The sequence below is a fragment of the Dama dama genome, chromosome 4, assembly GCF_033118175.1.
Source record: "Dama dama isolate Ldn47 chromosome 4, ASM3311817v1, whole genome shotgun sequence".
NCBI classification, from domain to species: domain Eukaryota; kingdom Metazoa; phylum Chordata; class Mammalia; order Artiodactyla; family Cervidae; genus Dama; species Dama dama.
The window spans coordinates 8,240,105-8,456,937 of NC_083684.1; the positions used below are offsets into that span (position 1 = coordinate 8,240,105).

General features: G+C 43.0%; 2 protein-coding genes, 1 long non-coding RNA gene, 1 other non-coding gene and 2 pseudogenes across 7 annotated transcripts; 3 read left to right on the forward strand and 3 right to left on the reverse strand.

The window, feature by feature from the left end:
* Positions 1 to 17,560: 17,560 nt before the first annotated feature.
* Positions 17,561 to 58,605, reverse strand: PDPR (pyruvate dehydrogenase phosphatase regulatory subunit). Of its 4 annotated transcripts, XR_009692079.1 has the most exons (19): positions 58,449 to 58,605; positions 45,682 to 45,964; positions 44,480 to 44,613; positions 40,832 to 40,913; positions 40,577 to 40,740; positions 39,686 to 39,807; positions 38,791 to 38,908; positions 37,917 to 38,066; positions 35,521 to 35,713; positions 34,184 to 34,308; positions 32,406 to 32,561; positions 31,796 to 31,929; positions 31,274 to 31,422; positions 30,685 to 30,797; positions 29,495 to 29,589; positions 27,767 to 27,856; positions 23,867 to 24,049; positions 20,897 to 22,150; positions 17,561 to 20,635 (listed from the first exon to the last, which is right to left on the reverse strand). XR_009692079.1 is itself a non-coding variant. In XM_061137711.1 (18 exons), exons 2-18 carry the CDS (start codon positions 45,903 to 45,905, stop codon positions 21,746 to 21,748), a joined length of 2,637 nt encoding a protein of 878 aa, XP_060993694.1. In that variant the 5' UTR covers positions 45,906 to 45,964; positions 58,449 to 58,605; the 3' UTR covers positions 17,561 to 21,745. The 4 variants fall into 4 exon arrangements, 3 of the variants coding, with proteins under 3 accessions (XP_060993694.1, XP_060993698.1, XP_060993701.1); XM_061137711.1 differs by having other exon boundaries at positions 17,561 to 22,150; XM_061137715.1 differs by lacking the exon at positions 58,449 to 58,605 and adding an exon at positions 52,946 to 55,832 and having other exon boundaries at positions 17,561 to 22,150.
* A 13,581-nt stretch (positions 58,606 to 72,186) lies between these two features.
* LOC133052918 (uncharacterized) lies at positions 72,187 to 78,572 on the reverse strand. Its single transcript, XR_009692080.1, has 3 exons — positions 76,943 to 78,572; positions 76,605 to 76,728; positions 72,187 to 72,207 (listed from the first exon to the last, which is right to left on the reverse strand). It is a non-coding gene; the product is annotated as an uncharacterized LOC133052918 (long non-coding RNA).
* Positions 78,573 to 79,332: 760 nt separating this feature from the next.
* GLG1 (golgi glycoprotein 1) lies at positions 79,333 to 203,023 on the reverse strand. Its single transcript, XM_061137720.1, has 26 exons — positions 202,577 to 203,023; positions 127,262 to 127,294; positions 125,281 to 125,367; positions 121,049 to 121,264; positions 115,665 to 115,868; positions 114,709 to 114,780; positions 113,216 to 113,399; positions 110,237 to 110,451; positions 107,867 to 107,988; positions 106,284 to 106,385; positions 102,936 to 103,089; positions 101,835 to 101,972; positions 99,574 to 99,660; positions 98,262 to 98,324; positions 97,423 to 97,536; positions 96,492 to 96,580; positions 95,451 to 95,568; positions 93,763 to 93,855; positions 91,274 to 91,411; positions 89,820 to 89,943; positions 88,835 to 88,977; positions 88,542 to 88,643; positions 87,522 to 87,629; positions 86,101 to 86,221; positions 85,394 to 85,500; positions 79,333 to 84,258 (listed from the first exon to the last, which is right to left on the reverse strand). Exons 1-26 carry the CDS (start codon positions 203,021 to 203,023, stop codon positions 84,091 to 84,093), a joined length of 3,549 nt encoding a protein of 1,182 aa, XP_060993703.1. The 3' UTR covers positions 79,333 to 84,090.
* LOC133055287 (U6 spliceosomal RNA) lies at positions 129,505 to 129,611 on the forward strand. The gene has a single exon (XR_009692586.1). It is a non-coding gene; the product is annotated as a U6 spliceosomal RNA (small nuclear RNA).
* On the forward strand, positions 165,060 to 165,578 carry LOC133052294 (small ribosomal subunit protein eS19-like; annotated as a pseudogene).
* On the forward strand, positions 183,251 to 184,038 carry LOC133049888 (large ribosomal subunit protein uL30-like; annotated as a pseudogene).
* Positions 203,024 to 216,833: the final 13,810 nt, after the last annotated feature.

The following is a 216,833-nucleotide window of genomic DNA, read 5'->3' on the forward strand; positions in this document are numbered from 1 at the left end:
TATGCAAAATTAGTTTCTGCAGTGCTTTTTTTCTACTTGATACAACTTTTATCAAGTGATGGAATGTGATAATCTATAAATTTTAATAACCTTTTGAAAGTCTTCCACATATTGATCTTCTAATAAGGAAGGATCATTTTTTTTATAGATGATAAACCTAGGAGGAGGTAGATTAAGCCAATTTATCAAGTTAGTGATAAATCAATTTTCAAAAATTACTTTGGGTTACATGTAACATCTTAAAAGTTTAAAACATATATAATGTTATATACTCATTATAATAAATGTGAACAATACAGAAATATAAAAATAAGCAGTGAATCTCCCCACTGAATACCCACCAAAAATTAGTCTATATGTGTATGCAGGTATACCTTTTCTTCTAGCCAAAACTGAGATGGTATTAAACATCTTATTATGTTTATTATGTACCTTGATTTTTTTCCACTTGAAAATGTCTTCTACAAAAATACACATGTACAAGATTACTTATTGTAACACTATTTAATTGAAACTGTAAGATTGCATTTAAATGATATGCATATGTTATTGGGGGGCTTCCCTGGTGGCTCAGAGGGTAAAGCATCTGCTTGCCATGCGGGAGACCTGGGTTTGATCCCCGGAATACCAGACCACCTGACCTACCTCAGGAGAAATCTGTATGCAGGTCAAGAAGCAACAGTTAGAACTGGACATGGAACAACAGACTGGTTCCAAATCGGGAAAGGAGTATGCCACGGCTGTATATTGTCACCCTGCTTATTTAACATATGCAGAATACATCACATGAAATGCCAGGCTGGATGAAGCACAAGCTGGAATCAAGATTGCTGGGAGAAATATCAGTAACCTCAGATATGCAGATGACACCACACTTATGGCAGAAAGTGAAGAACTAAACAGCCCCTTGATAAAAGTGAAAGAGGAGAGTGAAAAAATTGGCTTAAAACTCAACATTCAGGAAACTAAGTTCAGGGCATCTGGTCCCGTCACTTCATGGCAAGTAGATGGGGAAACAATGGAAACGGTGACAGACTTTATTTTGGGGGCTCCAAAATCACTGCAGATGTTGACTGTAGCCATGAAATTAAAAGATGCTTACTCCTTGGAAGAAAAGTTATGACCAAACTAGACAGCATTTTAAAAAGCAGAGACATTACTTTGCCAACAAAAGTCTATCTAGTCAAAGCTATGGTTTTTCCATAGCTATGGAATGTGAGATGTGTGGAATGTGAGAGCTTTGGAGTATGGATGTGAGAGTTGGACTATAAAGAAAGCTGAGCACCGAAGAACTGATGCTTTTGAACTGTGGTGTTGGAGAAGACTCTTGAGAGTCCCTTTGACTGCAAGGAGATTCAATCAGTCCATCCTAAAGGAAATCAGTCCTGAATATTCATTGGAAGGACTGATGCTAAAGCTGAAGCTCCAATATTTTGGCCACCTGATGTGAAGAACTGACTCATTAGAAAATACCCTGATGCTGGGAAACATTGAAAGCAGGAGGAGAAGGGGACGACAGAGGATGAGATGGTTGGATGGCATCACTGACTCAATGGACATGAGTTTGAGTAAGCTCTGCGAGTTGGTGATGGACAGGGAGGCCTGGCGTGCTGCAGTCCATGGGGTCGCAAAGAGTCGAACACAACCAAGTGACTGAACTGATATGATATTCATAAAATAAAGTGGAACAGGCACACAGAGAACTATTAGGTAGATGTGAAAAGAAGGAGGAAGATGTCTGTGAACTGCTATGAAGTAATCTCTGGGATACATTGTTACATGAGAAAAAGAAGGTGCTAAAAAGTATATAAAACGTGCTACATTTGTGTAAGGGCTAAGAAGAAGTAAGAAAATATGCAAATATATAGTTATTTTTGCAAAAAAAGAAATATTGGAAGGCTAAAGCAGAAAGTACTGAGGTTGGTTACCTGCCAGTGTAAGTGGGAAATGGGGTAAAGGGTTGGGGCATGAGGTGGGGTATTGATATTTCTGGCTTGACTTTGTGTAGTTTTTACTTTTAGAATGATGTGAACATTCTGCATACCCAAAACCATCAGGGTTGGGGGGAGCCTACATTGGAACACTACCAGAAATAACCTACTTGCATTTCAAGATGAATAACAGCTTTACTGTAGAGGGGAAAAAAAAAACAAAATCCAGGGACATCCTACCATACCAAAACCTTCTGAAGGTTTTGACGCTACCTTCAGTCAAAGACGAAAGGAAATGTGAACAAACATTGACTGTAATTAGCGAGTTTATTTTTCACAGGGGTATGGACATTTCTGCTTTCTGTGTACCCTAAGGTTGAGGGAAGGACTAAATATATTGAGGCAATATCTACCACTTATAAAAACCAGGCTCTGAAATTTCAGTTCTCCAAACTTAACAATCTTGTCATGTCAGCAAAGGCCATATTTATCTGATGATTTCAAAGGAATAAGAAAATACTTAAATTATCATGACTATTTCCATTTTAAATAGACACGTGACTGATTCAAGCTTTTCTTCATGAGAACTGATAAGACACTGCATCTGGGAGGGTTGTCATTGACTCAGGTTTCGTAGTGGTCACATCCAGTACGTTGACTGCAGACACCAGGACTCGCCCGGGGCTAAGCTGGGCAACAACGAGGAGCTTCTGCAAGGCCAGCGGGGCCTGTGGGGTGGGAGGAGGCTGCCAGCCAGAGGCAGGGTGGAGCCGGGTGGTGACGACCCAGGCCCTCAGCTGGAAGGGGAGTGGGCTGGCCTGGACGCTGCTGCTCCTGAGATGAGAGGAGGGACCTCCGCCTTCTCTCCTGGCCCAAGACCCAGGGTCCAGGAGGTCAGATGAGCTGAGCATAGGTCACAGGCCTGCGGCTGCACTGAGAGCAGCCATCTCCATGGGTCCGTGCCCACCAGGGACCGGCGGAGAAAGGGCCTGGTCACCTGAAGGGGTGAGGGAGGGACGGGTCACAGAGCCGTGAGCTGAGCCTGGGTGGTGGCAGTCCGGGACTCCTCGCGGGTCGTCCGCCTCACAGTCTGGTGGGCTCCCATGCGCCCCGGCAGGTGGCCCGGTCTGTCTGAGTTTGGGCTGCTTTCCCTTCCAGGTTATACTAGGACGGGCTCCATCTTTCTGGCCCAAACTCAGGACCGGCTCATCTCCCTGAAGCGCATCAGCTCGAGGCTGAAGTACGTATGAGGCTGAGCCCGTCCCGACTTCGTGTCAGCTGACCTCTGCGGAGGCCGGGGAATGTCATTGTGCCCCTGTGTTCTGTGCCAGTGTCATAGGCATCCCCTGCGAGATCGTCTCCCCCAGGAGAGTGGCCGAGCTGCACCCTCTGCTCAACGTGCACGACCTGGTGGGCGCCATGCACGTCCCCGAGGACGCGGTGGTGTCCTCCGCCGACGTGGCACTCGCCCTGGCCAGTGCCGCCTCCCAGAACGGTGAGTGGGCACGGGGCGAGGAAGACGGGCGTCAGGAGAGCGCTGCCAGCGGCAGGGCACCAGCCAGTTTCTGCGGCGGAACTGCGGCTGGCGGCTCTGAGTTTTTGTCTCGGCGCAGTACCTGTGAACACAGTTTCCCTCGGGGCCATGTTTTTCTTGTTAGGTGTCCTAGGCACTGCCTTTAGTCCTGCTTAGAGCGTTTTAGGTGTAAGGGCCTTTTTCCCTCCACAGGACTCGAGAAGCTCCAAGGCTGGCACACGCCTTGGGGATTCAGTGCACAGCGAGGGTCACGTCCCGGGGTTGGAATGAACAGGGGAAGGCTGATCCGTGGTGTTGTCTGCTCTGGATGAACTGGGTCGTGGTGTGGGTTGATGAGGATTGAGGAGGCCCTGTGGCGCTGTTTCTCTCCTGCCCCTTTTATGATCCCTGGACTTTTGTTTGGCTGCACCATGCCCCTTGTGGGACTTCGGTTCCTAGCCAGCAATGGAACCCAGGCCCCCTGCAGTGGAAGCGTGGACCCGAATCACCGGGCCGCCAGGGAAGTCCCATAATCCCTGGAATTCAATTATGACTTCAATTGGCTGGTATTTTCAGTCTTGGGAAAGGCCTATTGACACAGTAATGGGCCTCAGTTCAGATCTGTGACTGTGAGGTGGGAGACAGATGAGCCTCTGAGTGAGACAGCTGGAGTTTGACAAGTGGAGTAAAAGTCATCCTTTGTTCTCACTCAGACACTCCAAGGACAAAGCCTGTGTCAAAAGCTGAGCTCTGCTAAAGTAAAGAGATAAGGTCCCCCTCTTGAGGTTGAGAAAGACTCCCCTATCTGTACATGCACAGGAAGGCTTCTTGAGGGTCGAAAAGGGAGGGTGCCACCCCATGATAAGGGTGGACCTGCACCACAGGCTTCTGTGGCGGGATCGTCTTAGAAAACGTTGTGCTCACATCTTGGGCAGGGTCCTGGACCAGCTGCGTGAAGAAACAAGATGCAAGTGCCACTCATCCAGGAGGCCTGTCCACATTCCTCTCCGGGTGTATTTCTGCCCTGCTTCTGACATAAATAAACCATTTCTTTGTGTGCTCTCCCATATATTGTGCTGTCTCTCTGATAATAAACTTTGTACTTGTTTTGCAGTTTTTGCCTCCTTAAAACATTTTTGCTTTCAAAGGGGGTAAGAAGAAGGGAACTTTGCTTCTAGCCTCTAGCCCTTGGTGGACCAGCAGCTAGGTTCAATGCCTAGAGAGGGAAATAAGATCTTGCATCAGGACTACTGTCCCTCTGAAAAACAGCTGCACAAGTCTTCATGTTATGGTCAAAAGAGGTCAAGTCACCAGTGTGGAGACAGATAAAGGACAGATCCAGTGCCAGTATTTTGTCAACTGTGCTGGTCAGGTAGGTTAGTGACAAGACTGGTCACTGACTTTCTTATTTAACTTTTGTCTCCAGGATTTTGGGATACAGACGTAAGGCTAGTTTTCTGATGGACTAAGCAGGAGTCCAGAACACACTGTTTCTTGTTTGGCCGGGAAAACTTGGAATCCCCCCCTCCAAACAGAAGCCTGCCCTCGCCCCTCGTGTGGAAGCCGGGCGACCGTCCCTGCTCCTTCCCGGCTGAGGGGCAGCCCTGCTCAGGGAGGCCCAGAGAGTCAGCGTGGACAGCACCCGGTCCCTGGTCAGGGCTGTGTGGTGGTTCATGTCATCCCACCACCAGCAGATGCGTGTTGGGGGTGCTCCTGTGTTGGGAGCATAGGTCCCGTATCCAGGACACTAAAGCCTGCAGCTCTGACGGCAGGCTGGTCCCTTGCCCCCCTCCACAGTCTTTTTTTTTTTTTTCCCCTCCACAGTCTTAAGGGCACCCGGGAGTACTTTCCGCCACGTGGACGTCTTCATGGTCGGTGTTTGGGGTTCGCAGTTGAGGCCCGGCGTTTCGTTCAAAGGGCCTCACTGGCTCCCCACGAGCTCCTCTTCCGAGCTGGTGACTCTGTCTCTGCTCAGAAAGCAGACTTCGTGGCTCACCCGGTACCGTGTTGCTCCCCTCTGAAAACGTTAGGAACTAAAGCTGGAAGTCGGCTTCCCACAGCAGACGTGGGGGCGGGAGCGCCCAGGAGCCGCTTGAAATGGCACACGTCTCAAGAGGCTGCACCTGGTCACGTGTCCTTCTGTTCCTCTCCACCCACCCATCCCTCTGTCCGTCTGCAGTGGGCATACGAGCTGGGTCTGTGCAGCGAGGAGCCGGTCAGCATCCCATTGCATGCCTGCGAACACTTCTACCTCCTGACTCGCCCCTGGGAGACCCCTCTGCCGAGCAGCACACCAAGTGAGGACTTGCGCCTTTTTTCACTCTTGTCTCCTCGCCCCTGTTCTGTCCTCTGCCAAGAAGGGCTTTCTGCTGAGGACAGACTGCACCCAGAAGAGTCTTTTCACTTCTTTTCTGGAGCATGTTACAGGGAGGTAGACCGCGTTCTAACCTGACTTGAATGTCTTTTTATGAAAGGATGGCCAAAGTGGGCGTGTCATTTGAGCAGGTTTGTTCCTTTGTTTGCAAGCTAACTGTAGTCCCAGACAGAGGTCTGAATTGTGCAAGTTTGGAATATAACCTCCCGTCAATCTTGATTCCAACTTGTGCTTCATCCAGTCCAGCATTTTCATGATGTACTCTGCATGTAAGTTAAATAAGCAGGGTGACAATATACAGCCTTGATGTACTCCTTTCGAAGTTAGGAACTAGTCTGTTGTTCCATGTCCAGTTCTAACTGTTGCTTCCTGACCTGCATACGGATTTCTCAGGAAGCAGGTAAGGTGGTTGGTATTCCCATCTCTTGAAGAATTTTCCAAGTTTGTTGTCATCCACACAGGCATTGGCGTAGTCAATAAAGCAGAAGTACATGTTTTTCTGGAACTCTCTTGCTTTTTCAATGATCCAGCGGATGTTGGCAATTTGATCTCTGCTTCCTCTGCCTTTTCTAAAACCAGCTTGAACATCTGGAAGTTCACGGTTCATGTACTCTTGAAGCCTGGCTTGGAGAATTTTGAGATTTAATTAGCTAGTGTGTGAGATGAGTGCAATTGTGTGGTAGTTTGAGCATTCTTTGACATTGCTTTTTTTTGGGATTAGAATGAAAACTGACCTTTTCCAGTCCTGTGGCCACTGCTGAGTTTTCCAAATTTGCTGGCACATTGAGTGCAGCACTTTCACAGTGTCATCTTTTAGGATTTGAAATAGCTCGACTGGAATTCCATCACCTCCACTAGCTTTGTTCACAGTGATGCTTTTTTTTTTTTTTCCCCACAGTGATGCTTTTTAAGGCCCACTTGACTTCACATTCCAGGATGCCTGGCTCTAGGTGAGTGATCACACCATCATGGTTATTTGGGTCATGAAGATCTTTTTTTGTATAGTTCTTCTGTGTATTCTTGCCACCTCTTCTTAATATCTTCTGCTTCTGTTAGGTCCATACCATTTCTGTCCTTGATTGTGCCCATCTCTGCAAGAAATGTTCCCTTGGTAACTCTAATTTTCTGGAAGAGATCTCTAGTCTTTCCCTTTCTGTTGTTTCCCTCCATTTCTTTGCATTGATCACTGAAGAAGGGTTTCTTATCTTTCCTTGCTGTTCTTTGGAACTCTGCATTCAAATGGGTATATTTTTCCTTTTCTCCCGTGCCTTTTGCTTCTCTTCTTTTCACAGCTCTTTGTAAGGCCTCCTCAGACAACCATTGTGCCTTTTGGCATTTCTTTTTCTTGGGGATGGTCTTGATCACTGCCTCCTGTACAATGTCACGAACCTCCATCCATAGTTTTTCAGGCACTCTGTCTATCATATCTAATCCCTTGAATCTGTTTGTCTCTTCCACTGTACAATGGTAAGGAATTATAATTTAGGTCATACCTGAATGGTCTAGTGGTTTTCTCTAGTGTCTTCAATTTAAGTCTGAATTTTGCAATTAGGAGTTCATGATCAGAGTCACAGTCAGCTCCTGGTTTTGTTTTTGCTGACTGTATAGAGCTTCTTCATCTTTGGCTGCAAAGAATATAACCAATCTGATTTTGGTATTGGCCATCTGGTGATGTCCACATGTAGAGTCTTCTCTTGTGTTGTTGGAAGAGGGTGTTTGCTATGACCAGTGCATTCTCTTGGCAAAACTCTTAGCCTTTGCCCTGCTTCATTCTGTACTCCAAGGCCAAATTTGCCTGTTACTCCAGGTATTTCTTGACTTCCTACTTTTGCATTCCAGTCCCCTATAATGAAAAGGACATCTTTTTTGGGTGTTAGTCCTAGAATGTCTTGTAGGTCTTCATAGAACCATTCAGCTTCAGCTTCTTCAGCATTACCAATTGGGACATAGACTTGGATTGCCATGATATTGAATGGCTTGCCTTGGAAATGAATAGAGATTATTCTGTCATTTTTGAGATTGCATCCAAACACTGCATTTCGGACTCTTTTGTTGACTATGATGGCTACTTCATTTCTTCCAAGGGATTCTTGCCCACAGTCATAGACACAATGGTCATCTGAGTTAAATTCACCTGTTCCATTCCATTTTTGTTCACTGATACCTAAAATATCGACGATCACTCTTGCCATCTCCTGTTTGACCACTTCCAATTTGCTTTGATTCATGGACCTAACATTCCAGGTTCCTATGCAATATTGTTCTTTACAGCATCGGACCTTGCTTCCATCACCAGTCACCACCAGTCACATCCACAGCTGGGTGTTGTTTTTGCTTTGGCTCTGTCTCTTCATTCTTTCTGGAGTTATTTCTCCACTGATCTCCAGTAGCATATTGGGCACCTACTGACCTGGGGAGTTCATCTTTCAGTTTCCTATCTTTTTCCCTTTTCATACTGTTCACAAGGTTCTGAAGGCAAGAATACTGAAGTGGTTTGCCATTCTCTTCTCCAGTGGACCATTTTTGTCAGAAGCTGTAATCAAGATTCCTGGGGAAAATATCAATAACCCCAGATATGTGGATGCCACCACCCTTATGGCAGAAAGTGAAGAAGAACTAAGCCTCTTGATGAAAGTGAAAGCGGAGAGTGAAAAAATTGGCTTAAAACCCAACATTCGGGAAAGTAAAATCATGGCATCCGGTCCCATCACTTCATGGCAAGTAGATGGGGAAACAGTGGAAACAGTGACAGACTTCATTTTAGGGGGCTCCAAAATCACTGCAGATGGTGACTAAAGCCATGAAATAAAAGACGCTTGCTCCTTGGAAGAAAAGCTATGACCAACCTAGACAGCATATTAAAAAGCAGACATTAATTTGCCAACAAAGATATGTCTAGTCAAAGTGATGGTTTTTCCAGTAGTCATGTATGGATGTGAGAGTTGGACTATAAAGAAAGCTGAGCACTGAAGAATTGATGCTTTTGAAGTGTGGTGTTGGAGAAGACTCTTGAGAGTTCCTTGGACTGCAAGGAGATCCAACCAGTCCCTCCTAAAGGAGATCAATCCTGGGTGTTCATTGGAAGGACTGATGCAAAAGCTGAAACTCCAATATTTTGGCCACCTGATGCAAACAGCTGACTCATTAGAAAAGACCCTGATGCTGGGAAAGATTGAAAAGGAGAAGGGGACGACAGAGGATGAGATGGTTGGGTGGCGTTACCAACTTGATGGACATGAGTTTGAATAAGCTCTGGGAGTTGGTGATGGACAGAGAGGCCTGTGTGCTGCAGTCCACGGGGTCGCAAAGGGATGCACGACTGAGCGACTTGAACTGAACTGGAATGTAACCTAGAGCTGACATAATGCTACCTGTTGTGGAGATGTCACAGGTGAGCTCTAAACTCAGGCTGTTCAGTGACTCCCAGTGCTGTAGGGAGGGTTCGATACCACTTGGAGGTCTTCATCCCTGGAGTGGGCTCTGCAGCCCCTGTGTCAGGCTTCCATGTGGCACAGTGGCAATTATGTGGTTTGATTCTGAGAACTAGCCAAAGCTTCTAGGTAAGTGATTGGGTTAGCGGTAATCTGAAAAAGTCTCCACAGTAAATCTGGGAGGGAGCATCCTCACCCATGACTGGGAAAAGTATTTTTTCCCCATGCTGAGCAGTAAATCCTTGTATTGTTTTTCTTTCAAGTCTGTTTTACACATAGTGGTATGTAACTGTTAATGCTGCACTCCTAATTTATTCCTCCCTCTCCCTCCCCATTGTCCCCTTTCGTAATCATAAATTTGTTTTCTATGTCTATGAGTCTGTTTCTTGTATAAATAATTCATTTGTATCATTTCTAATTCCACATGTTAAGTCATAAATAGTATTTATCTGTCCCTGTCTTACTTCACTTAGTATGATAATCTCTAGGTCCATCATGTTGCTGCAGATGGTATTATTTTATTCTCCTTTACGGTTGAGAAATATTCCATTATGTATACATTGACTATAAACTTTACCCATTCACCTGTCAATGGACACTTAGGTTGCTTCCACGTCTTTGCTCTTGTAATTATTTCTGCTCTGAACATAGGGGTGCATATATCTTTTTGAATTACAGTTTTTTCAGATATATGCCCAGGAGTGGGATTGCTAGATCATTCAGTTCAGTTCAGTTCAGTTCAGTCGCTCAGTCGTGTCTGACTGCAACCCCATGAACCGCAGCACGCCAGGCCTCCCTGTCCATCACCAACTCCCAGAGTCCACCCAAACCATGTCCATCGAGTTGGTGATGCCATCCAACCATCTCATCCTCTGTTGTCCCCTTCTCCTCCTGCCCTCAATCGTTCCCAGCATCAGGGTCTTTTCAAATGAGTCAGCTCTTCGCATCAGGTGGCCAAAGTATATTGGATACTCTTATTTTAGCTTTTTAAGGAAACTCCATACAGTTTTTTGTAGTGGCTACAGTAATTTACATTCTCATCAACAGTGTACAGGGGTCCCTTTCTCCACACTCTCTCCAGTATTTATTGTTTGTAGACTTTTTGATGAACACCATTCTGATTGGGTTAGATGATATCTCACTGTAGTTTTGATTTGCATTTCTCTAATAATTAGCAGTGTTGAGCATTTTTTCATGGCCATCTGTCTGTCTTCTTTGGAGAAATGTCTATTCAGTTATTCTGTACTTTTTTATTTTCTTTAAATTTATTTATTTTAATTGGAGGCTAATTACAATATTGTAGTGGTTTTTGCCATACATTGACATGAATCAGCCATGGGTGTACATATGTCCCCATTCTGAGACCCCCTCCCACCTTCCTCCCCACCCCATCCTTCTGGGTCATCCCAGTGCACCAGCCCCGAGCACCCTGTCTCATGCATCGAACTTGGACTGGTGATCTGTTTCACATATGATAATATACATGTTTCAATGCTATTCTCTCAAATCATCCCACCCTCGCCTTCTCCCACAGAGTCCAAAAGACTGTTCTATACATCTGTGTCTCTTTTGCTGTCTCACATACAGGGTTATCGTTATCATCTTTCTAAATTCCATATATATGCGTTAGTATACTGTATTGGTGTTTTTCTTTCTGGCTTACTTCAGTCTGTATAATGGGCTCCAGTTTCATCCACCTCATTACTGATTCAAATGTATTGTTTTTAATGGCTGAGTAATATTCCATTGTGTATATGTACCACAGCTTTCTTATTCATTCGTCTACTGATGGACATATAGTTTGCTTCCATGTCCTGGCTATTATAAACAGTGCTGCAATGAACATTGGGGTACATGTGTCTCTTTCAATTCTGGTTTCCTTGGTGTGTATGCCCAGCAGTGGGATTGCTGGGTCCTATGGCAGTTCTATTTCCAGTTTTTTAAGGAATCTCCAAACTGTTCTCCATAGTGGCTGTACTAGTTTGCATTCCCATCAACAGTGTAAGAGGGTTCCCTTTACTCCACACCCTCTCCAGCATTTATTGCTTGTAAACTTTTGGATAGTAGCCATTCTGACTGGCATGAGATGGTACCTCATTGTGGTTTTGATTTGAATTTCTCTGATAATGAGTGATGTTGAGCATCTTTTCATGTGTTTGTTAGCCATCTGTATGTCTTCTTTGGAGAAATGTCTGTTTAGTTCTTTGGCCCATTTTTTGATTGGGTCGTTTATTTTTCTGGAATTGAGCTGCAGGAGTTGCTTGTATATTTTTGAGATTAATTTTGTCAGTTGCTTCATTTGCTATTATTTTCTCCCATTCTGAAGGCTGTCTTTTCACCTTGCTTATAGTTTCCTTCATTGTGCAAAAGCTTTTAAGTTTGATTAGGTCCCATTTGTTTAGTTTTGCTTTTATTTCCAATATTCTGGAAGGTGTGTCATACAGGATCCTGCTGTGATTTATGTCAGAGAGTGTTTTGCCTATGTTCTCCTCTAGGAGTTTTATAGTTTCTGGGCTTACGTTTATATCTTTAATCCATTTTGAGTTTATTTTTGTGTATGGTGTTAGAAAGTGTTCTAGTTTCATTCTTTTTCAAGTGGTTGACCAGTTTTCCCAGCACCACTTGTTTAAGAGATTGTCTTTTCTCCATTGTATTTTCTTGCCTCCTTTGTCAAAGATAAGGTGTCCATAGGTGCGTGGATTTATCTCTGGGCTTTCTATTTTGTTTCACTGATCTATATTTCTATCTTTGTGCCAGTACCATACTCTCTTGATGACTGTAGCTTTGTAGTACAGCCTGAAGTCAGGCAGGTTGATTCCTCCAGTTCCATTCTTCTTTCTCAAGATTGCTTTGGCTATTCGAGGTTTCTTGTGTTTCCATACAAACTGAAATTATTTGCGCTAGCTCTGTGAAAAATACCGTTGTTAGCTTGATAGGGATTGCATTGAATCTATAGATTGCTTTGGATAGTATACTCATTTTCATTATATTGATTCTTCCAACCCATGAGCATGGTATATTTCTCCATCTATTTGTGTCCTCTTTGATTTCCTTCATCAGTATTTTAGTTTTCTATATATAGGTGTTTTGTTTCTTTAGGTAGATATATTCCTAAGTATTTTATTCTTTTCAGTGCAATGGTGAATGGAATTGTTTCCTTAATTTCTCTGTTTTCTCATTGTTAGTGTATAGGAATGCAAGGGATTTCTGTGTTGATTTTATATCCTGCAACTTTACTATATTCATTGATTAGCTCTAGTAATTTTCTGGTGGAGTCTTTAGGGTTTTCTATGTAGAGGATCATGTCATATGCAAACAGTGAGAGTTTTATGTCTTCTTTTCCAATCTGGATTCCTTTTATTTCTTTTTCTGCTCTGATTGCTGTGGTCAACACTTCCAAAACTATGTTGAACAGTAGTGGTGAGAATGGGCACCCTTGTCGTGTTCCTGACTTAAATGCTTTCAATTTTTCACCATAGAGGATAGTGTTTGCTGTGGGTTTGTCATATACAGCTTTTATTGTGTTGTGGTATGTTCCTTCTATTCCTGCTTTCTGGAGGTTTTTTTTTTTTATCATAAATGGACGTTGAATTTTGTCAAAGGCTTTCTCTTCATCTATTGAGATAATCATATGGTTTTTAATCTTTCAATTTGTTAATGTGGTGTATTATGTTGATTGAATTGTGGATATTGAAGAATCCTTGCATTCCTGGGATAAAACCCACTTCGTCATGATGTATGATCTTTTTAATATGTTGTTGGAGTCTGTTTGCTAGATTTTTGTTAAGGATTTTTGCATCTATGTTCATCAGTGATATTGGCCTGTAGTTTTTTGTTTTTGTTTTTTTTTTGTGTGTGGCATCTTTGTCTGGTTTTGGAATTAGGGTGATGGTGGCCTCATAGAATGAGTATGGAAGTTTACCTTCCTCTGCAATTTTCTGGAAGAGTTTGAGCTAGCTCTTTATATTTTTGGTAAATTCAGCTGTGAAGCCATCTGGTCCTGGGCTTTTGTTTGCTGGAAGATTTCTGATTACAGTTTTAATTTCTGTGCTTTTGATGGGTCTGTTACTGGTCAGGGCATAGACTTGGATTACCATGATATTGAATGGTTTGCCTTGGAAATGAACAGAGATCATCCTGTCGTTTTTGAGATTGCATCCAAGTACTGCATTTTGGACTCTTAACAAAAGACTATGATGGCTACTCCATTTCTTCTAAGGGATTCCTGCCCACAGTAGTAGATATAATGGTCATCTGAGTTAAATTCACCCATTCCAGTCCATCTTAGTTCACTGATTCCTAGAATGTTGATGTTCACTCTTGTCATCTCCTGTTTGACCACTTCCAATTTGCTTTGATTCATGGACCTAACATTCCAGGTTCCTATGCAATATTGCTCTTTACATCATCGAACCCTGCTTCCATCACCAGTCCCATCCACAACTGGGTGTTGTTTTTGCTTTGGCTCCATCCCTTCATTCTTTCTGGAGTTATTTCTCCACTGATCTCCAGTACCATATTGAGCACCTACTGACCTGGGGAGTTCATCTTTCAGTATCCTATCTTTTTGCCCTTTCATACTGTTCATGGGGTTCTCAAGGCAAGAATACTGAAGTGGTTTGCCATTCCCTTCTCCAGTGGACCACATTCTGTCAGACCACCTGACCTGCCTCTTGAGAAACCTGTATGCAGGTCGGGAAGCAACAGTTAGAACTGGACATGGAACAGCAGACTGGTTCCAAATAGGAAAAGGAGTACATCAAGGCTGTATATTGTCACCCTGCTTATTTAACTTATATGCAGAGTACATCATGAGAAACACTGGGCTGGAGGAAGCACAGGCTGGAATCAAGATTGCCAGGAGAAATATCAATAACCTCAGATATGTAGATGACACCACCCTTATGGCAGAAAGTGAAGAAGAACTGAAGAGCCTCTTGATGAAAGTGAAAGAGGAGAGTGAAAAAGTTGGCTTGAAGCTCCACACTCAGAAAACTAAGATCATGGCATCCGGTCCCATCACTTTATGGCAAATAGATGGGGAAACAGTGGTAACAGTGGCTGACTTTATTTTTCTGGGCTCCCAAATCACTGAAGATGGTGATTGCAGCATGAAATTAAAAGACGCCTACTCCTTGGAAGGAAAGTTATCACTAACCTAGACAGCATATGAAAAAGCAGAGACATTACTTTGCCAACAAAGGTCTGTCTAGTCAAGGCTATAGTTTTTCCAGTGGTCATGTATGGATGTGAGAGTTGGATTATAAAGAAAGCTGAGCACCAAAGAATTGATGCTTTTGAACTGTGGTGTTGGAGAAGACTCTTGAGAGTCCGTTGGGCTGCAAGGAGATCCAACCAGTCCATCCTAAAGGAGAACAGTCCTGGGTGTTCATTGGAAGGACTGATGTTGAAGCTGAAATTCCAATACTTTGACCACCTAATGCGAAGAGCTGACTCATCTGAAAAGACCCTGATGCTGGGAAAGATTGAGGGCATGAGAAGTGGACGACAGAGGATGAGATGGTTGGATGGTATCACCGACTTGATGGACATGGGTTTGGGTGAACTCCAGGAGTTGGTGATGGACAGGGAGGCCTGGTGTGCTGTGGTTCATGGGGTCGCAAAGAGTCGGACATGACTGAGCGACTGAACTGAACTGATGGGTCTGTTAAAATTTTCTATTTCTTCCTGGTTGTTTTGGAAAGTTGTACTTTTTTAAGGATTTGTCCATTTCTTCCAAGTTGCCCATTTTATTGGCATATAGTTGCTGATAGTAGTCTCTTATGATCCTTTGTATTTCTGTGTTGTCTGTTGTGATTTTTCCATTTTCATTTCTAATTTTGTTGATTTGATTCTTCTCCCTTTGTTTCTTGATGAGTCTGGCTAATGGTTTGCCAATTTTATTCATCTTCTCAAAGAACCAGCTTTTAGCTTTGTTGATTTTTGCTATGGTCTCTTTTCTTTTGCATTTATTTCTGCCCTAATTTTTAAAATTTCTTTCCTTCTACTAACCCTGGGGTTCTTCATCTCTTCCTTTTCTAGTTACTTTAGGTGTAGAGTTAGGTTATTTATTTGACTTTTTTCTTGTTTCTTGAGGTAAGCCTGTATTGCTATGAACCTTCCCCTTAGCACTGCTTTTACAGTGTCCCATAGGTTTTAGGTTGTTTTCATTTTCATTTGTTTCTATGCATATTTTGATCTGTATATTTTTTCACTGGGTTGTTGTTGAGCTATTTGTGTATTTTGGAATTGAAGTCCTTGTCTGTCACATTGTTTGCAGGTATTTTCTCCCAGTGTGTAGGTTATGTTTTCATTTTGTTTTTGGTTTCCTTTGCTGTGCAGAAGTTTATAAGCTTAATTAGGTCCCATTTGCTTTTATTTCATCTTGGGAGACTGAAGAAGATGTTATATTAGAAAATGTTTGGCCTATGTTCTGTTTTAGTTTTATGGTACAATTTTGAGCTTATTTTCATATATAGCATGAGGGATGGAAAAGTATTTGAAAGCTAATGAATGCTTGTGTTCTTTGGATGTTGTTTTAATGTCAATAGTGTTTTTGTTTTGCCTTTTCTGTCCATTTAGACAGCTGGCTTGCCTCTCAACTCTGTTTTTTCCCTTCTGCTCCCCACTCCCTTGTCATTTCTCTTCCTTTGCTGCCATGGATGGTGATGGAAGAATTTATATTCGGAACTGACATGGTGGCATCCTGTCTGGGGGCTTTGAGAACTGGAAACCAATTTTCACTAAAGTTAAGAACCAGCTGGAGATTCAGAATCTATGGAAAGCCTGGGATCACTCTGGCATGTGAACTAGATTATAACAAGAATGCCTCATATTTGTCTAAGATGTTAATTTTCAATGCATTTTTAGGAATAGTTCCTTATCTTTGTAACAACGTAAGGGCAGTGTACAGTTCGCCTCCTGGAAGTTTGCAGTCACTGTTTAGCAGATTCAAGGAACTAAAATCTTGTTAAGGAACTTGTGGCTTATTACTTATTTAAAATCAGTGGTGGTATTTTACGCTAGGGGGAAGCATTTTGTAGAACTTCATATAAGACTGAATACTTTTTTTTTTAAAAAGGAGAACTGTTTTATTAATATGGTCTTTTACTCAAATTTAAAATGATTTTATTTATTGAATAGTTAACATAGTCACATCATTTCAAATTCAAAATATATGAAAGGGTTTATAAATGAAGAGATTCTCCCTGTCTATGTGGACTTAACTTTGGGGGAAATTTCTAACTTTTAAAAGTGGAGAGAATAATATAAAGAACCCATGTCCCTGCCAGCTGGCTTCAGCCTGGCTTCATCTTGATCCCTGTCCCTACTGGATCTTTCCCGGATGATGGACTGACCTTAAAACAAGCTGAGGACCTGTCTTTTGCAGCTGCTAGAACATAGGAAAACACTGCCTTTTATCACATATCTCTTTGGGGGCCTTTTAATTAAGAACTTTTGTCCTACCACTGATGCCTGTGAGATTTTATTTTAAGCCACACATAGTATCTGTTCTTCCATAGCAACTTTCCTTTCTACAAAATATCTTTTTTTCTCCGTCTTTACAACAAGAACTTTGTAGGGCTGTCCCGTAATTCCACCAAGGTTTCTGCTTCTGATAGATGGCCCAGTTGGCTCATCTCAGAAAACCTCCCCAAGACACTTTGGAAAAGGAGCGGGAGGCGAGGCGTGTAGGGGAAGGCAGTTTTGAGTCCCCTCAAGCTGAGGACTGGGTTTGGGTCTGTTGTGTCGCTCAGAGCCCCTGCTGAGTTCCCTGCTGCGTCGGATGCCACAGCTGGAGACTCTGGAGATCGTGAAGTTGGTGAACTGCCCCGAGACCTTCACCCCAGACATGAGGTGCATCATGGGCGAGTCTCCCTCGGTGCGGGGCTACTTCGTCCTGGTGGGAATGAACTCTGCAGGCCTTTCGTTTGGTGGAGGAGCTGGAAAGTAAGTCCTTCCCACTCCCACTCGGCTTGCTTGGCTTCCTCCTTTCTTCTTGTTCACATGGTCTGTGATGTACTTAGTCCAGCACATTCGTAGTAAGTGGGCGACTCGTGTCTGCAGAGAGCTGTCCCCTTAAAGGTACTCGCCCCCGTTCCAGGCACGTCACTGTACAGAATGTGTTTGGAATGCCTCCTTTGGAGTTAGCCTTGGATTTAGACAGGCATCTTCTTTACCTGTTTCCAAATTCCCTGGTACACTCTGATAACAGGTACAGATGATTTTATGCACAATATTTATCCTTAGTGATGGTAAATACACATACCTGGTTACCACAGATGCAGAACATTTCTCAAGGACACATAGCAAGAGTACAGAAAATGTCTGTTTATTCATTTACAAACTTAGTAACATGAAAAGAAAACCTTAATTGAAATCTGGCTTGACAGAAACAGAGTGCACAAAGTTAATGCCGCATTCACGGAGGCAGAAACGCTCGGTCGCCCTGGGTGCCTGTCATCCCCAGGGTGCGGGAGAAAGATCCGTTTACTAAAGGGCCTTGCACAGCTGCAGGACCACATGCTGACAGGGATGGGAAAGGGCTGAGCTGAACCGCACATTTACAAACGCAAAGAATGAGTTGTAGCTGTTACACCAGTCACAATGGCGTTTTCATACATCCCAGGGGTTGACTAGAGAGTAGCGTTAGCTGTGCTGCTGGAAAACCCTTCACTGGAATGAGCTGCAGAAGCTTTCGACCCCACACCCACCTGCTGAAGGTCCTTCTTCCATTTCCGTCCACCGTGTGACGCTCTGGAGTGTAAGGCACTAGAACCTGGCCGGGTGGAGGAGGGCCCCAAGCCCCAGTTCCTGGTGTGCAAAGGGAATCCTGGAATCAATCTGTTGAAACAGGTGCTAAAAGTATCCCCTCCATGACTTATAATTTCTGTCCTTGAGAGACAGAAAAATGAGAAGGGAGGAAGTCTGCAAAGGATAAAAACAGGTGTATCTAAATATGAGAAAAATGACCCATGAAGAAATGCATTTCTCCAAGGGTTTTGCTCAGAGAAGTCAAGAATCATATTATACAAGGAACAACTCTGGTGTTTAATGGACAAAGAGAAGGCAAAGACATACAAAAATACTCAGTCTTCTTAAAAAATAGTGTATCTGTAGTGGTGAGGGGCTGCAGACGCCAGCCCCAGAGTGACAATGAAGGAGCCTTACAGCTAACTCAGCACCGTAATGTGGAGGGTAGAGTGGCAGGGGCATGGGGCACGCACTCACAGGGGAGCCCTAGCCCCTCAGGACTCACTGCCCGGCCTGGTCACCTGTCGTCTCTCCCCTACTCAGCTGTGCTTGAGGCCACATGCCTGCAGGAGGAAGAGTCCTCGCTCAGGAGGAACTTCCTCTGTATGGTGTTGAGAAAATGCTGCTCACATCAAGGTTTCTGAGCGATGAGGGAAGGTGTGCAGAAAGAAAAGGAAATAGTAGGTTATACTTGAGTATTCAACACTGTTGACCAGATCTCCTTATTGGATACTAAAGACAATCCTCACTGACTACACTGGCCAAGAGGCAACAAAGAGACACAAAAAGGACCTTGTAGTTAATGCCTGAAAGCCAGCTGATATAGTGGTTTTAGAGGCTGAAATCAAGGGGGGGTCATTTCTTCAGTGACGCAAAATCACTTTTCAGAAGCACCTGTCACTCCAGCCACACACGTGGTGGGGGACAGGATTAACATCTCCAATGCATGCAAAGGTAGGGGAAATAAGCAAGCTGAAGAGTTATTCTTCATGTTTCGTTACTTTCGTGGAAGCAACAGCCTAGGAAAGAAGAGATGCAGCTAAAACTCCTGGTCTGTACAAGGAGGTAGAGTCCAAGGACCACATGCCTCCTGAGGAGAATCAAGTGGAAGTGACTTGGTGCTGCCCCAGTAGAAATGGGAACTCTGGGCCCAAGGTGAGACTGGGGTTAATCGCTGGGCTACATGGCATAGCGTGCATTTGGGGGTACAGGGACCCCCCCAGAAGAGCACCTGAATGTGGTGGGAACTGTTCGGCTCTGTCTCCTGGAGCATGTCCCGCCCATGCAGTGCTGTGTGACCAAAACACAGGCTAAGGGACGTCAAACGGGCTACCCAGGCAGGCAGGTTTCTTGTCTCTTTGTGTGTGTGAAAACCTTCTCAATTAGAGCTTTTATTACAGACAAGAAATCTCCAATGTCAATCACATCACCATGGGACTTACACGTGGTACAAGTAACTAGGGGGCTTATCTCGAGGGAGGAGGAGACCCCTGGTAGACTTGCAACCTGGATTTTCCATCTGTTTGAAGCCAACACACTTTGTATTTCTAGGTTCAAAAGGATTCAACTGAATATGCTGAGAAGATTGTGGACCCCTTCTCGCAAGACAAATCATTTCAGGGAAGAAAGTTCATCCATCTAAAACAGAGTCCAGCCACCCCTTCAACAAACCCTCGAGTCTCCAGAAGAAAGAGATGAGTTGTCACAGGCCGAGTGCCCAAGTCAAGGAAGTGATACAGAAGTGAGGATGTTTTGATTGTCAACTATGCCTGAGGCAGGAAGGAGTCACTCTCTTCAGTTGAGGACCAAAGAGAGAAACCTACCGGATTCATATTGCCTACTTCAGTGAAACAAACGAGACTTCCAGGATGAATGTAAAGTGCCAGAAGGTAAATATGTAAGTTTCAGGGCACTCAAAAAAATAAGTGATGCCCCTAGAATCTTAATATCTTGTACTGTACACATAAATCTAGAATTTCTTTTGGATTCAGTCCCAAACAATTTTTCATTTATAAAGCCAACTTCGCAGTGGCACTGAGCAAGGGATACCTTTAGTTCTACGTCAGTCTCCATCTTCCTGGGTCGGTCAGCTCTCTGCTGGCAACGCCTGCATTGGCGAGGGCTCGTGTCCTGCTCCCTCAAGTTCCAAGGCTGCTGTTCTGTGCTCTCCAGCTGGCAGCACCCCTCCTCTTTGCCTGGAAGCAGCATCTCCCAACTCGTTAAATATACACTTACATCAAAATGCCAAACCCCCAACAGATTTCTAATCACATACTCCCTCATTAAAACAGTGAAGACCTTGTAAGAAGATGGACACTGAAGTCAGTGATGAAGTGGGTAAACAGAGATCCCAGAGAAATGCCAGAGTAGGCAGAGATCTGAGAAGTTTAAGCTTCTCTAATAACATGAAAGGATCATCTTGAATATACTTACAGACCTGTCAGGACTAATGCAGCCAAGACACCAAAGGCTACAGTTCAAGTCTCTAGCAGCAATTTGTCTGCAACGGGAAATGACGTGTGGGGATGGATATCACAGTCCAGGAGATCTTTAGCAAACACAGGCAATGCTTAAAGCGTGCAGGGCCCTCTCACCCCAGTCACTTTCTATTCCAGAAGATGTGGAGAGGTGGCTGGAAAGAGAAGATGGAAGCAGACCTCGGGCTCAGGTAATGTACTCCCCACACTGGGATCAGACAGGGCACCTCCGGGTGGCTCTGTCTCTCCTCTGTGGGGGAAGCCAGACCTGGGGTCCCAGGGGCCCCCGCCCACTCAGTATGGCCCCAGGCTCACTCCCTCAACCAGGGTGCCAGCCTGCCTCCCCTGCCCTGCTCTAAAGGGGGATAAGGTCCGCTGAGCCAGTGGCTCCCGTGGCAGGGGTACAGGAGGCTGACCTGAAAGTCACGTGTGCTTGGAGAAGAGGAGCGTCAAGGTGGGATGGCGGAACTGTGAGCAGCTGGAAGAAAAGCAGCCCTGTTTCTAGAAGACTCAGCATCGCTGAGCTGTACTTTGAGGTCAGACTCTGTCAGGTGGGAAAAGCAACCCAGAAGGCAAACTGGCCTTTCTCTTCAAACAGTGTGGCTTACTTGTCTATTCAGCCAAACCAACCAACCAAAACCCCCCTCACTGTAGAGGTTAGCAAGAGATGAAGAAGCTTACAAGATGAAGAGACTTGCCCAACAGTCTGATAACCGAGTCAGTGGGGAGGCCCAGGAGGGTGAACTGTTCACCTCTGCCAACCCCCAGGTATCGTCCCCACGATGCCTCTCTCATCAGCGAGGCAGGTGGTCATCCTCCCGACAGAGGGCTCAGGGGGCCAACCCGGAGCACACGGGAGCGGGAGGAGGCCCTGCCTGCTGAGAGGCGTAAGCCGCTCCACAGACGGCGGCCCAGAACTCACAAGCTCTTCCACGGAAAGCGCCCCACAGAGATGGACACTTAGCCTGCAGCCTGCCTTGCTTCAAGACACCGCACGTGCAGTCAGGCTGTCAGCACAACCTGCCTCACAGGGAGTCTGCGCCTGCCCTCTGCCCCTGGGGACCTGAGAGGCGGAGTGGCCGCGACCAGCCCAGGAGATGGGAGACGCAGGGGCGGAGGAGATGGAGGGAGAGAGGAGGGAGCAAAGGGAGAGTGAAAAGCGGAGAGTCCACCAGGAGCGAAGAGCTGGGAGGCCACGCTTAACTCAGGAAGAGGGAGGGGTCAGGGGGAGGAGCAAAGCCCGGAGACGATGAGGCCGCCCGGCCTCACTTCCCGTGCAAGTCACTTAGCTCCACTTCCTCCTTCCGGCGCTTATGGGCGAGGAGGGAGGGGACCGGGTAGAGCTTGGCCTTGGCCTGGAACCGGTGTCCCGCAATGTCGATCTCATATTCCCCCCGGTTGATGAAATCCGCTGTCACCACCTGCTCCTCCCCCGTGTCCTCGGAGAAGTTGTGCACGAAGCCCAGACACACGTGGCGCTCCAGGGTGTAGCCGTAGGCGCTGCTGGTGGTCTTGCCCACGTACTGCCCGTTCCGGTAAATGGGCTCCCCCCACCACGGCCAGAGGTCCAGGTCTGTGTCGTGGTCGTCCAGGATGAACATGGTGAGGCGCTTGTACACGCCGTTCTGCCTCTGCTGTAGCAGCGCGTCGCGCCCGATGAAATCCACGCCCTAGGAAAGAGAGGCGGCGCTCAGCCGGTCAGGACCCTGGTGGTCCGCCCTCCGCCCCTCCCCCCTGCAAGCTCGGGAGAACGCGGCTTCCCACTGTGCGGAAAACTGCGTTCCCAACACCAGACACCTTCAGAGGATCCTTGTAACAGCACAGGTACATACACATCGTTCTGTTTTATAAACTCATTTCAATCAGAAGACGACCACACAGAACAAAACAGACAGAAAAATCTACGCTTAAAAGTGCTTGTTCGAACTATTTTAGAAAAGCAATGTTTTTATATAATCTCAACGAAAAGTCCATTTATATCAGTATGTGTATATAAATATTTATGCATATGTACAAAAAAGCAGAATAAAGTAAATTTTTTTGAACTTTTCCTTTTATATTGGAATATAGCCAATTAATATATTGGAATATTATTATATTCCAATTATTAGCCAATTAATTGGGATATAGCCAATTGCAGTCTCTTGGACTGCAAGATCAAACCAGTGCATCCTAAACGAAATCAGTCCTGAATATTCATTGAAGGACTGATGCTGAAGTTCCAATACTTTGGCCACCTGATGCGAAGAACTGACTCACTGCAAAAGACCCTGATGCTGAGAGAGGGATTGGGGGCAGGAGGAGAAGGGGACGAGAGAGGATGAGATGGCTGGATGGCATCACTGACTCGATGGACATGAGTCTGAGTAAACTCTGGGTGCTGGTGATGGACAGGGAGGCATGGTGTGCTGTAGTCTGTGGGGTCGCAAAGAGTCGGACACGACTGAGCGACTGGACTGGACTGAACTGAGAGCCAGTTAACAACGTTGTGATAGTTCCAGGTGAACAGCGAAGGGACGCAACCATATATACATATCCATATATAGATCCATATATGTATCCATCCCCCAAACTCCCCCACCAGGCTGCCACACAAAACTGAGCAGAGTGCCCGGGGCTGTACAGTAAGTCCTTGTTTGTTATCTGTTTTAAATATAGCAGTGTGTTCTGTCCATCCCAAACTCCCCAACTATCCCTTCCCCTCATTCTTCCCTAAAACAAACTTAACAGTGATTGTCTTGGAAAAAAAATGAGTGATTTTAATTCTGTTTTTTCTTATTTTCCAAACTGAGTATTCTTTACTTTTATATCAGAGAAAAATACTTACCTAATCACTCAAAAAGAGCAGCAGAGATCTACTGTGTTGTCTGGCAGAGGATGACTGCTAAGAGATTTTGTTCAATGAAAAAAGGTGTGTGTCGTGTCCAAGCACCACGATCAGGAAAGCAGTGGGGGGAGAGCCCTCTGTGCACCCTGCACGGACGCTAAAGGAGACAGGGCACTGGCGCCTCTGGGCAAGCTGCCAGGAGGGCTGGGTGGGCTCAGAGGGGGAAGACTGCTTATCCTCTAAAATGCTGACTTAAAAAAGCATTTTCATGTATTAATTTTGAAACGAGAAAAATTAGGAAGTTGAATGTGACTCATTTGTACACGTTTGTGGCAGGTTAATGAATCGCCATAACCAACTCTGAAAGACCGCCCAGAAGGCACTCAGTCTAAAACAGAGCAAGTGCCCCAAACACGTGTTGTCTACTTGTCGTGTTTCCTTAGTCTGTGTTTTATCCCCAGACATCTTGAGGCCTCAACCCCTGTACACCCTCCTCCTGTTCTCCTGAGGGCTCCCTGCTTGGAGAGCTGGGAGTAGAGTATGCACACGAGTACAATACCTTGTCTAACTTCACCCGAGACTCTCCTCCACATTCCAGGGGTGTGGTGAGGGTGTTTAAGTCCTGACCCCAGAAGGCAAAAAACTTCTCAATTCGGAGACTACGAAGAGCATAATACCCAGCATTCCGGATTCCGTATTTCTGCCCCACGCTCATCACTTCGTTGTATACGTGCAGGGCATACTAGAGGGAGAGATGAGAGGTCAAAGTGAGCAGACCTTCAGCACTGAACATGGCGCGCGGCCGGCTGTCCCTGCTACCTGGACAGGGCAGGAGGTTGGCTATAATCCTCAGGAGCCCAAGTGCCACAGCCCAGACTTAAGCTCCAGGAAAGCAGCACCCGTCTCTTCACTTCTGTAGAATGTCTAGGATCTAAGTACACAGCAGCACAACATAATTCACAGAAGCTCTCTTACCACTGAGCAAACGACCAGTCTTGTCACCGCCTCTCTGACAGCCGAGCATCCTTCCTGCCATGTTCTTCTGCCCCTGCTCCCCAACCCTGGTCCTGACCCCGTGCACTGGCCCGTGCTGTGAAGCTAGTGTTGCACGTAACTCTAGACGTGTAGGCACAACTGTGATCTGTCACAGCAACTGTGGCATCTTAGCCCTGGAGCAGGTCACAGAGGACCCCAGAAAGCAGAGCCCTCCCCCCACATCCCGCAGCATCCAGTCTCTCACACTGCTTTGTTTTTGGTTCCAGACATGTTTAAGTACCAGATAACTTAAATAAGCAGAAAGTTTTCCAACTTAAATGAGCAGAAAATTTTCCAAATTGAAAGCAAATAATCTAAACATACTATGTTAAGCCTAAAGCCCAACAACTATACTGTTTACTTTAAAAACTGTAACTCAAAGAAAACAAGACAGAGGAATGAGAAAGACAGATGTTATATAATCCACACTTACGTGTGGAATTGTTAAAAAAAAAACAGACAAACCCAAAATAGCATCCAAACTCATAGAACAAGAGACCAGATTGGTTACTGGTAGGTAGAGGGGTGAGGACTGGAGGAAGGTGGTCAAAAGGTACAAACTTCCTTTTAAGGTAAGCACTGGGGATGTAGTGAACATGTGACTACAACTGACACTGCTGTCTGATACATACGACAGTTAAGAGTAAATCCTGAGAGGAGTTATCACAGGAAAAAAAAGTTTTTTTTCCTTTTTATTGAAACTGTATGAGATAGTGGATGCTAACTAAGTCTATGTAAGTCAATCCATTATACTGTCCACCTTAATCTTACACAATGATATATATAAATTATATCTGAATATAACTGGAGGGAAAAAGAAAAAGCAGCTTCATTGGTACTGCTATTCTTTAATGTACATGGCTCTATGAACTGTACTACTGCAGCCAAACAGGCCTTAACTAAACAGAACAATGTGGTCAAGACGATTTTAGATGTGGAAAAGGCAGTCTGAGCCTGTGGTATGTGTGTAAGTGAGACACTGGAGATGGCAGAGCGGGTGGAGGAGACCAGTGGGGACTGGCTGGGCAAGGAGAGTAAAAATGAGCTGCATCTCAGGCAGGTTCAGCATCTCAAGCTGAATGCTTTGTGTCTGAGTTAAGAGGAAGACAGAGGAGGAAAGATCGAAAGCAAGTTACTAGTCTTGGGCTAGAGAAGACGAGCAAAGGGAAAAGTAGGTCCCTACCGTTTACTCACTTTCTCACTAAATGCCAGGGATTAAGGGTAAACAAACAATCTGCCATCTGCCACCATGCTGTTGGAAGCCATCTCCTCTAAGAGACAGATATAACCTTCTTGAGGACAAAAACCAGCTTGAAAAGAACCGAAGCAGTGCACAAATTACCTCTATGGAAAACATGAGTAAGAATGGGACCAGCCCAAGAAGATCAGGTAGGAAACAGGGCTTCCTCCTCCTGATGGGCTTTGCTGATTAATGACCCAGGAGCGGGTGGTAACACCTCAGTGATCATATTCACAGTTGATCCCCTGTCAGTATAGGCAAAATGTATCAACTATATGCATATCAGCTCTTCTCAAATCGTAACATTTGAGTGTGAAAAAGCAGATGAAATTTTATGAGATGGTAAATCCATGCCTCATTCAATAATTAAAAGGAAACCTAACACCATGAGTAATATGACTGATGTCAAGAACGTGAGGATGCTGAAGATCACTGCTGCTTGTCACAACTGGACGCAGGAAAGAAAATGCAGGAATAAAAATTGTTAAGAAACAAGGAAAATGATTATATTTGTATATGGTAAAACTGAACTCTGGAAATTCCAGAGAAACAACTAAAAAACAGCTATAAACAGTAAGACAGTTTAGGAAGGAAACAGGTTAAAGCATTAATAAACAGAAGAAAAAAGCTTTTAGAAATCATCATCACCTAGAAGATACTAGAATAAAGATACCCTTCCTATTCACAATAGCAACACCACCAAAATAGTATTCATATGAATTTATAACATCTACATGAGAAAAACTTCAAAATACCTCTGAAGGTCATACACACACACACAAACCCAAATAAAAAAGGTACATTCTGATTGTAATATTCAACACATGTAAGAATGTCAATTCTTCCTAATTGACAAACATAACACAACCCCAAAAATCAGGGTGTTTTTAACTAGATGATTATAAATGTTTAAGAGGGAGCATGAGGAAATAGGAATTATTTTCCAGAGTCTTCTAAGCTGTGAGGGAGGATAAGCATTACCAAGTACTAAAATGAACAATAAAGACTCAATAAATAAGATAATGTGGTCCTGGATAAACAGAACAGAATACAGAAGTTAAATAACCCTGCCATCAGCAAATCTGTATTTAAAACAGGTAATCTGTTGAACAAAATAAAGAAAATATATATTCTGAGAGACACTGGTAAGCACCCTGAAGAAAAAACAGAGAAAGGTCTAGGGAGGAGGGGGCTGGTGGCTGCAGCTTTAAGGAAGGTCTCATCAAGAAGGCGAGGCTCGCGGACTGCCAAGGAGAGCGGGAGGGCCGGCGGAAAGGCCCCGAGGCTTCAGACGCTGGTCCAGCAGGGAGTGAAGGGCCGGGAGCGAGAGGCAGGAAGACGCGTGATTAGGAGCAGCAGCGAGAAGGGCAGGGGGCAGGCGGAGCTGTGTGGGCCTGCGGACATGTTTTTACTCAGAGGGGACTGGGTTTTGAAAAGCAGCTCAATCTCTTGCATAAAACTGCATGGACAAACTGCTTTGCACCCATCAGCCCAAAGCGTGACAAGTCTGTGCTGGTACAAGCAATAAAGAAAAAGGTACTCTTGTTCACTGCACAACTTTTTATAACAGCCAAGGACGAGAAACCCCGTAAATGTCTATTAATAGTAGACTAGTTAAACTATGATTCAGGGCCTTCCCTTGGGGTCCTAGGACTCTGCACTCCCAACGCAGGAGGCCTGGGTTCCATCCCTGGTCAAAGAATGTGCTGCAACAAAGACTGAAGATCCCACATGTTGCAACTAAGACCCAGCACAGCCAAATAAATACTTTTTTAAAATAAATAATTCAAGTATATAATGGAATACTGTAGCACTTTAATTGAAAAATGAAGAAAGAAAGGAAAAGGAAGCTCTTTCTTAGGTTCTGGCAGGGAAAGATCTGTAAACTGTTCAGTAAAACAATCAACATGAAGAAATACAGTATGCTTCCACGAGTTTCTATAAAGGCGATTGTGAAAATGTCTTTGAACTTGTTTCCATACTTACAAAACTCTGACGTGATATAAACTAACAACTGTATCACTGCTGGTGGCTGGTGAGAACTGGTCAGTGGCACTGAACACATTTTAGAGATGTTTAATTTTAGACCATGTACGTGGTCTAGACCTACAGAAAACAGTACGCAACTCAGCTAAAAATGTCATACCCTCTGTCACGCGCCCTGCCCCCGCCCGTGGTGCTCACCTCTATGGGGATGTAGAGCATGAACCCTGGCTCGCCCGTGTGCGTCATGCTCATCACCCGGATCCCGTTGGCGTAGCCCACGCTCATCTCCTGTGGAGACCAAGGGAGCGGGTCACCACGGAGGTGTCAGAGGAGTGAAGGTCTTGGGAGCCCTCTCATTAGCTCTGCACCCTCCCTGCGTCTGACCCTGAAGGAGACAGACACATGTGAATGAAGAATTTCTTCCCCGATGGTCTGTTTCCAGGCACTGGGTCACCAGGCACAGAGCCCAGCCTCCCAACGCCCAGCTCAGGAGTGCCAGCCCAGCCGCTGGGGGAGCGGAGGCAGTGTGTGACAGGCAGGAAACACTTCTCTCCACAAAGTCCTGCTGGAGATCTGCCGCAGTTTCAGTCAGGACGTCAGGAGCTGTGAAGAGCAGGCCAACGTTCCCTCGCGGACCTGGCAGGCCAGCCCTGGGCGCCTGCCCCAGAGAAGACGCCGGCTCACCTGCTACCCCGGGGGCAACACTGGGCTCCCCATGTTCTGAGCACGTTTCCAGCAGCTCGTGACCCAAAAGGGCCTCTGAGTCAATAGCGCTCTGCGGCGGGCTGTGGGGAGCCCCCTGAGGCCCCAGCAGGCCGCCGCCGCCGTGGGGAGCAGGTCGGGGCAGTGTGCTGCAGGCACGGGGGTGTGGGGCAAGCCTCTCCTCTGAGCAAACACAGGGCTCTGACAGGGCCGGCCGGCAGCTGACAGAGCTCTCTGCTGCTTTAACTGCGCCACAGAGACGAGAGGGCTGTGAACTCACTTAGGAGAGGATCCTAACTTCAGTGTGAACTTCAAAGGGCACCCCTCAGTAACTGTCCCAGAGCTGCCTGTGACAGCTGCCAAAACACCCGTCCGTCCCGACTTCTCCATCAGCTGCTTCCCAGAGCGCGGCTGTCCTTCCTTTTACTCAGTTGCACTTTGTTTCACTCAGATCTAGTGGCCAAGTGTAAGAAAGAAAACTACGTATGTTGTTTAGGGATTCACCTAGCCATTTCTTATCCGAAGGGGCCACTTACACAGAAGTTACTTCGTGTGTGGAAAGGAGGAAGCTCTGCATGGAGAGAAGGGGCCTGACCTTGGTTGGCGTTTTTTGGCATTAGTGTCATAATATTACAACATAAAAATGTAATCCACTGCTACAGAAAGCAATGGGCTTCCCTGACAGATCAGTTGGTAAAGAATCTGCCTGCAATGAAGGAGACCCCAGTTTGATTCCTGGGTTGAGAAGATCCGCTGGAGAAGGGATAGGCTACCCACTCCAGCATTATTGGGCTTCCCTGGTGGCTCAGCTGGCAAAGAATCTGCCTACATTGAAGGAGACCCCCGTTTGATTCCTGGGTCAGGAACATCCCCTGGAGAAGGGAAAGGCTACCCACTCTAGTATTCTGGCCTGGAGTATTCCATGTACTGTATAGCCCATGGGGTTGCAAAGAGTCGGACATGACTGAGCGACTTTCACTTTCACAGAAAGCAATAAACATATAGAACTGATATGGAGAAAAGTTAGGTCCACTTTAAAGATATCAATGTTTATTAAATAAGACTGTGAGGAAAGGAAAATAGTGGACTTACTCATTTTGTTTGCTTAATGAGCATAAGAACACACTCTGTGGATGTTAACACCATAATGAGAACATGTAATTGCCATCTCTGTACAAGAACATTCCCTGCTTATTTAAAAACTAGAAGTTTCCCAGTACTCACCTTGCAAAACAGACTTGGGAAGTGGTCTGGAGTCATGGGGGCATAGGACAACTCAGACAGCACATCCACAGCGCGAGGACCAATCAGGTTGAGGGCTAAAGGGGAAAGAGCAGGACATGTCTGGCTGCTCCAGGTGGACTGCTGAGCCAATCAGGAAGGTCTGTTCTGGACGTGCTCACCTATGGCCGGGCCTGGGTGGCAAGACCATGAAAACCTTCCTGTGTTTAGGCAGTCCTAGGATGCACCTAGATTCTGGCAAACACACTTCTCCTGACAAGGCTGCCAAGTGCTGCCACTGACTCCTGGCATGTGAGAGCCTGGCTAGCTGTGGCCTCTTCCTGGGTACAGAGGAAGACGAGACTCTACAGCCTCCTCTGCAGCGAGACCAGGAGCATGAGGCCAGAGGACGGGAGCCCACTCCCAGGGCTGGCCCTGAGCACCCACACAGGTCCCGCTCTCCTCCTCTTCCCAGTGCGGCTGCGAGATGGAAAGCCCCAAACACAAATCAGTAACAGGAGAGCCCCGAGGAGAGCTGCCCCCAGCTGGGATCTGTGGCAGCAGCTGAGCGCATCACACATCAGATACCCTCAGATGGACTGGAAAACAGCCTGGCTTCTGTAAGCTTCTACAGTATTCCAATCTGGTGGCAAGAAGGCCATCATGTTTGCTACAATGCTGTCAGTACACTGAGGGTCTGGTGGAGGTGAGGCAAGGGTCCTTTAAGTGAGAAGCAGGGAGGGGTTAAAGCTGGAATTAGGGGGCAGAAGAGAAAGGGCTGCTCCCTGAGAGGACTGCTGAGGGGGAGATAATCAGGAAATAAGTTAACTATCCTTAAGAAGTATTTACTTACTAAAAAAAAAAACTAAGGGGAAATTGTGACGAAAACAATACTTACATAATGAATTAAAATAATTTAATAATGAGTCATGCGTTAATTCAACAAATATTTGCACTCTCATAGGCTGACTGTAGGGGATACAGCGGTAAACACACAAACAGAGAAGCAATAACTCATCCCACACTCCACTTATAACATGTGGGATCGATTGGCCATGACCAGGAGCCTCTTACAAGATGCTAACTCTGACACTCCTGAACATCAGATGTGAAGAAGGCAAATGGAGAAGACAAACCTGGATCACTGGGCCAGCCGACCCCCGAGGGCCCCCTGATGCTGACGGGCCCCTTACCGGTATATTTCCAGGTGACGTCCTCCAGAATCAGGTTGCTGTCTTCTGGCATGTACTTCTTAAGCCAAGCCCAACAATGGACCTGCTGGTCGGTTGGAGAAATCATGAAGAAACTGAAAGTGAGACCAAAAGTAATCAAAACCAGGCAGCAGAAAAATGATCAGGAAGCAGTCGGCTCTCAGCTAGAGTCAAAGCAACGGACAGAACATGGCCAGTGGTCTCATAGCTTTCAGGGAAGGATCCAAGAGCACATCCTTCTAGGACACACCACATCAGGACAAAGCAAGGTTCTGGCGTCCTGCCAGTGCCGAGAAACCATACAGCCTACTAACGTAAGATAAGGCCCCTTCTCCAAGTAGAATAACTAACTTTCCACACTAGGTTTTACATAATCTGGTGCCTTTTTTCCCCTCCTCATTGGGGGGAGGGGTGGGGGTGTGTATGCATGCGCATGCACGGGCGCTGCTGATGAACTGGCCATGCATTAATGAAATGTTTTTTGTTCTCAGTGTTATTAACGGTGTCCTGCAGAAGTGGCCACGCCATCTAGGGCCTGCGTGAGGAGGGAGCGGGGTGGCGCCTGGCTCACCTGCGCTTGCTCAGCCGGGCTATGCTGCAGTCGTTTTCGTATCCGCCACGCTCGTTGAGCATGCCGGTATGCACGATGTGGCCCACGGGCACATCAAGGTCGTTGGAGAAGAGGTACTGGAGAATTTCTAATGCCTGATCCCCGGTGGACTGTAGGGTTAGGGAATGAAACAGAGATAGCAGATGTAAGAACCTCTGGCTGGCAATGCGGCCTGGCGTGCAAGGTCACTTGCTGAGAAAATTCAACTAGCTGGTACTCATACAACAATATTTGCAGGTTTACTCCACTGCAAGGAGCTCAGGGAAGCTAGCTGCTGACTCTAGTGTCAGACGGGCCTCTGCAAGCAGAGAAAGCATCAGACACAAAGAGCTAAAAGTTCCAGAAAATGTTATAATTCAGTTGACACACTAAACTACACCAGAGTTCTTACAGAATCAGTTCTGAAGCGATGGATGAAAAACAAGAGGCATGTAATAAACAGGCATGTTTCCGAATCTGTTCTTTTGGTTCTCAAATACTTACTGTTATTTCAAACTTTGTGAAAGAGGACATGTCAATGACACACACAGCTTCCTTACAGCACTTGACTTCGGACTCCACAATCTCAAACCAGTCTGGCTTGTAGAAAGTCTTGCTCTGCTCCAAGGCCAGAAGGTCTACAGGACAGAGAAAACCAAAGGAAGACAGAAAAGGAGGGGATTTGTCCTGGTGAGTTTCCTTGATAGCTTAGGACAGTATAATTGGTTTTTATTATTTATTCTCCCGGGAACACAGTCAAGCTATATGCATTTAAAAATAAGGTTTAGGACTTCCCTAGTGGCCCAGTGGTTAAGAATCTGCCTGTCAGTAAGGGGACACAGGCTTGATTCCTGACCCAGGAAGATCCCACATGCCATGGAGCAACTAAACCTGTGCACACAACTCCCGGAGCCCGCGTGCCCTACAGCCCGTGCTCTGCAACAAGACCCCGTGCACCACAGCTGGAGAGTGGCCCCACAGGCCACAGCTGAGAGAGCCCATGCTCAGCAACAGAGACCCGGCACAGCCAAAAATAAATAACTTAAAACAGAACCAGACCAAGATTTATTATTCTTAGGACAAAAAGAACAAATATGAGAACGTGCCTTCTTACCCTTGTCTGGTGGCACGAAGTACTTTGGCCTCTCGAATCCATGTTTCTCCATCCACCTGGCTCCCTGCGCGTCCAGCCGGTCATAGAGAGGAGAGGTGCGTAACTGCCTTCCAGTCTGGAAGTCCCAACGGGGAACCTTCAGGTCGTAGAGCAGAGCTAGGGGTGGAAGAGCAGGCCGTGAGAGTCCAAGCCACAGAGCTGAGCACCCACATCCACGAGACTCCGGGGTTGCTTCCATTCAAAAGAGCATGCTTTCCAGGCTGCTGTAGCCCAATTTCCCGACAGCACCTAGTGTGACAGGAATGTTCCAGGAGGAAGGACCGCATTGTAAGAGCTGGTGTCGCCCCTCCACAGAGTTATACAGCTGTGAGTCACGGCACAACTCCAGACCTTTGTTTATAATTACTTTTAAACTAGCAGGTAGAAACAATCGGAGAAAGAGTTCTAAACCTTGCTGAGCTCCCAGCAGAGATGAAGGTCACGTCTACACAGGAGGTTACAGTGTGAAAAACTGGCACCTGTTTCTTTCCAGGGCCTGTGTTGTTGGAGTCAGACCTGGCACACACTTGCCCTAGTATTTAACCATTTCTTAAGCAAAAGAGCACACAGCGTACTTGATATGGTGGCTCTGGAACCTGACAGGTTGCACAGTATTGTCCCAGTGACATTTTTACATAACAAAGCTAGGGGCAGAATTCACTTCTCCTAATGTCCAATCTGCAACCGTAAAAAGTAAAAATATCCAGAAAGAGTATGATCTCTAGTCTCTTCCAGAGAGAAGATGACTTCACACAAGGCCAAACAAGAGGTGCTTTGCTGAGGCAGAAGCAAGCCATGCTGGCCTCTCTGAGCTGTCCAGATCTGTTCTGGGCTTTAGGTTCTACCTTCCAATTTCCCATTTTCTGTCATGCCTGAAATTTCCAACTCATGAGAATCAGAGAAGGGCCCCAAAAGTCATCAAGAAGCTCAAACTTCATTACGATTTTCACAGAAAATATAAAATCTTGGCAGTCACACATACTGCTACCAGCCCGTGCACCACAACCACCAAAGCCCGTGTGGCCTGGAGTCTGTGCTCAGCAAAAAGAGAAGCCACCGCAACGAGAAGTCTGCACACCACAGCAGAGCAGCCCTCCCTGTCATAACTGAGAAAGGCCCGCACGCAGCACCAAAGACCCAGCCAAAAATAAACAAATTATATATATATATAATTTTTTTTTTAAAGCTATCTCTAAAGGGCTCACTGGGAAATAAAAAGCCAAGACAAGGTAGTAATCCTTCAAAGTCAGGAGCGAAAACAAAGAGAAAGCAGGAATGCATGTCTGGTATTTACATGAGAAGTGGTTTCCTATCTGGTGAGCATATGGTGGGTTAATGGTTGAGAGTCACTTATGCTTTGAGACTAACGTGACAAATTCTCTGCCTTGGAAAGCAAACCATGATCTCAAAGACCAAGTGGCGTGTGTGAGCATTCACTGTGACCCAGCAAAGTGAAAAGAAGGCAATGACAAGAAGCTGCTGCTACCAGTCTGACAGCAGTGACCCCCGTGCGTCCCAGTCCACTTTCTGGTCACGGAGGTAAGCCCTGCACAACACACTAAACAAAAGAGTTCACACATGTCATGGGGCATGATGCCCCTAACACAGGCCTGAAACGGGCCAACACCAGAAGCCCGACTTGACGCGATTACTGAAGAGCCGAGGAGGACTCTGCCCCGTGGAGACAGAGCCAGTCAGACGCGGGCAGAGAGGGGCGGTGGGGACCCAGCTTCACTCACGCATGACCTCCATGACACGGTGGCGCAGGAAGGTTCGGCTGCTCTGGAGGGCTCCAAACCGCTTCAGGTCCAGTTCCCAGACGTTTTCTGAGGGGTAGCCATGCACCATCCACTCGGCGAGGTACCTGCGTAAAGGGGGAAGTTGCCAGGCCTCTCGGCACCGTGACATGCTCAGTGCTGGACTAGAACTCAAGCACCAACAGGATCTAAAGACCCTGTCTTGTCAAGACTGGCTGAGTCATTCTCTAATTTCCTTATCTTCTGGAAGAAGCAAATGAGATCCATCTACTGCTCTCACAAGACCACCATGAGGACATGAGCACTAATGGTAAGGCTGCCTGGGAAGTATTAGGGCATGGCAACCCACTCCAGTATTCTTGCCTGGGAAACCCCACGGACAGAGGAGCCTGGTGGGCTACAGGCTATAGAGTCGCAGAGTCACCCATGACTGAAGTGACTTAGTACTCATGCGTGAAGAAATAAGACTAAAATAAACACACAAATGTACTCTCTATATTTTGATGTTTTTTTTTTTTGCCTGTAAAACAGTCACCTCAGGAGGAGGTTATACAGTTATATGGCTATATCACCTTTGCTCCAAACATTTTTGGTAACTTCTAATCCATAACTGTCTTCAGAGCCATTCTACAGTTCACCCAAGTATACTTACTGGTCAGTTAATTAAAAATTTTAAAAAATTGTGGTAAAATACAGACAATATGAAATTTACCATCTTAACCATTTACAAGTATATACATCAGGGATGTTAAGTATTTTCACACTGTCTGTAATGATCACCACCATTCGCCTCCAGAATTCTTTTCACTTCCCGAACAAACTATATCCAGTAAACAGAGACCACCCCCTGCACCCCTGTCCCCTGGAAACCACCATTCTATGTTGTCTCTATGAACTGTACTACTCTTATGTATTCACACAGGTGGAATTTTACAGTATTGTCCTTTTGACACTGGCTTTATTTTTATTAGTACCAAATTTTAAAATAAAAACTTCTGTGATCAGCATGATCTTCTGCTTCACTCATCATCTCTACTTCCAAGCTCAAATAAACACCTTCAGAAGAGCAACACTTGTTAGGACTGAAGTGGTACAGATGTACACCCCACTGGTTCCCAGGCTAACTCCAAAGGGGGTTCCAAACACACTGTGTACAGGGACGTGCCTGGGGCGGGGGCGAGTGCCTTTAAGGGGACAGCCCTCTGCAGACACGAGTCGCCCGCTTACTACAAACGCGCTGGACTAAGTGCATCACAGGCCATGTGAACAAGAAGAAAGGAGGAAGCCCAGCAAGCCGAGTGGGAGTGGGAAGGACTTACTTTCCAGCTCCTCCACCAAACGAAAGGCCTGCAGAGTTCATGCCCACCAGGACGAAGTAGCCCCGCACCGAGGGAGACTCGCCCATGATGCACCTCATGTCTGGGGTGAAGGTCTCGGGGCAGTTCACCAACTTCACGATCTCCAGAGTCTCCAGCTGTGGCATCCGACGCAGCAGGGAACTCAGCAGGGGCTCTGAGCGACACAACAGACCCAAACCCAGTCCTCAGCTTGAGGGGACTCAAAACTGCCTTCCCCTACACGCCTCGCCTCCCGCTCCTTTCCCAAAGTGTCTTGGGGAGGTTTTCTGAGATGAGCCAACTGGGCCATCTATCAGAAGCAGAAACCTTGGTGGAATTACGGGACAGCCCTACAAAGTTCTTGTTGTAAAGACGGAGAAAAAAAGATATTTTGTAGAAAGGAGGTGTTATGGAAGAGCAGATACTATGTGTGGCTTAAAATAAAATCTCACAGGCATCAGTGGTAGGACAAGAGTTCTTAATTAAAAGGCCCCCAAAGAGATACACGATAAAAGGCAGTGTTTTCCTATATTCTAGCAGCTGTGAAAGACAGATCCTCAGCTTGTTTTAAGGTCAGTCCATCACCCGGGAAAGATCCAGTGGGACAGGGATGAAGATGAAGCCAGACTGAAGCTGGCTGGCAGGGACATGAAACATCTGTGTGTTATTCTCTTCACTTGTGAAAGTCTGAAATTTCCCCAAATTAAGGGAAAAAAATTAAGTTCAAGTGGAAGAAAGGACACTCTTCATGACAGACCCTTTCATACCTTTTGAATTTGGAATTACATGATTATATTCCCTATTAAATAAATTAAAATTATTTAAAAATTGAGTAAAAGAACATATTAACAATTTCACTTTTAAAAATTCTCTTCCATCTTAAATGAAGTCCTATCAAAAGACGGTTTCCCCCCACAAAAAAAAAAGTAGGTTTCCTCCTAGCCTAAAATTTCAGCAATGAGTTTAGGCAAAAAAGTGAGAAGGCAAAATTAACCAAGATTTTAATTTTAGGTCTCTGAATTGGCTTGCCAATAACTGTATCCTTAGACCAGACAACCACTGTGGACAAGAAAATGGGGTTGTTACAAAGATCAAGTAAGGAACCACAGGTATACCTCGATTTGGTTCCAGACTACCATAATAAAGTGAACACTGCAACACAGTGAGTTATGTGAATGTTTTGGTTCCCTCAGCGCATATAAAAATTATATTGTATTATATGTTCAATAGAATTATGTCTAAAAAACCAATGGACAGGATTATTCCCTGGCAGTTCAGTGGTTAGGACTCCACACTTTCACTGGTGTATGCATGGAGTTCAATAGCTGGTCAGGAAATTAAAATCCTGTAAGCCTTGTGGGGAAAAGAACACCAAAAACAAAAAAAGCAAAAACAATACCAATATACATACCAAAAACTGTAAATTAAAAAATACTTGGCCAGATATACAAGCAACCTAAGTGTCCATCAACAGATGTGGTAAATACATACAATGGACTGCTATTCAGCTATTAAAAAATTTTTTTGCTACTTGCAACAACATGGACAGACTTGAAAGGTATTGTTTAGTGAAATGAGTCAGAGAAAGACAAATACTGTATGTTATCACCTATATGTGGAATCTAAAAAGAAAAGAAACTAGTGAATATAACAGAAAAGAATCAGATACAGACTTGTGGTTATCAGTGGGAGAGGGAAGTGGGAAGGGACGAGATAAGGGGAGGGGGTATAGAGGTACAAAGTACTATGTATGAAATAAATAAGCTACAAGGATGTATTGTACAACACAGAATATAGTATTTCATAACTATTAATGGAACATAACCTTTAAAAATTGAGAACTGCTATATTGTTTGTATACTGTATATTGAAACTTGTATATTGTACATCAATTTTATCTCAAAAAAACCATTAAAAACAATTTCCACTCAGACTTCAGTATATTATTAAAACTATAAAAAGGTAAAAAGAAACCCTTACTGCTAAAATATGCTATTATCCAAATCTTCAGCGAATCCTATCTTTTGCAATAGATAGATCACCGATACAACAGATAGATCATTAATACAATAGATATATCACTGAAAACATACACAGATCACAAATCACAGATCCAATAACACACATAACAGTGAAAAAGTCTGAAGTATTACTGTAATTACCAAAATTCAAGAGATGCAAAGTCAGAAAATGCTGTTGGAAAATGGTGCCAATAGACTTGTTCAGTGCAGCGTTTGCCACAAACCTTCAATTTATAAAAACAACTCAGTATCTGAGAAGTACAATAAAATGAGATATGCCTGTGTTCCTGAAAAGGCTTTAATGTATAACATCTTAGACAAATATAAGGCACTCATGTTAAAATCTAGTTTACATACCAAAATGATCCCAGTCTTCCTGCAGATTCTGAATCTCCAGCTGGTTCTTGCCCTCCGTGAAAATTGGCTTTGGGTTTTTCTCAAAGCCCCCCGACAGGATGCCCCCCTGCCAGTTCCGAATATAAATTCTTCCATCAGCGTCTACAACAGCTGAGAGAGAAAGTGACAAAGGGGTGGGGAGCAGAAGAGAACACGGGGCTTAGAGGCAAGCCAGCTGTCACATGGACAGAAAAGGAAGTTAAACAAAGATATCTAGAATTGCCCTGATTAACCAGGCAGGGCTCAGTAAACACAAGCATTCGTTAGCTTTAAAATGCTTTCCCTGGTCGTGGGCGAGGGTGCTCCTTCCAGATTTACTGTGGAGTCTGTTTTTCAGATTACCCCTATACCAATCACTTACCTAGAAACTTTGACTAGTCTGAAAATCAAGCCACTGTGCCACATGGAAGCCTGACACAGGGGCTGCAGAGCCCACTCCAGGGATGAAGGCCTCCAAGTGGTATCGAACCCTCCCTACAGCGGAGTCACTGAAAAGCCCGAGTTTAGAGCTCACCTGTGGCATCTCCCCAACAGGTAGCATTATGTCAGCTCTAGGTTACACTCCAAACATGCCCAATTCAGACCTCTGTCTGGGACTACAGTTAGCTTGCAAACAAAGGAACAAACCAGCTCAAATGGCACGCCCACTTTGGCCATCCTTTCATAAAAAGACATTCAAGTCAGGTTAGAACGGGGTCTACCTCCCTGTAACATGCTCCAGAAAAGAAGTGAAAAGACTCTTCTGGGTGCAGTCTGTCCTCAGCAGAAAGCCCTTCTTGGCAGAGGACAGAACAGGGGCAAGGAGACAAGAGTAAAAAAAGGCACAAGTCCTCACTTGGTGTGCTGCTCGGCAGAGGGGTCTCCCAGGGGCGAGTCAGGAGGTAGAAGTGTTCGCAGGCATGCAACGGGATGCTGACCGGCTCCTCGCTGCACAGACCCAGCTCGTATGCCCACTGCAGACGGACAGAGGGATGGGTGGAGAGGAACAGAAGGACACGTGAGCAGGTGCAGCCTCTTGAGACGAGTGTCATTTCAAGCAGCTCCTGGGCGCTCCCTCCCCCATGTCTGCTGTGGGAAGCCGACTTCCAGCTTTAGTTCCTAACGTTTTCAGAGGGGAGCAACACGGTACCGGGTGAGCCACGAAGTCTGCTTTCTGAGCAGAGACAGAGTCACCAGCTCGGAAGAGGAGCTCGTGGGGAGCCAGTGAGGCCCTTTGAACGAAACGCCGGGCCTCAACTGCGAACCCCAAACACCAACCATGAAGACGTCCACGTGGCGGAAAGTACTCCCGGGTGCCCTTAAGACTGTGGAGGGGGCCAAGGGACCAGCCTGCCGTCAGAGCTGCAGGCTTTAGTGTCCTGGACACGGGACCCACGCTCCCGACACAGGAGCACCCCCAACACGCATCTGCTGGTGGTGGGATGACACGAACCACCACACAGCCCTGATCTGGGACCGGGTGCTGTCCGCGCTGACTCTCTGGGCCTCCCTGAGCAGGGCTGCCCCTCGGCCAGGAAGGAGTGGGGATGGTCGCCCGGCTTCCACACGAGGGGCGAGGGCAAGCTTCCTGTATGGAGGGGGGGATTCCGAGTTCTTCCAGCCAAATAAGAAACAGTGTGTCCTAGACGTCTGCTTAGTCCATTAGAAAACTAGCCTTACGTCTGTACCCCAAAATCCTGGAGACAAAAGTTAAATAAGAAAGTCAGTGACCAGTCTTGTCACTAACCTACCTGACCAGCACAGTTGACAAAATACTGGCACTGGATCTGTCCTTTATCCGTCTCCACACCGGTGACTTGACCTCTTTTGACCATAACATGAAGAATACTTGTCCGGTCATAGATCTGAACACCTGTCCCAAGGTAAACACAGAGTTGGGGAATCGTCATCCGCTGTCTCAGAGTCAGGCATTTGCAGCAGCTTCTCCACAAACACTGAAAAGGCCAGGTCCGTACTTTTTTAACTTTAGAATCCAAAATACTCCTGGAACCAAATCCTGAGATGGTAGAAATGGGCCTTTCCCAAGACTGAAAATACCAGCCAACTGAAGTCATAATCGAATTCCAGGGATCATGGGACTTCCCTGGTGGCCCAGTGGTTCAGGTCCATGTTTCCATGCAGGGGGCCTGGGTTCCATTGCTGGCTGGGAACTGAAGTCCCACAAGAGGCATGGCACAGCCAAACAAAAGTCCAGGAATCATAAAAGGGGCAGGAGAGAAACAGCACCACAGGGCCTCCTCAATCCTCATTGACCCACACCACGACCCAGTTCATCCAGAGCGGACAACACCACGGATCAGCCTTCCCCTGTTCATTCCAACCCCGGGACGTGACCCCCGCTGTGCACTGAATCCCCAAGGCGTGTGCCAGCCTTGGAGCTTCTCGAGTCCTGTGGAGGGAAAAAGGCCCTTAACACCTAAAACGCTCTAAGCAGGACTAAAGGCAGTGCCTAGGACACCTAACAAGAAAAACGTGGCCCCGAGGGAAACTGTGTTCACAGGTACTGCGCCGAGACAAAAACTCAGAGCCGCCAGCCGCAGTTCCGCCGCAGAAACTGGCTGGTGCCCTGCCGCTGGCAGCGCTCTCCTGACGCCCGTCTTCCTCGCCCCGTGCCCACTCACCGTTCTGGGAGGCGGCACTGGCCAGGGCGAGTGCCACGTCGGCGGAGGACACCACCGCGTCCTCGGGGACGTGCATGGCGCCCACCAGGTCGTGCACGTTGAGCAGAGGGTGCAGCTCGGCCACTCTCCTGGGGGAGACGATCTCGCAGGGGATGCCTATGACACTGGCACAGAACACAGGGGCACAATGACATTCCCCGGCCTCCGCAGAGGTCAGCTGACACGAAGTCGGGACGGGCTCAGCCTCATACGTACTTCAGCCTCGAGCTGATGCGCTTCAGGGAGATGAGCCGGTCCTGAGTTTGGGCCAGAAAGATGGAGCCTGTCCTAGTATAACCTGGAAGGGAAAGCAGCCCAAACTCAGACAGACCGGGCCACCTGCCGGGGCGCATGGGAGCCCACCAGACTGTGAGGCGGACGACCCGCGAGGAGTCCCGGACTGCCACCACCCAGACAGGCTCAGCTCACGGCTCTGTGACCCGTCCCTCCCTCACCCCTTCAGGTGACCAGGCCCTTTCTCCGCCGGTCCCTGGTGGGCACGGACCCATGGAGATGGTTGCTCTCAGTGCAGCCGCAGGCCTGTGACCTATGCTCAGCTCATCTGACCTCCTGGACCCTGGGTCTTGGGCCAGGAGAGAAGGCGGAGGTCCCTCCTCTCATCTCAGGAGCAGCAGCGTCCAGGCCAGCCCACTCCCCTTCCAGCTGAGGGCCTGGGTCGTCACCACCCGGCTCCACCTTGCCTCCGGCTGGCAGCCTCCTCCCACCCCACAGGCCCCGCTGGCCTTGCAGAAGCTCCTTGTTGTTGCCCAGCTTAGCCCCGGGCGAGTCCTGGTGTCTGCAGTCAACGTACTGGATGTGACCACTACGAAACCTGAGTCAATGACAATCCTCCCAGATGCAGTGTCTTATCAGTTCTCATGATGAAAAGCTTGAATCAGTCACTTGTCTTTTTACAATGGAAATACAGTCATGATAATTTCAGAGCCTGGTTTTTGTAAGTATTAGACATAGCCTCATTATATTTATTCCTTTGCTCTGTCCTAGGATACACAGAAAGCAAAAATTTTCATACCCCTGGAAAAATAACTTGCTAAGTACAGGATCAGTGTGTGTTCACATTTCCGTTTGTCTTCGACTAAAGGTAGAGTTAAATACTATGGTCAGAAGTCTCCCAGTTTGTTCTTTTCCCCCCATTATAAAGTTGTTATTCATCTGAAATGCAACTATGTTATTTCTGCTAGTATTTCACTGTTGGTTCCCTCCCATTCTGATGTTTTTTTTTTTTTTTTTTTATATTTGAGTATTGAGAATGTCCAAATCATTCTAAAAGTCAAACTACAGAAGTATCAACTACCCCCCACTTCCCCACCATGCACCTTATTTCCCACTTACTCTGGAGGTAACCAGCCTCAGTTGCTATGTCGTGCTGCTATGTCGTGTCTGACTCTTTTCGACTCCATGGACTATAGCCCTCCAGGATCTCCTCTGTCCATGGGATTTGCCAAGCAAGAATACTGGAGTGGGTTACCATTTCCTTCTCCAGGGGATCTTCCTGACCCAGGGATCGAACTCTGGTGTCCTGCAGTGGTCAGCAGTTTCTTTACTGCAGAACCTCCAGGGAAGACCAGCCAACCTCAGTACTTTCTGGTTTATTTCTATATTTATTTGCAAAAAAATGTATATTTTCTTGTTTCTTCTTAGTTCTTATAAAAAAGCAGTACATTTTATATAGCTTTTACCATCTTGGTTTTCTCATTTAACAATGTATCTCAGAGATCATTTCATAGCAATTCATAGACATCTTCCTCCTCCTTTTTACGTCTACTTAATAGTCCTGTGTGTGGACTTCATCAATTTTGTGCATGCATGTTTTTGTGCAAGATATTAAGTGGAAAAAACAAGGTACAGATATGCTTAATACAATCTCATTTCGCTTTAAAAAAAGTACACATGAACAAACCACAGAGTGGTAACCTTTTGGTGGGAATTCAGTGGGGAGGTTGACTTTTTCTTTATATATTCCTGTATTATTCACATTTATTATAATAATTTATTACATATATTTAAAACTTTCTAAAAGTTCCTTATAACCCACAAAATATTTTAAAAAATTAATTGGTTATCAACTTGGTAAAGTGGCTTAATCTACCTGTATCTAGGTTTTTTAACTGTAAAAGAATGATCCATCCTTATTATAAGGTCAAATAATACATGAAGTACTTTCAGAAGACTATTAAAACGTTTAGATTATCACATTCAGTCACCTGACAAAAATTTTATCAGGTACAAAAGAAGCACAGCAGAAACTAATTTTTGTATAATGAGGACTCTTGAAGTGACCCAGTAACTCTGAGCTAAAAGCAGTTAACATACACCTCATGTGAATTAATTATTTTCAGAAGATTAGCTTATTATATGGTACCATTAAATCTAGGTTTTGGGACTTCCCTGGTGGTCCAGTGGTTGTTAAATTTCTGCACTTCCACTGCAGGGTGACGGGGGAAAGTCTGACCCCTGGTTTGAAAACTAAGATCCTGCATGCTCCTAGGCCAAAAAAAAAAAAAAAAAAACTAGGCTGCACAGACGTCATGTAATGTCTCAAAGCAGTCCACTGAACGACCGCGGTCATGGGAGTGCACACCCGCCCACTCTGCCGGACAACAGATGCCTCTGTCAGGGAAGCCCCCCGTCGTCTCACTGCGGCACTGGTGGGCTGCACCGCGGGTCACAGACCGAGGGGGTGCCCTTGCTCTAGGTTGCCTGACTTCCTCACAGCCCCACAGGCACCAGGGAGAGAGCAGGCCCAACAAGGGGTTCTGGCCGGTGACCCAGAACAAAGGCTAGACTCGGTTATTTTCCAGAAAAGAAGCCTGCAGCCCCAATCCCTGCGGACTCTAGCAGCTGAGGAGTGCCAGGCTCAGCAAAGCGCGAGCCACTAAACCAAGGGACCAGGAGTCAGCGGTGCCCCCTCTGGGCTTGTTGTGGACCCTCTTCCAACCCAGACCCTGGGTAACGCCTGATTCAAGGACCTTGTCATTAAATTAAATCCATCCAAAAAAGACTGAAATACAGTTAGGTCCATGTCTACCATGTTTAAGTTACTAGAAAATCAGTCTTAAGTTACAATTTACAAATAAGGTTATACTTCAGTTGGCAAAAATAGAAGCTACCATCCTTTGTCAGCATTAATCTCGATGTATCCATGATTTGAATGACACAGGTCAGCAAGATTATCCCTCCACAGGCCCCGTCCTGTCGTCAGCACTGGGCCTCACCACCCCCTTTGGTACTGTGGTCACCAAACCGCTTCGTCAGCAATGAAACTAGCTCTGCCCCTGGGCTTCTTGCTAACATGTCACCTTACAACAAAGTACTAGACTTTCTTTCTGCCTTGTTGCCATATGGACCACGGTCTTAGATTCATCTGCTGCTCTTAGGACAGTTCCTACTTACTCCAGTAAGTGGCTTAGGTCTGTGTCCTTACTCCCCTAACTACACAGGTAAGGAGAAGCACATGTATGTGCTCTATAGTTAGAAATACCATTAAGTATCAATATTTGGGTGGGTCAAATTATGATTTAACCACCAAGTACCTAAAGTTGAGGCACCAAGTGTTGCCACTTACTATGCTTTGATGACTGGAATATATCGGAAATGGCCCAGGAAGATTTTTACTTCATAAGAATAACAGAATTTGAAAAGGAGCTAGGGTACTGAGTGAAGACCCTCAATCTGCAGATAAGGGAAGTGAAGACAGTGCAACAAGCTCAGAGACTTGCCCAAGGTCAGAGCCGGACAAGTGGCAGAGCCCGGACTGAAACTCAAGGCTAAATTACCAGATCAACAGGCCAACTTGGTGTAGCACCAGAGAGAGCTGAGGAAAGGTCTAGATTACCTGCTTACCTGTTTGGATCCCCGTTTCTTGCTCTAACTGATGGTAGAGTTTGTTTGAATAATCTGCCATCTTTTGCTCGATGGCCAAGTGCCTGGCAGTGCTTAGGATGCCAGCACAGAACCTCGTAGAGCCAGCAGCCAGCCTGCAGGACAGATTGTTAGGGAGACGCATATGTCAGTGAATACAGCAAGTTCAAGGTTCCTCATTACACCACTGCTGCAACAGCCAGAGATGGAACCAACGTCACAGTCTCAGCATAAGAATGATTTAAAATTTTGGAATTTCACTTATATATACAACATTAAAAAAAAAAAAAACACTTTCATGGACCAATCCTAATGGAGCAACTCTAATGAGAAGAGCCAGGTGAGGAAAACTATTTAGGGTATGCTGTCACTTGTATGAAAAAAATAAATGAATCTCCAGATACCCGCATATACACCTACCAACACTTATTTGATTATATACAGAGAGGATTATCTGGAATGGTACCTAAGGAACTTAACTCACTTCCAGTGAGGGAAACTTATAGTTAGAGATTAAGGAGCAGGAGACTTTTCCCTTTGTACTCTTACACATTTTCAGTTTTGAACTATGTAAATGTGTCACCTATTCAGAATTTAGAATGAAGTCCAATTTGTGGCAGGGAACAAAGGCCTGGAACAGAGAAAGGACACTAGAGGAAATAAAGCATCAACTTTAGTTTAAAATAATGTATCAATACTGGTTCATTAACTGAAACATTAATCCTTACAGAAGATGTTAATGACAGATGAACCTGGATGTGAGGTGTACGGTAACTGCACTATCATTTCAACTGCTCTGTAAATCTAAAGCTTTCTAAAATAATCAAAGAATAGGAACAGAAATAGAATATAGCCAATTTCATTTCAGCTCACAGAAGAAGCACCCAAGTCACAGTATTTACTGCTTAATTAATACAGCAAAGAGAGCAAGATGGTAAGATGTACTTTAAATCAGAAATAAACACATCCTTTATTTACTTGTTACGTCCCAATCTCTGAAAACCAGAAAACAGGAAAATTAGGCATCGCAAAATGAAGTCCTGAAGAGTTCCCTTTTCTGTAATTTACTCATGCTCCTTAGTGACATTTAGGTTAGCTACTGGTGGGTGAGCACTACTGAGATGACAGGGAGGAGGGAAGCCCAGGGCAGCAGAGCCCCAAGCCACGGCCAACTGGAGTCTTACCTGCCCTGCTCCAGAAGGACGACATCCTTCCACCCCATCTTGGAGAGGTGATAGGCCACGGACGTGCCCATGATTCCACCGCCGCAGACGACCACCTGCGCCTGGGCGGGCAGGGCCACGGGGGGCGCCGCGGCCGCTGACGCGCTGCCTCTGGCCGGGGAGCCCTTCCGCCATCCTCGGCGGCTCCCCGGTCCTCGGACCACCGCCAGCAGCCGGTGCAGCATCACGTGTCAGCCGGGGGCCGCGCGCTCACTCAGCCACGCAGCAGATCCAGGGGTTCACACTAGAGAGAGGGAGCCAAGGGTGTCACTCCACTGTACGCAGAGCACGGCGTGAACGAGAAAAGGCGGAAACCCCGAACGGTGACTGCTCACTCAGCAAACGTCTCAGGGCTTACTGCGCTCCGGACACGCCGCTGGGTGTAACACAGCGGTGACGACAAACCAGGAGGTCCCCGCCTTTACACAACTTGCCTCTGAGACAGAGAGACCAGCAGCCAGTGTACAAACAAGATAAGGAACAGAGCTAACAGCACGGTCACTGGGGGCACACTCAGAACACGGCGGTCAGAGGGGGGACGTTTGAAGAGACTCGATGACAGAGAACCAGCTGCGTGAGGTCGGAGAGCAGCAGCGCGTGCGAGGCCTGGAGAGGCGCAGCTCGAGGGGTCAGCGCAGAAGAGGGGACAGTGTGCGCGCAGCACGCGAGAGGGGCCAGCTGAGGCCGCGCTGGAGGGGGGGGGCCAACCACGCGGGGCTCCGGGGTCCCCGCGGGAGGCTGCACTGGAGGGGGGCGCCAACCACGCGGGGCTCCGGGGTCCCCGCGGGAGGCCGCGCTGGAGGGGGGGGGCAACCACGCGGGGCTCCGGGGTCCCCGCGGGAGGCTGCACTGGAGGGGGGGGCCAACCACGCGGGGCTCCGGGGTCCCCGCGGGAGGCCGCACTGGAGGGGCGGGGGCCAACCACGCGGGGCTCCGGGGTCCCCGCGGGAGGCCGCACTGGAGGGGGGGGCCAACCACGCGGGGCTCCGGGGTCCCCGCGGGAGGCTGCACTGGAGGGGGGGGGGGGGCCAACCACGCGGGGCTCCGGGGTCCCCGCGAACAGCAGGGTTTACTCTCAGTGCAAGGGAAAAGACGCAGGGGTGACATGGTCTGCCCTGTTTCTCCAGGGTGAGGCTGGCTGCACGGAAGGCTCCCAGGAGGACAGGGAAAGCAGAGGTGAGTCAGGACACTGTCTCAGTTCTCAAGGAGACGCCAGGATGGCTCAGATGAGAATGCGGCAGTGGAGTCAGAGAAACGACTGGATCGTTTGGGAAACAGAGATGACAGAACTTACTTGCCAACAACTGATGCTAAAATGGGAAAAACGGAGAGATAAGGCTGAGGGCCCCGTCTGTGGGTTAAACAACCAGGTGAGAAGGATCAGACACGGTGGAGGCTGTGAGGGTGTGAGTGAGCAGGGTGGAAGGTTCCACAGAGTCAACAGCCGGAGACCCGGCAGGCAGCGCGGGGAACACGGAGCAGCTGGTGCCCAAGCCCGAGACTGCCGGGGTGCCCGGAGCAGAAGCGGGAACTGGACCCCTTGCCCAGCACCGAGCGGGTGGGCAGACCACCTGCCCGGCCCTGGACCCTCCACCACCGCCCCAGCCTCGCCCGCCCAGGGAGCAGCCTGCTCTCCTCCGCAGGAGCCACCAAGGGCACCTGCCACTGGTTTGCGCTCTCATGTCTCAGCCCGACTCCCAGTAAAGCCGTGCCTGAGCGTCTATTGATTAACGAGTCCTAGAACCCACTTTGACACCAGGGACCCGGCGTGGAGGCTGCAGCATCCATGAACCCTGGGCAGTGGCAGGAACTGACCAAGGAGACTCTGCTACTTGGTCCAGTACCACAGGCTGCATATGACCAAGGCAGGGTTTTAACAGAATTAATGCAACAGCAAAACAGAGAAGTCGTCAAGCTTCAAGAAACTGCAGACAGACCTGCTGGCAGAGCACACAGTCGCAGAAGCACAGCAAGAGGCAGCCTTAGGAGCAGAGAGGGCGCTGAGCAGACATCACGGCCGCACGTGGTGAGCAAACCCCCACCTCCTCCATGACGGCCCCAGCACCTGTGCGCCGCCGGCAGCCCCAACCATCCAAGGCCAAGGTATCGACGCGCATCCGTCAGGGGACTCGGATCCGTGACCAAGGCAGGCACAGACCGTGTCCCAAGAGGAATCCCAGGCAGCCAGGGGCCAACCATCCTGGCCACCTGGTGTCCTACCGCGCCTGAGGTCCCTGTCAAACGCTGCCTCAAGATGGAAAGTTGTCCACACAGCCAGTCCTGCTGGAAGCCCATTGCCACAGGACCCATTCTCTCTCCAGTTCCAATCCTTCATTTATCTCCCTTAAAACCTCACCATTTCTCCAAAGCAGACAGACAGACGCCCAAAACACACATGAAAAGATGCTCAACATCACTAATCACTAGAGTAATTAAAATAAAAACTATAGTGAGGTATCACCTCTCATTGGTCAGAAGGGCCATCATCAAAAAACCTACAACACCAAATGCTGGAGAGGGTGTGGATAAAAAGGGAACCCGCTTACACTGTTGGCGGGAATGTTAATTGGTACAACCACTATGGAGAACAATATGGAGGTACCTTAAAAAAAGTAAATATAGAATTACCATATAATCCAGCAATCCCACTACTGGACATATATCCAGGGAAAACTATAATTCAAAAAGATACATGCACTACAGTGTTCCTTGGCGCACTATCTACAACAACCAAGACATGGAAGCAACCTAAATGTCCACTGGCAGAAGAATGGATAAAGATGCTGTAGTACATAGAGTACATATACAATGTACATGTACAGTAGTACATGTACAATGGAATATTACGCAGCCATTAAAAGGAACAAAGTAATGCCATTTGCAGAAACATGGATGAACCTAGAGATTATCATACTAAGTGAAGTAAGACAAATAGATAAAGAAAGACAAATAGCATACGATATCACTTCCATGCAGAATTTAATTTTAAAAATGAGACAGGGCTTCCCTGGAGGCTCAGTGGTAAAGAATCTGCCCACTAATACAGGAGACAAGGGTTCAATCCCAGACCCAGGAAGATCCCTGATGCCTCAGAGCAACTAAGCCCAGGCACCACAACTACTGAGCTTGTGTGCGAGAGCCCAGGAGCCGCAACTCCTGAGCCCACACGCCCCAAGTACTGAACCCAAGCGCCCTAGAACATGAGCTCCGTAACAAGAGAGGCCACCGAAAGGAGCATCCTGAGCACCCAACTAGAGAGCAGGCCCTGCTCACGGCAACCAGAGCAAAGTCTGCACAGCAGTGAAGACCCAGCACAGCCAAAATAAACACAACTAATAAAAAAGAAAATTAGAATCACACAAGTGAACTTTTTACAAAACACAGACTCACAGATCTAGAAACAAAATTCATGGTCACTAACGGGGGACTGTGGGGTGAAGGGATGAATCAGGAGACTGCGGTTCACACACACACACTGTTACATAAAGCTAGCAAGGAAACTCTACTCGATATTCTGTGTAACCCATGTGAGAAAAGTATCTGAAGAGGAATGGAGATTTATATATCAGATCCACCTTCTGTACACCTGACTCTAACACAGCACTGTAATTTAACTATACTCCAATAAAAAGAAAATTTAAAAAATGTAATCACTTAAAAAATAAAATGACCAGGGCTTCCCTAGCGGTCTAGTGGTTAAGAATCCACCTGCCAAAACTAATAGAATAAAAAGGGCAAAAAAAAAGAAAAAAAGAATCTGCCTGCTAATGCAGGGGACACAGGTTGGCTCCCTGGTCCGGGAAGATTTCACACGCTGCAGAGCAACTAAGCCTGTGTGCCACTACTGAGCCCACGCTCTAAGCCCACAAGCCACGAGCACTGAGCCTGAGTGCCTAGAGCCTGTACTCAACAAGGGAAGCCATGGCAGAAAGGAGCTCACGCACCGAAACCAAGAGAGCCTCTGCCAGCTACAACTAGAGAAAGCCCGCCCAATGCAACCACGACCCACTGCAGCCAAAAGTAAACAAATACCAATTACAAAAAAAACCCTGAAAAAAAAGCTTCTCTGAAGACCAACTACTGCCAATATGGAGCAAGGCCCCTATAAAGTAATCTGAACCACTCCCACTGCAGTCAAAGAGCAAGGGACATCTAGCTGGGTACATTTGTCCAGAATAAGATTTTACCTCTAGAAACTCCACAGGTCACAACAGAAGAACCACCACCTGTAAAGCCAGTGGAAGAGCTAAGATACCTATTCAAAACACAGGCAGCATCGGGACTTCCCTGGTGGCCCAGTGGTTAAGAATTCACCTTGCAATCCAGGAGGCATGGTTTGATCCCTGGTTGGGGAACTAAGTTCCTACATGACAGCGAAGATCTGAAGATCCCCTATGCTGCAGCTGAGAGTGCAACACAGTCAAATAAACAAATGATGGAGGGGACATAGGTATACCATGGCTGAATCATGTTGATGTTCGGCAGAAACCAACACAATGTTGTAAAGCCAATTATTCTTCAATGAACAATAAATAAATTCAATTATATAAAGAAAAAGGCAGCATCAACAGACAAGTTAAATGATGCAGTGGCTCAGATTCTTATTAGCCATTCTTGCTACTGCCCTCAGCAGGATCATATGCGAACATCTTGTTCAAAATGTTGTCGCGCTTTACCCGCTTCGTTATCAACATAATGGTCTGCTGTCCCCTTGTTGTCTTAAGTTATAACAACAGTTATGTCCTTCAAGGATGTGTCCTCTTAACAACTGTGCGACGGACATTCAGGTCTGCATCCCCTCCTCTGCAGACACCCAAACCATCATATGTTTTGGAACTCTGGCCAGGCCCTGTGCTTTTCCAGCCAGGCTACAGCCTATCAATGACTGAAAAAGCTCACTTTACACTTGATCTTAGCCAAAAGGCCGAGAAGCGATGAAAAAGCTCACTTTAAAGGGGCGCACAGTGTAGGGACTACAAGGTGAGTGGGGTTTGCATCTGTAACAGGACCACTTCGGCTCACCACTGGACCCAGAGCCCACTGGGCATGACCTCAGTGGGGGCAGGGCTGGCCATCAGACCAGCAGTCTCACGGGGAGGTTTTACCTATCATGAAGCCACACTGAGAAATCTCATCAGCTTGCTTATATGATGGAACAGTTCAGACAAGCCCTCTCATTTCTTTAGCTAATGTAGTTCTTGACAACAGTCTAGTTCTCAATCACCTGCTGGCAGAAGGAGGTGGAATTTACGAGATAACTAATACTTCTGGCTGCACCTGAATGAACGTGATAGCATGGGTGGAAGTTCAGTTCAGTTCAGTCACTCAGTTGTGTCTGACTCTTTGCAATCCAATGCACTGCAGCACACCAGGCCTCCCTGTCCATCACCAACTCCCAGAGCTTACTCAAACTCATGCCCAGGAGCGGGGATCAGGATGGGGAACACATGTAAATCCATGGCTGATTCACGTCAATGTATAGCAAAAACCACTACAATATTACAAAGTAATTAGCCTCCAACTAATAAATGGAAAAAAAAAAAAAAAAACCAACTCATGCCCATCGAGTCAGTGATGCCATCCAACCATCTCATCCTCTGTTGTCCCATTCTCCTCCCACCTTCAATCTCTCCCAGCATCAGGGTCTTTTCAAATGAGTCAGTTCTTTGCATCAGGTAGCCAAAGTATTGGAGTTTCAGCTTCAACATCAGTCCTTCCAATGAATATTCAGGACTGACTTCCTTTAGGATGAACTGACTGGATCTCCTTGCAGTCCAAGGGGCTCTCAAGAGTCTTCTCCAACACCACAGTTCAAAAGCATCAATTCTTCGGCACTCAGCTTTATTTATAGTCCAACTCTCACATCCATACATGACCACTGGAAAAACCATAGCCTTGGCTAGTCAGACCTTTGTTGGCAAAGCAATGTCTCTGCTTTATAATATGCTGTCTAGTTTGGTCATAACTTTTCTCCCAAGGAGTAAGTGTCTTTTAATTTCATGGCTGTAGTCACCATCTGCAGTGATTTTGGAGTCCCCCAAAACAAAATCTGTCACTGTCTCCCCATCTATTTGCCATGAAGTGATGGGACCAGATGCCATGATCTTTGTTTTCTGAATGTTGAGCTTTAAGCCAATTTTTTCACTCTCCTCTTTCACTTTCATCAAGAGGCTCTTTAGTTCTTCTTCACTTTCTGCCATAAGGGTGGTATCATCTGCATATCTGAGGTTATTGATATTTCTCCCAGCAATCTTGATTTCAGCTTGCACTTCCTCCAGCCCAGAGTTTCTCATGATGTACTCTGCATATAAGTTAAATAAGCAGGGTGACAATACAGCCTTGACGTACTCCTTTTCCTATTTGGAACCAGTCTGTTGTTCCATGTCCAGTTCTAACTGTGGTTTCCTGACCTGCATACAGATTTTTCAAGAGGCAGGTCAGGTGGTCTGGTATGCCCATCTCTTTCAGAATTTTCCACAGTTTCTTGTGATCCACACAGTCAAAGGCTATGGCGTAATCAATAACGCAGATGTTTTTCTGGAACTCTCTTGCTTTTTCAATGTCCCAACGGATGTTGGCAATTTGATCTCTGGTTCCTCTGTCTTTTCTAAAACCAGCTTGAACATCTGGAAGTTCACTGTTCACGTACTGATGAAGCCTGGCTTGGAGAATTTTGAGCATTGCTTTGCTAGCATGTGAGATGAGTGCAATTGTGTGGTAGTTTGAGCATTCTTTGGCATTGGAATGAAAACTGACCTTTTCCAGTCCTGTGGCCACTGCTGAGTTTTCCAAATTTGCTGGCATACTGAGTGCAGCACTTTCACAGTATCATCTTTTAGGATTCGAAATAGCTCAACTGGAATTCCATCACCTCTACTAGCTTTGTTCATAGTGATGCTTCCTAAGGCTCACTTGACTTCACATTCCAGGATGTCTGGCTCTAGGTGAGTGATCATACCATCGTGATTATCTGGGTTGTGAAGATCTTTTTTGTACAGTTCTTCTGTGTATTCTTGCCACCTCTTCTTGATATCTTCTGTTTCTGTTAGGTCCATACCATTTCTGTCCTTTATTGAGCCCATCTTTGCATGAAATGTTCCCTTGGGATCTCTAATTTTCTCGAAGAGATCTCTAGTCTTTCCCATTCTATTGTTTTCCTCTATTTCTTTGCATTGTGTGCACCAGGACCCAGGAGAAAGGAGCAGTGACCCCAAAAGAGACTGACCCAGAGTTGCCTGTGACTGTCCAGGAGTCTCCAGTGGAGGTGTGGGTTGGTGTTGGCCTGCTGCAGGGTTGGGGACACTGTGTGCAGCAATACATGCATGGGGTTCTTTTGAAGATTATCTTTATTACCTCCACCATAGTTCAGCCCAGGTAAACAGCAGGGAGGGAACACAGCTCCATCTAGCAACAGAAAACTGGATTAAAGATTTATTGAACATGGCCCCGCCCATCAGAACAAGACCCAGTTTCCCCCTCAGTCAGTCTCTCCCATTAGGAAGCTTCCTTGTGAAGCCTCTTATCCTTCTCTATCAGAGGGCAGACAGATTGAAAGCCACAATCACAGAAAACTAACCAATCCAATCACATGGGTTTAAGTTAACATTAAAGAAATATGCATCCAGGCCAACTGGCTTCACAGTTTTAGTGGTGGCAATATCGCCTTCACTCTCTGGTCAAAAGTTAAGTTAGACCTCCCACGGTTAACCTGGTTCCTTCCCTTCCTAGGCCCTTGAGAGGCTACTACTATTCTCTTTTTGGCCCTTGTTTGTTACCTTCTGGACAAGTTTGTGTCTTCTAAGCTCCAACAGTTTCAAGTAAGACTCATGATAGCACAAGAACTCAACCCCTTCCAGCAGAGGGTGGCCCAGGTCTCTACAGGTCTTTGGAGCAGTCAGAGAGGGACTTCTAACCTCTAGGGTAGGCTAGGGGCTGCAGCCCCTGTCCAGCAGGAAGAAATTCCAGAAGAAGAGACCTTAGGCCTCTTACCCCTTAAGAGTAAGGGGTGTAGAATTCCTCAAAGGGAATGAGACAGGCTGGAACCTGGGATCCTTTGCCACACTGCTTAAACTTGAACAAATGTCTCCTTAAGCAACAAAATACAAAGAAACTATAAAGGACTAAAAATAAGTCCATGCATGTGAAGCTGGGGTAAATTATGGACAAGATAGGAAAAAGACCCAAAGAAGTCAACTGCTACTTCTGAAGAGTGGAGAGCAAAAGCAGGTGTTGGGGAGCAAAAGCAGGGTGCTGCACATGGACCCTGCACACACCACCACCAAAACGGTGGGCAAAGCACCCCTCAATCCCAGCGTCTGGACCCGCTTCTACCCTTACCACATATATGGACCCAGACCACCAACCCCCTTGGGGAGTGAGCAAGGAAAACCATTACCTGTCTTCATGCCCTTTTGGTGTAGCAGGGACCCCAATAAAGTCTGGCCTGAATTTCTTGTCTGGCCTCTTTTCAATTTCTATTGATTAAAGAGGCCAAGAACCCTGGGTGGTGACACCGGCACTGATGTCCACCCACTGTCTCAATGGAAACGCAGCTCTCCTGAGGGCATTGTCAGTCACGTGGCCAGCCCTGTCCCACGGGCCTCACCATCAAGAGGTACGGTTGGTGTCCTCCTGTTTCTGAACCATTACCACTCAGTCATCCTTGACAAAGACCCTCTTCCTCTGTGGCGTAAGTTAGCAGGCAGCCCTACCTAGCACCAGGCTACTTCCTGTTAACCCACAGGCACATCTCTGTCTACATCTAGTTTCTGAACCTGTAACTCTGCTCCTCTCCTAACTTCTGACCTCATGTCCTCTCTTCCTTCATCACAGCAGATAACCTGTCTCATCCTGTTCCCTGAGACCCCTCCTGTAAACCTCTTTGCATCTGTAACCATCTCTGCCTTCTTTCACAGGGTCAAAGGTAATCCCTCACAGAAGCCGGATCCCACTTCCTGCCTCCTTCCTCTGAGTCGAGCTCCATCAATTGTTCTCCTCTTTCACATAACTTCACATTTCCCTCCTTCTCCTCCACATTTAAATGAGTTCCAGTACCCCTCGCCCCACCCAGGAGATTTAAGTGAAAAAGCAAAGCTCCGTAACACTCTTCAATTAGCTATGTTTCATTTCTAAAATTCTAAATTATAAAACGATGGTCACTGCAAAAACTCAAAAACAGAAGAAAATTAAGATTTCCCTCCACTCAAAGTTCACAATATCAGTGTTGATGATATTTTCCCAGAATGTTATTTTTGCAGCAATGAGCTGCCCTGATGTCCACTTGTTTGCCATTGCCTGTGTCTTAAGTCTTTCTTTTATGACCTTGGTGATGGCATGGTTGGTCAAGGAACTTTTTACGCAAAATCTCTTAACATGTACTTCACAAACCTTTTTTTATTTCACAATAAGTAAACTACATAGGCATTGCTAATACTTTGTTTCTCACTTCTCCCCCCATCCTACTCACTCCTGAACCAAACCGGTGGGGCTTCTTCCCCACTAGACCACTGCACCACTCTCACCAGGAACACAAAGGCTACTGTTTCCCAGGGCACAGTTTGGGCGCCACCTCACTGGCCCCCTGAAGGCTCCCTCCTGCTCACATGCTTCCCTTGTTTGCTGGGGCAGCCTCCTCCCTGATCACATCCCGCCAGCCTCTCCTCTGCCCTTCCCTCTGTGCGGACATCCCTCGGGGCTCCCTGAGGCCAACCGCTCTCCCCATCCACCCCTAACTACACTGACTCCCTTTCCTACCATGACTGATGGCCTAACCCATCCCTGAGCTCAGGCCTGCAGGTCCAGCTGAAGAAGGGCCACTTCCACTTGGACTCCCACTGACCAGACTGAGCACATCTCAAAGGTAAAGCCGTCCTCCTCAATCTCCAACTCCACCCCACTTCCTCTGTCCCCGGGGACCCCACTCAGGAGAGTCCTGGGCGTCATCCCGCATGCCTCCCCTTCTCTCACCTCCTCTCTCCAGGCCACCATCCAGGCCTAACTGACAACGCCACAGCCTACACTTCCCTCCAACGGACCGCCTCTCTGTCTGCACTGCCCTGTCCGGAGCACAGACCAACCACCTCTCGCTCAGTTCCCTGCGGAAAGTTCCCCACGGGGCTCCCCACCTCGGATTTGCGACACCATTCTCTGGATGCGCCACCCCCCCCCCCCCAGGCTTTACGCAGGGGCCTGAGCGCAGCTCTAAAACGAAGACCCTATTTCATGCCCCTGCTTACACCCTGCAATGACTATCTGGTGCCCTCAAAGTAACCTTCCTTAAGAGGAAATGCAAGACCCTCCTGTGTCTGCTCACCTATCTCTGGTCTCATTTCTCTTCTCTCACCTCTCACACTCTCATCAAACCTAAGCTGCTGTAATTCTGCACGCATGCCAGCATGAACTTTCTCTTCCACCTCCAACATCTGTGCAAGCTGTACCTTCTAACTGGCAGTTCCTGCCACCCCTCCCCCAAATAAGGACAATCCCCTCAGTGCTCGGCCTGTGTGACATCTTATTTGTCCCCACCCTCCCCCCAACAGTAAGTTAAGTGACTCCTCTATGTTCTCCTAAACACCCTGCACATCCCCCAGCTCACAGCCAGCCACACTCTGTAACGGGCTGTTTGCTGAACAGAGAAGCAAAACAGGAACTCATCCGAGAATAAAGATTTTAGAAGCTGACAGATCTGGGTTTGATAATCTCCCCCACCTCTCATCAACTGTATGACGTTGAGCAAGTTATTAAATTTCCGTGCTTTGGGCTGCTCATCTGTAACATGGGCTAGGAATTCTACTGCACGTGGCTGCTGCAAGACCAAAGCAGACAGGCAGGAAAAACTGGGCACATGGCACCTCAGATGCACTCGGAAAGTGGGAGCCTTTAGTCCCCTGTGATAATGGGAGTCTCTGAGAGCAGGGACCAGGTATAACTCAAACAACATTTTTCTCAGCATTCACCCTAGGCACCTTGGAAATACTACTTGAATGAGACAAAATGAATGAGAACAGAGAACAAAGAAGATGGGGAAAAAAATTAAGTGATGGCTCAGATCTCAAGCCTAGGGCCCCAGATGTGAGGCTATAGCCAAATAACATGAGGTAACTTTTTTCCAAAATGGTAATATTCTCATAGATAATTATTACGTGCCAGACACTGCTTTATGTATACTGCTAACTTAATCCTCATCTATGAAAGAGATGCTACCATTTCTACTGCTCACCTGAGGAAACGGCCACACAGAGAACTGAAGTGACTGATCCAAGATCCTATGATACTGATGAGCGGCAGAGCCTGACTTGAAAGCCTGTCAGTTTAGCACTAGAGTCTGCCATTGAATCATTATTCCATGCTACCTTTAAATTAAGATGAGTTTAAAAAGGGTAGCTGTAAAGGAGGCCAGAACCACAAGGGTTAGCAAAGATGGCATTAGAAACATAATAACATTTCAGTTTCAAGAAGAAAGAAATAATACTAAAAGACTGGAGTGATAAGAACCAAGAAAAGGATTTTTGACCTTGTGCTCATCATGACCTGCAAGAGTCAGTGAAGTGGTGAGAACAAATAAAAGAAGGACCTACAGTGGATGCAAAGAATGAAAGTAAGGAAGGCAACAGAGTCTATTTCAGTAGGTTGGCAGCAAAAGCAAAATAAAGCCTGAGAGCAAAGGAGATGGTATCAGTAGAGAAGAAATGGAAAATGTCAAGGACAAGTAAAACACATCTGGTTGAAAACCAATCATGTGTGTAATTTCTGCTAAACAACCTCAAAACTGTCTCTGGTTATGCTCAGATCTGCTTCCACAGATAAGAACAAGAAAACAGCTCCAGCTCCTGTGAGTTGTTCCTCTGCATGGTCACATCATCTTGTACCAACTGGCTGCTGGTCACAAGGGACCCTGGGTGAGAAGTGTCCATTAATGGTGTGCTAAATGGATCAGCACACCATTTCGCACACCTCCCTCAGCATAAAGCCCACCTCCGACAACTATTTTAAAACATGCATACACACACTCAGGTGCTCCCTCTCTGGAGATTCTGTTCCTGCTGTTCTAGGATGCTGCATCTTTCAACAAGTGCACCAGGTGATACGAAGTTTGAGAACCTGATCCAAACCCCTAGCCCTAGAAAAGCGCCCCTTTAGCCCGGCTCTCTCCTCGCGCCGCAACCCCACGCTCACAACGCACGGGGAAAACAGACTTGAAGATGCCTCACTCAAACCTCAATGCCATGCACATCAGTCCCAAAGGGTCAAACGTTAGAAGAGAGCTCCCTGCCCTGCCTGGACGTTCTCAGGCAACCTCGCTGCCGACTCTGCAGCAACTGACCAGCTGGTCAAGCACAAGCGGACGCACGTCTCCACGCGGGAAAACGACTCCACCTGCAGAGGCGACCCGGGTGGACGAGCCTGACGCGCGGCGGGGGGCGGTGCACGGCCGAGGGGCGCCGGAACAGAGGTCACCCGGCCGCGCTGGGCCTTGGGGGGCCGCGGCCGCCCGCAGAGCCGGTGTCCCGGCCTCGGCACGGCTCTGCGAGGCGTCACAGCCGCAGAGAGGCCGGGGGAGCGCGGAGACGCGGCTCCTCAGGGCCAGCCGGAGCCGACGGGAGACGAGGGCCGGCCGGAGCCCCAAGAGCCAAACCGCGGGAGCAAAGCGGGGGGCGCGGGGTCCCAGGCCGCCGAGGCCCGCGCGGACGGCAGGCCGAAGCAGCGTCCTCACCAGAACCTCCCTTTACCTCAAGGGACCCCGCGGACTCCGCGCGCAGCTGCGCCTCGGCTGAGGCGGGGCAGCAGGCACTGCAGGACCCGGGGGTCCTGGGGCCGGAAGGGGGGTCGCGGGGCGGGGAGGGGGCGGGACGAAGGGCGCGAGGTTCCGGGGACGCTGGAGACGCGACCTTCCGCGCTTTACGGTCCCGGGCAAGGGTACGCCGCCGCGTGAGCTCAGTCGCGCACGCGCGCCGCGACAGAGCTCCGCCCCTGACACGTGGGCTTGTTTCGGTCTCGCGAGGCTCCGCCCCTGGAGCGGGGCACCCGCCTCCGCATCCTGCAAGATGGAGGTGAAGTGAAGGCGTGCATTTTAGGGGCCGCCTTAGGACTCAAGATTGCCGGGAGAAATATCAATAACCTCAGATATGCAGATGACACCACCCTTATGGCAGAGAGTGAAGAGGAACTGAAAAGCCTCTTGATGAAAGTGAAAGAGGAGAGTGAAAAAGTTGGCTTAAAGCTCAACATTCAGAAAACTAAGATCATGGCATCTGGTCCCATCACCTCATGGGAAATAGATGGGTAAACAGTAGAAACAATGTCAGACTTTATTTTTTTGGACTCCAAAAATCACTGCGCATGGTGACTGCAGCCATGAAATTAAAAGACGCTTACTCCTTGGAAGGAAACTTATGACCAACCTAGACAGCATATTAAAAAGCAGAGACATTACTTTGCCAACAAAGGTCCGTCTGGTCAAGGCTATGGTTTTTCCAGTGGTCATGTATGGATGTGAGAATTGGACTGTGAAGAAAGCTGAGCGCCGAAAAATTGATGCTTTTGAACTGTGGTGTTGGAGAAGACTCTTGAGAGTCTCTTGGACTGCAAGGAGATCCAACCAGTCCATCCTAAAGGAGATCAGTCCAGGGTGTTCATTGGAAAAACTGATGCTCAAGCTGAAACTCCAATACTTTGGCCACCTCATGCGAAGAGTTGACTCATTGGAAAAGACCCTGATGCTGGGAGGGATTGGGGGCAGGAGGAGAAGGGGGCAACAGAGGATGAGATGGCTGGATGGCATCACCGACTCGATGGGCATGAGTTTGAGTAAACTCTGGGAGTTGGTGATGAACAGGGAGGTCTGGCGTGCTGCGCTTCATGGGGTAGCAAAGAGTCGGACAGGACTGAGCGACTGAACTGAACTTAGGACTCTGGTCTTGGGCTGTTGAGTTCTCTTTTTTTTCCCCCTTCATTTATTTGTATTAGTTGGAGGCTAGTTACTTTACAATATTGTAGTGGTTTTTGCCATACATTGACATGAATCAGCCATGGATTTACATGTGTTGCCCATCCTGAGCCCCCCTCCCACCTCCCTCCCCATCCCATCCCATCCCTCTGGGTCATCCCAGTGCACCAGCCCCCAGCACTTGTCTCATGCATCCAACCTGGACTGGTGATCTGTTTCACACTTTATAATATACATGTTTCTATGCTGTTCTCTCAGATCATCCCACCCTCGCCTTCTCCCATAGAGTCCAAAAGTCTGTTCTATACATCTGCATCTCTTTTTCTGTCTTGCATATAGGGTTATCATTACCATCTTTCTAAATTCCATATATATGCGTTAGTATACTGTATTGGTCTTTATCTTTCTGGCTTACTTCACTCTGTATAGTGGGCTCCAGTTTCATCCATCTCATTAGAACTGATTCAAATGTATTCTTTTTAATGGCTGAGTACTATTCCATTGTGTATATGTACAACAGTTTTCTTATCCATTCATCTGCTGATGAGCATCTAGGTTGCTTCCATGTCCTGGCTCTTATAAACAGTGCTGTGATGAACATTGGGGTACATGTGTCTCTTTCAGTTCTGGTTTCCTTGGTGTGTATGCCAAGCAGCAGGATCGCTGGGTCATATGGCAGTTCTATTTCCAGTTTTTTAAGGAATCTCCACACTATTCTCCATAGTGGCTGTACTAGTTTGCATTCCCATCAACAGTGTAAGAGGGTTCCCTTTTTTCCACACCCTCTTCAGCATTTATTGTTTGTAGACTTTTGGATAGCAGCCATTCTGACTGGGGTGTAATGGTACCTCACTGTGGCTTTGATTTGCATTTCTCTGATAATGAGTGATGTTGAGCATCTTTTCATGTGTTTGTTAGCCATGTGTATGTCTTCTTTGGAGAAATGTCTGTTTAGATCTTTGGCCCAGTTTTTGATTGGCTCGTTTATTTTTCTGGAATTGAGCTGCAGGAGTTGCTTGTATATTTTTGAGATTAATCCTTTGTTTCTTCATTTGCTATTATTTTCTCCCATTCTGAAGGCTGTCTTTTCACCTTGCTTATAGTTTCCTTTGTTGTGCAAAAGCTTTTAAGTTTAATTAGGTCTCATTTGTTTATTTTTGCTTTTATTTCCATTACTCTGGGAGGTGTGTCATAGAGGATCCTGCTGTGATTTATGTCAGAGAGTGTTTTGCCTATGTTCTCCTCTAGGAGTTTTATAGTTTCTGGTCTTACATTTAGATCTTTAATCCATTTTGAGTTTATTTTTGTGTATGGTGTTAGAAAGTGTTCTAGTTTCACTCTTTTACAAGTGGTTGACCAGTTTTCCCAGCACCACTTGTTAAAGAGGTTGTCTTTTTTCCATTGTATATTCTTGCCTCCTTTGTCAAAGATAAGGTGTCCATAGGTACGTGGATTTATCTCTGGGCTTTCTATTTTGTTCCATTCATCTATGTATCTGTCTTTGTGCCAGTACCATACTGTCTTGATGACTGTGGCCTTGTAGTAGAGCCTGAAGTCAGGCAGGTTTATTCCTCCAGTTCCATTCTTCTTTCTCAAGATTGCTTTGGCTATTCGAGGTTTTTTGTATTTCCATAAAAATTGTGAAATTTTTTGTTCCAGTTCTGTGAAGAATACCTTTGGTAGCATAATTGGGATTGCACTGAATCCATAGATTGTTTTGGGTAGTATACTCATTTTCACGGTATTGATTCTTCCGATCCATTAACACGGTATATTTCTCCATCTACTTGTGTCCTCCTTGATTTCCTTCATCAATGTTTTATAGTTTTCTATGTATAGGTCTTTTGTTTCTTTAGGGAGATATACTCCTAAGTATTTTATTCTTTTTGTTGCAATGGTGAATGGTATTGTTTCCTTAATTTCTCTTTCTGTTTTCTCATTGTTAGTGTATAGGAATGCAAAGGATTTCTGTGTGTTGATTTTATATCCTGCAACTTTACTATATTCATTGATTAGCTCTAGTAACTTTCTGGTAGAGTCTTTAGGGTTTTCTATGTAGAGAATCATGTCATCTGCAGAGTTTTACTTCTTCTTTTCCTATCTGGATTCCTTTTATTTCTTTTTCTGCTCTGATTGCTGTGGCCAAAACTTCCAAAACTATGTTGAATAGTAGTGTTGAGAGTAGGCACCCTTGTCTTGTTCCTGATTTTAGGGTAAATGCTTTCAATTTTTCACCATTGAGGATAAGGTTTGCTGTGGGTTTGTCATATATAGCTTTTATTATGTTGAGGTATGTTCCTTCTATTCCTGCTTCTTGGAGGTTTTTTTTTTTTTTTATCATAAATGGATGTTGAATTTTGTCAAAGGCTTTCTCTTCATCTATTTAGATAATCATATGGTTTTTATCTTTCAATTTGTTAATGTGGGGTATTATATTGATTGATTTGTGGATGTTAAAGAATCCTTGCATTCCTGGGATAAAGCCCACTTGGTCATGATGTATGATCTCTTTAATATGTTGTTGGATTCTGTTTGCTAGAACTTTGTTAAGGATTTTTGCATCTATGTTCATCAGTGATATTGGCCTGTACTTTTCTTTTTTTGTGGCATCTTTGTCTGGTTTTGGAATTAGGGTGATGGTGGCCTCATAGAATGAGTTTGGCAGTTTACCTTCTTTTGCAATTTTTTGGAAGAGTTTGAGTAAGACAGGTGTTAGCTCTTCTCTAAATTTTTGGTAGAATTCAGCTGTGAAGCCATCTGGTCCTGGGCTTTTGTTTCCTGGAAGATTTTTGATGACAGTTTCGATTTCCTTGCTTGTGATGGGTCTGTTAAGATCTTCTATTTCTTCTTGGTTCAGTTTTGGAAAGTTATACTTTTCTAAGAATTTGTCCATTTCTTCCAAGTTGTCCATTTTATTGGCATAGAGCTGCTGGTAGTAGTCTCTTATGATCCTTTGTATTTCAGTGTTGTCTGTTGTGATTTCTCCATTTTCATTTCTAATTTTGTTGATTTGATTCTTCTCCCTTTGTTTCTTAATGAGTCTGGCTTACTGTTTGTCAATTTTGTTTATCTTTTCAAAAAACCAGCTTTTAGCTTTGTTGATTTTTGCTATGGTCTCTTTTGTTTCTTTTGCATTTATTTCTGCCCTAATTTTTAAGATTTCTTTCCTTCTACTAACCCTGGAGTTCTTCATTTCTTCCTTCTCTACTTGCTTTAGGTGTAGAGTTAGGGTATTTATTTGACTTTTTTTTGTTTCTTGAGGTAAGCCTGTATTGCTATGAACCTGCTTTTACAGTGTCCCATAGGTTTTGGGTTGTTGTGTTTTCATTTGTTTCTATGCATATTTTGATGTATTTTTTGATTTCTTCTATGATTTGTTGGTTATTCAGAAGTGTGTTATTTAGCCTCCATATGTTTGATTTTTTTATAAGTTTTTCTCCTGTAATTGACATCTAATCTTACTGCATTGTGGTCAGAAAAGATGACTGGAATGATTTCAATTTTTTTGAATTTACCAAGGCTAGATTTATGGCCCAGGATGTGATCTATTCTGGAGAAGGTTCTGTATGCACTTGAGAAAAAGGTGAAATTAATTGTTTTGGGGTGAAATGTCCTATAGATATCAATTAGGTTTAGCTGGTCCATTGTGTCATTTAAAGTTTGTGTTTCCCTGTTAATTTTCTGTTTAGTTGATCTATCCATAGGTGTGAGTGGGGTATTAAAGTCTCCTACTATTATTGTGTTATTGTTAATTTCCCCTTTCATACTCGTTAGCATTTGCCTTACATATTGCAGTGCTTCTATGTTGGGTGCATATATATTTATTACATCTTCTTCTTGGATTGATCCTTTGATCATTATGTAGTGTCCTTCTTTGTCTCTTTTCACAGCCTTTATTTTAAAGTCTATTTTATCTGATATGAGTATTGCGACTCCTGCTTTCTTTTGGTCTCCGTTTGTGTGAAATATTTTTTTCCAGCCCTTCACTTTCAGTCTGTATGTGTCCCTTGTTTTGAAGTGGGTCTCTTGTAGACAGCATATATAGGGGTCTTGTTTTTGTATCCATTCAGCCAGTCTTTGTCTTTTGGTTGGGGCATTCAACCCGTTTACATTTAAGGTAATTATTGGTAGGTATGGTCCCGTTGCCATTTTGTTGTTTTGGGTTTGAGTTTATACACCCTTTCTGTGTTTCTTGTCTAGAGAAGATCCTTTAGCATTTGTTGAAGAGCTGGTTTGGTGGTGCTGAATTCTCTCAGCTTTTGGTTGTCTGTAAAGCTTTTGAGTTCTCCTTCATATCTGAATGAGATCCTTGCTGGGTACAGTAATCTGGGTTGTAGGTTATTCTGTTTCATTACTTTAAGTATGTCCTGCCATTCCCTTCTGGCCTGAAGAGTTTCTATTGATAGATCAGCTATTATCCTTATGGGAATCCCCTTGTGTGTTATTTGTTGTTTCTCCCTTGCTGCTTTTAATATTTGTTCTTTGTGTTTGATCTTTGTTAATTTGTTTAATATGTGTCTTGGGGTGTTTCACCTTGGGTTTATCCTGTTTGGGACTCTCTGGGTTTCTTGGACCTGTGTGACTATTTCCTTCCCCATTTTAGGGAAGTTTTCAGCTATTATCTCCTCGAGTATTTTCTCATGGCCTTTCTTTTTGTCTTCTTCTTCTGGGACTCCTATGATTTGAATGTTGGGGCATTTCACATTGTCCCAGAGGTCCCTGAGTTTGTCCTCATTTCTTTTTTCCTCTCTGCTTCATTTCCACCATTTTATCTTCTACCTCACTTATCCTATCTTCTGCCTCTGTTATTCTACTATTGGTTCCCTCTAGAATGTTTTTGATCTCATTTATTGCATTATTCATTTTTTTATTCATTTTTAATTGACTCTTTTTTATTTCTTCTAGGTCCTTGTTAAACATTTCTTGCATCTTCTCAATCCGTGTCTCCAGACTATTTATCTGTAACTTCATTTTGTTTTCAAGATTTTGGATCATTTTTATTATCATTATTCTAAATTCTTTTTCAGGTAGATTCCCTATCTCCTCCTCCTTTGTTTGGCTTGGTGGGCATTTCTGCTGGGCATACCTGCTGGATATTTCTCTGCCTTTTCATCTTGTTTATATTGCTGTTTTTGGGGTGGCCTTTCTGTATTCTGGTGATCTATGGTTCCTTTTTATTGTGGAGGTTTCTCCCAGTGGGTGGGGTTGGACGATTGGCTTGTCAAGGTTTCCTGGTTAGGGAAGCTTGCGTCGGTGTTCTGGTGCGCGGAGCTGGATTTCTTCTCTCTGGAGTGCAATAGAGTGTCCAGTAGTGAGTTTTGAGGTGGGTCTATGTGTTTGGTGTGACTTTGGGCAGCCTGTATGTTGACGCTCAGGGCTTTGTTCCTGCGTTGCTGGAGAATTTGTGTGGTATGTCTTGCTCTGGAACTTATTGGCTCTTGGGTGGTGATTGGTTTCAGTGTAGGTATGGCGGCTTTTGGATGATCTCTTATTAATTAATGTTCCCTGTAGTCAGGAGTTCTCTGGTGTTCTCAGGTTTTGGGCTTAAGTCTCCTGCCTCTGGATTTCAGTCTTATTCTTCCAGTAGCCTCAAGACTTCTCCAACTATACAGCACTGATAATAAAACTTCTAGGTTAATGGTGAAAAGATTCTCCACAGTGAGGGACACCCAGAGAGGTTCACAGAGTTACATGAAGAAGAGGAGAGGGAGGAAGGAGATAGAGATGAGCAGGAGGAGAAAAAGGGGGACTCAAGAGGAGAGAGACAGATCTACACAGTACTCTGTTACCTAAGTGTTCTCTGTAGCCCAGAACACCCACAGAGATTCACAGAATTGGACTGAGAAGAGAAGGGGGAGGGAGGAAATGGAGGTGATCTGGGGGAGAAAGCGGAGAGTCAAGAGGGGGAGAGAGTGATCAAACCAGTAATCACACTCCTGAGTAAAAATGGGTACTGAAGGTTGGATTCTTAAATGTCCAAAATTGATATCAAATACTGAAAAACAAAGATTAAAAATCTAGAGTAGAGGTTAGACTCTTAAAACTACAATATTAAAAACAAAAAGAAAAAATTTAAGAAATATATATGAAGTTTGCTTTAAAAATAGGGTTTTTTTTTTTTTTCAAGGTTATAGTGGGTTATGAAAATGAAAATTAAGGTGTAATAGAGGAGTAAGAGAGGACTTTTAAAAAAAGAAAAAAGTGGTTTTTTTAAAAATAAAAAAATAATAGTAAAAATATATCTAGGAATTCCTCTGGAGCTGTTGTGGGCAGTGTGGGTTTGGTTCAGTTTCAGATAGCTCCTTGTTCCAGCTTACACTTCTCGATATCTATAGGCCCCTTCCAGTGTAGTCCGTGTTACCTACAGGGATTTTAATCTGTTGCACCGGTCACTTCTGAAGCGGTTCCCTTTGTTTATTTGGCTTCTGTTTGCTGGTCTCTTCAGTGTCTAATTTCCACCCTGACACAAGTTGGCGGAGGTGGTCTCTTGTTTAGGTTCGCTTGTTCAGTCGTGCTGTGGGGAGGGAGGGGCGCTGCAGACAAATGTCACTGGCGTGTGTGGGGAGCACTCGCTGTGTTCCGGCCACACTGGGCTTGCCCCTGCTCACGGCGTGTGTGCTTTCCCTGTCTACACAGCTTAGGCTCCAGGCTGCTCTCCAGGGAGTGGGCCCTGAGTTGGGTGCGGTTCCAGTTTTCGGGTACTCCACAAAAGCACAGACTCGGTTGGGCCTGCGTTTTGTGCCTTCCCTGGCCCGAGCAGCTCAGGCCGCTAGGAGCTTGACGAGCGCACTCTCCCCGGTGCGGTGCGCCTTCTCCCCTCCATGGTCCCGGCCTCAGTTTCTGTGCGCGCCTTGTGTCAGTTCTGGGGAGCTGGTCTCTAGCTGTGACCCTCCTGGTGGATGTCAACCATCCAGAATCTCAGGAAGTCTTTGGTTAGAAACTGGAAGCCTGTTTGCAGTTTGGTAGGGATGCCATCTCTGGGGCCAAGTTTGCCCCTTTCCCCTCCCCCCTGCCTCCTGCCTCCAGCGGGGGATGGGCCGGTCCGCTGCCAGCTAGCTCTTCTCTGGAATTGCTCAGTCCTTCCTTTGTTCTGCGAATGAGCCGGCAGTGTGTTCAGTTCGCAGGTTAATTTTCTCTCTCTCTCTCGCTATCCCACAGTTGAAGTTGCTATCTCACGTTAGCTCCCTCCGATTGCCCTCAGGGCATTCAGGCCCAGTCCTCACCCTAAGCAATGTTGCCCGCTCCTCTCCGTTCAGCCCCCACTTGCTGGTGGCAGGTGTGAGCATCTGGGGTACTTTTCTGCTAGGAGTTGCTTTTAGGCATGTAATCTGTGGGTTTTATTTACTTTCCCTCCCGGTTAGGTTGCCCTCTGAGATTCAAAAACTTCCCCCAGACCCGCCAGTGAGAGGGTTTCCTGGTGTTTGGAAACTTCCTCTATTAAGACTCCCTTCCCGGGACGGGTCTTCGTCCCTAACTCTTTTGTCTCTCTTTTTATCTTTTATATTTTGTTCTACCTCCTTTCGAAGACAATGGGCTGCTTTTCTGGGCACCTGATGTCCTCTGCTAGTGATCAGAAGTTGTTTTGTGGAGCTTGCTCAGCGTTCAAATGTTCTTTTGATGAGTTTGTAGGGGAGAAAGTGGTCTCCCCATCCTATTCCTCTGCCATCTTCAGGCCGTTGATTTCTGGAGATGCTGCTGAGACGGCGATAGCCCCGCTGGACAGTGAGTGAGTGTGCGTTTTTGCTTCCGTTGGGGCAAGTGCCCAAGTGTGATCCGCCACCCAAAGACATTCTAGTCCAGGGAGTAAAGGCTCTTGGACTGACAGCCGCTTTCTTTTTTGGAAGTCACCCTAGTCTTCTTGGGGAATCGCTAGCAGAGCAAATTGGAAATCCAGTCTGCTGGACCAGTCCGATCTCCGAGGCAGGATAAGATCTCAGCTCTGGGTGGGATCTTTGTTTTTGAACCTTCCCTGCTAGTCTGGACCAGAAGAGGAATCATTCACTCCATCCTCTGAGGAGCTCACCACCCACTCCCTCTCCGCGCTTCCTATCACGTCGCCCTGTTTTCTTTCCTTTATAGAATGTGTCACTATGGTAGATCAGAGTTGACTGTCTTTCCAAACTAGTTGCAAAGGTTAGTTTTCATTCCAATCCCAAAGAAAGGCAATGCCAAAGAATGCTCAAACTTCCGCACAATTGTACTCATCTCACACACTAGTAAAGTAATGCTTAAAATTCTCCAACCCAGGCTTCAGCAATATGTAAACCATGAACTTCCAGATGTTCAAGCTGGATTTAGAAAAGGCAGAGGAACCAGAGATCAAATTGCCAACATCTGGTGGATCATCGAAAAAGCAAGAGAGTTCCAGAAAAACATCTATTTCTGCTTTATTGACTATGCCAAAACCTTTGACTGTGTGGGTCACAAGAAACTGTGGAAAATTCTGAAAGAGATGGGAATACCAGACCACCTGACCTGCCTCTTGAGAAACCTGTATGCAGGTCAGGAAGCAACAGTTAGAACTGGACATGGAACAACAGACTGGTTCCAAGTAGGAAAAGGAGTACGTCAAGGCTGCATATTGTTACCCTGCTTATTTAATTTATATGCAGAGTACATCATGAGAAACGCTGGGCTGGATGAAGCACAGGCTGGTATCAAGATTACCGGGAGAAATATCAATAACCTCAGATATGCAGATGACACTACCCTTATGGCAGAAAGTGAAGAAGAACTAAAGAGCCTCTTGATGAAGGTGAAAGAGGAGAGTGAAAAAGTTGGCTTAAAGCTCAACATTCAGAAAACAAAGATCATGGCATTCGGTCCCATCACTTCATGGCAAATAGATGGGGAAACAGTGGCTGACTTTATTTTCCTGGGCTCCAAAATCACTGCAGATGGTAATTGCAGCCATGAAATTAAAAGATGCCTACTCCTTGGAAGGAACGTTATGACCAAACTAGACAGCATATTATAAAGTTGAGACATTACTTTGCCAACAAAGGTCCATCTAGTCAAGGCTCTGGTTTTTCCAGTGGTCATGTATGGATGTGAGAGTTGGACTGTGAAGAAAGCTGAGCACAGAAGAATTGATGCTTTTGAACTGTGGTGTTGGAGAAGACTCTTGAGAGTCCCTTGGACTGCAAGGAGATCCAACCAGTCCATCCTAAAGGAGATCAGTCCTGGGTGTTCATTGGAAGGACTGATGCTGAAGCTGAAACTCCAATACTTTGGCCACCTGATGCGAAGAACTGACTCATTGGAAAAGATCCTGATGCTGGGAAAGATTGAGGGCAGGAGGAGAAGGGGACGACAGAAGATGAGATGGTTGGATGGCATCACTGACTCGATGGACATGGGTTTGGGTGAACTCCAGGAGCTGGTGATGGACAGGGAGGCCTGGCGTGCTGTGGTTCATGGGGATGCAAAGAGTCAGACACGACTGAGTGACTGAACTGAACTGAACCCTTGCACTTGGTACCTAAATTTCATTCATGACTATGTTCTAGGCACTTAGAACTGTGTTTGGCACAAAGTCCAGGAAAAATGTCTGAATGGACAGCAATCTAACGGCACAGGCTCAGCTGTGTTGGGGGCCACACTCGCCAGTTCCCATTCTTTGGATTCAAGCGCATCTCACCACACAAGGCAATTTTGTTTAATGGATGGCTTCTTGTGGCCAGGCGTCATGCTGGGTAATGGAGTAAACGTTGCTTATAAAACCACTGTCCTATTTTCAAAGCGGAGAAGAGAATCTGGGAACTGAGATAAGGAAGACACACAAACATCTACAGAGTCACTCTCCATGCAGTGGGCATATGGCTGGGGGAGAAGCCCCGCTCCTCCCCCTTAGACTACTGTTGCTATCACTAGACTTGACATCTGGCCTTCAGTGACTCCTCGGTGAGAACCTGGTACTGTGCGTGTCCACCACGTACTTGTGAGCCCATGTCTGCGTGGAAACCGGGGCTCTGCATGCATTCCAGTTCACACCTGTGGGGACGGAGCGAAGCAGCCAATGCCTTCAGCACACCAACCTCCGCCCATAGATCATGCTGCAGTCTTGCAGTTAAACACCTGTATTTCACAGAGTCCCTGCAGGACAGAGTCATGTTACAGGTGGCTCCTGTGCCAGGCACTGCGCCAGTGCCCTAACTTTCTTGCCTTGTTGAAACTTCATCACAACTGTGTGAGTTGCAGGGGTCCCCAACCTCTGGGATCTAAAGCCTGATGATCTGAGGTGGAGTTGATGTAATAATAGAAATAAAAGTGCACAATCATTGTGATGTGCTTTAATCATTCAGAAACCATCCCTCCTACCTCAGTTGGTGAAAAAACCGTCTTCCATGAAACTGGCCCCTGGTGCCCAAAAGGTTGGGCATGGCTGAATTCCTGCACCTGTGAGGAAAATGAGGCCTATAAAAGCATATTCTCATGTTGCAGGTAATGAAAACCAGGCCTCACATGTAATATTTACATGAAGTAGTAAATATTCAAGTCAGTGCTAAGAAATGTGGTAGAGACAGTGGTGGTACATTAGGACCACTGGGGAATCTAAACCCGTATCGTCAGAATGAACTGGAATCAAGAAGGCTGAAAGACACATCAGGACAGTTCCTGGAAGTTCCAGGAACTTCCCTTCTATCTAGAAGTAGCAGTTGTGTAAAGCTTTGTGGATGATGTAGGGCTTGAGCGGGTTCTTAAAGAAGCTCTGTTCATATAAACCATAGGTGGCGCTGTGGCCTACGAAATGGGGTGTCCTGGGTTTGGCCAGCCCCTCATATGGAGGGCACTACGTGGAGATTAGATAGAAACCCGTCAGACTAATAAAATCTCCCCCGAGAGGTGATAACGCAGCATAGTCCCTAGAACACAAGAGCGACTGAGGAGTGGCTTCTTGGGGTGCTGCCTCCCAAAGAGGGGTGGGACCATCTCTCTGCTGTTCTTACCAGGAGAGGCTCTGTAGAGTCAGGGACCCTCAGACAGGTGGATCCCGGGCATCATCTGACTTGAGCCCCTCAGAGTCAGAGCTGAGAGACTGGCTGTGCCGGTTGGTTAAGGGCACAACTTCGGGCTGACCTGGCCTGGGTCTGGATGCCAGCACTCCTTGGCGTATGACCTTGTGAGGTGTTACCTCCCCTGGGCCTCTGTGGGAGTACCAACAAAGACTATATATAAAGAGAGAGAACCGACAGGATGTGTATATACGTAGCGGGAGAGATTTATGTTGAAGTGACTCACAGGAGAGGGGTGCCGGCAGGTCTGGAATGCGCAAGGCAGGCGGGCAGGCTGGAGACCCAGGGACCAGCTGCTCTTGGGGCCTCCAGCTCCCAGGCAGTGTGGAGACCCAACTGCTTCTTCCTCCACAGGAACTGTCTTCAACTGAATGGATGAGGCCCACCCAGGTACAGAGGGTAATCTGCTTTACTCAGAGTCTACTGATAAAACTGTTATTCACATCCAGAAAATACCTTTACAACAATGTCTGGACTGGCGCTTGATCAAACATCTGGTCACCATCTTCTAGCCAGGTTGACACATAAAATTAATCATCGCAGCCTTCAATTACTTGCTTGTAAAGTGGGCAATGACACATTTTTGTTTGCTTTTGCAGACTCAAACAATGTGTATAGACTACTTGGCCCAAAATCTGTGAAACATTTTGTGCCACAGATACTTTTACTCTTGCAAAGTGAACCACACCGCCTGGCACCAGAGGGTCCAGGCTGTGGGAAGTGCGGGTGACGAGCCAAACTAAATGACCACGGAGGCTGGTGACACACGGTCTGAGAGCAGAGATCTGTGCCAGGCCTATTAGCCTGATGCCTGTGGTGGGTGCTGCTGGGAGTCCCTAGGGGCCCTGGGGCTGACGCTATGAGTGCCTTAGGACTTCTTACGAACTCTGTGGGCGTGGTGGAGACTCGCTTGCTCAGGGGGTGCCCTGGGAATCCAGTGAGCTTGTCTGCGTTCAGTGAGCTGCACAGGTATGGATGACCTGGGAGCAGCTCCACCCCGGCCTCCGGTGATCTTGGCTAACTTGGCTTCTGTGCTTTCCAGCTTTTTCCCTGCATGGCGCTGGGTGTTCACACCTACCATCAGTCACCTTTCAGAACTCTTCCCTTCCCCTCAAAGTGTGATGGAACCATTTCACGGCCGCTCCTGTGAACACGTTGGGACACTCGCACAGTTCTGTTGATGGTGTTTGACTGAGCAAAACCTGTTTGCCTCCACTGGGAAGCCCCACCCTGAGAACCTCCTGTCAGAGGAAGAGGAGACTCTTTCCTTAGCTGTTTCTCGTGTCTCTTCTCAGGAAGAGCTGAGTGGCTACACCCAGCCTTCTGAGGAAGACCCGATCCCCCAGAAGGCTCTCTCACCCCTCCCTCCGCCTGCTCACCAGTGCCCAGCAGGTCCTCCAGTCCTCTTCATCCTCTGAGCCCCAGGACATCTGCCCGCCAGCCCGCTTCTACTTAGCGATCTGTTTGTCTGTTAGGAGACTCGTGTTTTCTTTCCTCAAAGATGCAACTAGAGCTGAGCGAAACACCCTGAATACAAGGATGCAGAGCTGAATACTCTCTAGGAAGTAACTGGTAAGAGAGGCCCAACCATTTCAACATCTTGATTGTACAACTAGGAGACAGTACTGATGGAGGCTCTTTGAAGTTCAAACTGACACTGGGATCCACCTACAAACTGCTATTACAGTTTTCCTTTTTCTCCACAGCTGAGTGAGAGCTACAGAAAACTCTCCACTCTGAGCCACGAGCCCTTCCCAGCTCTCTCTTCGCTGCTTAGAAGCAGCAACCAGAGGGGCCCCCCGCATCAGGCTTCTTCTGGATGCAGGTTCCTTTAGTGCTTTGGGGATTTACTGCTTTCCCTGACAAGAACAGCGGCTGGGGCAGTGGCTCCTGCTGGGTAAGCGAGCTGCTGTGAGTATGTTTTGAAAAACAGATGCCAAAAACTCGCACGTTAATGTTCCTAGCAATATTATGAAGCATAGTCAATAGGTGGAAACAACAGACGCCCAATCAGCAGATGAGATACAGGATATCCGTACAATGGAATACTATCCAACAATAAAAAAGCAACGAAGCTAAGTGAAAGAAGCCAGATATAAAGGCTGCAAATTCTATGATTCCACTTGTGGCAAATGACCAGAACAGGCAGATCTATAAAGACAGAAAGTAGACAGCTGCAAGAGACGGGGATAGGACACTAGGGAGAAAGAGGGGTGACTGCTGCTGGATATGGGATTTACTTTGGGGGTGATGAAAATGTTCTCAAAATCGGTTGTGGTGATGATTACCCAACTCTGTGAATGTGCTAAACACCACTGACTTATACCTTGCATGCGTGCACGCTCAGTCACTTCAGTCATGTCCGACTCTTTGTGACCCCATGGACTGTAACCTGCCAGGCTCCTCTGTCCATGGAATTCTCCAGGCAAGAATATTGGAGTGGGTTGCCATGCCCTCCTCCAGGGGACCTTCCTGACCAGGGATCGAACCTGCAATCTCCTGTACTGGCAGGTGGATTCTTGGGTAAAGAACCCCAACTTCATACCTTAAAAGAGTGAACTGAAGGGAATGTGAGTTAAATCTCAATGAAGCTGTTTTAAAAAACACTAGAGGCCAGTCTCTGCCCCCGGGGAGCAGGTGGATTGTGTTCTGTGGGCACCAGGCATGGTTTTCTGTGGGGCAGGGGCCTGAGATGTACTTGCAGAGCCTACAAACCACGGCTCTCTGAGAGAGCTGCAAGACTCTCTTACAGGATAACCTTTGGTTCCCTGATTTTTGTTTGACATGAATCTAGTGCTCTGCCCCTCAGTCCACCTTCTCTGGAGTAGGAGTGTTTCAGAAGTGCTCAAAGGAAATGATTTTGATTTATTCATTCATTGTTTGTCCTCTAACTCCCTGCAGAGGGCTGGTGCTCAGGAAGATCTTTAGGGAGAAAGGCAATTGGGAGCCCGGGAGAGCCCGTGCCTGGCTGACTCCATGTACCAGTGCCCCTCCCCGCCACGTTCCTCACGTGCACACTAGTGGGGCCAGGCCCCATGACACTGGCCCTCCCCTGCCCCACAGCCGTGGACTTTTCTAGAGTTTAGCTGCTCCCTGGAACATTCAGGCTGAATTTCTGAGGGGTCAGAAGGAGGGACCTGTGGCATAGCCACAGTCAGTAAGCACCTGACAGCAGCCACTGGTCACGTGCGGGAGGCCTGCACAGTAATCAGTGAGGGCATCGAGATCTGAGGATCTGAGGACTTCCTGAGTGTGGAAGGTCTGCATGGTAATCAGTGAGGGCATCGCGAGAACTGGGGATCTGAGGACTTCCCGAGTGTGAAAGGTCTGCATGGTAATCAGTGAGGGCATCGAGATCTGAGGATCTGAGGACTTCCTGAGTGTGGAAGGTCTGCATGGTAATCAGTGAGGGCATCGCGGGAACTGGGGATCTGAGGACTTCCCGAGTGTGAAAGGTCTGCATGGTAATCAGCGAGGGCATCGCGGGAACTGGGGATCTGAGGACTTCCCGAGTGTGAAAGGTCTGCATGGCAATCAGTGAGGGCATCGCGGGAACTGGGGATCTGAGGACTTCCCGAGTGTGAAAGTTCTGCATGGTAATCAGTGAGGGTATCGAGAGCTGGGGATCTAAGGGCTTCCTGAGTGTGGAAGGTCTGCATGGTAATCAGTGAGGGCATCGCGGGAACCGGGGATCTGAGGACTTCCCGAGTGTGGAAGGTCTGCATGGTAATCAGTGAGGGCATAGCAGGAACTGGGTATCTGAGGACTTTCTGAGCGTGGAGGGTCTGCATGGTAATCAGTGAGGGCATCGCAAGAACTGGGGATCTGAGGACTGGCCTTGAAGCAGTTTTGGCAGGAGTTGATAGGAATTATGTGAATGGGAAAGACTAGAGAGCTCTTCAAGAAAATTAGAGATACCAAGGGAACATTTCATGCAAAGATGGGCTCAATAAAGGACAGAAATGGTAGGAACCTAACAGAAGCAGAAGATATTAAGAAGAGGTGGCAAGAATACACAGAACAACTGAACAAAAAAGAACAACTGTACACGACCCAGATAATCACGATGGCGTGATCACTCACCTAGGGCCAGACATCCTGGAATGTGAAGTCAAGTGGGCCTTAGGAAGCATCACTATGAACAAAGCTAGTTGGAGGTGATGGAATTCCAGTTGAGCTATTTCAAATCCTAAAAGATGATGCTGTAAAAGTGCTGCACTCAATATGCCAGCAAATTTGGAAAACTCAGCAGTGTCCACAGGACTGGAAAAGGTCATATTCATCCCAATCCCAAAGAAAGGCAATGCCAAAGAATGCTCAAACTACCGCACAATTGCACTCATCTCACACACTAGTAAAGTAATGCTCAAAATTCTCCAAGCCAGGCTTCAGCAATATGTAAACCATGAACTTCCAGATGTTCAAGCTGGTTTTAGAAAAGGCAGAGGAACCAGAGATCAAATTGCCAACATCCGGTGGATCATCAAAAAAGCAAGAGAGTTCCAGAAAAACATCTATTTCTGCTTTATTGACTATGCCAAAACCTTTGACTATGTGGGTCACAAGAAACTGTGGAAAATTCTGAAAGAGATGGGAATACCAGACCACCTGACCTGCCTCTTGAGAAACCTGTATGCAGGTCAGGAAGCAACAGTTATAAATGGACATGGAACAACAGACTGGTTCCAAGTAGGAAAAGGAGTATGTCAAGGCTGTATATTATCACCCTGCTTATTTAACTTATATGCAGAGTACATCATGAGAAACGCTGGGCTGGAGGAAGTGCAAGCTGAAATCAAGATTGCTGGGAGAAATATCAATCACCTCAGATACACAGATTGCACCACCCTTATGGCAGAAAGTGAAGAAGAACTAAAGAGCCTCTTGATGAAGGTGAAAGAGAGTGAAAAAGTTGGCTTAAAGCTCAACATTCAGAAAACTAAGATCATGGCATCCGGTCCCATCACTTCATGGCAAATAGATTGGGAAACAGTGGCTGACTTTATTTTTCTGGGCTCCAAAATCACTGCAGATGGTGATTGCAGCCATGAAATTAAAAGACGCTTTCTCCTTGGAAGGAAAGTTATGACCAATCTAGACAGCATATTGAAAAGCAGATACATTACTTTGCCAACAAAGGTCCATCTAGTCAAGGCTGTGGTTTTTCCAGTGGTCATGTACGGATGTGAGAGTTGGACTATAAAGAAAGCTGAGCACGGAAGAATTGATGCTTTTGAACCGTGGTGTTGGAGAAGACTCTTGAGAGTCCCTTGGACTGCAAGGAGATCCAACCAGTCCATCTTAAAGGAGATCAGTCCTGAATATTCATTGGAAGGACTAATGTTGAAGCTGAAACTCCAGTACTTTGGCCACGTGAGGTGAAGAACTGACTCACTGGAAAAGACCCTGATGCTGGGAAAGATTGAGGGCAGGAGAAGGGGACGACAGAGGATGAGATGGTTGGATGGTATCACCAGCGAGATGTACATGAGTTTGGGTGGACTCCGGGAGTTGGTGATGGACAGGGAGGCCTGGTGTGCTGCGGTTCATGGGGTTGCAAAGAGTTGGACAAGACTGAGCAACTGAACTGAACTGAACTGATGGGGGTGCCAAAGCCCTACCCCGCCATGGGATCACTTCCCAAGTGAGACCATGAGTTAGTGGAACTGGGAGAGGGGCTCTGAACCTCTGAAGGGGCCTGCTCTGTTCAGTCCTGGATACAGCTGCTGCCCAACAAGTGGGGCCCTGCCTGCTGAGTGGCAGTGGGAGCGTCAGGAGGCCCCGACACCCACTCAGATCCCTGGAGGAGACACCTCGCCTTCAGGAGTCTAGGAGGCGTGAGCAAGGGCCAGCTTCTCCCCATGAAGGCCATTTCAGGAAGCTCCTCCCACCCATGAAGCAGCCTGACCACACTCGGTGCTTACCCAGAAACCAGACAGGGCAGGGAAAGGCAGACCCGGGTTCTAATCCCAGCTCCAACTCCGCCTCTGGCTGGCTGCGTGATCCTGGGCGAGAAAGTTATTCTGCTCTGAGACCCAGTTTCTTCATCTATGAAATAGGGCAGATATTTTAAAGTCATTTCCATAGCTTTGTACAAACAATGTTCATATATTTTTAAGTTTGAAATTTTTAAACTTATTTTTAATTTAAAATTCATCTAATTAAAACTAATATAAGATTTATTTAAATCTTAAATAAAATTTAAATCTTAAATAAAATAAAATTAAATCTTAAATAAAATTAAATTCAAGTACATATTTACCTTTTGGAACGCTTATTCTTCCATGTAGGATTCCTTTCGTGCAAGTCTCATAGCGATAAATTCTCTCAGCTTTTGTTTATCTGAGAACATCTTTACTTTAAAGGTTATTTTCATTAGGTAAAAAAAATTCTATGATGGAAGTTTTTAAGACCCCAGGGCTTTAAATAAGTCTTTTCACTGTCTTCCGATTTCCATCGTTTATGAGCGGTCAGTCATCAGTCTTAATGTAAACAATACGAAGGTCAGAAAAAATTTTTTTTCATGTTCAAGGTGTCTTTATTGGTTGCTTCAAATTATTACAAAGTAAGAACTGCTGTTGGGCCCCTGGTCTCAGTAGAAGAGACACAGCCTTAAAAACCTAGAGACCCAATTCTCCAAAATGCTTCTCTCAGAAAGTGTGTGTTGGGTAAGTTTATTTTCTGGTCTAGGATTACACACTGTGCTTAGTTATTAAGTCTCTCCTTAGTCTCCTTTAATTTGGAACAGTTCCTTAGTTTTTATCTTTCATGACTGAGTGAAGGGCAGTAATTTTGTAGAACATGGCTTGGTATGGGTTTGTCCAGTGTTTAATCACGAGAGATTCAGGCTCTGCACTTTTGACAAGGCTGCAGAAAGGATGTTGTGTTCTCAGTACGTTATATCAGGAGACATGAAATGTCCATCTGTTCCATTCTTCTTGATGTTAATGTGGATCACATGGTTTAGCTGCATTTTCTCCACTGTAAATTATTGTTTTCTCTCTGTATTTAACAAGTAATTTGAGAAGACACTGCTGTGCTGCAGGTTGTTTTGGGCAATGGAGGTGGGAACAAGGACCAAGGTCAGAAGCCCCCACTGGAGGTCTGTTGGGTTGGGCAGACTCTTGGGGTCAGGCCAGTGGCTTGTGCCCAGAGCTGGATGAGGGCTGGGGTCTTACTTGGTCACACAGGCCCAAAGCCTGTGTGCTTGGTCAGAGAAAAAACCCATGGCAGGGGCGCTCATTTTGCTGCTAATCAGCTGTCTGAGAAGTTGCCTCCCCACCTCTGTGCCTCACTTTTTCATCCAGGTGAGAGAGCTGGATGGTCTAAGCGTCCCTTTCTGGCCAAGACCCTTTTGTCCTTAGCTCCTTTTGAGAACAGAAGCTAAATGCCTATGAGCATTGAAGTTGGCCAAGGAGCTTTTACCCGAAAAACCACACACAAAAAATGTGGGTGCTGCACGTGGTAAGTCGCATCCAACTCTTTGTGACCCCACGGGTCATAGCCCGTCAGGCTCCTCTGTCCATGGGGTTCTCCCCTGTGGGGATACGTGACAAGGAGCCTAAACCACAGCTCAGTCCCCCACTCACACAAAGCCTGGGGCCCTCCAGGACACTCGTTCAGGGTTGATGGCTGCCCAGAGCCCCCTGGACAGAGGAACAGTCACAAGTGAAGTGAAGCTGCTCAGTCGTGTCCAACTCTGCGACCCCATGGACTGTAGCCTACCAGGCTCCTCCATCCATGGGATTCTCCAGGCAAGAGTACTGGAGTGGGTTGCCATTTCCTTCTCCAGGGGATCTTCCCAACCCAGGGATTGAACCCAGGTTTCCTGCACTGTAGGCAGACACTTTAGCGTCTGAGCCACCAGTCACAGCTGGGGCTCAAAATGCCTCTGCAACCCCTCTGTCCTTGCTTCTACTCTTCACCCTCTCCCACCTCCACTCAGGCCCACCATCTCCTAAACAACAGTTGCTGAAAATGGACTTGAGGAGTCCCGAGAAGAAACCCTGGGTTCCAGGTTACCCCACCTTTGGAACTGAATGACCCATTTCATTACTCGAATACTGGTACAGCCATTACTACTTCAAGAAACCTTTACTATCTGCAGTTCTTTAAGCTGTTACTTATTTTTAACACCTAGATGCAAATTAGCGTTGCTGAGCGCACAGGAGATAAAGACCAGACGCGGGAAGGGTGCCGTGAGGTCACTGACCCCAGGACTGGAACGGGGAGATGAGCACTGCCCGAGCGTGGACACAGCAGCGCCCGGAATGCGAACGGGGCCCAGCTCTGGGCCTGAGCGGGAGGGCAGCCGCCAGACGCCAGGTGCCATCCTGTGCTGCATCTGCAAGAAGGTCCAGGCATGTGTTCCCCGAGGAAGAAGCTGCGTGACATGGCTTAAGCACATCAGCAGAATGAGTAATTCTGGACACACGAGACTGAGGGTCAGAAAACCCGACATCTGGCTTCCACCTCTCCTATGAAAGGCCTGTGGTCCTACTCTGCTTGACCTAAGTAACCAAGGACAGGGATGTTCGAACAGTAAGTTTCTGAGCATCAGTGGCAAGTTAACAGCCAGTGCTCACCACTCTGGAGACTTCTACCAGCATAGCAGGTGTTTGAGGAGGGTCCTCCCAGTCACCACAGAGAAGATTTAACAAGTAAAAACCTGCAAACTCTTTATTAAATTCTCCCATTTCATCTGTACAGAAAAAAAATGCACATTATGTTCAGAATCTCGGTAACATCTCAAAATTACACAGCATGAACATGTAAAAACAAGGAACTGCCAGGATTTTATACATAGAAAGAAAAACCATTTACAAAAGAGGCTTGTTAATTTTACTTTTTTTCCTTCTTTCTTAAAAAAAAAAAAAAGTTAAAGGCCTAAGATCTCACACAGCATTTGCTGGACAGTCTGTCTTCCAGCCTGGATTGACCCGGAAACACTGCGTGGGGAGAGGACGTTCAGTAAGCCTCGGGCTGCCAGCCCTCCTGTCAGTCACTCCCTCTGACCAGGGAACCTGTTCAAACCACCAAGCGTGTGTGGCACAGGGCCTGCTGGGCTCTGGGGTCCAGGTGTCAACTCTGTGTTGGGGGGAAGGCAAAACAGAATATAGAGGCACTGTCTGAATTCCCTCCTTGCCCAGGGAGACTCCTCAGCCGCATGGCTGCCCACACCCCTACCTGTGCGCTGTGGCGGATCTCGGGCAGGAGGACGGGGGAGACCACCGCCAGGATCCTGTCCCCACCAGCCCGAGCACAGTCCCACCTCTTTGCTCCAGCGAACAACAGCCCTTGGGTCTCCTCGGTGATCTCACTAGATGACGTGGACGGGCCCATCACTCTGAAGAGTCAGACTGGGTTTGCTAATGACTTCTCTTTTGTCTGAGGTCTGGGCATGAAGGGGGATTGGGCCTTGAACTCGACTGCCCTGCCTGACATGTGACGCTGGTCCTAGGGGAGAGGAGGACCGAGGGGAGTTTAGCTGGAGATAACCAAGCAAAGATGAGAGAGAGAGACCCACTGATCAGAACATCAGCTCCGGCCCCTGATCCTCTGTGAACTGAAGACCAGTGGGGGAGTGGTGATTCAGGAGTGGTGTGTCCCCAAAGACCCATGGGAAACTCGGGGCACTGGAATTATGCGTTTTATAAAACTACTTAGGTGCTGTCCAAATGGTGAGAATAAATAAAAGGAGTTTTGAGATTTTTCAAATTCCTAAGAATTGGAAATACAAGTAAACACACCAAAATGCACATGATTCAAAAAACCCTATTCTTTTTATTCTACGGCCCAAGCTTAGTTTGAATGAGTCAGGCTATGTTGGATGGCTTCTAAGGGTCCCTACTGCAGGTTCCTTCCCTGTACGTGCTTGCATGGAATAAGCGATATGTGGAGAAAACTTACTTTTTGGTGGGGGAGGGAAAGAAATGGGAAAAGCAGAGGTTTTTTTCCTCAGAGGAACTTACGACCAGCTGAGAAAGGAGGTCCCACAAAGCAACCAATCCTTCCATGGGTAACTCACACCAGTGGGGATCTTTGGGACAGAAGTGGTCCCACAAGCCTGGGGGTGGTGCACACAGGAGTGAATCTTCTCCTGGGAAGGGGGAGGAAAGTCAGCACCCTGTCTGATGAAATTTAAACGGAGGCTGCAACTCTTCACTACGAGTTCCTCTTGGTACCTGACCTCAGGAAATGGCAAGAGATGAAATCTGATGGCAATTTCCTGTCACACCTTCTAGGAAAGCAGTCTCCCTCCTTCTCAAGCATCCCTGAGAAGAGTGAGCGCAGGATGTGAGACAGCCAAGGACCGCAGTGAACACCAGTCAACACCTGCTGACTCAATCCTAGAATTCCCCTTGCCTCTTAAGGATGCACTGGCTCAGAACAAGCTGATGGGGTCACAGAACTGGGCCTGTAGGTGGTACCAGAGTGTAAGGGAACGCTACGGAGGGGGGCTTTCCTGCTGGAGTGAACCCAGCCTGTCTCAGAGCATCTTGCTAGTAGACTTCTCTTGGGACAGCAGCAATAGTGGAGGAAGGCCAGGGGCACGCAGGGCAAGACCTCACCCCACAGCCACCTTCTGAGTGAGCAGCTCCGTGAGGGGGAGCAGTCGGCCTCATCCTGGGCGTTCTGCTCGGATTTCTGACTTCCTGTGCTGCAGGGCCACCAGTCCAGAGAAGTGACCTCCCAGCCCCTCTGGACTGCTGTGAAGATAGTGAGTCGGCATCTCTGAAACACGAGTGAGTGGACAAGGCCTGATGAGTGCCCTGGCTACTGTAATCTGCGGCAAGGGCATGGACCCTTGGCCTTGACCCAAAACCGTACCCACCGCTGATGTAACTGTTCCTGGATGGGCTAGACATCAGGAGATGAGACAGCATGAGGGCCGTCAGCTCCCCGACTAGGGCCATGGTTTCTTCTTGCCCAGTTCTTGCCTAGCTGATTTACTCAAGAGTGACCTATGAAGCCAGGGACCAGAGGTGGCTCAGAGCCTGTTTCTGTCACACTGAATGAGGTACAGAATGGATGCAGCTGGGCCGTGGTTTCTGATGGATGTATGAAACTGCTCAGTCATAGGAAACGACTCCAAGTTGGATGGTGAAATGCTTTCTGGCAACAAGCGATCAGATACCAGTAGTTATCCCTTCTATCTATCCAGACAGATCACTTCTCAAGGTGACAAACGTTTCAAGAATCAAACTCTTTTTCACACTTCAAAATCCGCTGCAGACAGCTGAGATCATCTCTCAGTCCAGAAAGAAGAAAAGCATCAAGACGCAGTAAGCTGTGGCGATGTTTTACACACGTGGGGAGGGAGACAGCAGAGATGGAGAATGGAAGCCCCCCCATCAGATGGGAAGTTTTTCTATCCTATGAAGCACATCACACACGTCAGTGGGGGCCTGTGTGCATGTGACCACCCCGCTCCTCGCTCTCAGCACCCGCCCAGAGCACGGGAAGAGACCCAGGAGGTGCACCATCCAGAGTAGCTCTGTTCAGTGCAACACGGGTGGAAGGAGGGGTGGTGCTCCAACTCCAAGAGGTTCATGTGTGATGAGACAGAAGACCTGCAGGACAGCTGCTGAGAATCAGGAAGACCTTAAGAGAGGACTGAGGGGGCCCGGCAGCTTGGAACCGCCCTTGGTGACTGGTGGTGCCTAGGCAGGGGGCATCTGCAGCTGGCATCTGGAACCCACTGCCTCCAGGAAGGGTAGCAAAAAGGAGAAAGAAAGAAGCAAACCACAGTATTCAAATATATGTCAGTCAGGGTGAGACAAGGAGTCACCTGGACCAGCTGACCCATTTGTCCTGAACACATCCGGGGAAGACAGAGGGGGGTGGGCCCACAGCGCATGTGGGCAGTGGCGAGGCGGGGCGGGGCCAGGCAGGGTGCATGGTCTATATGGACAGTTTTAGGCACGTGATTTATAATACTTTGTGGACGTCTAACAGGTTAATAAAATATATATTATATAAATATATCTCCTACTGTACACGCTGCCCTCTTGTGCAGCCACTGGATTCCGTGCCCCAAACTCAAGCCCAGGTACCCCAGGTGGAACCGTGATGCCGGCGTGCCTCCCTCTTGATACTCCAAGCCTGTCATCTCTACACTGGAGGGCCGAGGGATGCTCAAGAATATTGTTTCCACAAAGCTCAGACTCAGCAAAGACTGATGAATCATCCGAGTACAACATTTAGCCAATGCCTACTACCGTGGGGGTATGCAGTCAACGGACAGGAAGGAGAAACAGAGAAAAAGCCTCCATCTTTTACTGGAATCACGCTCCACACCCTCCGCATGAAGAGGCATGAAGGAGCTGGTCTGGGAAGGTGGCCCTGAGCCTGTGCGAAGGTCAGGTGGGACTGCCATCCCTCTCTGAGACCAGGCTACATCTTCAGAAGCCACTGTCTCTGGCCTGCACTGTTGCCTGAAACATGAACCAAAGTGAGCCAATCCCGCCCCCACCCTGCTTCTTGCCCTGACCCCCTCGCCCCGGGTCACGGGTTCCCCTGGCAGCAGAGGACTTGGGGACGCACTGCCACCCGAGCAGGGTCAGTCCAAATGCTGATGAGCCCTGCACAGGTCTGGAAGGCAGGCCCCAGGGCCCAGCCTCTGCTGCAGAGCAGTGGACAGACGAGCCGCTCACACCCCTGGGCTCTGCTCCAACCCACCCGCCCTCAGCCTCGGGGGCCCACCAATGCGAGGAGACGGCAGAGCGACGCGTGGCCATGGGTCCTGACCCGCAGTGGCTCTGCTCGGGTAGGAATCAGAAGGCATCACTGTTTCAGCAGAAGAAAACAAGACCCAGAGTGGGCTGGTCAGTTGTTTCCCGCTACTCGGTGAAGTCCATGGCCCTGATGGGGCCAAAGGTGCTTCTGAGAGGTCAGCCAGACATCCCGGTTACTGCGTGCTGGGTGGTGTGTCTCCCCTCTAGCGTCCTGCCTTCCTTGTACACCGCCACACAGAAGAAAGAGCCCCATCGCTCAAATCAAGCCTGGAGGAGATGTGTTACTATATACATTTTTTTTCTTTCTTTAAAAATTTCTTTTTTGGTGTTTTTTTTTTTAAAAAAAAAAAAAATTCAGCTGAGTTGCAGGTCAGGTGAGTTGGTTCCGGAAGTACTGGTAGGTCAATCGGGATGAGAGACTTGTCTCTGGACAGGGAAGCCCGAGTCTGCCGACAGAGGCGATCCCCAAAGCGGCCGGCTGCTGCACGAGTGGTCGAGGAGGAGGACACCGTGGGCGCGGGAGGAGTCTGCGGCGGACGAGGCGGTGGGCACGCTGCTCTAACGTGAGTGTTGGGGCCACCGCGCAGGAGGGCGAGGTGAGGGGGTGCGCTATACAGGAGGGCTGTACAGACGGGGCGCCAGACGGGCAGTTCCTCTGCGGCTCCAGGCACCTCTACCTGTCCTTGAGCTCTCGTGTCACGCGCTTGGTGATGCGGCCACACATCAGGCCGATCAGGAACAATATGCAGATGCTCCCGCTGATCACAGACAGGATGTAGTTCTTGGACGGGGAGGTCATCACTTGCATAGCAAGGTCAGAGAAGCCATCCGCCGGGGCTACCTGGAAAACAGATGGTAGCATCGCCCTCAGGGAGATGTGGGCTGGGGCGGTGCTCACTCGAAACTGCCTCCTCGGTTCCTGCCGTAACTTGGGTCACTTCTTTTGGGGGGAGGGGAAGGTGAGGGGCAAAATAGTCAAACACAGAGCTACAACTGGTTTTTCCTGATCATAGTGCTATATACGGCTGCTGCACAAGATTAGAAAATGCAGACAAATACAAAGAGGAGGCGGACTCTCAGAAGTCAGCAGAGCGACCACCGTCACCCATGTAGTAAGAGCCCTCACACAGAGGACCTAACCACGTGTGGCAAAGGGCTCAACACGGGTCAATCATTTAGTCCTCACATGAGTCCGGGCATGTGGATTTCATGACTCCCACATCACAGGGGAAGACCCAGCAGCCCAAGGGGTGGCAAGGGGCCAACTGATTTGCACAAGGACACAGTCCTTAAATATTTTATTTTCTTCGCACGCTGCTGCCTTTTTAAAAACAGGAAAGCTGAGGTTGTGGTGGATGCTAACTCTGTCTTGACCTGTTTCCACTCACCATCAGCATCCCCTCCCCCACCAAAAACACCCTGCAGACATGACTTATGCTGACTGAACATACTCAAACCACCCCCCAGTCGTGGCCACTGAGAGTCTGACCAGCATTCAGGCTCAGTGCTTTCTCCAGTGGCCCTCCGTGGCCGCCTGCTCTGGCAGAATCAGGGCCAAACGGTTCCCCAGGTGTGCACGGATCTGTTCTGCTGGGTCTCAGCTTAGCCTGGGGGCCCAAGAGGGTCCAGACCAGAGAGGTCTGGGCGCCTTCTGCACCCATCCGTGTACTGAGAGCGGCACGAGGGTCTTCAGATCGAAGTGATCTGAGCACCAACACGTGCCAACAGAAAGCAAGCAGTGGGGTCAGAGAAGCAATCCTCAGCGTCTCGGAAGCAGAAACCGACGAGGAAAGAAGAGATCAACGCGTGTCTCGGCGGTCCCATCTGGAGATGACGGCTCCAGGCCCACAGAGCCCAGGAGTGCCATAGGTGCACCGGGAGATGTTTGCAAACACACTGACTCATGACAAGGACAAGGGCGTCAGTGAAGCAGCTCAGAGAAGATGGCACTTCAGGAGATTCTCGAGGTTCATTACCTTTGCTGCGTAACTCCACATTTCAATCCGGTCATTGAGACGTTTTTTGCACTCTGGTTGTAACCTCACCCGCTTATCCTCCAGGGCCTCCATAAGGCAGGACATTTCTGTGCAAGGAAAGGGGTAGGAAGAGTCTGAGGCTGTACGGAACAGAGATTTCAGTAAGGCTGGAGAGAAGGGTCCCGAACACCAGGGAATTCAGATCTGGAGGCTACCCAAAGTGAAATCCCTTCAAGGACACTTAACCTAAGAGCTCACATGGAGAAGAACGTCTAAGATTGGCTCTCCAGACTCTCTCTTAAAACCTCTTGATTCTCAGAGGACACATGTGGGTCAGAAACAGCCATACCCTTGCCCAGGTTCCACCTCACACAGGGCCTGACCTCGGAGCCACTGAGGCAGCTGTCGGAGCCATTCGCTGGACCAGGCAAGGAAGAGGGCAGTGATGATGCTTTAACTTTTGCCTCCCTGGTAAGGAACTCAACTTTCTCTTGTCGAATTTTTACCTTTAGTCAGGGCTGTATCACTGTATACCTGCAGGATCACTCCTAAACTCACTTTTCACAGAGCATCAACCAGGCCCCCAAGGGTGCCGTCGATGGTTTAGCTGCAGCTACAGAACAGAGTCGCTGTAACTGATGTCTCAGCAGGATGTCTGCTCCTCCCAAGACAGCTCAGAAAGGGCCAGAGTGAACACAGCAACTTACGACGCCCTCGGCCAGGGGTGATGGCCGCACAGTGGTGTTTAATGTCCAGGGCACAAGCTGTATGAAGAACCGGGTCCACGAAGATGTCTGCCTTGCTTTCCTTCAGCATGTTTAACACTTCCTAAGGCAGGGGAGATCACAGAACGCACTCTTATAGAGGACACACAGCAATTGTGTTGTCCGTAAATACTTCATGTACAAAGTCAAGAAGGGAAGGTTAAGCCAACAGAGGCCACTCGGAGATTGGTGGCAATGTGGTGAGGATGCAAAGAACAGACATTGTTAGCATCCAATTTAATTCAGTAAATATAACTCGGGGCCCGAGTGTACGCAGAGCTGTTGGCTAAGCAAAGCAGGGCAAGACTAAGATCAGAACTGGGCTTTGGCATTCAGGTACCATGTTATTAAATACTGTCGGTGTTTACACTGATTTAAAGCAGTTCTTGTTTCTATAGAACTCTGGAAATGTGAAGACTGAAAATCAGAGTCATAAGCTATATTGAAATTCCCCAACAGAAGAGCGCGTTTGTAAAACGTCTCACTTTATCTACATTACCCTCAAAAAGAAAAAAAGAACTGACAGCACCTAACTTCTACTGTGGGAACAGTTCTTATGAGTTTAAAGATGTTCCCAACAACAGGAGTACAGACGGAACTGAAATCAACTCTGCAGACACTGTTGTTAATGATGAAACTGCAGCAGATAAGACAGTCCAGAAGTACTTTCTTATGTAAAAAGTAGTTTGCTCTCAACAGACTGTAAAACACCAATAAAAGCAAAGCAAAAAAAAAAAAAACAACAGTATTGTTCAAAAAGTCCTCCCTGAAGTTAAATGAAATCATTTGATGAAGAAGTGTTTGCATGAAAATACACTGATTTAGACCATGTGGAATCAGAAACATTTTTAGCAGTTGAAAATATCTGTACACAATACTCACACTGATTCAACAATATTATTGAAACACTTTTCCAAAAAGAGATAAAGCTTTTTACAAAAGATCAAATATATATAATTTTGCTTATCAATTTCATAAGACAATGTATGTTAACTATCATATTTTGATAACATTTTTTATGTGATGTTTCTGAAATGAACTAAATTTTTAGTTTCACTGACTTTTATGAACGTAGTACCCTTTTTGGTATATTGGAATTGACATTTTACTTCAGCATAGCACTTAAACACTGGTCTAGTCATGGAGACGAGACATATTCACAACTAATTAGTAGGTGTGTAAGAATATTTAAGTTATAGGCAATTAAGGGTCAAAAGCCAAATGAGTTTGGTAAGAGGAATGGACAGAATTCTTGGAAGGCAGGTTTCGGTTTTACCACCGAGATGTACAGTCTACAGCTTTCAGAGGAAGAGGAGGAAGAGGAGAGGAAAGCGAGAGAGAAGATGGACACTGACGGTCACTACCTTCTTACAGCCCTCTGTCTTGATTTTGAGCAGGTTGACCTTGAGGCACTCCTCCACCTGGCCGGTCTGCTCCTGGGCCGCTGCTTCTTCAGCACACAGACTGGCAATCTGTGCGGGACACACACAGGGCAGAGGGCAGCCCGGCTCGTGCCGGGCTCCTGGGCCTCTGCACCATCAGACTCACGGTCCTCCCACGGCCGTGCCCGGGCGCCTCTCAAGCGGGTCGCTGGTGGCTTTCACCCCCCTCCCCCACACGGCATGCCGGGCTCTGTCCTCCGCCACAAGGACTGGCAGAGAGCCGAAAAACCCGTCCACACACGCATCTTCACGCTGTCAACCTCCAGGCCTGAGTCAGACTTCCCAGGACTGGTCACAAAGACTACTGCCTGATTCCTCAAGAAGAAGGTCAGATAGCCAAGTAAAATCCTAAAAGCAAACGCTTGACATTCACAGAGCTTCAGGGTAAACCAGGCTGCATAACTTGGAAACAGAAACGAAGGGGTCCTGACACAAAGCCTGCAGCACAGATTAAAAATTTAGCCTACTTTTGGATAGCTTCATGAGTAAGCTTCCTTGAAATACCTTTAAAACTCATATCCATAAAACTGATGTATGGTGAACAAAGTTCTCAACATGGCCTTTTCTAGCTAGGAAGTCAACTTCCAAGAACAGGCCCTTCATTAGAGGTATTTATTACAGGAGCACTTCCATTTTTCTGGCAAGTGTTGGGTGTGTTCTGCGTTGACCACCGGAATAAGGAGAGGGAAGACCAAATTAGACATAGACAGATATAATAAACCTCATGTTCCATAGAGAAATATGGAATCAAAATTGAACAGTGGGAGGACTAAGGCCAAGTCAAATTCAGTGTTACAAAGAACCAGGAGCTCAAACAACGGAGAGCCCAGAAGAATCCTGGATTCAGGGCCGAAGGGAAAGAGTTAAGTTCTTTACTCTTTATCTCCAATAAAACCCTCCTGACCAGCTCTGTTCACAGCAGGTTCTGTACCCAAACCCTACCTCGTCCGAGCAGTGCAGCTGGAGCTGGGGGTCGAGTCGGTAATCCAGAGCAGACTCCTGGATGATAATCCGGATCTGGTCTTCACAGTCTGAAGAGAGGCGCTACGCGTGACAAGGGAGAGTACATCAGCCTGTTAGAACATGTCAGCTTTCCACTTGGGCCCTGGCTTGGGGAAGATGTGAGAAAGGGCTTGGGCAAAGTGGCAGTAAGCTAAGGACCTCCAAAGAAAATGCCGTCGGAACTAGTGGAGGCCCTGTAAGCACATCTCTGTGCAAAGCCCAGGGCAGCTTACCTGGTCTGCATATCTCAGCTTGAGGCAAGAGATGACTTGACCTTCTAACTCTGAATCATCCTTGGCCTTCGTCAGGATTCCATGACAGAATTTAGGGATGTCGGCTTTGCAGGCTTTCCTTAGCACAGGGTTTAAGCGGTAATCTAGAAGAAAGGAATAAGCACATAACAAAATATTCCACCTGGATTCACAAATGTTTTGAGATCCACTTACCCAAAGGGGGCAGGCATATTATGTCAATGACCATCAATAAACCATTAATTTCTTTATCCAGTAAATGTTTAATGGGCTCCTTCACTACACTATTTCATTATTTATTTATTTATTTTTGTTTTATTTATCTCCGGGTGGCTTGGAGGACCTTAGTTCCCTGACCAGGGACTGAACCTGGGCTGCACGAGTGAGAGTGAGAAGCCTAACCACTACGCCACCCTGGCAACTCCCTCACAATGCTATTTTAAATCCTCAACATAACGTGGTGGAAGGGCAGATGTGGAGAATCCTACTCGCCAGCAGCTCTGCAGGGTCTGTGGAGACCAACATTCTAAGCAGTCCTCACAAAAATCATGCAGACATCAGTAACCTTCCCCATAATATATGTATTCGAAAACACTGAGAAAAGAATATCCAACTCAATTTGACCATTAAGTTACAAGGTCTTGCAACTTCGAGATTAAATTTCTCTGTTCTGAAACAGATCTCCCATGTATTCTCCTGCCACGTGCATGAGGTTTTATTCAACCTCCAGACTTTTTCAAACAACTCTAGCCCTAACTTGTTTTGGATGCCCTGTAAAGGCAGGTTTCCTGTGTTTTCAGCTTCCTCTTCCCCATGACTCTGTGTTCCTCTGGATACTCTTCAGGGAAGAAGTCATTTTGCTTATACATCCAGACTCTTAACAGTCACAAGCACCAAAGCCCCTTTAGTTTGATTAGGCAAGCGCCTCCCCAGTTCTACCAGTGGGACCAGGAAAGCATGACGGCACCTGTGTTCTGGGTGATCTGGCGCTTGGTAATCATCTGTTTGCATTTGGGATCCATCAATTCACTGTTTTTATTTTGCTTCAAGCACTGCAACATAGTTTTGGAATCTGCTTCTGGACAGAATCTCTGCCAAAAAAAAAAAGTTTTATAAAAGTAGTTAATTGCCAAATGTGGCAGTTGACACCATATTTGTCACTCTTACATCTTTTAGGGAGCTTATGACGGAGCCTAAAGGTATCACTTGGGACAAGAGAAACGGCAAGCCTGAATAAGCACCGAGCCTCCAGATCCCTTTTATCTATTCTCTACTGTACTTCTCACATTTCTTTCTACTTCCTGTTTCTTATTTTGCACAGGACTGATTCCCTACTTACAAGGCTATGCTACATTACACAGCATCTCATGAGCTTACATATTCTGACACATGAACGTAACACTGTGCTAGGTGACCATGTGGCCCTCAAACCGTATCCACCCAACTCCAGTGGGAGACTCAGGAATGACCCACCAAACAACGTGAGCAGGGATGTGGGGAAATGACCTTCCTGGTTCATCCTTTAACTACAGGGGCTATTCTCCTACCAAATCCTGTGGGGCCAGATCTTGTACACTTGCTAGTGTCCTTGAAGTCGGAGATTCACTTTGACTAGTGATAAACTCATCTCTATCTGCTAATCCACAGTCTGTTAATTATGATCCACTGGTCTTAATATAGGGATGCGGGTTGCTGATTGATTTTTTAAAAAGGCATCAAAAAATCTTACAAAGCTCCCTCAAATCACAGCCTGACATTTCCATTTTTACAGAGGGCTCAATTCTTCCAGACCCACCTAAAGAGACTTCTTACTTTCACAATTTTCTTTACAGTCTGTTTGACAAGGTGAGAAGTATCGCTTTATTTTAAAGGGAAGTTGAAATAATGGGTTAGCACTTTCATCTCTTTGTACACATGCACAGATCCAGGAATGACATCTCGTCACCCCTGCTGCAGGGGACATTCACTGGAGACGTAAAAGAACCAAAAGAACTTGGAGAACAAAAAAGCTGCTGATGGTGGTAGATGGATGATCAGGACATTTGATGGTGACTTTCTCAGTAGACCTCCACCAACTGCCTCACAACTCATCATATATTCAGTGGGCCTCTACCTTCTTGTGTCTCAGGTCAAAGTGAGGTCATTCATCGTGGCTTAGAGGTTCTCAACTGGAGGTGCCTTGGAACCCGTGGATGCTTGTGAAAACAGAAGCCAGCACTTGCAGAGACTGACAAGAGGTCAGGGTGGGGCCTGAGACTCTAAGTTCCCAGGTGGTGCTGGTGCTGCAGGTCTGGGCCAGAGTTCAAGAACCACGGCCTTAGCTATGTAAAACAGGTCGACACTGGAAGGTTATGTGCATTAGTCTGAAATGTAAGGAAGCTCGTGCAACTGTCACTGTGGCCCTGGTTTTAGACACCTCACCTTTATCATCTGCTTGCAGACTCTCATGAGCGTATAGTCCAGCTCTGGGTCCATCATCTCCGTCTCCTGCAGCTTAAACACTTTCTGGTGGCAGCGAGTGCTCAGCTGCTTCTTGTTTTCTTTCAGACATTCAATAATCTAGGGCATGAGAGTTATGGACAAGTGAAGAGGTGGATCAGGGGTTGATAATCCACACTTCCTGACTGAAGCATTCAGTTCTTAGTGCATCCCTCATTTTTCTATCCAGGCATCCTCCAGTTCTCATTTCTAGGTAACAGGAATCAGGATTTCCTCACAAAGGAGAATTAGATTTACAGATCTACAACCTCGGGGAGGCAAACCACATGAATAAAAATGATGGCTGACGAGCAGGCTGCACTGGAAGTCTCTGGGGAAGGAAACCTCTCAAGATTCCTGGTTTCTTCTCCCTTCCAGGGTTGTTTCTTGCAAGATTTCTTTTGGAGCATACATCAGGCTCTCTGCCTTTCCCTGGAGCAATAACACTGACTCGACAGCAGGCACAAGTCAGGAAGTTCAGCTCAACTCATCATTTATCATATGGGAACAGAGCATTAGATGCCAGCTATGAACCAGACCCAATCCCTGCCCCTGAAGGGTGAGGGTTAGGGATGGCGGCAGAGACTCCAAGTCAAGAACATGCAGCCCCAAGTCAAGAACTGGAGCCACCAGAAGACAGACAAGGCAAGGAAGCTTTCAGCCCGGGAGCCTCCGGAAAGACAGCAGGTCTGTCAACACCTTGATTTCAGGTATCAGGCCTCAAAAACTGTGAAAGAATAAATTTGTTTTAAGGCACCCAGTTTGTGGAAACTCGGCAGCTCTACAAAACTAACATTCAGACGTAAGATTTACAGTGGACCTCTCATCAGAAACTATGCAGGGACTTCTTTGGTGGGCCAGAGGTTACGACTCCACACTACCCACGCAGGGGGTGCAGGTTTAATTACTGGTCAAGAAACAGATCCCAAAGGCTGTGTGCACGGCATGGCTTAAAAAACAAAACCAAAAACCCAAACAAAACAAGAAACAAAACTATGCATAGAAGAGTGTGGAGTGAAATAAAGCACCGTAAGACAAAAAAAATCCACCAACCCAGAATTCTATACCCAGCAAATCTGTTCTTCAAAAATGAAGACAGGGGGAAAAAAATGAAGACAGACTTTTTCACACAAGCAAAAACTGAGGCAACTCATTACCCATACATGCACCTTGCGAAAAAGAAAACAAAACTGTTAAAAAAGAAGTTCTTTAGGCAGAAGGGAAAACATACAGGTCAAAACCTTGGATCTACATTAAGAAAGGAAGAAAAAAAAATGAAGGAAAAAAGAAAATGATTTTTCTTATTTTTAGCTGATCTAACTGATAACAGCCTAGTAACAATGTATTGGGGGGATCATGGCATATGCATTATAAAATGAATAATGTCAAAAGGGATGGGTAGAAGGAACTGTGAGTGCTCTTTATTAAAATGTTATTAAAATACATACATTAGGAAAAAAAGAAAAGAAATGACAAAATCCAACTGGTGGTCTCTCTGAAGAGCAGAACGGAAAGCCTAAAATGATAAATTATGAATCTGGGAAACAGAAATGAAGAACTACCTAAGTGTAGTATAGAGAGATCAAGGAAGGAAAAACGTGGAAGAAAAATGGACATGGAGGACAGCTCTAAATGTCTAAGAGGAGTTCCAGAAGCAAGGATAAGAAAGGCAATTTTTGAAAGAACAATGTCTGAGAATTTCCTTGAACTGAAGTAAGACATGAATTCTGAGACTGAGCCAACAAGGATAATAAAAACAAAAACCAGATCTAAATATAGCACAGTGAAATTACAGATCATTAAAGATAAAGAGAAAACTCAGAGGTAGATTAACTACACAGAACAGACTGACATTGATCTTTGCATCGCTCAGGCAGATACTAGAAGACAAAGAAGCCATCATCTCCGAGGCTGAAGCACTGTGGCAATGCCACGAACTAGAAGAGGTAGATCCGACATCAGAAGAACATTAAAACAAAAACACTTCACTGCATCTCATTCCTGATGATTCTGGCTAGGGCCCTGTTCTGTGATTTAGAGGGAAAAACAAAAAAACCTCCCATGGTGGTTCTTATGTGACCTCCAGTTAAGAACTTCTGTGCAACAGGATCAAATGAGAGAATAACTAATTTTGGAGGTGTAGCATATTGGGAAAGCTATAGACAGGAGGAGGCATTGGAAGGATCACTGGGAGTTTACTAGGCAGGCAAGGTGGGGGAGGACAAGGTAACCAGAAAGAAGGAAGAGAATGAATCGGTGGCAAAGAGGAATGAAGGTGAGCAAAAGTACTCTGCTTGGGAAAAGTAGCCTGGTGTGGCTTAAGAAGGGATGATCAGGCTGGACATGATGGGACCTATACCACCAGCAGAAAATTATTAAAAAGATACCTTCATACCACTTTTACCATCAAAAAATAAAAACCAAAAAGTTACCTGTGCATTTCCATACTGCACAGTGGAACAGTGGTTCTTGATGTCACCTTTGCAGGCTTCATACAGATCTGGTTCCAGGCGGATGTCCTCTGTCTGTATGAGAGAGCCAGCATGGAAAGTGAGCTTACTCTACGCTGGTGAGATAAATGTTCTACACATTTGTCGACTGGACCTCATCTGGTGGCCATAACTGCTATTCAGTTAAGCGGCCGCAGAGGCCACTGCAATAATGGGAGAAGGAGGACTGGATTTCAGTTTGGCCACTATCTAGCTTCATGGCCTTGGACTTTCTTTGCAAAATGAAATGCTACCATTCTACTCTGATCCCTTCACAGGACTGCTGTGAGATGAAATAAGGTAGTATGATGTGGAAACCACTCTGAAAGCTAAAATCATTATATGGAAGTAGGATTCTACTTTTATTCTTGTTATTTTACTGAAAGAGCCAGGTTCACATCTAGCGATCCAAAGTTTCTATTATAAAAGGATGCGCAGGCCAGTTCCACTTAAAACATAATTATCACTGAATCACTACCTCTATATGTGGAAGCCTGGTCATGCAACTTTGGGGATATTGGTATTCTCTGGTGTTCATTACTAGTTATTGCTTAGACTGAGTCTTCTCAAGAAGACTCGAGAGTCCCTTGGACTGCAAGGAGATCAAACCAGTCAAGTCTCAAGGAAATCAGTCCTGAAAGATAATCAGTTCTGAATATTCACTAGAAGGACTAATGCTGAAGCTGAAACTCCAATACTTTTGGCCACCTGATGCAAAGAACTGACTCACTGGAAAAGACCCTGATGCCGGGAAAGATTGAAGGCAGGAGGAGAAGGGGACAACAGAGGATGAGATGGTTGGATGGCATCGCCGACTCGAAGGACATGAGTTTAAACAAGCTCTGGGAGTTGGTGATGGACAGGGAGGCCTGGTGTGTTGCAGTCCATGGGGTCTCAAAGAGTCGGACACAACTGAGCAACTGAACTGAACTGAGGTGAAACAAATACAATTCAAAATACAAAACATAAAATTAATACATATTTTTAGCTCTCTTAACATGGCTTGGGCCTCACCTCAAAAATAAAGTGGAAGGTGTCCTCTCACAATGTACACTGTGGGCGCCTTCCCAACACCCATGTCACCTTGATCATCAGTAAGCCCATCAGCGAGTGCCTCCCCTGATGGGGGACGGGGCACAGATCTCAAACTACACAATCCAATTGGAGAGGAGGGCCTCTGTTTCATGCAGGGTCAGTTTTCACTTGTTCTGTTTTCCTGCTGGAAATGAATACTGGAGCAGGTGGCCAGGTCTTGTAGGCAGCCGTCGTGAGCCATGAGGGAAGCCAGCTTTAACAGTGAAGCTGGTGCCCAAGGACAGCAGAGTGGAGAGGGAGACCTTAACTCTTGAGGACATTATTGATGCAATGATTGGCATCACATGCTCAAAGCTTGTCTTACAGCTGGGCTTCCAGTTACATGTAGTAAAAAATACTTAATCATGTTAAAAAAAAAAAAAAAAAAAAGGGAAATGAGAAGCTGTCCTCTGGTAAAACTTCAGCACGGCACAGCTCTTAAGTCTTAACCATCACGCTTGTGGCTAAAATCTTCCAATTTGCCCTCGCCCTTCACCCAGCTCTCTAAACCCTGCCCTGTGGTTCCTGGGACCAGAGGCTGTGCTCCCAGGCATTACCATCTCAAGCTCCTCCACCCGTAGCTGCTTGCGGCACTTCAGGGACACCCTGTGTTCCTTGACTTCCTGGAGAGTATCGTTGCGCACGGTGGTGCTCAGGCAGATCACCACGTCCACCCTGCGCAGAAAGAAGAGGCCTGAGCGGGGCTGGAGCCACACAAAAGAAGGCCGAGAACCAGGCTGGGGCAGGGCCACCCCAGCCCTCCAGGGCCCAGGTACCCCTTTACCATGCTCTGAATGCCTTTCCTGTTATGTCTCACTCTGTTTTCAGAGCGCTCAATGCAACAATTTGACTGTACACGTCACAAACACTGGGCCCCAGCCCAAATGCTGACAACATCCCTGGCTGGCGGGGGGGCCATAGAGGGGACGTGTGTGCAAGGACAGTTTAACGCTTGTTTTGTCAAATATGTGTTACTAGAGAGGAATGCCACTCCACTCGCAACTCTGGACAGTGTCTCTGCTACACTGTGAAAACACACTCTGAAAAGGACAGAAACCTCAGCAAAACGGGAACCCGGTTTATCTGAGGGGAAACGCGTTCCAGAAATTCACTTCTGCGAAGAGCAGCATGGAAGAATTCAGGAAGCCATGCCATCAAAGCTCATCGTTCTCCTCATTAGCACCTAGTTCTCAGATGAATAAGTGTGTGTTTCTTTACTACTCTCACTCAGGGAAGGCCCGTGTGGCTTCCCTGAAGAGATGATGTAATGGGATGATGCCTGAGGACATCAGCTAACCTCCTGTTCACACTGCAACCTGCTCATCTAAGTACACAAACCTGTATCTGCCTCAGCAGTTAGGTGGTCTGAACATGGAAAAATTAAAAGTCTCTCCATTTCAGAACTACCACCAGGTGTGGCTCTCAGCTGCCATAGAGAGGCTATGTCTAGGCAACCCCGGGGCTCAGCCGTAATACCAAAGGGGTGTGCAGGAGGTCAATCTCCCAGACAGCAGTCGGCCGCCTGACATCTTGGCTACTCATCCAGTAGCCAAGAGGGACCGCAGGGAGGCAGAACAGATCAGTTAAAAGCTACATACTTCTTCTTTATGTTGGGGCAAAGCTTCAACACGTCCTCCTTGCAGGCCATTTTAAACTTGTAAGAGAACCGAAAATCCTTCATCTGCACCTGAATAAGAGGATGGAAAAGAAAATCAGAAGCTCTGTGACAAGGCCTCACCGGCAGTGCTGCGTGTAACTGTGCTCATATGCTCTTTGCAGCAGCCTGCCTCCCGGCCAGCACTCTGCCTCCCTCAGGCTCCCTGGCTTGCTGCTGAGCGGCATGCCGGGAAGCGTGATCTTCTGCTCCCAGGCACCCCGGCTTCCAGTCACAGACAGGTGGGGCCTCTCCCCCGAGGTCTCTCCACAGCATGATGCCTCACTTCCTTGACACTTCCATTCAAACACCTCCTTCTCAAGTCTCTTTTTCTCCATCACCCTGCAGGCCTTATGCTGCTTTATTTTTCTTCACAAACTCAGCTGAAACTATATACTTATCAGTAAATGTCTTTTTGCATTTCTCTCACCAGAACGTACCCAGGTCACCGAGGGCAGGGTGTGTCTATTTTTCCCCATCTCCCAGTGCCCGCAGTCCAGAGACCCTGAGAACCACTCGGGGAAGCAGTCGGGGAGGCAAGTGCCCCAAGAAGAGGTCAGTTTTTCAAAGATGACTAGATTTCATCCTCCTGGGAAGGATGTGCTTGCTTTATTAGAAATACTTCACTTAGGCCTGGGGTAACTACGAAGACTATGGTTTAATCTTCTTATTCAAATGCCAGACCTGGGTAGCATGATTTAAAAGAAAGAAAGGCTTAGATCCTAGTGTACTGATACCCATCTGAACTGCTGCACTAAATGGGTATTTGGAAAAAATGACTTTTCACTGAAGAGGTGCTCTGATGTCCTGAAAGAGGAAAGGGGTTCAACAGCCTAATTGCTGGAGACAAGAAGGACGTGCCGGGCACTACTGACCAGCTGGAAGTGGGTGACTCCGACGGCGCACTTCTCGTTCATATCCTTCTGGTGTTTGTTCTGAATCAGACACTCCATCAGGTCCCCAGAGTCTATCTGGTTATCTGCCACATCCTGGGGAAGGCAGTGCATACTTAACACTTCATTTGTAACCATTCCTGAACAAATCCTGCATCCCAGCCCATGAAAAAATGCAAATGAGACTGATTCTAGAGCCATTACAAATAAGGCACATCAGAAATTATGTCCAAATAAGCCTGAGAAATGATGAAGGACCAATGTTCAGTGAAATAAAATTTACACAGCAAGTTGCCCTGCATGAAGCTCTAATAAAAACGTGTGCTATGCAGTTCTTCTAACTCCTTTCCTTATATGGAGCGGGCAGCAGGCTTGGGGATAACATCTAATATTGAGTATGCTTTACTCCCACAATTTAGGTAGTTCAGTGAGTCATAAAGTAATAGAATTCCCTCAACATCAGGTAGATGGAGATAGCTGAAAGGGGAAAGACACCCTACTGTTAACAAATCTTGGTTGTGTGTATTGAAGGCAACTCAGTCCTGCTAATGGGGTTCCCCTTTCCCCTTTCCTTACAAAGGGCATCTTGGCCAAGTGCTGCCAACCACCTATCTGGTCATCCACGAGGGGTCAGCAAATAGGGCTTCCCTGAATGGTGGACCCCTCCTGACTCCTCCTGATGTTGTTTACATTTTCAACTTTAACTTGTTTAAAGTTGGTTATCACTCAGAAACAATGTGGGCATTTTGAGGCCAACACACGTGGGGGCCAGAGCCCCAGTGAAATTGGTTCTAACCCATGTTCCTCCAGACATCACTTACGTGGCAAAAGTTCTGAATGATGGGCTCACAGGCTCTCATCAGCAAGGCTTCTATTTGAATATCCTGTAGAAAATTAAAACATTAGTAATTCTGCTTTAGAAAGAGCCAGGGGTGGGGGAAGGAGCCATTTCTTTCTCTGCATCAGTATCATCTGACGGGTAAGTAACCCAGTAAGTATATTTGGGAACTTTTCCAGCATTTCAGTGAGAGAGCCTCAGCGTGAACAGAACAAAGTTCTATGCTGCTCCTCTAATGTTCCTTCATGACACTTTGGAAGGCAAGTTTTCCAGAGGCAGATTCTCCTTGAGCTTCAACAAGAGGGAAGGCAGGATTAGAACAGTGGAGAGAAAAAAAAATTTACAAATAATGCTAGAGTATACAAAGCCATTGGAGTTTCTCCCCAGAGCCAAGTAGTTCAAAAGGAAAACAGGAGTAACTGGCATCGATCACCCTGTCATCAGCCCAGACGACAAACTGCCGCCTCCTGGGAACACGTGCTAACCGCCTTCAAGGGAAGCAACGGCTGCGCAGCGCCAGCTGCTGAAATAACTTGTCCTTTAAAGAGCGGCACGCCCCAGAACGTCCTCATTAGCCCACAAGGACGGTGAGGATGAGACAGGAGCTGACAGCAGATAAAAGGCGGCACCACGCTTTTGAAAAATAGAAGCGAGAAAAAAAAGACCCTGAGAAATATAATTTTACATATTGCAAATTCTGACAACTTAAATACTTCTAAAAGGCTAATAAACAAAACAGCAGTTCCCCGTTTCCCTGATGTCAGACCCTACAAAACAACTTAAACATTTTTAACTGCCTCCCCTTCAATGATAATCTCTGTATTTTGAAATAGTATGCCTATGCTTAGAAGGTTTTTTAAATCTCACTTTTTGTATTTTAGTGGGTTTTAGGATGGAACAAAGAAAAACACATGTAATCAATCTTCCATGTTTAACTGCAAATCCCAGGCTTTTATTTCAGTGAACACACATTACCAAATGATCTAACTGAAACAGCTAAAGGATGACAGAATAGGAGTGCTTGGGCTATCCTTGAATGTGACTGATACTGGTCTAGTCACTGTGTTAACTCTGATTTATGAAGCAGATCAAAGGGCTAAATGCTGAAGAAATGAGGAAAGGGGTTCAGGAAGCATCACAATACTCTTCTTGATAAAGCAAGCAGACAATCTGACAAAGTTGCTTTTGTTCTACAGAGAAGCTGCTCTCTCAAGAGTCTAGAAACAGCAGAACTAAGAAGGAAACAAAGGCTGCTGACAGGGCACTTTTCCTTCCACAAGTTGCAAACTGCTTACCTCGGATTCTAACTCAGTGAGGTTGCCGACTATATCTCTGCACTCCACAGCTAAGTCATCGAGATGATCCTGGAGGCATTCAAGCTCCTGCAAATAAAAAGGCAATCTCTTAGCATTTGTTAATCATATCAGTGATCAAGGGGAGATGAGATACCAGATGAGATACCTTCCTTTTCAGAGGTCTTTTCTTTTTAAAATGACTTCACTGAACAAAATGCTAAAGCTTTATTTGATTCCCTAAATTTGGATTGTTGAAAAGATAATGAATGATCTGATATATCAGGGTGGTTAAGAGGGTCAAAGGGGTACAGCAACCATGCAAATTATTCAGAAGCCCAAACTGGTGAGTCCACAGAGAGTCAACATTCAGGTGTTCTCAGAGACTAAGGGTCTTACAGGCCTTCACTCCATTCCGTCAATACCCTGCTAATCTGTTTTTTCATGATAATCGCCGCACAAAATATTCAGTGAAAGAGATGGCATATTTTAAGAGTCTTCATGGGCAAAGCAGGCTGGGGACACAGGGTCTGAAACACAGTAGAGAATGAGTAGCTCCTGCAAATCAAATCTGGAATTCTAACCCTTGCCCACATAAGAGGATCCTCTGAGGGCACCTGCACAACAGGTGAGCACACTAGAGCTTGAGTATCTACAAGCCATCCTACCTGGGCTTTGGAAACCGAGCTGGAACTACCTTGTAACATCAGTCTATTATTAAACCTAGAGGTTTTAAGCTTTACATTGAGCCTACTTGCCCAAAGCACATGAACAGCTATTTCTCAGCAAAGGGCTCTGTTAAAGGATCAAGTTTAACCTCCTGACTATTCTGCAAGAATCTGTTTTGGAATCAGAATGGAAAGGGAGGAGAAGGAATGCAGGAATTATACAAGAGTCAGAAAGGGAGTGGAGGGGTGGGGGACCCTAAAGGAAAATGCATAAAACTTCTGGGAGTAGATCAGTGGCTAAGGGGAAAATCCCATTTGTGAACTCACTTACTAAGTTCAGCTCCACAGTCAAGGGCTGTAATGTGGTACAGCTTTCTCACCGTTCCTTTACAGAGGGTAAGAAAGCAGACTGTTTCGTGGGATTCCATATGACCATATCCCAGCTTCAGTAGACGGAGGCAGCAGAAAGCTAAATTATATGGCATTTTCTAACAATAAACTCGACAGAATTACAGTAGGCCCAGGAAACAGATGGCCAAAAATGATATTCCCAGGCCAACAGATCTGAGTAGGCATTATGTTGCTTTTAAAAAATGTCCAATTCCTGCACATGTGACTTTTTATTAATTTAATCCCAGAGGGTGTTTTGGAGTGGTACAAATGGAACTGTTCATGCCTCCTTCTAGTATTAATGGGGCTTTAAACCAGTAGCTGTTTCTCACTGCTTGGTTCCTTCACCTTGAGATAAAAGATAAGCAATCTTCCCACTTAATTTGCTGGAATGCAGTAACATATCTTACATTTCTTCTTTTTTTTAACTAGGCACAAAATCCTAAACAAGCCACTTATAGCACGCACCTGATTCTTGGGACTAGTCCTTTTCTACACTTTCCTGAAGAGGTTATAATAAAATGCAACAAATGCCTGGCTAGGGTTATGAGCTGTGAGCAAGAAAGTCAATACACTTCATTTCTCTGAACATCAACTGTTATCAATTACTAAGTGCAAAATATAATTCCATTCCTACCTCTCTTTTAGATCTGCAGTAGGGCAAGCACATACACTATTCATGCATATCAGTATTTACATATCAGTGTACATGTTTATATCTTGCCTTCCCTCAAAAGGACTTAACGTACCTTATAAAAGTAAGAAAAAAAAAGGCAAGATAAAATAAATTAAAAATGAGTAAAAAAAATAAAAAAAAAAAGAAACTTTAAGGAAAGTAGAATGAACCCAGTAGCAAGTCAGTACACAAAATGCCTACAACAAAATCTTGCACGCTTGCTAAAGGCAGGCTGTATCTTTGGCTTAAGGCTTTTTAAGAGGCAACACGAGGAGAGAAAACAATCAGTTATAAAATGTAATAACCATAACATTAAACCAAACTAACCACTTAGGAGAAGTACAATTACAGAGACCAAAGAGAACCTTTTCCTCAGGACTTCTCATAGACAGAACAACGACTAACATAACGCAGCCTGTCTGTGAAGCTGCTGGAGATGAACCCTACGGTGCCTGCAGCCTCCATACAATGTCACCGTGAACAGCATCACTATTGTCCCCACAGGGTAAGCAGGCAGCTCCGCCACCTACCTGTCCAGCCTCTGTTTTTTCACTGCACCACTTTCCCAGATCAATCAAGCACTTGTCTTGGAGGGCGGGATCCAACTTAACATCCATGGCACGCTGGTGAAGGATCCTCTGGACTTCAGCTCGGCATTCCCGTGAGAGCTGTATGAGAAATAAGAAGCAAAATACTAACCAAATGACACGAGATATAGAAAATCTATCATCAGAAAACTGATGTAACTTTACAGTTATCTGAACCAAACTTTGTATCTCATCTCTTCCAGAAGAAAAAGTAAATGTTCTAGGAGGCTTCTAAACACCTTTACCTCTTGGAATGTGATGCTACATTCAGCATTTTCTAAAATACTTATGAAACACTCTCCTTTTCTCAGAGGATCCTGATAAAAGTGGGCTAGGACCAAATCACTACACTGGACACATGAAACTAATATAATATTGTAAGCCATATGTCAATTAAAATGCGAACTGGATTTGTTTGGATAAGGTAGAGAGTTTTTTGTTTAGCTAAATTAATGTGCCACTACCATATGAACGTAGACTAGAATGCTGGTCCTGATTTAAGAGAGAATAAACAGTATGGGCCCAGCAGGCAGCAAATGTTGCCAAGCACACACAGATATCCCAACAAGAGGCAGCACTTGTTGCTGCCTCAAAGGGCTGAGGAATACCAAGAGTGGGGGGAAGAGGCTGCAGCCCCCTAGTGCACTGCTGGAGAGGCCTCATCAATACAGGCATTACGGGTCCTGCCACCAAGAGCAGACGCCTAGCCCTCTATGTCTTGGCTAGGAGCTTATAATGGGTCTTTAAAGCTACATAAAGTTAGGGTAGCAGCATCTGTCTACTCGTCTATTTAGATTTTGGTAACATAAAGAAAAATTGGAAATGTCCTCTCATTTTGTTAAAAACATAAAATCAGATGGGAAGAAGCTGGTAGAACAACTCTATGTATTCTCACTGCATGAAGAACCTTCAAGTAATAAAGTAACCCTCCTCGCCAGATACACTAACAGTTGTCTTAGGAGGAACAAGGATCACAACAGTTTGTAGCACACGAATTAAACAAAGGACCGACAGGAAGAAACGAAGGCAGTGTCGAGCGCATACCCTCCTGCCCTGCTCCTCAGTGCGGTAGGCGTGGCGGTACAAGCAGGAGAACACAGCTCCAGGGGGCATAAGCTCACTGGTCTCATTCCAGCCGTGGGTGTGGCAAAGACGCGACGCGTCTCCCTGGCATTTGCGGTACAGGACAGGGTCCAGCCTGTGAGGTTAAGAGTTAAGAGACAATTACTCTTACTGTACCTTTCCTCCCAGTGACACGCTAAGGGGTTTTGCAAGGTGCTTGTCTGCATACCGGTTGACAATCACTTCTAGGGTAATGGAGACAGCAGGTAAGCACAAGTATATTTCTGAATTCCGTTCTTCAAGAACACACAGTAGTCAATCTGGAGAAGTTTAATCCTTAAAACAGAAGATTTAAGTTCTACCTCAAAGATGGTATCTTGCAGTGTAAGGCACACAACATTACAATAACAGACTCGGCATTAACATGCCCTGGCTGAAAACCGACAACAAGGGTTGTAGCTATCACCAGGCAATTTGCAACTTTTCCTTATCATTTTATTCCAAGTGTGAGTATAATTAAATCCTACTTGCTATACTAGGTTCATTAAGATCAGAAAAGGACAAGATAAATAATCTACTCAAATTCCCTTCTAGCAGTTTCCCATGCAAGGTAAGGCAGTTGCATTCTTAGTTTACCTGGACATGCTTATCAATTTAAAAAACTTTTTTGACAGTTAATTTTGATTCTGGAGACAGTGGGTTAGGTGATGAGCCAGCTGCATTTCCAAATCAGACCAGTGGATATTTCATTCTGTCTACACAATAATGTCAAATTTGAGGGAGGGCTACTTAATGGGAGGAAAAAGGCTAATATTCAATTAGCAGCTTTAAAGATTGTGAAGCATGGGGTGGGAGGTGGGAGGGAGGTTCAAGAGGGAGGGGACATATATACATCTATGGCTAATTCACGTTAATATATGGCAGAAACCAACACAATATTGTAAAGCAATTATCCTCCAATTAAAAATATAAAGACTGTGAATGTGAAGCATCTTTTGATCATGGATGCAGGAATTACAGAAGAGAAAAAACCAAAAGACATTAGAAACCAAAACCCAAAGACATAATTTTTTTTTTTTTTTTAATTAGTTGGAGGCTAATTACTTCACAACATTTCAGTGGGTTTTGTCATACATTGATATGAATCAGCCATGGATTTACACGTATTCCCCATCCCGATCCCCCCTCCCACCTCCCTCTCCACCCGATTCCTCTGGGTCTTCCCAGTGCACCAGGCCCGAGCACTTGTCTCATGCATCCCACCTGGGCTGGTGATCTGTTTCACCATAGACAGTATACATGCTGTTCTTTTGAAATATCCCACCCTCACATTCTCCCACCGAGTTCAAAAGTCTGTTCTGTATTTCTGTGTCTCTTTTTCTGTTTTGCATATAGGGTTATCGTTACCATCTTTCTAAATTCCATATATATGTGTTAGTATGCTGTAATGTTCTTTATCTTTCTGGCTTACTTCACTCTGTATAAGGGGCTCCAGCTTCATCCATCTCATTAGGACTGGTTCAAATGAATTCTTTTTAATGGCTGAGTAATATTCCATGGTGTATATGTACCACAGCTTCCTTATCCATTCGTCTGCTGATGGGCATCTAGGTTGTTTCCATGTCCTGGCAATTATAAATAGTGCTGCGATGAACACTGGGGTGCATGTGTCTCTTTCAGATCTGGTTTCCTCGGTGTGTATGCCCAGAAGTGGGATTGCTGGGTCATATGGCAGTTCTATTTCCAGTTTTTTAAGGAATCTCCACACTGTTTTCCATAGCGGCTGTACTAGTTTGCATTCCCACCAACAGTGTAAGAGGGTTCCCTTTTCTCCACACCCTCTCCAGCATTTATTGCTTGTAGACTTTTGGATAGCAGCCATCCTGACTGGCGTGTAATGGTACCTCATTGTGGTTTTGATTTGCATTTCTCTGATAATGAGTGATGTTGAGCATCTTTTCATGTGTTTGTTAGCCATGTGTATGTCTTCTTTGGAGAAATGTCTGTTTTGTTCTTTGGCCCATTTTTTGATTGGGTCATTTATTTTTCTGGAATTGAGCTGCAGGAGTTGCTTGTATATTTTTGAGATTAATCCTTTGTCTGTTTCTTCATTTGCTATTATTTTCTCCCAATCTGAGGGCTGTCTTTTCACCTTACTTATAGTTTCCTTTGTAGTGCAAAAGCTTTTAAGTTTTATTAGGTCCCATTTGTTTAGTTTTGCTTTTATTTCCAATATTCTGGGAGGTGGGTCATAGAGGATCTTGCTGTGATTTATGTCAGAGAGTGTTTTGCCTATGTTCTCCTCTAGGAGTTTTATAGTTTCTGGTCTTACATTTAGATCTTTAATCCATTTTGAGTTTATTTTTGTGTATGGTGTTAGAAAGTGTTCTAGTTTCATTCTTTTACAAGTGGTTGACCAGTTTTCCCAGCACCACTTGTTAAAGAGGTTGCCAAAGACATAATTTTTTAAGGTAATAGACTCAGTAAGCTCTTTGCTATTTCAGTTTAGACAGCATGAGTAAGCATGGGGAAATTCCCACCCCACTTTCTGAAGTCCTTTCAGGAGCTAACTTGAGGAAACAGAAACACACTGAGTCTTCAAATAATCTCTTTTCAGTAAAGTATGTGGGTAAAACATATTATTCACCAGAAAAAAAATAAAAATGACCAAAGCACAGCAGCTAAAAACAACTGAATCAAGAAGCAGCTCAACTCGGGGGGCCAGGAGGTGCAGCCTGGTCCAGAGGCAGGAAGGGAAAATAAGGTGCGGAAAGAGTGAGACACTGCAGCCAACACAACAGTTATTCTGACCATGACAGGGAGTCTTCTAGTTCATTGACCTCCCTCCCCCCTTTTCTAACAGGATGAGAAGAGAATCAAGTTGTCATTTATTGATAAGAGCTTCTTAAGATAGAATAAATTCAATAACTTTGAATTAGTCACAGGAATAAAGTAAAATCCCATACCCAAGATAAATCAATAAAAATTAAAAATCACTGTTCTCTTCTTAGAGACGTATTTGAAGATGCTTCCACTGCCCCACAGGTGCCCAAGTTCTTTCCAGAAGGAGTCTGTGATATCAGAACACATGACCCTGACTGCCAATATAGTAACTGGTGGGGACACGGGGACGCCTGCAGGGGCTGGCTCTGCCTTTAGAGACTGTTCTGAAAGCAAGAAAGAGGTTTTTCTGGAGATCAGAGTGCCAGCTATCCCACAACTTAATAAAAACAAATTACTAGTGATTATTTTTTAAAAAAATATGAAGGATAGTGACTATCCAGGAGAACAGGCAGAGGCTTACACTTATTATGGCTTCAGAATACTCACTTCCAGTCTCGGGAGATGAAATACTGCAGCTCTAAGAGACGGTGTTCACAATCTTCCACCATTTTCTCTGTGTATAAATGTTCCATCAGGCACGAGAGGATCCTGGGCAGCAAACAGGGGTAAAATTGGAATGAGGGACAGTCCTGGCTCAGAACTCTCACGCTAATACTTCCTTGTCTGCAGAAAAAGCCACTCAGCTATTTTCCTAGGCAATCAGGAACTTACTTTCCCAAGAATCACTCAAATTAACTCAACCTAACTGTGACTCTGCCTTCTATCAACTTCAGAGCCACTTAGCACTGAGGACTCAGCTTATACAATATCTGTGTGCAGCTGCTTTATAATGAGCTGTTTATCATGAGAAACTTCCAACCATACAAGAGTAGAGAATCATATTATATCCATCTTCCCCTCCCATAGCTTTATCAATCTATGGCCAAGTTTGTTTTAACCCTATACCCCCTTAGATGATATTTTGAAGTAAATCCCGGATACCCTATCATTTCATTTGTAAATACTTCAGCATGTTTCTCTATAATATGAAAACATAATACCTTTATCCATCAAAGAAATTACTTTAAAAATCCTTAATATAATGAAATATCCTGTCAGCTTTCAAATTTTTCCAATTGTCTCATGCCTTTTCACAGGTCTGTTCAAATCAGGACCCAGAAAAGGTCTACATCCTGCATTTAATTGATAGTATCTTAAATCTATTTTATCTACAGGTGTTCCCTCCTCCCTCCCTCCCCGCTGCCTCCTTAACAGTTGACAGAGTTATTTTCCTATTGGTAAAGAGTCAGTCTTAACAGTGTTTGTCTACTTCCTCCAACCCCCTTCCTTATGGAGGAAGACCTTTCTCTAACATCTTACCCCAGCATGAACAGCTGGAGGGTATGCATAGCAGAATGATGAGAAACATGGACTGCATTTGTTTCACACAGTTGGGTACTGCCGGTTGCAGGCTATAAAGATTTTCGCAGAATGGGAAACCTGTTCTTTCTTGCAACCTGGTTTTAAGACCTGTTTGCATATCATACTGAATAAAACAATATGTGAAACTCCAATGATTTATCATAGCATTTTACAGCTTTCCTATATCTTGGATACAACTTCGGAGTTCACTGTGTCCACAGTGAACCATTCCAACCACCACATTTTGTGTTTTATTTCAAGTAAAATTAATTACTCTCTAATACTTGTCAAGAAGCCAACGTATATGAGTCAATGTACAAATGGAATGAAAAGTATACAGCCAAACAAAGCATGTGTCATTTTATCCTGAGAGTTCCTCTTTTATCTGACCATTAAGCAGAATGATTTGGTGACCTAATGTCTAAGACTGTATGTTCTCAGTCACTGTCAACAGACATCACAACAAAGCTAGGGCGAGGTTCTCCACATCACAGGTGAGGCAGAGCCCAGGTCTCAGCCCCAGTACCAGTCTTAACAAAAGCTGGTATGTGTTCCTGTTTAGTGAGGTTTCAGTTGTTGAACCATCCGAAAGTCATTTGAGGATATGTTCCCCATGTTGCGCTGCCAGATACAATATGTGGATAAATACCACAAATAAAATAACCTACATTGGGTCTCCGGATCTTATGTGTTTGCAGGCTGTCTGTATTACAGATTCACAAGCTTCATTCAAAGCTCTATCAATGCGGTAATCTGCACCAGGGTCAGTCTCCTGAATCAGTGTTTGAAGCTGGATTGAAAAAAAACAAGAAGGAAGAAAGAAAGTCACTTATACATTGAGGGTGAGCAGTGTCGTATCTTTAATCAGTTCTCAGTATGGTATATCACAATGTACTCTTAACAAAGTACTACGATTGTCACTGGCCAAGCTCAACAGCTCTGGTCAAATATGTTGCAACTGGTTCCTCTACTCTGCAGGATTATAACTCATTGTAGGGATAGCTTGCTTACCTATATGAACGATCCCTGGATATTTGCAAAACAAAAGAACCTTACAATATAAAAGCTGCCCCTTTCCTCACATCTGTTAATCAAATTATCGTAAATTTAATATTCAGTGCCAAGCTGAGTGGAGAAGAGTAAACAGAAGATATTTCCAGTTAGAGATCTGATTTGGTCTTAAAAATCTAGAATTTGAATTTTGCTGCAAAGACACTGGTATAAAACAAGTATACTCTGGTTCATTAAGAGGAGATTTCAGTTATAAGAAATATCATTTATAGAAAATAAGAATATAATATTACTTATAATTTCCTATTTTTTCTCAACTTTTTTTTTATATACCCAAGAGATAAACCAGAGCTTGTCTATCACAAGTATACAGAAAAATATTTGTCATTGTGCAGCTGAAAATGAGAATATGTTCTTTAACATTTACTTCTGCTTCCAACCTTTGTCATAAAATAAAGTGAAAGCATGAGAAGATGTGCCTCAGATTCCTCTTTTCCCTGTCTTTGAGGAGAAAGCAACTGGGGCACAGAAGAAAAAGCTCTAAATTAGGGATGAGAAAACCTGAGTTCTATTAATAGTCTGGCACTGCCAGATATTAGCTTTGAGAACAAAGGCAAGTTGATTAACCTCTAAGTTCCAGTATTTTTTTAACTGTGGAGGATTATAACAAAGAATAATATATAGAAGGTTGTGTAAGCTGCAAAGCTTTTTACAGATTAAAAATAATCATTATTACTACAGATGGGCAGCAGATGGTGTTTTGGGGTGGAAATCTTAAATAACACAAAGCAAATTTGAAAACTACAATCCTTCTGCTTGGGGCTCCCTTTGTTCCAACTTAAAGAATTGGAGACCTTTTTGTGTCATGGATTTAGCCTCTGTAGGAGCCTTCTCTAATCCTCACACATTTCACCTACAGTCTTACAGAGGCTCACACGAAAGCACTGACCCCATCACATATCTGATCAGAGAACAAAGATCAAAAGAAAATGAAAAAAGAAAAATCCCAAATCTGTCTATTCTCAAAGTAGTCAACAAACAAGATGAGAGAAATAGGAAAAATTTCCAGTTTCCTGGGATGGAAGTTATTTATACCAATTCTTTGTGGCAATTTGAAGAAGCTACAAAATGCAGTGGTTGGTCAGTAGGAAGATTATTACTACTGTCAAATGACTACCAATTTTATTTATTTATTTATGCTGATGAAGACCAAAATATTTACATCTTTTTTTGAGAGACTGTTATTAAGCATCATGCAAGTCTAGAAGTTTCTCTAAGAACTGTATCAATTAAATATCCACGACTGACAGGCCAACTCTGAGCATTCTCAGTACATGCACCAGACTGCAGGTTCTAAAAGACGACAGTGAATGCCCGACAGAACAGGAGGTTAACAGCTCAAGGGATCACCACCACACCGGAATCAGTGACAGCAGTGGGGGACGTCACCACTAAGAACGTGAATAGTTATGTGACTATATACCTATTCCTTCCCTGACTGGTTAGAAAAACCTGAGAAAATGCTTCCAAAAAATGATTAGTCTAGAAGACAAACAGCAGTCTCTTTGGTCTAAGAGAGACTGGGCCCAGATTTGTTCAGTCATAGCTGAAAAGAATTTAAGTTCATGTTCACAGAGTATTTGGAAGGGTATATACTCATTAACAATTATTCTGAAGCTTCACAGTTTGTTAACAGATCACTAAATCAAAGCCACCAAGCAGAAAACAAAGAAAATTAATGGTCAACCACAGACAAGTGTGGAAGACTACTGTATCAAGGAAGGAAACTTTGAGAAACAAATTACTGCAGAACATCCCTCCATCTGACTGAAGATAGATAATGAAGCAGACAACTAAGAACATTTTTTCCCTTTAGATCATCTATCTTCAGTTTTTGACTAGTTCTTAATACCTAAAGTTCACTGTGATGACACAGATGATCCAAATAAATTAGCTCAGGAAGAGGAGGTTCCTCAGCTGATAAAATGTTTTAACATCAAAAATGGCAGTAGAAAATGGGTCCTTACCGCTTGCTGGCAGTTCATTCCAAGGTTCCCTTTCTCCCCCCGAACCACTTTCATCAGACAGTGCAGGGTTCGCCCTTTCCGATGCAATCCAGAGCAGTGGTGCTCAATCTCCCCTCGACAGCTCAGGATGATCTCGGGGCTCAGAGAGAAGTCTTCCATCAGCATGCGGCGGTAATCTAACATCTCCCCCTGGCACTCGCTGCTCACCTGTCGCCCTGTGAGGAGGCAAGTCACAGCATCATGGACATCAGGATCAGAGACTACTACACATGAGGAGTACAAGTTTACCCCTCGACTACGATACACAGTCATGCTATCATCCAGACTGAAAAGCTGAGAATTCAGCAAAAGCTTTATCAGCATAAAACTCCAAAGACCAGGGTTTACCTTGTCAGTGTTCTGTCTTACACAGATTTATACTACTGAACTAATAATGCATGTGTTTTGCCAACGGAAGTCTTATCAATATAAGATAACTACTAGGGTGAAAATGAAAGCCAGGAAAATCCCTGGCTTACAGCTTGTAAGCTTGTGGAAAAAACTTCACTTCAGATACTCACTACGGCTCCCCAACTCTTCCTTGAGCTGTCAACACCATCTGCAAAAACTTATTTAAAAAAAAAAACAAAAACAATTTTACTGAGGTATGCTGCCATGCTGTGCCCAGTCACGTCTGACTCTGCGACCCCATGGACTGTAGTCCACCAGGCTCCTTTGTTTATGGAATTCTCCAGGCAAGAATTCTGGAGTGGGTTGCCATTTCCTTCTCCAGGGGATCTTCCTGACCCAAGGGTCAAATCTGCATCTCTTGCATCTCCTGCATTGTAGGTGAATTCTTTACCACCAAGGTATAAATGACATATAACAAACTACACTTTTAAAACATATAATTGGTAAGTCTGACATACATATGCATCAATGGAACCATCACCACAATCAAGATACTGAACATATATCCATCAACTTCAAAAGTTTCCTCATGTTCCTTTAGAATCCCTCCCTTTCCTCTCTACCACTTACCTCATGCCCAGTCAACCACTGCTTCGCTTTCTATGACTACAGATTAGTTTACCAGTTTGCAGTTTTTAGAAGTTCATGTAAATAAGGTTCATATAAATGGAATAACACACTATGAACTCCTTTTTTAGGTCTGACTCCAGACTTTTTGAGATTCAACCATGAATCAACAGTGTGTTCCTTTTTACTGCCAAGTAATATCATCCTATTACGTGGCTATACTACAATTTGTTTATCCCCTAAACCACTTATGGACATTTAGGTTATTTCCAGTGTCGGGCTATTACAAAGAAGCTGTTATGAGCATTCACGCACAAGAGTTTACTTGGACATGTGCTTTCCCATCTCTTGGGTGAACATCTAGGAGTTAATGGCTGGGTCATGAGATAGATGTATACAGAACTTTTTAAGAAACTGGCAAACTACTTTCTAAAGTGGCTATACCATTTTAAATTCCCACCAGTAGTGTAGTTCCAGTTCTTTCACATCCTTGCCAACACTCAATATGGTCAGACGTTTTAGTATTAACAAGATTACTGGAGTGGGTAGTCATTCCCTTCTCCAGGGGATCTTCCTGACCCAGGGATCGAACCTGAGTCTTCTGCATTGCAGGTGGATTCTTCACTGTCTGAGCCACCAGGGAAGCCCAATGATCCATATAACTTCTATGAAGTATCTGTTCATATCCTATGTCTGTGTATTTGTGGAGTCTTTCTGTGTTTCCTGTTAATTTGCAGTTTAAGAAGATTATCTATTTTTTTTTAAATACCAAATTAGATGTTATACTGTTTTATGATATGCCTTTACTAGTCAACAATCTCCACCTTTACATTTCAGGAAAATTTCATCAAATACCCAGACTATAATCAAAATTCTCCAAATTGCCTTCAAAATGTCCTTTGTTTGGTAGTCAGTCCAAGACCATGCACTCTCTCTGGTTGCTATTCTACTGGCTTTTAAGTTTAGGAGATTTTAACTACCCAGATACCAAAAAAAAAAAAAAAAAATCACCACAAAGTTCTGAGCTTTAACAACTGATCTTTTCCCACCTAACTTTTAATCACTAGTCAATTGTCCCAGCATGATTCATTAAGCAGCTAGAAACTTCATTTTTATAGCTTATAGTCCATATTAAGAAATTTAAAAAAAAAAAGAATATTTCTTAATTTTTTAGTTACGCCATGCGGCGTCTAGGAGCGAACCCTCACCCCCTGCCTGCAATATTGAAGCACGGAGTCTCAGCCACTGGACCTCCAGGGAGGGTCCAAGAAATGTTCTTTCTTAATGACCCTGACCTTTAAACATCCTTCTTGATTCCTTTGTCAGGGATTCAGTCTTGGACTGAACAGACTCTGAGTCTGACCTTATGAGATAATCCTTTCTTCCTTTACTGTTTAATTTCTTGATAAACACTGTTAGACTAATAATACTACTTATCACTTATCATATGCTAAGTGCTATATCAAATAACCTCGTTCAGTCCTCAAGAGAACTCCACAACACAGGTAATGTATTTTTGCTTTACAGATAGAAAAATGAGATTTAGAGAGATTAAGAAACATAAACAATGGTCACCCAGCCAGTTAGTTTGTTGAAAGAGTCATAATTTGAAGTCATGTCTCTCTGACCCAAAGCTCTCGTGCTAAATCATTATACTTCCCTGACTCTCCTAAAACTGCTGTGCAACAAGTATTTTAAAAATTAAAATTTGAATCTGAAAAAAAAAAATTTGAATTTGAGAAATAAACCTTAAAAAAAAAGCTGGGATGTAAAAAAAAACAGACTTTAAGGTCATTAAGAGGAAAGGCCTTCAATAAGACTTAGGGCCTCCAAGCCCTCAGCCTAGAGTTCTGCTTGCATAGATAGACTCTTGAGTCACAGAGACAGGTGTACTCAAAAGAGCTAACACAGGAGGAAAGATCCAAAAAGGAGCATAAAAGATAAAAAGAAATGAGCTCTCACCTCTATGCACAGCTGACTCCAGACACATCAGAAGGTAGGAGAGCCTGGCTTCCCGGGACCGGGGAAGGTTTTCCACGTTGCACCGGTATTTCTTCAAGTCACTCTTACAGGATTTGGCCAGTGAATAACTGACTTTATAATCCTGGGCAATCAGCTTCTGGCGGGTTGTTAGTGCTTCTCGACACTGAGGAGAGAGTGCAGCAAGAGAGCTGTGAGACTGCTCACATGGTCCAGCCGTTCACATGTACCTCTAAGACAAGCAGAGGCTCATGGCCAGGTACAGTAAGCAACTGCAGTCGTTAGCAAAATGTCTGTGTTTAAGTTTGGTTAAAATCGAGCACAAGTGCGTAAAGTGGCAAGAAGGAGCAATATGTGTGAGCTGCTGATTCCTGCAGCAATAGCAACCGTCTAAACACATAAATACTTGGTAGATTCTCATACATCAACTTGACAATGTATTCTTTTCCTCTTCAACAAATATCCCTAAAGTAAATTTCACCAGAATGAAAGTGGCAACTGACATAACACTCTGGACGCTCCACTCTGTACTTTTTAAACATAATTATTCAACAGTAAATGTGAGAGTTGGACTATAAAGAAAGCTGAGCGCTGAAAAATTGATGCTTTTGAACTATGGTGTTGGAGAAGACTCTTGAGAGTCCCTTGGACTGCAAGGAGATCCAACCAGTCCATCCTAAAGGAGATCAGTCCTGGGTGTTCATTGGAAGGACTGATGCTGAAGCTGAAACTCCAATACTTTGGCCACCTCATGCGAAGTGTTGACTCATTGGAAAAGACCCTGATGCTGGGAGGGATTGGGGGCAGCAGGAGAAGGGGACGACAGAGGTTGAGATGGTTGGATGGCATCACCAACTAGATAGACATGGGTTTGAGTAAACTCCGGGAGTTGATGATGGACAGGGAGGCCTGGCATGCTGTGATTCATGGGATCGCAAAGAGTCGGACACAACTGAGCGACTGAACTGAAATGATATAAGGAACTGAAATTAAAAATAGTTTCAGCTGCACAGGAAAGTAAATGACAAGAAAGCAAGGCCCCAAATAATTACTTTTAAAAATCATAAGAGTCTTGCATGCATTGAGGGACAGAGGACTAACAGTAGTGAGAATGCTTAATGAGACAGCTGCTGAAAAATTCAATTGCTAATCACCTATGAAGCACATTGGTTTGGTTAGTCAAAACTTCCTGAGTACACAGAGATGGGTTCATTGTAGCTTTGATTAAAATTGATTTTATTTCCCAAATTGATTCCCCATTGACTTCCCAAAGTCCAGATATCATGAGAAGCTTCACTTTTTTGTTTAAATGTAATATGCTTTAGTTTCCTACTAAAGGCCCAGTATTTTATCTCTGAAAGGTTAAGCTGTATCAGTATTTTATATTTTGGTATGAGTTTATGTTGTTTGAGAGGATTTGAGAAAGCTTTTAGGAAAATGAATAAAATGCTGATCTGTTTCAAAGAAATACTTACTTTTTCACTCATGGACTCTTCAAATTTATGGTTAAAGAGGCACTTATATACTCTGCCTTCACCAGCTTGTGTCTGTAAGATGGAATACAACACCATCACCATCACCATCATCACTAGCTAAGCAGTTATGCTGGGCATAACTTATATAGGACTTTCTATTAAATTATTATAATGCTGACTATCTTTGAACACATGATTCAGCCACTTACAAAATTTAGCAGCCTTTGAAAGAAAACAATGATCGCGATAATTATGGAAAAAAAATTTCCCATGGCGTTTGGCTCCTGTCACGTGTTCCCAGATGTACTCTTAATTAGTGAACCAAGAGAAGGGTCAGTGAGTCTCCTTCTTATAAATTAATGTTAGAGTCAACAAAACTCTGGCAGTGGCTCTGTTCAGTGGTTCTGATATGTTAATTCACAACAGCAGACAGAGTGGGAACATACACAAGACACTCTCAGTCCTTTGTGGTAAAGATGGAGATTATTTCTGACTACAGGGTTAGAAAGTTGTTCTACAGAGTATGCAGCGAGTAACCAAGGACTTGGTTTTAAAAGATAGCTGCCTGCTATTTCCTTCATCTCAGCCCAAATTACCTCAACATAAATACGTAATATGGGCAAGTTTTAGCCATGGGATATACATGAATGGGATTCCCTGGTAAGATAGGATTCCTGTATGTAAAATAGACTTCCATGAACTGAAATTGAGAAGTGAGATAAAGTAGAAAGAACAATGCAAGGGAGACTGAAACCAAGTGTTCCCTAGATATGACCTACGGCCTATGCAGCCAGTACCTAGATAACTTCCTGTTTTCCTGGGACCTACCCCACCTTCCATTTCAGTGGCTTTTCTATATGTGACAGTGTTGGTTTAATTTTGGAATCAAGTATTAAAAAAAAAAAAAAACTAGGAAGAAAAGGAAGCAAAGAAGAACAGTGTCTGAGCTGACTCACATTTTCACAAAAACGTTCCCGATCATCTCGGCAGGCAAAATACAAATGCCGGTCTAAGTGAAAGTCGTCTGAGGACAGCTCAGCCACCCGGAGAATGGCTTTCTTGCAGAGTTCAGAGACTTGGATCTTAGGGTCTCGTTCTTCCGCTTCCTTCACCAGGCCTTTCTCCAAGCATGATACCACCTCGCCCTGTGAATGTGCGTCCTAAAATAGCAAGGATACACCATTTTAAAACTCTCACCAAGATGAGCTTCAAAATAAACATCATTTGGTTAAAACAAACAAGCAAAAAACAACAACAGAAAACCTCAACACAGAAGTTCACCAATGCTCTACTGAGACACAGGGTGGGGACCAGCCTCACTGTGGAAGTTACAGAGGATGTCCTTGATAATCTTTGGTAAGAATGTTAATCCTTGAGAGCTATAAGCAGAAATACCGATCCTGGGAAATTTAAGTCCATTCAGTTTGCACTAGAAACAGAAACCTGACTTTTAGAGCTTAAAATGTCAGAGTTTCTTTTTTTTGTGGCTGCACCATGCAACATGTGGAATCTTAGTTCCCCAATCAGAGACTGAGCCCGCATCCCCTGCAGTGGGAGCATGGAGTCAACCACTGGACCATCTGGGCAGTCACAAAACGCTGAAATTTTAAAGAGTCTGTTCTTTTACCTCTAAGAGCTATGTATTTCTCAAATAATACTGCTTTAGTCAAGTTTAAAAAATAAGACAAACCACGAAATTTAATGAGGAAATACGCTACAGAGACCCTCTTTCTCTATTTTCTATTGTCCATAAAGACCCCCACTTTTAGAGTAATGTTCACTTTGATGTTTCAGATTTATCTTAATGTGAGTTAACAAGATTACCACCAAGTATACAAACTGCTTTTGAGAGCTTTCCTTAAACCGTCATTATCTTTAAGTATACACTGCATCAACCCCATAGCAACCACAAGCACTCATTCACTCAAAACATGAAAAATTTTCCCTAAACATTTTCAGAGTCCTAATCTTCTATACTCAGAATATATGCTTCAATAACTTGAGAGGTATATCTATAAATATAGCAAACCAAAGCAACAGAAAATAGACACACATATACACACACAGGCACATAAAATCTCATTATAGTAAAATACCACATTTATGAGGTCATCTGTATATAAGACTCCTAAAACTAGGTAGGGAAACACCTTATTTTACTAAAATTTCAATTCAACAAGAACTACGTATTTTTCCATTTTGCTGTAATAGGGTTTGTTCCATATCTAAGTACTTTCTAGAAAATGTTCATGCTCTCTGCTAATACACCTGTGAAAAGGGAATAAGAGCTGTGATCCCTAGAGTGCAGTTGAGTAAACACAGTTGCGGAACATCAGGCGTCTAGCTAACAGTCCACCATTGGTTTTTTTTGCGACCTTGGCATTCCATGAAACTGCTACAATTTCTATGTGGGTTATGTGTATTTTTCCTGGGGAAAGTTCATAGCTTTCATTAAATTTCAATCCAAGAAAGATAAGGAAGCACACTACACTGGCATATTCTTGTGCCTTCCTATTTTCTTTCTAGACCTCAAGCTTTGTCACTAGCTTGAAGATTCCGTCCAATGCTTAGAAATCTGAGATGACCAGAAAGTATTATTAGAGTAACTCCGAAGGGAGAAAAAAAACTCTGATGGACAACTGGAAAAAAGATGAGGAGAGAGAGGAAAGTGGACACAAACCCCAGAAATTCAGGCTTATTTTTTCTTCTCAATTTATGAGTGACACTCAAGTTGGGTCTATGCAAAGAGATGACTCACTGGAAAAGACCCTGATCTTGGGAAAGATTGAAGGCGGAAGGAGAAGGGGGCAACACAGGATGAGATGGATGGATGGCACCACTGACTCACTGGACATGAGTCTGAGCAAACGCTGGGAGACAGTAAAGGACGGGGAAGCCTGGAGTGCTGCAGTCCACGGGATCGCAAAGTCGGACACGACTGAGCTACTGAACAGCAAGTCTGCCTAACCTTGTGCTCACTTAGAAGTGCTCTACCTATTTCCACTTCCCAAAAGTAAAAACAAACCTGTGATAACAAAGATTTGGAAACACATCAATCACTTATTATTTACAGTTTACAAGAGATTGATACACATGATTTCATAGTATAAAGCAATGTCTTATACCAAAGTCGAGTAACTCATGAAACACCTGAGATGGTCACTAGCAATTAGGCCACAATCATACAGAAAAGACTGAAAATAACAGCGCGCTTGTCAGTTCTCCATTTAGACCTAGCCTTAAGTTCTGGCTTCACAGGGTAAAGAAATTATTTCCCTGCAATGAATCTAAATGCTTCTCTGTACGCTTAGGGTTCACAACTGTTTAAACATAGCAGCGTCACCATGTGAGACCCTCTAAGGAATGTGAAATGTAATTTTAATTACAGCAATTATAGCACCACATACTGGCATTAAGCCATAACATCACCTTCATGAGATGTTTTCTTTTATTATTATCATAACTTTAGATAATTTTTTCAAATAAAAGATTTTTCAAGAATTCTTCTCAGTTCTCCAGAGTCTCTGAGCTTTCCAGGTCAGCCAGATTCAGTTACAAAACTCAAATATATGCAAATATTTGATAAAGAAGACTGCAGGGTTATTACTGAATACAAATGAAAGCAAGGGACTGTACACCAGCACATAATCTACAAGAAATGAAGTTACTTTGGCTTAGATGTTAAGAAGGTAACTTGTTAATATGCAAGCTTCACATATGCATATCAAATGATCCTATAAATGGAGTTACAGTGAATTTTTAAAATTCTACTGTGGTGAGACAAATGTCAGGCTTAAAACTAGTATACAGTGTCCATGTAAGTGTTCAGCAGTTCGGTAGGTAATATTTTTTCTTCCATACACCTTGTGCTTTAAAAAAAAATATTTTTTTGGAAGACCAGAGAGTGACAACACAAATCAGAAAAAGGGGCAAGAACTCAGTTTTCATTTCTGCTATTAATTATCCTCCATTTCAACATCTGTGATTTTTTTGTGACCTACCTGCCTAGATAGAGACAAAAAGAACATCTGAACTATTCACAGTAGTTGGTTTTAAAAGGAGAGAATGACAGAATGATACAACTACTGAGTGAAAAGTATAGAAGCAGTAATAAGGAGGCACATGTCCACATTAAGTTCCTGTACTGGACGTCACATTCTGCTTTCTCTTCAGATGATACGAGTTATTTACATTTACTTTCAAAGATCTGCTTTTTCTTTTTAAAAATAATTATTTAAAAAATATTTATTTAGAAAATTCCAAGTTTTATTAAATATATAGCCTTTATTTTTAAAATTTACATATAATAATATTCTGAAAAAAATATAGTTTTGAAATCATGACATTTAAATGTTCATACAAAAGGCAGTGTACTAACAGATTAACCATGACCCCTCTTCTCTGACTTCTGGAGGGCAGTTAAAAGCCAGTCACAGAGGAGACTGCAAGCTTCAGGGCAACAAATTTAAATCTGATGAGCATGTTCTCTTCTGTGGTCAGAACCTGATTTATTAATTTTCAGAATAATTTTCTTATCTAAATAACTTGATTTCAGAGAAGTCAACTATATTTAGAAAAGGCAAGGGAGAGCTGAAGACAGACTGCTATCATTTTTAAACTTAGCTGCAGCATTAGCATGAGGGGCCTGGAGAGCTACATACAGGGTCACAGAGTGTCAGACATAACTGAGCGTGCATGCGTGCACACACACACACACACATGCAGGAAAGAACATGCTTTTTCAGAAGTCCATCTAGGGTGCTAAGGTGAGGGCCTGGTATAAAGAGAAATTCATCTAACTAGCAGGTACAACAAAAGATGAAAATTACAAAAATGTGCTTTTGGATGCCCCATATAACATTTTTTGTTATTTTAACAAAGCCGAAAAAGCAACACTCACTGTCACATCTTTGGGCTCTGGCACTAGTATTTTCTGCCACTGTTCAAGTCAATACCGATTTAGTAACTTATACATGCAGCCAAAATCAGGTTTTATCTGGACAATCCAGATTGCTACTGGGAAGCTGATGAGCAACTATCTTGGTGGGCAATGGGGAAGAACTACTACAGGGAGAGGTGGACTGTAATGGTCTGTTCTACAGCATGGACCACTGACCACAGATATGACAATGTGTCATCACAGATTCCTGAAAAGTGTGTCTGGAACACTTATGTGATGATTTTTAAGAGTGACATGGAACTGGATATTAATCCTCAGCACTATAAATAAAGTCACCGGAGCTTCTGAATTATCAGGGTGACTTAAGTGCTTTTGTGCCATTTCTAAAATGTGTTGGGAAAGCCAAGAATCAGTCTTCTTCATGGCCTCTCATGAGCTGCCTGGAAGCTGTATGCCAGCGCACAGAGCTCTCAAGACTGACTCAGGGGCCCTGGGAACGGGCCAGAGCCATGCGCTAGTGTGGAGCAAAGGGGACTTGGTGACAGCCAGACAATGGCCAGCCCTCAAAACTTCATCTGAACTGGTGTGCACAGCTCCAGAATCCTACCACCACGTCCCGGCCGAGGATGGAGGCCTGCAAGCAGGGCTCTGAACAGAGGGGCTTTGCTCTCACACTCCCTAAACAGCAGGTTAATGAGCAGCGGCAATTAACAGCTGATGCCATCCACAGGTCTCAGCTGCCTCTCCCACCGACACCTACTACTTCTCAGGAGCTTTCACTTCTGCTGAGCAAACGGATTAGGCACAAACCTCCACTGTGACCTTCTGGACCACAGACCAATGAAAACAAAAGAAAGATCAGATATAATTAAGGAGAAAGAAGCTAGGGAGTTCTTTTCTCTCCTGTCTTTACTAAAACTAGTTCTGACACAAAGATAACACATATCCTATTTACAGAGTACCTTTCTTTTGATAAGCTAGAAGTACCCTTCACATATTTTTAAAATTTTCTACTATTTAAATATGCTAACTTTTGTACTGGTGAGTTTATTAAGTAATTTTTTTAGACAACAGTGAGGTATATGCTAAGAAAGGTTAGAGAACTTGAGTCTCTCCTAATGCAACTACTTTTCCCTCAAGACTACAGAAAGCTTTTCCAGAGGAACGTTATAGGTAAGAAGTACTAGCTGGTTTTGCATTTTGAAGATAATACTAATCTTAGCAGATATTAATTCCTCTACTTCCCCACACAGTACCGAAACATTTGGTTACAAACAGATAAAGTGCATCCACAGGCAAACTAGCCTTAGGTACCAGGGCTGTCTGGACCTCAACTTTGAGCCCAATGCCAGCTCCAAATCTTCTCCATGCCAGTTATACAAAGCTGCTCACTCATCAAATCTGTAAGCTCCCTCTGGTGAAGCCAGTGAAGTAGGATACCTTTTCTCCAAGCCGAACGCTCCCACACTTCAGCACGTTGATGTCGTTTTTACAGTCGTCCATGAAGCCGCAGATGAGCCGGTAGTCACTGAAAATGATGGCCGTCATCTTGGTGACGTACTGGTGGCACTGGTAGTCGGTGATGTTGCCTCGGTGATCCACCAAGCAGGAGACCAAGTAGCCTTTCCCAACTGGCTCATCGGCACACTCCTTGATCTGCTCAAAGCAAAGTGGCTATTTTACGAAAGCATTCTACTCTCTTACCAAACAACCTTTACAAAAGAGACAGTGATATCTTCTTGTTTTGTCTTGAAAGAAAACACTGAGAAATGCTTTAATTGTAAAGAAAATAGTGTGCTATGTTATTAAGACTTCTGCACTTTCTAGGAAATACCTGATTAATGTGTTTTGCAAGAAAATACACACAGAAACAAATGCGTAGGTAAAATCCAGGCTTAAATGAAGTAAAACAGCTTTTTAAAAAAAATTTCAGTTTATTGAGAAAATTTCTTAAAATGTATTTTATTGAGAAGAGTTTTTGACAGCTCTTTTTAAAATGATTCTACTGAGAATTACCATTACCCATGCAAAAAATGTGATAAGATTAATCTAAGGCATAGGTCTGAGAAACAGGTGCAGAACTAAAGTCCAGTTGCATATCTCAAGCCAACCTACACAGCAAACTATTATTGTTAGATAAACCTAATTACTAAAGGGGGGGGATTGTACTATTTTACCTCTCAACATGACATTAATGTGTTCTGAATTAACTATGGGTTTGGGCTTTTTTTTTTTTTTTTTTTCCCGTAGTGCTAGTTTACTTAGACAATAGGTAAGAGAGAAGGAAAACATGTGGGGGATTTAACTCCATAAAGAGGCAGATTATTTACTTTCCATTTTTAACGTCTGGCAAATAAATTTCAACTTAATGTGTCTCTTCAGTTGTCATCAACAGCAATTTGTAAATAACACTGAAAGCCTAACTAATGGAGATGAGCAGAACTAGAGTAGAAAAGAAAGTGGGCATGTTTTTTAACTGAGTAGACTCCCAGCGTCACCACTGCGGTCTGAAACAGAAACACGTTTAAAAATGATGTTCAGTGCAGTCTGGCAAGAAGTCTAGGAAGGGGAAGGCCACTGCAATTCTAATTTGGGCCATTCAGACATATGATCTAGTGGATCAAGCACAAAGTGGCCCCACATAGGTAGTGTCTCTGCAAAGTGCATCCAAAACCACAAGTGCTAAGGAAGGAAATTAGCCTAAAAGTGTTGAAGTTCAATCATAAAAAGTGAAATCTACTTACAGGGTTTTAAGGTTGAATTATAAAGCACAGAGGGTTGTTTGGAAAACGCCTACTACATTTGGAGAAATTAAAAACAAACAAAAACGGCAGTTTTGACAAGAGGAAGCAGCCAAATGTAAATGTTTGTTTTTAATATGAATGAGAAGGGAACGTTTTGTTGGGTGTTTTCTAACCAACAGAGACCATTCTCCACTCTTACACCACCTCTGGTAAATATGTGCACTTGATAAGACAAATACAACCTCCTTTTCCAGAAGGCACAGGGTGAAGGACACACCACACACTAACAGTCCTATAAGCCACTGAGTCTCTTCATGTCTAACCCCAGTATTAAACTCAGAGCAAGTCACAGACTCAGTTCAAGAGAGAAAATCCTGTTTATTTTCAAAGAAGCAAACTTGGGGAATTAAACAGCCTCACACTGGCTTCTACAGGCAGCAGAGATCTTCAACAGTCAACAAGCTGAATGCAATTCTTTCCGTTTAACCTTGGGCTCTTTTTTTTTTGATGATGCCTAAGAAGAGGGCCATAAATGTACTTCCAAGAAAAGGGTTTTTTGTTTGTGATTTTTTTTAAAAAGTAAAACAGAGGTAAGTTTCAAAAGTAAAAGGAGAAATAACTGCTTAAAAATCTCAGTGTTTATAATCCAACTAATGAAAAAAGCCCTGCATGAAAGAAAAAAAAAAACCAACAGGACTTGTGGAAGACACCTGGGTTTTTAAAACAATGAAGAGCAAGTATTCAGACAGGGTCTATTAGGCAACCAATGGTTTAAAAATCTGAAGACTGCTAGACATTTTGAATTGAAGCCTGAATAAGAAATTAAATGTATATTTAGCTTCAATCACCTGAGATTTTACTGAAACACAGAGATGTTGTACCTATTTGTATTTTGGTCCACCACCAGTTACAACCAGATGTGGTATCTGAATTAAAATTTTATGCTTTTTTCGAACCACTGTATTGGAGAGAAGTTTAAAAACAACAACAACAAAAAACTTACAAGAATAACAATGCAAAACAGCATTAAATCATCAACGTATTTATGAATGGAAGTAAACTCTGACGTGGCTGGGGAACAGATTCTTAAGGAACCATTAGAAAAATGCTACAGTCACTCTACTTTTGACATAATCCAAGAGAAAAGCAGGGAATATCTGACTCAATCATGGAGAGTAAATAAAAAGTCCGGTTTGCAGTCTTCAGTATTTTTATGATGTTGTTTTCCTCCTTGGAAGAATAACTCCGAAATTAAAAAAGAGGGAAATGTAGAATAAAATGTTTAATTTTTCCTGATAATTAATTTTTCTGACTCCAGTATGACTCCCTCTATAGAGGGTGAAGTACCCCTGTTATATGAATCTGTTATAAAACCACAACATCCTCCAAAGATTACAAGAGGGCCATAATATAGCACACACATTACAAGGAAGCCAGTTTTATTTACTTACTTATTTGGCTATGCCCAGGCAGCATGTGGGATCTCAGTTCCCTGACCAGGGACTGAACTTATGCCCCCTGCAGTGGAAGCACAGTCTTAACCACTGGACCATCAGGGAAGTCCCAACAGTTTTACTTTATAAATACAGACAGATAAAACCAACAAAGGGTGAAATTACTCTGAGGAATCTGCGTACTCTCTGAGCTAAATCTCCACGTGGCACTCAAACTGGTGTGTGTAGTTAGCCACAGAGTTAGCCAAGGGAGTCTGAGGTACATGATACTGAACCTAAACGCTGAATATCAAAGTTTTAAAGTAAGCTATTCTATTCTGAAGCCCCAACATATTTGAAGAAGGGTCACTGCTTTAGAAGAATAAAGCACATCTGATGCAGCAGTAGAAGGTCTGAGGAAGAAACCAGGTTCTCCAAGATCCCATACAGCGCCAAGTGAGGTACATGAGCTGAGGACTCACCTGGTTGGAGTAGGGTGCCCTTAAGAGCTCAGAAGAAGATGGTCCTAACGTAAGTCATCAACAGGGTAGTGAGGGGACTTCCCTGGGGGTCCAATGGCTAAGACTCTGCGCTCCCAATGCAGGGAGTCCAGGTTCAATCCCTGACCAGGGAACTACATCCCACATGTCACATCTAAAGATCCCACAACTAAGACCCAGAGCAGTCAAATAAATAAACATATTTTTTTAAAAAAAATAGGGTAGTTTGGGGACAAATCTATATGATGCAAGACCTCTGATTATTAACTTTGAGACAGAAAAGCAGCAATTATTTCCTTTGTGATTCTTTCAGTATGTAGAAATCCCCAACTTCATGAAATTTCTACCACTAATTTTATAAAAGAAAATAAATTACAATGTTCAATACCACAATTTTCACTAATATCATCTGATATTTATACTGAGCCAAGAGAAATAATAGAAAAATATCACCAATTAGCATACGTGCAATATTATATTTTCAGTAATTATTTTTGTCTTTATATGCAATATCCATTTATAACAATATATATAACCTTTTCACTAAACCTTTATAATGCTAACTCCTATTATTTGGAGCATATGCCTCTGTGGTTCAACTGGCCCAAGTGCACAGCCAAAACACTCAGGACTGCTTATGAGCCTCCCGGGTAAACCACCTTGACACGCCCCAGCCATAAGCAGGCTGTACAACGTGTGAGAGCACTCACTGATGACAGGAGTGACTGTACTCTCCATCTGGGGACAGAAAGAGCCTGATTTCCAACCTGCCTGAATCAACAGCAGCCTACTATGAGTGCAGATGAAGAAAAAGAAGTCTAATTACACACCCCCCCTAACCCGAGTCTATCTCTGAACCAAGACATATGTGAATTCCAAGAAAAGTAGAGTAACGGAATCACTCGTTTCTCCCTCAATGACTGGTCTGGTCAACAGATGTAATTTTCTCTTTCAGATCATTAAAGATCCACGAAATTCTTTCTTTCACTACCTACCTCTGATATTGTAGATTTGCAAACTTCTCTGGCCACAGATTCAAATTTTGGATCTGTAGTTAGGTTCAGCTTATAATTCCATAACAACTAGGTACAAGAGAAAAGAACACAAAAAATAAACAAACAAAAACTTAGAATAGCATGAAATTTAACATTAGTGGTTACTACAAATGATACAGTTCCATTATACAGTCAGATAAAGCATATTTACACTTCAGTTAATGAACAAAAAGTAACATTAAAATGTCACTGTATTTACAGATAAAAGAGAAAAATGTGGAAACAAAATAAAGCACTGCCATTCAAACATACACTTTTTTCTATTTTTACTTAAGGACAAATTTTTTTAAGTCAAAAACAATTAAAATGAAAATCCCTGATAAGACTTTTTCCAAGAAAATATAAATATGTATACATGCAAAATTCTTCTTAAATCAAAAAGTCTAACGCAGAAACTCAGAACTGGAAGGCTAAGTTGCAGATTTCACAATCAACCGTGCTTTTCACATGCTTTTTATGAAGGCGTGTCATCCAGAGTCTAATTCCCAAGTGTATCTTTCTTTATTCCTCTAAAACCCTCAACGTGACAAGTACATGATAAGTTCTGTTTTACACAACTGTTTCAACGGTTCAAACTATAAAATCTCTAAAGCCATTACTATTCACAGGTGAGGGCTCAATATTACTTTATCTTTGCAGCTTCAGTTAAAAAATTGCAATACATGATTCAATTTCTGAAAAGTAGCAAAAATGAGCTCTTAAACTCTGCTCAGATGGGAGAAACAGAGCAGGAGCTTTCTATGATGTAGGACATGGAGAAGCCTTTTTCTCAGACTGCTTCACTCCATGACTAAAGAATACAATCACTCATTCACTGATTCATTCAAACATCTGCTTAGCACTTCTGAAGATGTATCACACACAGTCTAATCTGAAGGGCTTCGCGGACTATTACAGGAAACAGAAGCAAATGTTTGAACACATACTGAGTTAGGAAATGGAGGTTAAAACAGGAGGAAAAAGATAGACTGTCCAGTGGTGTCTATGGTCAATGGCAGGTAATGTGACTAAGTACAATATTTGGTTAATTCAATCACAAGATGTCACAGCAGTAATGCAATCAGACTTACAAATCTTTTTTTTTTTTTAATAGTTTTTGAGGTTGTGTTATATTTTAAAAACCCTACCCCCGTTCATGCTTTCTTCTACTGTTTTTGTGGTGTTTTACTTTAAATCTCTGTCTTATCTAGACCTTACCTAGAATAAGTCATCAATTTAAGCAGCCAATCTGCTTCTCTGTTCTTGCAGTCTCCCATTCAAAATACCAAATAATGAGGAGGCGGAGTGATTTCTTCCAGTACTGTCAGATATATAACTACTCCTCTTTGCAGACACAACTCAAGTATCATCTCCACTATTAAATGTTTCTGGACATCAACCCACCAGGGCAAAATTCACTTTTGTGTCCCCACTGTACTGTTACAGGCTTCTACCGAAGCATTCAGCACTTTCTGCACAGATGTGATTTCACATCAGTTCCTTTTAATATTAGATTTTAGACAATATGGAGATACAGATACAGATATGACACTGAATGCATTAATCGCAGTTATCTCTGGAGTTCTTATCTGCCAACTCGAATGTCTCCATCTTCGAGGTGTTTAATTGTGTCCAGCTTCTTTCACAGTGTCTGGCACACAGCAGATGACTGCATGATGACTAAATTAAATAACTTTAAAAGACAAAACTCTAAAATCGTAAACTTGACATGCAAAGAAACAATTTCATATGGTAGCTGTAACTGAAGAAAAAGTTAAGTTTACAAACATTATTTGGCCAAGCCTGCTGGTTTCTACAATGGAGGATTATTTGTAGATTTATCATGGCCCTTAGATAAGGTTAATCATTCTCTTGTTAAGATTAAGTGCATTTAAGAAAACATTATAACACACATGGCAAATTATGGAAAATCCATACTTACATGATTGCAGTCTGAAGAAATTTCATTTTCAGGCTAAAAGAAAAAAAAAGAAGAGATGATGTTAAAAAAAATCCTCTCAAGTTTTTAAATACCACCAATAAACTCAAAACAAGAAATCTGAATATCCAACTGGTTGTATTTCCTCAATAGGAGGAGCAGGTTTTTAGACTGCTGAGGAGAATATGCCAGAAAAGGAGATGAGACACGGTCCCTTTGCAATCTATGGTACAGCCTGGAAGTTGGGGAAATGGAGAGGAACATGCTAAAGAGAGAAAGCAACACTGACAGAAGGATCCTTTCACGATACTTCGTAATTCTGAAAGCTAAAGAGGATCAGGCACAATATAGGTGTTCTTGCTTTAAAGAAAGTTAGCTATCTGAAAAAAGCAGGCTTACTAAATAGAGGGCAAAAAGGATCTGCCAACGATGCACAAATTAGTCTCATGTCACCACCAGGGGAAACGAGGCGGTGGGCACACAGGGTCTCCCTGCGCTGTATTTTTAACCATAGAGTCCGCGACCTTGCAGGTCCATGATTAAAAATATAATATTGAAAAAACTATTTCTATATTCCCGTGAATACATTTGCTCATAAAGCCAGGTACATACAACAGAGAATAAATGAACTTCATTTCTGTGACAAAAAAGTAGATGAGGTTATGCTTAAAACTGCACAGCTTTGCCGTACACTTCTTTAATTTCCTTGTTCATACTGGTAAAGGAGACACAATTGTCATGCTGCACACAATAGTAAAGTACTATTTACTTTGAGTTTCCACAGCTTTCTAACCAGCTCAAACGAAGTCAATTCTGTCTCCCCTCTATGAAATATTCCTGACAAATGTTGTAAATGATGCCATTTTTCAAAATAAAAAGATTCTCCCTATTCAAGGAAAGAAATAAGGCAGTACAGAAAAGAGAAAATATTAGCAAACTAAACAGACACACCTAGCATCACTTCAGGAAGAAAAAGGGTTTCTAAGGAACTATTCATTCCACTATAGTATTTAACAGGCATTAATTCTAACATACAAACTCATTTCTGTATGTACATATAAAATATTACATTAGAATTGACTTGGATGGCTAGGCAATTGTGAGATTATAACACACCACCTCTGAACTTTCTCCCTTCTTGTCTAAGTAAGAATAGACATTTTAATGCCTTTCTGAAGTGTCTTTATGAGTCTTAGAAATCTGCCTCCATGCTGTGAGTTAATCTAGCTTAATTCTGTTCCCTTCATTTCAATTCCAAGTGCTTAATTTATAATACTTAACAGTTTATTTGAAAGAAAGCTTTCTTTTGTTTAGGCAGTTTTCTATCTATCTCCTCTTCATCTATACTTTCCACTTTTCCCAGTCAATCAGCAATTCTACCTCTTCCTCAAAGCACATATGGCAATTAACATCACTAGCATCTCTACTTGTGTTCATTTCCATTAAACAATAACTTTGGTTTAAAGAGGCATTCTTGAAAGAAATTCAGAGCATTGGAGAATTTTCAAAGTAGTCAAATAAGATTTAAGTTACTCATGGGAAAAAAGTGTTGCCATGTTTATAGCTCACAAGACTTACATTAGCAAATTAATGACTGTTTTAACGTCCTGCTTCCCTACAGTGGTAGACTAGATTATTTCCCCCAGTTTTCCACTCTTTAATAGGATTTGATATCCTTTGCCCCTTATCCTTGTAACTCTGCACGGCCTCCTGCTGTGGACTGAGTATACACCCTGCTCCACTGATGTCAGGCCAGGCTGCTGGCTTGCTCTGTCCAGTGAGACGTGAGCAGGCATGACGCGAGCAGAGGCTTCAATGTGCTCGGGTGGGCTTGTACTCTCAGGCTCTTGCCATTCCCCACGCGAAGAGCATATACAGAGAGCTGCAAGGACAAGGAGAGACAAGAGAAGCAGAAAGCCCTTGAAGTTTTGAGGGTGTCTGCAATGAAGAAAAAAATGACTAACAAGCCTATCAGGAAAATGAAATAATAAAAATTTCAAAACCTTTAACTTGTCATTAACTGCAATGATCTAATTTAGTGAATCATATTAGTAAGTACACAGTACTGCACCTTTTATGAAGGAATGACGCAGTCCACAGAGATGTAACTGAACTGCAAATCTGAGACCAGTGTTTGGTTTTTATCTCTCTCACTGTTTTGATTTGCAATTGACAATAATTTTTTCTCTTTATAGATTTAGTTTTTCTATTCACAGAGAAGATGACAATATAGGAATGCTATGAGAGTGCTTGCTTTGGCAGCACGTATACTAAAACTGGAACGATACAGAGACGATTAGCCTGGCCCCTGCGCAAGTATGACACACAAATTCATGAAGCGTTCCATATTTGTCTATTCAAAAGTCTACAAGCAATAAATGCTGGAGAGGGTGTGGAGAAAAGGGAACCCTCTTACACTGTTGGTGGGAATGCAAACTAATACAGCCACTATGGAGAACAGTATGGAGATTCCTTAAAAAACTGGAAATAGAACTGCCATATGACCCAGAAATCCCACTTCTGGGCATACACACCAAGGAAACCAGAACTGAAAGAGACACGTGCACCCCAATGTTCATCGCAGCACTGTTTATAATAGCCAGGACATGGAAACAACATAGATGCCCATCAGCAGACGAATGGATAAGGAAGCTGTGGTACATATACACCATGGAATATTAGTCGGCCATTAAAAAGAATTCATTTGAATCAGTTCTAATGAGATGGATGAAACTGGAACCCATTATACAGAGTGAAGCAAGCCAGAAAGATAAACACCAATACAGTATACTAATGCATATATATGGAATTTAAAAAGATGGTAACGATAACCCTATATGCAAAACAGAAAAATAGACACAGATGTACAGAACAGACTTTTAGACTCTGTGGGAGAAGGCAAAGGTGGGATGTTCTGAGAGAATAGCATTGAAACAAGTATGCTATCAAGGGTGAAACAGATCACCAGCTCAGGTGGGGTGCAGGAGACAAGTGCTCAGGGCTGGTGCACTGGGAAGACCCAGAGTCATGGGATGGAGAAGGAGGTGGGAGGGGGAATCGGGATGGGGAACACATGTAAATCCATGGCTGATTAATGTCAATATATGGCAAAAGCCACTACAATACTGTAAAGTAATTAGCCTCCAACTAATAAAAATAAATGGGAAAAAAAAAGGGAATGCTATGAGAAAAAGATTATGATGTTAAGCCACTGAGATTCATTGAACAGTTATAAAGAATTGTAAGTGTAATTACAAATGATTACTCTCATAAATTTTAAAAAGCCTATAGAATTAAAGGACAGAGTGGTTGTTCAGAAGAACAGAACAGAAACCTGAAAAATACAAAATACAAAGTAGTAAACCCATAATACCAGCACATATTAACTCCAGAGAAAGTATTTAAAAAAAAAAAAAGAAAAGAAAATGCTACAGTTGAGCACTCAGCCATTTGATAAGAAACGAAAAGACAGAAATCTCAAGGAACAAAAACAGATGTGGGGGCTCACACAGGTGTGGTTCCGAGCCTGCACCACTGCCATGAGGTTACAATCGAGTTACTTCACCAGACAGCACATCTACTTCTGCAAATCTGTACACGCAGACAGGCTTGATGATCTTTAACCTTAGGATATGAAGAGTGTGGGGACTAACACTGGAACTATTAAGAAAGGAAGAGGCTGAAGATGTTTTTCCTTTTATTAACAGTGAAATAATACTCTAAATAAAATGATCCCAAGAAATCAATCAACAAGTAAATACTGAATACATATGAAGTACCCCAAACTGTGCCAGGGATTGTTGTGGGATTACAGAGTAAGGCACTGTCCCTAACCACAGGTAGTTTACAATCCTGCTGTAGAAATAAAATGGTGAGTTCAAGCAAATGAGCAAAAGCAGACTTGAGCTGGACCCAAACGCTTAGACAGGCCCAGGGGCTGTTCCAAAAGGGATGCAACTGAGACGATTCCCTGGAGCTCAGGAAGAAAATAATTGAAGCTTTCTCTTTTGAAAAGCTCATCCTTTAATTTATACTTTCATGTTTTTGTAATATATGTTAGAATAATTGATATTTTATGAATAACACATATCTACTAGGGTAAGCTTAGTAATTTTTTCAAATAATAAGAACATGATGAAGACAGAAAACTGAGCGCTGAAGCCTCTTCTAACCAGTTTAGGAGTCCTCCACTCAAATCCACCCCTTCAAATCAGAGGCAAAGTGAAGGCGCCTAGCCTGTGGAAGCAGCAAATTAGAGGCTAAGCTTTGCCACAGAATTAGCTGCTCTCTACTACTCTGGAGATAGAAATCTGGACTTCGAAAAGTCTCCTACATCAAGTGTTTCCTCATTGGAATTTAAAAAACTGTTCTCTTAATAATGGAAAACTGGGGGGAGACAAATTTACAAAAACTCTCACAAATAACCTTCTGTTAAATTAAGGATCAAATTTTGAAGAAGAGCCTGCTGAAGCAGCAGATGTTGGTGTCAATTAAAAACATCATGAGGAATAGAGGCAAGGGAAAAAGACGACGTGAGGCAGCCCCGCCCCAACGGCAGTGACCAAACAGAAGGAACGCAGTTCATGCTGGGTGAACCATGTGGGGGAGACCGCCTGGGCACTCTGCAGCAAAGAGCGCTGAGAAAGCCGCCTGACTCCAGTAACAAACGAGACGCATGTAGCAGAACATGGTGAAAGTTGTCACTGGATGGAGCCAGGTGCTACATTTACTTCTTATAGCAAGATGGGTGGCAAGAAAAACGGTACCATGTCCAGTGTACAGAGAAAGATACTGACATTCACAGAAATCGACTCACATAATCAAAGGCACATCGCTAGAAGGCAACAGAAACTGAAGTGTACTTACGGATACTACATGGCAACCAAAGCTTATTGTGGTGCTTTCTGTGAGCACAGTGATGGGGGGGCCTTTGGGAGGAGCAAGAAAAGGAAAGGTAGACAGGGGACTTTCCTGGTGGTCCAGTGGTCAGGACTGTGTGCTCCCAATGCAAGGGGCCTGGGTTTGATCCCAGGATAGGGAACCAAGATCCCACATGCCTCATGGCCAAACAAACACCAAACAAACAAAACAATAAATCAAAGCAAGGTAGACAGGGTGAAGGAACGGAACAAGTGCTCTAGACTGATTTATGTGAGGAATTCAGAGGCCAGCAGCCTGGGTAGAAACTGGTAGTTAGATCAACTGTGGATCAGGCCTGTGGTTTCCCCAGTGGCTCAGTGGTAAAGAATCCGCCTGTCAATGCAGGAGACGCAAGTTTGATGCCTGGTCAGGAAGATGCCCTGGAGAAGGAAATGGCAACCCACTCCAGTATTCTTGCGTGGAGAATCCCATGGACAGAGGAGCCTGGCGGGCTACAGTCCATGGGGTTGCAAAGAGGTGGACACAACTGAGCACACATGAAAAGGGATCTGGATGAGCCCTTCGAACAACCACAACAGGTTATAAAAAATTTTGATTAGTTCATCTGACTTTTCTAAATTAGTGATTCAAATGTTTGGGATATTGCTATACTTTTAATCTCCTAACTGGGTAAGTAAGACAAGCTGAAACAGTTGGTTTTAAGGTTTAACACCCCTAACCCTTCCTCCAATTTCTGTAAACTCAGAATGGGCTTTTAGGGATAGAAACTGTGTGTGTGTGGGGGGGGGGGGGGGGGTGCTGGGGGGAGGAAACCCAACAGATTAGCAGTGGTGTTACCTACAGAAGCTCTGTGATTTTAGATGTGCCACTTCTTCAGACCCTAGAGGACAGGCTTTGGAATAAAACAGGGATTTCGTCACCTAGGATTCATGACAGACTCAGGAGTAAGATTGTCTTGAAAAATAACACAAACCTCTGTGCAAGTATGTTTTCATGAGAAGAGAATCCACAGCTGTGATCATCATCTCAAAAAGATCCATAAGTAAGTCAGAGAGAGACAAATATTGTGTGATTATTGCTTATATGGAGAATCTTAAAAAAAAAAAAAAAGACACAAGTGAACTTATTTACAAAACATAAACAGACTCACAGACTTAGAAAACACACTTATGGTTACCAGGGAAGAAGGGTGAGAAAGAGGGATAGTTAGTGAGTTTCGTATTGACATGTTCACACTGCTATATTTAAAAGGACCTATGGTATAGCACGGGGAACTCTGCTCAGTATTATATAAGAATATAAATGGGAACAGGCTTTCAAAAAGAATACATACATGAGTATGTGTAACTGAACCACTTTGCTGCACACCTGAAACTAACACAACACTGTTAACCATGCCCCAATATAAAGTAAAAAGTTCAAAACCCAAACACGAGACAGGCTTTAGACGTTACTACAGCAGTCTTCAGAATCATCATCAAAGTTTATAATCAAACTCATTATGCACTGCAATACTGCTGACCCTTGAGTGACATGGGTTTAATCTGTATGGGTCCACTTATATTTGGATTTTTTAAAAATAAATGTGTACTATGGTTTTTTTAAAAAGAAGCATTTATCTAAGATGATTGAGATTCTCTCCAGCTTTCTGAGTCTATAAAACCTGAGATGTGGAACTTAAAAATAGCAGTATTTGTTGAATTCCACATCTTTTAATGCAGGTAATTTGATATTATGATTACGGTTTCCTACTGCTTTATCTTAATCATTCTCTGCTGGTCAAAATCAAAACAAACAGGTTTCAGAATATACTGCTGGAAAGGTTGAGTGTGAATGTTCTCAATTAATTCAACCATCACATTCACTTAAGAGGATGATTTTTACAGAGAGTACAAGTCTGGGACTATGATTTCCCCAAAGGCAAATAGGCTGAGTTAATGAGTCTGGCAGGAAAAACTAAAGGAGTCACAAAACTAACTTGGAAGTTGTCCCAGTTTCTAAAACAGAAATGCTTGGGAGTTAGACTGTGTCTAAAACATGAAACATTCTATAATCACATCTACTCAAGTTGAACTACCCACCAGATCATACCTGATACTAAATGAAGTAGCAACAGACTCCATGTATTAATCACCAAGAGAAAACAAATCAGTAGTACTGCTGCATTCATGGCCTTGCAAAAATCCGAAGGCTAGGAAACAGCCTGATGCCTCCTTCTGATTAGGAACATTCTGAGGCAGCAGTAGATAAATTCTTCTTCTACAAATTTATTCATGAAGGACCCAGTAAACTTCCAATCATATAAGCAATTCATTCATTAACTAGGCCCAACCACTTCCTTCATGCCCACCAAAAAAGCAAACTGAAAATACAGCTGGTGATGATTAGATAAACTCAGTCTTTTAGTCTTGGTAAACCTCCCCTGCACAAGTGTAAACTGAATATTTACCCTCAGTCAGATTCATAACTAAATTCCTCTTAGTGCCTTATTCTGGCTCAATCAGAATTATTTTTTATTTGTACCCAGGGATAGCTGCTAAGTATTGTTTTACCAAAATAACAGTGATCAACATAGGCTTTGTGCCCTCCAGCAATGCTCTGATTCACTAAAGAGCTTTGCTTTTATATGATTCTTTAACATTCATCCATTTTTTCAGAAAGGATTTATGAACAGGTTCAGTGGAAGGTAAAAAGAAAGGAAGACAGAGTTACAGATGGCTGGCTCTCAAGTACATATGATAAGGGAGGTAAAACATGAGTCTATACCTAACCATCATACAAAGTTGAATGTGGAGTTGAAGGAGATAACATTTTAAAAAAGGAAAGAAGTACCACACCCTTCGTGAGTTAGGATGACAGAAATCAGACAGACTAATAGAGGAGGGAACAAATAAGTGCAGTCTAACAAGGTGATTTTGTGATATGATACTGTGTGTAGGTTGAGGCAGAGGCGAGGGGGCGAAGCAACACAGAACACTAAGGTGATGAGGAGTCAGAGGGCAGAGATCTGAGCGCGGAAGCAGGAAGTACTGTGGGGACCATTCTGAGGTGATGGTGAAGGGCTTTCCTGGTGGCTCAGTGCTAAAGAACCTGCCTGCAACTGATGAATACAGACACAAAAATCCTTAACAAAATTCTAGCAAACAGAATCCAACAACATATTAAAAAGATCACACATCATAACCAAGTGGGCTTTATCCCAGGGATGCAAGGATTCTTCAATATCTGCAAATCAATGTAATACACCACATTAACAAACTGAAAAATAAAAAACCATGATTATCTCAATAGATGAAGAGAAAGCCTTTGACAAAATTCAACATCCATTTATGGTAAAAAACCCTCCAGAAAGTAGGAACAGAAGGAACATACCTCAACATAATAAAATCTATATATACAAACCCACAGTAAACATTATCTTCAATGGTGAAAAATTGAAAGCATTTCCCCTAAAGTTAGGAACAAGACAAGGGTGCCCACTCTCATCACTACTGTTCAACATAGTTTTGGAAGTTTTGGCCACAGCAATCAGAGCAGAAAAAGAAATAAAAGGAATCCAGATTGGAAAAGAAGACGTAAAACTCTCACTATTTGCAGATGACATGATTCTCTACATAGAAAACCCTAAAGACTCCACCAGAAAACTACAAGAGCTAATCAATGAATATAGTAACGTTGCAGGATATAAAATCAACACACAGAAATCCCTTGCATTTCTATACACTAACAAGGAGAAAATAGAGAAATTAAGGAAACAATTTCATTCACCACTGCAAAGAAAAGAATGAAATACTTAGGAACATATCTACCTAAAGAAACAAAACACCTACATACAGAAAACTATAAAACACTGGTGAAAGAAATCAAAACAGACACAAATAGATGGGAGAAACATACCGTGTTCATGGATTGGAAGAATCAATATAGTGAAAATGAGTATACTACCCAAAGCAATCTATAGATTCAATGCATCCCTATCAGGCTACCAATGGGATTTTTCACAGAACTAGATCAAAGAATTTCACAATTTGTATGGAAATACAAAAAACCTTGAATAGCCAAAGCAATCTTGAGAAAGAAGAATGAAACTGGAGGAATCAACCTGCCTGACTTCAGGCTCTACTACAAGGCCACAGTCATCAAGACAGTATGGTACTGGCACAAAGACAGAAATATAGATCAACGGAACAAAATAGAAAGCCCAGAGATAAATCCACGCACCTATGGACACCTTATCTTTGACAAAGGAGGCAAGAATATACAATGGAAAAAAGACAACCTCTTTAACAAGTGGTGCTGGGAAAACTGGTCAACCACTTGTAAAAAAGTGAAACTAGAACACTTTCTAACACCATACACAAAAATAAACTCAAAATGGATTAAAGGTCTAAACGTAAGACCAGAAACTATAAAACTCCTAGAGGAGAACATAAGCAAAACACTCTCCAACATAAATCACAGCAGGATCCTCTATGACCCACCTCCCAGAATATTGGAAATAAAAGCAAAACTAAACAAATGGGACCTAATGAAACTTAAAAGCTTTTGCACTACAAAGGAAACTATAAGCAAGGTGAAAAGACAGCCTTCAGAATGGGAGAAAATAATACTAGCAAATGAAGCAACTGACAAAGGATTAATCTCAAAAATATACAAGCAACTCCTGCAGCTCAATTCCAGAAAAATAAATGACCCAATCAAAAACTGGGCCAAAGAACTAAACAGACATTTCTCCAAAGAAGACATACACATGGCTAACAAACACATGAAAAGATGCTCAACATCACTCATTATCAGAGAAATTCAAATCAAAACCACAATGAGGTACCATTTCACGCCAGTCAGAATGGCTGCTATCCAAAAGTCTACAAGCAATAAATGCTGGAGAGGGTGTGGAGAAAAGGGAACCCTCTTACACTGTTGGTGGGAATGCAAACTAGTAGAGTCACTATGGAGAACAGTGTGGAGATTCCTTAAAAAACTGGAAATAGAACTGCCATATGACCCTGCAATCCTGCTGCTGGGCATACCCACCAAGGAAACCAGAATTGAAAGAGACACGTGCAGCCCAATGTTCATCGCAGCACTGTTTATAATAGCCAGGACATGGAAGCAACCTAGATGCCCATCAGCAGACAAATGAATAAGAAAGCTGTGGTACATATACACAATGGAGTATTACTCGGCCATTAAAAAGAACACTATTTGAATCGGTTCTAATGAGGTGGATGAAACTGGAGTCTGTTATACAGAGTGAAGTAAGCCAGAAAGAAAAACACCAATATAGTATACTAACGCATATATATGGAATTTAGAAAGATGGTAATGATAACCCTGTACGTGAGACAGCAAAAGAGACACAGATGTATAGAACAGTCTTTTGGACTCTTTGGGAGAGGGCGAGGCTGGGATGATTTGGGAGAATGGCATTGAAATATGTATATTATCATATGTGAAACGAATCGCCAGTCCAGTTTCGATGCATGAGGCAGGGTGCTCGGGGCTGGTGCACTGGGATGACGCAGAGGGATGAGATGGGGAGGGAGGGGGGAGGGGGTTCAGGATGGGGAACACATGTACACCCATGGCAGATTCATGTCAATGTATGGCAAAAACCACTAGAATATTGTAAAATAACTAGCCTCCGATTAAAAGAAATAAATTTATATTAAAAAAAAAAAAGAAAAAAGAATCTGCCTGCAATGCAGGAGACATGGGTTTGATCCCTGGGTCGGGAAGATTCCCTGGAGAAGGAAATGACAACCCCCTCCAGTATTCTTGCCTGGAGAATCCCATGGACAGAGGAGTCTTGGTCATGGGGTCTCAAAAGAGCTGGACAAGTCTTAGCAACTAAACAGCAACAATATATGGTGTGTCTGTGTGCTCGGGCACTCGGTCGTGTACAACTCTTTGTGACCCCATGCAGCATGCCAGGCTTTCCTATCCTTCACAGTCTCCCAGAGCTTGTTCAAACTCATGTCAAATAATGGTTTGTCTTAGTCCAAATTAATACATTATGCTAAATACAGTGTAGAGAGTGGTGATTCAATTTATTATTATTTACTTGTGTGTTTCCCTTGTGGGTGGTGGGGTAACAACTGGGAAATAACGTGCAATTACTTTTTTAAATAATCTTCAAATATTTTATTAACTTTGAAGAAGGAATAAGAATAGCTACTTAAGAAACTGGAGACACTTAGGCACTCATCTATTCATAGTTTTTACATAGCTCAAGATGTTTACATCAAATAGGGAAAAAAACAGTAGTGAAGACCAGTATCCTATAAACAGGTATGATTCAGAAAAATCCATCTCTAGAAAGCAGGTCATATGGACTCATAGACTTCACTGGATATAGAAGAATCAAACAGCAGCAACATAAAGCCTTCTGTTGAGGACATAAAGGTAGGAGCCAGGCCATGGTGTCAAAGAAAAGATCTTCTTCCTCCTAATCTAAATGTTTGCTTCCAGTCTGGGTTCAGAGCAAGTTCCTGATCATTTGAACTGATTGTTAGTCAAGCTCCCTGTCGTGTTTGCTTCCTTGGTTTCCAGTTCAGCCAGTTCTTGTAATTGCCTGTTGCTCAGGCCTTTGCATTCCAACTGTTTTCCAATCACTGTGCATTCTGTGCAAACAAGGCAGCAAGTTCCCTAGCCTCAATCTTCTCTTCCTCGTCCCCAAGAGCAGACACACTGACACAGCTGAATGTGCCCATGTTTTCAGTCTATTTGGTCATTATTGCCTTCTTAGGAGGCTCGTGCTTCTGAGATATATATATATTTCAGTTCAGTTCACTCACTCAGTTGTATCCAACTCTTTGCGACCCCATGGACTGCAGCACGCCAGGCTTCCCTGTCCATCACCAAGTCCTGGAGCTTGTGCAAACTCACATCCATTGAGTCAGTGATGCCATCCAACCATCTCATCCTCTGTCGTCCCCTTCTTCTCTTGCCCTCAATCTTTCCCAGCATCAGGGTCTTTTCCAATGAATCAGTTCTTTGCACCAGGTGGCCAAAGTACTGGAGTTTCAGTTTCAGCATCAGTCCTTCCAATGAATATTCAGGGTTGATTTCCTTTAGGACGGACTGGTTTGATCTCCTTGCAGTTCAAGGGACTCTCAGGAGTCTTCTTCAACACCACAGTTCAAAAGCAGCAATTCTTCAAAGCTCAGCTTTCTTTACAGTCCAACTCTCACATCCATACATGACTACTGGAAAAACCATAGCCTTGACTAGACAGACCTTTTTCAGCAAAGTAATGTCTCTGCTTTTAAATATGCTGTCTAGGTTGGTCAAAAGACTAGCTTTTCTTCCAATGAGCAAGCATCTTTTAAATTCATAGCTGCAGTCACCATGTGCAGTGATTTTGGAGTCCAAGAAAATAAAGTCTGTTTCCACTGTTTCCCCATCGATTTCCTAGGAAGTGACGGGACCGAATGCCATGATCTTAGTTTTCTGAATGTTGAGCTTTAAGCCAACTTTTTCACTCTCCTCTTTCACTTTCATCAAGAGGGTCTTCAGTTCTTCATCGCTTTCTGCAATAAGGGTGGTGTCATCTGCATATCTGAGGTTACTGATATTTCTCCTGGAAATCTTGATTCCAGCTTGTGCTTCCTCCAGCCCAGCGTTTCTCATGATGTACTCTGCATGTAAGTTAAATAAGCAGAGTGACAATATACAGCCTTGACAAACTCCTTTGCCTATTTGGAACCAGTCTGTTGTTCCATGTCAATTATAATGGTTGCCTCTTAACCTGCATACAGATTTCTCAGGAGGCAGGTAAGGTGGTCTGGTATTCCCACCTCTTGAAGGATTTTCCAGATTTATTGTGATCCACACAGTCAAAGGCTTTGGCATAATCAATAAAGCAGAAGTAGATGTTTTTCTTAATTCTCTTGCTTCTTCTATGATCCAACGGATGTTGGCAATGTGATCTCTGGTTCCTCTGCCTTTTCTAAAACCAGCTTGAACATCTGGACGTTCATGGTCAGATACTGTTGAAGCCTGGCTTGGAGAATTTTGAGCATTACTTTGCTAGTGTATAAGATGAGTGCAAGTGTGCACTAGTTTGAGCATTCTTTGGGATTGCCTTTCTTAGGGATTGGAATGAAAACTGACCTTTTCCAGTCCTGTGGCCACTGCTGAGTTTTCCAAATTTGCTGGCAAATTGAGAGCAGCACTTTCATAGCATCATCTTTTAGGATTTGAAATAGCTCAACTGGAATTCCATCACCTCCACTAGTTTTGTTCATAGTGATGCTTCCTAAGGCCCACTTGACGTCACATTCCAGGATGTCTGGCTCTAGGTGAGTGATCACACCATTTTGATTATCTGGGTCATGAAGATCTTTTTTGTATAGTTCCTCTGTGTATTCTTGCCACCTCTTCTTAATATCTTCTGCTTCTGTTAGGTCCATACCATTTCTGTCCTTTATTGAGCCCATCTTTGCATGAAATGTTCCCTTGGGGTCTCTAATTTTCTTGAAGAGATCTCTAGTCTTTCCCATTCTGTTGTTTTCCTCTATTTCTTTGCAGTGATCACTGAGGAAGGCTTTCTTATCTCTCCTTGTTATTCTTTGGAACTCTGCATTCAAATGGGTATATCTTTCCTTTTCTCCCTTGCCTTTCACTTCTCGTCTTTTCTGAGCTATTTGTAAGGCCTCCTTAGACAACCATTTTGCTTTTTTGCATCTCTTTTTCTTGGGGATGGTTTTGATCACTGCCTCCTGTACAATGTCACGAACCTCTGTCTATAGTTCTTCAAGCATTCTGTCTATCAGATCTAACCCCTTGAATCTTTTTCTCACTTCCACTGTATAATCGTAAGGGATCTAATTTAGGTCATACCTGGATGGTCTAGTGGTTTTCCCTACTTTCTTCAATTTAAGTTTGAATTTGGTAATAAGGAGTTCATGCTCTGAGCAACAGTCAGATCCCAGTCTTGTTTTTGCTGACTGTATACAGCTTCTCCACCTTTGGTTGCAAAGAATATAATCAATCTGATTTTGGTTTTGACCATCTGGTGATGTCCATGTGATGAATATTCTGTTGTGTTATTGGAAGAGGGTATTTGCTATGACCAGTGCGTTCTCTTGGTAATACTCTTTTAGCCTCTGCCCTCCTTCATTTTGTAGTCCTAGGCCAAATTTTCTGTTACTCCAGATATCTCTTGACTTTCTACTTTTACATTTCAGTCCTCTATGATGAAAAGGACATATTTTTTGGGTGTTAGTTCTAGGAGGTCTTGTAGGTCTTCATAGAACCATTCAACTTCAGCTTCTCCTGCATAGTAACGCAGGTTGGGGTAAAGAGTTGGATTACTGTGATACTGAATGGTTTGCCTTGGAAACGAGCAGAGATCATTCTGTCATTTTTGAGATAGGACCCAACTACTGCATTTTGGACTCTTTTGGTGACTATAAGGGCTACTCCATTTCTTCAAAGGGGTTCTTGCCCATAGTATAAATATAATATATATATATATAAATATATTTATAATATATAAATTTCATTATATATAAATATATAACTATAAATATATAAAAATATATGTATAATGTATAAATTTAATTATATTTATATTATGTATAATATTTATATTATACATATATACAATGTATATATACAATATATACAAGATATACAATATATACATATATACAATATATGTATAAGTATCATACACAATTCATATATATATATTTTAAATATAAATTTATAATATATTTGTAATAAATATATTATATATTTATATATGAAACACATATTTCATTTTCTGAAAACCCTGGCCAAGCTTGACTACTACTGCATCCACAGTGGAGGTCATGGCAGCATTCTTCAGTTGGGACTGGTAGGAGACTAGCAGTCTACACTTTGCACATCTCTTCCTGCATGTCCTTTAACACCTCTGGCCTCCAAGGACACACAGGTGTCTTCATCTTGTGTTACAAAGCTTGTGGGTATGTTTGGCACCACAGTCACGTAGGCCAGCCCTGGGGACTCATGGGTAATTTCTCTGCCAGTCCAGTGCCAGGACCATCTAGCAGCATGAACAGCAGACATCAAGGGGCTTCTCACTGTCATCACATGCCAGCCCCCACCCCTATTAGAGGTGTTGGAGTGGACTACTGACTAGAGCAGTAGGTGCAGTTCAGAGACACAGCCCAAAGACACAATACGAAGAATAATGTAGAGTTATTATACACACTTCTATAGGAACATGATGCAATTTAAAGGGACAGAAGATAAATAGGCAAGGTCCCCTCACAAATTAGAGCCCATTTATCCCTGGTTCTTGGACAGTCAGGGTATTAAGATGAGGTCAAGACTTACTTTCTTGTACCTTTAAAATGAAAATAACTTCAATGGTCTTTAATCATATATATATATATATGTATGTATATAATATATATAAAACAGCAGCAATTAGCAAAATGGGTCTGCTCAAGTTTAGATATTACTTACTCATATAGAAAAAATATTGGCAAAAGACTTGCAGCTTTGTCAAGTGCTAATTCATTCACCTTCAGTGAGGTTTTAGCCCTATTTTTAAAATATGAAAGCATAATAATGTAGCTCTTTACATAAGAGCCCCCACAAACTGATCAACTCCCGACTCACTGACAGAAGGACCCATAACCAAGAAGATGCTATGTCTCAAAATTTAATTCAAGAAATCAAATTACATCTTATTTTTACTTAAGAAAACTCTACACTAGTTAAAAATAACCAAATGGAAACACTCAAAATTAGTCAAATTTATCTATCTTCTGTGCCCAGAGCAGGGAATGGCAGATATGGATATAACAATCTAGTTCCTGAACACAAAATGCATCACTACATTATGGCCAAAAGGATACATATTTGGTTCTGGCTTTACAAATCTTAAAGTTTCTTAGAAAACATAAATTACAAAATCAAGTAATGTTCTATACCCTAAGAAATACTGTGAACTCCTTCCCCATCTCCCCCCATTTTACTACTCTGAATTAGAAAGAAAGGTACCTATAAACTATATGAGATAGGTCATCCGCCAAAGATGTTTAGAGATACTTCTTTTCACCTATAGAGCTCACTCAATCTTTTTCATCAGCTCTCCATGTGGGACCACTTCACTATTGAAAATGAACAAGTTTTTCTGGAACGAAATCATCTGCATGAGAGCCTATAATCAGCGAGGAGGAAAAGTTACCGCCTACTCACTCATTTTTTTTCTCCCTAGAAGACTTAGAAATTTAGAATCCAGTTTGGTCCTAATTTTGGGGGAAAGAAAACAGAGTCAAGCATTCTATCAAATGCTTGGCCAGATCCCCCTTTAAGCCCCACGGGAAAGAATCTTAGACAAGTGTGTCAACATGGCTTCCAGCCTCAGCAGGCACACAGCTGTAAAGAGATAAAAGACCTTGTTTTTCATCGTCCAGTTCCATGGATAAAGTCAGTTTTGGTGCCCATGTAACAAAAGTGACGTGTAGAGCATTATCATTCAGTCCTCAAGTGATAACATCTATAAATTATTCTGTAGACAATTCATCAAAAAGGACCCACTCCGCTGAACTGTGAGGGCGTAATACCACCACTACTGCTATACCACCACTATAAAAATACAGCATCAAAATTCTTCTAAAATGGCTACTCAGTATTTTCATTACCTCATAAAAATAAACACCATCAGGAGATCCCCTCATTTCATCATGTTTGAGAGGCAACATGGTAGGATGAACTAGGATCCAGAAAAATTTAAGCTCTGATTCCAGTTCTGTTGCATATTCATTGTATAACAAGCCTCGATCAAGTCACATAATTCTTTAGGCGTCAAATTTCATGTCCACGAAACAGGTAACTCTTACTTTACATACTTCACAGGGCAGTGGAAGATAATACTGGCCTTTCCATCGCTGCACATAATAAAATCAAATAAACACCAAAAGCAACATAATTCATGGAGGCAAAGAATAAGAATTCAAAATCTATGACATACATATTTGATTACATCTGTATATATTATCTCTGAAAGGACACATACAAATATTTTTCAGTATATAACCTTTTGTACTTTTTTATTTTTGTACCACATGTAAAAAAGAAAAAAAGGAAAACCAAAGATAATTCTATTTTAAGACAAACATTTTTGAAAATATTTGGAATATATCTTCATGTTTGGGGCAAAAAGGAAGTTTAATGACATACTCTTCCCAGTCCGTATTTTTCTTTTTCCTCTTCCACTGTCTATTCCAAATCAGGTAGTGGTAGGGAGGAAACAGGCAACATCCATATCCTCTCTAGAGTGGATCAAGTCCCCAGATGATAATATCCCATTCTCCAGACTAGGATGATGGAGATCATAAGAGGGGGTTGATAACTAAAACCAATTCTGTCAATATAACTTAGGACTGTAGACCACCCATGTTAAATATACATAATTGTTTCAGAAAATCTTTGTCTATGAAGTGTTAAGTCACTCAGTTGTGTCTGACTTTTTGTGACCCCATGGACTGTAGCCCACCAGGTTCTTCTGTCCATGAAATTCTCCAGGTAAGAGTACTGGAGTGGGTTGCCGTTCTCTTCTCCAGGGGATCTTCCCAACCCAGGGACCACACCCGTATTTCTCACACTGTAGGCAGATTCTTTACCATCTGAGCTACCAGGGAAGCCAACAAAACTAAATTAACACTGTTTGATTCAAGGAATTCCTAGAGATAAATCTGTCAGAGACTTGAATATTCTCATCCAAGCAAACAGCCTATTTACAAAGCAACAGATTATGTATCAAGAATTCAAATACACACAGACCTTACAACAGTATCTTAAAAATTTTGATCATCACAATTATTATTCTTCAGAAGAGTATTGGGAAATCTAATGTCTAAAATACAAGGTCTTGATTTCAGGTCTCTTGAATCTTTAGTCTACACTAGAAACATAGAAAAGAAGGATCTACGATTAGAGGCAAGTTCACTATTTCAAAGAAAATATTCTAAATTCTGACACGTGATATTAATACAAATGAAATGCCTCATGGACCACAGAAAAAGGACAGACCAAGTAACCAATAAGTGAGCCTCAGAAAGGACCTAAAAGCATTTTCCCAACTGAAATCTTACTAAATAATCCACATCACAGAGCTTGATTGTGGAAAGGCTCTCTGCATTAGGGAGAGCATAAATGTATCTACTCAGAAGCAAGAGCTAGTATCTAACAACCCCAGACATAGTTTTCTTTCAGTTTCAGAAGAAGGAAAAAAAAAAGACTGGGGCGGGAGGAATAATAGAAAGTCAATTTTGGATTGCTCTTTCTCTAAATAGCTTGCTTTTGGTGCCAAGGAACTCTTTTTAATCTTCTACCAAGACTCTCTATGATCTTTATTTTCACCTCAGTATACAAGAAGAAAAGCTTCAAGCACTTATATATAAGACTTCTCTCTGTAATATATACTAAATAAAATTCACAAAATGCAACATTCTAACACGTATTTAAAATGAATACTTTAACTGTAAGCTGTACTGTACACACCTTTATACCTACTCTGAGTCATTTGTCTGGTTAAGAATCTTACAATATTATGAAAGTGGTGGCTACTTATGCCATTAACATAAAGAATTCAGAAGCAAAATACGTGATCCATGACAGGTTTTTTTTAAGTTTAGTACATAATTCACACGAAGATATATATCATCTAATTAACTTACTAAAAACTTTTCCCTGGTGGTTCCGACGGTAAAGAATCTACCTGCAATGAAGGAGACCTGGGTTGGATCCCCAGGTCAGGAAGATTCCCTGGAGAAGAGAATGGCAATGCACTCCAGCATTCTTGCCTGGAGAATTCCATGGACAGAGGAGCCTGGCAGGCTACAGTCCATGGGGTTGCAAAGAGTCAGACATGACTGAGCAATTAACACTAACTAACTAAAAACTTTTAACCAGAATTTTAATTTTTAAACTTTATCTAAAAATTACCAAATACACATTTTAAAACATAAAATAATATGGGATAGTTTTGGCCAAACAGCAAGTTAATAAAGTTTGAAAAGAAAGTGAAGGTATTAATATTTCCTTTCCAAAAGGCTTGACACTGAACAAATGACCTCAACATCCATGACTTATCAAGTAACCTATTAGACTGGTTACTAAATTGTTCCTGCCTCCAAAACAGAGAAACAGGCTGAAAATTGACAACTGAAAATTGATTGACTTCCCTAGTTTAAAATAGTCTCTTATACGTTCATTTTGGCAGCATTTAAAATGCCTAAGTTTCTCTGACAGCTCATGCACCTCAATAACAGAAAAACAAATAAACCAATCAAAAAGGGGCAGAAAACCTAAACAGACATTTTCTCCAAAGAATAAATACAAACAGCCAATAGGCACATGAAAAAAATGCTCAAGGTTACTAATTATTAGAGAAATGCAAATCAAAACTACAATGAGATATCACCTCACACCAGTCAAAATGGCCATCATTAAAAAGTTTACAAATAACAAATGCTGGAAAAGCTATGGAGAAAAGGTGTATTCCCTCCTACACTGTTGCTGGGACTATAAGCCGGAGTAGCCTCTGTGGAAAACAGTATGGAAGTTCCCCCAAAAAACAAAAATCAGAGATGCTGTATGATCCAGCAGTCCTACTCCTGAGCATATAGCTGGACAAAAATATAATTCGAAAAGATACATACAAAAAAAGAAAAGATACATTCACCCTTAAGGTCACAGCAGCACTATTCACAACAGCCCAAACATGGCAACAACCTAAACGTCCATCAACAGAAGAATGGACAAAGACGTGGTACATGGATACAATGAACTACTACTCAGCTATTAAAAAAAATGAAATGATGCCATCTGCAGCAACTGGATGGACCCAGAGATTAAACTAAGTGAAGGAAGTAGGAAGAGAAAGACAAACACCACGTGATATCACTTATACATGGAATCGAAATATGACAAAGAACTTATCTACAAAACAGAAACAGACTCACAGACATAGAGAACAGGCTTGTGGTTGCCGAGGGGGAGATGGATGGGGGAGGGAAGGATTGGGAGTTTGGGGTTAGCAGGTGCAAATGATTATATAGAATGGATAAACAAGGTCCTATTGTATAGCACAGGGAACTATATTCAAGAACCTGTGATAAACCATAATGGAAAAGAATGTAAAAAAGAATGTGTGTGTGTGTATATATAAACACACAGAGATATAACTGAATCAGTTTGCTGTACAGAAGAAATTAACACAGAATTGTAAACCAACTATACTTCAATTAAAAAACGTTCCTAAATGTTTCCGGCTTTATTTTGCTTCCTTGCCCCCCTGGAGGTGGTAGTACTCAGTTAAAAACAGTAACAAAAAAATTCCTAATAATGTAAGTTACCTCTTTAACCTTTACCCTGTTTCACCAAGAGCTTATTCAATATAATTATACATCTTCTCTAAAAATCTCAGGGAAAAAAATAGAAAAAAATGAATAGCAGATTCTTTTTTCCAAAGATGACTAATCACTTTCGCCTTTGAATTTGAGATTAAGTAGATCTAGCCTACATAATTAATTGCCATGAAAACAGATCAGACACAACAAAAGCATCTCACATCTGTGTACTGGCTTAAGTTACAGTTTCCATTAACGACAAAATTCAAAACTTTTCTTTCACATTTAGCTTTCTTTTTGCATGGTGAGTAAAGCAGCTAAGACTGTGAAATTTGTTCATTCCTATTCCTATTGGGGCTTCCCAGGTGGCGCTAGCGGTAAAGAGTGAAGTGTCCGACTCTTTGCGACCCCATGGACTATATAGTCCATGAAATTCTCCAGACCAGAACACTGGAGAGGGTAGACTTTCCCTTCTCCAAGGGGTCTTCTCAACCCAGGAATCAAACTGGGGTCTCCTGCATTGCATCCACCTGCCAATGCAGAAGTCGTAACAGATGCAGGTTCAATCCCTGGGTCGGGAAGATCTCCTGCAGAAGGAAATGGCAACCCATTCCAGTCTTCTTGCCTGGGAAATGCCATGGACAGAGAAGCCTGGTAGGCTACAGTCCATAGGGTCACAGAGAGTTGGACACAACTGAAACGACTTAGCACACACAAGCACACTCCTGTTTTACCAGTTAACTCATATGATGATTTGGGAGAAGTCAATCATTAATCCCATCCTATGCCATTATAATGCTCTAAATTTTAACTATGATGAAAAGAGAAAAACACATTTTTTCAAACCTTTCTCCCACAAAAATTAGAGCCATACCTATGTAAAGTCATCTGACAATTCTGATAGTATAATCACTACCTCACAACTGCTAACATCTGTGAGAAATATCCACTTCTCAACAACAGAAGGATCATTTGTCTCTGATAATCAAAAGTTGTATTATGATATATATAAAATATTGATCTAATCCACTGAAGGCAGCTTAAATTTGCCTTTCAGAACAGAAAAACAATTCAGAATGGAAAATCCAAAGTTTTTAATCAATAAAACTGATATCCCAGTAACAGTTTCTGCATGAGAACTGGAGGTCGTCACCTGATCCTCTATTCTAAAAATATCTGTGGCAGGATACCTGTATTCAATCTGAAATTGAATAAGAATTTCAAATCTACTTTCTGATTCTTATTTGGTGCAACCATGACATCACAGAGCATGCAGTGAAACATAATTTTTGGCTCCAAGTTGTACCTATCCTGAAATTCTCCCTAAAAATATTGGAATCCTAATAAAATAAATTCTTGGTTGATCACTGCTGCTGCTGCTGCTAAGTCGCTTCAGTCGTGTCCGACTCTGTGCGACCCCATAGACAGCAGCCCGCCAGGCGCCCCCGTCCCTGGGATTCTCCAGGCAAGAACACTGGAGTGGGTTGCCATAAAACCCCCACAAATCTCTGGCAGAATTTTTCTTCTTAAAGATAACTTACATTTAAGGAAATTCCTGGAAGGCAGTAGCTACATCCTGGGCTACACAATATTAGGTACACACTGGCATTGTACACACATTTGTTACTTGGTTGACAGAAATTCTATTTGACCTCTAGCCTTCCAAAGCTGTCAATCACTGGGGTCACAATGAAATGAAGAGCTCCTCCCAAAGGTTTTCCTTTTTGCTGTTTTCGCAGGTCTCTCGTTTTAACATCAATCCCTAAGATGGCCCCAAATTAACCCAAAAGTATGAAATGACTTTAAGATGGACTAGACAAGAAAATATTAAATAAGGATGTTAAAGAACACTATTCTCAGGAACCTAAATCCACTATTTTGGCTTCTTGATGGAACAGCAAGGATGGACAAAGAGCTATTAAGAATTATACTTCTGGAGTTCCACTGCATGCCTCTAAAGGAATTCGTCACCATTATTTAATTAAATCCAATACCTTCAGGAGAAACTGCTCATCCTGCATGTGAAGCTTTTACAAACGACTAAGAAAAAAATTTCATACAAATAAACACCAATGGATTAGATCTGGAAGAGGGATGGAGGGGGAGGGGGAGAGAACTAAGGGCAAGAAATGATCATGTCCCTAAAACAACACGCAAAAATAATTCAAGAGGGGAGAGGAAGCAATGGCAAAGTCATCTTCTAGACAGAAAGAAAAACCCGTTTCCTCAGCTTGCTTTCCAGTTGCTTAGAAAAGACATTTCTTGCAAGCTTCTACTGAAGTCTAACAATTCATTTCTAATTTCATCCCATGTTCCACTCTGTTCTTCACAAATTTCACTCGGTCTTTGTGATCTGAGTACCCTGAAAATCTAAGTCAATTCTATACAAAACTTAAAATGCTCTTTATCTAACTAAAATTTGCTGCTAAATAAAAGAATAAAAAGGAACTTTACTCTTTTATAAAGTCATAGACTTTTACTCTTTTGTTTACTTACTAAACAGGAAATTGCCTCTACCTGTGTTAAACCCACTGTAAACAGACATTCAATTTGCTATGCGAGTACCAATTCTGTTTTATGGGAAAACTGTAAATTATTCTTCTACAGAAAATGGAAAACTTCACATAGGGTATATGGGAGTGGGAAGGTAAAAGCCAAAAGAATCTTTGTTTTAACCTTAATTAGAAAGGAACTGTAAGAGGAAATACAGACTGTTACATTTCTTAAGAAACATCGTAGAATCCACTGATTTTTTAAAATTGTGTAGCTTTTATTAACAATAAAACTTTAAAAATAAAAATAAAATTAAAGTTGATAAAAAGAATTCTGAAATTTGTTAAAGACAATATTGTTAGTACAAGTGTGCTAGGTTTATTCTTGTGACTCTAAATGGATGAGAACTGACTACACTTCCTGTTAAGGTCTGATCTTACTTAGAATCTCTACAGATTCTTGACCCAAACCACAGGGCATACTTACACTACCTAAACTGAGGTTGACTGTACTCAGCGTAGGTGGTATCGAGAGGCTGATTTCAGAGTTGGTAACTTACTGGATGGTGAGGGAAAGAATGAAGGATGATGGCTGCTCTGCGTACAGGCTGGGGAACAGAGCGGGTGGTGGGACCTTCACTGAGAAGTGAAATCCAAGCCCAGCAGGCGTGTATTCACAGGCACTGGGCTCCGTTTCAGAGACGGTGGGACTGAGCTGCCTGTGGGCAGCACAGCAGGAGTGGTTAGTTAGCAACATGTGTCTGGAGCTCAGAAAGGAGGCTGAGGCTGGTGACAGAGATGTGGAATCACTGCATTTAGGCTGGTCTGAGTGGGAACAGAACCGTGACATTCAGGCCCCCAGCAGAGGAGAAAGCTGAAACAGGTAACCACAGGCCGAAAGGGAAGCCACAGAAATGTTTTCAGAAGGAAGTGGCCACATATTGTTGATTCCACTTATATAAAATGTCCAAAGATGCAAATTTTGAGACATAAAATAGGTTAATGGAGCCTAGGTATGGGAATGAACAGGGATTAATTATAAATGGGCATGAGAAATACTTATGGGGTGATAAAAATGTTCTAAAAGTGGTTTATGGTGATGATTACACCACAAATGATGATACAGTTGCTAAAAAATTAACATAAACTTGAAATGGGTGGATTCTAAGATATGCAAAATACACTTCAATAAAGCTGCTTTAAAAAAAAAAAAGATCAGGTTGAGTACTACATCTTCCACATGATGTGGCTACTGTTCCTAGTGTGAGACAATGTTTGTGAGATTTATAAGATGGTTAGACAACATCAGGGACTCAATGGACACAAATCTGAGAAAACTCCAGGAAACAGTGGAGGAGAGAGGAGCCTGGCATGCTACAGTCCATGGGGTTGCGCAGAGTCGGAGACGACTTAGCGACTGAACAACAATAGTAAACAAAGCTATAGGCTCCTGCACCAAGCCATCTGGAACCCCCCCACTGATACCTAAGCATGTACTCTAATTTTAAAATGAGAGAGAGATGCTGTATTTACTAAAGGTCAGGGCAACCCTCTTAAGTTCAGAAAGTAAAATCTGATACACATGTACAGAGAACAAAAGTACTATGTAATAAGGAGATGGTCAATTCCCAACCAGGTACATCTGAAAATGTGAAGGGATTTTTTTCTTTATCACTCCAACTCGGGAGGGGGAGCAACACTAGCATTTAGAGGGCAGTGTTTTAATTATGATTCACTACTTTTAAAAACAGAAGATCAGAAATACATCCTGGTCTTCACTTAGACTTAACAATAGCTGCCTCAGTGGTTTTGGGTCAAACAGTTGTAAGCAGGTATTCAACATTTTTTAGGAATATTTTTAGGAATATAAAAAATACAAAAAAGGCTGTGTATACTAAATGTTTTTCAATGTATGGACAGTACTGCACAAGGAGGAATAATTCCTCCAAAATACCAAAAGCATTCCTGTTGAAAAACACTGATTTAAACCATAGTTCTATCAAAAGTACCTGCTGATTCTTATTTTAGAAATTCAAACATGAGGCATCTGCATTACCATCAAAATACTTCACCATGTTCAAATTAAAAATAGAATTCCTCAAAATTTTAACTTTGAAAAGTCACACATGACTATTAGTTGTTCAAATTATAGAAATAACATATTTAAAGCTATATGTAATTTTTCAGTTATTTGTCACTTAGCTTGAACCAGCCTTATAAGTTTCTCTCTGAGCTTTCCTAGACATATACCCTGAGGAAGCCAAAATTGAAAAAGACACAAGTATCCCACTGTTCACTGCAGCACTATTTACAATAGCTAGAACATGGAAGCAACCTAGATGTCCATCGACAGATGAATGGATAAAGAAGTTGTGGTACATATACACAATGGAATATTACTCAGCCATAAAAAGGAATGCATTTGAGTTGGTTCTAATGAGGTGGATGAACCTAGAACCTATTATGCAGAGTGAAGTGAGTCAGAAGGAGAAAGATAAATACCGTATTCTAACGCATATATACGGAATCTAGAAAAATGGTACTGAAGAATTTATTTACAGGGCAGCAATGGAGAAACAGACATAGAGAACAGACTGATGGCCATGGGGAGGGGGGAAGAGAGGGTGAGATGTATGGGAACAGTAACATGGAAACTTGCATTGCCATGTGTAAAATAGAGAGCAATGGGAATCTGCCGTGTGGCTCAGGAAACTCAGACAGGGGCTCTGTGTCAGCCTGGAGGGGAGGGGCGGGGAGGGAGATGGGAGGGAGGGTTAGAAGGGAGGGGATATGTGTATACCTCTGGCTGATTCGTGTTGAGGTTTGACAGAAAACAACAAAATTCTGTAAAGCAATTGTCCTTCAATAAGAAAATAAATTAAAAAAAAATTTCTCTCTGAGCTTTAAATACTTTTTTGACAGACCAGGCAATAACATTTATAAGCACTTCATTGCAATGTGAAAGTTTTATATTTTCCTTTGAGTCTTTACAAATTGTAACCTCAGAAGCCGCCTCAAGATACAACTAGAGTATACTGTGTATCTTTCCAGTAAAGCATTACACTGTATTAGAACCTGCTAATCTATTCCTGGAGGGTGGAATTTTGTCTATTCCACATACTCAGTGCCCAAAACAATTAGCACAGTAAATGCTTGATAACATGTTTCAAGAATAACTATGAATAAATAAAGTTGTTGAAAACTACAGACATACTCTATATGATGAACAAAACTTAGCTGTCTGCCTTTACTTTCAGAAGAATTAGCTAATTTTCTACTGGAAAGCCTTAATGGTGACTTTGTAAGGTTACAGAAATGCTTGGATGAAGGTTACAATGAACTAAACGGCATCCCCAGCATAAAGAGACAAAGAGGCAGAGGGCGGTCACTTGGAGAACTCAGCACACCTACTCAACAAAGGACAAAACACAGAAGTGAGCAGAGCAGCAGTTACCGCCTTCTCCCCGTCTCATTCTGAACTCTTTCTGGGGACTTCCCTGGTGGTCCAGTGGTTAAGAACCTGCCTTCCAATCCCTGTCAGGAAACTAAGATCCCACATGCCTCAGGGCAACAAAGTCCCTCTGCAGCAACTGAGATCCAAGGCAGCTAAATAAATAAATAAAACAAAAAACAAGCCACATGTAAAAATAAGCAAGCAAACTCCTTCCATCACAAAGAACTACAACTTTCAGCCCATCTTTCAACACCTAAAGATTAATATTTGCAAAGTCTTATCATTCTGGGTATCTCAGGGGAGCCGGGTGTCAGGAGAGGAAGAGATTATCATCCAAAGAGGAGACAGCTATGGAGGGAATAAGCAATTAAGTTTCAGAACTAGCACTGAAATGTTTATCGACTGCATTCTAAAAGGTATATATTTTCCTTTCTTGCAACAGTCATTCAAAAATTTCTTTCTGAGGCTGGGTGACAGAGTCGGTAAAGTTTCCAGTATTGTTTGTGTTTTCATAACAGTCAAATGTCAAAGCAGGAAAAAGGGCTACAAGACTCAACTGATAGGATATCCTGGAATCTTAATACACATCCTGGTCAATACGCTGGCTTAAAGAGATAAGCACGTGGGGAGGAGCAGCTCTGCCTCACGCCGGGCAGTGTCTCCACGGGGTGTGGGTCTCCTCGTGTGGCAGCAGTCAGGCCATATGGTGCTGCTTTCACTGGCATCAGCAGGACAGAAGCTGCCAAAAACTGAATGTGCTATTTTGGTCTGTAAAATGTGATAATTCCCAAATTTAAAACATAAGCATTTGAAAATTAAAAATGATTTTTTAATTTTAAGATTTCAAAAATATTGGACTTTCATAACTCGAGGCTCCACTGGGTAACAGCTCTCAGCCTTTGAAATAAGACAAAGATTCAAGCAAAGGTCAAAAGATGGGGGAGTAAGTAAGCTTGGCAACAATTCTTTTGAAAAAAAATTTTTTTTAAAGATTTAAACAAAACCTCTCCATAGTTCTATTATAAACATAAAGATGCAATGTACAGAAACAGCTTTTGGAATACTATGCTGTGACAACATCAAACAAGGGCATATTGATGTGAGAAGCTGAAAGATGGTTCACCAATGTGATGGATTCTCTATTTTTCTCTAGCCACTCCTCCAAGTTTTTGCACAGTCACACACTTCCAACTTCTTAAATAAGCTGATCTAAAGCTTGAAGTTAGAACAACCTTGGAAACATTCATGCTGAATCCATAGACAAATTATTTAACCCACAAAAACTCAGCCCTGGATCTGAGTAACTCAGTTCAAGATTCTAAAAACAGTTTCAAATGCTATATTGAGGCTGTTAACATTGATTCCAGAAAAGCAACTTTTGAGCTTCTACACTTGTTTCAATGCTGCCCAACCTCCCAAGCCTGCTCCTTTTTCATAAATTAGGTTAATTATATTTAATAAAAATAGCTTTCAGTTTGGCCTGAGTTGAGAACATGGATTTTATGAACTGCTTTATACAAGGCAAGAAAAAAAAAATGTGTGTGCCATCAGTTTATTGAGGAGAGGGTCCCTTGAAGCACTGTGGAGGGGAGGAAGTGAGACGGGGAGCCAGGCAGGACTGTGAACGAGCAGGTGGGTTAGCCTTCTGGGCAGCCGAGGTGCACTCCCGCGGGCACCTCTGGAAGAACACAGAGATCAGACCTCAGGAGTGGCCTCCTCCAGGAGTGAGAAGGCTGAGGACCCTGACTCACCAGTTTTTGTCCGCCACTGGCGAGGGGCTGCGGCCAGGGGTGTTAACTCCCAGGCCCCTCTGGCCCCTTCCACGTGAGTCAGCCGTGTTCCCAGGGCCTCCACCGGGGTTTGAAGAAAGCCGCTTGCAGCTAGCACTGAGACCGCGGAGGCAGGGGGAACACGGACAGGGCTCTGCTATCCTCTGCTAGCCAGCAGAGAGGAGGACCGCCTGGGCGTTAGGGAAATCTGAACGTGTAACAGCATCTAAGGCAAGAAGAATCTTAACATAAGGACCACATTGAGTCAAAACTAGGAGAACTCCATTTTCCTGCCCATTCAGTTCCCTGAATGGCAATAAACATGAACTATGCAGATGAAGGTGAATCACAACCGCAAATACCATTCACTGAAAGAGGGCTTTCGTCCTCCTCAAACTGCAAGGAGATCAGCACCTGCGAACTCCCGGGCCTCCTGAATCCCCGTCCTGACCAGGCCTCCGGCGGGGTGATGCGAGCTGAGTCCCGGCACCACCGCGGTCACAGAAGCCGGGCTTCTGCCGTGAGAAAGACAAAGGAGCCCAACAGAGAGCACAGCGGCCGGAGGCGGCAGCTGAGCAACTTCGGTCTGTTCTCTCACACTTGCTGCTGTGATGTCTCGAGAACGTTAATGCCTAAGAAGTTATAAATTAACCAGAGGACTATGACAGGAGGATCTAAGAAATGCTTTTAGCGTTTTACAGGACTGTACTGTCTCATCCCTTCAAATGCTTTTTTTTTAAGTAAAAGAAAATACAGCTTTAAAGGGTCAAGTGGTTGATTTGTGTGCACATACGTGTTTGCGGGCACAGGCTTGCCTTCAGGTGTCATGCCAAAAGCTATCATGATGTTATACACGTAACTTCAAATGTATGAGGTAAATCATGTACCAGGAGAATTACTGGGGAGAGAAAAGGGGAAGGTATCCTTTTTATTTATTTATTTTTATTAGTTGGAGGCTAATTACTTCACAGAAGGTATCCTTTTTAAAATACTTTAATCTACAGGCTGTTAACAAAATTTTACCCAACCACCCAAGTAGGCACAAGAGAAGTTAGCCTACCTAGATAGACTAGGAAGCAAGTTACAACTAGAGGAAAATGGCAAAAAAAAGAGAAGAAAATGGCAAACCTTTCCAGTTCCTCTTTTCTATATTTAATGCTTCTGAGGAGTTAAGTTTTAACCAAAGAAGTCTTAAGTGTGTATAGTTTAACCCAGAGCTATGATCTAGTTTGGGGAGTGGAAATGGGCTATATAAAAAACCTCCTGAGCAATCGAAAGCAAATGGGACATTTACTGGAGTCTTAATATTGTCTTTTATGGGATGGATCACCATGTTTTCTTTGAAATGTCTTGATTTGGAAGATATGAACTCTGCTTAAGTCATAGGTTCTTTTGCCCAAGCCACTGTTCAGTTTCTGCCTTGGTTCTAAGTTCCTTTACCAGTTCTGGAAACATTTTAGTTTAGTACAAACACTAGCTTGTACACCAAGGAATTAAACAGCATTGTGGAAGAAGACTTTAAGAATAGCTGTCATCTGAGCTGGGCCTTGAAAGGTGAGGGGAAATTTCAATAGATGAGAAAGAAGAGAGACTTCAGGCTTAGGGGACAATGCTCAGTTCTTCACAAAGCCTGGGTTTCTCTGAGGTAGCTGCTGCAGACAGTGTCCACGGAGAGGCATAACATACTCTATTTGGTAAATGTCGATCAAAAGCAGCCCTAGGGGAATATGTAAACACATAGGTTTAGCCTTGTTTCAATAAAACTTTACTTACAGAACATACAGCCACTCTGTGAACCCAGGTTTGTAAGTCTATCTTTCTGACAACGCCATGCTGTCCTGATCACTTTACAGTACATCTTTATAACAAGTGCTGAAATACAAGTAACGCAGACCATCCAATTTTGTTCTTTTTCAGCAATCAAAGCTACTCTAGTTCACCTGCATTTCCATATCAATTTACTCAGCTTGTCAGTCTCTATCCCCCAGCCCCTCAAAAAGTCTGCTGGGATTCTGATTGAGACTGCCTTGAACTTATCTGAGGTCTTCCACATCCAGGAATAATATAATACTGTCTGTTTCTGTTAAGTTGGAGCTTTACTGTTGTGGACAAAGAATACGGCCTATCATTCCAGTAAATAGCAAATGTGGCCACCACTAAGCTATCAGCCACTGCAGCACGCACATGCACACACAAACACAAACACAGAGTCTGCTATAAGGGAAACTCAGAATGGAGGAAAAAACAGGATCCGGGCCCTACACATAAGATGCCTATCTAAGGAATAATCTCAGTGATTGAGCCCAAACTCTACCATATCCTCATACACAGAAAAGCAATAAAATCACTAATTTGAAATGTCTGTTTTTTGTGATTGGTAGTCCATCTTTTGATGTTCAACATGATTGCTTTTTAGCAAAAATTCCTATATATCCTGGCGTCTTGTTGAAGGTGGAAAAGAGAAGTGAAAGAGCAGACTCAAAACTTAAATTCAAAAAACTAAGATCATGGCATCCAGTCCCATAACTTCATGGCAAATAAAACGGGGGGAGCGGGGGGGGGGGGGAATGATTTACTTTCTTGGGCTCCAAAATCATTGCAGACAGTGACTGTAGCCAGGAAATTAAAAGACGTCTGCTCCTTGGAAGAAAGGCTATTACACACCTAGACAGCATATTAAAAAGGAGAGGTGTCACTTTGCCAACAAAGGTCTACATAGTCAAAGCTATGGTTTTTCCAGTAGCCATGTACAGATGTGAGAGTTGGACCATAAAGAAGGCTGAGTGCCAAAAAATTGATGCTTTTGAATTGTGGTACTGGAAAAGATTCTTGAGACTCCCTCGGACAGCAAGGAGATCAAATCAGTCAATCCTACAGGAAATCAACCCTGAATATTCATTGCAAGAATTGATGCTGAAGTTGAAGCTCCGATACTTTGGCCACCTGATGCGATGACCCGACCCAGTGGAAAAGACCCTGATGCTGGGAAAGATTGAAGATACGAAGAGAAGGGGGCAACAGAGGATGAGATGGCTGGATGGCATCACCAAATCAATGGACATGAGTCTGAGCAAGCTGCAGGAGTTGGTGATGGACAGGGAAGCCTGGCGTGCTGCAGTCCATGGAGTTGCAAAGAGTCAGACACGACTGAGCAAGGAAAACAACATCCTGGCTCCTGCCTTACCTCTCTGGAACAGTCTCTCAAAGCTATCTAAGAGGCTGTCTCCTGGGTTCTAGTCCTCGGTAAGCCCCCAAAATAAAACACAACTTGCCATTTTTAGGTTGTGCACTTTCCTTCAGATGACACTTTGTTTGATCAAATTGATTCTCATGGACTGTATTTTAAGGCAAATTTTAATATCTCCTAACACATGTAAACAAAGCAGAGCTTACTCTTTGTGATACCAGCCCCCAGATTCTCCTGTACTAACTGGGTGTCAATCAACTTAGTGCCTATACTGTGAAATAAAACTCAAATCCTATGGCAAGACAAGAAAAAATTAAAACAAAAAGTTTTCTCTGCCCTCTGGCCTCCTCTCTCCCCCACTACTATGCATTGTGTATCTGCATTAAGCATTAACCAAACCACCCCATCGGTAGAAATACCCACTGCACTGAAAAGAGTCAACAAGACAACTCCTTAAAGGATAACACTCCCTCCTGATGGTCTAAGGAGCCATGCTTAGATCTGCATTGTGTAAACTGCCAATAACATGTCATTTCACGTACAGCCCTCTGTCTAAAAAAGCTCACAGTTCTCAGAGCCTTCTGAGACTTCTTCCCAGGATGTAATCCTCAAATGTAGCTTGAATACAATTTTCCACTTCTTTCATATACTGACTACTGATGAATTTTCATTGTCACACTAACTACCTGACCCCACAAGTTAAGGGCTTGGTTTCATAAGACTGCTCTTACTTCAGATGTCAGTCATGACTCTCAGGTCCCAAGGACACTTGTTAATTCTTCTGTCTGACTTGGCTACAAACTTAGGGGTTCCCATGACCCCCTCCTGAAGTTTAATAATTCTCTAGACCAAATCACAGAACTCAGGAAAACACTTTATGTGCATTTAGCAGTTTACCATAAAAGATACAACTCAGAAACAAAGGGAAGAGTTTCCATGCCCACTCCGGACATGGCATCTTGTCTGTTCCTGGCATCTTGATCTGTTCACCAACACAGAAGCTCCGTGGGTCTTCTAGTTTGAGTTTGTAAAAAGCTCAGTCTCCAGGGAGACATCCCATTCCATCCTTGGAGGCTGGCAGGTCGGACTGAAAGTTCCAAACTTTCTAAGCACTCTTTCCAATGACCAGCCCATCCCAAGGCTACCAAGGGGCCCCCTCTTAAATCACTTCATTAGCATAAACTCAAGTGTACTGAAGTGGGCTTGTTATGAAGTAACAAAGGAAATCCTATTACTTAGGAAATTCCAAGGGTTTTAGGAGTTCGGTGCCAGGAACTGGGGATAAAGACCAAATATATTTTTTATTATACCACACTCAAATAATGAGGAGGGAAATCTGGTTTCTTATATAAATATACCACTAATTTACCAGTGTGGTAAATTAGTGTATGAGGTGGATTGCTCAGTCTCTACAAAAGCATTTTTTTAAAAAAATATAAGCTAGGCTGGGTCACTTCAAGCACACAGGGACCCAGAAGAATATGAGTAGCTTCACTCAGGATTTGCCTTCAGTGTCCCCAGCAGGCACACCTCAGCACAGTTAGCGTGGGCTACAACTAAGAGAGAATCTCCATTGTCCCAGCTAACTCACCAAATCCAGATTTTACTGCCTCTACTGGAAGAGAGGAATTTTCCCTTTTAATTTGTATTTAAGTTCATGCTTGCGTTACAGGACCTGTGTTTTATCTTTGTTCAAAATTTGATTGTCTGACAGATTCTAGCTTAACAGTATTAGCAATATTCTGGAATATTCCTTTTTTTTTTTTTTGGCCAGGCTGCACGCCTTGCAGGATTTTAGCTCCCCAACCAGTGATCAAATCCATGCACCCCCTCAGTGTAAGCACAGGCTCCTAACCACTGGACTGACAAGGAATTCTCTGAAAGATTCTTTAAAATACAGACTCTACAGCAGCTTCCATTCCAATTCTTATTATACTGTGGCATTATTTTGGTCTTCTTGTAGCTGTCAAAAGCTGGGTTTTCACTGTATATCTAAATTCCATAATTTGGTAATAGCTTTTATAGAAGCACCCATCAGATAATACTTGGATTGTAAGGAGATCAAATGAGTCAATCCTAAAAGAAATCGGTTTGAATATTCACTGGAAGGATTGATGCTGAAGTTGAAACTCTGATACTCTGGCCACTTGATACGAAGAGCTGACTCACTGGAAAAGATCCTGATGCTGGGAAAGATTGAAAGCAGGAGGAGACAAGAGAGGATGAGATGGTTGGATGGCATCACCGACTCAATGGACATGAGTCTGAGCAGGCTCCAGAAGTTGGTGATGGACAGGGAAGCCTGGCATGCTGCAGTCCTTGGGGTCACAAAGAGTCGGACACAACTGAGCAATTCAACTGACTGATCTGATAACAGTTGCATTCACATATACAAAGATGCAAATTATCAATCTAGGTTTATTATGGGATTATTAAAAATCCTCAACCATGGGAATTCCCTGGAGATCTGGTGGTTAGAACACCCTGATTTCACTGCAGTGGGACCAGGTTCCATCCCTCCTTGGGGAACTAAGATCCTACAAGCCAAAAAGTAACTTCAACTAAAGCATATGCACACAACATTCTCACCCATGGCAACATAGTTTACAACAGTGGTAAACCTCAGTAACAGAAGTCTTTTAAGAACCAGATACAACACAAAACAGTCCTTTAGAAGAGATACTTGGGAATTACTATTCGCACAAACATAATCTTATCGCACATAGTCTTAGGGAATAAAAATCAATTGGCACAATTCCTCAGTACTATTTAAATCCTACTTTGTTTGAAAATTAAGACAGAATTTCTTTAATAAATGGTTTTCTACACTTTTCTAAATATATTACTGCTAAAAATCAGTTGGTTACTAAAAGTCATATGGGACATCATTAAATCATGATGAAAATGAATAGTCAGAAAAAGAACTATGTCATACCCAAGAACTTCAGCAAAGTGTGTGAATAAAAATATCTCTTGATAGATGTATCTTATTAATTTCCTCAGCTTGCAAATTCAATGACATCACTGTTTTGTCACTTTAACTAGCTCTCTGCTCAATAGTGAACCTACTAACAGATACCCCAATAAAGATGAGATGCTAATATAAAAAGATGTAACTTCCTTCAGTTTATTTTATAGGATTCTGTGGTAAAATGGAAAAAAATAATTTAGAAGACCAGTTATGGGGATTTCCCTGTTGATCCAGCACTTCAGGCGCCACACTCCCAACACAGGCGGCGCCTGAGCCCTAGTCAGGGAACCAGACCCACACGCAGCACCTAAAGCCTGCAGCAAACAAAGACACGGCTCCGCCAAATCAGCAAGTTTAACACACAGACGGGCCTCAGCACTCACAGCCTGATTTTCACACACTACACACCTACGTACCTAAGAGGTTTGTACATGTTGATTTTAAATTCTATACTTACCAGCTGGCAAACTTGTGAGCTATGGAGTGGAGTTACTAAGAGCCCAACAATATTTCATCTTTGGCAGTATCATTTCTTAAGTTTTATCTTTGTGAAATTATTAGAATATTTTATTGGGCTTAGAAGGGAAAAAAGAGAGTGCTAAATACTAGAAGTATTTCAAATTTAATTTATTGTCTTCTGGCCTAAAACCAGTCTTCCGTATGTTCAATTATAAAAGATGAATAACAACATGAAAGAGTGTGCATAAATGTTTGACTATATTATTGAAGGCTGTACCTAAAAGGTTAAGTTAGGATTTTATAATATTTGCTAACTCACTGAACACCTGCTTTATAACATGCAAGTTTAACTTTAACCAATATGACTTTTATCCTTGCATCCATGGATACACATTCATAAATTTGAGTACCTGAGAACCTCAAGACATTTTCAGAGGATGTGAAGAATCTGCTTTCTCTCTTGGGCAGGAGTCGGGGGGTGGGGAGGGACTTGCTTTTCCCCTTAAGAGCTGAGGAAAGTTTTATATATTAGTTACTTTGGCCCCACTTTGGGACTGGAGTAGTCAGAAGAAAAGGGATGTCCCAAGAGAGGTGGATAAAATACCGTTGACTCTGGGAACACCTCAGAGGATTTAGAGGGGCAGACCCTCCTCATTCTTCTCTATCCCACCTTTTGGCTTTCTGCTGTTTTCAACATTTAAAAAACAACTCTCTCCTCCTTAACCTTTACCTTCTTTAACCCTCCATCCTCTCTTAGTTTTTGGACAGTGACACAAGATTATGTGTCAACCCAACTGGGCCAACAGGTGCCCTGATAATCTGGCCAAACATCATCCCCATCCGGGATTTAGTCTGATCTCCTTGGCTTCTGTGTTTCTAATGACCTGACACTTTTGAGGAGCCTGGTCAGGTGTTTTGCAGAATGTCCCTCAATCTGGGTTTGTGTGATGGCTTTCCTCGTAGGATAAACTTTTGTTTTTTACTTAAAAGATAAATTCTTTTGGGGAAGAAGTGCCATTCACAACACGTCACATCAAAGGCATACATGCTAATGATGCCAACTCTGGTCACCTGGCCAAGGGGGTGCGCAGGACTCCCCTCCACCTTTTCAGTCCACTCTTTGGAAGCAGTTCCCTGAGTGCGGGCCACACGCAGAAGGGGAGTGGGGAGTGAAGCTTTACCTCCTGGAAGAGGAAGTATCTATAAATTATTTTTAATTCTTCTGTATAAAAGATCTCTCTTCTTTCCCATTTATTTATTTAATAGAATCAGTTTTTGTCCCCAAGTCAGCTCCCCTTTCTACCAAGGCATCATCATTCCCCAAGTAAGCAACCCCCACACACCCAATGGAACTCCAGGTTTACTTCTGATTCCTTTTTCTCCTGCGAGTCCCCTAAATTAGTTCTTTTCTTTAGTCAACTGTTTTCCGTAGTGCTTCCCTCTCCTCCTTGCCTTGTGTCTTTGCTTTAGCCCAAATCCTCATTTTCTAGATGACAATCTCTGAGCGGGTCTCTCTTTTTGGCCTCCATACCTTGGTCTGCTCCAATGTGCCTTTCACACATCATTCAGTCATGCTATATGAGACAAAAATTTCTGGAGAGACAGAAAGAGTATCCTTGATTTGTATGAATACCTAGAATGTAGAATATGGCAATATGCTGCGTGCTCAGCCATGTCCGACTCGTTACAACCCCATGGACGGTAGCCCACCACTGTGAACAGCTCCTCTGTTCATAGAATTTCCCAGGCTAGAATACTGGAGTGGGTTACCATTCCCTTCTCCAGAGGATCCTCCCGACCTAGGGATCGAACATGTGTGCCTCTTGTGTCTCCTGCAGCACTGGCAGGCAGTTTCTCCACCACTAATGCCACCTGGGAAGCCCAGAATGTAGAAAGTACATTAATAAATGATTATTGGGGAAGTGGAAGATAACAACATAATTTTTCTTCACCAGTTTGGTCACCATGCTAGAAAAATAAAAACATCCCGCAGAAAATTAAAGAAACAATAGAAATATTTAAATGTTAATTATTTTAAACAATACATACTGCTGAGGTTTGAATGAAATATATATATATAATACAGGAAGAATGTAAATGTCAGAGGACAAAACGTTTTAGGTGCTGCAAAACTATAACTAACTAAGAAGCTAAGAAAAGGAAAATGTCCCTGTCCAAGAAAAGAATCCAAGGAAATCTTTCAGACTCCTCAATGGTCTCCTCAAATCTGGAGTTTTGAATTTGCTACAGGAGAACATCTTGACTAAAATTACATATCCTGTACCACAAGGATCCAGTCTCTTGACCTATGAGCTAGAGATACTGTGATGGAGCTTTTCCAACTATTTTAACATATGAAATAAAAGGTGGTGACAGTGGCAAAAAGGATAGGGGGTACAAAGGGGACACATCTTACTTCTGTTGAGAAAATAAAGTGTGACTTACCCAAATGTCATTTACTTTTCTTTGCTTTTACAGATTGTTAGTAACACTTCTGACTAGAAAAGGTTTAAATTTATTTTTAATATATGGAAATATGATTGCACAGAGACTGAAAATTTTAAATCAGCGAAACACCAAAACTTTACTATAAAGTTCTCAAAAACAGCCAGGATCTACAGTTCTCGTGATGGAACCCTGGCCCTGCCTCTGACTGAGAGGGAGGGAGGAGTGCGCTAGCCAGGCTGTACACGTGCTCCTCATCTCCTCTGCTCTGAGTTTCGGTGGAAGGAACACAGTAAGTTCAATTACCTGCAGCCAGTAATCTCCTTCAGCTCCAGCCTGGCTCCCCACGACTGCAGTAAAGTTTACAATGCCAACTCTTTGAAATGTGAAATAAGCAAACTGACAAGTATCTCTTTATTCCAATGAAAGAAGTGAGTTCAAAACACCGGGTTCCCAGGACATAGGACTGTTTTTGATTTGGGTCACTCAGAAGTAAAACTCCCGGGAATGTTCATCAGTGGTTCAGGGACGTGGATGATGACAAACAATAAAATAAGTGCAGACAATGCTAGCACAGATGGAGGTGCCGGGAGAGGCTCCTGGGCCACCTTGCCGCCGCAGGGAGGCTGTGCGGGACGCCAGCCCAGCAGTGCACAGCACCAGGGGACCCGGTCCAGCTAGGAGGACGGGCCCCGGATCGACTCAGGCCCAAAGCCAGCTGGTATACCTCATCTTCAGTTATATGAAGTCAACTCTCTTTTTACGTTAAACTCGTTTGGGCCTTTTTTCCCCTGGCTGGCAGCGCGGAGGCCGCACAGTGCCTGGAGTTACTGTAAAAGACGTGAACCAGCAGGAGTTCGTCAGAGCTTGGGCAGCTTTCCTCAAAAAGTCCGGGAAGCTGAAAGTCCCTGAATAGGTGGACACCGGCAAGCTGGCCAAGCATAAAGAATGTGCTCCCTACGATGAGAACTGGTTCTACACACGAGCTGCTTCCACGGCACGGCACCTGTACCTCCGGGGTGGTGCTGGGGTTGGCTCCATGGCCAAGATCTATGGGGGGCGTCAGAGGAACGGCACCATGCTCAGCCACTTCAGCAGAGGCTCCAAGGGCGTGGCCCAGCGGGTCCTCCAAGCCCTGGAGAGGCTGAAAATGGTGGAAAAGGACCAAGGTGGGGGCCACAAACTGACGCCTCAGGGACAGAGAGATCTGGACAGAATCGCTGGACAGGTGGCAGCTGCCAACAAGAAGCATTAGAACAAATGATGTTGGGTCAATAAATTGCCTCACTCATGTTAAAAAAAAACAAAAAAACTCGTGTGGATAGGACTGCCTGTTACTACAAAACAATCACAACTCCTGACATAGTGAGGAACATATACTTTTTACTTAACTCTCACTCTGATAAAGGCAAAAGAAACAATAACTTACTACTCTTTAATCTAGTCCACGTAATAGAACTGCCATATGACCCAGCAATCCCACTGCTGGGCATACACACCGAGGAAACCAGATCTGAAAGAGACACGTGCACCCCAATGTTCATCGCAGCACTGTTTATAATAGCCAGGACATGGAAACAACCTAGATGCCCATCAGCAGACGAATGGATAAGGAAGCTGTGGTACATATACACCATGGAATATTACTCAGCCATTAAAAAGAATTCATTTGAATCAGTTCTAATGAGATGGATGAAACTGGAGCCCATTATACAGACTGAAGTAAGCCAGAAAGATAAAGACCAATACAGTATACTAACACATATATATGGAATTTAGAAAGATGGTAACGATAACCCTATATGCAAAACAGAAAAAGAGACACAGATGCACAGAATAGACTTTTGGACTCTGTGGGAGAAGGCGAGGGTGGGATGTTTTGAGAGAACAGCATCGAAACATGTATATTATCAAGGCTGAAACAGATCACCAGCCCAGGTTGGATGCATGAGACAAGTGCTTGGGGCTGGTGCACTGGGAAGACCCAGAGGGATGGAGTGGGGAGGGAGGCGGGAGGGGGGATAGGGATGGGGAATACATGTAAATCCATGGCTGATTCATGTCAATATATGGCAAAAACCATTACAATATTGTAAAGTAATTAGCCTCCAACTAATAAAAATAAATGGTAAAAAAAAAAAAAAAATCTAGTCCACATTTATTTAAAGTTGTAATGACAGCACAGTAAAGGTCTCTTTTTTTTTAAAAAAAGAAATGCAGTAGTATTATGTACACTATACGTTAAACGCGATGAAGTTACCCAGTGAAATTTAAGGAGATAGGAAAAAGGAACATGGTACTTTTAAGACTTTTTTTTTTTTTAATATTCTGGCAAATGGGCCTGTTTACTTCCAAAGCACATTAACAGCAACTTCTGTCTTATATCTTCCCAAAGTAACAAGACACATTTTCATACCCATTATCTATTTAATCTCAATGGGATCTGTCAGCCTCCTAAATTACATTTTTCAAGAAGGCCTACAAGAGTTACTAAATTTTAACCTGCTTATTTGTTAGTCTCATTTGTTTTTTAACAGGCAGATGGCAAACTACTAAGTTTAGCCCTCAGTATTAAATACATTCTGTTAACAGATCCCTGGCTACAGCTGTAGGGCACCAAAACACTGGAGGGGATTTCAGTGACAGATTCACGGCAAAACAAACAAAATCAGGGTTTTGTGCAACTATTGCAAAGAAAATGCCTACCTCTCTGGAAGGCCCATAAGCTGATGACATGTAATTAGCTCTGGAAAGAAGTCATCAAATTTGTTTCCTCAAAGACAAAAACCAACCAAGAAACAGAATTTTGCTGCCGTTGGTTTGTAGCAATTGCTGCTACAACTACTACAAGAATGCAAAAGCCAAGAGAGAAAACAAAAAATAATAAACAAAAAGACAAGTGCAGGAAGAGAACTTGCTTATGTTTTCATAACAATGGTTCTAGATCTACAGCCTGGTAAATACTAACATACTCAATTTTGTAATTCAAAGCATTCTGGATTATTCAGTACTTGGAATAATTCCAGTTTGACTTTATTGTGACTTTCTCAGGTGACAATGAAACTAGACATAATTCACTATGCAAAATGGAAAATATCAGTGTTGACCTTAATTATAATAAACCCAAGTACTATGCGTGAGCATGTTACAAGGTGCACAGTAGTCAAATCACGTAAGGGACAACAGTCTCATTTTTTACAGCACAACTACATTTATTAATTTATTTCTTCTATCACCTGCGTCATTTATACAATATGAGTAGAGACACAAGTATCAGCGACTAAGCATCCGTTCACCATTACACGAGCTTGATTTATCTTCTCCCAAGTCTCTGACACACTGCTCTAAAACATCTGCTTTGCTGTTCAAGAAAAAACATGTCTAACTTGAGACCACTAACCTCAAGACCCAAGACTCACAGCAACAGCCTACTGTAAGTTACCAAAATATTTGATCTTCGTACAGTATTTAAATACCTTAATTCCTAGTTTGTGTAGTCCAGAACAACACTATAAACCACATTCTTTTTTTTTTTTTTGGTCATGCTGTACAGTTTACAGGATCTCAGCTCCCCAACCAGGGACTGAATCCAGGCCATGGCAGTGAAAACACCAACCACTAGACCAGGGAACTCGCATAAACCGCATTCTTAAAGAGGACTGACAGACAAAGCCACTTGTTAAGTGTCAAGAAAAACTGTCACTTCCTTAGCAACAGAGCTTGTAAATACAAGAGAAAATAACTGAAGAAAATGTGGGTTTTGGTAGAAGGAAACAAAATAATTACATCAAATTCTTTTACATCTCATCTGTAGATTTCGACTAGAGAATGTCAAATTACTACTGCTTTGCTGTGTATATATATAAGGCAGCTTAGAAAAATGACTCACTATAAAAAAATTGAACCCTAAAATAAATATCCTTAAGCTACCTTCCAAATAGGGTTGCCGTAAATGTTTTAATGTTATGTTTCCACTAAGCATGTCACACCAAGTATGAGGTGGGTGATCTTCTGTCATCCAGGCACTGCAACAGCCATCAATCAGTGTCTCGGTAACCACTTTTTAAAAACACACCAAGGCTGAATTTCTACACTGGTAACACTCAACTTCCTAGAGCCACAAATATATCTGACTAACTCAAAAACCCTAAAGATAATAAAAATATTTTCTTTCGTTGGGGAGGGGTATATGTTTAAACTGAAATGCTACACTTGACTTTAATGACTCTTGGGTTTCCCCTCGTAAACTATGGCTCCCAGCTATTAAGCTACTGCTTGATCAATAGTATCCTGAATCAAGTATACGTAAAAAAGCTTTAAAAAATATGTAGGGGTATAATCCATTTCTGGTAATGGTAGGCTAGATTTTTTGGAACAATCCTCAAATTATAAACAACTAAAAATGTTGGAAGATAAAAATCCTATTAAAAAAAAATCTTCTAAAAAACAATAAAGAGGTAACAAATGAAAATGAAGGTGAAAGTGTTAGTCACTCAGTTGTGTCCAATGCTTTGCGACCCCATGGACTATACAGTTCGTGGAATTTGCCGGGCCAGAATACTGGGGTGGGTAGCTATTCCCTTCGCCAAGGGAGGTTCCCAACCCAGGAATCGAACACAGGTCTCCCACATCACAGACAGATTCTTTACCAGCTGAATCACCAGGGAAGCCCTAACCTTTAGAATAATAGAAAAAAATGATCATTTATCATTTTTATATTAAATACTTCATGGAAAATATTTTATGAATAATGTACAGTAGAATGAAATGAAAATTCTATCAGAAAGTGAAAAATTATATTAGAAATCTTAACATACATTTTAACAGAATAAGCCCAAATATTTAGTCTATATTTTCCTGAATTTGAAGGTATACATACACCCAGATGCCTATCAACTGTTAATCACAAACCTAGAACATATCCACAATTCCAGATTTCAAAAACATCTTTAATAGATTCTAACTTCTCATTGGTTCTGATTTTTTTTTTGCACTTGCATCATCAAAATGTAATAGTTTTGAAAATTTGATACCTCTGACAGAGGATGAGATGGCTGGATGGCATCACCGACTCGATGGACATGAGTGTGAGTAAACTCCAGGAGTTGGTGATGGACAGGGAGGCCTGGCGTGCTGCGATTCATGGGGTCGCAAAGAGTCAGACATGACTAAGCAACTGAACTGAACTGAAACTTGTTGAAAATAGGATTGACTCTGATTCATCGCTGCAAAACATTTTCATTTATACTGAACAAGAGAACACAAATGAACAAGAGAACACAAAGACAAAAAGTCTGTAAAGAAGCCATAGGAATTAGCTGCTCAGCAGCAACAGTGAAAGCCAAAACAGTAGAAAGAAAATGTGCTGCAAGAAAAAATATTCCAAGCTAAAATACTAGACTGTGATTGATTTTTTTTAAGGCCACAAATCCTTCTCATTTGTCTTTTTTTAAATTGGAGTATAGCTGGTTTACAATGTTGTGTTAGTTTCTACTATAAAGCACAGTGAACCAGTTACACGTACACATATATCCCCTCGTTTTTAGAGTTCCTTCCCACTTAGGTCACCACAGATCACTGAGTATAGAATTTGCTGTGCTATACAACAGGTCCTCAAGAGAGGGAATCTAATCTCTCCATTCTTGGGAATGCGGGCTTGGCCATCTGACTTGCTCTGGTCAATGAAATATTTCAGTTCACTTCAGTTCAGTTGCTCACTTGTGTCCGACTCTTTGCGACCCCATAGACTGCAGCACACCAGGCTTCCCTATCCATCACCAACACCTGGAGCTTACTCAAACTCATGTCCATTGAGTTGGTGATGCCATCCGACCATCTCATCCTCTGTCGTCCCCTTCTCCTCCCGCCTTCAATCCTTTAGGATGGGCTGGTTGGATCTCCTTGCAGTACAAGGGATTCTCAAGAGTCTTCTCCAATACCACGGTTCAAAAGCGTCAATTCTTCAGTGCTCAGCTTTCTTTATGGCCCAACTCTCACATCCATACATGACTACTGGAAAAACCATAGCCTTGATTAAATGGACCTTTGTTGGCAAAGTAATGTCTCTGCTTTTTAATATGTGTGCTATCTAGGTTGGCCATAGCTTTTCTTCCAAGGAGCAAGCATCTTCTAATTTCATGGCTGCAGTCACCACCTGCAGTGATTTTGGAGCCCAGGAAAATAAAGTCTGTCACTGTTTCCAGTTTCCCATCTATTTGCCATGAAATGATGGGACCGGATGCCATGACCTTTTGAATGTTGAGTTTTAAGACAGTTTTTTCACTCTCCCCTTTCACTTTCATCAAGAGACTCTTTAGTTTTTCTTCACTTTCTGCCATAAGGGTGGTGTCATCTGCATATCTGAGGTTATTAATAATTCTCCCTGCAATCTTGATTCCAGCTTGTGATTCATCTAGCCCAGCATTTTGCATTATGTACTCTGCATATAAGTTAAATAAGCAGGGTGACAATATACAGCCTTGACGTACTGCTTTCCCAATTTGGAACCAGTCCGTTGCTCCATATCTGGTTCTAACTGTTGCTTCTTTACCTGCATACAGATTTCTCAGGAGGCAGGTCAGGTGGTCTGGTATTCCCATCTCTTAAAGAATTTTTCAGTTTGTTGTGATCCACACAGTCAAAAGTTTTGGCATAGTCAAAGAAGCAGAAGTGATGTTTTCCTGGAACTTTCTTGCTTTTTCTATGATCAAATGGATGTTGGCAGTTTGATCTCTGGTTCCTCTGCCTTTTCTAAAACCAGCTTGAACATCTGGAAGTTCACAGTTCACATATTGCTGAAGCTGGCTTGGAGAATTCTGAGCATTACTTTACTAGCATGTGAGATGAGTGCAATTGTGTGGTAGTTTGAGCATTCTTTGGGATTGCCTTTCTTAGGGATTGGAATGAAAACTGACCTTTTCTGGTCCTGTGGCCACTGCTGAGTTTTCCAAATTTGCTGGCATATTGAGTGCAGCACTTTCACAGCATCATCTTTCAGGATTTGAAATAGCTCAATTGGAATTCCATCACCTCCACTAGCTTTGTTCGTAGTGATGCTTTCTAAGGCCCACTTGACTTCACATCAGGATGTCTGACTCTAGGTCAGTGATCACACCATTGTGATTATCTGGTTCGTGAAGATCTTTTTTGTACAGTTCTTCTGTGTATTCTTGCCACCTCTTCTTACTATCTTCTGCTTCTGTTAGGTCCATACCATTTCTGTCCTTTATAGAGCCCATCTTTGCCTGAAATGTTCCCTTGATATCTCTAATTTTCATGAAGAGATCTCTAGTCTTTCCCATTCTATTGTTTTCCTCTATTTCTTTGCATTGATCACTTAGGAAGGCTTTCTTATCTCTCCTTGCTATTCTTTGGAATTCGGCATTCAGACATATCAGAAATAGATAATTGATACCTAGACCCAGCAAAAATATCTTTTAAGAGTAGGAGAATAAAGACATTTCTAAACAAACAAAACCTGACAGCTGGCCAGCAGGAGACTCTCACTAGAAGATATTTTTTTTAAATGTAGGCAGAAGGAAAGTGGTCCTAGACGGAAGCTTAGAGATGTAAGAAGTATTGAGGAGGAAACAAAGCAGTACAGGTAAATCTACAACAATTTTGCTTCTATAATACATAGTAATAGTGTCCTTGCCAGCAACCAACTCCAAACATTCTGATTTATTTATGTGAGACTTCTGGGTATTTTTTAAAAACCATCCTAGGTACAACTAGGGTTTAGAATCACTGACAAATTAAAAAGCTTACGTCTGTATATTTATTGTGGGCATTAATCCCCACCTTCCTCCCCTTTTTATTTGGCTTGCCTTTTTTGAAGTTACTGACTTGTGACTCTGCACTAACATATAAGGTTTTAAAAAATGTATTGTCTCTGTAATACAAAGTGGCTTACTTTTGGATGTAAAAAGGCCTAAATAACAATTAGTATATAATTTCTAGTTATTCAACATTTCCCATCAACAGAATACTACTATGAACTCACAGGTACTTCTCAGCTGCAAACACCCAAGAAAACCTCAAGTCAGGCTAAAGCTAAACTGGTTTTCTGGTTAAGGTTCTTTTACAGTATATTCAGCAAAACTGTAACTAACACAGAAGACCAGGCTGCAGGCCATTTGTTAACAGACAGCAGCAAATCAGGATACTGGGCTACTCAAACTGTTAACTGCTCATTTTCTTAAATTGTTCTGTTACTAAATATGGATGATGGTGCTTATTATGTTCCTAGTTGGTACAGTGCGAAAGAATCTGCCTGCCAATGCAAAAGAGGTGGGTTCGATATCTGGGACGGGAAGATCCCCTGGAGAAGGAAATGACAACTCACTCCAGTATTACTGCCTGGAAAAACCCATGGCAAGAGGAGAGTGGCAGGCTACAGTCCATGAGGTCACAAAGAGTGGGACACGACTGAGCACGCATGCACACTTATTGTCTAACTTAAATTACAAATCTCAGAATTAAAATAAACCCCCAAATAAATCCTTTAAAGGATTTTAGATCTTCAATCTTTAAAGGATTAAAGATTTCCAAAATAATGAATTTGGCTGCAATATCCAAATAAGAAGGGGTGGAATCAATATAAGGAACAAGAAAACAGTGCACCTAACAAATAATGTAAATGAATAGAATAGATGAACCATGCTTTATTGATTTTATTATTTTATTTACCACTTGGGGGGGGGCACTGCCGACTATAATTTTGTCATAAAATTTAAGATACATGTGATTTCCTTACTGGCCCAGTGTCTAAGACTCCAATACAGACAGCTGGGGTTCAATCCCTGGTCAGGGAACTAGGCTCCACGAAACACAACCAAAAGAGCCAGCATGGTGCAACTAAGACCCAGCACAGCCAAATAAATAAATAAAAATATTTTCTAAATGTTAAGGTGAAAAATATGTTTTAGATTCAATAAAATATGATAAGTGACAAAGCATTATAACCAAATTTTTTTCTTTTAAAATTCTTTAAAACTTTTCTATTCAAACTCCCAACCAAACCAACCACACCACCCAATTTAACATCAAAATACAGCCTCAAAGAAATAACACACTCTATGAAGTAGGCAAAGACTACTGGGCCCCCGCTGGCCACAGCTAGACAGCCTGAGTTTGGCAACAGAGACCCTGCACAGCCAAAAATAAATGCACAGAGTAACACACACGTGATATACTGAACAATGAGAAAACGTTCTGCATGTTCTGTGAAGAGACACACAGTATTTGAGGTTTTGCTGTACAAACAACCTCCACAATCGTGTAGTGTCTTCTTTTAACCTTTTGAAAACTGGAAAGACAACTCTTACCTCCAGAGACACAAAACCAGGTTGTGGGCTGGATTTGGGCCACGGGCTGTAGTTTGCAATCTTCAGTCTAAGATACTAATGAGCATGAATAGGTGCTTCAAAAGACAAGGCTGTGAAGAAATTAGAGAACTAATCTACTCTAGATCTTAATTTAATAGCTATTTGGTAATGCTTTAACAAGACCTGCTAAGCCGAAAAAGCAAAGAACCTTACTGAAGGTTACATTTTTCACTTAAAATGTAAACTTTGACAAGGTTTACTCATGATCCTGAATGAGTACCTGAAGACACTATTTTTATTTTTATTTTTATTTCTATTTTTATTTTTTGGAGGAAGTCGTGTACTGATTCTAATTTAGAAAAACAGACATTAAGATCTTACTGAGGGCAAATCATTTTTTTCCAATGACTTATCATACTTTATACATGGGACCCTACCCTCCATAAACCTGGGCTTCAATATAAACACACAAAAATAACTTTCAAAGGATCATCCTAGTTTTCTTTTGCTGATACCAAAGCCTACGGAGGTTCTGATAACCATCAAGAAGGAGAATTAAGTCTCTAGGACTACTAAAAAGCTAAGCCTAAGGCAAGAGTTTTTGTATTTGTGCTGCCTAATATACCAGCTTATCAAAGGGTAAATAAATTTACTGCTGAGTTTTATACAAATAGTGTTTTCAGTAGCTATTAAGAGAAACTTAGAAACTGGATGCCAATTCAGGAGATGTCTGTCAAATGATCCAGACGTGTACCCTAAGGTCTTCTTATGTAGAGTATAAGAAATGGAATAGTTCAAGAAATGAAGGCTGTTATGTCCTGCCATATCAGTAAACAAAGATGTCAAAGTCATCAGCATGAGCTGCTGAGCCCTGAGGAAACTCGGGAAGGAAAAAGGGTACCTGCCCTCTGAGAGCCATCAGACTGCAGTCACTCCCTAAGGTGAGCCCCAAGGAAACTCAGCAAATGAAAACACAGATCCTGGCCCCAGTGTGGTGAGGTGCATATCAAAGCAACGATCAGTGAGCCCAGACTCTCATCTTCCCATACACAGAAAAGCACTGAATTCCTAAACTTGACTATCTGGCTTTAATTAGCAGTAACCTTTTACTGTTCCGCCTGCCTTTTGTTGCAGAACTCCTATATATCCCAGTCCTCCCCTCGCCTCCTCGGAGGGGTTTCTCAGAGCTATCTGAAACGCTGTCTCCCAGGCAGCAGCCCTCATTTTGCCTACCAAGTAAGTTAAAATTTAACTCCCAACTTTCACATTGTGCAATTTTTTTTCAACAGGTAAAACTTTTCCAAATTTAAGAACCAGACCCACACAAGTAAATCTATCCTGATACTGTTTGAATCACAAAGGAAATCAACACCAAAAAGCAGGTTCTAAAAATGTCTTTTAACAAAAGAACTCTGCAGAGTTAATACTGGCCATGACTGTGGACCCAGAAATGCAAAAGAAGCATAGCTTTCTAAAAGACTGTAATCCATAACAGAAAAACAAAAGTGAACATTATAAAACACAAAGGGGAGAATCAATAATTTGCTTGAAGTATTCTGACCTCACACTAAAACATTCTTATAGCCATGACCTAAACTTGCTCCCCATTCTCTGCTAAAGCTAAAAAAAATGAGTAAGACATAATTTTGTGGGGCTTTGTAGGTTCTTTTCATTCGTTTGGTTTTTTGTTTGTTTGTTTTTAACTAATCAGACCTAAGCAGCAATGAATTTGATCTCTTTTTTAAAAAACTGTTTGTTGATTACTCAGGATTGATAAATGAGCCTGAGACAAGAAGGAAATAGACCAAAATTGATCTCACTAGAGTAGGTAAAAGCTTTCCGCAGAACTTGGCCAAATAATGCCGCAATCCCAAAGCCACTGCTTCGCATGGGTCCTGTCTGTGGTGCAGCACAGTCTGCTCTGCAGGAGTCCACGCTCTACAAAGTCCAGCTTCAGAGCAAATACAGTTGTGTTTTATGAGAACTAAATATAAGTCGTTTGTAAGAAATCAATAGATAACGTCTAACAAAAAAAGAACCTAGGTATTCTAATTAAAAATCAGATAAATACAAGAACTAAAAACAGTTCAAAGTAGGGAAAGCTAAAATAGGATTTAACAGTTCTACTTTATAAACTTGGTTGTACTCTGATCTTAATTTTTATATATTAAAACTCTGTATGTACTACTGAATAAAAAAAGAAGAGGAAGAGACAAAATGCGCATGCCTGCCAGGACACAGGCATCAATGCCAGCAGGGGAGCACTTTCTGAAGATGCACTCCTATTTTACTCTGCTGTGCTTCGGGATACACAGAAAGCTATCTGGTCCAGAGATGCTGGTACTGCTTTAACTCCCCCAAAATACTGTTTGCATGGATTATCCTGAATCATCCAGCTAAGACAAGATTTAAGAAAAGATCTCTAAAACAATGTTTTTCTAAGATAACATAGTCTAAGAAGGCATTTCAGTTATCTTTAACTAGCTGAAAACAGGTAAATGTGTCCTGAAAGTTCTGCATTGAAGAGCCAGCCCTTAATAAGGGCTTCCCAGGTGGCTGAGATGGTAAAGAATCTGCCTGCAATGACGGGAGACCTGGGTTCGATCCCTGGGTTGCAAAGATCCCCTGGTGGAGCAAATGGCAACCCACTCCAGTGTTCTTGCCTGGAGAATTCCTAAGGACAGAGGAACCTGGTGGGTGGGCTACAGCCCATGTGTTCACAAAGAGTTGGTCACAACTGAGCAATAAGCAAACAGCACAGCACAGGTCTTAATAATCCACATAAATGAGTTGGTATCCTAAATCAGAGTATTCGAGGCTGCCCCAGGAATGCTGAATAGCAATACTATACCAGGTTTGAGATAGCAAATGCATAAATTGTTTTAAAAACTCAAGAGATCTTCCAGAATAGTTGAATCTTATGCTGCACCACTGCTCCAAACACGTATGTAAATCCTAAAAAGCTATAAAGATGCTAAATCAAACAACTAAATTGAAAACGTTGCTTTAAATGGGATCAAGAACAAATCCCAGGGACTTCCCTGGTGGCCCAGTGGTTAAGACTCCATTTTCCCAAAGCAGGGGACACGGGCTTGATCCTCAGTCAGGGAACCAAGAGCCCACATGCTGCATGGTGCAGCCAAAAAAAAAAAGAACAAATCCCAGTGAGGTTTTTCTGGGCTACCAGGAAAATGAGAGATCCAAGGGTGGGGTAAGAGAAAAGCAACCGTTCATCATAGGAAGTCCATGAGAAGCAAACCACACTAAGAATAAATTCAATGAGGTTTCTGTTTGTTTTTTAATCAGGGACCATTTTGTCAAATTATAAGTACAGTTAATAAATTTTGTTTAGCTCTTTTTTCTAACGAGTGACAGGCCTGTACTTCATTCACATCATTTGCAGAGATGTACATGATATAATCTTTTCCAAAAAATTCCAACTAAGAATTACTAATTAAGAAAAATAATTATGAAGCATATACAATGTTTTGTGACTTAGAAGCAAGCAGCTAACCAATCTGAGATAAGGAGATGTTTCCTGTTTTACTTTACCATGCTCACTTGTAGAACAATTCAGTTAGGCGAGAGATTTTTCTGTCAGGTCACATCACCCTGTAGTAGTACCTGGCAAGTCCTTTATTAAGAGATTTTTGAAGAGATCAACTAATGTTTGTGAACAACAAAATGTACAAAACTTCAGAGATGTTTAGTTTGTTTTGAACTTATATGCTGTTGGTGCAACAACAAAAGCCAACAATACTGCACTTGCAGGAATATTATCTCCAACAATAAGAAACGATGTATGTGTGTGTGCTGAGTCCCTCAGCCAACTCTTTGCGACCCCGTGGACTGTAGCCCAACAGGCTCCTCTCCATGGAACTTTCCAGGGAAGAATACTGGAGCAGGTTGTCCTTTACCTCTCCAGGCGACCTTCCTGACCCAGGGATCAAACCTGTGTCTCCTGCACTGGCAGGCGGATTACCACTGTGCCACCTGGGAAGCTGAAACTACATAAGCACAAGACTATTCACTGCAGTATTGCTCATAACCGCAAAATCCAGCAAAGAAACACTCAAGCACAGGAGAGTGGCTGAATAAACTAAGGAAGATTGCTGTGAATTGATATATACAAAGTATAAACTAAAAACTGAGACTGGCTACTCCGGCAATGGGAAGGAAAGGGTGGGAGGATGCGAATGGGGTAAAAGGTGTAGCAGGGAAGCAATTCTAGAACCATGTTTTTACTGACTCAAAATTTTAAAAATAAGAATGAGGGGAGGCAAAAATGCAATCCAAAGAAAAGCAAATGAACCTAACTGGATTTCAAATGAACTAGCATAACCATAGGAGAAGGGAAATGGAGGAGGGAGGATTCACTTGGGTTGCTTATGAACACTGATTTTTGACTTTATAGCTTCAGTCCAATGACAAAAAGAGCTACAAACAAATACTGAACCCTGGTTAGTGGGTTTGCTCTCTCATAATGACATAGTTTTAGCATTCTGAAACTATTTCAGTGTCTTATATGATTCAGCAATCAAATAATTTGTAGAAAGAACTAAGTTTTACACTGTCATAAAAGGAAATTATAAATATGAAAAGGGAAAAAGCTAAAATGAGCCCTGTGGTACAGAAGGCATCAATATGAATCTAAATCAACTTTGAATGTGTTGCCTCATATATGTACACATAGACATGAAGAGATGTCTGTATACACACACGTGTGCGCATACATATACATCTGTGTACGTGTGTGTGCATACATCTATACACATGCATGTATATAAATGCACACACACATCTTCTGGCTCTGTCTGCTGAAGCAGTGACACCTGAGTAGCAATGAGCACATCCAGCATCCAGACCTTGGCTTCTAAAGACCATTCTCCACAAAAAAGAAACAAAAGTTCCTTACAGAAGTGGTTGATTCCAGGTCTGGGACTGAAAAAGTCCCAGAAAACTTCTGGTTTCTGGTCTGACAGGGAGAGAGCCTGGAAATCATCATTCCCATCCTCACAATGAGAAAAAAGCTGAACAAACTGAAAATCAACAACTCTTCTGAAATCCACCAGACCTGAAGTCACAGGGCAAACCCCTGTCCCAAAACTGGAGGTGGTGAAAACAGGAAACCACAGTTTACTGGAAGCTAAAGCCCAGGAGCAGAAGCCCAGAAACTGTTATTGACAATCACACTGGTGTGCACAGAAATGAACCTTAGCATATTTGGTCAAATGGTTTTCAACAAGGGTACCAAGATCATTCAACAGGAAAAGGACAGCCTTTCAACACATAATGTTGGAAAAATTTAACATCCTCACGCAAAAGACTAAAGTTGGATCCCTTATCCTACAGCATGTACAAAATTAACTCAAAATGGAGCAGAGACCTAAATTTAAGAGCTAAAACTATAAAACTCTTAAAAGAAAGCATAGGGGAAATACTTTGCGATGTGGAATTTGGCAAAGATTTCTTGGATATGTCGGCAAAAGTACAAATGAAAGAAAAAAATAGATAAACAACACTTCATCGAAATAAAAAACTTCTGTGCATCAAAGGACACAACTGACAGAGTGAAAAGGCAACCCATGTGATAGGAGAAAATGTCTGCTAACCTGACATGAGTTTAATATTGGGAATTCATAAAGAACTCCTACAATTCAACAACAAAATGCAACCTGACTAAAAAAAGGCCAAAGGACTTGAGTAGACATTTCTCCAAAGGCGGAATACAAATGGCCAATAAGCACATGAAGATGCTCAACATCAGTGAAAAATCAGGGAAATGTAAATCAAAAGCACAGTATCACTTCACATCCATTAGAATATTATTTTTAGGACTTCCCTGGAGGTTCAGTGGTTAAGACTCCATACTTACAATGCAGAGAATGTGGGTTCAACCCCTGGTCAGGGAACTAAGACCCCACATGCTGCACGGCATGGCAAAATACACACACACACACACACACACACATATATATATATTTATGTATAATTTTAAAAATTAAAAAATAGGAAAGTCTCTGGTGATCCAGTGGTTAGGACTCACTTTCACTGCTGCGGCCCAGGTACAAGCCTGGTGGAGGAACCAGGATCCCATAAGATCTGCGATGTGGCCAAAATAATAATGTAATAAACAAGTACACAAACAAGTGTTGGAGAAGATGTGAACAAACTAGAACTTTGTCCACTGCTGATGGGAATGTAAATTGGTGGCAGCCGCTGCAGAAAACAGTATGGCCACACCTCAAAAAATTAAAAACAGAATTATCATACGATCCAGCAATTCTAAGCCAAAAGAACTGAAAACAGAGTCTCAGATACTTGTAAACCTATGTTCATTGCAGCATTATTCACAAGAGCCAAAAGGTGGAAGCAATTCAAGTTGATTGATGGCCGAATGGATAAATAAAACATCGTCTAGACATACAATCAAATATTATTCAGCTTTAAAAAGGGCAATTTTGACACATGCTACAACATGAATGAAACTTGAAAACACTAAGTGAAATAGGCCAGACACAAAAGGACAAATACTGTATGCTGCTGCTGCTAAGTCGCTTCAGTCATGTCCGACTCTGTGCGACCCCATAGACGGCAGCCCACCAGGCTCCCCCATCCCTGGGATTCTCCAGGCAAGAACACTGGAGTGGGCTGCCATTTCCTTCTCCAATGCATGAAAGTGAAAAGTGAAAATGAAGTCGCTCAGTCGTGTCTGACTGTTAGCGACCCCATGGACTGCAGCCTACCAGGCTCCTCTGCCCATGAGATTTTCCAGGCAAGAGCACTGGAGTGGGTGCCTTCTCCGCAAATACTGTATGACTCCACTTATATGAGGCACTAGAGGAGTCAAATTCAGAGACAGAAAACAGAATGGGGGGTGCAGGGGCTGGGGAGAGGGAGAGTGGATAGTTAGGGTTTAACAGCTGCAGCGTCACTTGGATGATGAAAAGTTCTGGAGGCAGACACTGGTGATGGTTTCACAGTGTGAAGATACTTAATTCATTTTGAACTGCAGATCTAAAAAAAATGTTTTAAGTGGTAAATTCTATGTTATGTATATTTTACCACAATAAAAACTGGGAAAAAGTGGATGGCACAGTTTGGGGTTGTTTTTGAACTTGTACATTGAACTGGTACAACAAAAAAACAAGCAGTTTGGTAGATGCCAAGGTTGAAAACAAACAATACAAAAATCAGATACTCCTTGTTTGCATTAGTACAGAGAAGCTTAAAACAATTAAGTTTCTAATTACTCATAGCCAATATAATGCTACTTTCTTTCTTCATCCGGGACTCACTGAGCACTCCAAGAGGCACTGGGCTCGCGGGCCTGCAACAGCCGGGCTGCTGTGAGCAGGCACACGCCCGGAGACTGAGGGGCCAGGGGCCACCACAGACGCGCAGTCGGCTGGCGGCCTGAGAGGGTTCTGGCGCTGCGCGGCGTCCTGAGACACTGCTAGTGCAACAGACAAGGCTCCCTCTTGGCGATCCTGACGTTTTGTATTCTTAAAGCTGTAATTCTTTACAGTAGCTACTTATGGTGTTTTTCCCAACTGTTCTGGATCTATTCCAGAATGGCATATATACCACTGTTTGTCTCCTTTCCTACAGGCAACTCAGGTTTACTAAACATTATTTGTGGGGCACAAAGCCCCCGATGTTTGGCTCCACCTCAAAACTACCTTGCAATATACTAAACAACATGATGACTATTCAGTAAGTGACTACATAATTATTTTGGACAGTAGGGATAACATCTCTATCTACTTTCACTGAAATTTAACTTAAGAAGGAAACAGTTCTGCAGAAGGAAAAAAGAAGAAAAGCAAAATAACCTTTACTCTGTGGGATGTAAGTTAAACCTAAATGAGGAACTTTCATGGTAACTGGTAAATTCTGTGAAATTCAGAGTTACAGCGTTTAAGTTCTCCAAAAAATTACAAATCATGTTTTCTGACACCAGATTGATTTTATTCTCCTTCTCCTTCCATTCTTCATGAGCATTTATAGTCACCTTCTTCCTCGCCAGCATCTCCTCTCTTTCACCTTCTACTGGCTCCTTTCTCTTTGCCTTTAAACTGAAAAGAATTTCCTTAACCTTGAAAAATATTTATTTAACTGAGACGCCCTCTCTTCCAGACACTCTCACCTGTCACTATCAAACTTCTGAAACAGACTAACAGAGTTTCGGAGAGTCCAAACTCCGGGTCCTACAGAATCTATCTCTGCTTCACAAAAAGCCCAATGCCCTTTTCTCGTCATTAAGTCTTCACTGTGTTCTACTTACCCTAGTGACTACTACCACCTCCTTATGAATGTCCCTTTCCTCGGCTCCCACAACTAAAATTCTCCTCCTTGGCTTCCACAATTAAAAACTCTTCTAAATCTTCTTTTAACTCTCAACCATTCCTTCTGTTCCCTCTAATTCTCTCAACAAGCCTCTTCCCAACCCTCAATTGTGAGCATTCCCCAGGGCTCAGTCCTTGGAACCATACTCTATTTATACATTCTTTAAGAGGGCTCAACCATTTTCATACCTCCAACTATAGCTTTTTTAAACTGAGTAACTAAAATTTAGATTCAGCTCAAGATCTATTTCCAAATTTACACCCTCTTACTGGAAATTGCTTGAAATGCCTGGCTGTCATTTCAAATTCAACACCAGCTAAGAATTATGTAATTTTGGAGGGAGCCTGACAGTTAAGACTTTAACCTCTCTCCACTTGGTTAAATTCTACTGTTCCTTCAGCTCAGTCATCATTTTCTCAGGAAAATATTTCCAGATTCTCTGATTAGCAAAATGTACATGTAGCTCTCTTTCAAAGTTTTTATCGTACCTATAATTTTCCATTTATTTTGTGATTCTTTAACGGCTATCTCCTCCACTAGATGGTAAGCCCCATGAGAACAAGGACCATGCCTTTCTGGAATGGGAGGTGGGCTATATAATAATCCTCACGTTCCCAGCACCTACCATTAAATTTCAGACATGTAGTAAATAACAGTTATCCAATATCTGGCAAATGAATGAACAAAAGCACTCCCAATTTCTCCTAAGTAATGAGTCTCCCTTCAATCCCATTGCTATCTCCACTGCTACTAGTCCACTGTGGTTCACAGTTTAACGATAAACACAACTTATTCAATGAGCTCTCTCCACATTCACAAAAATAATTTCCTTAACTATTTTATTCTCTACCCAAGAATCTTCAATGACTTCCTACTTTCCTTAAAAACAAATCTAAGCTAATGCAGACATTTCACTAAAGAGCTCAAAATGCCAAGAACAAATAAATGCAAGTTGCTCAGGGCAAACGTCTCGCTGGCCATGGCTCTGAAAAACACTGACTAATTCTTCATTCTAAGTTCCTTGCAGACCTCCACCAGTAATATTACCTTGAAAATGTTACTATTAGTTGCATCACAAATGCCACACATTAACCAAGTTTTTTGGCAATACATTTACAAACTCTTAGGGTGTTTCCTACAAGGTATGATTAATACTATTATTTGTAACATTCTTATCAATTAGAACTTTAGGCAGCTGCATTTTATAAATTTGTCCTTAAATTCTAAGCTCACAGATTCAGAAGTTTAAAATAAAACTACAGCAAGCGCGCATGCGCCAACTTCCTCTTTCCCGGCTGGAACCATGGAGGGTGCAGAAAAGAAGAAAAAGAAGATTCTTGCTGTGCCATAAACCCTTAAGAAAAAGCGAAAGAAAAAAAAAAAAGAAAGAAAAAGCGAAAGAATTTCGCAGAGCTTAAGATCAAGCTCCTGAGAAAGAAGTTTGCCCAAAAGATGCTTCGAAAGGCAAGGAGGAAGCTTATTTATGAAAAAACTAAGCATTATCACAAGGAATACAGGCAGATGTACAGAAGTGAAATTCAAACAGCTAGGATGGCACGAAAAGCCGGCAACTTCTATGTACCCACAGAACCCAAATTGGCATTTGTCCTCAGGATCAGAGGTATCAACGGTGTGACCCAAAGGTTCAAAAGGTGCTGCAGCTCCTTCGCCTCGGCAGATCTTCAGTGGCACCTTTGTGAAGCTCAACAAGGCATCAATTAACATGCTGAGAATTGTGGAGCCATCCATTGCATGGGGGTACCCAAATCTTAAGTCTGTAAATGAACTGATCTACAAGTGTGGTTATGGCAAAATCAACAAAAAGCGATCGCCCTGACAGACAACGCATTGATTGCTCGATCTCTTGGGAAATACGGAATCATCTGCATGGAGGATCTGATTCATGAGATCTATACCGTTGGAAAACGTTTCAAAGAAGCAAACAACTTCCTGTGGCCCTTTAAACTGTCTTCTCCACGAGGTGGAATGAAGAAAAAGACCACCCATTTTGTAGAAGGTGGGAATGCTGGCAACAGGGAAGACCAGATCAGCAGGCTTATTAGAAGGATGAACTAAGGTATCTACCAGGATTATTTTTGTAATCTGGTCCATTAATAAACAATTGAAACAAAAAAAAAATAAATAAAACTACAGCAAATAAATTTAGCCAACTAAAATAACAAATAAACTCTGGTTCAACATTAGGGAAAATGTATTAAAATTATATACCCCATTAAGAAACTTCCAAGTTTCTTTTTCAAGGGATAATTTCTGTACAAAATAAAATTTACAAAACATGTACCTAAAAATAAGAAAAAAGTCAACCATAATATGCTATGATATGATATTCAAATTGTTATGAAATAGTTATGTAATACAAGAAGGTGCCTTAGTTTCTCTTCTTATTTAGGTCCAATTATTTAAATTGGACTTTCTAATGGCAAGTACAAGACAGATTATTCACATCATTTACAGCAAGAGCCACACAGAGCAAAATATTAACAAACTCTCAAGATTCTTTATTTTCAAAACTTATAACACTTCTAAGTGATTTAATCCCATGCCTGCAGAGTTTTATGAATGTTTCAATACAAAGAACTTCCTGAACTGAAAAACGGCATTATTAGAATACCCCTGAATCAGAAAAAGCATAGACTGAACAAGTCGGGAACACAGGGAAGATACAGAGAGATGGGAACAATTATCAAGTCATTATGATGCTGCCCCTGGTGAAGAAAAGCTACCCAATCTGAGGACAGAGATGCAAGAAGAACCCCCACTGGTTACATTCAATTTGAAAATTTTCTTTCAGTGATGACCAAAGTCATGTTTCATCATTTCAGTGATGACCGAAGTGATGACTGGAAAAAAGATACAGACCAATTTTGGAAGACATCCTTCTTCATGCTTTTGAGGTATTAGATCCAGCTAAACATGGGTTTCTTTCTAAGGAAGAACTGATCAAGCAAAGGACTAAAGAAGGTGAGCCTTTTTCTCAGGAGGATACAGAAGAAATGTTGTCTGCTACAACTGACCAGAATCGAATTCAATTCATTACAAGGACTATCTAACAAAAATAGTGATAAGATAAAAATGTTGGAGAAGACTCTTGAGAGTCCCTTGGACTGCAAGGTGATCAAACCAGCTAATCTTAAAGGAAATCAGTCCTGAATTCACTGGAAGGACTGATGCTGAAGCTCTAACACTTTAGCTACCTGATGAGAAGAACTGACTCACCAGAAAAGACCCTGATGCTGGGAAAGATTGAAGGCAGGGGGAGAAGGGGACGACAGAGGATGAGATGGCTGGATGGCATCACCGACTCAATGGACACTGGTGATGGACAGGGAAGAATGGCATGCTGCAAACCATGGGGTCTCAAAGAGTCACACATCAATGTGTGACTGAACTAAACTGAAACACTCTAAAGACTTCATTTTTAATTGAAAGGATAATTTTAAGGACTGCTTGTCCCTGTTATTATAATTTCACATTTTATCTTATAGTTCATACATATGCCAATTAATGCCTTCTAACAACACTTTCAGGATATTTGGTTTTTAAAGGTGATAACAATTGAAAACAAAATTTAGTATACCTGGCCTTATGGAACGACAGATCGCTAATTATTATCATTTATTTTTGGCTGCACTGGGTCTTTCTTGCGGGTGCAGGCTTCCCTAGTTGTGACAGTGTGGGCTCAGTAGTCACTGCGCTAGGACTTAGTTGCTCGAGACATGTGGGATCCTAGTTCCCTGGCCAGGAATCAAATGGGCATCCCCTGCACTGGAAGGCGGATTCTTAACCAATGGAATACCAAGGAAGTCCCACAAATTGCTAATTATTTTTAAACTATTCTTAAAACATTAAAAAGGAAAAGAAAGGATTTCTCCAGTGGTCCAGTGGCTAATACTTTGCGTTCCCAATGCAGGGGCCCCGGTTTGATCCTTGGTCAGGGAATTAGATCCCACGCCACAACTAAAGAGTTTGCATGCTGCAACTAAAGTTCCTTCATGCCACAACTAAGACCCTACACAGTCAAATAAGTCATTAATAAATCAATATTTTAAAAAGAAAACATATGTATACCTATGGCTAATTAATGTTGATATTTGACAGAAAACAACAAAATTCTGTAAAGTAATTATCCTTCAGTTAAAAAATAAATTAAAAAAAATTTTTTTAAAAAGGAAAGGAAAGAAAAAGTACAGACAGTTGGACAAATAGGTAGACAGGTACTTCACTTCTAGAAAACCCCAAGTAAATGGGACCCAAGTCTTGGAGGAAAGGGAAGGCTATCACAATGTCTTGCTAAATACAGTGCTTAGAGAGAATTAAGTGGACCTCAGCTCATGATTAAACGCAATTAAAAAAATAAATCTTAGCAGTAACACTCCTTCAACTTTATAAAACAGTCCTGTCCTCACACCACATCTAAACTCAAGAAGACAGTAAGACTTGTACCACAGCGTTTAAAACTGAAGTACAGATGACTGCAATGTTTCAGGTGTAGAGCAAAGTGATTCAGTTATATACATTTATCTTTCAGATTCTTCTCCATGAGAGGTTACTACAAGGCACTAAAGATAGTTCCGTGTGCTTTACAGTAGTTCCTTGCTGTTTATTTTATATACAGTAGTGTGTATCGGTTAGTATCAAATTTGTAATTTATCCCTCTCCCACCTTACCACAAATTTTAAAAAAGGATTTCAACTTGGTTTTTCAAAAGGAATTTAAACAAGGACTCCAACTATTCTGTGTTTTACCTCCAGTATTATATCCAGAGACATTAGGCAATTTGCTCAAAACTAAATGAGGGAGAAAGGGTGTAAAATGACACAGTGGTATAAACAAAGAACCTGTTTAAAAATGGTACTGAGTAATTACCCAGGATAAAGGTTTAAAGTAAAAACAAGGTCAAGGCCCTCAAGCTAAGTTAAATGGTGAAGGTGCCTAACAGCAGAAGGTTTCTATTACTACGTTTATTTATTAACATAAAAAGCAGCCTATGAAGCCTAATCCAAAGTATCAAATCTAATCCAACTTTACATACAAATATCAAACTAGCTATTCATATGTTAACAGGAATACTTCCAAATTATCTAAAAACAACGTTTAAATACTTGTTCATAAACTGTTCTAAACCTTGAATAAAGGAGCCACAACTCTTCCCTGGGACACTAACCTGACATCAGGTAATCCGATGACCCCACAGGACAGCCAGACCAGCAGCGTTCCTTCGAGCGCGCTCAGACCCACCCACCTCAAGCCGCCGTCTCACACTGCTCAGCTTCCCCAGCTAAGGAGACTGGAGCCTCGCATCAGCCTGAGCAAGCACCAACTTTCCAAACTAGGCTGCACGACTCGCAGAACTGGGTACCAAGAGTCCATTTCAAAGGAGGAAGTTTAAGTGCCTGCCCAGCAAGTTTTCAATTTGCTGGTGGGGAAGACACCAGCCATCGTCCGAGTCCAGGAAGCATAGGCAACGCACAGCAAGAATAAACCCATGTCTAGACTTAGCATGCCTACAGAACTGATTTATCATCACGAGAGAATCATCACCAAATCATCCAACAGAGAAACAAAATATTGGAATTTCTTGAAAAGTAAACTAAACATAGACATATCAAAAGGTTAACAATATCCTATACAGGCTATTATTATTATAACTAAGTTACTAAACAACTATTTTGGATGATGGAGAATACGAGTTCTGAGAAACCCATAATCTGCACTTCTGCTACACTCTACTTGTATGTTCTAATTAATCTAAAGAGTGAATTTACTATTATCTCAAAATAATGTATAAACCACCATTACACAGCATTGTTAAACTCTCAGGAAAATAGCAAAAAGTTCCAGCACTTGTCAATTTGCATCGCCACGACAAGTCACAGGGTCAGCCATTCAGGAGAAAGCTCAATTTTCCAGGCTAGGTATACCTTGAATCCTGGAATTCCTTTTCAGTAACATAAACGGATACAATAACGGAAAGGTCATATCTCGAAAAAGATGACTGTGAAAATAACATCTTTAGAAACTGAGGGAAAAAAGCAAAGTCTAAGGATTCTGGCTCATCAAAGCAGAATGAGAAGACCTCCTTCAGAAAGACACTGGCTTTCCCAAACTCTTTGAGGAGCGGGGAAAAAGACTAACACAAAATAAATACAGTTGCTTTTAACTAAGATGCAAGTTTTCATTTTTTTATTTTTCTTTTTAAAGTTCTGGCAGTAGGAGAGTGTGTTGTTTTTATTAAGCACAAGAAAAGCTATGAATTAAAACTGACATGGAACATAATTTTTTCATACAGCTTACAGAAAATGTTTAAAACATTTATGTGATAAAGCAAATATAGTAAAATGTTAATGGTGAAATTTTAGTGGGTGGGTACATGAGTGATCAATGTAGGAGTTTTTAAAAAAGCTTTCTGTATGTTTGAACTATTCCATAATAAAGTGAAGGCTAAAACTGAATCACCTCTTGCAGTAACAGTGGTGATTAAGTAAAATTATGTACACAAGCACACAGCAGTTGCCCAATAAACGTTAGTCCATTTCCTGGTCCCTTTTGAACAAAGTCATTTATCCAAAGAATGAGCTGCCTCAAAAGTCACGAACTTCAGGTTCTAGAAATACATGTATGTTCAGAACTTGAAAAGTCTTTGACAGTAAACACGAAGTTCTTTTAAAGGCACAGATGAACTCAAGAGAAAGAGGAATCCCCTAGGTGCCAGGAAAAGGAGGGAGGGAGGATTAAAAACCAGAGCGCCAGAAAGAAAGGAAGGAAGAGGGGAGACTGCTCCATTACCTCAGGGCTCGGGGCTTACCACCACATAGGACGCAAGGTCCAACAGTTAGCAAGTGTAAAACTGGAAGTGGGGTCACCACACAAGGCTGAGACTGTGTCCACAGTTCAGTGAAAGAGACTGTTAACACCAGAAACCGATCACAAGGAAGTATCTCCACACACTTAGAGCACAGCAAAGAGAAATCTGACTGTTCATCAACAACTTTCACCTTTCCTAGAGAAAACGGGAAGCAGCAGAACTGCTCCGGAATGACAAACCCAAGGCTGGCACACGAACCTGACCTGACCAGCCCAGACAGCTGAAGAGCGCGCCGGCCGGCCCAGGACTGTCAGGAGCGCCTCGCCCAGCCCCCTGCGCTGTGTGGGCAGTTCTCACCAGGCTGACGAGGCCAGGGCTTTTAAGAACTTGTGGTGGAAAGGGTGAATTCTACGGTGTGTGAATTACAAGAAAGGAAGGGTAATAAGGAGTTTAAAAAAAAAAAAGCAGCAGGCCAGGGCGCCTAACTCGCTTGTCTGCCTGAAGGCAAAAGGCCCCACAGCCCCAGGAAATGCAACCACAAATGGGGAGGAACCAGGTCTCCAGATCACCAGTCAGCAGCTAGTCTTCACGACCTCTCTTGTGTTAAGCCACTGTGTTTTGGGGTTTGGCATAACGGCAGTTAGTTTTGCCCTAAACCATGTATTAAGGAAATGTTTTATCTTCTAAGTTGGTAAAAGGTTTGGCTCAACCCAGGTACAAACAAGCTGACCTTGACACAATGAAATTATACCTGTGGAACTCTCATCTAAGGTAGTTTTGTCAACATGAGTAATGGAAAAAATATATCTTTATCTTAATTAAAAATAAAAAAAGTTAAATAGGTAACATATACATAATAGCTCAAATGTTTTTTAAAAAATCAAAACTATAGGGAATTCCCTTGTGGTCCAGTAGTTAGGATTTGGCATTTCCACTGCCATGAGCCTGAGTTCAATCCCTGGTGGTGGAACTAAAATCCCAAAAATCACATCACATAGACAAAAAATAAATTAAAAATATAAAAGAATAAATAAAAATAAAAGAATATAATGGAAAGTTTCCCACCTATTTTTATCCTCCATTAGCCCTAATTTCTTCTGTATCCTTCTGGAGCATTCTAATGCAAATATAAGCAAATATTGATAAATACTTTTAATCTTATTTTTCCTCTTTGATTACAAAAATGATAGTATACTATACCAAGCAATAACTTTACTTCCCTAATTTAGTAACAGATCTTGGAGATCTTTCCATACGTGACATAAGGAGCTTCTTTTCCACAGCAATACAATAGTTCATTGTAAAGATGCACAGTAATTTATTTAATCACTCCTTTACTGAAGGGTGTTACATTGCTTCCAATTGTTTGCTATTATGAGAAAAAAAAAAAAAGCTTCAATTTAATACCTCCTACACATTGACCATACTGTTATGCATAAATTTTCAGAAGCAGAATTGTCAAAAGATACATTTGCAATTTAAATAAATAATTCTCAATCTCCTTTTCTAACAAATTCTCCTAATTTCCCTTTGAGATGTCACAAGTTAAAACTCAAGGGATGGTGATTTCTACTCCAGCTCATGAAGGATTAATTACCACAGAAAATACCATCGTGTAATTAACAACTGGGCACAATATATGAAATAAATTTCAGTTGTGGGACAACAGGCAGCGTAAGCCTAAAATGACTGAGAGAAGGGAGACACCGTGAGCCTGCCGGTTACCCAGCTTACGGCCAGGAAGGGGTTTCCAGACGGCAGCAGAGGGAGGGGAACCCAAGCAGGCTCCGGGCTACTTGATGAGCAGAGAAGTCAAAGCGCAGGGGCTCCAAGGTGGCCAAAGGTTGCAAGACAGAGTGGGTAAGGGACAGGGGCTGCACAAAGAGCCGAGGAGAACGTCAGAGGGGTCTCTTGAGTCAGGTTGTACCCTGCGCGCCTGCAGTGGGAATGAGACTGAGAAGCCAAGCCGCCACAGAACTCTGGAAGCTCACGCAGGGCAGGGAGCACGTTCCCACCAGCCAGAAAGGAGAGCCCTCACACAACCCGGGAACTGAGGAGGTTCGCATCTCAGAGCAGATCAAATCAGGCCTGGGCTAAAGGCTGCTCTGGACTTGCCTCAGCAAAGTTTAGAAGTCTCAAAAAGAGTCTCTGCCTGTAACCTGTGTGCCAGACAAGAGCCAACACTCCTCAGGAATTCAACAAAATGCAGCAGAGATGTAAAATACACAATGACCAACACTCAGCCAAAAACAGAAAAAACACCACGCAGGCAAAGGAGTAGAACTGTGAGCACCAGAAGAAAACCTCATCAGTAGAGAAAGGCCAAGAAATGACCGGTGACAGGATGAGCAGATAAGGACCTTAAAACAGCTGTTACAAAAAGCATTCAAGGTTGTAAAGGAAAATATGAACACAAGGAAGACAGAAATGGTATATATCAGATACATATCAAACTTCTACAGATGAAACCAGAGTATCTAAAATAAAAGATACACTGGACAGCTGGCATTAATAGCAGACCGAAAACCACAGAAGAAAAGATCTATAAACCTAAAAAACACAGCAATAGTAATAATGCAAAATGAAAGATGGCGGGGGGGCTGGGGGGACCAACCGCACTGCTGGTGGGGAGAGGAGAGTGAAGAACAGAGCCTCATGACTGAGATGACAGCAAGCAATTTAACCACTCTAACCTATGTAAGATGAGTGCCCAGGAGAGGAGAAACAGAAAAATGATTTGAGGGATAGAAGCACACAGCATGTTTTCAAATATTCCTTGGCATATTTAAATTAAAATGGGCTATAAAAATATTTTTAAAATATGAAAACATATCATTTATATAAATGTGAAAATTATCAGAACAATAATTGTTGTGGTAATACACAACAAAAAAAAAACCAGATTTTAAGTTTTAAAAGACTTGGATTTTAAAATTTAAAACTTCAAAAGAGTTCGGAAGTCTAAGCTCCATATCTTAATACTTATATGACTTGGACAAATCACAACCCATCTGATTCTTGCAGTGTTTCTGCCTATAAAATAAGGCTGGTATCTGTCCTATCCACTACATACCATTATCAAGAGCTCCAAATGAGATTACAAGCATTCCATAAACTAAATGTTAGACCACAATTTAACTCAGAGTAATTCCGTTTTTTAAAAGCAAGTGTATTTGGTGAGTCCTCTGACATTTATACCTAGTTCCACATCTCCCCTATTGTGAGAGAAGTAAGAAAAGTTTTTCAGAACACATTATTTTTTAAGAAATAAAACTCTCAAGTCACCTTTTCTAAATGCCAAAAAATCATACTATTTATTAGTTAACCCATATAGTGAGTGCTCAGTAAATATTTCACAAATAAGTAAAAGCATAAAACAATCTACACTGGTTCCCTTCTTTTAACCTTAGGGGCAGATAAACCAAAATAGAAACCGGGGAAAACAATTTCAGGAAGATTCCCCAGATGAAAGTCTTACACCAAAATGACTAAATTTCTCCTATCCCCTTGCTTTTAACTCTTGATATTAAGATGATGGACGTCCCTGATGGCTCAGATGGTAAAGAATCTGCCTGCAATGCAGGAGACCTGGTTTGATCCCTGGGTTGGGAAGATCCCCTGGAGAAGGGAATGGCTACCCACTCCAGTATTCTGGCCTGGAGAATCCCATGGACTGAGGAGCCTGGCAGCCCAAAGTCCATGGGGTCACAAAGAGCCAGACACCACTGACTAACACAATACTTTAAGATGATACAAAAAGAAACAATGAATACTGCCACAGAAGCAGCTACTATTTACTCAAAATCTGAACAAGGATTAACAACTGATTGAACCATATGAAGCTGCTTTTTATAAACATGATTGATTCAGTTCAGTCACTCAGTCATGTCCGACCCTTTGCAACCCCATGAATCACAGCACACCAGGCCTCCCTGTCCATCACCAACTCCCGGAGTTTACTCAAACTCATGTCCATCAAGTCGGTGATGCCATCCAGCCACCTCATCCTCTGTCATCCCCTTCTCCTCCTGCCCCCAATCCCTCCCAGCATCAGGGTCTTTTCCAGTGAGTCAGTTCTTTGCATCAGGTGGCCAAAGTATTGTAGCTTCAGCATCAGTCCTTCCAATGAATATTCAGGACTGATTTCCTTTAGGACAGATGGTTTGATCTCAAACATTAGTAATTCTTATGGTTAAATCTGCTAGTAAAAACAAGCCAGAAAACAACGCTTAAAGGAGAGCTGGTAGTGGGGAGGGACAGTGGGCTGTGCAAAGGGAAAGATAACGAGCAACAGTCTAGGGCTGAAACTACTCAAATCACTGAATGTAAAATCTTTGCCAACAAACAATATTTACATGAAAAGCCTGTAAACTCAACAGCTGTAACTTGGTACTCTCTGGAAGCCATGAACTACTTGGCAGAGGAGGGGTAGCAAACAGTAGGATGTCACAGAGGGAGCTAGTGTGAAGCAGAGCTGGAGAACGGAGAAGCAACCTGAGACCAAATTTATTTCCTAAAGAGGAAGGAACCATACCCATCTCCTGACTTCTGCTTTCACTGCTAATTTCTTCTGCATCAGATGATATTTCCAAGTTGAAAACCAATAGACAATCCTATAAATTCTTGAAACTTCTTATAATGATTTAAAAAAGAAAACCAGCAATTCTACACACTAAACGTTTTTATCTATACACACGTCAGTCACGTCTTAATCTAGCAAATAAATTTTAAAAAGAGATTGTGGAATTCTAGCTATTTTGAAACTATTCACAACTAACTCTACTACCTAATAACATCAGAAAGAAGGCTTACATACTGAAAATACCTTGTGCTGTTTTTAATGTATGAGTAACTTATGTATTTATACTTTAATATAGACTGTTTCACAGGCCAGCGAATGTTCCCAACTTAGCAATTTATAAATCCTTCCATTTTACTTTCCCTCTGAAAAGTTGCCAACTTTCAGGAAAATTTATGCAATTTTTATATTTATCTTGTTTTACAAAGGGCAAAAAGATAAGGATCAATTCCTTCTGTTTCTCAGCTGATAAAACAGCTATTTAGTCATTCTAATCTACAGAGAGAGGATGTTTTAAGCAGTACCGTCTTAGGAATAGAATGTTTTTTTCCCCCTCACATCTGAGAACAGAGATTGCCTTTGTCTTGATGGGCAGTATATCCCAAATTTTGGCATTATTTAGGCCCAGAAAATGAAAGAACACTTGGTAGAACTGAATTCCTTCACTCAAGGAATTCACTCCTTTACCTCCACAACCTCAAATTGTATACATTTTAAATACCCGGTAAAGACTCCATAAAAGTTTTTGACCTTACTGCTCTTCAACTACAGCCTTTGTAAAGAAGTCCTGGATGGATTATATAAAAGGTACAGCACATTACAGTTCACATTTCTCCTAAGACAGTGAACATACAGCCATATCTTGAAGGGTGTCATCTGCAACAACAAAGGACCACTGATGAGCAAGTACAATCTGATGAATATTTAAATTTTTTTTTTCATTCTCATCATAACCCTGTGGAAGTAGGTTTTATACCTCAACTTTACAGATAAGAAAAGTGAAGGCTGAAGAGAAATCTGTCCAAGGTCACACTAGGTATTAAGTGAGTGAGGATTTGAATCCAGACTGTAGTTCCAGAACCCACTCTTTTCCCACTCATTCCACAGCTTCTGCTATGAAGAGCGTCACATGTTGAAAGGACCCTGAAAGATTATTTCATGTGCAGTAGGTCTGCTCAGCAGACGGCCATTAGTTAACAAACGGCAGACTCTATGCCTGATTAAAACTCTCCATTACGTCCCCTTTTCCCTTCTCAAAGTTTTTATTCACTTCGTACTGTTCATCACATTGCAGAGCTGATTTGGCTGGCGTAGGAACTGTGGAAGTTCTGTGCGTGACCTTCTAAGCTAAATTACAAACGAAACCTTTCTAGACATCAGAGCATTTTCTTTAAATATGATTTTTTCTTTTTCTTTTTTTTTTTGTAATTCTGCATTTAAATTGATTTATAACATATGTACATTCTCCTGGTTAATTTCTCTCACGTATTTTACTTCACTGTTTATCTTATGATTTAAAGTATGCATCACATATGTTTTTTATTTATTTTTAAAGGAACACAAAAATGTTTTAAAGAATTTGTTCTATTTCACAAGGATATAGATCCAGTACCCATTTTCACTATGACTCTCCCTACATAGAGTTATAATGTTACTCAATCCTCCAACAGGAGAATTTATAGGTTACTGTAAGCACCATGCAGTTGATCTAATTTTCTAACTTTAGTAAAATTATTAAAGCTGAGTGAAAATAAATGCCTGGTTCTCTTAATTCATTGTTTTTAGATTCTAGTCCACACTTCTTGTTCTCCACACTCTATTTTAATGCAGATACAAGGGTAAGTACTGGCACAGTTCTGAGGACCATCACTTGAGATTCTTTTTAAGTTTTAAATATATCTAACTCAATCAAATAAAGATGAGTCACTTACTGACTTTCAGTTTTATGAGTTTAGTTCCTCTCAATCTGAAGGAGCTATTGTACCCCTGACAACTCATAAATTCAGCATGAGGAAGATGACATCCATCCATTAACCAGATCAGCAGGCATTTTAAGGTGGCTAAATTAAGAATTTCATGATACAAACAACAATTTAAGAATGAGAGCACTGATGGGCTTTATACAGATTCTCCCAACCACTTTCTCTACCATATGCTCATAGAATTTAATTTATTCTTCTCTTATGGTACTTACTACTTTATAACTTGCATTATGGTCTTAATAAAGATATCTTTTACTTCTTCCAGACTGGTGCTGCCCAATAGGAATATAATGGAGCCACATATATTATGTCTTCTAGTAGTCACATTGAAAATTAAAAAGTAAAACTGGCTTTAATGTTTTTAACTTAATATATCCAGAGTATTATCATGTGAACACGTAATCAATATAAAAAGAGATGAGACTCCCCTGGTGGTCCAGTGGTCAGGACTCCACGTTTTCACTGCTGAGGGCCAGGGTTTGATCCTGGGTGTGGATTCCCCAAGGCGTGCAGCATGTCCCCCGACAAAAACTGAAACAGTTTATTTTCCTACGTGTGCAAAGTCTTCAAAATCAAATGTGTATTTTACACTTACAGCACATCTCAACTCAGACTACTCCTACTGCGACTGCTCAGTAGCCACATGATTACCATGCTGACTGCCACAGGGATGGGGAGGGGTGTGAGCCATTTTACAGTTGGGGAAGACTTGCTTTCAGATCTTAATTCCACTGTTTACTGGCCCCGAGGCAACGCCCTCATTTAAAAAATAGTAATCATTAAAATAATACTAATGACACATTTTTCATAAAATTAAATGAGATACATAAAACCTAGAGAACATCCGGTACCTCAGAATAAGGCAAACAAAAATCCCTCGATAAATGCTACTATTATCATACATTTGTAACCTTTAGCACAGTGAGTTGCACATAGTACGCATTCAATAAATGTTTGCTGAAGGAAGAGAAATTACTTTGCACGACATTATACAAGTCATCTTAAAGGCTTCTCTTTAAAATACATTTCTCATATAAGCAGGAGAAGTTTTCTGGGGGGATCGTTGCTGATGAAATTTGTTTTGAACACATTAGAAGAAAAGTACAAAGAGAATGAACCATCTCATCTCTTGGACTGTTCTTTATTTTCTTCCAAAGAACAATGAATTATTAAGCACCTATTTGCGGGAAAGCATTCTTATCAAGAGACTTCTTAAAAAGTTCATTGCCTAAGTGACAGTGCTATTTTACAAGTAACTCAATTATCTGCAGGAATATTTTTACCTCAGGTTGGGATAAAAACACACCCCATTTCTGGGCTTTACTTGAAGAACAATGGTGCAAGCAAGACCCTTTATAATCTGAACTCAAGAAATTCTCAAACTCTCTACTTGAGTCAGTACAGTCCTTTAATTTCTCAAGCATCTTTCCTTTTCACTTGTGCTTATGACCTTCTTGCTTATGTTTTATAGTCCTACAGATGACAGAATCACAGAGTACCAAAGCCGAAAGGATCTTAGGTGATAACCCAGTCTTCCAAAGGTGGTAAACAAGATGATTTCAAGTGGTATGCGTTGATATTGCCTACTTCAATGGTCACATACTTTGTTTAATGTAAAAAAAAGAAAAATATAACTAGCACATCAAATTCAAACTCATGTAGGGAGTTCCCTGGTGATCTAGTGATTAGAATTTGGCGCTTTCACTATCATGGCCCAAGTTCCCACTGGTTGGGGAACTGAGATCCTGAAAGCCATGTGGTGGGACCAAAAATAAAATAAAATTGGAAGGAAAAAAAAAAGGAACTCATGTATATGTTCACTTAAAACAGGGTTAAACTGTCCCTCAGCTCAGCTCAGTCCAGTCGCTCAGTCATGTCCAACTCTTTGAGACCCCATGGACTGCAGCACGCCAGGCTTCCCTGTTCATCACCAACTTCCAGAGTTTGCTCAAACTCATGTCCATCAAGTCAGTGATGCCATCCAACCATCTCATCCTCTCCTCTTGCCCTGTCCATCACTACTTAACTGTCCCTACTTAAGGGTAAAAAAAGTGGTGGTATGATTTTTTTAAGCCAAGAGTAGCAGAGCTGGGCTCCATCCAAGTCTAAATCCTAGTTCTGTGCTCTTTTCATTGCTCTAAAGGATTCACTGCCCCTGTAACATGCAGTGATGAACACTCTCTTATACAACTGTTTCCTGATCACAATCCCGTTTATCAAGCCAACTGTAAGCAACGTTGGTATCTTAAAATACTAGTGCTCTTCCCCTATGGTAAGTGCATAACAGCTCAATAACACCTTGATTATGTGGTTAGACTGCTTCCAACCACTGAGAGTCAACACAGGAGGCAATTCCATGTTGGCCCAAACAAAAGCATAATATATCCTAAAGTCAAACAATGTTTGGATTAATTGCTGTTTGCATTATTCATTTCACTATTTTCACCCATGAATGAACAAAATGGTACACACATAAATTCTACAAACTATAAAATGCATACAGACAGAATACACAGGAAACAACTAACACAGAGCAAATTAAAGGGGTCTTGAAAACTGCAAATTGTACACGTGAGGAAACTGAGACTCAGTGGTAAAATGACTGGCTCTCCCTGGTGGCTCAGTGGTAAAGAATTCGCCTGCCAATGCAGGAGATACAGGTTCAATCCCTGGGTCAGCAAGATCCTCTGGAGAAGAGAAAGGCAACCCACCCCAGTAATCTTGCCTGGGAAATTCCACGGACAAAGGAGCCTGGTAGGCTACAGTCTATAGGGGTTGCAGAGTCGGACACGACTGCTGAGCACACACACACTTCCAAGCCCAGTCCAAGCTTGGAAAACTCTAGTGCAGTCCTCTTATCTTCTCTCTTCCCATCCGATGGCTGGATGCAGTAATCATCCAGAACCTAGAGGGACCTGGGATGAAGGAGAAGGGGCCTGGTGCATGAGTCACTACAGAAAGAGCATTAAGTGTTGCTGCATGAATGGGACGGAGAAAGAGTCCTACAATTAGTTAACAGCAGTGCCAGTTCTAGTCCTAATTTACTCTTCGTGGTGTTCCATTGATTCAATACAAATAGTAGGGGAATGCATCTAAATTCTTCCATTATACTTGTACAAAGTGTGCTTAAGGTAACGTGGAATCTGCAAATCTTTTCATGAAGCAGAAACTCTTGTAATGGACTCAGATTAGTAATTAAATTAGCTTTGTCTAATGATGTCGGTCTGTCTACCTGCGAAATCTATACAATACTCCAATGCTAAGATGCTACTGTTACCCAACTGTTCTTGGTAGTGAGGAAAAGAGAATTCTAATTCCAGGCTACTCTTCTCACTTTGTGTCCATTTATGAACCCCTGGCATTCTCAACAGCCATATACTAATTTTCCTAGCTGCAATCATCCACGGTGGATTAGAAAGAGTACAATCTTTGAAGTCAGAGAGAACTTTCTGAATACAAGCCTTACCACTTAGGTCAGGATATAACACTGGACAAGTTACTTTATCTCTCTGAGTCTGCTTCTCAACTAAGATAATAAGATAACACTATTCACCTCACAGGATAAATAATACAGATACTGTGGCCTACTATCTTAGGATAAAGTTAAGAGAAAGACTACGAATAGAATAAGAAACTGTTCACCTAAGAGTCAAAGCAGGTTTACAGTTTGTAATGTAATTCCTCTTCAATATATATTATAGTCCATCTTAAATGAATATTTACAAAGCATTCACTCTGTGCATAGAAAGTGGTAAAAAATGTATAACCTGAAACTGATATATCAAAATAAGGTACCAAGAAATTCAGAAGCAATATTCATAATGCTTTTATTTTGGCTGAGCTGTGCAGCAGAGTTCTCAAGCCAAGAATCAAACCTGTGCCCCTGCATTAACAGTAGCGAGTCTTAACCACTGGACAGCCAGGGAAGTCGCCATAATGCTTCTAAATACTAAAAAATAACAATCAGGTTCTGGTTTTATCTTGTTTTAAGTCCTTATCAGAGACTTACACTGAAGTATTCATAAATGAAATGACATAGTGTCTGGGGCTTGCTTCAAAACTTGGTTGCCATTCTCCCAACCCCTGTGATTAAAAACAAAGTGGGGACAGTTTAAGCTGGGTGATGTGTACGGGGCAGGAAGTCGTCACACTATTCTTGCTACTTCTGTACATGTATTAGAAAGTTTTTGTTTCTTTTTTTAAAAATCTAACAACAACAAAAACTAAGAAAAACTATGCACATCATTAATAAACTTCTAAAGAATCAGAATCTCCATGTGAAACTTCTGTCATTTCAGCCAAAAACATATAAAGTATTTTAAAATTACTCAACATAAAGCATGTCTTTTTTTTATCAAACACTAAACCAGACAACAGTACCTTCTCTTCCTTTGGTATTATTTTTCCTCTAACTGCCAGAACAGCCCAGGGTGTATTTTTCCTTTTACTTCTACTAGAAAGTATATGTATGTGAACTCGTTATATGTTCTTGTAACAAGAACTACTGCTAACTACATACAGAGACACACACGTAACCAGGACTACTATTCCATCATTACTGCTAATATACCCACTATGTAATGGCAGGCCCACTGGGTATACTTGACCTTTTAAAAGGCATGACTCATCTGAGAGGGTTAAAAAAAAGAAAGAAAAATTCCTCACAACATGTATCTTCAAAATAGTAACCAAAAAAAAAAACAGAAAATGTGTGAACTAATCTTAGTCTATATGCTGTTTAACTTATAGGTTACACACAAAATTTTAATTTGCTGGCATACGACACATGAGACAAACTGTAAGTATCCACTGAAATTATTTAAAGGTAACTATAAATACCTTCAAATAGGTTTTGTAAGTGCATTAACACATAACTTTGAACACTAAAGGGAACCTTAAAATATTTGAACTTAAGACTTAACCTAACACCATATACCCATGCTGCTTCAAAATAAAAATGTGGTTTACTACCCTACCATATAAAGAGTCATATGCTTTGCATTTTCGAAATACTAACAACAAGAACACAGAGAACAATCTTCCCCAAATAAGTATCCAAAGCAATAAAGAAACACAAATGTCTACGTTCCTATCAAACAGTCCTCCATACCAAAAAGCACATACAAAACACATTCCATACTTTCATTTCAAACGTGACTAGCTAGTTTACTTTCTTATGTGCTTTCACACGCATAAATTAGATCTAACTAATTCTCTAAGTGGAGTAAAATTTCTTTTTGCTGTCTTTAAAGGGAAAAAAAAGTAGTTTAAAACTAGCTGCATCTCTTAAAGAATATACATAGTTGTTCGTGGTACTCTTCTTTTAATTTTTATGTATATAAAATAGGAGAAAAACTGGAAATTTGCCCTCCAAAACTGCCCTCCAAAAGCCCCCTCCTTCAATTTACATGACATCTTTTCTTCCATAAAACAGACTTCATTAGTTTACGTCACCTTCAATCAGTCAACACTATTTACTGAATCTAGGCACTGAATTAGGTGCTCTGGAAAGCTACAAAGGAAATACAGGACCTAGTAACTACCTTCAAAGAGTTTAAATAACATCCCCATAAAGGAAGGAAAATGTAGTTACCAAAACAATAACCCTGCTGAGAGTCTTACACTCAAAGGTGGAACTACAGGAACTACACTTTCAGGCCAGGTTTTTTACAGTATGTAATGCAAGAAATACAGTATCTAACTAAACAGACTCCAAAAGTGGTCAAATCTGTTATTTATGGATTATATACGCTGCTACAAACTTCTACAAGTATGACAGAGGAAGACTGCTCCTGTGAGTGACAGAATCCACATGTCCCTAATACATGTCAAGAAAGATGTACTCCTAGAAAGGGCCACTTTCCCTAATAACATCCTGTTTCTGCCACATACTCACCAAATGTTTGGTCTTCAACATTACGATCCTAGTTTGAGAGAACAGCATGTATTTTACATCCTCAATGGCCAAACAGAAAATTTCAAGAAGCTTGACACAGTTAAGAATCTCAGCTCTACTGACTAGAGGAGTAGGTGAAGAATAAAGAACAAGGGATTCTTTTTCTAATTTTCAAATTGTAGATGAGCCATCTAAAGCCCCACATTTCTGGTGGCTCTAGAAATTTCCTTTCTCTCTGTCCCCTGAGCATGCATATCTTTTCCTCTTGTAAATTACTCTGTATGGACTACCAGAGCAAATATCACAGTGGGATGTGGAGGGGGGGAGGGTAGGGAACTGCCAAGACTAACCTTTCTCTACAAACCAATGGTCCTCCTGTGACCATGAAGATCTTAGGCAATTCTGATAACAATTTCCCAAATAAAACTGTATCAAGCAGTGGTTTCATTCTACTCGTCAACTTATGGGCCTTTTATATGCTTAAACGTTGAGGGGGAAAAAAAAGTGCCCCTACGAGACCTGCTCCCCAACTTTGATAACTGTCAACAATGCACTTAACGTCTGCAGCATTAAATCTAGAGAAGAATTCTGTGTTACTAAACTGAATGGCATCAAAGAACATCAAAGCAAGACGGCATTAAGAGATACAGTCAGACAGGCAAAAAGATGAGAAAAGCAAAGACCTCACAGCCCAGCTTCAAACGCTGCCTCAACTTTTCAAGCTTTGGGGCTCCAAATCACTCGGAGTAACAGCTTACACTTGAGATTCATTACAAATTGACCAAAAGACGTGAAGAAAAAAAAGAAAAGCATATATTAGTTTCAGCAGCTGGTAAATAACAGGAATTTTTGAATTACAGAAAAATAGGGTAAAAACAGTAAATCTGGCTGCAGACTACAATACACATCAGAACAGAACCCGAGCTGTCCAAACAAACATTATCTACTGCCAATAAACAGCAGGGCATTCTTTACCAGCTGAAGTACGCCAACCATTTTTCACGTTTTAAAGAGCTGCTACAAATTACCCAAATCGAAAAGGGTGGCAAAATCCTACACAGGTCTTCACCGAGGAGCCACCGCGCTTAGAGCATCACACAAAAGACCGGAGCAAACATAGACCCGCTCTGGGCCTCGGCCGACGGCCGCCGGGAGCCGGGGTGGGCGTCCCAGACCCCCGCCCGGGAGCGAGTGAGGGCTGGGGGTGAGGTCCCCTCCCCGGAGCGCGCCGGGGAGCGGGCGGCCGCGCAGAGGAAGCGAGAGGCGCTGCCGCGGCGTCCGCGGCTGCCCAGGCCGCCCGGCGTCCGCGGCGGCCAGGCCTGCGCGCCTGGCGCCCGGCGCCTCACCTCTCGCACGTCCTGTAGGCACTCCAGCACCGCCAGGTTGTTGCTCCAGGTGTGTTTGGGACACACGCGGCTCACGTCCTCCCGGCAGGACTCTTCCTCCGCCAGCTTCCAGCCCCCGCCAGCCCCGCCGGGCCCTGCTCCGCCCCGCCGGACCGGAGACCCGCCCGCGGGGAACGGCGGCTGCTGCTGCTGCTGAGGCGGCTGCTGCTGCTGAGGCGGCTGCTGCTGCTGCTGCTGCAACTGAGATGACTGAGGCAGCAGGAGCTGACCCGGCAGCACGCCGCCTCCCGGCTGCGCCCCGAGGGGAAGAAGGTTGCCCCCCGGGCCCGGGCCCTGGCCGTGGCCGCCCAGGCCCTGGATTTTCTGCTCGCCGGCCGCCGCGAGCAGCAGCAGCGGCAGCGCCGCCGCCAAGCGGAACATCCTCAGTACACGTCCACACGCCGCCATCTTGAGTCCGCGGCGAGCTCGACGTGCCCGCCGGCACCGCGTATTTAAATGAGGGGGCGGGGCGGGGCGGGGCCCCTCCGAACCCCTCCCACCGCTGGGCGCCCAGAGCGAGCCGCCGAGCTCAGAGGGCCCGCGACCGGGACCTCGGCCGGCGGGAGGGGACGCTGGGCGTCCCTGGCGCTCCTTCAGATCCCTGGAGAGGGCCGCTTTGTCTAATTTCCTTGGTTGTCCGTCGCCGAAAAATTGAAAAAAAAAAAAAAAAGGATTGTGATTGCCACAACCAAGATGGCCGGTAGAGTGTGTCACCCGTTCTACGACTTGAAAGAAAAAACTTTATGTGTAGAGGTGAGCCTTACACGAATACGGTGTATTCCGGTATCTAACAACCTCTTCTTGCACTTCTCCCTGCTTCCTTCCATCTGCCTCAGAAGCTTCTCTTACCCAGAGAAGAAGGCAGCGCTGAATCAGGGATAGGAGCACTGGTTCCAGAAGAAAGAGCCCGTTATTCTAGCTCTTGGCAGACTAGACAAATCTTCTAAGTTCTCTGAGCCTCCTCGTCTGAGAAGGCAGAGGAGGAACTCTAATGTAAAGTATAATTGTGAAGATAAGAAATAAAGTGCCTGGCCCACAATATGGGATTCAAAAAGTTATAGCCAATATTATGAATAAACCAGGAAACCCTTTGTGTCTGAGCCAGATTTTAAGCCAGAATTTAAACCCACATTTCAAGGAGGAAATAGGAAAACATGCTGAGGTCTCAGGTTAAGTTTGTGCCTCAGTAATTGGCCTGTTGTCCTGCATGCAGCATCTTTAGCAGCACTATAGGTGGGAATGGTTGTTTCACTTCTCACTAGTCTCCCTCCTTCTCCACAGGAGAGATGATACCTTCCCAAAGCATCTTCACATCTATTGTGTCATTTGAGCCATGCATCAGGCCTGAGTTGGGTTCTCACGCAACTGAAGAACAGCAGAGATGGTAACAGTTCTGCACAGCAGGGTTAAATATCCTGCCCGGGATGAACTTTGCCAGCCTGGAACCAGAACCCCTGGCCTCTCACTTGGTGCGGTGCACTTTTATCCCGCCCTGCCGATACATCGTGGTGGGGAATGAGGGCAGCTTGGGACATGTGATCCCCTCTGGTCATCCATGTTCACAAATGCAGCTTCTGCTGTCCTGACCCACAGATGGGCAGTGAAGACCAGACAAGACATAACTAGAACCTGAGAAATTGGGTGGGGGTTCATGGACTCCATAAGGAACCACTGAAACTAAGAATATTCTGGGGGTACCAACTGCCCACTGTGGCTGACACAGGCCTCTATTTTTAGAAACGAGGGCATGTCCCCGACATTTCTACCAAAACTTCCTCAAGCTACTGCCATAATGTGGTCCTAAGTGTTAGTCACTCAGTTGTGTCCAACTCTTTGCGATCCCATAGACTATAGCCTACCAAACTCCTCTCCATGAAATTCTCCAGGCAAGAATATAGGAGTGGGTTGCCATTCCCTTCTCCAGGGGATCTTCCTGACCCAGGGATTGAACCCAGATGTTCTGCATCACAGACAGATTCTTTACCATCTGAGCTATGAGGGAAGCCCCATGTGGTCCTAAGCCTATGGCCAACTTTGAACATTGACTAAGATAGTCCAGGGTAGACGAGATAAATGTACATGTTCCTTAACAGATAAGTGGCATAGGTAACTCTCAGGCAGGCTAGAGACCTGAAGTTCTTGAAAAGCCACTAAGGGTCATGACTTTTTTGGGGGGGCTGGGGGTGGGGAGGGAGGCATGCCATGCCTTTTGTGGTATCTTAGTTCCCCAACCAGGGATTGAACCTGGGCCCTCAGCAGAGAAAGCGCTGAGTCCTAACCACTGCTTAAGAGTCATTGTTGTTCAATGATGGGTCTGCGTGTACTCAAACAAATGAGAGTTTATTTTAAGCCAGTTTAAGAAACTGACCATCTGCTAAGAGAAGCCAGCAGTTCCCTGTCTCACAGCCTGCACTGAGGAAACCCTGCACCCGGCCACAGATTGCCTCTGGAGATAGGGAGGAGTATATGTGCCTATCTTGAAATCACAGTGACCAAGAAGCAAAATCAGGGAACCTGGCCAGCTGAGGCTGTGTTAGGCAAGTCAGACTTTACAAAAGGCACAGACCACAAGCCATTGGGAAGAGGGTTGACCTAACCTGGATCTCCTGGACGCTGTTTCAGTAAAAACAGACTATCTCTACCACAAGCTAGGAATTTATTTTACCCTGTACTGTACTCCTTGTTTCTTGATCCTCACTTCCATAACTCATTCAATAGATATGTGTTGAGAATTTTATTAATATGCCACACATTGCTCCAGAACTGGTGTATATTAGAGATAATAAGACAGTGAACAAAGATCAAGACAATTTCAGATACTATAAGTGTTTTGACGAAAATAAAACATATGGGATGATGGGGGGAGGAGCTTTTATATAAAGGCAACTAATGATCATTGAGCTAAAAGTGAATTGGCATAAATTTATTTTTTAAAAAAAGGAGGGCAGAATCTAAAGATGTCTTAGTCTGTTTAGGCTTCTGTAACAAAACAGCACACGCTGGGTGGTTTATAAACAATGGAAATATTTCTCATAGTTCTGGGGGCTAGAAATCTAAGATAAGGGTAGCAGCATGGTCAGGTTCTGGCAAAGGCCCTCTTCTGGATTGCCAACTGCCAACTTCTGTGTCCTCACATGGTGGAAGGGACTGGGAGCTGGGTGGGTCTCTTTTATAAGAACACTAATCTCATTCATGAGGGTTCTACTCTTATGATCTAAGCACCTCCATCCCTAATACCATCACAGTGGGCATTAGGATTTTAACATATGAATTTAGGGGGGGACAAAAACATTTAAACCATAACAAGAGTTCTAAAAGCAAAGGTTAATGACAAGTTCAAGACAGGGGAATAAGCATTCAAAAGGAAGGCCTATGTGGCTGCATTCAAATGAGGAAAGAGGGGACTAGAAGAAGGATCTGGGCCAGATCATATAGGCCCCACAGGCCCTACATATACATGAAAATGGGGAGGATTCTGATCGCAAATATGAGTACAAATACAAATATGTATTTACAGTGAAATAAAACCATAAAAACTAGATAAAATATATAAAGTATTTTTTGAGGGGTTAGCAAGTAACTAATGTAGTGAGGAAATGAGGGAACTACAATCTTTGAGAGAAGGAAAGTACATAGTGGAACTCCAGCCCAGATTTCTTTTTCTGAGTGGACTGTCCAAATTGTGGCTCAGAAGAACTGAGCCTATGAAGACAGCAGTAATCTTATTGGACTGAAAATTACACAGTGGCTGGGACTTAAGGGTCAAAATATCGGAGAGAAGGAAACCAAAGAGAAAGAGCCCAAACTTTGTGAACAAAGTTCTCTTGAGTGGCTGACTCCTAAGCTGTACATACACATAGTCAGACTCCAACAAGCCCAGAAGAAAACAGTACCTGAGACAGCAGTAAATTGAGAGAGACTTCAGCACCGCGATCCCTGGCACAGTAGTAAAGAATCAGCTTGCCAGTGCAGGAGCTGCAAGAGATGTGGGTTCAATCCGTTGGGGGGGAAGATACCCTGGAGAAAGAAATGGCAACCCACTCCAGGATTCTTGCCTGGGAAATCAGAGGAGTCTGGCAGGCTAGTCCATGGGGTCACAAAGAGTCAGACATGACGGAGCACACAGCACAAGCGCACAGAGTGCTGGGGAAAGAGAAGCTAGAGCTTGGACCCTACCATTGTGTAGGCGTCATGGTAAACACCCTTAGCTATTTTTTTTTTTTACTGGAGTGGGTTTCCATTTCCTTCTCCAGGGGATCTTCCTGACCCAGGGATCAAACCCAGGTCTCTTGCATTGCAGGCAGACACTCTACTGTCTGAGCCACCAGGGCATCACCCTTAGCTTTTAACTGAGGCCTCAGAAGGTTTACACCCTAGAAACAAAGGCCATGCTGCAGGAGAAAGGACAACACCCCAGGGTAAGAACTTGCTCTAGAAGAAAAGGCAAAACTACAACAAGTCACCTCTCAAAAACCTTAAAACATGCCGCAGTGGGGCCAAGGTAACCCTCCAGTGCTCCGACTATAAGAAGAAAACTTAACCTGTTTGGAGAAAGATTAATCCCACCCAGAGCTTCTATAATGTTTAATCTGCGTGATCCGACAATGAATCAAAAATCATGAGGCATGCTAAAAACAAAACAAAGCTGAACTAAATAACCAAAAACAAAAAGCAAAAACATGATTCGGATATTGGACTCATCAGATGGGGACTTTAAAAGAACTGTGACTAGCATGTTATAGAAGATAAAAGATAAAATGGGTGAAAACAGAAAATTTCAGTAAAAAATTGGATTTTATACAAATGGACATTCTAGAATGGAATTAAAATTCATTAGATAACATTTACAGCAGACTGTCTTGGGTTGCTTTAACAGAACACCAGAGGGAATTCCCTGGCTGTCTAGTGGTTAGGACTCCATGCTTCCATTGCTCGGAGCACAGGTTCAATCCCTAGTCATGGAAATAAGATCCTGCAAGCCGTGCTGTGCAGCCAAAAAAAAACAAAAACAAAACACCACACTCACAAAAACAAAACAACAAAACTCAAAACAGAATAGCATAGACTGGGTATTTTGTAAACAATAAAAATTGATTTCTTACAGTTCTAAAGGCTGGGAAGGTCAAGATCAAGGTGCTGGCAGATTCAGTGTCCACTAAGAGCCCACGTCCTGGCGTGCAGACAGCATTCTTTGTGCTGGACCTTAACTGGTAAATGGGAGCCAGGGAACTCTCTGGGTATCTTTTATAAAGGCACTAATCCCATTCATGAGGCATCCATCCTCATGACCTATTCGCCTTCCAAAATCCACCCGCCATCAAATACCATGACACTGGGGGCTAAGATTTCAACATATGAATATGCTGGTGGATACAGATATTCAGTCTATATCACTGGGTATATAAGAAAGCATTCCTCAGTGATCAGTGCAAAGAAACAGAGGAAAACAATAGAATGGGGAAGACTAGATCTCTTCAAGAAAATTAGAGATACCAAGGGAACATTTCATGCAAACATGGGCTTAATAAAGGACAGAAATGGTATGGATCTAACAGAAGCAGAAGATATTAAGAGGTGGCAAGAATACACAGAACAACTGAACAAAAAAGATCTTCACAACCCAGATAATCACGATGGTGTGATCACTCACCTAGAGCCAGACATCCTGGAATGTGACGTCAAGTGGGCCTTGGGAAGCATCACTATGAACAAAGCTAGTGGAGGTGATGGAATTCCAGTTGAGCTATTTCAAATCCTAAAAGATGATACTGTGAAAGTGCTGCACTCAATATGCCAGCAAATTTGGAAGACTCAGCAGTGGCCACAGGACTGGAAAAGGTCAGTTTTCATTCCAAGCCCAAAGAAAGGAAATGCCAAAGAATGCTCAAACTACCGCACATTTGCACTCATCCGACACACTAGCAAAGTAATGCTCAAAATTCTCCAAGCCAGGCTTCAGCAATACGTGAACTGTGAACTTCCAGATGTTCAAGCTGGTTTTAGAAAAGGCAGAGGAACCAGAGATCAAATTGCTAACATCCACTGGGTCATCAAAAAAGCAAGAGAGTTCCAGAAAAACATCTATTTCTGCTTTATTGACTATGCCAAAGCCTTTGACTGTGTGGGTCACAAGAAACTGTGGAAAAGTCCTTCAAGAGATGGGAATACCAGGCCACCTGACCTACCTCTTGAGAAACCTGTATGCAGGTCAGGAAGCAACAGTTAGAACTGGACATGGAACAACAGACTGGTTCCAAATAGGAAAAGGAGTACGTCAAGGCTGTATATTGTCACCCTGCTTATTTAACTTATATACAGAGTCCATCATGAGAAACACTGGGCTGGAAGAAGCACAAGCTGGAATCAAGATTGCTGGGAGAAATATCAATAACCTTAGATATGCAGATGGAGCCACCCTTATGGCAGAGAGTGAAGAGGAACTAAAGAGCCTCTTGATGAAAGTGAAAGAGGAGAGTGAAAAAGTTGGCTTAAAGCTCAACATTCAGAAAACTAAGATCATGGCATCAGGTCCCATCACTTCATGGCAAATAGATGGGGAAACAGTGTCAGACTTTATTTTGGGGGGCTCTAAAATCACTGCCGGAGAAGGCAATGGCAACCTACTCCAGTACTCTTGCCTGGGAAATCCCATGGATGGAGGAGCCTGGTAGGCTGCAGTCCATGGGGTCGCGAAGAGTTAAACACAACTGAGCGACTTCACTTTCACTTTCCACTTTCATGCACTGGAGAAGGGAATGGCAACCCACTCCAGTGTTCTTGCCTGGAGAATCCCAGGGACAGGAACCTGGGGAACTGCCATCTATGGGGTCACACAGAGTTGGACACTACTGACATGACTTAGCAGCAAAATCACTGCAGATAGTGACTGCAGCCATGAAATTAAAAGATGCTTGCTCCTTGGAAGGAAAGTTATGACCAACCTAGATAGTATGTTAAAAAGCAGAGACATTACTTTGCCAACAAAGGTCTGTCTGGTCAAGGCTATGGTTTTTCCAGTGGTCATGTATGGATGTGAGAATTGGATTATAAAAAAGGTTGAGTGCTGAAGAATTGATGCTTTTGAACTGTGGTGCTGGAGAAGACTCTTGAGAGTTCCTTGGACTGCAAGGAGATCCAACCAGTCCATCCTAAAGGAAATCAGTCCTGAATATTCATTGGAAGGACTGATGCTGAAGCTGAAACTCCAATACTTTGGCCACCTGATGCGAAGAGCTGACTCATTTGAAAAGACCCTGATGCTGGGAAAGACTGAAAGCGGGAGGAGAAGGGGATGACAGAGGATGAGATGGTTGGATGGCATCATGACTCAATGGACATGATTTGGATAAACTCCAGAAGTTGGTGATGGACAGGGAGGCCTGATGTGCTGCGGTTCATGGGGTCACAAAGAGTCGGACATGACTGAGCAACTGAACTGAACTGAACTGAAAGGCAGAAGACAGAATTACTGAATGGAAAAAATCAGTAGAAAATATCCAAAAGAAAGCACAGAAAGAAAAAATATTTTTTATAGAAGAACAGACAGTAAGATGTGCAGGACACAGTCAAAAGGTCTAACATACACATAATGAGATTAGAGTCGCAAAAGGAGAGGAGAAAGAGAAAGGTGCAACTCAATGTTTGAAGAGACAGTGCTTTGAATTTCCACAAACTGATGAAAGAGATCAACCTACAGATTAAGGAAGTTCTGTGAACCCCAATCAAATAAATACAAAGAATACCTCCTCTAGCATGTCATTATAAAACTGCTGACAATCAAAGAGAAAAAAACCTTGAAAGCAGACAAAGATGCATTATCTTCAAAGGAGCAATGACACATATCTGATTTTTCAGTAAGAAACTATGGAGGCCAGAAAACAGTAGAATGACATAATTTAAATACCAAAAGAAAAAAAAAATATTGCTAACCTAGAATTCTTTGGCATTGGAATGAAAACCTGATCTTTTCCAGTCCTGTGGCCACTGCGGAGTTTTCCAAATTTGCTGGCATATTGAGTGCAGCACTTTCACAGCATCATCTTTTAGGATTTGAAATAGCTCAGCTAAAATTCCATAGCATCCACTAGCTTTGTTCATAGTGATGCTTCCTAAGGCCCACTCAGCATGTCTGGCTATAGGTGAGTAATCACATCATCATGGTTATGTGGGTCATTAAGATGTTTTTTGTATAGTTCTTCCATGTATTCTTGCCACCTCTTAATATCTTTTGCTTCTGTTGGGTTCATATTGTTTCTGTCCTTTATTGAGCCTATCTTTGCATCAAATGTTCCCTTGATATCTCTAATTTTCTTGAAAAGATCTCTAGTCTTTCCCATTGTTTTCCTCCATTTCTTCGCATTGATCACTGAAGAAGGCTTTCTTGGAAACTGCATTCAGATGGATATCTTTCCTTTTCTCCTTCGCTTTTCACTTCTTCTCTTTTCTCAGCTATTTGTAAGACCTCCTCAGACAATCATTTTGCCTTTTTGTATTTCTTCTACTTGGGAATGCTTTTGTTCACCGCCTCCCGTACAATGTTATGAACCTCCCGTCCATAGATCTTCAGGCACTCTATCAACAGATCTAATCCCTTGAATCTATTTGTCCCTTGAATCTATTTGCCATAGGACTGGAAAAGGACAGTTTTCATTCTAATCCCAAAGAAAGGCAATGCCAAAGAATGCTCAAACTACCGCACAATTGCATTCATCTCACACACTAGCAACGTAATGCTCAAAGTTCTCAAAGCTAGCCTTCAACAGTAAGTGAATCGAGAACTTCCAGATGTTCAAGCTGGATTTAGAAAAGGCAGAGGAACCAGAGATCAAATTGTCAACATCCACTGGATCATTGAAAAAGCAAGAGAGTTCCAGAAAAATATCTACTTCAGCTTTATTGACTACACCAAACACTTTGACTTGTGGATCACAATAAACTGTGGAAAATTCTTAAAGAGATGGGAATACCAGATGACCTTACCTGCCTCCTGAGAAACCTGTATGCAGGTTAAGAAGTAACAGTTAGAACTGGATGTGTAACAATGGACTGGTTCCAAATTGAGAAAGGAATACATCAAGGCTATATATTGTCACCTTGCTTATTAAACTTATAAGCAGAATACATCATGCAAAATGCCAGACTGGGTGAATCACAAGCTAGAATCAAGACTGCAGGGAGAAATATCAATAACCTCAGATATGCAGATGATACCACCCTTATGGCAGAAAGTGAAGATGAACTAAAGAGCCTCTTGATGAAAGAGCAGATTGAAAAAGCTGGCTTAAAGCAACATTCAAAAAACTAAGATCATGGCATCAAGTCCCATCACTTCATGGCAAAAAGATGGGAAAACAATGGAAATAGTGACAGACTATTTTCTTGGGCTCCAAAATTACTGCAGATGGTGACTGCAGCCATGAAATTAAAAGATGCTTGCTCCTTGGAAGAAAAGCTATGACCAACCTAGACAGTGCATTAAAAAGCAGAGACATTACTTTGCTGACAAAGGTCCATCTAGTCAAAGCTATGGTTTTTTCAGTAGTCATAGAGTTGGACCATAAAGAAAGGTGAGCACTGAAGAATTGATGCTTTTGAACTGTGGTGCTGGAGAAGACTCTTGAGAGTTCCTTGGACTGCAAGGAGATCCAACCAGTCCATCCTAAAGGAAATCAGTCCTGAATATTCATTGGAAGGACTGATGCTGAGGCTGAAACTCCTATACTTTGGCCACCTGATGCAAAGAACTGACTCATTGGAAAAGACCCTGATGCTGGGAAAGATTGAAGGCAGGAGAAGGGGACAACAGAGGATGAGATGGTTGCATGGCATCACCAAAACAACGGACATGGGTTTAGGTGGACTCTGGGAGTTGGTGATGGACAGGGAGGTCTGGCGTGCTGCAGTCCATGGGGTTGCAAAGAGTCAGACATGACTGGGCGATTGAGCTGAACCTAGAATTCTACACCCAGGGAAACTGTACTTCAAAACTGAAGTAAATTAGGGACATCCCTGGTGGTCCGGTGGTTAAGACTCCACACTTCCACTGCAGGGGGCACTAGTTTGATCCTTGATTTGGGAACTTAGATCCCCCATGCCTCACAGCATTGCCAAAAAAAATGTAATGAAGCACTGATATACACTACAATGTGGGTGAGCGTTGAAAATGCAATACTCAGTGAAAGAAACCAGAGACAAAAAGGCCACCAATTATAGAATTGCATTCTTCTGAAATATCCAGAATTGGCAAATCCATAGCAACATAAGTAAATTAATGGTTTCCAGCACATGGGAGGGGAGAACTGAGAAGTATGGGATTTCTTTTGGGAATGATGGAAATATTCTGGAATCAGATAATTGCAATGAATCAGATAATCAGAACCATAACATTGTGATTATATTAAAACCCACTGAATTGTGCCCTTAACATTGTTAAAATATTTGAGCTTATGTTATGTGAATTTTACTCAATAAAAGTTTTTAAAATGCAATTCAGTTCAGTTCAGTTGCTTAGTCATGTCCAACTCTTTGTGACCCCATGGACTGCAGCACACCAGGTCTCCCTGTCCATCACCAACTCCTGGAGCTTACTCAAACTCATGTCCATCGAGTCAGTGATGTCATCCAATCATCCTCTGTCGTCTCCTTCTCTGGCCTTCAATCTTCCCCAGCATCAGGGTCTTTTCAAATGAGTCAGTTCTTCACATCAGGTGGCCAAAGTATTGGTTTCAGCTTCAGCATCAGTCCTTCCAATGAATATTCAGGACTGATTTCCTTAAGGATGGACTGGTTTATCTTCTTGCAGTCCAAGGGACTCTCAAGAGTCTTCTGCAACACCACAGTTCAAAAGCATCAATTCTTTGGCACTCAGCCTTCTTTATGGTCCAACTCTCACATCCATACATGACTACTGGAAAAACCATAGCTTTGACTAGAAAGACATTTGTCAGCCAAGTAATGTCTCTGTTTTTCATATGCTGCTTAGGTTGGTCATAGCTTTTCTTCCAAGGAGCAAGCCTCTTTTAATTTCATGGCTGCAGTCACCATCTGCAGTGATTTTGGAGCCTAAGAAAATAAAGTCTGTCACTATTTTCATTGTTTTCCCATCTATTTCCCATGAAGTGATGGGACTGGATGCCATGAGCTTAGTTTTTTGAATGTTGAGTTTTAAGCCAGCTTTTTCACTCTCTTCTTTCACTTTCTTCATGAGGCGCTTCAGTTCCTCTTTGCTTTCTGCCATAAGGGTGGTATCATCTGCATATATGAGGTTATTGATATTTCTTCCTACAATCTTGATTCCAGCTTGTGCTTCATCCAGCCCAGCATTTCGCATGAAGCAAAAATGCAATCGGATTCATTCATTCTAAAAAAGGTGAAATAAAGACATTTGCAGACAGACTAAAGCTGAGAGAGTGAAGTAATTCATTGCTAGATGGCCTGCACTACTCTAGGCTGAAAGAAAATGATCTCAGATGGAAGTATGGGACTGCAGGAAGGAATAAAAAGCACAGAAAGGATAAACAGGCGGACAATATGGTTTGGAACAATGATAATGATAGATTTTTAACATACGTAATAGTGAAATATATGACCCCATAGGATATTAAGGATGCAGAATTGTAATTGCCAGGCTCTGGAGTCTAGGATAAACACTAAAAGAATACTTACAAGAATGTGTAAGTGTAAAGGATTTGATTAATCCAAAAGTAGGCAAAAAGGGTGGGAATAAAGTAACAATGGAAACGTGGGATAAATAGAAAACAATTGCATTAGGTTTAAGTCTACTTAGATCTAAGTGCATTGGGAAGCTGTTGGAGGCTGCATCAGCAGGGGTGTGGTTTAATCCCCAAGCAAGAGCTAAAAGTCTTTAACCACCTCACAACCACCCCCAGGGCTCAGTGTGAGACTGGGCACACAGAGGGCAACCATTCATGAAGCCTTACCGAACTGCAAGCTGCTCCTCCCCCTGCTGAGTGGCTGAAGTGACTTCCCAGAAGACCTCTAACTGTTCGTCTCATTGGGCAAGCAAGAGCACTTTCTTCCCCTGACTTCTTGCCATCTTTTCCATGTGAGGACTATGGCAGCTTGCAAAGTACCGGAATACTTTTCCAACCATGACTGTGCCCCTGGATCACCTGGAGCGATTTTCAAATATTTCTGATTATGGAATTGTTCCAGGACTATGCTTTCCCAACGGCTAAGGCAGCACTGGTACCTGCCAGTCTTTGGCAACTTTCTCTCTACATCGGTGGCCTTCCATTTCCTCAAGAACTTCCTGACCTTGCCATATCCAAATTTTCAAGATCATGTAGATGTGACATTGACCCATGAGGTTCCAACACTTTCTTCTTAAAATTTTTCTTTTCCTTTAACGCTCAGCTCAAAAGTCTCAACATTTTTGAAGCCTCCTGAGAAAAATTAACCCCTTTTCAACAGGCCATTTTTAGATTTATTTATAATTCAACAATTCTTTTCCTTCTATGTACTTCCTGCCTTGGGAATAGCACTGTAGTTAGAAGAACCAGCCTAGACTGTCTGGGTTTCATTATCTAATCCACCATTTACCTCCTAGTGGGTTATTCTGGGTTCTATGAGAAGCAATCTCCAGACAGGATTAGCTGTGAAAGAAACTTATTAGAATTACTGTAGAAATAACTCCAGAAAGAATGAAGGGATGGAGCCAAGGCAAAAACAATACCCAGTTATGGATGTGACTGGTGATAGAAGCAAGGTCCAATGCTGTAAAGAGCAATATTGCATAGGAACCTGGAATGTGAGGTCCATGAATCAAGGCAAATTGGAAGTGGTCAAACAGGAGATGGCAAGAGTGAATGTCAACATTCTAGGAATCATCGAACTAAAATGGACTGGAATGGGTGAATTTAACTCAGATGACCATTATATCTACTACTGTGGGCAGGAATCCCTTAGAAGAAATGGAGTAGCCATCATGGTCAACAAGAGTCCAAAATGCAGTACTTGGATGCAATCTCAAAAATGACAGAATGATCTCTGTTCGTTTCCAAGGCAAACCAGTCAATATTACAGTAATCCAAGCCTATGCCCCAACCAGTAATGCTGAAGAAGCTGAAGTTGAATGGTTCTATGAAGACCTACAAGACCTTTTAGAACTAACACCCAAAAAAGATGTACTTTTCATTATAGGGGACTGGAAATGCAAAAGTAGGAAGTCAAGAAACACCTGGAGTAACAGGCAAATTTGGCCTTGGAGTACGGAATGAAGCAGGGCAAAGGCTAATAGAGTTTTGCCAAGAGAACGCACTGGTCATAGCAAACACCCTCTTCCAGCAACACAAGAGAAGACTCTACACATGGACATCACCAGATGGTCAACACCGAAATCAGATTGATTACATTCTTTGCAGCCCAAGATGGAGAAGCTCTATACAGACAGCAAAAACAAGACCGGGAGCTGACTGTGGCTCAGATCATGAACTCCTTATTGCCAAATTCAGACTTAAACTGAAGACAGTGGGGATAACCACTAGACCGTTCAGGTATGACCTAAATCAAATCCCTTATGACTATACAGTGGAAGTGAGAAATAGATTTAAGGGACTAGATCTGATAGACAGAGAGCCTGATGAACTATGGACGGAGGTTCGTGACATTGTACAGGAGACAGGAATCAAGACCATCCCCATGGAAAAGAAATGCAAAAAGGCAAAATGGTTATCTGAGACCTTACAAATAGCTGTGAAAAGAAGAGAAGTGAAAAGCAAAGGAGAAAAGGAAAGATATTCCCATTTGAATGCAGAGTTCCAAAGAATAGCCAGAAGAGATAAGAAAGTCTTCCTTCCTCAGCGATCAATGCAAAGAAATAGAGGAAAACAACAGAATGGGAAAGACTAGAGATCTCTTCAAGAAAATTAGAGATATCAAGGGAACATTTCAGGCAAAGATGGGCTCAATAAAGGACAGAAATGGTATGGCCCTAACAGAAGCAGAAGATAGTAAGAAGAGGTGGCAAGAATACACAGAAGAACTGTACAAAAAAGATCTTCACGAACCAGATAATCACAATGGTGTGATCACTCACCTAGAGCTAGACATCCTGGAATGTGAAGTCAAGTGGGCCTTAGAAAGCATCACTACGAACAAAGCTAGTGGAGGTGATGGAATTCCAATTGAGCTATTTCAAATCCTGAAAGATGATGCTGTGAAAGTGCTGTACTCAATATGCCAGCAAATTTGGAAAACT

What these genes read in the sequence shown, in the direction of transcription:
- PDPR (XM_061137711.1), bottom strand. Translation starts at nt 45,905, where the DNA reads ATGCTGCACCGGCTGCTGGCGGTGGTCCGAGGACCGGGGAGCCGCCGA. An exon ending in CGTCACCTGGAAATATACCG is followed by an intron (nt 29,590 to 30,684) that starts GTAAGGGGCCCG and finishes TTTCCCCTTTAG; the next exon opens with CCCTCAACCTGATTGGTCCT. An exon ending in TCCCAAGTCTGTTTTGCAAG is followed by an intron (nt 27,857 to 29,494) that starts GTGAGTACTGGG and finishes TGGTCTCCACAG; the next exon opens with GAGATGAGCGTGGGCTACGC.
- GLG1 (XM_061137720.1), bottom strand. Translation starts at nt 203,023, where the DNA reads ATGGCGGCGTGTGGACGTGTACTGAGGATGTTCCGCTTGGCGGCGGCG. An exon ending in AAGAGTCCATGAGTGAAAAA is followed by an intron (nt 113,400 to 114,708) that starts GTAAGTATTTCT and finishes CTCTCTCCTCAG; the next exon opens with TGTCGAGAAGCACTAACAAC. An exon ending in AGACAGAGGGCTGTAAGAAG is followed by an intron (nt 86,222 to 87,521) that starts GTAGTGACCGTC and finishes CCCCTGCCTTAG; the next exon opens with GAAGTGTTAAACATGCTGAA.